The sequence below is a fragment of the Equus asinus genome, chromosome 15 (assembly GCF_041296235.1).
Source record: "Equus asinus isolate D_3611 breed Donkey chromosome 15, EquAss-T2T_v2, whole genome shotgun sequence".
NCBI lineage: Eukaryota > Metazoa > Chordata > Mammalia > Perissodactyla > Equidae > Equus > Equus asinus.
The window spans coordinates 45,711,305-45,977,343 of record NC_091804.1 but is presented as its reverse complement, the minus strand read 5'-3'; the positions used below and the strand labels follow the sequence as shown (position 1 = coordinate 45,977,343).

Below are 266,039 nucleotides of genomic sequence, written 5' to 3'. Positions count from 1 at the left end.
TTCTTCCTCTTATACACTCTATTTCTGTTGTTTAAGTAATTACCCTAGAAATTTGACATGGGTGCTTATCTTATGAAAGGCCAATTTCTTAAATATCTTTACCTTGCTCTCTTAAAATATAAGTACTTTCAGATACTTTAATCACTCATCCTCTAAATTATATGCCTTAATTGTGGTCTATTTTAATTTTAATCTTTCCCTTTTTCACCCCATGAGTCATTACTAACTTGCTTTATATAGTTGATGTTAGTTTAGACTCATCCACACATTTACCAATTTCTTTGCTCATCTTTGCTTCTTGCATCTCAGAACTTAGAACTAGGATCACTTTCCTTGTGCCCAAAGTACATCCTTTAAATTCTATTTCAGTGAGGGTTTGTTGGGGCAAAGTCTCTCCGTTTTTGTTCATCTGAAAATGACTTTATTTTGCCCTTCTTCCTAAAAGATAATTTGGCTGGTTTTCTGGAGTGACAGTTACCATCCACTGGATTCCAGCTCCCGTTGTTACTGTTGAGGTTTCTGATGACAATCTCTTCTTCATTCCTTCCAAGAAAATCTGTTTTTCCCCCTGTTCTGAGGTTCTGAAGTTTTACTTACCACAATGTATCTTTTTATTTATTATCTTAGTCCATTTAAGCCGCAATAACAAAATACCATAGGCTAGGTGGCTTAAATAACAACAAACATTTATTTCTCACAGTTCTGGAGGCTGGGAAGATGCCGTGGCTGTCAAGAGCCCACTTCCTGGTTCATGGTCAGTGTTCTCTTGCTCTCTGGGGTCTCTGTTTTTTGGTTGTTGTCTGTTTGTTTTTTATTTTTTTGGAGGATGATTAGCCCTGAGCTAACATCTGCCACCAATACTCCTCTTTTTGCTGAGGAAGATTGGCCCTGAACCAACATCCATGCACATCTTCCTCTACTTTATATGTGGAACGCCTGCCACAGCATGGCATGGTAAGTGGTGCATAGGTCTGCACTCAGGATCCAAACTGGGAAACCCAGGGTCGCCAAAGCAGAATGTGCAAACTTAACCACTGTGCCACCGGGCTGGCCCTGGGGTCCCTGTTATAAGGCAATAACCCTATTCCTGAGGGCCACACTCTCATGACCTAATCACCTCCCCGAGGGGGATACAAACATTCAGTATACAGCATTCATCCTGCTTGAATCCTCGGGTGTTTCTGAATTTGTTGATTGGTATTTTTCATCATTTTGGAAAATCCTTAGACGACATTTTTAAAAAAAGTTTTTAATTGTAGTACAATACACATAACATATAATTTACTATCTTAATCATTTTAACTGAACAATTCAATGATATTGAATACATTCACCATGTTGTGCAATCATCACCCCCATCCGTCTCCAGAACTCTTCATCTTGTAAAACTGGAACTCTGCACAGTAAATAAGAACTACCCCCCCACCCCGGCCCCCAGGAACCACCATGCCACTTTCCATCTCTATGAATCTACTGCTCTAGGGACCTCATATAAGTAGAATCATACAGTATTTGTCCTTTTGTATCTGGCTTATTTCACCTAGCATAATGTCTTCAAGGTTCTTCCACATTGGAGCATTGTGACGATACCTCTTTTAAATATAACCTGAGCCTCATTCTCTCTCTCTTTTATTCTGGAAGTCTGACTAGTAGTTTATTCAATCAATGTTTTTCAAACTGTACATTGTTTCCCAAAAGTGACTTATAAAATCAATTTAGTAGGTTGTTACCAGCATTGAAAAAGAAAGTGAATAGAAAATATCAGTGTGAATTGTATTATTTCCTGAAGCTTTTGTTTCGGTTGTATTTATTAACATACCTATACATATAGCTATGTAGTGAGTCGCAAGTGCGTTTAGTACTCTGGGCTGTGGTAAAGGAAGAAAGAAACAGAGAGAGAGGGAAGTCTGTAAACACTGAGACTCTCGCACACCATTCTCCATGTCTCTTTACCTCTTTGTCACAGCTTAATCTCTCATGTTTATCTCCCATATTCTGGATATTTCTTCAAACCTCTCTTCCAGTCACTAATTCTCCCTTAAGCTGCTGATAAACCTGTTCCAGGAGTTTTTCATTTCATTTATTTTTTTTAAGTCCGTACATTCTATTTTGTTCTTTTACATACCTGAGTGGTCACGTTGGCAGGCTTCTAACATTGGTTTCAGGCCCCTCCTCCCCCCAGGAAATGGAGCCATACTGGGGTTTTAGTGTTGGTCTTCACTGTTGTCACTTTAGGCGATCAGCGGTGGCAGTGACCAGGTCTGTTTGACGAGGTTGGAAGTCTGTGTTCTTGGGGCCATGCAGAACTTCCACACCTGCCACCATAGCCACTTTGTAAATAAACCCAAGGAGCAAACAATGACAAAGCCGGAAATAAAGGCTGACACCCACAGAATGTGACACCTTGTCCACTTGATTATTAGAGTCACTGTGCATGGATGCTCTTGGGTGTGCATTTACATGGGACACCAATGTCTTCACACTGTGCCATCCTGAGAGACAGCCACATACCTCCTCCCCACACCTCCTTCTCACCAATCTGGTTCTGCCACGTCTGTTCCTGGCCACCCACTGCCCACCAGTCAGTGTACATCTGTGTTTCTGGCCAGCTCTCAGCCGGACAAAGTAGACATCCAGTAAACTGCTTGAGATTCCGCAAGTCCATGGAGCCCATTTATGTCGTAATTCTGCAACCTGCCCAATCAAATTTGGGGTATGATTTTCAGCAAGGTCAAAAACCTATAGCTATAAGAAATACAGGATTATTTTAGGGCTCCACAGAATCTCTCTGGTTTTCTGACTGTGACTTAAGCTGAGAGTTTAAAGAGCATGTCATTTTCTTTCCATAATAGCTGTGGTGAACTCAGACCCAGCTATCCTACGCCACAGTCCTGTTGTCACTACCACATAACTGTAGCAGCCACTTGGCTCTCCGAGGCCCTTGCTTCTGTGGGCACTATATCACAATCACATAGGTGAGAGTGTGATTAGCAGTGATGTCACTACATGTTACTTGTAGATTACTTGTAACCCATGGTATATGCTAAACTGGCTCTCTGGGGAAAAAAGAATTCTGATTTGTAGTTTTGGCAGATTTCTGTAGTGCAAACACTTCTTCCATGACTGATTTGTAAGCTACCTTTGGGATGTCACTGAACACAGAGTTGAAAATAGAAGTGCACCATCGTTGCTGGCGAGCTGGCATGAGCCCACTCCAGTACACCCTGCTTGTATTCCGTATCCCATCGCACTGCATTCAGGCCCGAGGGGGTGGCCCCATCAGTCTCAGGATCCCTTCTTTGAGCGTCTGCTTCTCGGGACCACTCTTGGTACCAAGTACCCTAATTAGTCAAGATCCAGCCAGGAAAGCAGAAATGACACCCGTTATTTTGACAAAGATAATTTAGCATAAGGAAATGGTTAATCAGGTAATGGAGAACTGAAAAGCCAAAAGAGGAGGACAGTGAGACATCCCAAGGGTAGTGACTGTGCGAGGCGGCTACGTTCCTGCGTGAGGAGAGGAGCAGAGGGCAGGTCTAGGGTCATTTGACCCCAAGAGCTCAGAGGATGGGCCGACTTCTGAGGAGAGACAGCTAACTGACCAGTCCTGGGGTCTCAGAGGGGATGCAATGAGGCTGCTTCTGGGAATACCCCAAAAAAGTCAGAGACTGGAACAACTACTGCTGCCAGGTGAAGGGTTGCTGCTGAGGTGACACTGACAGAAACACAACGCAGACAGGAAGTCCCTTCTTACCCTCCCACCTTCAGGTCTTCCTCAAGTGCCTCCACTGAAGGAGCCTGACAGGAAAGCCAAAACCTGAGGAGAGACGAGTGTACAGAGCCCCAGCCCCAGGATCTCAGAGCGGCGTGCAGAGGGTTGGTTTAGAGCTGAGAGAAAACAGCTTCATAACTCCCACACCCTCTTCTGTTTCTTTAAACATCATAGACACACTTATTTTTATATCCTGTTCAATATCTGAAGTGTGTGTAGTTTTGATTCCGTCGTTTCTGTCGGCTCAGGGTGTCCAGTTTCCCTGTGTGTTTTACGCTCTTTCACCTTATTGATGGGAATTCTTTGAGGCCTGGTGTTGCAGTTCCCCATCACCACACAGCTGATCCCTCCAAAACAGAGTGGCTGCAAAGATCAACAATCGTTCTATTAGTACACTAACGTGCCACGTAACGTTTCAGTCAATGACAGATCGCATATACGACGGTGGTCCCGCAAGATTAACACACGGAGCCTCAGTGTAGGAGCCTGCACCATCTAGGTTTGTGGAAGTGTACGCTGTGATGTTCACACAAGGATGAAATCGCCTGACGACGCATTTCTCAGAACGCATCCCCGTTGTTAAGTGACTATGACTGTGCTCAGCTAGGCGGTTCTCACTCACGGTCTCTCGTGTGGCCTCCCAAAGACAATGGCTGCAGCTGCACAGGGAATCTAGGGCCAATTACTAAGTTAGAGGTCACAGTTCCTGAGATTACCCTCACTTCCGACACCAACTGTGAGTTTGGGGGGCTCCTCAAACCACCCTCAGGCATGATAATTCGACAGCAGGACTCAGAACCCACTGACGGCTGTTAGACTCATGGTTATGGTTTATTACAGGGAAGGATACAGATTCAAATCAGCCGAGGAAAGAAGTGCACAACGCAGAGGGTTCCAAATGTGGAGCTTCCCTTGTCCTCTCCCTGTGGAGTTGGGACAAGTTACTCTCTGGCGTCGATGTGTGACAATATACATGGAGCATCACCAACCTGGGAAGTCCACCTGAGCTTCTGTGTCCATAGTTTTTATTAGGGTTCCACTATGTAGGCGTGATTGATCCACTGATTGCCCATGTGGTTGATTTCAGTCTTCAGATTCCACACTATCACGTGACTCAAGCCTCCACCCTAGGTCACACTGTGGGTCTTTGTGGTGTGGCCAGCCCCCTCCCTCAGACTAAATGCATATTGCCAGCCCCTGCCCTAAATCACGTTGTGAAGACTATCCAGTATGACTCAAGGTCCTCAGGCAAACAAAGACACTCTTATCAGGCATGACATTCCAAGGGCCCAGAGATTATCCTGCAGAAGCAGGGCCAAGGCCGGACCTCTCTTTGGGCAAATCCGTATTCTCCACTCACCAGGCTGGAATCATCAAAAGGCTCAGGTGCTCACATGGCTGGCGCCTGGCTGGGAGGACCCAACCAGCTGGAACACGGGGCCTCCATGGCCACTTCTCTCTGACTTCACAGGTTTGTCCGCATGCTCCCTCCAGACGGAGGCTTCAGATGGCGGGACTTTCCATATGGTAGCTCAGGGCTCGAAAGCCAGTGTCCTGAGAGAGAGAGAGACAGACAGCCAGAGAGTGAGTGAGCCAGCTGGAAGCCGCATCGCCTCTTCAAAACTAGTCTCAGAAGTCACACAGGGCCGCTTGTCCACTACACTGTATCCTTTGAGGCGGTCAAGAGGCCCGTCCAGGTTCACAGGGAGGGGACAGAGACTCTACCTCCTGATCGGGGAGGGGTGAGGTCCTAGAGGGACACGTGGGATAGGAAATATTGTTGCAGCAGTTTGTGGAACAGACAATATGTGACACCTGAGAGGAAGGGGGCTCCTCCAGAAGGGCTGCCTTAGCTTCTGCCAGGTAGGGGTTGGGAGTGGGCACTAGCCAAGGGAGCTACCAACCTTTGGAGAGGCTGCCCTGTGTTCATGATTCTTGGGGGAAATGACCTTTTCCCTTCACTTTGGAACTGGGGGAAGTATTTTCATTTCAATGGACATTGAAGGATCCTGCTAGACTCCCCGCCTTGGGTGGGCCCTGACCTTTATCTTCCATCCTATGAAACCCAAAAGACTAGGAAAATCCAAGCACCGTTCACAGACTTCAGCAGTTTCCCGGGACAAAACCCAGCTCCAGGACTCAGCTTACCTCGAAGGGTTTTATCCTCCCTTTCTTTTTTGTCATCAGAACATTCAATGCTCTTAGAACATTTTATCCAGCATGTGCCTTGCTTCGTTGGGAAGGGTTGCTCAGAATATCGAATCCTCTCTCCTCCCAGAAAGAGGAGTCTCCTGAACAGAGTTTTCAGATTCAAATATTTTTATTGCACCCAGGTCTCAGATCTTAGTTTCTAATATCATTCCCAATAAATGGGACCCGGACTCCATGGAAAAATGGCTGCTTCTAATGCGGGAGCAGGAAATATATGAGATGAACCTGGAGCATCTTATAGTTTCAGAAAGTAAGTACGTGCTCAAAAGACAAAACCAGGCGGCATGTCGAAGGGGACATAGGAGCCAATGAAAGAGCTCCCAATGGCCAAAGCTGGGACAATTTGAGCAACAACAACAAATAACGTAGTATTGGATTGTAACCCAGAGTAGAAAATAAATATCCTTGAGTCTTCCTGTCATAAATAAATGATTGAATAAACAAATAGAGCAGAAAAGACAGAGAATTCCTAATAATTTATGTTACTATTCCTCCTTCAAGGAGTGGAACATAACTTGCTACCCCTTGAGTCAGGGCTACGCTCAGTGACTTCCATCCAAAGATGACAGAATGGAAAGTAGGAAAATAGTAACTTTATAAGGAGAGACTGCTACCTGACAAAGGGTACCACTGCTCACTGTGAGACAAAAGCCAATTGTCAAGAGGAGAGATGGTGGCAGAGAAAGGGCGTTTTATTACAGCTTGCTAGCAAGAGGGAAGATGGCCGACTAATGTCCGAAAGAGCCATCTTAAGGGGGCAGAGAATCTTGATGCAGTTATATGGGCCAGTGGGTTATGGGGGAGGGGGTTAGGAATGTTGACCCTCTGGTGTGACAGACTGGGAGTTGCCACAGCAGGTCTTTCAGTTGTCATTGATGATGGCTGTGAGCATAGACTCTCCATCTGGGGGTCATCACATTCCTAAGGAACTCAAAAGAACAAAGTTAAGGGCTGACCCAGTGGCACAGCAGTTAAGTGCACACGTCCTGCTTCAGCCACCCACGGTTCACCGGTTCGGATCCCAGGTGCAGACATGGCACTACTTGGCAAGCCACGCTGTGGTAGGCGTCCCACATATGGGGTGGGGGAAGATGGGCATGGATGTTGGCTCAGGGCCAGTCTTCCTCAGCAAAAAGAGGAGGATTGGCAGCAGTTAGCTCAGGGCTAATCTTCCTTAAAAAAAAAAAAAAAAAGAACAAAGTTATCATCTTATTGCAGCTGGGAGGTATACACAAGCAGGGGTCATAAAATCCACAGAGCAGGTGGATCTCCTGGAGGGTGCAAATCCAGCTGGGGCAGTTAGTCAGAGGTCATTCAAAGTTACAATATAAGGGCCAGCCCCACGGCATAGTTAAGTTCGGCATGCTCTGCTTCAGTGACCTGGGTTCACAGGTTCAGATCCCAGGCATGAACCTACACCACTCGTCAGCCATGCTGTGGTGGCGACCCACATACAAAATAGAGGAAGATTGGCAACAGATGTTAGCTCAGGGCAAATCCTCCTCATCAAAAAAAAAAAAAAAAAGTTACAATATGGTTTCTTTTCTACAATATGGCTCCCCTTATGTCAACCTTGTGGTGAGCAGGTATCAAGACCTGGCAAACAGGTGATCAGCTAAGTGATCCTTGATGAGCCATGTCGAGAGCATGGCCTTAGCATGGCGTGGTGAGAAGGGCACTTTGCTTCTGTGATCTTCTCCCAAAAGCCCACAATCCCAGTCTAATCACAAGAAAAAACATCAGGGGCTGGCCCCATGGGTGAGTGGTTACATTTGCATGCTCCACTTCAGCATCCCAGTGTTTCACCGGTTCGGATCCTGAGCGTGGACATGGTACCGCTCATCAAGTCATGCTGAGGCAGCATCCCATATGCCACAACCAGAAGGACCCACAACTAGAATATACAACCATATACTGGGGGAATTTGGGGAGAAGAAGGAAAAATTTGAAAAATTTTTAAAAATTCAAAAGAAAAGTAAAAACGTCAGAAAAACCCAAACTGAAGGCCATCCTACAGAATGCCTGAGCAGTCCTCCTCGAACTGTCAAGGTCATCAGGGACGAGCAGAGTCTGAGAGACCGCCACAGCCCAGAGGAGCTGAAGGAGGCGTGACGGCTAGATGTCGTGTGTGTCCTGGGCGGGGTCCTGGAGCAGGAGAAGGGCATCAGGGGAAAACCAAGGCCATCTGGATAAAATATGGACTTTATGTAACAATAGCATGGTGATCACATGCTTAGTGGTTCACTGGTTGTGACGAACGTACCAACTAATGTCAGAAGTTAACAAAATGGGGAATAGTGTGCCGGGCACACGGAGACTATTCACGACGTTTCTGTAACTCCAAAACTGCTGTAAAATTAAAGGTTTATTAACAGTATTTTTATCAGATTTTTTTTCTCTTTTGTCCTATTTTATTGTGAAGTTTATTTAAAATAAAACGGATATCTCTGGACTTCAGCTCCTACAAGTTCAGGGAGTTCCTAAAACTACCTCCAAGTTCAACCATTCAGTAGAAGGACTCACAGAACTCACTGGAAGCTTTTATACTCATGGTTATGTTTATCACAGGGAAAAGATACAGATTAAAATCAGCCAAGGAAAGAAGAGCATAGGGTCGTGTCTGGGAAAGTACCCAATGCAGAATTTCTGTTGTCCTCCCCCAGTAGAGTCACGATGTGTTACTCAGCTGGCATCAGTGTGTGACAATATGTGCAGAGTGTTGCACACCAGCCAGGGAAGCTCACCCGTCTTTGGCGTCCAGAGTTCTTATTGTGGCTCAGTCACATACTGCCCACATGGCCGGCATTTAACCTTCAGCCCCTCCCATGTTGTTGTGTTTTTTTTTATAGTAGTCACTCATTTTCTGTAAGCCAAAACAATCAGAAGAATAGCCGATTTCTTTACTTTTGGTTTATTAGATTTTTATTTTTTATTATTTTTATTTATTTTTTTATTGTAGTAACTTTGGATTATAACATCATGTAACTTTCAGGTATACTTCATAATATATTTCGTATTCTGTGTAGATTACATCATGTTCACCACCCAAAGACTGATTACAGTCCACCACCACACATGTGCCTGATCAGGCCTTTCACCCTCCCCCCCTCGTCCCCTCTCATAACCACCAATCCAATCTCTGTTTCTGTGTGTTTGTTGTTGTTGATTTATCTTCTAGTATGCGTGAGATCACACGGTATTTGACTTTCTCTGTCTGTCTTATTTCACTTAGCATAATGCCCTCAAGGTCCCTCCATGTTGTCACCAGATTCCATCATTTCTTCTGGCTGAGTAGTATTCCATTATGTATATATACCACCTCTTCTTTATCCATTCGTCCCTTGATGGGCACCTGGGTTGCTTCCAAGTCTTGGCTGTTGTGAATATGGCTGCAGTGAACATAGGGGTGTGTGTACCTTTATGCGTTAGTGTTTCCAAGCTCTTTCTAGTGGACTGTCAATCTTCTATGTTGGTGTTCTCTGCAGTGCGAACTGTGACTGTTGCTCCCTGGCCCCCCGGCCCTTTGACAACCAGAATGTGCACTGCAGGCCATGGCGAGGAAATGCAGTGTCATCGGTGTCATCAACCCACCCCCTTTCCTGCTTTGGAAATGCCACCCCCGGCTGTCCAAATCCCACATCATTCAGGGCCTCACTTGCTCACTCGCTTGCTGGTCCTCTCTTTCACTCATTCGCTCCTCCGAGCAGCATTTCCTCAGAATCTACCGCACGAGCATCCTGCAGCGGCTGCATTTAGTCTTGGCTACAAAGCACCCCACTGTCTAGGGAGGGGAGTTGAAAAAAAGCACTAAATTAATTACAATCTGTGATAAATACTAAAATAGATGAGATGGAAGTTATGAAGAGACAATGAAGTTTACTCTGGAGGCTGGGAGAAAATTTAAAAGCTCAGAGGATATTAGAGAATAGTCTTGGAAAAAAGCAAGAAAGATTTTGCCAGGGGCCCTGCCCTGTGGCTGAGTGGTTAAGTTCATGCACTCTGCTTCAGCAGCCTGGGGTTTCATCAGTTTGGATCCTGGGTGTGGACCTAGCACCGCCCCTCAGGCTGTGCTGAGGTGGTGTCCCACATAGTAGAGCCAGAAGGACCTACAACCAGAATATACAACCATGTACTGGCGGGCTTCGGGGAGAAGAAGAAAAAGAAAAAAAAAAATATTGCCAGACAGAAAAGAGAAGGCGGGTTCTCCAAATGGAGGAATAGCATGTGCAAAGGCCCCGGGGTACAAGGCCTGCCAGGGCCTGCTTGAGGAAAGGCAAGGAGTAACAATAGTTTCTCACATTTATTTAGCCCCTGCTCTGTGTCAGGCAGTATATTAGTATACGTATTAGTTTCCTATGGTGCTGTAACAAATCATCACAAAACCGTGGCTTAAAACAACACAAATTTATTATGTTACAGTTCTGGAGGTCAGAAGTCTGAAATTGGGTCTTATGAGACTAAAATCCATCTGCATGCCGTCTGGAGGCCCCTTGCCTTTTCTAGCTTCTGGAGGTTGGCCACATTGCTTGACTCATGGCCCCTTCCTCCGTCTTCAAAGCCGGTGGCACAGCATCTTCGGTCTTCTCTCTCTTGGCCCTCTGCTTCCATCACATTGAGTGTGTACCTGTGGGCCAGATACTGCACTAACGGCTTTGCTTGTATAACTTATTTAATCCTCACAGTGTCAAGAGGGGTAATTTACCCCCACTTTACAGAGGAGGAGACTGAGGCACCAAGGAGTGTCGACAGCAAGAGCCAGAGGAGGAGGGATTTTCTGTCATGCTACAGAGTCGGGTCTTTATCCATGGATGTCCTTGGCTATTCCAATATTTTCATACTGAGTAACATGACCAAATGCATAGGTTTGTTTGTTTTTGAGGAAGATTAGCCCTGAGTTAACTACTGCCAATCCTCCTCTTTTTGCTGAGGAAGACTGGGCCCTGGGCTAACATCCGTGCCCATCTTTCCCTACTTTATACATGGGATGCCTACCACAGCATGGCTTTTGCCAAGAGGTGCCATGTCCGCACCCGGGATCCGAACTGGTGAACATTGCATTTATTTTTCACAGTGATCCTCCAGAAGCTGGAGGACAGACTGACATCAACAACCCCTGCCACCACGGACCAAGCGTTGTGTGCCAGGCACTGTTCTAACTCGTACGTTCTCACAACAGCAAGGCAATAACAGTATTTTCTCTGGTTGACAGACGAGTAAACCGAGGCACAGGGCGGTTTAGAAACTTGCCCAAGAGGAGTGAGAAACTGGAGATGGAGGACGAGTGCTTGGGTGAAACAGACCACAGGGGCGGGGGAGGGCTTATTTCTCAGAATGGGGGCCCTGGTGAGGGAGTGGGGTACGGCCCAGAGAATCCTGGTGGCCCTGCCACCAGCCCTGTGAACTCGCTGTTCCCTCTCCTGCAAGGCCATTCCCACGGCCGCCTCTACATTGTCACCATCATTCTTCTTCTTGAACACCTGCTGTGCGTCAGGCACTCTGCCAGGTGGTTGGGACACACGAGATGTGGACACGGGTGCAAATACCCCTTGGGTAGGGAGTCCTCTGAAGAAAACATGGCAGGGCGTGGGGATGGAGCACGAAAAGGTGACCGTGGGCAGGGTGGGTGTGAGCTGGACGGGACACTGGTCCTAGAGGGCTGCTCCGAAGTCTTCCCAAGGCCAATCCCAGCCCCCCCATCAGCCACCCTTTTCCTTCCTAGTACTTGTGCCAATGTGGAATTCCTTATTTGTTTATATATCTGCGTCTGTTTCTGCCCCAGGAAGCGAGCTCTGTGAGTGATGCATCTCTGATTTAACACCCTACCTCCAGCACCTAGCAAGGGCTTGAAGACAGCAATCGACAGAGGAGCGAGTGAAGAAATGAACGGGTGGATGAAGGAATGGACGAAGATCCAGTCACCGGGCCTTCGAGTTTCAGGACTAGCTTGTACACAGGACTTCTTAAAACCCACGTAGACCCAGCAACTCAGAACCAGCCTGGATGCGGAGTGGGGAGATCAGAGTCAGAGCTGCCTGACAGCTTTGCAAACAGGGGTGCAGCCGTGGGGCCTAACCCTTGTCCAGAGATGGGGGCCCTTCCAATCTCAGGCATGAGGACTTGGGAGGGCCGCCTGCTCAGCTGAGGGTCTCAGCCATCGAGGCGGATGTTGGGAGGTCTGGGGGCGGGGGAAGAGGACCAACGCCGGCACCCTTCCTCCCCCAGAAGCAAGCTCTCCCCGCCGCCAGAACCCCCTTGGTTCTTCCCTCCTGACTGTGAGTGACCAGGAATGGATCCTTGGTCCCCATCTCTGTGCCTGGCATGAAAAGGTGTTCAGTAAATGTTTGATGAATGAACAAAATAATGTAATTAACTATTTGGGGTAGAGGTGGGGGGATAGAGTCTTTTCAATCCTTAGGACTTGTTCCCAACCACCCAGAAGGCCACATTTGCATACACATAATTGATATTCTAATTATAAATCATTTGTATTGATTTATTAAGCAGATCCCCAAAGGATCTCTAGAAGATAATTAGATTCCACGCTCCTTAGGGGTAAGGAAGGCATATTTACCTCACTGTCCCCCACGGCGGCGCGAGGCAGGAGCGCTACATGATAAATGTTTGATGAGGCCGGGAGCGAGCATGGTCATATGGGGGGGGGGGCGAGTTTGTAGGGACCCCACAGATCACTCCCAGTGTGTTGGGGGCTGCGGGCACTGGGGACGCATCTATCTGTGTGTTTGCGTGTCCGTGTGTATGTGAAATCTGCGAACCTCTCTTTTCCCTGATCCCTACTGATGTTCCACTGTGTGGCCTTCATTCATGGAGGGGGGTGTGGCTGAGCGCTGGGGACCGAGGTACAAAAGGTACGTAGACCCCTCTTTCTCCGTCCAACCAGGAGACAGAGTTTTCAGTGGGCCCACCAGGGAGTGGCTGGGGGCTGGGAGTGTCAGACTTCTCCCTGTCATCTCTGTCCGCTTCTCCCTCAGTCACCCCAAATAAATGACAATTTACACACACACACACACACACACACAACAAGCAACTGGAGAGGGAAGGCATCATCAGAAAACTTTGCTGTTTTCATTGATCTGATTAAAAACTGTGCTTGCTCTGCAAGCGCAGCTTGAGACCCCCCCACCTCCACTGTCTTTCTGACCCATCAGCCACCCCCGGGAACAGAAACTGTGCAGCAGCCGCCGGGTGTCAGCGTCGGAAGAGGAGGAGGAGTCCCCTGGATGCATAACCTTCAGAGCACCGAGCAGAGGCCAGAGCAGTGCTGGCCTGCTGGCCGGGGGCTGGGAGCAACGAGGGAGGTAGGACAGGGAGGGAGGGCGAGAGGGGGAGGGAGGTGTGAAGGGTGGAGGCGTTTCAAACTCTGGTTTCTGCATTTCTGTTTTCCTAGCCCCACTCCCAGGAATGCTTAGGGCCACGGATTCTCAGGTGACTGTCACGACTTTGCATTTCTATCTGGGGGAAAACAAAAACAAGCAATGACAATATGGAAAGCAAGTGCAGTGCTCTTGTGAAATCCAAATCGTTGCAGTAAGCCCCAACCTTTCAGGGTGGGAGAGCACCATCCTCTCTGGTGCAGCAGGAACCTGTCGCCTGGGTCACCTCCTCGGGCAAGTCACTGAACTGTTGTCAATGCCCTCCAGCCAAAGCCCCCAGGGACACACCTCGAAGAGAACAAGTTGGGGTTCTTACTGCAGCAAGGAGGAGGAGGAGAAGCTTGCATGTACCCCTGGGGGGGGGGGAGTGACTTGGGGGAGGGCTTAGGAAGTGGGTTTGCTCTGGGTTAGATGCTGCCAGGACCCAGGTGGTTCTATCGCTGGGTGGGGAGATGGGGAGAGCAGACTAGAGACAGCCTGCCGCCGTCACTGGCAAAGCAGAGGCCTAACCAGGGCTCAGATTAGCTGGGAGAGGGGATGTTTGGTCAATTTTGGGGGTTCGGACAATGTTCTTGTTTTGTCCGGGTTCAGGATGATTACAGAGGTGCCCTGTTTTCGTCTTGACCCTTCGTGGTCACACAGTGGCCTTGGGTGATGTTGGTGTCCTGAGGAATTGTTTCGATGCAACAGGACAGAAAACACCAAGACCGCGGAGTGTCAGGCGGGCTCCTGGCGGCGAGGCGCTGCTTTTCTCCTCCTAACTGTCCATGACTCAGTTTCCTCCTCTGTCAGGTGGGGAATAAGGAAGGCTTCTACCTCTTAGATTTGGGGAGGATTCAATGCATGAATGCGAGCGACGTTCCTAGTGCCGTGTGCCTAGCACATGGCAAACCCTCAATAAAATACCAGCTCTTGTCCTGAGGGCGGCATTTCCAAGAGCTCTGCGGGTCTCTTGTGTCACTTCTGAGGCTGGTGTGGTGTGCCGCTTGGAAGCTGTTATGTCCCTGGAGATTTTAGTTACGGCAGGGCGAGTTCGTTTCTTTGGGTCCTCTGTGAAGGAAATGACTTCGTCACGTAGGTCCATGCCCCTCACCCCAAATACAACACATCCAGACCCAACAATGCCTTAAAAACTGGCTCTTCATCATCAGTTTGTAACTCGGTAAGATCCCCTCTCCCCCAATCTTCAAATTTTATTAGATAAAAGCAAATCATTTTTAATTTGTAGCTATTAGGAAAAAGGACATGTAGTAATTTACTAAATACTTTGTTATTTCCTCCTATGGCAAAGGCATCACAAAAGAACCATCTCCTCCTGCCTTTCTCTCTCAGAAGATGAATTCCCTGATGGGGTCCTCATTTATTGGTGTTGTGACAAAACACGGTGTGTGATGGAGTCTTCAAACTTGTTTTTCTGTATCTGACACATAGGGCTTTGCAGGGGCAGGAGTGTGGAGGGTTTTTTGGTGAGGAAAGTTGGCCTGAGCTATCATCTGTGCCAATCTTCCTCTATTTTGTATGTGGGACACCACCACAGCATGGCTTGATGGGCAGTACCAGCTTAGCACCCAGGATCTGAACCCGTGAGCCTTGGGCTGCCAAAGTGGAGCGCAGGAACTTAACCACACCACCAGGCCGGCCCTGGAGTGTTTTAACACTTGGCAATATGAGTAAGAAATGAAGATGGATCAGCCTCCGATAGCTGGTACCTGGGAGGGGAGGGGTGACATTTGTCTCCTTGAGGCGTTGAGTGCCATCGGCACTATTTACAGGCATCTGCCTCTCAGCTGTCCTTGCGCATTCCCATCTTCTCTTTGGTCCTCGCTCTAAGCCTCGGACTTCTATTGAAACCCCTCTGATCCTGTCGTTCTCCTGCAGCTGGCGCTGTAAGGGATCTATTGTCTTTTTCTTTTTACTTTGCAACACAAATCATTTATCTTTTCTTCGTTTTGTGTTAGTGTGTGTACTCACAGGCATGTGGGGATGTATTTTTTTTAAATTACAGCATTATGAAAAATAAAGGCAAACTTTTATATTTTTTAGGCTGTACTATAGAAACCATAAAGAAGTCCCTAATGGACCCAGGGTGAAAAAGGTAGGCACCAAACGTGTGTGTGGTTTTCCAAGGCAGTCGGACACTAGGGCTAATAGTGGAATTTGTATGTTTATTATCGTTGCGATTAATGATATTGATTTATATTGGTTGACTGCTTGCCATCATTAGTATTCATAGTAGGCCCATAAAGTCTGCATCATTATCATTTAGCAAATAAAATCACACAGCGACTCATAGGAGGGAGCCAAAGTTTAAGCACAGTCACTGAGTCAGCAAAACCCTTCTTCTGGCTGGCTTGGAGCTCTCTCTGAAAAATAAGCCCAAGTCACTCATTTCAGAGAACATCCCAAGTAAATGCAATTTTATGCCACTTCTGGACACGCTCTCTTCCAGATTTCTGGATCACTTAAACCTGCATGTCGTTTCAATCCAGCCAGTACCAAGGAGCCTTCCCGGTGGTGAGATTCTTCTTCTTCCCCTCAAGGCGGCTGTTTTTCCTTGGGGGGAGGGAGTAATTTGATATACACAATAATCATGTCCGTATTCCGAACTCTAAGAGGCTTCAAAACTTGCCTTCCTGTCAGCACCCACAAGGTCATTAACAGACCATTTATAAAACTGCCACTTGGCCACCCATGTTCCCATCTCCTATTACATTCAGAAGGAGGTTTGTTTTAGGAGAGGTAATTTAAGAGCAAGGAGAGAAAACCCACAGGATCCTACTTCTCTAAAATGGGGTTATCACATTGGAAATATGAAACATAAAAATAAATGCAAGCCAAACATTCTTGGTGGGATATTTCATGATTTGATGGCCAAAATATTAACTGGCTGATTCAGACCACAAATCGCCTTGTTGGTAGAGAGCTGCACGTCACAGCAAATCGCCAACGAGGTGATCTGCGGTCTCAATCAGTCAGTCATTAATATTTGAGCCATCAAATCATAAAGTAAAAACTGCTTATTTAAAAAAAAATAATGCGTTCTCATTTATATACAAAGATATGACCTCATCCCATAGCTGAAGCAGCTGATTAAAACTCTGATGTTGATGATGATAACACTGGTGTGGATTCTGTGTTCTAACACAGTATCAACCTCACATTTAAACTCACAACCCTCTCATTTTCTTCTTAAAAATGCCCTTTCTCGAATGGAGTGGAGCCTTGGTAGCTTTCCCATTATATTTTCCATATATTTTCTTTAACAGAGGCCTGAAGGTAACATTCTACACTGAGTATTCATAAAGAGAATTTGCATCCTCTTATTGTCCTGTTTCTCACCCCTTAGTGCTATCTGCGGTTATGTCAACTTTATGTAAATTTCTTAAAAGGTGATCTCTGCATTCTTACATTGTTCCCTGGAAGATGCTGAAAGGTTGCGCTGAAAATAAAAAATCTAAGAGACCAGAGGTCTGATTAAAATCATAATTAAGGGCCGGCCTTGTGGTGTAGTGGTTGGGTTCACATGCTCCACTCTGGTGGCCAGGGGTTTGTGGGTTTGGTTCCCAGGCATGGACCTACACCACTCATCTGCCATGCTGTGGCGGTGTCCCACATACAAAATAGAGGAAGGTTGGCACAGATGTTAGCTCAGGGCCAACCTTCCTCACCAAAAAAATTAAAAAAATTTTTTAACAAAATGATTCATTTTGCCAAGGAGTTAACTGCAAAGTCTTTCTCCTTTGCTTCTCTCTTACAAGCTCTAGCACTGGTCCCTCAGAAAGGGTATAAAGGGAAGCGATAATTTAATACTCCTGGTAGGTAAATTCTAGAAGGCTGATGATGCTTGACTTCTCCACCAACACCAACATTTTCACTGCAAAATCATGTTTTTGGGCCAGTATTATTGTAAGCCAAACAAGTGAAAATTTTAAAAGGCTTTGCATTTTATTTTATAATTTACCATCTTAATGGAAATCTAGTTCTTAAGTTCTAATGGAAAAAAAATCTGTAAGAACATTAAGGTTGCTTAGACACCTGGGTCCATGATTTAGTTCTTATATGCTCTAAGGCAAGCCGCTGGTTGCTTGGGGAAAAATAAAGCAGAGTTGTTTTGTGTCTGCATTTGAAACATCTGTTTGTTGCGGGTGTGTGCTAATTTGTTTCTTCCTTTTTGGCACAGAGTCATTCTCTTTTTCTTGGCATCTATAAATGAGATTGCCTTCCACAACTGTACCGTTTTGACAGGTTACACACCGATATTCTTCTTCTTAACATATATTTATTTATACTCCCTCCCTCTTCTCCTAAGATTTAGGGCAGCTTGAAAAGATAAATATCAAACATGAAAATAAAATAAATGTGTAAAGTTCTACAACTTGCTCCAAATTTGGCTCTAAGCCTTTTACTGACCCAATTGAAGGGGTGTGCCTGTTTTAAAAAGGAAAAATAAGACCAATGCAACATCAGTATTATCCATTCAGCCAGTTTTCATTAAGGATCTGAGGACAGGATTAGGGTGCAGGAGTTTCTGATTGTTTTTATAAGAAAAAATCCACACATACATGCAGTAAAAACATTTCAAAAGTATACAAGTACATATAAAAGATAAAGAGAAGACAAGGTGACAGTTCTATCACCCAAGCGTCTCTTGTCAGAGATAACTACTGCTAACAGCTCGGAGAACATACTTCCAGACTTTAAAAGCACACACACATATGTGTGTGTGCACAATTTACTTTTAGCTTACTTATTTTTTGTTGGGGTCACATTGGTTTATAACACTATATCAATTTCTGGTGTACATCATCATACTTCGACTGCATCAGGTTCATCACCAAAAGTCTAGTTGCTATCATTTGTTTTATATAAACGGAGTCGTGCTCTGCATACATACTGAAGCATTACCTTCTTTTTTCATTTAACTATATACTGGCACAGCTTTCCGTGTTAATTTGTGTGTGACGGTTTGATTCCTTTCTGCTGCTTTCCCAGGGAGTTACAAACCAGACGTGATGACCGTTCCCATACAGGTTCTCTGACACCATCCCGGGGTGCCATCTTTAGATGTGGGGCACGCAAAGGGTTCTCCCAAGGGCTGGGCGAGCTTCACTCTGACCAGAGGGGTTTAGGAACTGTTCCTCTCCCCGCTCTCGCCAGGGGGCCAAAGACCAGCTCACTGCCGTCTGTATGCGCGTTAGTGTAGCTGAGCCTCTTCTATTCGTTAATTTACTATCTGTATTTTCTTTTTTGTGCATTCTCTTTTCACATCATGGCTCCTTTTATTTCCCTTTTGGAGGGTTGTTCTTTTTGCTTTGTAGACACTGCTAGTAGACTAGGGATAGGAGCCTATTCTGTTAGATATGTAGCAAACATTCCCCCCGTTTTGGGTTCACCTTTCAACTCCATTTCTGGCGTTCTCTGGTCTATCTTATCATGGAGCCAGATGGAGGACCTGGGAGTTGAGCCTGGGTTTGTGGCTTTCTACCACACCTGGCATCGTCCTCCATCCACTACCACTACACACCTGCCAGAATGGCTAAAACAGAGAAGAATTCATCAAGTGTTGGCAAGGATGCTGAGCAACTGGAACTTTCATACACTGCAGATGCCACTTTGGAAAACTATCTATTGAAGTCAAGATAAACCAACCAACCTACAATACTCATATCTCCTATGACCCAGTAATTCCACTCCCAGTTATACGTCCCATAGAAATCTGTATATGGGCACCAAAGAATGTTCGTTGTGGTACAATCCTAACAGCAAAAATCTGGAGACAGTCCACTGCCTATCAACATAGAATGGATAAACCATAGGTAGTTTATTCACGCAATGAAATACTACCGAGCAGCGAGAACGAATGTGAACACTCTATGCCACTTAGAACGAAGGAAGCCAGACCTAGTTCCATAGGGTATGAATACAGAGTTCAAAACCAGGCAAAACTAATCTGTGATCTTAGAAAACAAGCTGGTGATCGGAGGGAGGCACAAGGCGGGGCCTCTGGGATGTGGATGCTGTCCTGTTTTTTGATCTGAGGGGTGGTTACATGGATATGTCTCCTTTGTGAAAATTTATTGAGGTGCACACAAGATCTATGGTATTTTCTGTACATGTTGTACTTCAAAAAAACGCAACCCTCCCCTCAAAAATCAAACTAATGACAAGTAGTTATTTTAACTGAATCAGATAAGGATTAAAGGGGAGAGGTGGCTTTTAAAAACAAATTATACGTGAGTGCTTACTCTGTTAGTGCTGTGCTGAATGACAGTTAGGGATCTCAGCAAAATAGCCACACGTGGTGGGATCTCTTATTATCTTCCCAGGTAACGGAACTCAGAGAGGTTAAGGATTTTTCTAGGGCCACGCAGCCTAGAAAGGGGCTAAGGTAAGAATCAAACCCAGGTCTGTCCGTCTCAAGCCCTCTCTGCTCTCTCTGGTTCCCTCATTTGAACACCTCGGTCCTCCCTGCAACACCACAGTATGTAGACAACTGTGCTCCTACCTAAAAGGGGTGTCAAAGAGAAGATGAGCGGGAGGCTGTGCCTCTGCAGGCAGGGAGTGGCGTGGAGGGGCTCCAGGGTTAGAGTTAACACCAGAGTAGCACAGCTGACATTTTTGATGAAATTCCCCAAATAATGGAAGATGGTGGAAAGCTCTTCTTCCCTGAACCATGGTGTCTTGCTCGAGGAGAAATGGCGCTCCCTCTTAAACACTCTCTGGAGCCTTTGCAGGCCTGCCTCCAGCACTGTTCGGCATCTTAACCATGGAAGGACGCGGGGAGGGAGGAGATGGGTAAGATGAAGCTGCAGCGAGCTGGGAGGCTGGCTCAACAGATACAAGTATCTTGCTACTCACCAGACACTATAGCTATCAAAGTTCTGGAACTTTAGTTTTCAAAAATCACTTTGAAATGACTTCAGAATATTTGGTTAAGAAAAACGTGTGATAAATACTATCACAAAGAGAAACCATTTGAAAAGCAAATACATCTATTTGTAAACATAGCATTTTATTAACAAAATGTTTACACCTTTCTTACAATACAACAAATTTTGTAGTGATTTAGCATACTATACTCTATAAAAGCTTATTATAGAATATTCAAGCCAAAACAATATAGTTTCAAACTATGCCAAATCAAGCCCCATCTGTGAACTACCACCAGCATAAGCATGAAAAGACAAATCTGACAACAAAAATCAAAGGAGCGAGCTTTTCTTCTGTCAGCATCCACAAACAATAGACATCACGTGGTCTCTGTGCGGACTTAGGTCCAGCCCAAGGTTAAGACTGCAAAAATAACGTCTTCAAACGCCCACATAAGCTCGGCAAATCATCGTTACAATATTTCATCACAGGTAATCAAGCGACGCATCGTGCAGAGAAGCCACGGCTATAAATTTGGGCTGTTTACAGTGCTACAAAGCGGCCTAAACTGTAAGCAACTGAGTTTTGTTTTTTTTCATAATATATGCTATTATAAAAAGGCACAAATATCTCACTCCTTGCATCAGGTCTGGAAAAGGCATGACATTCTTAGGAGAAATAAGAATTGCTGGTACGATAGCTCAGCTATTTTTTTTAAAACGTCTAGGCTCATCTCCATAGCTGCTTCTCTTCCTGACTTTAGACTTGGGTTTTTACAGACTTTAGCAAATGCTTTGTTCAAACTAAGCAAAGTTCTGACACTTCAATGATCTCACTACCAATGGTAAAAACCATCTTATCAATCATGCAACTCAAGCATGTTGCCACCGGAAGCTGGTGCTGCCACTCCCTCCCTGGAAATACTGGAGTTCTCCACCTCAAATTAGCCCTTGTGTTTTCTGACAGTGCTGGTTGCGTCTCGCCTCACTTGTCGGACGTGGTGGGTAAACCTTACTGCGGCCATGTAAGGCAGCATGGGAAGGGATGTCATGCAATAATGAGGTGGCTGGTGCCAAGCGTCTTAAAGAGAGAGCCCATCACAAAAGGAGAAGAATAAGAGAGATAAGGCAAGAAGTCTGCTTCGATCACAGAGAAGGCAAGATGTCAATTCTTAAGAAGGTCAGAGGCATGACTGACAATTATGTGAGTGACTCATAAAGTGAAATGATGGAAGGACTGAGCTGGATGAGTGTAAAAAAAAAAAAATCTTTTCCAGGGCAATAAAGCTGTGTCTACACAACACAACAAACGGTTTAAAAATAGAGCCACTGATCAGTTGTTCAGACTAGCCAGCTGCCCGCTTATTTTCCCTGCATTAAATCCACCGGTCACTCTGACATCATGTGCGTGATCCGTAGTAAGAAGCTTCATAAACTATGTAACAATCTCATGTGAGAAGTAAGCCGAGGCACACAAATTCGAGCCCTGCTTTCAAAATTTTTCAGGGAGTAAAAGTGATTATTCAAATATAAATTTAATTAAAAAATAAATAAAGGACAAATGATACTAGGATTAAGCCCCAAAGTGATGTCATACAGAGCTGTGTGCTGACCATGTTCCAAAGCGGCCTGGGCCTGCTGCCTGCCCCACTCCAGCTGGGTGGCCAGCGGCTCTGGACTCACCCTGGGGAAGAAGGTATGCTCGGTTTTTCTACAACGTGACAAAATATGTTGTCAGTGCTCCCTGCACAATTTCAGTTCTGAGTAAAGATTATCCGCCCTACACGTGAAATGCAATTTTAAACATGATTTCCTCTGAAGTACCGCATTAAACAATTTGCTTCTGGAAACACTAAAAAGTTCTTGAATCAAGAAGTGGCATCCAGGGGCTGGCCTGGTGGCACAGCAGTTAAGTTCACGCACTCTGCTTCAGCGGCCCAGGGTTTGCTGCTCCAGATCCCGGGCAGGGACCTAGCACCAGTTATGAAGCCACGCTGTGGCGGGCGTCCCACGTATGAAGTGGAGGAAGATGGGTGTGGGGGTGAGCTCAGGGCCAGTCTTCCTCAGCAAAAAGAGGAGGACTGGCAGCGGCTGTTAGCTCAGGACTGAGCTTCCTCAAAAAGAAAAAAGCGGCATCAAAACCAGCATATGTTGTTTCTGTTGCATGATTAAGGAGCAGATTAAGGTCCACAGTTTAAAACTGTCAATTAAAGAAGGCTCTTTCAAAAAATCATTACTATCTTAGGATTTCCCATTAATTGGCTGAATTCTTGGTACTTGAATTCCTGTTCATGGAAAGCTACCCAGAATTTTGTTTGTTTCAACTATGAAGCATTTTGATGAGGCACTGGGCACCATACGGATCTGAAAATGAACTGGCAATAAACTGAAAATTCTTTTGTTAAATTTGTTAAGACTCTATGGTTTTAATTCCAGGATCTACTGATGACATATACTAATCTTACTATCTAAAATGTTAATGTAATAAAAAAAAAAGATGGAAAGATTAAGATTTTTCTTTTTATTAAATTTCTGAATCCGTTTGTTTTGAAAGCAAAAATATCCTAGCGTATCTATAACTGACTATACTCTAAAAGGAAAGAACACAGATATTAGTTATTTCTGATGGTACAGACCATCAAATTAAAGTTGATCTATGCTGCTGGAAGTCCTTCTAGATTTGAAAAGTCAATCATTTTCCTATATGCTAAGAGAATCCTGGACAAACTGAGAAATACGGAGATTCGTGCTTCTATTTACTCACTTTCTTCACTACGTCTAATGAAACTTCATCACAACAGGTCCCCCCACTTTCACTCTCTCAGCTTGAAAAAGTGGAGGCTCCTGAAAAATGTAATAGCCTTCTAATATTTTTTAGACTTTCATTTGCACATAAAACAGGACAAATGCCCCAGAATTCCAGTAACGTTTCTTGCAAATGAGATAATCAAATTGCCTGGATTTCTATTACTGGAAGTCAAGACAAGTAACTCTGCTGTCAAGAGAAATCGGTAGAGGTTGTTTCTTTCAGTCCTAAATTCCACCCCCACGTCCCTTTTCTAAAACAATACAGCATAATGTTTATCTCCTGGATAGACTTGTTGCTTGGACTATTTTTTATCATAGTACCACAGGAGTTAAAATAAATCTCCTAAACATTACCTTGAATCAGTTAAAAATTTTTGATGGACCAAGCTAATTGAAGGCAGGCGTAGAGTAACAGCTCGACCCCGCAGTGCACTCCATTTCTTCCTTTAAAAGTGTTAACTGTTAAGAGGTAGACCACGTATACAGAAGTCATGCTGCTAGTCCCTTTAAAACAATTTTAGACAATGAAGATGTTTTAGAGGTTCACACTACCCAGTTTATGACTGCCATTTAACTTTCATGACATAGCTGGGATGAACACTTACAGCCTAGTGAGTTTAGAGCAGAGAGCCAGCCTGAGTTCATGGGCTGTCATGTCCCCCCAAATGTTCTAAAGCAGGTTCCTAGTCTAGATCAGAGTTAAGGGACTTCCAATAATTTCTCCTAGAAGGAAAGGATTCTGTCATTACTTATACAGGTTCTTGCAAAAGCAACTGAGTATGTCCGGGGATCATCTGTCATATAACACACTGTGAACCTCTATCTTATACACTAAGGGACCATGAATCACGTTCTCAGTATGTTCTGAAAAAAAGGAGTGAAAAAATGCTTTTAAGAATTTTTATAACCTCTTTTGCAACTCACTCTCAGAAGACAAAAGATGCACACAGCAATGCATAAAGGCCTTTTCAAGCTCTGAGGCTATGCCAATGAATGCAGTGTAATCTGAATCAAACCTGCGCATTTTAACACAATGCCACAAAAGTATGGATGTTCTGGTTTGACATCTCCGGGCCAGCCATGAAAGAGCTATCTAAAGCACAGTCATTACTCTCTCCTAGAGTTTAATACAGAGGTCTTCTAGACCCATTTTCCTTCTTGACAACAGAAAAGAGATAAGTACAAGACTTAAAGAGGAGTTCTGAAATTAAATATGGTTTTCTTTTCCTTTTTATATATTTAAAAACAATGAAAATTGATAATGTCAAGAAGGACACCAGCCCCCCTTACAGGAGGAAGTCAAGCCTGTCATATAAAAGGCTTGATCCTTTCAGACACGGGGAGGCATCCAGGAAGCTCGTGTGTCACAGGAGCCAGGCACTCCAAACAAAATGGTCAACAGGCAACAAGGCAGTGTGCTACTTTAGAGGAAGGAAATCTTTCAGCTGCTGGAGGTTTCACTGGAGCCAGGAGGCCTTGCAGTAGGTACTTCTCCCTAATCACTTTTCGGAGAGTTTCAAATGAAGGACACTTAATCATACTCTTACTTTATGCTCTTTTAATCACCAAATGATAGTTAATTAGTTATCATAGAATCAGAAAAACTCTTGTGTGAAAGGAGAGTTCTAGAGACCAATGGTTACCAGGATTGGACACCTGCAAAGAGCTTATTTCAATTACTCTGAGAGGAATCAATATACACTTGCAGCTAATTAATGATTTTTCTTTTCAGTCTCACAAGTTTTTAAAATGGCCCTGTGTCAGAAGGGAACCAAAAGAAGATTTTTATAGATGGGCTATATCTCAATTCCTTTGAAATACAGCCTTTATCTCACAGTAAAAAATGACAATAAAGAATGTATGAAATACATATTAGATCATTGCTTAGGTTAACAATCCAAAGTATGTTCAAAATAAAATGCTGTTTCTGACTTTAATATTCATCTTTGCATTTCAGAAGCAAAAAAATAAATGAAAACATTTTTTCCCCTCTTTTCATAGAGTATGGATTATGGATCTGAGATAGATAGCAATTTGCTGTTGGTGTTAAGCATTAAAAAGATACTACATGAGAAACAGTTCCACGTCAATTTCTGAGACAGACTGATGAAAATGAGGGGAGAAGAGGCCCCAGACACGCGTGAAGAACAGCGGTGTTGCACAAGCCATACGTTATTCATTCTCTCAATAAAACATATGGCCATAACCAAACAGAATCATTCTCTACATATGGGAAGGAGTACGGGAAATCTTGACAAGAAACCAACAGCACAGGGCTAAATACAGTGAATGTCATGAGAGGATCAGAGGCATCCAGAAGCCTCACCAATGAGAGGAGGCACGGAAGCACTCGGCCTTTCCCCATGCACCCAGACACCATGAAGTCATCAACACTGACTGACAGGTTTGCTGGAAAAATGTGAAGGTCACAGGTTTGTATCATCTTTTGGTGAAACGATACAGAAAAGGCCACACTTGCACTGCCTCTTCGGTAATGAGTCAAGGAACTTTTGTTTTTATTTTGTTGTCCTGGAGATAGAGGCCCAGCAGTGGGAATGTCAGGGACACACCAGGGCAGTGGCCAGACACCCCCATCCATCTGGACATATATGAAACAAAGTTAAACTGCCTTCAAGTGTAAAGAGCCCAGCCCTTGGAACCAGGAGTTTTCTCTTACAGCTTGCTAATTTCACGCTGGGAAGGAAGCAAGATGCTAGGGGTGTAGAGAAGTCTATATGTATTTTAAACAAAACAGCATTAGAATTTTCACTAACTACATTCCTTCTATACGATTTCAATAAGAGCATAAGCAATTTCAAATGCTTAAGATGTACACCAGGGAAAAGGGAATAGTTTTTTACCTAATCTGAGTTATAATTTTCCCATTAAAATCTATCCCTATCAAGTGGGGGGCACAAAGAAATAACAATTATTTTTAAAAGTTTCGACTGTTCAGTTTAAGGATAGCTCTGCAAACACAATTTAGTTTGAAATTCAAGCTGTTTCATTTCCTATTTAATCTTGTAAATTTCCTTCCCTTACAATAGTCAGGTTGGAAGGGTGCCAAATTAGACTAGGAACAAATTTTCACCAACTTCACTTCAGCGCTTTATTTTTAGATTATATTAAAAACCTCATTAGGCTCCCTGAGGGAAAAGAGTGTTAACCACTAACAGAGGCAGGGGAAAATAAAGGAAACGGAAAGATAAGCTAAATTGTTAACAAGGAAAGCTCTCTTAAAACAGTTGGTCTGAGGTCGCTATAAAAGCTAAAAGAAACTTATTACCAAGACCAGGTAAATGACTTGAGTTTGGAGCTTAATCTCTTACCCCAAGGCTAGCAAGGGCTAGTCAGGCTTGTCAAAGTGTGTAATCTTTATCATGATTTCCAGATGGGATGTGGAGGGTGCGGGGAGGGAAGGCAGAAGATCTCTGCAGACTGTAAGCTGCGCGATCTGCGCTTCCCACAGCGTGAATGTGCTCCAGAGGCTCCTGGGCATCGGCCGAAAGCGACTGGGCGGATGGGAGGCTGGGTGCAAGATTAAATGGAGTGTTGAACAAAACACAGAATTTATTAATGTATTTACATAATTTATAATCTTTAAGCAATGGTCTCATAAATATAGACTACAACTTTACATATTCTAAGCAACAGATAATTGTTTTCCCCACCAAAATAGCTGGGTTAAATAAAAAATTGACAGCATTTACACCACTTTCTCTCTTCTTCCTCTTTTTTAAACCATTGCTAGTCAGTTTAAACATACACAATTCAATGTATTCCAGGCAGCTTCTCTACCACCACCATCTTGATCATGAGAGCTTACCTAAAAAGGTGCCAATAACGTGTTTGGTGACTCATATATGACAGGGTCAGAATGCAAACCTAAGGTGAGCTATGCAATTGTTATTGTTGTTAACTTACTGTATGTATCCTGGGCTAATATCATCAATGAAAAATACTTTAGAGATGGCGGGATGGAATAATTTCCATCAGTCCTAGAAATAACCCACTTTAGCTTCAAACAATAATTGCCATCCCTCCACTTAGCATATCCCACCACACTGTCAGTGATACAACTCCCTATAACAGTGGGAGTGGGCAACTACGGAAATGATAATCTCCACAAGATCTTTTTTCCCCCTAAACTCACAAAAGTGCTAATTTTCCCTTTACAAATGTTACATAAAATCTTGATTACAAAACTACTCAACAACTTAATCCTACCATCCATACAATTATACGTTCCTTTTCGGCAAGGTCAAAAGCCAATGATGTAGTCCCTTTGTACACCAGAGATTCTTTACACAAGAGAGGTCCACAGACTGAACTATTATTGCTGCGCTCTCCAAAGAGGAAACAACCGGTCAAGTTCCGTGAATCCTTTCTGCATGAAGAAGGCCCAAGACCGGCTAGGCGACCCGTGGCGGCAGGGTCCCCGCCCTCCTGTTAACGTTCAGGACCACCTACGTCATCATCCAGTCTGAGGGGCTGAGGCTCAGTCAGCAGCAGCTCCGTCTGGGCTCTGAAGGCTGTCTTCGGAGTTTGAAGCCCTTCCCGCCAGATGGTGGGTTGGCATCAGTGGACGGAATTCTTCGACCTAAACAAAAAGGAGACAAGGGAAGGAAATGAGCTTTAACTTTCCAAATCTGTTCATTCTCAGACACAACAATTTTGCAGATGCAATGTGATGGGTTTCATTAAAATAAAAAAGTTTGACAAACTTTTAATTTTGGAATAATTTTAGCTTTACAGAAATGCTGCAAAGGTAACACAGAGTTGCTGTATACTCCTCACCCTGTTTCCCCTAACGCTGGTATCCTATCTTACACGGGACATTTGTCAAAATGAAGAATTCAACGTTGGCACATCACTATTAACTGAACTCCAGACTTTTTTCAGATGCCATCAGTTTTTCCACTAATGCTCTATTTCTGTTCCAGGGTCCAGACAAGGATATTAATGTGGCATTTAGTAAAAATTTTTTAATTAAAAAAAATTACGTTAAAAATACCATTTTGTTTTGAGTAGGTAATATTTGTATATGGTAAAAAAAAAATTCAATCAGAACATGCCTATCCTTCCGTCTTACGGCAGAGGCCACCTTCCAGAGGCAGATGTGCACAGACATGCACAGTATACATACGCCTCTACCTGTCCCCTTTCTAGACCCAGACAGGAGCACACCGTGTGCACTGCTCCCCATCTTGCTGTGTTTTCACTTGATTGATCCTGGGGATTATTCCATCACAGCATTCTTTTTAATAGCTCCATGATACTGCATTGTATGGATGTACCATAATTTACTTAAGAACTCCCCTGTTGATGGATATTTAGTTTGTTTCCAATATTTTGATGTTAATAACAACAGTGCAAAAACTATCTTTGTGAACCTAAGAGTGCATATGTAGGATAAATGAAGAGGAATGCAAGAGCTGGGTCACGCTATTTTACTCCTGGGTATTTATCTGACACATACACTGTATTTCCAGTGTCTGTCTAGCACAAATGCAGGAAGGACGTGCAATTTAAATTTTGACAGATGCTGCCAAATTGCTCTCTGAAGAGGTTATGCCGCTTTATTCTCCTACCAACAATGCATAAAAATGAACAGGTTTCACTTTACTGCTCCGTGAAGCATAATCTCAATTTCGAGAGAAATCTTAAATCACCCATCCACCTATGTAGCTGATAACTCAGGGGTTGCTTCTTGTACAAAGGCTTTCCTGATGCCCTCCTACTTCCTAACTCTCTCCAACACTTCAGACACTGAAGTCAATCAGGAGCGAGAAGCCTGTTATTACATATTTGTTTACGCAACTCTCTCCCTCGAATTAGACCCTAAGCTCTTTGAGGGAAGAGATCTGTTTGTTCATCGTTACGTTTCTAGCATCCAGGTAGTGCAGTACCTGGCCCGAGGTATTTTGAAAACGTGGGATGAAATGACACACGCATCTTTTGGCATTAACGAGGCCTAGATGCAATCCACCAACTCTCAGGTCCGTCGTTACCAAGCCTGGAGACTCCAGCATGTTGAGCAGCCTGCACATCTGGGTGGGTATACCACACATGGTGTCTATATGACTAGAAATGTCCCCCAGTATGTCCTAACTACTCTTCAAATGCCTATGGATACTATTGTGAATAAATGGCAAATTTATTTAGAAGCTTTATTGAAGCTTCCTGTCATAAGACATTTCTCAATAAACCCATAGTGGACATACAGCTGGTATTACAAAGCCATCTCTGAAATATTTTTAGAAGAAAGCAGAGGAGAATAACTTCATGACCTGAGAACAGGCAATGATTTCTTAAACGGAAGCCAAGAAGTGCTAAACATAAAGGAGAATAAGGATAAACGCATTATATTAAGATTAAAAACTCCAGTTCATCAAAACAGTTGATTGAAAACTGAAGGTCAAGCCACAAAGCAGATGATCTTTCCAATACACATAATCAACAATGGACTCATATCCAAAATAAACTATAAACATTAAGTAAAAGGCAGGTAACCCAACAGGAAAATAGGCAAAACTTCACAAAAGAGGATATCCAGATATTATATAAATGCAAATAACTATCCGGAAAGGAGCTCAACTTCATTAGCTGTCATAACTGCTGGTCACTACCTACTCACCAGAAAGGGAGAGTGACTGGAATCCTCACACAACACTGGTGAACATCAATTGGTATAACCACTCTGAAGACTGTTTGGCAGAAAACTCTTACTGAACACGTGCATACCCAGTGACTCAGCAATTCTTCTCCTGGGTGTAAATATACCCAACAAACATGTGCACATAGTGGACGTGAAGGGCACTGTTCAGGGAGGTGCTACTTGTGAAAGTTCTAAATTGGAAACAACTAGCCAAATGCTTATCAACAGAATGGATAACTACACTGTAGACATTCTCCTCACTGACACGTGCACCCACGCACATGCGCGCACACACACTACAGCAATGAGAAGGAATCACGCAGTGCTATGCATGAATCTAACAAATGCAATGTGGAGGGAGAGAAGCAAGACACAAAAGAGTAAACAGCATGTTTTAAAAAATACAAAGTATAAAAACAGGCAAAACAGATCTGAAGAGTTAGCAGTCAAGGTGGTTCCCTTGAGGGGAGGGGAAGGAACTGGAGTGGCACCAGGAAGGCTTCTGGGGTCCTGCTGGGTCTTGATCTGAGTGCCCATTATAGGAGTACACTCAGTTGTGAAAACTGTTTGAGCTTTATACTTATGATATGAGCACTTTTCTGTATGCACGTTACACTTCAGTGAAAAGTTAGCATGCCAGGGACTCGGCTAATGCAATTTTATAACACCCAGTAAACAATAAACTCAATTTACAACTCTCTAAATTTTTCTAATCTTTGCAAACATTTGTTTTTTATTTTTCACAGTTAAAATGAATATGTACATGCTAGATTTTATATAAAAATTTTCATTGTTGGTATAGGTTACTACCTTCCTGTTTTCAACACTGCTAAAGAACATTTAAAAAAACAGTGATAATTTTAGCACACTCATGACACCACACACTCAGATATTTTAGCTTGAACTGTGAAAAATTCCGACTGGCCTTATGTTGCCTTTCAGTTGCATCTGAGTAACTTGCTATTTACAATCTAGGAAGACAATAAATATTACAGCTTTTTAATGTTGAAATGAAGGGGCTGCACTAGAGGCTGCAAACCAGCAGTCCACGGGCCACAGCTGGAGCAGGTGGGCTTGGCAGACCTGCATAGTACTCTGAAAATATTTGAATTAGTGGCCAAATCTAAACCAGGGAACATGTTACATAAAATTCAAATCTCTGGTTCTTTGAACAAACTAAAAACATCAAAAAAATATAAGTAGGGCCGGCCCCGTGGCCAAGTTCGTGCACTGCTCTTCGGTGGCCCAGGATTTCGCTGGTTTGGGTCCTGGGCACGGACATGGCACCGCTCATCAAGCCATGCTGAAGTGGCATCCCACATGCCACAACTAGAAGGACGCACAACTAAAAATACACAACTATGTACCGGGGGGCTTTGGGCAGAAAAAGGAAAAATAAAATCTTAAAAAAAAAAAAAAAATATATATATATGTAAATAAAAACAAAAATAACCCCAGCAACTGGGTAACGAGGAATCTACATTCCAGAATGGCCCCAACTGCTGGAGCTGCGCCTGCACTTGCCAGCTGTCAAGGTCACCAGGGCTTCCTGCAGCCCCCCAAGTCCCAGCCCTCGCCCCAGGCCTGCTCTACTGGTGGGCTGTCCCGGCCTGGCCCTAGTGGGCATTGAAGTTCATGCCCCGTCCTCTGCATGATGGCCAAGCACCCTTCCAGCTTCAGTAATCTCAGATTTTACCCAAAGGATGGATCTTAATGAATAAGGTCGCTGTCCCCTGTCGGCTTCCTCCTGTTTTCCATCTGGTAGTCTGACATGTCCAGTTAACCTGAACCCCAGGTCTCTGCAAGACCTCCTCCATCAGATCTCAGCTCCAACATCACATCCTCAGAGAGGCCTTCCCCGACCACCTGCGGACATTCCTTCACTTCATCCTGTATTATTTTCTTTCGATCACTGCTTGTCATTTGAAAGGATCTTATTTATTTTTGTGACCACTGTCTGCCTCCCACAGTAGAATGTGTGCTCTAGGAGAACAGGGGCTGCACCTGTCTTGTTCACTGCTGTCTCCCCTGAGCGTTGAACAGTTCTCGATAAATATTTTGAGGAATTTGAATGAAACGAATAAACATAGATAAAATCAGTAGAGGATCCCAAAGGTATGCAGCGCCTCTCTTCCATCTAGTGTCATCCTATCAACACTTCTGGAAGGGAAGGGGGAGGGGTGGGGAAAACAGGTCTTAACTTTTATTCCCCTAGTATTAATTTCTGAGGGTTTTCTTAAAGTGGAATCACACATGCATTCCATTTCCCTTTATTTATTTTGTTCATTTTCAATGACTTTGGAAGACTAATTGAAACACATTTAAAGAGACAAAGAGGGAGAGACGACAGCTTCCAGGTCCTCCAGGCCCTGCGCATTATTTACTCAGTAGTGACATTCTTTCTAGAAGGGCTACAGTCATCAGGCAGCAGCTCTCCAGCAATTATAACACGATATGAAAACTGGCTGTTGCTCTTACATTCTCAAATCTCATTCCACTGAGAACAATACCAGAGTAGACACACTATGTAAGAAGGGAATTTTACCCAGCAAGATAATTCTGTTTTAAGTTGCTCTGCACACAGGAAACCAATAGGGCACAGAAATACTCACTAATTTCTATAAAGAGTTCATTTATGTTTATCGCGTTTTTTGCGCTGGTCTCTACAAAAATTGCATGGATGGAGTCAGCGTAGTCCTTAGCATCTCTTTCCATGACTTCCCTGGAAGGCAACAATTGCAAATCAGAAATTCTACCCATCAAGAGCTTAACATCATCCCCACCTGGTACCCAGTAATTTACCAGATTTCAGATGACAGAGAATGTCACAAATGGCTGGCGAAAGAGCCCTGACACATGGTCCTCTGAATTACACCCCTTCTATGGTTAAACCAAACCAAACCAAACCAAACCGAACTCGGCACCAGTAGCAAGGCAGTTAACGGAATGATCAGAGAGTGGCAGGGGTTTCTTTCCCCCTAAAAACAAAGCCCTTGCTTTGGGAATCACGGAAGCAGGCCAGAGAAATTGCTAATAAATATTCTTTCCTTAAAATATGCTTTCCCCATCCAAGTATCCTATGTCATGGGAGCTGGGGGCTACACTAATCTCAGATAATGTCAAGTATGATGCAACCAATCTTTAAATAAATTACACACCTGGCTATAGACACAATCTAATTAGCTCTAAATGTCTGAACTCTTAATTTAGTTTGAAACTTCAGGACTCCAACCAAACAACAAAAAGGACTTTTTCAATGTCAGAGATAAAATAAAAGCAAGATTCTTATATTGGATATTGCGATGAGCACATCATGAACACTGTAATCTCCTGCTCTAATAACTTACCTGACATCGACAAGATCACACTTATTTCCTGCAATGGCAACTACAATATTAGGTGGGCCATGCTGTCCAAGCTCTTTCACCCAATTCTTTAATGTTGAAAATGTCTCCTGCAACACAAAAGAAGAAAGCAACTGGAGAGCTAAGTAACCAAAAGAAAGTTTTGAAGAGTCTAAAGAAAATGGTATGTAAGTCTTACTTCTTTTGTGATATCATAAACAATTATAGCTGCAGCCGACCCTCGATAGTACATCGGTGCTAAGGCACGAAACTGTAGAGAAGAGGGAAAAAGAAACAAAATTGGGAAAACAGGTTAAATATGTTCTTTACTAGACTTTTAAGCCCATTATTGCTGCACAAAAGGTAATCTTTCTCTTAAGCCAAAGAAGTTGACATGATGCTTTAAAGCAAATGAACCCGTAATTACCAAAGGCAAAAACTTTTAACGTAACACTGCAATGTCTCTCAGAAGATAGTTTAGAATACAGTTTTACAGGAATTAAATATGGTGCTGTAAACAATTGTTTCAGCTAGAAAGGCTTTTTAATTGAACTCAATGTTATAATTCCCAAATTCATTTGTTCAACAGTCCTTTAAACTTTGGCTTCCCAAACTATCAGGGAGATAAAAATACAGCTGTAAACAGTTCTCCAGAGAAGTGGCTGCATTTGAGTGCTGTAAAGATAACCCTGTAATCTAAATGCTGATCGTACCACACAAATGAGCACACATTCACATTCACTACTTAGATGAGTTTGTAACTCACTTTTTTGATATCTCCTGCACGTGGCAATTCCCAAATGCAGTACAGATGTCATTTCATTTACATGAATTCAACTCTGTATGCATGGCTCCTTCCCACCCATCACCTCCCCCACCCTGAAATACAACCAGGAGGGAAAAGGAAAGGGAGAGGAATAACAATTTAAATAGCAAGGCTGATTTAGTGGGCCACTTCTCTGGACGAGTGTGAGATGGAGAACACGAAGCTCCTGCAATCAGCTTCGGTTCCTGGGCATATAGATGTGCCAGTGTGAGCATCTCGCTCACTGAACGTGAGGCCAATGTTCAAAGACAAGAATTTTACCTATACTTGCTCTTTGTCTTACATCTTGACTTTGAAACCGGACCCCTACAGATGATGTCATACTATGGTATGCTCATCCTGCTCTGTTCTGGTGGCTTACCCCCAAACACAGGCAGGAACTGTCATCAGAGGTGAGCATCTAGTGCACAGTACAATTCACATAATACAGAATTATAGATGCTGCAACTTCTTATCCAATGAGCTTAGCCTTTGGCTTTCAAACTTTCACGTTAATTTGAGTTTTACAAAAGAAAGTGAAATTATGACTAAACTCCATGAGAGAAGACAGCATGCCTGTTTAGTATACATTTTATTTCTGGGGCCTAGCTCCTGGCACACTGCAGGTAAGCAAGAATTGGTGACTAAATGAAGAAGAATTGTTTAAATATGGGGTGATGCCAAACTAAATCCCAGACTCAAACGTCCCTAATATAAAGTTTTACTAGTCTTTGTGAGAAAGATCCCAGCCTTTGGGGTAAAAGCCTGATAACTTTCAATAAAATATGTTAAGTTTTAGAGAGAAAAAAACCAAAAATAGAGGTTGTAGCAAGAAAGCGCTACAGAAAAGGAAACAACATTATTTGGTGGAAAAGACGCTGGACTGACTTCCAAGGTGGAAGGAACGGGAGTACACAGATGGCACAAAGGTGATGGCATCAGCTTTCCTGTTAGATGTATCACACTGGCAACATCCTTTACAAGGTTGCTGTGTTTTTGTTTTTGCATTCAAATTTGTAAGGTACAAATCATATAGAGAAATGCAAAGATCTTAAGTTTAATAAAAGACATTAAATTTTGATAAAATGACAAATGTGTATGTATACATCCACATAAACACCATCCCACCAAGATACAAAACATTTCTATCAACACAGAAAGTTCCTTAATGCCTCTCTTATTGTGCCCCTTCTTTATCCTTGATAGTAACCCTTGTCTTCAAGTCTACTTTGATATTGACTGCTATTGATACCACAAGGGTTTTCTTTTGCTTATGATTTGCACAGAATATCCTTTTCCACTCTCTTACTTTCAAGTTACATGTTTTTATATTTAAGGTAATCCTCCTATAACCAGAACATAGTTTGATCCTGATTTTTGATCCAATCTGATAACCTCTACGTTTTAAGTGGAATGCTCAGTTCCTTTACATTTAATGTACTCACTGATACATTTGGTCTTACTGATATTAGGACTACCATTTTGCTATTTGTTTTATATCTGTTCCATTAAAAAAAATTCCTCTGTTCCTTCCTTTTCTCCCTTCTTTTGCATTAACTAAATGTTTTTTAGTATTCAATTTTAATATTTTAATTTGTTCATTGGCTTTTTAGCTAGATCTTCTTGTTTTACTTTTTAAGTAGTTGCTCGTTACCACAATATTCATTTTTTCCTCACAGTCTACTTAGAGTTGAAAATGAACCACCTCATGCAAAATATCACAACCTGTATGATCTAATTCTTTTTATCCCACTGTCCTTTGTGTTATTGTTGTCAAATATTTTAAATATACATACGCTATAAACCACACAATCCAGTGTGGTAATTTTTGCATTAAATAGCCAGCAGTCTTTTAAATAAGCTAAGAGAAAAAAAAAAGATTTTTAGATCTTTATGTTCACCATTTTCTGTGGTTGTTATTTCCTCCTGTGGATCTGAGTTACCATGTAGTGTCATTTCCCTTCAGCCTGAACAGCTCTCTGGGATTGCTGCTGCTGAGTCCTCTCAGCTTTTGTTTTTCTAAAAATGTCATTACTAAATCAGCAATTCCAAAAGTCCCATGCACCCCTATGTTCATTGCAGCATTATTTACAATAGCCCAGATGTGGAAGCAACCTAAGTGCCCATCAACTGCTGACTGGATAAAGAAGATATAGTATATATATACAATGGAATACTACTCAGCCATAAAAAAGGATGAAATCGTCCCATTTACAACAACATGGATGGACCCTGAAGGTATCATGTTAAGTGAAATAAGCCAGATAGAGAAAGATGAAATCTGTATGACTCCACTCATAGGTGGAAGTTAAACACAGAGACAAAGAGAACTGATTGGTGGTTACCAGGGGAAAGGGGGGTGGCGGAGGGCACAAAGGGTGAAGTGGTGCACCTACAACATGACTAACAATAATGTACAACTGGAATTTCACAAGGTTGTAAACTATCATAATCTTAATAAAAAGTTAAAAAAAAAGGTCATTACTTTGTCTTCATATTTGAAAGCTAAGTTTGGCAGACTGGCATTGTGTTGCTTTCAGCACTTTAAAGACACTGCTCCACTGTCTCCTGGCCTGCACTGCCTCCGTGAGAAGTTACCGTCATTCACATTGTTGTTCCCTGTAGAAGATGTGTCTATCATCTCTGCTGCTTTCAAGATTTTTCTCGTTAACTCTGGTTTTCAGCAGTTTGACTATGACGTACCTAGATGTGGCTTTCTTTGTACTTAGAGGTTTGCTAAAATTCTTGGATTTGTGAGTTGGTATGTTTTACCAAATCTGGGAAATTTTCAGCCGTTATTTCTCAAAATATCTTTTTTTCTGTCCCCCTCCCACCCCCTTTCACAACTTCTGGGTCTCCAGTTACACACGTTAGATTGTTTGAATTTATCCTTATGATACTGAGACTGTGTTCACATTTTCTCACTCCTTCTCTGTTCTTCTGATTGGTTAATTTGTTTTGTTGTCCATCTAGTGGATTTTTCATTTTAGGTATTACAGTTTTCAGTTTTAGTGTTTCCATTTGATTCTTAGTTTCCATTCTGTGCGAGATTCCTCATCCATAGTTAAGTAGGTAAGACTACTTTTCCTTTAAATCTTTGAACATTTTTAAATTATCTGGTTTCTGTTACCTTCTCTGAAAAGTGTTGAAATATTCGCTAATCATCCCGAGACTGGCTTTATGTGTGATTAGGGTGCGTCTATCTGGGTCTGCCTTTAGTACTAGGACATGGTCTCCACTTCTAAGGCATGGCCCTTCTGAAGTTTCAAGGGAAGCCTGTATTGACCAACCCCCTTTAACGCGGCAGGACTGGACTCCACTCCAAACTCCCCGTCCTGTGATGAGCAGCAGCTGTCTCTGCTCCATCCAGTCACTCCTCCAGCTGCTGCTTTCTGTTGGGTTCCTTAGTGTCTCCCCTGTGCCTTCACAATTGGAGGGTCAAGCAAAGACCTGAGGAGAATTTATAGCAGATTTTAGGGCTTCCCTCCTTGTTGGATCCATCTTTTCTGGGATTTGCCTCCTCTTTTTCCAGCTGCTGTAGCAGCCCTAAACTCTGGCCCCAAAACTGCCAGCTAAAAAGACGGGCTTTCTGTTTGAGTCCTAGCTACGCTGTGCCGCATGGACTGGGGACTGCCCTCTGAGGAAAAGCTGTAAAAGTGTGAGTCTCAGCCAATGTCGTTCTCTTTTCAATCCCTGACTACATGTAGTTGCTTGGCAGTGCCTTCAGATAGTTGGTTTTTAATGTTTTATCCAGAGTTTATATATAATGGTCATCTGTGGGAGGGTTAGTCTGCTACATGCCACTCTGCCATGACTGAAACTGAAACACTTTACACGTTGTTTTGGTGTAAAGAAAGAAGGTGGCAGCTTAAAAAGAGACTTAAAGGACATCAGCACGTCTCTGTTCCAAACTTGGCTCTAGATCAGGGGTTGGCAAACTTTTTCTGGAAAGGGCCAGGCAATAAATATTTTAGGCTTTGTAGGTCATGTGGTCTCTGTTGCAACTACTCAACTCTGTTACTGAAGAGTGAAAGTAGCCATAGACAATAGGTAAACAAACAAGCATGGTTGTTTTCTTTTTTTTTTTTTTCCCCTGCTTTATTTCCCCAACCCCCCCGTACAGTTGTATATCTTAGTTGCAGGTCCTTCTAGCTGTGGGATGTGGGACGCCGCCTCAACGTGGCCTGATCAGCAGTGCCATGTCCGCGCCCAGGATCCGAACCCTGGGCCGCCGCTGCGGAGCACGCGAACTTAACCACTTGGCTATGGAGCCGGCCGCAGCATGGCTGTTTTCCAATAAAACTTTATTTACAAAAACTAGCAGCAGGCTGGATTTGGCCCAGAGACCACAGTGTGACCCTAGTTCTAGATGATACCAAGCTACCATGCTTTTTCCTGATTTTAAACACAAGAACAATTCCTTACATGACTACTGTGATGATAAATGAGTCTGTGCCTTCTTGGTGCTCTGACCTCTGGAAACAGTTATCAGGAGAAACGACATTAAAATTCAGAGATATATATCTTTAAGGACTGGATGCACTGTTTATTAGACTTTGGTTAAGAAGCTTTCTTTTATGTAATCACAGACAGATGGCAAGTATTTGAAATGCTGCTGCTATGTTTACGGTCTATTTATGATAATGTCTCTGTAGGCTTATTTGTGCATGGTGCTGGGTCTGTCTCCATGCTACTATAGGAGTTTCTTGTTAGTGAAGGATGATTGGTGGGAAAAGGTCACAAAGTGAATTCATTTAATATAACAAACGGACAAAAAGGTCTGACAAGGGCTCTACTGTGAGAAATTAAATTTAAAATTATGAAAACAAGTTTCATTTTATTTGATATTAGAAAAAATTTAGGTTTATTACTGCAGCCAGGAGCTAGTTTCCTTAATGAACACTGAATCAAAGTTGATTGATAACTTGACTGTGATTCTGATAAAGCTATATGCTAGCACCATATGATGGCTATCTTGCATTTCATGTTTGACTCTCCTAGTCCTATCATAAAAATAAAATGTTTAAAAAATATTTAAGGACTCCACCAGTTTTCCCTAGGCCTCTCAACGCTTTGAAACACAAATCATCTTCTGAAGCACTAATATCATCATCCTGATCAGTATTTTTCTCTTCATTTAATTTAACAAGATCCCTACCATCAATTGCTTTGCATGACATTTGCAAAGTTCTCCAAAATCACTTTTGTTGATTTAATGAAATCACTTTGCAATTAATTACAACTGGACCATCAAAAAGACAATCCATCTGTCAAAACTATATACAGCAACAGAGGAGAGGGTCAAATGGGGAGGACGTCTGAACGGTAAGTTCATCAAAAAGGGTTTTCATCTTATGACTTTTGGTCCCATAAAGAAACTCATTACTACAGAGAACTGAATAATAAATATGCAAATACCAGAAATTTGTAATTTGAAGCATGCAATACTCACAAGGTAAAAGTAAGTAGGGGATATGTCCTTCCTTATTTGCACCAAAGCAGGGCTGGCAATCCATTGACATAAATCTGCTGGCATCAATACTGTGTGCCAGGGGCTGAGAGCACAGACATGAAGACAGTCCCTGCCCCCAAGGAGCTCACAGTCTAACAGAAGATAGACAAGTAAGGAAATAGGTGATGATACCATGCATAAGGGCAATCAAAGACTGCTCAGGACACAAAGAAATACCCCAAAGAGTTCATTCACTGATTGGTCCAACCAATATCTGAGCATCAACTCTTTGTTAGTCACTGTGCTAGGCACTGGGAATACAGCAGTGAACAAGATACTGTGGTCCGAGCTCTCAAAGTTTACAGTCTGCAGGGAGACACTGTCATTAAAGGTAAATAGACAGAAATGTAATTACAACTTGTAATAAGGATCCTGAGGAAAATGAGTAAGGGGCAGTGATGGAGAAAGAACCAGGGCCCTGCTTAGGCACAGGGGGGTTGGGGAAAATTCTGAGGGTGTAACACTGAACCTGAGACCAAAAGGTTGGTAAAGAGCTAGCTGGCCACGTTCCCAGTGGAGGGAAGAGAGAGCTCCACTACAAGAAACGATGTGTGTGAAGGTCTTATGGACGAAGACCCTGGAGTGTTCGAGGAAGCGAATGGAGGCCACTGGGCTGGAACTCAGAGGAAAGAGGGAGGCTAGACCAGGAGGGCACGGAGGAAAGGAGGTAGGGCAGGTCACGCAGGGCTTCTTAGGTCATTGTTGAGAGTTTGGCTACTATGAGAGGAGCAGCAGGAAGTTACTGAAGGGGATTAAGCAGGAAGATAATAGGGTCTGATCTGTGTTCAAAAAATCCCTCTGGGTCCTATGAGGAGAAGTGACATAAGGGTGGCAGGGCTGGGAAGAGTGACAGCAGGGAGACCAGTTAAAAGGCTAAAGGAATACTGGGGTGAAGTTAAAGGTGTCTGCGAGCAGAGTGCTGGTAGTGGAGACGGAGAGAAGTGAACATATTTGAGAGATATTTAGAGGACAAAGCTGTGTCAGGACATGCTGATGGAGCCAATCTGGAGGACTGAGGGGGAGAGAGGAATCAAAGATAACCTCCAGATTTGGGTCTGAGCAACGTGGGCATACGGCCATGTGGTTACTTATCTGAGAATAGCAGGAATCATTAGGAAAGACCCCCATGAGGTGACATTAGAGGTGAGTTTTGAAGGCTGAATATGAGTTTTCTAGGCTGAAGGTGGGAAGGAGGGTATTCTAAGCAGAGGGAACAACAGTATACAGGTGCAAGGGTATGGAATTGTATGGCACGTTGGAGAACTGTAGGCAGTTTGATACTAGAGGATAAATTGGTGGCAGGAGGTGAAAATGGAGAGTCCGGCCGAGGTTGGCATACTGTCATGGCCTTGAAGGCCTTGCTTAGGACAAACTGGCAGGCAGAACAAGCTCAAAGATGTGTCTGGCATGATCTTCACAGTGTTTCAAACAATGTGTGATTAGTTGCCAGAGGTTTAGCTTTTCTTCAAGACTGTGATCTGGCGACCTTGGATGTGAGTGAGTGCTCACCAGTTGATCCTCTCCTCACTGTCTCCTCCAACACTGGGTTCTACTGAGCAGTTCTCTGACCCCTGCCTGCCTGCCTCACGCACACTCCCTGTACCAGCCCCTGGCTGGCTGACTGTGCTGCAGGGAGGGGTGAGGCAGATTTGCATCTCAGCGCAACCAGTCCTGGTGCAGAATCAATGAAAAGTGGGGAAACAAGAGCCAGGCAAACCAGCTAATTGCAAAACTTAACAGAATCCTGCTATTATGGTAGCAGTAAGGGAGAAGCATAGACCCTTGTGTTATTCTTTTTTTATATTCTAGTAAAAAGAAGATGTTATACATCACTGTGTATACCAGGACAGGCTCTGATTCAAAGCATAACGGAATCTGTATTACAGCATGATTCTTTATGATGAGGGTTTTTCTGTATCATCAAACATATGGGAGGGGGTAATTGAAACATGGGATGCAGTGAAAGGGTACAAACATTACTAGCATGAAGAGCCACACGAGTTCCTGGGTAACAGGACAGATGCCAGGGCTGTGTCTACAGAGATATTCAGGAAGACTCTGTGGGAAGCAACACTACTCAAGGATGGAGAGTGCTGGTTAGCAAAGGTCTAGTTGCCCTAAATGCTCCATTCTGGATGCACAGCACCAACAAAACAGAAGTGGGGACGGGAGGCTGAGCAGACGGATCTCAGATGAGTAACTGGACACAGGGCATGATAGCCAGTGTTAAAAAAAACAGGAGAAATCCAACAGAGCAAACTTAAGACATTAAATCTGTACAAATGGACGGTGTCTACGTCTAGGACAACAGTAATGGCTTGCTTTGTTTTCCTCCATTTGTCTTTGATGATTCTTGTCAGATTTTATACCACACACAGTATCTACGCTGTCTTAGATAAGACCGTGATGACAGACTATTTCTCCTGATTACTTCTGGTATACTTTTAAGAGCTTAAGATAGCACTGTGTATCCATCAGATGTTCTGTTTTGATACTACTGGTTGAAAACAAAATTAAACAGCAGCTGAATAATGGGGTGGCTGCCAGAGGCACCTTGACAGGGAAATCAGACTTGGGGCCCAGAGTGAAAATGAAGCAGCAGGCAAGCATCTGTCTCCTCCTTCCCTTCCCAGCTCTGTCCAATTTGGGTGGGCTTCACCAAATCCCATTCTGCACAGTGAAGCCTTGGCCCAGGCTCTACTTCTCCTTCAGGCTCTTCCTTAAGCAGATAACCACCTCGGACAATTTGATCCACAGGCATTTATTAAGTACCTATTGCACGGCACTGTGTTAGCTCATCCATTTCACTTAAATCTCAAACTTTATATGCTGTAAAGTTCCCTCTTTAGCTTTTAAAAGGTGGCTATAAATGAGATGTGCTTAACTCTCCCTTTCTACCACTAATTCTTTTATATCTTTGCTAGAGGACGAAGCCCCAAATTACACACAATGCTCTGAGCAGGATTTTATCAGGCCTGTTAGTCAGCATTTACTTTAAGACACTAAAAAGTATAAAAATGCCCTCAGTGCCCATTATCACTTTCTCCATCAGTGGACTTTGTGGCTCTAATTGAAAAGAAAAAGGCTGGCCTACGCAAATGGAAATAAAAATGTCTCTAGCACAAAAAGAAGTGAGTAACGTGAAATGACATGGACATCAACAGTTTAGTGAGAGCTTTAATTTGGGCCTCAGAAAAACATGTAGTAAATGAAAGAGTGACTTACTCGTTCTTGTCCAGCTGTATCCCAGATTAGGAATTTATGTAGTTCATTTTGGTACTGGACAGTCTTGGTCATAAAAGATGCCCTATAAAGAGAGACCTACATGATCAGAATACAATTATTTAAAGCACACTGCCAGCCCCAGTAGGAAACATCACTTAGACTTAATGCTCAAACTCTCGCTCCACACTACATCCTAACTGTGGTCCTCTCTGGAGTATACATGGGATGCTCAGATACTGGCTGCATATTCTGTGTCAAAAGAAAGCATTAGGCACATCTGCTCAACACAAAGAGGTAAGAGTTCTTTGGCTTGTGACTGCCTAAACTCCCTATCAAAAAAACCAAGAGATAATTTGGTAACCCAGACATTAGCCTCCCTTGTAAACACGGAAGATGTTATTTAAAAAGATGGTGTCATGGAAGAATTTTCTCAAAAAAACTGTGTGTCCAGGAAATGAGTGCACTAGTAAAACATATTAGGCCCTTCGGATTTGTCCTCCCTCCACCCTCAAATTATAGAAATAGCCGATTAAGAACTAATGCAACATTAGAGTTAATAAAATTAAGATGCCAAACAAGGAGCCGGGGAAGCGATGCCCCCAATGACCAACTCTGTGTTTCAGTAACAAAAGAGCCCCTCAGCTGATGTGATGGGTCACATCAGACCTCAGGGTCTGGCTCAGCCCTTGATGGGGAGTGGAATGATGGTACGCAGGTCATATTGCTCACTGTGAGGGACCACTCTGTCCAGGGGCCTTTGAAGACAGGGGTTCCTATTGCTTTGAGGGTCTCATACTTCTTGGAGACTCTCTGAGGAGCCACTTGGCCCAGAACACATGCCTAGACACTCTAGGGGCTCCTGGACACAGGTTCGGAAGTCGTACCCCGGGGCTGGGCCCAACTCCAATACTACCTTCTACTCTCCATCTCACCCAGAGAGCTCCCTCCTGGGAAGTCCTTTGTCTCCAAGTCTCCTCGACGCATCCGAGTCTGGCTTGCAGAACCCAGATGTTTGAAATATTTTTGAGATTCAAGTAATAGATACATAATCTTCAAGAAAGTGCAAGTTGAAATCAATAGAATGACTTTCAGAAGAATCAATGAGCGTTAGATAAGTATCAGAATCCCTAGTTTAACAAAACTTAAACTCTGATACAATGAATTCCTGGTAATAATTATATAAATTCATGGTTTAGCAAGCAGCCTCCAAACAGTGACTGTAATGAGGATGAGAAAGTGAGTTAGGAAGCAAGATCACAGTTCTTGGATAGGTGCTATTTACTGGATGCTTATTTACTGAAAATTTACCCCTTGGTATCTTTAGTAAAGCGCTTTATGCATAGAAGGTGCTGGATAAATGGTTATTGTATCATGAACCTTTGGCGACTCACTATGATTAAATTAGGATGTGCAACATGATTTCTCAGGTAGAAAAGATCTAAGCTTTCAAAAACTCTTGTTTATTGTGAAGATTAAATGATATGATGTATGTGAAAGTGCTTTGTAAATCGTAAAGTACTATACCTATTTACAAGGCATTATTATTATTATCATTTAAAGGCAGCTCCAGGAAATGTTTTAGTTTAGACTTTGCAATTAGTCCTAAAAGCTTGCAACTCAACTCTCCATCAATTATGGCTGTGGTGTTAGATTTAGGAGTGGCACCAGGCATCCAATATAGGCCTATTAAGAAAGCCAATGCATCCAACACATCCATTTTGGCTGCTCAAAGAACAAGAGAAGAAATATGCTTCAAGTAGACAAAAAACTGAGAAAGGTATACCCAACAATTAAAAGGAAATGTTTCATTATAGGATCAGAATAAAGTTCAACCTAGCTGGCAACCATTTCCCTTTTAATGAAAGCAGAGATTTGTTATTCAGACAGGATAAAGAAAGGCAAAATGGCAGCTATAATGTAATGCAAGTATCTGAAAGGATTAAACTCAATTTCCCGTCTCTGACCCCAGACCATCCTGCCAGCTCTTCCCATCATCACTCTCAACACACTTCCTTCCTATCTATCTCTCCACTGAAGTCTTGCTGTACCCAAAGCTCTCTACTTGGGTCTGTTGGCTTCTTGTCCTTTTATTGCCAGCATCACTTGCCCACACTGGTAGTTCTTTAGGAATCTTGTCTCAACCACCCACAAAAGCCCCAAGCAGCCTCTCTACCTGCTTCTTCTACTTAGCGATGGGGTGGCTGTCGTGCTGGAGAAAAGTCACAAAGCCACATGAACCAGTGTGGAGACTAACCTATTTCAGCTGGGTCCAGCTCTTAGGCCTTTCATCCCACATAGCAATTATTCTACATTCTTATGCCTCCTTTCCAGCTCCCTACCACTTCCTGCTACCTTCCTTTTTGGGGCAACAGCTTGTTTCAACCTTCTCAGAGAAAACAGAGGTTATAAGCCCCACATCCCCCAACATGCTCTGCAATCAATCCTCCCAATTTGAGAATAAACAAATTTCCATTCACACCGCCTGTGAGTTCCACTTTTCTGACTTTGGCCAAGTCAGAGATGTCTTTTCTTTGATTCACCCATCACTGCTGCCCTGGATCATGATCCCAAAACTTCCTGCCTGGGCCACTGCAGTCATCAAATTGGTCTCCTCCTCCCAGTCTCAAATCCCTCCAATTGCTCCTGTTTCCTCCTTCACACTGACTGTTCCTTTTCCTTGAATGGTTTTCCCCTGGCTCTCCCATGGCTAGATGCTCCTCATTCTTTAGGTATTAGCTCAACTGCCAAAGAGCACAGAAACCTGTGCGGTCCACCCAAACCAGGCAGCTTCTTCCCCAACTTCACCCTGCAAAACACATATCATCCCATTTTGTCTGCAGGGTGCCTACTACAATGTCTGATAAGCTTACTTATTTTTTAAAATGTACCTGTTCAATGTCTAGCTCACCTATGAGAAATGTAAGCTCCACGAAGGTAGAGACCTTGCTGTACCTCTTCCTCTAAGAGGGGTGTCTTCTTTATCTCCCTCCTCCTTGCTACTCTAGAATTCTGACAAAACATTGACCGTGTTGCCATAGCTATTTCGGTTTCCATCACTCCAACAGTTCCAGGCTGTCTTGGCCAACCACTTCCAGAAGCATAAAGTGAGAAGTGCTTCTGAAGTGCAGGTGGAGTTGAGATTAGAGGTGACCCTAGCTCTTTAACCACAGCCAGGTGTGTAGCCTCTAGGGTGTGAGGGAAGTGGTTCAACTAGTGCAGGGCTGGCTTGCCCAGGGAAGTCCTTTCTGCCGCTCCTGCTCGCCACCAGCTCTAACCCTCTGCTAACCAACAGGCAACAGACAAAATCTGGAAGTTGCAGCTAAGAATTACTGTGTCCCTCCATCACTGAGACTTCTGGAATTCTGCTAGGGAAGAAGTCATGGCACTTTGTGGACTCTTTGCTGCTGGCTCATGCATTCAATCAGGAGCTCTTTCCCTCCTACAAGTCCCAGCTGGTGTGGCTATGGTGAGACGGTCACACCTCCCTCACCTCTCCTCCCCTGAGCCCCACAATACCTCTTTATTGCAACAGGCATCTCTGGTGATTTTTGAGAGTCTGAAATCTTGGCTTATCACACCTTTAAGAGTCACTTCCTCCTCTTCAGCATTTGGATTCTAGTCTATGTAGTGGTAATACCTGGATTCAGGGCCAGACACAGTAGGGGGTGTCACCCACTGTCTCTCCCAAGTCATCTCTATGCAGCTCTGGGCTAGCCCTGGGGCAGAAGGCCTCCCGTATGACTCCTCTGAATAAATCCCTTCCCACAGCTTCTCATTTTTATCTGTTGAGGACAGCACTTTTCTAAATCTGACTGACTGTAGTTTAACTATACAATCTAGATACTACTTCATCATTTCCCACTTAACATGAAGATGGGCTTATTCCTACCCTACCTGCACAACAACCCCAAACAGCAAGCTCTCAATCAGAACATCACTGTCTCCCATCGAGCGCAAGTTGGCCTGCAGCTGTTGCTTGTCCTTGTTACTTGCACCCAGTTTTGTAGAACTGTCTGGGTCTTCATTTTATGTTTAATCTACACTTGAACCTCAATCCCTGGAAGAAATTCAGAAATTGGACCCAAATCTTTGAGTGGGACTACTACAGACTTTCCCTCCCTCAGTCACTTGAACTCCAGATCACTCCTTTAACGTTCAAGTTAAATGATGCGGAGGGTATGATAACTTCAATATCTTGCTTTTTGAAAAACAAGCAATGGCTTCCTGCCATTCAAATGATACATTTTTATTTTCCAGCCTGCCATTTACTTGTCTGATAACCTTATTTTTCACTACTAAACCATCTCTCTTCACTCTGCCTAGGCAGGTCTTATTACCTCTTTAATCTAAAATCCCTACCAGTATTATTTCTTAAAGCTAGAATGTCTTTCATATACTTCTCCACGTCTCATGACATTCCAAAAATATGACTTTCATGCACACCAAACAGTCACGATCTTTGCTCAGAGTATCTGTTCCCAATGAAAACCCTTGCTGCAAGGTGTTTTAAAAATTTGTTTTCTTTAATTACAGTAGACTTTTTTTTTTAAGGAAGATCAGACCTGAGCTAACATCTGCTGCCAATTCTCCTCTTTTCGCTGAGGAAGACTGGTCCTGAGCTAACATCTGTGCCCATCTTCCTCCACTTTCTATGTGGGATGCCTACCACAGCATGGCTTGCCACACAGTGCCACGTCCGCACCCAGGATCCGAACCGGCGGACCACGGGCCACCAAAGTGGAACGTGCGCACTTAACCGCTGTGCCACCGGGCCAGCCCCTCATTCTAAAAACTTTTGGGAAATTATTTAAAATCAGGAAAACATTAAACACAAAGATAACTAAATTTAGTAACAGAGTTTAGCCTCTCCTTTCCTAAGTTTGTCAAGAATAATTCACATAATATTAAACCTTTCACATTATAAACAATGAAGAAACTAGCTGCCTTCACTAAGTGTTCATTATTGTCAGGTACTCTTCTCATACTTCTACACTTGCGATCCCATTTAGTCCCTACTGTGAGCCTCTGGGTTGGGTTCGATTCTTCATCACCATTTTGAAGAGAAAACATGGAGGGGACAGAGCTGGTGAGTGGTGCCTGGGCCCCAGAGCCTGTCCCTGGAACCATAGCACTGCAGTGCTGTCTTGTACTGGGTGGTCTACTCCCTCAAACACACGGCCTCCTACTGTACCTGCTGTACAGTAGGAACACCAGGCAGGCAAGATGAGTACAACCCCATCCCTGCCCCCAGGAGGCTCACGCCGGAGGACCCATTAGGTGAACAGATAATTACAAGCAGATATTCAAGGAGACACTGAAGGATGGACAGAGTTGTGGGAGTAGAGAGATAAAGCCACATTTAAGTACCCAGAAAAGTGATGATGCCAGGCATGGGAGGCAGAATAATGCCCCTCTCCCAACAGGATGTCCACATCCCAACCCTAGAACTGTAAATATGTTACCTTCCATGGCAAAAGGGACCTTGCAGACGTGATTAGGTTAAGAATCTTGTGATGGAGTGAGGATCCTGGATTCTCCAGCTGGGCCCAATGTAATAACAACGGTCCTTATAAAAGAGACCAGAAGGAGTCAGAGCTAGGGAAGAAGGTGATGTGAAGATGGAAGTGGAGAGCAGCATTAGGTGCCCTGAAGATGGATGAAAGGCCATAAGCCAAGGCAGCTACTGGAAGCTGAAAAAGAAGGAAATGAATTCTCCTCTCAGAGCTTCTGGAAAGAATCAGCTCTGCCAACACCCTGACTTTCAGCCAGTGAAATGGATTTCATATTTCTGACTTATTACTATAAAATAATAAGTTTGTGTTCCTGTAAGCCACTAAGTTTGCTGTGATTTGTTACAGCAACAATAGGAAACTAGTACACTAGGGAGGACTTCAGATAAGAGGTGAAGTTTGAGTTAAACCCAGAAGTTAGGTAGGGAGTTTGCCCAGCAGATGGGGATAGGACCCAAGGGGGTGGTCACTTCCATAAAGAGAAACAGCAGGAACAAAAGCCTAGAATTGTGAGAAGAATCTCAGTGGCTCTGCAGGGTTAGACTCAGTGCAGTGAGGTAGTGAGAGAGGCTAGGTAACCACAGTAAAGGCTCTGGGCAGGCTGGGGACAGACAGCTGGTGAAGGCCAGCCAGCCGCAGTACTCTCAACACCCATGAGCGCCTACTCGGTGTGAGGCCGTTTCCTGTAAGTCAGCGTCTCCCCAAAGGTTATGGCTCCACCATCACCATTTCGGCCATATCTGTGTTCCAGTTGTATTACTTACTACTGAAAATCGTAAAAATATCACTCTCCGATTTTTTTTAACTTAGTCTACTATTATTAAGCAATAATAATAATATTGGTAAAATTAAAAACCCACAGGCTTCATGGCCTAGTTTTATTTTTTCCTAACAGACCATAAAATACTTAACATAAATTTAAAACGTTCATCTGTGTACCCTCTAGCCATCTCACACATGGTGTTTTGGGAAAGACAGCTAAAAGAGAAGGGGAGCCACTGAGGTGGAAAGGAAGGGATGATGTTATCAGACCTGCTTTAGAGGTGAATTCTGGAAGCAGGCAACAGACCTTTGGGGTCCCTCTGCCAGAGACCAGGCTCTTACTAACAGATGGATAAATTAGAGGGATCTTGATTTTTAAGGACCTTACAGGGTGGAAGTGGGAATGAAGATGTAGAGAAACCTGGAGAGAACTAAGGACTGCGAGAGCAGAGACAAGACGGAGGGACTGGACGAAAGGGGAGACAAGGAAGGGAGGCAAGCTACGAGGCCCGGAAACAATCCTGGAGAAAGGTGAGGTGACGTGAAAAAGCCACAAGGTATCAACTGGCGTGAGGGAGAAACAGGCCTGAGAAGTCTGAGGGAGCTTCTGTCAGCTCAGGCAACAATGTGTGTGATGAGCTGTTTTAGTCATTTCCAAATTGTAATTGCATTCATTAATTTTTTGAATAGGTAATACACACTCATATGCTTCATTATCCAAAATAGGTATGGACTAAAATGCCTCCCTTCTATCCCTTTTCCCTAGCCATTCAATTCCCCTCCCTGGGAAATGATCTTACTTGTTTCTTAGGTTTCCTTTCAGATCTACCTTAGGTTTATATAAACATATGTGCATAGTCCCCCTGCATCCTCCTCTATTTCTGTTTAACACAGATAGTAGCATACACTACGTATCTTTGATTTTCTCACTCTACACTACATCTAGAAGACCATCCGATGTAAGCATATCAAGCTGGCTTTTCCCCTTTATCATATTATACTGAGCGCCTGCACTATAAATAATACAATCCGACCATGTACTAAACAACAACACTGCAGTTACTAACCTTGTACAATTATTAACATTGTCGTTTGGAACTTACGTGAGTTTCTCTGAAGGGTAAAGTCTTAGAAGTAGAATTGCTGGGTGAGGGTGGGAGACAGTAGCATTCTGGTTACAGCTAGGCTACCCAGCTTTATTACTTTTGCCTCCAACTGTGTATCAGGGGGCAAATCAATTAACCTCTCTTTGCCTCAGTTCTCTCATCTGAAAATCAGGAATATGTCAGGGGGCCGGCCCTGTGGCCGAGTGGTTAAGTTCGTGTGCTCTGCTTCCACGGCCCGGGGTTTTGCTGGTTTGGATCCCAGGCATGGATGTGGCACCACTCATCAAGCCATGATGAGGCGGCATCCCACATGCCACAACTAGAAGGACCCACAACTAAAAATATACAACTATGTACCGGGGGGCTTTGGGGAGAAAAAGGAAAAATAAAATCTTTAAAAAAAAAAAAAAAGGAGTAACTTCAGTACTGATAACACAAGGCTTCAAAAAATTATACATATTTTGTTAAAGTATAACTAATATACAATAAAATGCAGAGTGTAGGTTTTCAATTCAGTTAAGTTTTGACATTTTCATATTCTCACATAACTACTGCCCAAAACAAGATAAAGAACATTTCCATAACCCCAGAAAGTTCCTTCATGCTCACTTCCAGTTAATTCTTGTACCTATCTACAGGCAAACCATTTTTGACTTCTACTTCACAGATTAGTTTTGATTGTCCTTGGATTTCATATAAATGGAATCATAAAATATACATTCTATTTTTATATGTCTAGCTTCTTTCATTTAACAATATTTTTGAAATTAATCTATATTATTTGGTAGTTAATTATTTCTTATTGGCGTATGGTATTCTATTGTATGAATATATCATACTTTGCCCAATCTTATGTTGAGGGACATCTGGGTGGTTTCAAGTTTTGGGCTATTATGAATAAGGTATTTCTGCAAAAGTCTTTCTATAAACATATATTTTAATTTCTCTTGGATAAAGACGTAAGGGTGGATTGCTAAGTCACAGAGTTAGGTGTTTAACTTAATACGAAAACAGAAAAGAGTCCTCCAAAGTAGTCACACCACAAAGTAGTCACACACACTACACTACCATCAGAAATGTGTAAAGTTCTAGTTGCTCCACCAACATTCCGGTTGTTATTCTTCAATTTTAGCCTTAAGAACAAGGCATGGATGTCCACTCTTACCACCTCTATTCGACACTGTACTCGAGGGTCTAGCCAATACAATATGGCAAAAAAAAAAGGGAATAGATTGTAAAAAGTTTTGCCATCACAGAGATCTTATTTACAGACACCATGATAGTGTATGTAGAAATGTACAAGGCCCTATGGAGTCTATAAAATGTATAAATGCTAGAAATAAGAGAACTGACATTCAATGTAGTTATATATATGCCAGTTTTAAGCTTCCTATTTTGGATTTGTTTGCTGTTTCTCTGCTCTTCCTTTTTGCCTTCTTTTGGATAAAACATCTTTTTTTTGTATTCTATTTCTTTCTCTTGCATTGAATTCTTTAGCTATATCTCTTTGTGTGTGTCTATTTTTTCAATGGTTTCTCTAGAGATTACAATGCAAATCTTCACATTTCGGTCTCCCTCCATGTAATATGATGCTTTTTCATGAAAAACTAAGATCTATGATGGTCAGATTCCAGGCGTCCCCTCCCACCCACTGTGCTCCTGCTGCCTTAGATTTAACTTCTCAAGTTACAAACACAATAATACAAGTGTTAATTTTGTTTTAAAAGCCAATAGTCTTTTTATAATTTCTTTTAGTATTTCTTATGGTATGGGTGTGCTGTAGGCAAGTTCTCTTAGCTTTTGTCTGAGAAAGTCTTTATTTCACCTTCATCTTTGAAGAAAATTTTTGCTGGAAGTAGAATTCTTGCTTGGCAGGTTTTTTTCCTGTTTTACTATGCTGCCATGTCATATCAATGATAGCACAGCACTTGATTGTCTTCCGGCCTCCAGTGTTTCTGCTAAGTCAGTGATAATCCTTACCACTGTCCTCCTGTATGTAACATGTTTTTAATACTCCCTCTGATTGCTTTTAAGATCTGCTCTTTGCCTTCAGTTTTCAGCAGTCTGACTACAGCACATCTAGGCTATGGTTTGTTTTGTATTTATCCTGAATGGAGTCTGGAGATATTCTTGGATCTGTGTAGTAAACACTTCCATCCATTTTGGAAACTTCTTGCCCTTTATCTCTTGCATTATTTCTTTTGTTCCATTCTTTTTCTCCTTTCTTTCTGGGATGCCAATTATGTGTATGTGAGTGTGGTATAATAAGAAATACATATTTGGTCTTTGTCCCTAGGTCCTGAGAAAGAGCTCCTAAATCTTTTGAAACTTCCTCACTGATTGGACTGTCCTTCGTTCTAATGAGGTGACTCTTGGCGGGCCCCTAGACAATTCCAGGATGGGCAGAGGGCTGTCACCAGAAAGACCAAATCTTGATTAGATGGTTGGAACTTTCAGCCCTATCCTCCAACCTCTAGGGAGGGGTAGGGGTTGGAGCTAATCACCAATGGCCAATGATTCAATTAATCATGCCTAGCAATCAAACCTCCGTAAAAATCCTCTAACAAGGGGGTCTGAAGAGCTGCTGGGTGGTGGCATATCCTACCTCCATAGGACAGAAGCTCCTGTGCTTGGGACCCTTTCAGCCCTATGTACCTCTTTTTCTGGCTGTTCATTTGGATCTTTTATAATAAACCAGGAAATGTAAGTAAACTGTGTTCCTGAGTTCTGTGAGCTGTTCTAGGAAATCAGTGAACCTGAAAGGCGGGGTGGGAACCCTTAACTTTGTAGCCATGTCAAACAGAAGTGTCAGTACTGTGGGTAATCAATACTTGTGATCGGCATCTGAGGTGTCAGCAGTCTTGTGGAGTCTGATATAACTCCGAGGAGTTAAGTGTCAAAACTGAATTGAATTGAAGGACACCCAGTAGCTGTCCAGAGAGTTGGAGAATTGGTTGTCAGTGCGGAAAAACACATCTATTTGGTGGAAGAGGTGTTATGAGTAAAAAACAGTTCACAGTGAGACTGTCTGATAGAGTCCTACAGATCTCAGATAGCTTTTTTGTTGTTAACTCTTTTCTTCCCATTCTGTTTCACACGGACCCAATTTTAAATACAAATTTTATTAAATGAGCTTAACAGCTAACTGGCCACAGCAAAGGAAGGATCAGTAAACCTGATCAAGAGTTGGAGGAATTCACTTTGCTTTCCAGTTCCCGCCTGGATCCCTGCACCTTGGCTGCTGTTGCCCTCTGTCCAGCAAAGGTAGGGATGCCCTCTGAGAGGTTTCTCTGAGCTCAGCTGCCCCACTTCAAGTCACCAGGGTTGACAGCCCGAACGTTCCCAGATACGGCAGATTCTCCCTGTCCCTGTTTCTGTAGGGAACGAGAGCAGCCATGGATCACTTCTCTGAGCAGCCTGTCACTTTCTGAAGTTTAGTTCACTTCGGTTTCTTTGTGAGCTCAGATGTCTAATGGGATTTTAAAACCTTATCTTGCTTGTTTTAGTCTTTTGGATGAGAATCTTGTGACTTTACATCTGAATTGGAAAGCACACAGGGTTGTTTTGAGAACTGAGTTATTACATTTAAAGTATATGATATGCATATCATTATTATCACTATTTATACTTCATAGTGGTTGTACCAATTCATACTCAGTGGTGGACTTATTGACAAGGTAGGATGAGAGGGTGGAAAGAGGAGTTCCGTGGCAGATACGTGGAGTCCCAGGTGTCTCCAGATACACAGCAGTCCTCTGGAGTCACTGGAGGAAGGCAGCCCTCAAGGCTGTGAGTATGAATGAAATCACTTGCAAAGACAGAGGGCTGAGGAAGAAATCCTCACTGCTTTAACATTTTAGGGGTGGACAGTGAGGCCGAGAAACAGAAAAAGAAGAGCTGTCCCAAGAGGTAGGAAGGAGGAGAATCAGAACTGTATCCCAGGTAACAAGAGGCTTTACAGAAGAAAAAGAATATCAAGATAATGCCAGATACTTCTAGAGAGGACAACTACAACAAAAAGCAACTTGTGGATTATATTTAACCATTCACAAGTTGATGTTAAACTCTTCAACAGTGGTTTCAGCAGAATAATGGGGCAGAAACTGGTAAGAAGAGCATGTAAAGTAAATGAGAGATTGGTAGATAGAAACAATAAATGCATACAATTATAAAAATCTTATAAAGAACAATTTTTTTTGTTGCTAAGGAAGATTTGCCCTGAGCTAACATCTGATGCCAATCCTTCCTCTTTTTTCACTTGAGGAAGATTAGCCCTGAGCAAATATCTAGGCCAATCTTCCTCTATTTTGTATGTAGGTCGCCACCTCAGCATGGCTGGTGAGTGGGGTAGGTCTACACCCAGAATCTGAACCCACGAACCTGGGCCACTGAAGCAGAGCACACTGAACTTGAGCACTACGCCATGGGGCTGGCCCCTAAGGAATAAATTTTTATTGAGTAGGTACTATGGGCTAGGCACTGGGGACACATCTGTGATCATTTTAGATAAGGATCTTTCTCTCATAGAACTTATACTGGAGTGGTGGGACAGACAACAAATAATTAAACAGATAAATGATTATAGATTTTAACACTTACTATGAAGATAAAACATTGTGTAGTGATAGTGATTGGAGGGGTAATTTAAGATAAGATGGTAGGGAAAACTTCTCAGATAAACCCTAAAAAAGGTGATAAGACCCAAACATGCAAATATCTGGAAGGAAGAGAACATTTCAAAAAGAGGAAACAGTAAATGCCAAGGCCCTGAGGTGGGAGAGAACATTAGGTGTTTGGAAAGGGCTGTGTGGCTGCAATGTAATGAGAGAGAAAGAAAGTGATAAAAAAATCATGGCGAGGATTTTGGTTATTCTCAGGGCAATAGGAAGCCATTAAAGATGTTTAAACAAAAGTAACACAATCCAAGTTATACCCTCAAAACAAGACTGTTTGGACAGTAATGGATGGAACGAGTTGACTTTAGACACTAGAACAAATAAGACTTGCAGATGGATTGAAAGTGAAGCGTGAAGAAGGAGGAGGATCCAAGAATGTCTCCTGGATTTGAAGTCTGATGGGATGAACGGTGAGAGGGAGGAAGGCAGGCACCACCTTCCTGAAGGGCTAACAAATGAGCTCAGATCCAATGTCAGAACAGTTTTCAGTTAGAGCAGTCATCTGTCTAGGATGAATGGAAGGAACCAGAGTAGAGCAAGGCATTGGATATAGAGGAGAAGGGCTCAATTTAGGGAGCCAGGTCTGACTATGAACAGGAATTGACGAAATCTAGAGTGGAAGAAGAAACAGCCTTGGACAGGAGGAGTAAGACATCTTTCCCGTCGTCCCCTCAAAAATACATACAAGGGCTAACTCACATGAGGTCCTGGGGAAGAAGGCCTTAAGCGATTCAGGCTAGGGAGGGGCCCAGGAAAACGTTTGTAAAATTGCACAGAATGGAGAATAACAGAGCACTATACCCGGTAGAAGGCTGGCAAAAAAGAGGACAAAGTCATTCTGTTCAGGGAGAGTTTCCAGAAGGAGGAAACAATGTGACTTACATCTTACAAGATGGAATGGAAACTAACAGGTGTATTCTGCTATAAGTACGCTCAGGCAGCTGGAATAATATATGAAAAGACAAGATGATGTAAAACTGCAGAAAGGTTGCGGAACCAAAAGCCATTACCCAGGTCCAGAGTCCCAGGTCTGGGGTGAAGGCAGCAGGAGGCGGTAGCGTGGACTGCTGGGGTGGATGCAGACCTAAGCTAAAAAAGATAATTTGATTTTGTCCCATGAATGATAAAGAATCAGAGTGGTAGTGGGGATTGGATTTGTGTGCCTAGAGGAAAAGATACACAGCAGGAGTTGGCACACTTTTTCTGTAAAGGGCCACATAGTAAATATCTTCAGTTTTATGTACCATGGACTCTGTCATCTTTGCTGCTGTAGCATGAAAGCAGCCATAGACAATATGTAAATGAACTGGCATGATTGGATTCAGCTCCCGGTTGTAGGTTTGCTGACCTTGATCTAGAGCCTCAAATTACTTATAAAAGTTAATAAACACTATGTGGAATGCAATTAAAACAGGTTATGCAAATAAGGAGACAAGTCAATGTAACGAACAATGAAGATAAAAGACAGACAATGAAGACAAACACAGGTGATCCAGAGAATGGATTGGTTATTCGACATCTTTATTTTTAACTTTTATTATGAAATTTTTCACTTACATACAAAAGTAGAATCCATTACCTAACTCCAATAATCATCCACTTTCCACTGTGTTTTTGTCATTAGAAGTGGACTTTAAAATAACTATGCCTCATAAGTTTAAGAAAATAAAAAGCGAAACTAACAATTTCAGCAGAGAAAAAGGAAACTAAAACAAAATCAATTAGATATTCTAGAACTTTAGAACAATAATAACTGACATCAAGTACTTAATGGTTAGGTTTAAAATCAGATTAGAATTAGTTTAAAAAAAAAAATGATTAAAGAACTGGCCAGAAAAAAATACCTAGACTGAAGCATGGAGGACAAAAATGATGGAAAATAGAGAAAAGAGTGTAAAAGACACACACAAAAAGAAAAAATTTGAAACTGCAAGCAACAGTAGTCTGAGAATGTGAAGAGAGAAAATGGGGCAAAAGTATTATCAAAGAAATAATGATTGAGAATTTTCCAACTTGAAAGACATCAAACCATAAGTTCAAGAAATACTCTGAAGCTGAGCAGGATAAATACAGTGAAAACTCACCTAGGCACATTAAAGCCAAGACTGCCGAGACCCAAAGACGAAAAGGAAATCCTGAAGGCACTCAGGGGAAAGATGATCTACTGCTATCAAGAGCGCAACAAGACTGACACCTGACTTCAACAAAAAGACATGAAGCCAGGGGCCAGCCCAGTGGTGCAGCGGTTAAGTGTGCACGTTCTGCTTCGGCGGCCCAGGGTTCGCTGGTTTGGATCTTGGGTGCGGACATGGCACCACTTGGCACACACCATGCTGTGGTAGGCGTCCCACATATAAAGTAGAGGAAGATGGGCACAGATGTTAGCTCACGGCCAGCCTTCCTTAGCAAAAAGAGGAGGATTGGCAGCTGGTGTTAGCTCAGGGCTAATCTTCCTCAAGAAAAAAAAAAAAAGAGATGAAGCCATAAGATAATGGGATACATATTTTTCAAAGATCTGAAAGACAATACCTGAAAACCAAGAATTCTATATCCAGTGAAAACAGACCTCAAAAATGATTACGACCTGACAAAACAGCTAAAACTAAAAACAGCTGTCACTGAAGATGTGGAGCAAACGGACCTTTCATGTATTGCTAGAGGGAATGGAAAGGAGTATACAACACTTTGGAAAACAGTTTCTTATAAAGTTAAATATGACTTTAAACCTATTATGGTAGCCAGCATCCAAGATGGCCCTAAGTCCACTTCCACAGTGAACAGGGCTGACCCACGTAACCAAGAAGATATTATGGAAACAACAGGTGAGGTCATAAGGACATTGTAGCTTCCATCTTGGGCTCTCATGGATTACTTATTATAAGGAAGACAGCTTCCATGTTGTAAGGACACTCAAGCAGCCCTGTGGAGAGGTCCAAATGGCAAGAACCAGAATCACCCAGCTAAGTTGCTCCTGAATTCCTGACCCACAAAACCTATGCGGGATAATACATGTTTACTGCTGTTTTAAGCTGCCAAGTTGTAGGGTAATCTGTTACATAATGATAGATAACAAATACGCCTATTAACCAGAAATTCCACTCTCAGGTGTATAATCAAGAGTAACAGGTGCATATGTCCACAAAAAGAACTGAATCAAATATTCATGGCAGCTTTTTCATAATAGCTCAAAACCAGACTCCATTTAAATGCCAACAAGAGGAGATCGAACATCCAACAAACTGTGGTATATTCACACAATGGAATACTACCCAGCAATACAAAGGAACAAATTACTGATGTACACAAAAGCATGGATGAATCTCAAAAACAGTATTGTGAGCAAAAGAAGGCAGCATAAATGAGTCCATATAATATGACTTCATTTATATGAAGTTTAAAAACGTATTGGGGCTGGCCCCATGGCTGAACAGTTGAGTTCGCGGGCTCTGCTTCAGTGGCCCAAGGTTTCGCCAGTTCGGATCCTGGGTGTGGACACGGCACTGCTCATAAGGCCATGCTGAGGCGGCGTCCCACATGCCAAAACTAGAAAGACCCACAACTAAAAATACACAACTACGTACCAGAAGGCTTTGGGGAGAAAAAAGGAAAAAAAAAATCTTAACCCCCCCCCCCCAAAAAACACAGGTATCTATTCTACGGTGACAGAAGTCAGAATGGTGATTAGGTTGGTGAGGTAGCTAGTGGTGGATATACTAGGAAGGGAGCTTTCCAGGGTAATGGAAAAGTTCTGTATCTTGACAGTACTTAAACAAGTATAGGGTAAAAATTCATTGAACTTTACATTTTATTATATGTAAATAAAAGCTCAGTTAAAAAAAAAAGATGGAATTACAATATTTTCAGATAGACAACCCAGCACCAGAAGAGTATGCTAAAGGAAATACAAAACAGTGTTCTTCAGAGTGAAGTCAATAATTGCAGATGGAAGGTGAGAAATGCAGGCAGGAATGTAAAGCAATGGAAAGCGTAGAGGAAATTGATAGGATTGTTGACTGTACAAAAATAATAAATGTCCTATGAGGTCTAAGCTATAGAATTAAAATACACTATAAGAACATAAAGGCAGCAATCAGAGAGACGGGATTTGAGATCCTTGCACTACTGGAATGTGGTAAAAGTAATTTAGATTAGACTCGAATAAATCAAGGATGCATAAGGTAATTTCTAGAGTAAACACTTAAAGAATAATAATAAAAGAATGTATAACTACTACGATAACAAAGGGGAAAACAGCATTAAAAAGAAAACAAAACACAACAAAATTCAATCCAAAAGAACATAGAACAGACAGGGTAAACAAAAGGCAAAGTGTAAAATTGTAGGTTTAAACATAAATACATCAGTAATTATATTAAAAGTAAAATAATTAAATACTCAAAGTTGGGGAGTTCTGAGTTCAGTAATGATGGTGGTACCCCATACTGGAACCTCACAAACCTGTCAAGCAGAAAACCAGTGCTGCTGGCTGGAGGACGAGGTTCGGGACTACCAGTGTGGCTGGAAATAGAGACTGAATGTCCTGGAAAGGATGGAGCTGCAGAGGAGGAACCTCAGATCTCTACACAAGCTCCTCTCAAATTCCCAGCGGACTCCTAAACCTCACACGCATCAGGGAAGACTCCAAGGACAGCAAAAACTGGAAGGCTGGAAAAGCTGAGCAGAGAGTTTACCTGCTCCCAGCTGCAGGAAACAAAGAGTTGGGAGTTTGAATCCTGCCAAGTTACAGGGGCTCAGTGAACACCTTGAGTGAAAACCCAGATAGGTCACACCTTAGAAAGAGACAATATCCCAAGAATAAGGATTTGCCATAAAGCTAAAGGCAACACTCCAATTGAACCATTCTAACAAAGTGTACAAGCAAGCTTCCACCAGTTCAAGGATTAGTCCATAATTTAACTTTCCGCTAAAACAAAACTCAGCACTCCTCAGCAGAAGATAAGAGAACCTAAAATCTCTGCAACCTGTCTTCTTCTGTGTCCAGTATGCAATAAAAACTTACTAAATATGTAAAGAAATGTGACCCAAGGTCAGGAGAAAAAAGAGTAAATAGCAACAGATCCTGAGCTGATCCAGATGTTGGCAGTAGCAGACAGGTACTTTAAAAGTAGCTACTATAAACATAATCAGGATTTAAAGAAAAAGTCATATTGAGCAAACAGACGGGGAATCTAAGTATATAAAATATAAAGAAGAATCAAATGAAAATTCTAGAATTAAGGACAGTATCTGAAGTGAAAAAGTATAGTAGATGTGCTTAACAGACAGTAGAAGTATCAGCTGAACTGAAAGACAGATAAATAGAAATGATGCGATCCTAAGAATGAGAGAAAAAGATGGCAGAAAACTCCAGCCCTCAGTCACCTGTGAGACAATATCTAATGGTTTAACCTACTGTATATTATGTACCTAGCATATTACAGTAAATTGCTAAAAACAAAAGATAAAGAGCAGATCTTAAAAGCAGCCAGATAATAAAAAGATACTTTACATACAGGGCAGCAATGTTAAGGATGATGACCAGCCACTAAGCAGAAACCATGGAGGCCAGAATATAACAGAATAACATATTTAAAATGATGAAAGAAAGAAAAAATCTGTACGTGACAGCCCCAGGACTTTTTTATAATTGCAAGTTTGTACCTTTTGACCACCTTCACCCACCATTTCGCCCATGTCACGTACAGCATGGTGACTATAGTTAATAATACCCTATTGTATATTAGAAAGTTGCTAAGAGAGTAAATCTTAAAAGTCCTCGTCACAAGAAAAGAAATTTTTGTAACTATGTGTGGTGATAGATGTTAACTAAACTTACTGGTGGTAATCATTTTGCAATATGTACAAATATCAAATCATTATACTGTACAAAAAAGAAAAACAAAAAAAAATCAACCCAGAAATCTATATCTAGCAAAAATAGCCTTCAAAAGTGAGGATGCAATACAGACATTTCCAGATAAACAAAAATTGAAGGAATCTGTCACCAGGAACCTTGAATACATGAAAAGTTAAAAAACTTCTTCGGGGTGAAGGGAAATGACATCAGATGAAAATTCAATTCTACAGGAAGAAATGAGAGCAATGGAAGGCAAAGGAAACCATCAACAAAACGAAAGACAACCTAACAATTGGGAGAAGATATCTGCAAACTATATATCAGATAAGGGGTTAATATCCAAAATATACAGAGAACTCATACATCTCAACAACAAAAAAAACCAACAACCCAATTAAAAAATGGGCAAAAGATATGAACAGAGATTTCTCCAAAAAACATATACAGATGGCCAACAGGCACATGAAAAGATGTTCAACATCATTAGTTATCAGGCAGATGCAAATCAAAACTACAATGAGACATCACCTCACTCCGGTCAGAAGGGCTATAATTAACAAAAGAGGAAACAAGTGTTGGAGAAGATGCGGAGAGAAGGGAGCCCTCACACACTCCTGGTGGGAGTGCAAACTGGTGCAGCCACTATGGAAAGCAGTATGGAGATTCCTCAGAAAATTAAGAATAGATCTACCGTATGACCCAGCTATTCCACTGCTGGGTATTTATCCGATGAACTTGAAAACACAAACGCATAAAGATACATGCATGTCTATGTTCACTGCAGGATTATTCACAATAGACAAGACTTGGAAGCAACCTAGGTGCCCATCAAGGGACGAATGGATAAAGAAGATGTGGTATATATACATAATGGAATACTACTCAGCCATAAGAAATGATGAAATCCGGCCATCTGTGACAATATGGATGGACCTTGAAGGTATTATGCTAAGTGAAATAAGTCAGAGGGAGAAAGTCAAATACCACACGATCTCACTCATAAGCAAAAGATAAAAACAACGTCAAACAAACACATAGCAACAGAGACTGGACTGGTCGTTACCAGAGGGGAAGGGGAGAGGGACAAGGGCAAAAGGGGGGATTAGGTACACGTGTGGTGATGGGTTATAATTAGTTTTTGGGTGTGAACATGATGCAATCTACACAGAATTCAAAATATATTACGATGAACATGTGAACTTATATAATGTTATAATCCAACGTTACTGCAATAAAAAATAAAAATTAAAAAAATTCAATTCTAGAGGAAGAAATGAAGAGCATTGGAAATGTAAAATAAAATTATTTTTGCTTTTTTCCCCTCTTGCCCTGAATAATTACTTAATCTCAAAGTCACTATTAGCTGGGCCAAGCAGGTAGGTGTACGTGGTGGAGAGTGGGGTGGCCCACAGTCAGGCATCAAAGGCTCACCAAAGTAAGGAGTCCCCATATGGGGAAAGTCAGGGGAAGAGGGTGTCAACATTACAATGTTATAATGTTTGACATCAAACAACTAGCTGTCTTTTAATGACATTAGGGGAAAAACGGAAATGGTCTTTTAATGTCTTTCTTGACAGTAAAACAACCATCATTTAAAAAAAACTTGAAAGTCTGTAATTTAGAGAAAAGCTACAAGTACAGAATTTACTTATCCTGAACCATTTGAGAGTAAGCTGCCTCATTACCTCTGAAAGTTAGTGGACATTTCCTATTAGCAAGAATACTCTCCTATATAAGCAGAATAAGATCATTAAAATTGTTACATTAACATCAACACATTGCTACCACCTATTCCTCAGAACTCATCTGAGTTTTGCCACTTGCCTATATAATAATATCCTTCCTGGTAAAACATTCAGTTCAAAATCGCATGCTGTATTTAGTTGTCATGACTCCAGTCTCCTTCACTCTGGATCAGCTTCTCAGCCTTTCCTTGACTTTTAGACTTTTGCAGATTACAAAATAAGTTGTTTTGTAAAATGTTTCTCAATTCAAGTTTGTCTGATGTTTACTCATGATTAGATACAGCAAGGATGATTAAACTTTTGAAATTCAATTGCTCTAACTGTAGTGGTTTAAAAATACGTCACTTTTTTGTTTTTTAATACCCTCCCCTTCAAGAGTTTGAGATGGGTTTAGTAACTCCCTCATGAACAGAAGCCATGGCAGGTGACTCCCACAAACAGGTCATAAAAGGTATTGCAGATTTCTCCTTGCTCTCTTGGATCACTTGCCCTGGGCAAAGTTAGCTGCCTTGTTGTGAGGACACTCAAGCAGTTCTATGGAGAGGCTCACATGGTAAACATCTGAGGAACTGAGGCCTCCAGCCCGCAGCTATGTGAGTGAGCCATCTTGGAAGCAGATCCTTCACCCCCAGCCAAGCATCCATATGACTACAGCCCCGACTGACATCTTGACTGCAATACCATAAGCGATCCTGAGCCAGAACCATATCAGCTAAGCTGCTCAGATTCCTGATCCACAGAAAATGTAAGATAATAAATGTTTGTTGTTTCAAGCAGCCAAGTACTGGGATAATTTCTTACTTGGCAATATATAACCAAGACAGTTATCCACCACATTAGCAGAAAAAAGGAGAAAAACCACATTATCATCTAACTAGATGCAGAACAGTATTAAGACAAAATTCAAGACCCAGTCTTGATTAAAATTCTCAGCAAACCAGAAATAGAAGAAAACTTCCTCATCTTAATAATGGGCAACCTACAACTAAGATCATACTTAATAGTACAATGTTTAATCTTTTTCCACTAAGACTGGGAAAACGCAAGGATGGATATTGGTCACCACTTTTATTCAGTATGGTACTGGAGGTCCTAGCCAGTGCAGTAAGGTATGGAAAAAACTAAAAGGAAAGGAAGAAGTCAAGTTGTTTTTATTCTCAGACAACATAATCGAGTATGTAAAAAATCCAAAAGAATCTACAGGATAGCTACTAGAATAAATTTAACAGGATTAAGGTATATAAGGTCAATACAGTCATGTGTTGCATAATGAAGTTTCGGTCAAGGATGGACAGCATATATGACGATGGTCCCATAACATCTGTACCATGTAGCCCAGGTGGGTAGTAGGCTATACCATCTAGATTTGTCTAAGTGCACTCTATGATGTTTGCACAATGACAAAATCGACTCACCAGATGCATTTCTCAGAATATATCCTGTCATTAAGCAACCATTACTGTATACAAAAAAAATCAATGGTATTTCTATATGCAGGTAACAATTGAAAATAAAATGAAAAAATACAATTCCATTTACAAGAGTTTATAAAACGTTAATATTTAGGGGAAAAAAATACTTTTAAGACTCCCACACTGAAAACGACATATCAATGCAGATAGAAATTAAAGGAGACTCAAGTGAATGGAGAGAGATACCTGGCTCACGGTCAGAAGACTCAATATAATAATTTTTCACTAAGATGCCAAGGCTATTCAACAGGGAAAAAAAGTCTTTCAACAAATGATGCTGGACAACTGGATAATCACATGGGAAAAGAATGAACTTTACCTCTACCTCACACAACACAGAAAAACTAACTGGAGATGGATCAAAGAACTAAACGTAAACCTAAAAGCAGGAAGAAAACATAGAAGAGCATCTCGGAAACCTTACAGCAGGCACAGTATTTACAGAGAACCAAAAAAGCATGAACTGGAAAAGACAAAACTGGTAACGTGGACTTTATTAAATTAAAACTCCTTTTCAATGGAAGACTTCATTAAGAAAATGAAAAGGCAAGCCATGGAAAGAAGAAAATACTCACAATAAATATATCTGACAAAAGAGCTGTATTTGCAATATATAAAGAATTTCTACACATCTGTAAGAAATAAGACAAACATTCCAAATAAAAATGGGCAAAAAAGACTTGAATAATGACTTCATAAAAGATAATGAATGACAAATAAGTGATTGCAAAGATGCTTAACATTATTAGTCATCTGGGAAATGCAGATTAAAAGCACAATGAGATATCATTTTATATCCACTAGAATTACTAAAGTAAAAAAGACAAAGATTGGTGAGGATGCAGAGCAACTGGACTTCTAGACACTGCCGGTGGGAGGGTAAAACGATACGATCACTTTGGACAATTGGTAACTTATTAAATTATACACGTACCTACTCCATGAACTAGAAATTCTACTCCTAGTTACTCACCCAAAGGAAATGAAAACCTATGTCCACAAAAAGAGTTGTAAAAGAATATTCACAGCATCTAATTCATAACAGGCAAAAACTGGAAATGACCTGAATGTCCATAACCAAGAGAACAAACGGATAAACAAATTGTGATCCATTCATAAAATATTACTCACCAATTGAAAAGAAAAAGGGACATGCAACACAATGCTTGAATCTCCAAAACACTGTTTTATGGAGGGAGAAGAAATCAGACACCAGAGAGTATGTTCTGTGTTGTTTCATTTATGTGAAATTCAAGAATAGACACATTAACCCACAGCTCGGGGGAGTGTGGCTCACGGAAGGAACTTTCTGAGGTAACGGAAATCTCAGGATTGAACTTTATTAGGGTGGTGGTTACATGGAGTTTACTTTATCAAAATCAAATCAATCTTCTTACAAGAGACTCACCTTAAATATAAAGATACACAAAGGTTAAAAGCAAAAAGATGAGACAAAGATGCACCAAGCAAATATCGACCAAAGGAAATAATGTTGTTATACTGATAACAGGCAAATTAGACTTCAAGGCAAAATGCATTCCCAGAGCTAAAGAGTACATTTCAGAATGTCAGAAGGTTTGTATTATCAGTAAGAAATAAAATCCTAAATTTGTAGGTACTTAATGTAGCTGCAAAACAGATACAGCAAAACTGACAACAAAAAGGATAAACAGACAAATATACAACCATAGTGGGAGATTTTAACCCATTTCTCTCAGTAACTGATGGATTCAGGTGGACAAAAAACCATTAATAACAAGAGAGATGAACAATATGATTATTAAACTTGACCTAATTTCATTCATAGAACAGGGCACCTAATAGTTGCAAAGTATACAGTCTTTCCAAACACATATGAAACGTTTACCCAAATCGACATATGCTGGGCCACAGCAAACTGTACTAGATTTTAAAGGATTTAAATCATACAAAATACGTTCTCTCATTTCAATACAATTATGCCAGTAATCATCAACAAAAAGTTAACTAGAAAATTTCCCTATAATTGGAAATTCAGAAACACATCTAAATGACACTTGGACCAAAGATGAAATCATAACAGAAAATGGAAAATATTTTGAAATGAATGATAATGAAATTGTGATATATAAAAACTTGTTGGATCCAGCAAAAGCCATGGATAAGGTTTTAAATATAAGAAATACAACTGAAAAGAAGGACTGAAAATCAGTGATATAATCATCTATCTCAAGAAGTTAGAAAAACAACGCCACATTGAACAGGACAGAAACAATAAAGAAAGGAGCAGAAGTTAATGAAATAGAAAGTACACAAACCATAGAGTTGATTGAAGGCAAAATTAATGTCAGAAATGTAAAAAGGATATCGATAAAGGATCTTAACCTTTTTATGCCAATAAATTGGGAAAAGTATTTGAAAGAGTCAAAATTCTTAAAAAACAAACCAGACAAATCCACAACCTATCAAAACCAATATGAGAAGAAATAAAAAAATCTTAAAATGGATAATCTTACAACTATAAAAGAAACTGACTCCTTAAACTCTTACACAAGGACAAATTGAAGCCCCGATGGCATCACTGATGAATTTTATTAATCGTTTAAGGAAGAAATAAAAGCAACTTTATACAAACTCTTCCAGAGTTTCCCAACTTGTTTTATAAGGGAAGCAAAACTTCGACACCAAACCCAACAAGTTCATTATAAAATGAAGTATTACATGATAATCTTACTTATAAACATACACAAAAATCCTAAAAAAAAATAGCAAACTAAAGCCAGTGATATATAAAAAGAATAGTATATTACGGTCTAAGTGGATTTATTCCATGAAAATTCAACAACGTAATTTACCACATTAACAGCATAAAAGAGAATAATTATGTGATCAACCCAACAGATGTAGGAAAAAATCTTTTGATGAATCCTACACTTATTCACGTAAAAAAAAAAAATTCCCAGCAAATAATGAAAAGAAGGACACTGTAATGTGGTAAGGGGTACGTACAAAAACACTACAGCAAATACACGCAACGGTACGATAGTGAAAGCTTCCTGCTAAGATGTGAGTGAGATAACAATACCCAGTACCACCATATCTATTCAATAATTGTACTGGAGATCTACTCAATTCAATAAAACAAGAAATAAAAAGTTTAAGGATTAAAAATAAAGATATTTCAAAGCAATACCATTTAGCACATTAACAGTACAAAACTATATTAAAACATCAAACCTCTTGGAATAAATCTAATGAAAGATGTGTAAGTCCACTACACACAGCAGTAGAAAAAAATATTGAGAGAAAACAAAGAAGGCTAATAAATGGAAGAATAATCTATGTTCACCTATTAGAAGATTCAATATCTTAAATATGTCATTCCTTCCCAAACCAATCTATAAATTCAATGGAACGCCAATTGAAAACCCACTGGGAACTAGTGTGTTAGGGTATATGAAAACAGACACGATGATTTTTTTTTTATTGAGTTATTGATAGGTTACAATCTTGTGAAATTTCAGTTGTACATTAACGTTTGTCAGTCATGTTGTAGGTGCACCACTTCACCCTTTGTGCCCACCCCCCACCCCACCTTTCCCCTGGTATCCACTAAACTGTTCTTAGTCCATAATTTTAAATTCCTTATATGAGTGGAGTCATACACAGATTATCCTTCTCTCGCTGGCTTATTTCATTTAACATAATTCTCTCAAGGTCCATCCATGTTATTGCAAATGGAATGATTTTGTTCTGTTTTGCAGCTGAGTAGTATTCCGTTGTATATATGTACCACATCTTCTTTATCCATTCGTCTGTTGATGGGCACTTAGGTTGCTTCCACGTCTTGGCTGTTGCAAACAGTGCTGCAATAAACATTGGGGTGCATAGGACTTTTGGGATTGCCGACTTCAAGCTCTTTGGATAGATACCCAGTAGTGGGATGGCTGGATCGTATGGTAGTTCTATTTTTAATTTTTTGAGGAATCTCCATACTGTTTTCCATAGTGGCTGCACCAGTTTGCATTCCCACCAGGGTTCCTTTTTCTCCGCAACTTCTCCAACATTTGTTGCTATTAGTTTTAGATATTTTTGTCATTCTAATGGGTATAAGGTGATATCTTAGTGTAGTTTTGATTTGCATTTCCCTGATGATCAGCAATGATGAGCATCTTTTCATGTGCCTATTGGCCATCAGTATATCTTCTTTGGAGAAATGTCTGTTCATGTCTCCAGCCCATTTTTTGATTGGGTTGTTTGATGTTTTGTTGTTGAGTTGCGAGAGTTGTTTATATATTATGGATATTAAGCCTGCAGACACGATGATTTTTAAGAATAACATAGAGGACTCACATCACTGGACATTAAGACTTACAAAGATACATAAATTAAGAAACTGTGATATTGGCACAATGACCCAGAAAAAAAGACTAATAATCTTTTTAAAAGATCACCGACTATGACAAAAAAAAAAAAGTGCAGTGTGGATTTTATAAGATGCGGAAGTGAAACATATGACAATAACAGCACAAAGAACTAGAGAGGGGAAACAAAAGTATACTCTTGTAAGGTTCCTATGCCATACGTGAAATTGTATATTATTTGAAAGCAGATTGATAAAGTATATTGTAAATCCTAGTGCAACCACTAAAATAATAAGACAAAGAGGTAGAGCTAACTAGCCAACAGTGGAGATAAAACGGAATCATCAACATGGGGCAAATAGAAAAATATAGCAAGATGGTGGATTTATGCCAAACCATATGGATAGTTACAAAAAATAAAAATGGTCTAAACTAGTACTGTACAACAGAGCTTTCTACAATGAGAACTGAAAGGCATCTAGCACGACTGAGGAACTGAATTTTAAATTTTAACTTAAATTCAAACAGTACACGTGGCTACTGGCAACTCTACTGGGCAGCACAGGTCTAAACACTCCAACTAAAAGGCAGAGACCGTCAGATGAGATACAGAAGCAGGACCAATAATGCTGTCTACAAGAAACCCACTTTAAATATATAGATATAAACAGGTTAAATGTAAATGGATGGAAAAAGACATGCGAACACTAATCAACAGAGGGTTGAAGAGATTGCAGTGACATGAGACAAAGGAGAATTTAGAATCAGGACTGTTACCAGGGGGAACGAGGGACACTTCATGATGGTGAAGGGGTCAAGTTATCATGAAAAGTAACAATGCTACATGTAGATACCACTCAAAAACAAGAGTTTCAAAATACATGAACAAAAACTGATTAAACTAAAAACAGAAATAAATAAATCCTCAATTAGGGTTGGATTTCAACTACTCCTTTCACTGCAAATGAGAGGGGAGAAAATCAGTAAGGATACAGAAGACATGGACAGTGCTATGAACCATGCCCACTTATGTAACGTTTACGGAACACTCCACACAACAGGAGCAGAGCACATTCTTTTCTAGTATACATGGAGCACGCATGAAAACCATATTCTAGGCTATAAAACAAATGTCAAATGTAAAATGTTTGAAATAATAGTACGTTCTCTGATCACAATGGATTTAAACTAGAAATCAATAATAAAAAATTTCTGGAAAATCCTTGAATAATTGGCAGTTAGGAAACATACTTCTAAACAACCCAACAGGTCAAACAAGTCATAAGGGAAATAAGAAATATTCTGAACTAAGTGAAAATGAAAACACAACATATTAAAATCTGCGGGATTCACTTAAACCAGTACTTAGAAGGGAAGTTTATAGTTCTAAATGTTCATATAAGAAAAAAAGGCCTTAAAAATCAACGTTCTAAACTTCCACTTTAAAAAATTAAAAAAAGAACAAATTAAGCCAAAATAAGCACAGGAAGGAAAATGAAAATAAAAGTAAAAATCAATGAAATAGAAAATAGATAAATATTAATGAAATCAAAACCTGATTCTTTGAAGAAGACCATTAAGATTGATAAACTCATAGCTGGAAAGATCCTAAAGACATCAAAAAGACGATAGAAGGATATTATGAACAACTTTATGCCAATAAATTAAAAAACACAGATACAATGAACAAATTCCTTGAAAGACAAACTATACAGCTCACTCAGGAAGAAATGAATAGGCCTGTATCTATTAAGGAATTCGAAACTGCACTTAAGATTTTTCTGACAAAGAAAATTCCTTGTTCAGATGGCTTCACTTGTGAATTATACCAAAACTTTAAGGAAGAAATAATACCAATTCACATAAACTCTTCCCAAAAAGTAGAAGAGGAGAAAACACTTCTCAACTTATTTTATTAGGCCCTGATACTAAAACCAGAGAAAGGTATTACAGGAAACTTCAGATTAATATCCTCATGAACACAGAGGCAAAAATCCTTACCAAAATTTTAGTAAATCGAATTCAATGAAGTTTAAAAAAAAGCATAATCAAGTAAAATTTATCCTAGGAATGCAACATTGATTTAATATCTTAATATCAGTTGTAATTCACTATTTTAAGATTAAAAAAGAAAAAGCACAATAACAGTTTTAAAGATATTAAAAAACCACGTGACATAATTCAACACAATTCTTGACAAAAAAAAAAAATTTCTCACTGATTTAGGGATAGATGAGAACATTCTCAACCTGAGTGGGCACTGATAAAAATCCAAGAGCCTAGCCATCAAACTTAAATGGTAGAAAGACTGAATGACCACCCCCCCACCCCCCGCCAAGATCAGGAATAAGGTGAAGATGCCTGCTCTTACCACTTTTCAACAAAGTACTGGAGGTCCTAGCTCACACAATAAGGCAAGCAAAAGACATAAAAGGCATACAGATTGGAAAGAAAGAAGTAAAACCGTCTATTACAGATGACATATTTGTGCAGCTGAGATAATCCCAGGAATCTATAAAAAAGGGTGCCTGACCTAACTGAATTTAGCAGTCACAAGATACAAGGTCAATATATAAAAATCAAGTTTATGTGTATATATTAGTAACAAACAATTGAAAATTGAAATAAAGAAATTCCACTGACAAATCATCAAAAACCAAGAAATACTTTGGGGAAAACTTAACAAAATATGTGCAAAGCCCGCACAATGTCAACTAAAAAACTTTGTTGATAGAAGTCAAAGACCTAAATTAGTGGAGAAATACCATGTTTATGGATAAGAAGACGCAATATTGTTAAGATGTAAGTTCTACCCCAAATAAATCAATAGATTTGATATATTCTCAATTAAAATTTCAGCTCGTTCTTTCCAGGAACTCGACATTGTGATTCTAAAATTTACACAAATTGCAAAGAACCTAGAGGAGCCAAACATTTGAAAAATAAGAATACAGTGGGATGACTTATACTACCTGATTTCAAGAATTTCTATACATATAAAGCAATCAAGACTGTGTATCGTACAGGCACAAGGATAGACAAAATAGATCAATGGAACAGAAATAAACCCACACATATATATCAGTCTATTTCTGACAAAGGTACTAAGGTAATTTAAATAAATGCAGAATTTAACATTAATAAATGTTGCTAGAATGACTGGATAAAACAAATGGGGAAAAAATGATCTTAGACTCTTACCCGATACAGTAAACAAAAACCAGTAGAAATAGATCATAAACCAAAAATTAAAACATAAAGCTATAAAAATTCTAGAAGAAAACAAAGGTGAAAATCTTTGTGACCTTGGATGTATAGGACACAGAAAGCACAAAACATAAAAATAATTGATAAATTGGACTTGATCAAAATTAAACATCTTTGATCTTCAAAAGATAATGTAAGAAAATGAAAAGCTATAGACTGGGAGAAATAAGACAAACAACTCAATTAAACATGGGTAAAAGATTTGAACAGACACAAATAAGCAAATGAAAAGATTCGCAACATCATTAGTCATTAGGGAAATACAAACTAAAACTAGTGAGATACCACTCTGCTCGCAGTAGAACAGCTAAAATTAAAAAGAGTGACAACACAAAGCACTGGGAAGGATGTGAAGCAATGGCAACTTTCCTACGTTGCTGGAGGGAACGTAAAACGGTACAATCATTTTGGAAAATAGTTTGACAGTTTCTTATAAAATTAAGCATGTACTTAGCAGATGACTGAGCAACTGCACTTCTAGATATATACCCAAAAGAAGATACACGTTCACACAAAGATGTGCACATAAATGTTTACAGCAGCTTTATCTGTAATAGCAAAACTTGGGGAAAAAAAAAAACCCTCAAATGTTCATTGACTGGTGAATGAATAAACAAAGTGTGGGATATCCCATACAACGGAATACTACTCAGTAACAAAAAGGCATGAACTACCAGAACATGCAATAATACAGATGAATCTCAAAAAACATTATTCAGACACACAAAAGTACATAAATAGCAGGTGCATTTACATGAAACTCTAGAAAAGACAAATATAATCTACAGTGACAGAAAGCTTGTCAGCGGTTGCCTGGAGCTGGTGGTAGAGGTGGAGCTGAAAATAGAATGGGGCAAAAAGGAACCAACTGGAGTGATGGAAGTGTTCTGTATCTTGATCGTGGTGGGGCTCTCATAGATGTATAAATTTGTCAGAATTTATCAAAACATTCACTAAAAATAAAATGCTTTATTGCATGTAAATTATACTTCAGTAAAGTCAATTAAAAACACAGACCAGTGGAATATAAGAGAAAATCCATAAGTCCTATAAATATGGATGCTTAATTTATGACAATGCCATCACTGTATGTGCTCAGTTCAGGGGAGTGGGTTATGGGTCTTAAAGAAAAAGAGAGAGACCAAGACTACTGGACTTGCCTGTTGGAATTAACACAAAAACAAGAACAAAAGCCAAAAAACCCCACAACTTAATCTCTGCTTAACATGTCATCTAGAAATCAATTCCAGGTAAATTTTAGATCTAAATCTGAAAATTTAAACAAAATTTCTGTAAGATAACAGAATATTTTTATGACTTTGGTGAACTAGTTTCTTAATCAGGACATAAAAAGTACTAACCATAAAGGAAAAGATTGATTTAATGGACTATATTAAAAGTAACAACTGTTCATGAAAAGATCCTGTCAAGAGAGTGAAAAGGTCAGTCACAGAGTGAAAGTACCTGCAACACTCAGAACCAACAAATGACCAGTATCCAGAATTCTTACATATCGCCTTCAAATCAATAAGAATATAACTGTCAGTCTAAGAGAAAAATGAACAAGATTCTTTTTTTTTTTTTGAGGAAGATTAGCCCTGAGCTAACATCTGCTGCCAATCCTCCTCTTCTTGCTGAGGAAGACTGGCCCTAAGCTAACATCCATGCTCGTCTTCCTCTACTTTATATGTGGGACACCTACCACAGCATGGCTTGCCAAGCAGTGCTACGTCCACACCTGGGATCTGAACTGGTGAACCCCGGGCCGCCGAAGTGGAACATACGCACCTAACAGCTTCGCCACTGGGCCAGCCCCAAACAAGATTCTTAAATAGGCACTTTACAAAAGCTGATAACCAAATGGCCAATAAACATATGAAAAAGTGTTCAACAGCTTTAGTCATCTAAATAAATAGAATTTAAAACCAGAATGAGGTACTACTGTACACCCTCCAAAGCTAAAATTAAAGATTGATAATACCAAATGTAGTAGAGGATACGAAGCAACTCGAACTCCCATACACTGCTGGTGGGACGTAATTTGGTACAATATTTTGTAAGATATCTACTAGAGTTGAAGATACATATTTCCTCTGACCCAGGAATTCCACTGCCAGCTATATACATATATATTACATCCCAAAGAAATTTCATAGATATGGGCACAAAAGACATGTACAAGAATGTTCATGGCATAATTACTTGTTATAGCACCAAACTAGAAACGACCACAATGTCTAACAGTAGAATGGATAAACTGTGGTATATTCATCCAACCAGATACTTACTATACAGTGATGAAAACCATTATTACACGAAACAACACGGATGAATCTCACAATGTTTGAACAAAAGAAGCAGAGACAAAAGAATATATACTGTCTAATTCCATTTATATAAAGTCAAAAACACCCAGTGTTAAAAGTTTATTAAAAAATTACAATTGCTAAGAAATAACAAATGCTTACCATATGCCAAGTACCATTCTAAGTAATTTTTATGTTTTAACTCTGTTTTCAAAATTTAAAATTAGATGTGACTAATAAGCCAAATGTGCAAATTTAGTCACGAAGAGGTTAAATAATTTGCTTAAGGTCACAGAGCAACTAAGTGCTAGAACTGAGATGTGAAGGCAGCCAGCCTGGCTTGAAAGCCTGCATTCTATATACTATATTGACTCTCAATGATACAGCTTTAATGGAAAGATGGAGGGAGAGCAAACGTGCAGAGGGAGGTAGGAGGAGAAGGATGGTTAAATTCTCATCTTTCAAAAAAACAGTCAGTAGATAATGCCTAAAATTGGAAGTGGGGGGAGGGAAGGGGAGAGGAAGGATCGAGTATTATCAGTCTATGCATGTTATGAAAAAGTCTGGAGAAAGATTAGAAAAAACAGCGAAATCTCATCATAATTGCGGCTGCCGCCAGGGAACGCGTGAGGGTGACCCAGGGGACTGTTGTACTTAACCGCAAGCCCTGTTGTTACAGAAAAACCACATACACATTATTTTGATAAAATAATTTTAAAACATTTTTAAAAGATCAATAGCTACCATGTTGAAGCCCAGTGTCCCTGGCACTTAGCCTAGCGTTTTAAATGCAGTATCTCATGGAAGTCTCCTAACAACATGAAGTTGGTATCATCATTACCCTTATTTTGCTGATGAGGAAACAGATTCAGGGTTAACTAGCTGGCAAAGGACAGAGTCCAAGTCTGGACCACCATGAGGGAAGATGAAGTTCTAGAAGTCAAGAACAGCAACAGAGATGGAGGGATATTTAGGAGGTGGCCTGGACAGGAGCTAGTGACTCACGCTGGCTTCAGGGAGGGGAGGGGGATGAGAAGGGGGATTTGGGAAGGATGCCAAGGTTGCTGGCTTGAGTAAGTGAGGACACGTTGGTCCTTGTCTCTACCACAGAGTCCATGGAAAGGGGAGCAGAGGCCCAAGCCTCCAGTGGGGAGTTGACACTCAGTCCGGAATATGTAGAGTCCCCAGGTGTCTGTGGGCCACGTGTGGGCACCGGCACCAGGGTCAACAGAATGTACAGGTCTGGAGCTTAAGAGAGAATTTAGGGTTAGTGGTGTGGGACTTAGTCACACGCAATCAGTGATACTCAACCAGTTTCCCATCCCAGCACACCTGAGGAACACAATATGCTCCCACTGGTGACTGCAGCTCACTACAGTGGTGATTTTAAAGGGGGCTATGTCTTCCCCAGTGTATGTGTATTGCAGGGAGAAGGGTCAGAGGCACATATAAGTCTGAAAAGAGCCTCAGCTTTGAAAATTCCTGTTATAGATGCAACCTGAAGCCATGACATGAGTAAGGTCATCAGGCAAGAGCAGACAAAACGACATCGGAGGGGTCTTGCAGGAACTGTACATACAAAGGGAGGATTAAGGGATGAGGATCCAGAGGAAACTGAAGGAAAGTGCTCATGGAGATAAGAAGATAAGGGGAGTATGGTGCAGGGAAGGCAGGAAATTGAGGCAGTTCGCATCTGAGAGCCTCAAGTTCTTCCACCTGGGCCATTTCCTTTATTTACATCCTTGCCTGGTCCCTGCCAGCACCGGAGTGTGCAACTTTTAGAAGGGCTAACAGTGTACTTGAGTCTTTTTTTTTTTTTTAAAGATTGGCACCTGAGCTAACAACTGTTGCCAATCTTCTTTTTTTCCCCTTGCTTTTTCTTCCGAAATCCCCTCAGAACATAGTTGTATATCTTAGTTGTGGGTCCTTCTAGTTGTGGCATGTGGGACGATGCCTCAACGTGGCCTAATGAGCGGTGCCATGTCCATGCCCAGCACCCAAACCAGCAAAACCCTGCGCTGCTGAAGCAGAGTGCGTGAACTTAACCACTCGGCCATGGGGCCGGCCCCTCTACTTTAGTCTTGACAGATAAACAGGAACTTACCAAGGGGACAAGAAAGAGAAAGGGTCCCGCAGAGGGAACAGCATGTGCAAAGCACGCAGGTGTGGAAAGGGTGTTACTTGGTGTATGTGTGTAGTGGGGAGAAGTGAGCAAGGCCAGTATGGAGTAAGCAGATGAGACACAAGGCTGGGTCCAGACTGGGAAAGGTCTCCTCTGTCATGGTCTCGAGCAAGGTAATCAGACTTGTTTTTAAAGAAGCTCAGACAACAGCAATGAGAATTGGCTGAAAGTGGGAGAGGAGAAGGTAGGGCAGTCAGCTGTGAAACTCACACAACAGTCTAGGGAAGGCAGGATGAGGGCTTCGAGCTGTGGGATGGGGAGGAGGGCCCCGGCGGCAGTGACTGGGCAGAACTGACATGAATGAGGAGTTCAAGGGAGTGGGACAGGAGGGTGGAGAGGGGTGTGATGACAAATGGCATGTGATCACATACTACTACCAACCAACACTCACGGCACACTTTCTGTGCGTGTCCTGTGTGTCATCATATTCTCCCAACAACCCCAGGAGGCAGGCGACCCCCAACAGAGAGGCTCAGTCAACTGCCTGGAAGTTCTCCCAGTTGGCAAATGGTGGAGGCCCTGTTAAGACCACGCAAGATGGTTCCTCAGGGCCCATGCTCTTCCTCCTCATATGACACATTTGGGCCATTAGGGAAGACCACAAATATGGGAGGAGTAAGGGATTTAGGATCAGAGGAGGGATATTAACCGAGTTCTGCAGGGGATGAGGTCTAAATCATGGGTTGGAAATATGGGCCTGGCCCTAAGGAGAAAGGCCAGAGAAGCTGACTTGGAGGTTCTGTCACATAGGTGAAACTTAGGTGCAGGATGGGGTGAGAACACCACTGGGAAACATACAGAGCAGGACACAGCTTGGGGAAGACCAACACGTACAAAATCAGTAGGAGAAGGAGAGAACACTGAGGGAGCACGATCACAGCCGGAGGAAGAGAACTAGGGAACACAGAGCTCATTCCAAGACGTCTGTGGTAAGTGACGTGGGAGCTGCTCCTGACCTCCAGTGCCCAGTTCCTGCTGCCTCACCAGCCTCCTGGGCACCCCTCCAACATGCTCTGTGCCCCCAGTGCACAGTTCCTGCTGTCCCCCAAGCTACTCACCACCCTCAACACCACCAATCAGTTAGATTCCTCTCTTCAAAAACGTTTCTCCTTCAACTTTTTATTGACTTATAACCCACTCATCTTTCAATATTTAAATGCCAGGGCTTCCAAGTGCTTTAGAGTTTCACTGTTTCCCTTAGTAATGACTCATTCCCTTAGGCCTAGGTCAGGCCCCTGTTACATGCTTTCACAGCATTTCTCCTTCGTAGTACCGAAAATGGTCAAATAAATAATTTCCCGTACATTAGTTACAGAATGTCTCTCCTCCTCCTTGGAGGTAAGATCCCTGAGGGACGGTGTTTATCTGGATTAGGGGTTGGCAAACCTTCTCTGAAAAGGGCCAAAGACTAAATATTTTTGGTTTTACGGGCCACAGGGTCTTAGTCACAACTGTTCAACTCTGTCATTGTAGCCTGAAAGCAGTGAAGACAATATGTAAACAAATAGGTGTGACTGCATTTCAATAAAGCTTTATTTACAAAAACAAGAGGTGGGCCAAAGGGCCATAGTTTGCTGACCCCTGGTCTAAATCACCAGCACCCAGTCTAGCATCGGGAATATAGTGGGGACTCAATGAATGAATAAAGAAAAAAAAAATGCCATCGGTTTTGGCAAATAGATGGTACCACCAGTACCCAGGGAAGGTGGTTTTAGTGGCATGGTGGGAGGGGAATTGTGATGATGTGGGTTGAGGAGGGAGCAGCAGTTAAGAAAGTAGTAACTTCTCTTTTGAGAGCTCCACAAGTTGTGTAGCAGGCTTGGGGAATGGTACTGTCTTAGTGGAGCAGATAGATTAGGACCACGTTTGCAGGCTATGATATGAAGGCAGGGCTGGGAAAGAAAGGGGAGAACTGGTGAAGAGGGGGGGCTCCAGAGCTCAGATGTGTAGGTAGTTGGTCATGAAGGAGGAAGACACCTGCTGAAGTTGAGGAAAAAGAAACGGGGCAAGGGGGAAGGAAGGCAGGCAAGAGTCTTGCATTCCTATTTCCTGTGGAATGTGAGCCAAGACCACCCGGTGAAGAGAGAGGGATTAACCCAGCAGCTGTCAGACTGGGAGAGGTGGCCACCAGTGGACGCCTGGACAGGGCTGCAGGCCCCGCCACGACTGCCGGAGCTACACCCTTTATTCTTCTCTCTCCTTATCTGATAGAGCACTTCTATCCAAGGTGGCTTTTGGGTATTTCAGAGCTGTGTTTTCAGCTCTGGCTGGGTGTGAAGTGTGTCACTCACTGAGTCACCAGCACCACTTGCTATCACTTCCTGCCACTTCACTTTCCCAAGCGGGTAGAGACAGGCAGGCCCCGAGGAGGATGAGCTCACGCTTTAAACATGTGGACATACCTAGTTCTTTCTTGAAGGATACTGAAAGGCATTTTAATTTCAGAAAGTTAGTGGTGGTTTCATCTCCATGCCTTCAAACGTGTATGTGTATACTGGAAAATATTTCTCTATTAGGCAGAGTAGAATTTTTCCTTAAGTCAAAGAAACTATTTGATTGGAGGTTTGCAATAAAAACAGCAAGCAGTTAGTAGTTCTACAAACCTAACAAAGTATTGAAACCTATAAAACACAGCTTCTCAAAGAAAGCATTAATATTATGATATTTAAACACTGAAAAAAGTTTTCTTACAGAGCCGAAAACCTATAGCAAGCCAATTTCACTTATCCAATGAACTAGACACTGAAAACATCTTACATCTCAACATTAATTTATTAATTCATTATTACTACTAGTGCAGTAACGTGTGAGAAGGGTTTGGATCTCACCCTTCTACTTTTCAGGAAGAACTAAAACCATCTAAATACCTTTTAGTTGACATGCCTGAATAAACAGTATCAAGACCTGTTTTTCTCCTGCCTTATTTTAAGGCATAACTGCTGTTGACATTTATAGATAGAAGGTTCTATGTATATTCTAATAAGTAAAGCTTTAATTCACACTTTCATTTTGAAGTTTTCACTCCTCACAAGTCAAAAGATAATTCTTCTAAAACACACCAATCCTTGCTGTATTCTTTCAGGTCTTTCCAGAGATGATGGAAACCATTGTCTCTGAATTCACTACAGTGTAAAATGGAGATGCCTACCCCTGCAACACATTTTTTACTTGGAAGGACTCTCAACACACCTACAGATGCATATTCAATAAACTTAATCTCTTACCCTATTGTCGGGTTGATGTTGGGATCGAAACTGTCTTCCACGAAGCGCCATACGATGCTCGATTTACCTACACCTGTATCCTGAAAGAGAATGACAGGGGCGAATTAGCAAAAGCTTACCTGCTTGCAGACACGGAAAACTACTTCGTGCCATAAATTCAGGATTTTAGAAAAAAATCACTCTAGATACTAGGCAAATTTTAGAAGTTACGGGACATGAAGGTTTTCATAAAAATTCAGTGGGAGTAACTAGAAGAACTCAAAATGTATTGTGGGAGAGGGGTTTTTTGCAGTTTTTAAGAGATCTTAGGGCCTTTTGAAAGACCCAAGTTTCCACTTAGTGTGAAAAGTGACAAACTCACTTGCTTCTTCACATGTATAAGTAAACTATGAACTCTTCAATCACTTTTAGTAATCCCTGAGCAATCCCAGCCACCCCCCCCCCCCCACTTGGGAAGGGGGAAGACTAGTTCTTGGAAGCCTTTTCAGTCTTTAAGGCAGCAACTCAGGCACGAGGGCATCAACTTCAGAAAGCCTGCACTAAATGGGAAAGCGGCCCTGACACGACAGGAAGCTGGAGGTTCAAACTAGTCTTTGGAGCTTCCCGATTTGCACGAGCCCCCGCCCCACGCCCGAAAGTAACTCTGCAGGAAGTGTCAGGGGTATCCCACAAGTTCAAAAACGCCAAGCAGACGGGAAGGGCGGCCACTGCTGCTTCTAAAACCTAAGACCTGTCACCGGTTTCACTTTGGGAGACTTGGCTAACTCCTAACTAGCACCTTGGGAGGAAACTAAGAGCTGCTCTTAACCCAGATGCAATGGAGGGGCGGGGAGGCCTCTTCACCCTTTGAGGGGCGGGAAGAGTCCTTGGGCTCCAGGGAGGGGTACGGGGGAGGATGCCTCCTGCCAGCAGGACCTTCAGGAGGGTGCGGCAAGGTGGGCAGGACGGCCCGGGGATGGAGGGAGGTCGTCCCGCACGGAGGCTGGGGGAAGGGGTGGAGGGGACGTGGGCACGCCCGGGTCCCCGGCCCACCCGGTCCCCGCGGCCCTCCCCGCCGGCCCGCCGCCACTCACCCCCAACAGACACACTTTGAGTTCCCTCAGAGCCATGGCCCGGGAGCCAGGGGCGCGGACCCGCCGCCGCCCTAAGTTGAGGAGGGAGAGGCCGGGCCCAGCACGAGCATCCCCCGGCGCCGCCGCCGCACGGCCCAGCCCCGGCCGCGGGGCGCGCAGAGACAGCGGCTGCCCGTTCGCCGGCCCTCGGCCCGGCCCGTCCGCCGCCAGCCGCGCGGGAGCCCCCTCAGCAGCCGGGACAGGGCTGCGGCCTCGCGGGCGCCGCCGCCGCCGCCATCTTGGGACGCTGGCCGGTCACCTGACCTCCCCGCCCACCTCGGCAGCCACCTTCGCCGCGAGGGCGGGGCCCGGCTGGCGCCGCGAGGCGCTCGGGGACGCGCGGGGGGCGGGGCCATTGGCAGAGGCCCCGCCCCCCGCTCGCCGGCCCCGCCTCCAGGCCCATCCCAAGATGGCGGGTGAGTGGGGCTGGGCTCCGAGGCTCCCCTTGCCCCGGCCGGGACCGCCCCTCGAGGCCGGGGGCCTCCCGCCGGCCCCTGAGCCCGCCCGAGGCGGGCCCCTCGTAACTCCTTGTATGTCTCTTGGTTTTCAGAGATCCCCCTGTACTTTGTGGACTTGCAGGATGACTTAGACGATTGTAAGTAACAGTTGGGGCGGCCCCGCCCCTCCCTGGGAGCCTCCCACAGAATTCCGGGTGCATGGCACGCGAGGGGGGAGCTTCAGGCGGGGCCCTGCGTGTGGGGACCTGGAGAGCGGGACCCCAACTGCCTTATCCACTTGTGGCGGTCCCTCCTCGCGGGGCGGGGCGGCCGAGGACGGGAGGGGAAGACTTCTGCTGTGGGGAAACTTCTGACTTCCTGTCACTTTCCTCCTCCTTCCCGGGTGCGGTGGGCGAGTCCCAGGTCCCAGCGATGCCGGCGGGCGGGGCGCGGCCGCCTGGGAGGGCTTCCACCCGGGGTCTCCACTCCCTCCCCCCCGCCCCCCCCCCCCCCCCGGCTTTGCAATGTGCTGGGGAATGTGGGAGGTCCGGCCCTCCTTGTGGCCGGCCAAAGTGTTGCACTGACTTCGCAGGTGTCCTGGCCTCATCCCAAGGAGCCCACTGGCGCCCGCGCTTCTCTGCGGGGTCTCCTTCACTTGTCGCTTCCTGCCCTCTCCTTTCCTTTGGAATCACTTGAAGGACTGATGGCCGGGGGAGGTGTCCCCCTGCAAATGCAAGTTCGCATTTGTGGTGAATGAAGCGTTTCCTTTCTATTCATTCAACAGTTTCTTGAGCACCTCCTTGTTCCGTGCCAGGTCACGTGCAGAACCCTAGACCTACAAAGATGAACCAGAAACAGGGGCAGCTCAGGGAGCTCCCCGTCCAGGGGGAGAGAGGGCTTGCAAATAGAAAATTACCAAACCCCGGATGCTTGCTGGTGAAGGAGGCCCGTTACAGATCATCCAAATAGCTAACATTAATCAGGGCTGGCTATGCTCTTCCCTTCCCATCTGCAAGTTTGCTAATAACAAGAGTTGGTGTATTTTGAAAACTTACCATAGGTCAGGCACAGTTTTAAACCCTTTACACGTGTTCTCTCGTTTAGAGGGAGCAACCTTATTAAATTAGAATGACACTTGAAGGGGAAATAAAGCCGATGGTTAGGAGCACAGGTTCTGGAGTCAGATGGCCAGAGTGAAGTTCTGTGCCACTCTTTGCTGGCTGTGTGATCCTGGCCACGTCACTGTACCGCTCTGAGCCTCAGTGGCCTCATCTGTAAAAAGGGCGTAATAGTGGTCCACTGCAAAAGGCTTTTGTGGAGGTTAAGTGAATAAAAGGTTTAGCTTGAAGCCTTGTACGTAAGAAACACTTGGTAAATATTAGCTGCTGTTATTGTTGTTATTAATGTGATCATTATTCATATTTATTTAACACTGTTGAGCCAGGAACAGTGGAGGCCCCTGGATTTACAGAGCTGAATGTTTCAGCCAGTGGACATCCTTGAATGGAAGGAATGTAGCATTTCTATTGATAAACAACAGTGAGCTGCTAATTAATCTCTTGTTCATAGATTTAATATTTGGCCTGGCTGGAAAAGCTGATTTCTGGCTGTTTCAGTTACCTAACAAACCATCCCAAAACGTAGTGGCTTAAACCAACAGCATTATATTATTTCTAACCATTCTGTAGGTTAACTGGGTGGTGCAGAAGCTTCATGTGTTCTCAGTTGAACTCTGGGGAGGTGAGAAGGTCCAAAAGGCTTCCCTGACATGGCTGTGGGCCAGGAGATCTGCCCGCATGGTTGGCCAGGGCCTCAGTTCTTCTCCAAGTGCCATTTCCACTTGGCTAGGTTGGGCTGCTCAAAGCTTGGTGGCTGCAAGGCATTTGGACCCCTTTCCTGGGGGCTGGCTTCCTTCAGTCTTTTTTGTACATATGTACAAAAAGGAATGAAGAGATTATATAGGCAAAAATAATTATGGTTTTACTTTGGCCCTGTTTCAACACATATTGGGTGTTTGAGACTTGTAATAAAGGCCTTAAATACTCTTTAGCAGACTACTGAAGACTTGCCCCAGTAAGGAAGGAAACCGCCATTACGGCTCTGAACATACCCACACCTTGGGTAGGGCAACTCGGGGAGCCTCCTGGGGCTTCCTGTTTGAGCAGGGGTCAGGGCCACGGGTTGCCGGGCCTTACAACTTTACAATGTAATTATCTAATAGCCATAATAGGAGGGCCTGTCCCCGCCACAATTTATGCTGCCCTGGGTCTCATGACACCTTACTGTGGTGGCTTTTGGGAGGCGTTATCAGGCCATGATTGACAGCAAGAACCGTGAGGTCCTGTGACCCACTTCTGTCATTAGCTCTGTCAACTTGAGCAGATCACTCAGTCACTCTCTTCAATTTCTTCGTCTGGAAAATGTCGTAAGAATAGGAAATGCTTTGTAGGACTGATTTGAGGATTAGATGAGATAGTACACATGAAGCATTTTAGCCCGGCACCTGGCATAATGAGTATTATAGTCAATGATTTTATTATTAGTATTATTTTAGTCATCAACATTATTACTAAGCTTTCCTATAAGATTTTCTCATTCAGGACCAGCCCCGTAGCCAAGTGGTTAAGTTAGCGTGCTCTGCTTCGGCGGCCCAGGGTTTCACTGGTTCGGATCCTGGGCGCGGACATGGCACTACTCATCAGGCCATGCTGAGGTGGTGTCCCACACAGCACAACCAGAGGCACAGCTAGAATATACAACTATGTACTGGGGAGCTTTGGAGAAAAGAAGAAGAAGAAGAAGAAGAAGAAAAAAGACTGGCAACAGTTGTTAGCTCAGGCGCCAATCTAAAAAAAAAAGATTTTCTCATTCATTTTTTCATTAAGAGCTGCTACTCTGTGAGTTAGGTGGGATTATTCCTATTTTACAAATGATAAAACTGAGAATCAGAGGTTAAATAACTTATCCAGTGTGCACAGCTCAGAAATGATAGAACTGGCGGTCAAACTCTGCTCCTTCTGATTCTCGTTCTTTTGATTCCACCACACAGGTTGACTTCACAAATATTCTTAGCCTGATCATAGGAGCCTGGATGTGGGTTTGGGTGGTTCTTTGTTGTCTTCCTTGGGCATTTGTGGTTAAATGATGTGAATGTGATAACTGTTCCATTTAGGCTATAAGTCACTTTGGGCAGGGACACAAGTCATCTTTTTTATAACCCAATGTCCTGCATGATGTAGATGTTCAATTAATTTTGTTACTAGTAACGATAATGGATTGTGAGGCTTGTCTGATTTACTTTGTGATTCTTCATTAAATTTGGCTAACTTCAAAAAGAAGCCACAATGAACGGATACCTTGTTTTTTTAAATCATTCAGAGTCTTCGGGCCGTCACAGCACAGAAAAGATTTAATTTTAGAGGATTAGCTTGCTGCAGCGATCTAAATTCCTTCTCTTGAGGGCAGAAAGTGTGTGGGATGGGCTGGCATGTTGGTCCTGGTGGTGGATTGTACGGAGAAAGTGGAGCTGTGTGAGTCGGTGCCTAAGGGGCTTAAAGGCCTGTGAATGTCTGGGTTTGCATATAGCATGTGGAGGCTGAAGGGGTGTTACTCTCAGTAAGGTTTGCTTGGCCAATTAGAATTTAAGTGTATGCTAGTGGTGGGTAAAAAAAAAGGGAGAGGAATCTATTGCAGATATAAAGAGACCTAAGAGACCTATCAGCAAAATACGATATGTGGTGAACAAACCAGCTGTGAAAAGACATTATTGAGACAGTTGGGGAAAATTGAACTTGGACTGGGTATTAGATTATATTAAGAATTACTATCAATTTTGTCAGACAGGATAGTGCACTCAGTTTTTTTCAAAGAAGGGCCTTATCTGACTGAAACAAACAAGCATTTATGGGTGAAGTGATTTGACGTGTAAGGTCTGCCTTCAAATACTGCGACAAACAATAAACAAACAAAAAGTTGGGAATAAGGATAAATGGGAAGAAGATGGCAGACTATGGATACTTGTTGAAGCTAGTTGCTGGGGACCTGGGGGTTTATGATACCATTCTTTCTATTTTTGCATATGTTGGGAAATTTCCATAATAAAAAGTTTAAAAAAATGAGATGAAAGTTTCATCTGTGATCAAACGGCTACACAAAGAGTTAAAAAACTGGATTTCAGTTTTGAAGTGGGCCACAAAGTTATTGTAAGACGCGTTTAGCTTCAAAAGACAGACTCGTAGAATGTTAGTTTTTGGGGAACAGAGTATTTCTGTCGAATATTTAGTTTTTAAGAGCTATCTATGAAAGAAGTTGGGAGAGGGCATACTTTATTGATGAGAAAAGCTAGATGCCAACAAATGATATCTGGACCTCTGTTGAAAATAGAAGTAGCTAAGTGAGAGGAATATAGGTAGACTCTTCGAGTATTAATGCTGGCAGCAGCAGTGTATGTTCAAGCTTGAATAAAAGACATCCTCCAGAGCAAAAAGCATTCCATTTCACCTGCCCATTTTGCTCTAGGTTTGTAAAAATGTTATGCTCAAGACCACAACCAAGCTGTGTGCCCCTAAAGCAGAGAAAGTATATTAATTTGAGCCCAACACCAAACCATTGAACTTTTTCTCTGAACTGTAATATAAACTTGAATCAACGATTGTCAATTTTTTAAAAAAATAGAAACCTACCTGTTAAGTGAAATAGTTTCAACAGGTAGAGAAACTTGAGTACACTAATACTTGGGAAATAGAACAAAATCCAGGCATCAGACTATTCTCTAAATCAGAGGTGGACAAATTTTTTCTGTAAAGGATCAGGCAGTAAATATTTTAGGCTTTGCGGGCCTGAAGGTCTGCTGCAACCACTCAAGTCTGCTGTTGTAGCTTGGAAGCAGCCTCAGACAGACATAAATGAATGGGCATGGCTGTTTCCTAATAAAACTTTGTTTACAAACACAGGCAGTGGGCTGGATTTGGCCCATGGGCTGTAGTTTGCCAACCCCTGTTCTAAATCAAACCTGATTTCATTCTGTTAGAACCTGTAAGTCTGTCAATTAGCAGAGCCGACCCGCTGGACTATCTTTCCCACTAAGGTCAATTGGAAGAGCTGAGCTTTTTGTTAGCACAACCTCTGCTTGACAAGTTGCTCCAACTTTGAGTCTTATTTTTCCTGTTGGTGTGTTGAGGGTAAAAACATGTACGTGTTTCCTCCCAGCAGGATGAGCGTGGCAAGGAAGGAGAGCCAGAGCCGTGGGAGCAGAGTCAACTCTGCTCCCCTCTGACAGCCATAATGCATTTTACTTTTGCTGCTTTGTATTTTCCATTTCCTGTGAGACAAACAGATGAGCATCAGAGAGTCCCTGAAATTGTCTCTGTTTAGAAAGAGAGTTTTAGATGGCTTTCTACATCACAAATTAATATCTTTTAAATAGAAATTTTGCAACAAAACCTGGCTAGTGAAAGAGAAAGTGTTTTTGACCTTCAAAACAGCACTTAGTCTTAACCCTGATGGGAAAAAAAAAGAGTTGAGGGCAAGTGGTTGCTTTTCATGTTTGGAAAGTCATTTATCCATGCAGGAAGTGTTTCTCCAGCTCCTCCATGGTGCCAGCCTGTCGGGGGCACTGGGGATAGAGGGATGAATAAGCCTTGGGCTGCTTCCACCTAGAGAGGAGGTGCATGCCTAGAGATGGTGCAGAATGCAGCCTGTCTAGGCCTAAGGCAGGAGAGTGAACCCAGAGCTGGGCATTCAGAATGCCGAGTGACTGTCTGCCAGGGCTGGGAGGGCCTCCCCTCCTAGCCACCTGAGTTGGGTCAGGTCAAGGAAGGTGATGGGCATTCTAGGCAGAAGGACCTGTGTGTGCAAAGGTAGAGTGGTGGGGGGAAGGTCGGAAACTTGGGAAAAAGGGGTGTGTGGGAGGGGAGGAGTCGACCAAGACTGGGGAGGTAGGGTTGGGAGCCATCAGTGAAGAATCTTCCTTGACAGCCACAGGGTTTAGACTTAACACGAGAGGCAGTAGGGAATCTCTGGATATTTTGCTGGGACGTATGTCTTAGGAAGGCAACCCAGGCAGTAGTATAAAAATTAGCATTTATTTAGGACTAATAATGTGCCAATCTCTGTTGTGAGTGCTTCTAGTATTTTAACTTAACTATAAAAACTCTATGAGGCAGATATTTTAAACTCCATTTTATTGCCAAGCAAGGCTCATAAGGGGCATAGAAAGGCTAAGTAACTTGCCCAAAACAACACAGCTGGTGAGTGGCAGGGGTGGGATTCAAACCAGGGAGTCTGGCTGCAGAATTTATACTCTCACTATACTTTGGAGGACTTGGCATTCATTCATTCATCCATTCATTCATGTATGTGACTAGTATTTATTAAGGACCTGTTAAGTCCCAGGCATTGCACTAGACCTTATGGACACAGAGGTGAATCAAAGAAACCTGATTTCTGCTCTCATGGAGCTCTCAGTCCTGCGACTGAGACAGTGATTAAAAGCCAACATAAATGAGTGAGAGTGGTTCAGGTGTGGCAGGTGCGCTGCAGGATGATGACAGGTGAGTAGGATCAGAAGTGCCAGGGCAGGGCTGTTGCTTGGATGGAGGTACCACTTTACTTCAAGTGGCCAGACAAGGCTTCTCTGGAGCTCTGAGGAGTGCTCTCAAGTTAAGATTGGATAACATTCTCATGAAAAGCCAGAGAAAGCATCCCGGGCATAGTGAATAGCAAGGACAAAGGTGCCAAGGCAGGATGAGCTCATCATTGTCAAGGATTTGTGCGTCTGGAATGCAACAAGTGATGGACACAGGAGTGAGAGAAGTAGGTGGGGCCATATCATGCGTGGCCTTAAATCCATCACAGGATAAGGAGTTTGCCTTTCGTTCAAGGAAGCATGGGGAACCACTGGAGAATTTTAACCAGGGGAGTGACTAGTGCTGAGTTACGTTTTAAAGAAAGGACAGACTATGGAAAAACAAGCCAGAGATGGGAAAAACCAGTGTGTTCCAGGGATCCAGGCAAGGGCAGTGGGATCTCAGTGAAGGAGGTGGGCGTGAGAGCAAGTAATGGGTTGATGGATATTTCAGGTAGTGAGGGAAGAGTCAATGCACAGACAGGTCCTGTGGGCAGCACCTCTGCTCCGCTCCACTCAGGCTGGGCTAGGCGCCCCTCCTTCGTGTTCCCTGAACCCTGTATCACTGTGTGGCAGCATTTAACACAGGCACGACTGGATGTTTGTTCTTGTCCATCAGACTGGGTCTTACCCATCTTTGGATCACTATGGTCTAGTGTAGCAAATGGCACGTAACAGACAAGCAGAAGTGTGTACTGAATGAATGAATCAGGCAGTACACGAGGAGCATGCTTTGGGGGAAGGGGTGGGGGGCGGAGTTCATGTTTTCTATCTGAGACAGTTATTTTTGAGGCACTTAGAGGAGATCTTGGTGGCACAATCTAAGAGGCCACTGAAGAGCACCCTTGTAGGGTTCTGGAGCAGAGTTAGGACCGGAGATTAGATCTGAGAGTCATTAGTGGTGGATGGTAGCTGGAGCTGGGGGAGTGGATGAGAGCAGCAGGAGGGGAGTGTTGGAGGAAAAGAAGGTAAAGAATGGGAGCTCTGGGTAGCAGAAGGTTCTAGTAGTGAGTGCTAGAGAACAAACGTCACGGTAAGAAAACAGGGGATCCTTGAAGCCAAGGTTTTGTTTGGGGTGATCATTCATGCCACTTGCCATGGAGGAGTTAGATAAAATGAGAACTGAAGACAGGCCATGGGCTTTGATAGTTAGGAGGTCTTTAGTGACCTCAGTGAGAACTTTTCCGATGCAGCCAAGGAGCATGAGCCAGACCAGAATTAGTTGGGAAGGCATTGGGAGTTGAGGCAGTGTCACCTGTAGTCTAGTAGCTCAGTGGTCATTTATTGAGTGACCATTGTATTCCAGGCACTGGCTGGCCATTGGGCACTTTGGGGAATGGTCAGTGCTCTGAGGAGCTTATAACCTAGCAGGGGAAAACACTCTTTCAAGAAGATGCAGCTAGAGGAGTTGGAGGGGTGGAGATCAGTTGCTTTTCTTCTTAAATAGAAGAACCTAGAACACATTCGCATTATTTGTGTCTACTCTGAAAACCTTAAAAAAAAAAAGGAAAGCATTTTAATGGCCCCACAATTCCATTCCTGGTTGTATGCCCAACAAAACGTGAAAATATGTTCTCAAAAAGACATGGTCATAGTAGCACTATTTTTAATAGTTGAGAACTGGAACTCACCCAAATGTCCATCATGGGTGCAATGGATTATAAATTATGGTTATGTTTACACAGTGTAAAACTATGCAGCTGTAAGATGAATGATCTAGAACTCTACCCAATAATATGGATGAACTTCACAAACATACTGATGAGTGAAAGAAGGCAGACACAATAGGATACTTACTGCAGAATTCTATTTCTACAGAGTGAAAAAACAAGCTGAGCTAATCTAAGCCATTAGAAGGCAGGAGAGTGGTCACCTGTGGTAGGGTAGTAAGTGGAAGGGAACGTGAGGGGCTTTCGGAGATGCTGGTAAAATTCTCTTTCTCAAGCCAAGTGCTGGTTACATAAGCGTGTTCAGTTTGTGAAAATCCGTCAAGTGAAACACTTATTATTTGTACACTTTTGTGTATCAGTATTATACTTCAATTTTAAGAAAGTATTGATTTTTAAAATCAAAGCATGGGGAGAGCATAACCATGGACTGAGGGAAGGAGCCCATGAAAAAGGCAAAGATGGCAGATAGCAGAAAGAGAGAGAGAGGGTAGGACTGTGGGGCTGGACTGTCTCAGACAGGACTGGAACTCAGTGCATCTGTGGACGAGTTTGCTTCTTTCCAGAAAGAGGAAGGCGACCTTCCTAGCAGTTTGGCCAAGGTGGTCAGTAGAGAAGAGACTTTATGTTTGTCAACATTGCTTGATTGTTTCAAATATTTTGAACAGCAGGAAAATAGAGACCCACATGCACCTGCACTCACCCCAAAGGTTATTGGTTTTCTTTTGCCACCTTTTTTTCTTTTCAGATCTGCCTCAAGTCTGACTAGAGAAGTTGCTGCATGTTTAAGTACTGTTGTTCCATTTATTAATACTGTGTAGACGCTAGCACCCCCACCTCCTCCAACTCTGTCCCCGGCCGGGTGAGTTGGCAGGAAAATTGAGATGTGTAAGATCAAAATGGAGCACACGAACTGCTTTGAGCTGCGGAGTTCTTTCCTATCAGGTAACCCGAGTAAATGTTTCCTGCTGACTGTCGGTGTAAAAGTCAGAGTCATAAATAATGACAGGTTTTGGAAGCTGTGATTAAAGCCACAAATCAAAGAGGAATTCCCATGTATGCATGGTGTAGAAAGGACGGCTGCTCCTGAATTAAGTTGGTCTTTTCAGCCAGCCCATTGCGTAGTGCTAGTAATAACCATCGGTAGCCCTCAAAGATTTGCAGTATAAAACATTATGCATCGGACGGATTGCTCATACGAGAGCTAATAAATCAGCTTGGGTCTTATTAGAGAATGGCATTTATATAGAGAAAGTTTGCCTGTGCAACTTGGTGTTGAAATTTAGTTAAGTCAACAAGGATCTGTGGTGTACGGGGGTCAGTTTCCCCCCAGAAGCCAGTGAAGAATCAAGAGTGTTCTTCATCTTTCAAATCGGTCAGGTTTGTGTAGTCTAGCTATTAGAAATAGTCTCAATTTAGGAATCTGCATTAGTACTTATAAGCCTGTTAGCAAGAAGAATGAAACCACTTACGTAACATGTTAATGGATGGTTTACTCTAGTGCCCTCCTAAATCATTTAAGGCCTTACAGAGACTTAGTTATTGTTCATTGAAGAGTGGCTAATGAGAAGCTCTAGAAAATTACCAGTTATATAAGTTAGACATTAATGCATTCTTCTGTTTTTTTAAAAGTACAAATTTTCCAAATAAAGCTAAGCTTTTTCTTGGCCACCGTCAACCAATCTTCCAACATTTTGAGACGGACATAGACTGGGCCACATCTATCATGTTCTCCCCACCACTGTCCCCTAGTGCAGTGTCAGAGGCAGAATATTGGATTGTATGGATAATTGGGCTGGCCCAGCGTGGCATAGCTCACATAGAGTTATAGTGACAGGATGACATGTTGAATGGAGAATCGTAAATATTGGGAATGCCTGGAGAACGGATTCTTAATGAAAATGCTTGCCAGGAGAGACGTGCTATAACATTCTGTCTCCGTCTCTACCTCTGTTTATGTCTGGGCCAATAAAGGCATCTCATTGGGTATGTTTTATTGCATTTATTTTTTCTCACCTTTCCACTTAAAACCAGTTCTGGCGTGGCGGCTCAGTCAGGGCTTGGTGGCTTCATGTGAAATCTCTGGCTTCCCTGAACCACCGAAAGGCAGAGACGCTCCATGTGCTTTCCTCAGCTGTGCTCTTCCCTTCCTCTGGAATGTTCTTTTTCCCTTTCCCAGATCCTCTCTCTCTTCCCATATGGAGAATTCCTACTTGATCTTCAAGGCTCAACTCAGATACCGCGTCTGTTCTAGGAAAGCATCTCCCGTCTCCTTCGTCCTCTTCCAGGCAGAGCTGGTTTCCTCCCTGGTTTGTTTCTAACAGCATCCTACAGCTCTTGCCTCTGGAGTATTGTGAGCTGTTAGTGTATGACGATCTCTGTTCCCTTGGGAGCTTTTGGAGTCCGGGGACCACGTCGTTCTCGTCTCTGAATCACCAGTACACTGTCGAATTTGAATTATGGTTTACTGTTTTCACCTGCAGTTCACCATAGTGGGAAGAGTGTGTTTGAGGTGGGTTTGCTATTAACATGTTTCTGTGTTTGTACTGGATCTTTTGATCCTTTTCTTGATGCAACCTGACCTGTAAAATTTCTTTTCTTTCTCTCTTTTTATTAGATTATATCTACTGTACTTTGAACCTGTAAAGCACATTCACCTAATGTTATACTTAAAACATTAATTCGTACTCAGTCTATTTTAGGACAGATTGGTGTCTTGTGAAAAGAATTGACGCAGAGGCCAGTGCTCCAGGGTGTCTTGTGTGTTCTCGCTAGAGCTCCCTCATCCAGTTTATTTTATGCCCCAGCCGTTTTAAATGATGAGTATACTGACGGCGTTCATTATGTTTGGTAGATGACCCTTGAGCAACTAGTTAGCATAGAGGAGGGTCAGTCTTTTTTCCCCAGAGTTTTAGTTTCCAGGAATATTTTTCTGGCGGGACTTTTAATCAGGAAGAGTTTTGTTTGTTTTTTTTACTTAGTCACCTAGCATCAGGGTCAAAGGATAACAGATTTTGTTATTCTTTGCAAATGGATCAGGACCTCATTGAAGAGGAGCCAATTTCGTCTTTGGATGTGTGAGCTCAAGGCTCCTGCTTGAGAACCACCCTGGTTTTGGTTGGACAGTGGAGGTGAGCCTTCTGTCCCTTAGCTAGTTAGCTGGGTTTTTTAACTTGGATTGTCCTCCTGGAGAGCAGGTAGCAGCCACATCCACTGACTCTGATGCAACAGAGCCACAAGGATGTTGTCCGTACGGTTCAGGGAAATGCGGTGGCATGTGGGTGTGCAGCACGGGGACAAGGTGCTGAACATCCGGTATGATGGGAGAGGCTACCCACCCCTGCGAATCAGACTAGCGGTTCTTCCAGGCCCTTCCTACTCTGGTCTTTGTTAGCTTTAAATTATTCATCATTTTGGTAAAGGATCAGTGATGTCTTGTGTAAACTTGCAGTGAACCTGATATGGGCAGAAACTTAGAAGGCAGCTGCTGCTCACAAGTTCATAGCATAGATGGCAGATGAAGTCAGTCATGGTCAATATTGTTTTTTTTTAATTTAGAAAAAAATTTTGGTCAATATTTTTTTTTAATTTAAAAAAATTAAAAAAAAAATATTTTGAGCCAAGAAGGTTTGAAAGTATTATTAGAAACTATTTTCTGATGAAGGCTTTGCTTTTCTGCATTATATTAAGCTTTCATGAATGGAGTAACTTTTTTTCACATGTAAGAAAATACAATGAAAAAATGTGGACAAGGAATTATATGCTACTTCATATTTCATTTCTCACTTGAATGCTTAATGTTCCTGATGTTTCCGGGTGACCTGGACTTGTTGGGCCTCAGGATAATCGACTGCTTGTGGTATCACCATGTAGACCTCAACTTCTTTTGCCTATGAACAGTTGCCAGACAACGTGCCCTGTTAGCAGTGGCTAGAAATGTAAATTCTAGAAAACTCTTTTGAGAACAGGAGTCATTTTATGTGCTACTGCCACTGTCAGGAGGCACAGCAAGCTAGCCTGGCAGATCTTTACCATTCATTCAACAACTTTGATTGAGTGCCTGCTGTGTGCCAGGCATATTACTGAGTCAAAGGTTTTTGCCCTGAGGGTGGGGGTGAGGGTGGAGGAGCAGACCAGCTGATACCCAGTGAACTGACGAAGTAAATGTTTTGTGTGTTAAAAGATGATAATTCTCTGGAAAAACAGAAAAGTAGATCAGGGTAAGGTGGGCTGTACGTGGGAGGTTTGCAATTTCAAAATAACCTGCTCAGGGAGGACCTCACTGAAAGGGTGAAGGAGCAGAGATTTTAAAGAGGAAAAGGATGTTATCAGAGAGGACATCTTGGGGAGGAGAGTTCTAGCAGAGGCAATTGCCGAGCAGTGCAGTGGCCCCTCGCCAAGGAGGTATTGGAGTGTGTGGGAAACAGCAAGGAGCTGTGTGGCTGGAGGAGAGGACAGTGAAGGGGAGAAGGAATAGTGGGAGATGAGGTGCCAGATAGTCCCTACTGACCCCAAATCCCTCACTTTATGGGACCATCCACTCACCAGGGGCTGCTCAGGTAACAGTACCTGGTATGTCTTTCTCTTTCTTTTTCTTTCCTTCTTCTTCTCCTCAAAGCCCCCCAGTACATAGTTGTATATTCTAGTTGTGGGTCCTTCTAGTTCTGCTATGTGGGACGCCACCTCAGCATGGCTTGATGAGCGGTGCCCTGTCCATGCCCAGGATCTGGACTGGCGAAACCCTGGGCTCCCGAAGCAGAGCGCACGCACTTAACTACTCGGCCACAGGGCCGGCCCCTATGTCTTTCTGTTTCACAGTGGTTCTCATCTGGGGACATGTGGCAATGTTTGGAGATGTTTTTGCTTGTCGTAGCTTGAGGAGAGGGTGCTCCTGGCATCTAGTGAGTTGAGGCCGGGAGTGCTGCTGAACGTCCTATAATAATGCACTGCCTCCACAACAGAGGGTGAACGCATTAATAGTGCTGAGGGTGAGAAATCCTGCTCTCTTGTTATATAGTTCATCAGCTGTTGATTGATTTAGTTTGTCTTTGAAGACTTAATAAAAAAAGACATTAAAACATCATGGGAAGAGGTTATTAATCCCAGTACCTGGTCAGAGTGCCTTCACAATTGACACTGAAGACAATGCTGGCTGGTCTCGCTGACTTTGTGGGAAGGGGGTCCAGATCTTGCTTGCATGTACATGTTAGTAACCTGGTGCTTCTACGGAGTTCTTCAGGAAATCTGATACATCACTCACAGGTAAACAGTCAGAATCTCACTGATACTCGTTAATTTGGACTCAGGTAGTATTTTCTAATTGTGACTGGCTGGGCTGTTGATCCGCACAAGGGATAATGTTCATCCCTCTCTCTCTCTCTCTGTCTGAAAGATTTTCAGTACTTGGAATAGTAGGCAGTATTATTTGCATATGAATGTGATGTTATTAGTGGGAATATTTTCCTTGGATTACACCAATCCAGTATTTTTCAGACGTCAGTCATTTGTGTACTGCTTTTCCTGTTTTTGGCTTTATCTATATACCACCAGTATTTTTCTTTATATCAAATAAGTTCTTTTATTTAAACACGTTTTGGAAAACTTGTACTAGTTGCTCAACATGAAACTTCACCAAAATATCATAAGACAAAAATAGAATAACATTATTAAATTCTAGATAGACACAGTTGCCTGCAAAAGATTCTGAGCTTGAGACCTGGCTGTTTTAAAAAGGAAGGTGAACTGGTTTTAGGCAAGTGTCCGAGACATGCTAGGACCCAAAGGGAACTTTCTTTGGTTTAATCAGGGAATTGAGAAGTGGGTAACTTTCCCACTGTGTGATTTAGTGATGTTTCACGTACCTTCCACGTATCGCACTTCGGGATATGCTGTCCCAAGCTGTCGTACTCTGAGACTGGGTGACTGGCTGTGCATCTGCAACCTGGCCGGCTAGGGTCAGAGCTGCAATCTGAGAGTGCGGGACCAAGCCGTGATGCAAAGGAGGCTGGCTCTCTTTGGCTCTTAGTGCAGAGCCAGAGCTCTCCCAGAGAGGCAACCGTTAGATGACCTGGTTCTTTGTGCTGTGGAGGACGAGAACTAATTCCATTCTTAAAATAATACTGAACAAAACCCCCTATGATTCAGATTTCTTACTGTTTCAGATGAACTTCACACGTCTTTCCTCTCTGCCCCTCCTTAAGTACTTAATATGAATTACCAAAATTTAATTCTACTATACTCATTATTAGGATGATTTAGTATTTTTTATTAACTCATGCACTTTATATTGAATGTGAGGTTTCATTTATTTTATTTTAGCAGTTATATGATTTTTTTTCCTGAGGAAGATTCATCTGAGCTAACATCCATTGCCAATCTTCCTCTTTTTGTCTGTGAGCCGCCAACACAGCATGGCCACTGACAGACAAATGGTGTAGGTCCACACCCGGGAACCCAACCTGGGCTGCCGAAACAGAGCGTGCCGAACTTACCCACTAGGCCACTGGGGCTGGCCCTGTGTGATAATTTTTGACCTACTTTCTCTCTTCTGAAGGTAAGATCTCTCATTTTTGTGAACAGAAGTGAATTATTTTCTTGGTTACTTTCTAGCTCATCTTGTGGGTGTAGCTCCAGGTGGCTTTAGGCCAATTGCTACACCTCACATTTGTTTTTGTGGAAACTGGGTTTTCTCAGCTTCCTCTGGGGCTGCTAGACTCTCATGGATTGAATCCTGGCAAGCAAAGTCTGAGGAGACTGATTTCTGCAGGAACCAATATTTGTTAAATGTGTGCCACGTGTTATATGACAGGGTCCCAGGGTGTAAAGGGCCTACAAGTCCAGCTGTGGAGACAGAAACAGTCTACTTAGAGTTATTAATGCACCATTTTATGTAAAATGTTGAAGGCTGACAACTGTATAATTCCACTTATTACCTCCCTACTTTATGTTATAGTTTTGATTATATAGTATATCTGCATATGTCATAAATTCCATGATATGAAGTTATAATTTTTGCTTTGTATTGCTTTAAGCATCGTATGTATTTTGAAGAAATTAAGAGGAAAAATAGTTTTTTTGAAAAACTTACCCCCAAATTTACCATTTCCAATGTTCTTGATTCCTTTTGAAGATAGTTTCCAAATGGTATCATTCTTCTTCAGCCTGCACAACTTCTTTTAGCATTTCTTGTAGTCTATGTTGGCTGACTATGTTTAAAAGGGTATGTTAAAAAATGAATGATTTTTCTTTGCTTTCTTTCTTTCTTTCTTTTTTTTTTTTTGGTGAGGAAGATTGGCCCCGAGTTAACAGCTGTTGCCAGTCTTCCTCTTTTTGCTTGAAGGAAGATTGTTGTTGAGCTAACATCTGTGCTCTTCCTCTATTTTTTTGTGTGTAGGACACTGCCACAGCGTGGCTTGATGAACAGCATGTAGGTCTGCACCTGGGATCCAAACCCGTGAATCCTGGGCTGCTGAAGGGGAGCACACGAACCTAAACACTGCACCACCGGGCTTGCCCCTGAATGGTCTTTTTTTTTTCTCTAATTTGACATTGTCTTTATTTCATCTTCATTCTTGAAGGATATTTCTCTGGATTTCAAGTACTGGATTAACAGTTTTTTCTTTCAGTTCTTCAAAGATGTGATTCCATGGTCTTCTGCCTCCACTCTTTCTGATGAGGAATCAGAGATAATTTGAATCCTTACTTCTTGTATGTAATGTTTATTTTTCTTTGCTACTTTCAACATTATCATCTAGCTAAAATAGAGAATCTTTTTACTCATTATAGGCATATTTTTCTTTATATCCATAAACATTTTATAATAGTTGCTGTAAAATCCTTGTCTGTAATTCCAACATTTGGATCCTTTCAGGGTCAATCTGGATTTTTCTCTATTTTAGCTAGTTTTCATGTTTCTTTGTTTATTGAGTAGTTTTGGATTATAACCTGGAGGTTGTGAATATTATGAGATGTAAAATCTCTGGATTCTGTTATATGCCTCTAAAGAGTGTTGACTTTTTTGTTTTATTTTATTTTATTTAGAGTGTTTTGTTTTATTTTAGTAGGCACTTAAATTGACTGATGTCAAACTGTTACGTCTGTCTCTCCTGTAGTGGATAGTAGCCCAAATCTTAGTTCAGTTCTCTTAACCTTAGCTATGCTCTGGAGTTGCCACAAAATGCATGGTTTAGGGGTCAAGCCAGCGTTTGGGCTGAGTTTCCTGCAGAGGCTTCCCCTCTCTGATGTTTTCCTTTCTGGGAATCCCCCCACCCCAACCTACACACACTTTCTAGTGGCTGTGGCTGCCTTGAACTCTACAGAGAGAAATACAAACAATATCAGTAATATAATGTGCTCACTAATTTGATAGTAATAGCAGCTGATACTTTCAAAATGCTTGTGTGTGTCAGATGCTGTATAACTATATCTGTCTGTCTGTCTTTCTATCTATCCAGTGTCATTTAATCTACACTACCACAGTCATCTAAGGTATGCATCCATTTTAGGGTGAGGAAACTGAGAATCAAAGAGGTGGGATATCTATCCAGAGTTACATACCTTAGAAGAGACAGAGTTGGATTTCAGAATCAGATACTTTGACTCAAGGCCTCACACGCTTATCAATTACATGTTATGCCTCTAACATCTTTTAAGTGAGAGATCTGGGAGTTAGTCTTTAATTTTTCTGTTTTCTTTGCCGTTGATATTCTACAGTGCATCTAAGTATGGATTTGTTATTAATCATTCTGTTCAGGATTTGTACTTCTTGAAATTGAATAGTCATCTTTTTTTTTCCATTCTGGAAAATTGTTAGTCATTATCTCTTTAAATATTGCCTCTGCCTATTTTCCATAATCGCTCCTTCTGAAATTCCTATTGGACTTATCTTAGCATTCCATTCTTCATGTGCCTTAATTGCTGTCGTGTATTTTTCAACTCTTTATTTCTCTGTGCAGTGTTCTGGGTCATTAGTCAGATCAATCTTCCAGCTCACTAACTCTCTCTTGAGCTGTATCTAAACTGCTATTTAAGTCAGCTACTGAATTCTTAATTAAATGGTCTCTATTTTTCATTTCTACTTGGTTCTTTTTCAAGTGTGACTATTCTTCTCACTCTCTTCTTTTGTCATTATGATATCTATTTTTTTAATTGTTCTCATTCTATGCATAATTATTTCATAGTCTGTTTCATATTTTTCTAATATTTCTAATCTTGGTGTGCAAATTCTCATTTGTTGTGTCTGCTACTCTTCCTCTTGATGGTTCATAACCATGTATAGTTTGAAATTTTTATTGCCTGTTTACCTTCAGTAGGAGTACTTTACGAAGTTGCATGCTTTTTGGATTGTGAAAGTCTCTTTAGAACAGCTTCTTGTTTGCTTCCGCTGGGATGCCTGGGATTGGAAGAAACCTGGACAGTGATGCTCTCAGCAGTTCAGTGTGGGGCTCTACACTTTGCAGGTGGTGTAAATCTGGGCTCTACTCGTAGGTCATGTAGCCTTTGGCTTTGCTTCTTGAGTGTGACTACCCCTCCCCCCACTCCCATCCTAACCGTAGTCCACTTTCCACAACTGTGTTATATTGGGGTCGTGGTTTCAAATTCACTACCCATATCTTTTATCCCCATGTGGGCATCAGAAAGCTAGTATCTTAGACCTATATCCGGGTCTTCAATGTTGACCATAGGGGATGAACTTCTGCTAACTGCTCTCACTTTGACTTCTGTCTTCCTTTCTGGCATTGGGGATGTCCTTCCTGCCTTCCTATATTTTTAAATATTTTATCTAGATTTCTGTGGGGTTTTTTTTTTTTTTTGATGGGAGAGAGTTCCTTTCTTGTCAACTCCACCATAAGTTGTCGGAAAGAAATCCCAGTAAGTGGGGTTTGGATGTAGTTGTCAAAAGCCCATGCTCCTCTGATAATCTGCACTGAGTTCAGGTAATAAAGTCGGGATGAAAAGGGGACTGATGTTAAAATAGAAATCAGAATCTCAGTTTATTTGTTATAACGAGAAGAGTATTTACCTAGAAGGCTAAGCTGTCAAGGTCAGTAGCTTCCCACTGGATAAAGTCTAGGGTAAGAACTTGACAGTGCTTTTTCAGAACCATTCAGGGGCAAATAGGACCATACTAACAAATATAAATAGCCTGGCAGTTTTAAGATATATTATTATATATGTTATATAATATTATTATATTATATAGATAATATATTCCTGCATACCTTTAAAATGAATTGAGGGTTTACTTGAAGACCACACGACTTCCTATGGACTCCTAAGTACTCTACGTTCTCTAGATCTGAATCGGAGTTCTCAAAGACATTGTTAAGATGACAAAGTCACTTCATAAATATGGAATTCTAGTAAAGGAAGTTAGATACTCTTAAGAGTTGTTTTTTTGTTTTTGTTTGTTTGGTTTTTTAGACTGGCACCTGAGCTAACAACTGTTGCCAATATTTTTGTTTTCTTTTTCTTTTTCTGCTTTTTCTCCCCACATCCCCCCAGTACACAGTTGTATATTTTAGTTGTGGGTCCTTCTAGTTGTGGCATGTGGGACGCTGCCTCAGCGTGGCCTGATGAGCGGCACCACGTCTGTGCCCAGGATGCGAACCAGCGAAACCCTGGGCCACTGAAACAGAGCATGCAAACTTAACCACTTGACCACGGAGCCGGCCCCTTAGGAGTTGTTTTCATCACAGCAGTGCCGGCAACTTGCCAAGTAGATCCATTCTTGCTTTCATAAAACCAGCTTAGGAAGATAGAGGAATGGACAGTCTTCTACTCATCTTCCTTCTTTCTTTCCTCCCCTCCTCCCTCCCTTCTTTCCTTCGTTCCTTCCTCCCTCCTTCCCTTCCTTCCTCCCTTTCTTCCTCCGTTCGTTCCTCCCTTCCTCCCTTCCTTCCTTCCTCCCTTCCTTCCTTCCTCCCTCCCTTCCTTCCTCCCTCCCTTCCTTCCTCCCTTCCTTCCTTCCTCCCTCCCTTCCTCCCTTCCTTCCTTCCTCCCTTCCTTCCTCCCTTCCTTCCTTCCTCCCTTCCTTCCTTCCTCGCTTCCTTCCTCCCTTCCTTCCTTCCTCCCTCCCTTCCTTCCTTCCTTCCTTCCTTCCTCCCTTCCTTCCTTCCTCGCTTCCTCCCTTCCTCCCTTCCTCCCTTCCTCGCTTCCTTCCTCCCTTCCTCGCTTCCTCCCTTCCTCGCTTCCTTCCTTCCTCGCTTCCTTCCTTCCTCCCTTCCTTCCTTCCTCCCTTTCTTCCTTCCTTCCTTCCTCCCTTCCTCCCTTCTTTCCTTGCTTTCTCCCTTCTTCCCCTCTTCCCTTTCTTCTCTCTTCCTTTCCTTCCTTTCTCCTTCTTCCTTTCTTCCTTTTTTTAAGTCACCTTTACTGAAGTACAATTTACATTTAATAATATTCACTGAAGTTTAATTTCTTTTTTTGGAAGTTTAATTTCTTAAAATGAATCATAACAAGTACATAGTGTTGAGTGACCACAATTGCACAATCGCAGTCAGGAGAGAAAACATTTCCAGCACCCCAAAAGTCATGTCATGTGCATTGGCCATCACACCTTTCCCCACCCCTGATCCCAGGCAACTGCTGGTCTGCTATATATTACTATATTTTTGTCTTTTCTAGAATTTCATATTGGCAGAATTATGCAGTATGAAATCATTTGTGTCTAGCCTCTTTCATTTGGTGTAATGCTTTTGAGATGCATCTATGTTATTGCATATTAGTAGTTTATTCCTTTTTATTTTATTTATTTATTTATTTATTTGAGGAAGATTAACCCTGAGCTAACATCCGCTGCGAATCCTCCTCTTTTTGCTGAGGAAGATTGACCCTGAGCTAACATCTGTGCCCATCTTCCTCTACTTCATATGTGGGACGCCTGCCACAGCATGGCTTGATAAGTGGTGCATAGGTCCACACCCAGAATCCAAACCGGTGAACCGCAGGCTGCCAAAGCAGAATGCGCGAACTTAACTGCTGTACCACCAGGCCAGCCCTGATTCCTTTTTATTTTTGAGAAGTAGTCTATTGTATGGAAATACAACAATTTGTTTATGCACTTAGCAGTTGATAGATACTTTGGTTATTTCCAGTTTTTGGCTATTATGCATAAAGGTGCTGTGAAAACACAAATACGAGTCTTAGTGTAAACATATGTTTTCATTTCTCTTGAGCAAATACCTAGGATTGGTGGGTCAGATGGTAAATGTGTTTTTATTTTTTTTAAGTAACTCCCAAACCATTTTAGTAGCAGTACCATTTTGTATTTCCACCAGCAATGTGTGAGAGATCTAGTTGCTCCATATCCTTGCCAACATAATATAGTCAGTTTTAAAAAAAAATTTAGCCTGCCTAGTGGGCGGTAGTGTTATCTCATTGTGGTTTTAATTGACATTTCCCTGGTTACTAATGATTACTAATGATATTGAATACTTTTCTTCTGCTTAGCTGTGATTTGTATCTCTTCTTTGGTGATGTGTCTATTCAAAGTATTTGCCCTATTTTAAAAATCAAGCTCTAAGAATTCTTTACATATTCTGGATATAATATATATGTTTTATGAATATTAGATAAAATAAAAAATAGTCTATTAATGGGCTTGGCCAGTGGCATAGTGGTTAAGTTTGCGCATTCTGCTTCAGTGGCCCAGGGTTTGCTGATAGGGATCCTGGGCACGGACTTAGGCACCACTTATCAAGCCATGCTGTGGCAGGTGTCCCACATAGAAAGTAGAGGAAGATGGGCACAGATGTTAGCTCAGGGCCAGTCTTCCTCAGCAAAATGAGGAGGATTGGCAGCGGATGTTAGTTCTGGGCTAATCTTCCTCAAAGAAAAAAAAATGTCTATTTTTTAGAGCAGTTTTAAGTTCACGGCAAAATTGAGCAGAAGGTACAGAAATTTCCCATATACCCATTGCCTCGACACATGTGTAGCCTCCCCCGTTATCAACGTCCCCCAGTATAGTTCTATTTAAAAAATGCTTTAAAAAGTTTCTCTCATAGGATTTGGACATATTCTGTTAAATTTATCCCCAAGAATTTCATATTTTTTATGCTGTCATCAATGTTATTTTTATAGTTTCAATATCTAATTGTGTATTGCTAGTATACAACTTCTTTCTTTTTCGTGAGGAAGATAGGCCCTGAGCTAACATCTGTGCCAATCTTCCTCTATTTTGTATGTGACAAGTGGTGTGTAGGTCCATGCCTGAGATCTGAACCTGCCAACCCTGGGCCACCGAAGCAGAGCACATGAACTTAGCCACTATGCTACCGGGCCGGCACCTACAACATCTTTTTGTATATTTACTTACATCCTGCAATCTTGCAAAACTCACCTGTGAGTGCTAGTGTCTTCTTTGTAATTTCATTCGGGTCTTCCGCACGGACAATCGTGTTTGTGGATAAAGACAGTTTCGCTTTCCTGTCTAAGCCGTGTGTCTTTTACTTTGCTCTCTTGCCGTACTGCTGCTTTGCTTCTGGATGCACTGTAAATCGATAATGCGTTGTCCTTATTTCTGCTTTAGTAGTAAGTATTTTTTTAAACAGATATTGTAAAATGAGAAAGAAATGCTTGTTTATATTTGCCTACATATTTACCATTCCTGACCCTCTTCTTTTGAGTAGCTTCAGATTTCCATCTGGTATTGTTTTCCTTCCGTTTGAGAAGCTTCCTTTAACATTTCTCATAGTTCGTGTCTATGGGCAATGCATCCTTTCAGCTTTTGTTTGTTTGAAAAAGTCTGTATTTCTCCTTAAATTTTGAAAGATATTTCTCTGAGTAACAAATTCTTGGTTAATGTTTCTTTTCTTCCTTTCAGTGCTCTAAAGATATCTTTCCATCTTCTTCATTGAATGGTTTTTGACATGAAGTCTACTGCTGGACTTTCTTTGTTTTTTAATGTAATGTTTCTTTTTTTCCTCTGACTGCTTTCCTTATACTGATTTTGAGCGATTGATTGTGATGCCCCTTAGTGTGATATTTCATTATGTATATTCTGCTTGGGGTTTGTAGAGTTTCTTGAATCTGGCAGCTTATAATTTTATCAAATTAAAAATATTTTCAGGGGCCAGCCCTGTGGCTGAGTGGTTAAGTTCACGTGCTCCACTTTGGTGGCCCAGGGTTTCATCGGTTCGAATCCTGGGCGAGGACATGGCACCGCTCATCAGGCCATGCTGAGGTGGCATCCCACATGCCACAACTAGAGGGATGCACAACTGAAAAAATATACAACTATGTACCGGGGGGCTTTGGGGAGAAAAAGGAAAAAAAGTAAAATCTTTAAAAAAAATTTTTTTTTCAGCCGTTATTTTTCTAAAATTTTCTGTTTTCTTCATCTCTTCTTTTTCTTTCTTTCTTTTTTTTTTTTTTGTGAGAAAGATTGGCCCTGAGATAACATCTGTTGCCATTCTTCCTCTTTTTGCTTAAGGAAGATTGTCACTGAGCTAACATCTGTGCCAGTCTTCTCTGTTATGTGGAATTCTGTTATGTGTATTCACAGTGTGGCCTGCTAGGTCCACGCCCAGGATCCAAACCTGCGAACCCTGGGCCGCCAAAGTGGAGTGCGTGAACTTAACTACTGTGCTACTGGGCCAGCCCCAACTCCATCTCTACTTTGCTTCTGGGACTCCAATTACACATATATTATGGTGCGTAATATTGTCTGCAGGTAACTGATGCTTTGTTCTTTTGTTTTTTCCGCTTTTTTCTCTCTGTGCTTCCTTTTGGATAGTTTCTATTATTATATCTTCGAGTTCTCTGATTTTTTTTCAATTGTCTAATCTGTTAATTTCTTTCAGTTTATCTTTTGATTCATTTATTGTGTTTTTCATCTCTTGAATTTACATTTGGGTCTTTTTTGTATTTCTAGTTCTCTCAACATCATTGTGTTTTCCTGGAATATATGGAGCATTCTTCTAATGGCTATTTAAAGATCATTTTCTCTTAATTCCATCACGTCTGGCATTTTGGGAACTTCTTATGTTTAATCATTTTACCCGGTTATGCTCATATTATTTGCTTCCCTTCATTCTTGATAATATCTGGGTGCCAGACATTAAGAATTTTGGGTTGTCAGTTGTTAGATTTTACTGTATAAATTGTATAAATCCAGCAGTGTTGGATTTTGTTAGGACGTTCTTCGATTGGGCTGGACTCCGTTGCGGCTGGATTTCAAGCCCTGCTTGGGCGGGGCTGGGAAGGCTTTCCTTGAGACTGATTTAGCCCTCCTACTAAGGCAGTGCCTGCACTGCGGTCTCTCTCCGCTGCTGGTGGGAACAGGCAGCTCCTCACTGCGTGTGAGCCGGAATGATCTCTGCCAGCTCCTCCCAGCCTCTGCAGATTTCTCGCACGTGTGCAAACTCAGCTGCAGCTTCCAGGGGGATCTTCTGACCTTTGTGGCTCCCTCTCCTGCAAAGTCGCCCCTTTGGCCTCCTCACGCTTCCTTTTCTGGGGCTGGAAGCCCTCCGGGTGGTCAGCAGCCGCCATCTCAGGGTTCTCCTTGTCTGTGTCCCTTCTCTGAGGGATCCTAGTCCTGTGCGGCCTATTGTCTAGTCCCTGAAAACTGCTGTTTCATTATTTTTTTCTGGTGTTCTAGTTGTGTAAACCATGAGGGTCTTTTATCTTCTTGGCGGGAAGTAGAAGTCTCTTTCAGCTTCCTTCACTTGCCTCGGAGACCATGGCCTTTCCCTTTGCCTTCGCTGTTCCTTCGGCCTTTGTCTTAGTTGATTTTTCTGTGCATCTCTTGAAAGAACACTGGGCTGGAATGGAGAACGTTTGGGTTCTAAGAAACCCAGGTCTGCCACTGGCTTTGGGGGCACGTCTGTTTACTATTTATCTATAAAATGAGGGAGTTTATCAAGGCATGTTCTAAGGTTCTTTCTTGCTTCTTTATGATTCTGTATTGTAACATCCATTTTTTCCAGTATTTATTTGCATTCATTTAAGTATATTTTGGTGGTATTGTTCCTTCATTTCACTACTTTTTATTGAGCATCTGCTACTTACCAGGTGCTGTCCTGGGTGCTGCAGTTATAGCCCTTTCGTGGAGCTGGCAGAGCGGCTGAGAGACAGACACGAGCATTCTCAAAACCCGCTGCCAGCACTTTTGTGGGGAGTGTTAGGGCAGGAGAGCCACAGCTCCAGGAGAGGCCGTAACCAGAGACTGGCCTTCTCCCAAGGGTCAGGGGAGGGCTCTTTGGACACTGAGAACCAAGCTGGGACAGGGGCAAGGGTAGGGGTGTAAGAAGTGGGAGTGTCCCAGGCCGTGGGAACAGCATGTGCAAAACCATTGAGACGAGGACTTGGGCTCATTTGAAGAACTAAGGGACCTCTGTGCCTGACGCCCAGATGGGGGGTGGGAGGGGATTCTTTGAAAATTAAATTTAGGTTTCCTCTCGGGCACTGTAACATAGTGCCAGTCTAGAGTCTGACTGTTGGAATTCACATTCTGACTCTGCCATTCACTAGCTGTGTGACCTTTGGTAACTTTCTTAACCTGTCTAAGCTTCAGTTCCCTTAACAGAAACAGGGGAATGATATGGTTGTTGCCAGGATTTAAGGAGCTGCTGCTGTACAGAACGCTCTGAGCACGGTTCCTGGCTTGTAGGAAGTAACCGATAAGGATTAGTGATTATCCAATGTTTTCTGGCTATGGCTTTTATTTCCTTGTATGTAGTTAGTGTAGTTTTAAATAGTTAGTGTAGTGGAGTCATTAATATTCTCCAATAACAATTATGCTTTTGTGGAACTAATTGCTAAGTTCCTTAGTTCTCTGATAAGCAGAGTATTTTGAAGAGTGCCTGCGTATTTTCAATTACTTTAAAACTGCAGTTCTTAACCTGTGAAGTACACAGAAGGGTCTCAGAGGATCTTTTGAAACCCCTGATCCTGTATGAAAAGCTTTGAGCGTGTATGTCTGTGGACATCAACAGGTTCCAAAGCTATCTGCGACCCCACAAGTTTAGAAACCACTGCTTTAGACAGTATCAAAAGTCCACTCCAGACTGGGTCCATGGCGCTCTAAACATCTGTGGGGTGGAGGCTGCAGGTTCCCCCTGGGCCCTGAAATGCACTGAGAATGGCTTCTACAAAGGGCCTGTGGTTGGGGCCTTGGCTGTGACCCAACGTGGACCCATTCATCCCTGGCAGGGATCCTGCAGAGAAATGACATATTTGATTGTGTCACATATTTTTCCTACAAATGTATAATTCTTTATTAAAATTCTGAGTAACTGTTAGTGTAAATTTTTAATAAGCTCTAATTACTAGCTTAAAAGAATTAGTTGAGAAAAAATGTGGTTAGAGCTTCAAAGAAAAGTAAGCACTTAGACACAAACTTGTCATGTCTTATTTAAAATTCTAATCAATTAGTGCCTAAATTAACCTGACTGTCTGCCAGGTAGGAACCCTCTGCTTTTTTGAACCAGTGCTTCTCGCCCAGCTATTTCAGTGCAAGGGATAGTAGGGAGGCATTTGCAGCCCTGAAGTGTAGGTGCGTAAAGGATGGTGGCCAGGGTCAAGCTTGGCCAGACCACAAGGGCCCAAGTCCTGCAGGTCCTGACAAGCATGAACTCACTTGTTCGAACATCCTCACAGGGTGGGGTGGTTTTATACCCCCCCTACATGTGAGAACATGGAAGTGTAGACAGGTTAAGTCACTTACTCTGGGCACACAGCTAGTAAGTAGTAATTGGGGGATTCATCCCATTCCAGGGATATTTGGCTCCAGGACCCATGAGTTCAGTCACCGCAATACTTTAGAGGGAGGGGGCTGCCTGCCCTCAGTTTGGGATGCAGAGAAGAGCAGACTTAAGGAGGAAGAGTCACTTTGACAGCTGACTCACTTTTGGCCAGTGTGAGTTGGAGGAACCTGTTGGACATCCATGTGGAGGGGTCGGTTGGCCAGGGCTGTGGGTTGATAGGAATTGATGTCATAGAGTGGATAAAGCTGTACATGAGTACATTTAGGACAAGACAAGATATGGGGAGGACTTTCTGTCAGATTCTTGCTTATAGGGTGAAACTTACGTGTTTTTCTTTTGACCATTTTAAACCTGTTTGCGTAAAGCTCCATGGCCATTTTTCATAAGGATGAGCTTCTTTGATCCCTTGTTTCTGAGTTCCCTGATAGGGGAGGGGTTCCTATACATGTTGGTTAAGGTGGCTTATGCATCAGAAGCACCAAAAAAAGGGCATTTAGCTTTTCTTTATGACTCTGGTCTTATCACTCTTCTCTTGGATTATAAACCAATAGATGAATTGTCAAATTTGCAATAGTCAGAGGCTTCAGTTCGAAAGGGCTGGGAAAGAAGAAAACATGCTATAAGACCATGTCTTTGCCCAAGTGTGACTTGTCACAGTTGATGGACACTTATGAGTGTGGTTCTTCCCCTCTTCCCCTTTAGATGGATTTGAAGACTACGGTCCACATTGTGACAGCATGAGGGTAACAGCCTTCTTGGACATTCCAGGCCAGGATAACCTGCCTCCACTCACTCTCCTGGAAAAGTATGCTTTCAGTGATAACATCTTCAACCGGTAAGCTCAACCAGCCCTTTGCACATTTATAGCCCTCTGTTGTGTCTGGTTTAAGCTGACACTGGCGGCCACTTCTCTGTGACAGCTTTGAGGGGACCCATGGATGGGGTGGAATGTGGGCTGTCTCCAGGATGCTGGGATTCTGTCTGAATGGCACCATTTTGTTAGGCTTTTCCATTATTCTTGTTACTGTTTTATGGACCACCTGGTGGCCAGGAAGGAAATGGTGATGAAATTTAATGGTGTCGAATTAGGATCAGGGTGAACTGGGTTTCTTTCATATATACGGTACTCAGAAAAGTAAAATGCGTCATGTAATTGAGAAGCATCCGTTGGAGCATTGCTCGCCTGTTTTGCTTTTTGCCTGCACCATGCTTTGGGCCTTTTGGGCAGCTTGTCCTGCCATGTTCTGTCACTCCTTATGGTGCTGGCAGGATTCTACCCCAGGTTCACACTATGCCTCTTACTTTCAGCAGATGACCTTGACTATTGTTTCATGAAGAAAGCAGAAACTAAGGCATCTCTTTCGATTATGATCCACCTAAACCTGAATCTGAAAGCATTCTTTGGTCCTGTCTCAGAGGGGGAGATGTCTCTCTTCTTGTCTCCCTTCCTCCATCAGACATGCACTCTGTCTTCTGTATCTTCCTTCTCGCCCCTTAGACACACCCTTTCCTGCCTCTTAGAAACCCTCACCTGTCTCTCATTCTGAACAGTCCTCTGGACTTCTCTACCTGCGGCCTTCCCTGGTATCTTCCCGTAAGTACATTGTTCTTCTGTGAAGACTAGATGATACTCACTGAGTCTCTTTCCTTACTTTCCATTTACTCCTACTTAAAAAAAATTATATTCTGTGCTTTTGCATCTGTTCAATCATAGAAGGATTCACAGCAATTGCTACTGAGTGAGGCCAGTTATTATCCCAATTTTACAGATGGGGAAATGACAGTATTCGGAGCAGTCTTATGATGAGCGGTTCTTAATTTAAATGTAGCTCACGAGTTAGCAACTTTTTCTTTTATGATTAGTCCTTTTCATGTCATGTATAAGAAACGTTTGCCTCCCCCAAGGCTGCCAAGCTATTTTCTTATATTGTCTTCTTGAAGTTTTATTGTTTTACCTTTCATGTTTGGATCTATGATGCATCTGGAATTGCTTTTTTTGTTTGTGTGTGACGTGAGGTAGAAGTCAGGTTTCATTTCCGTCCGTATGATACCCAACTGACCCAGTGCCATTGATTGAAAATACTCTTTTTTACCTGTGCTCTGCATTGCCACCTTCGTCTTAAATCGAGTGTCCATTTCTGAACTTTGTAGTCTGCTCCACTGGTCTGTTTATCTGTCGTTGCACCAAGACCGCGCTATCTTCATTGCTGCAGCGTTGTCATCCCAGTCTTGGTATCAGGTAGGATAAGTGCTCCCACTCTGCTCTTCAAGATTGTCCTGGCCGTTCTTGGCCCTTTGCGTTTCCAAATGCGTTTGAGCGCCAGTTCGTCAATTTGTAGAAAAAAAAACCTGCTGGGATTTTCATAAGAATTGCATTGTATCTATAAATCAATTTGTAAAGAATTAACATCTTTACAATATTTGGTTTTCTAATCCTTCCATTTTTTAAGATTTTCTTAAATTTTCTGTGTGTGTCTATATACTAAGTTCACTCATTAATTTTAATAACTTTCCTGTGGATTTGTTGGGTTTTCTACATACTACGATGATGTTGTCTGTGAAAAATGATAGCTTTATTTCTTCCTTTCCTATCTTGTTGTATATTTTTAGTAGCTACCTAAACATTTTGCCACATGTATCATTCTGTCGTTTTATATTTTTCCGCGGAACCACCTGAGAATAAGTTGTAGACGTCATGTTGCTTTTCCTAAACACGGTAGTCGCTCCTTCTCCACGGTGTGGCTTTGCATGGGTTCAGGCATCCGCTGGAGGTCTTGGAACGTATCTCCCAAGGATAAGGGGTGCATTTTTCTAAGAAGGACGTTCACCATTCACTTATATAATCAAGTACAGTTATCAAAATCAGGGGATTTAACGTTGATATAGTGCTGTTGTCTAAGATATAGAGTTTAATCAAATTTTTGCCAGTTATCCTAATAGTGTCTTTTTTATTGGTGTTTTTGTTTGTTTTTTGAGTCTAGAATCCAATTCAGCATCATATATTGCGTTTAATTTTGGTGTTTCTTTAGTCTCCTTTAATCCCTAACAGTTCTCAGCCTTTCTTTGCCTCTCATGATATTGTTGACATTTTTGAAGAGTACAGATCATTTACTTTAGAGAATAAACTTACCAACAGTTTTTAAAAATCATCAGTGAGGTCTGAATTTTATATACTGCTTCTTTTACATCTATCGAGATTATCAATGGTTTCTCTACTTAAATTTCTCTCTCTTTTTTTCACTTTTCTTTAAAACTTCTTTTATTGTGAAATATAACACATACAGATAATTGAATAAAACATGCATGTAAAGTCTAAGGAATTTTTATGAAGCACATGCCCATGTAGCCATTGCTCAAGTCATCCCGGAAGTCTGTCCTCCCCACCATTCCTCATCACCACTTCCTCCCTACCAAGACGTACCCACCAGCCTGATTTTTATGTTAATCACATCTTTGATTTTCTTTCTAGTTTTAACATCTCAGTATCTACCTCCAAATAATGTGATTTATTTTCGTTGTTTCTGAACTTGAAATATATGAAGTCATATGGGGTGTGTTGCTATGTGGTTTTGCATACAGTTTTGAGTTTGTTCCTTTTCTAACAGTATTCTGTTGTTTGAATATACTGACATTTATCTATTTGCTGTTAGAGTAGTCAGGTGCTCTGGGTATTGTGAACAATTTTGCTGTGAACGATGTTGTGTATGTACCTGGGTCTGCGTTTCCGTAGGGCATCTGTCTGGGGAGGATTGCTGTGTGACGGGGTGTGCTGTCCTCTGCTTTCGTGACCACTGCCAGTTTTCCAGAGCAGTTGCATCCGTTTGCACTCTGTCTTTGCCCTGTGTTTTATTTCCCAGTTGGTCTTGTCAGATTTTAAAGTTTTAGCCAATCTGCTACTGTGGTAGTAGTGCTATTGCATTGTGATCTTAATTTACATCTTCCTTATTTATGAGTTTGAACACCTTTTTGTGTGTTTGTTGAACATCCGTATTTCTTTTTTGTGAAGTGCCTGTTTAAGTCGTTCGTTGGAGGGTAGGGGAAAGAGAGATTAACTGTTTTTTTTTTACTGATTTCTAGAAATTCTTTGTATATTCTTGATTTCAAACCTTTGTCAATTAAGTACGGTAAATTCTTTCATACTGTGGCTTGTGTTTTAGCGTTCCTTTTGGTGTTCTTTTGGTGACCAGAGCTATTTTCATGTGGTTAAATTTATCAACATTTTCCTTTATTCTTAGTGCATTTTGAAGTTTCTTTAAAATGTCTTCCTTTACCCCAAGATCATAAACGTGTTCTTTTGTATTACTTTAATATTATTTAAATATATTTAATATTTAAATTTATTAAAAATTTGAAATATAGTAAATATAATAAATCTAATATAAATTAAATATAATAAATATAAATTAAATAATTTAAGTATTTATCAAATACTTATATTAAATATGTTTAAAGTATATTATTTTAAATATATATTTAGTTTTTTTCTCTTTTACATTTAGATCTGTAATCTATCTAAAATTAGTTTTTATTCATTGTGTGAAAGGAAGGGTCCAGCTTCATTTTCCAAATTGCCATAATAGTACTTATCAAAAATGCATTGTTTCCTCAGTGCTGTGGGGTGCCACCTTTGTTATAATCCAGTATCTGTTTATGATAGTCTTTATCTGGACTGTCTCCCTCTCAGCCAATACCACACTGTCTTAATTGCTATAGATTTGTAGTAAGCCTTTTTTTTTTGGCAGGGTGAGGAAGGTTTACCTTGAGCTAACACTTGTGCCAATCTTCCTCCATTTTCTAGTATGTGGGCTGGCAGCACAGCATGGCTGCTAACAGGGCAGTGTAGGTCCGCGCCTGGGAACTGAACCCTGGCTGCCAAAGCAGAACGCACTGAACTTAACCACTAGGCCACTGGGGCTGGCCCTGTAGTAAGTCTTGATATTTGATCAAGTAAGACTTCTTATCTTGTTTTTCTTCTTTGATGTGACTTGTTATTCTTGGTCCTTTGCATTTCCATGTAAATTTCAAAATCAGCTCATCAGATTCTAATAAAGCAAAACATCTATTAAGATTTAGATTGGGTTAATCTATAGGTCAATTTGGAGAAAATTGTCCTCTTAACAATATTTAGAGTTCCAATCCATAAACGTGGTGTATGTATCTTTCCATTTATTTAGGTTTTCTTTAATGTCCCAATAAAATGTGATCATTCTCTCTGTAGAAGTTTTGTGCTTTTTGGCTGGTATATGTTAAAGGAAATCTAAGACATCATGTCATTTTATCCAGTTAAAGACTTAAATCTAACTAGAGTATCATTATCACGCTCAACAAAATTAACAATAATGCATGCCTTCTGGTCTACCAGACTATGTCCCCTTTTCCCTGACTTCCCATCTACCAGTCTATGACCGCCTTTCCCTTTCTCCGGTTTACCAGTCTATGGCCACTTTTCTCTGACTTCCTGTCTACCAATCTATGTTCACTTTTCCATGACGTTCAAAATGCCTTTTTATGGTTGATTTGTTTGAATCATGATCCAAATAAGGTCCCACATTTCATTAGGTAGATGTGTCTTTTTTGTTTACAGCTTTTTTCCTTTTGATCTTAAATCTCTTTTAATCTCTAGTTGAAGCTCCCTCTCATATTCCGTGTACATCATTTATTTGTTGAATGGGTCATTAGTCTTGTAGAATTTTCCACATTTGGATTTGTTGGTCGTTATTCTCATGGTGTAATTTAACACGTTCCTTTGTTCTCTGTAATTTCTGTAAACTGAAAGTTACACTTGGAGACTTGATTAGATTCTGCTTCAATTTTATTTTTAAACAATACTTCATATGTTGTTTTGTGTAATTCTTATTACAGAACATCAGGAAACAATATCTGGTGTCCTACTTTTAGAGATGTTAATATTGAGCTGTGAGCGCAGGTGTTCGATTCTTTCATTATAAAATTCCTCACCAACATTTCTTCTAATGATTTTAATAGTCACAAATAATCACTGCTTAGATCTGTTATTTCATTATGTGTTTGAAAATGGTAATTTTCTTTTTATTGTCTTTGAAATCTGTAGTATGGCCCCATTTTCCATCCTGTTATTGGTTATTGTTGCCTTTTCTTTTTTTTCTTAGATAATTCTTTACAGAGAATTATACATTTTATTAGCTATTGCAAGGAAGCAAATTTTGGCTTTGATATTCTCTATTGTATATTTATTTTCTAGTTCAATAATTTTTGCTCTATTTGGTATTATTTTCTTCCTTGGAGTTTTTTGGTGGGGGGGAATTTAATTGCTGTTCTGTTTCTTACTTCTTGAGAGAGTTGGTCAACTCTTTATTTTTTTGGTCTTTCTTTTATAACATTTGCGTTTTACATCGTAAGATTACTATTAAGTACTATATTAAGTACTTTTAATTTTATTTAAGTACTTTTACTTTTAAGTATATTTAAGTACTTGAGTATTATGTTAGCTGCATCTTCAAGTTCTGGTATGTAATATTTTCATTACTTTTCAGTGTAAAGTATTTTTAATGTCCATAATGATTTCTCCTTTGACCAATGAGTTATTTAGAAGTGTGTTGTTTAATTTCCAAATATTTGAGGATTTTCCAGGTATCTTTCTGTTATTTGATTCTTAGTTTAAGTCTTTCTTGGTCAGAGAATGTACTTTGTATTATTTTTCTTTTTATAAATTTGCCGAGATTTGTTTTATGGCTCAGAATGTGTTCTAACTTAGTTAATGTTCCATGTGTACTTGAAAAGAATGTGCATCCCAGTATTTTTGGGTAAAGTAGCTTATAAATGTCAATCAGGACAAGTTGATCGAAAACATTGTTCAGGACTTCTGTATTCTTTTTTTTTTTTTTTTGAGGAAGATTAGCCCTGAGTTAACACCTGTCCCCAATCCTCCTCTTTTTGCTGAGGAAGACTGGCCCTGAGCTAACATCCGTGCCCATCTTCCTCTACTTTACATGTGGGACGCCTACCACAGCATGGTGTGCCAAGCGGTGCCATGTCCGCACCCAGGATCTGTACCCAGGATCTGAACCAGTGAACCCTGGGCCGCTGAAGCAGAATGTGCAAACTTAACCACTGCGCCACTGGGCCAGACCCATGGACTTCTATATTCTTATTTGTTTTCTGTCTATTTGTTCTGTCAATTACTGAGAGAGGAATGTTAGAATCTGCAACTCTAATTATAGATTTATCTATTTTTCTTTTAGTTCTAACAGTTTTTATTTTGTGTATTTTGAAGCTCTGTTCTTGAGTGCATACACATTTAGTATTGTTCTCTTCTCTTGAATAAATCTGTCTCTTCGGGTCTGACCCCATGGCCGAGTGGGTAAGTTCGCGGGCTCTGCTTCGGCAGCCCAGGGTTTCGCCAGTTCGGCTCAGCTCATCAGGCCACGTTGAGGCAACGTCCCACGTGCCACAAGTAGAAGGAACCACAACTAAGAAAATACACAGCTATGTACCAGGGGGCTTTGGGGATAAAAAGGAAAAATAAAATCTTAAAAAAAAAAATCTGTCTCTTTATCACTGTGTAATGTCCCTCTTTATTGCTAAGTAATATTCCTTTTCCTGAAGCTTACTGTCTGATGTTAATATATGCACTCCAGCTTTCTTTCGATTAGTGTTTGTGTAGTATATTTCTGTCCATACTTTTATTTTTCACCTATGTATGTCTTAGATTTAAAGTGTGATTATCGTAGAAGGCCATAGTTGCTTTTTTATCTAGTTTAACAGTCTCTGCCTTTTAATATGAATGTTTAGATCATTAAATTTGATGTTATTGTTGATATGGTTTGGTTTAAATCTACCATCTTGCTATTTGTTTTCTGTTTATCTCAACTCTTCTTGCTACTTTTCTCTTTTCAAGAAAAGTTAAATTTTTTTTTCAATTCCAATCATCTCCACAGGGTGAGACTCTTAGAGCAGTGCTTCCACTCCCCTCCCCTGTCTATTGTGCTCTTTTCCTACATTTCACATCTACACACCTCATAAACCCTGCAATACCTTGTTGCTAGATTGCTTTAGATAGTCAACTATCTTTTAAATAAAAGAAAGAAAGAAAGAAAATAACAATATTTTTTATGTTTGCACATAAATTTTTTTTTAACTGTTTTATGCTTTTCCTTTCTTTTTGTAAAATGCCCATTTCCATCACGTACCCTTTTGTCTCAAGAACTTCCTTCAACAATTCTTGTTAGGGGGCCGGCCCTGTGGCCAAGTGGTTAAGTTCGCGTGCTCCACTTTGGTGGCCCGACGTTTCGCTGGTTTGGATCCTGGGCACTGCTCGTCAGGCCACATTGAGGCGGCGTCCCACATGCCACAACTAGAAGGACCCACAAGTAGAATGTACAACTATGTACTGGGGGGATTTGGGGAGAAAAAGCAGAAAAAAAAAAAAAGATTGGGAACAGTTGTTATCTCAGGTGCCAATCCTTAAAAACAAAAAACAAAAAATCCAATTCTTGTTAGTACAAGACTGCTGTCAATGAGTTCTCACAGATTTTGTTTGTCTGAAAAGAGTCTTTATTTCACAATCATTTTTTTTCTTTAATTAATAGACTTTATTTTTGTGAGCAATTTTAGGTTTACAGAATCATTGAGCAGAAAGTACAGAATTCCCGTATTCCTTAACTGTCCAAGCGTATCTGACTCTTCCAGACCTGTAGCATATTAATCCTGCTTATTTTAAAGTCCTTTCTGATTGTTCCGACATCTGGGTCCAATGTCTTCACCTCTCCTCGTCTCTGCCTGGCCCCTGCTCATCTTCCCTGCTTACTCCTCCATGTTCTTCTTCTCTGTCTTAAGAATGCCATCGCTGTTTGTCATCATGGATTTCTTGCCTACTTTTCTTGCTTCGACTGTGAGATCCTTCAGGACAGGGCCTGCAGCTTGCTCATCTTCAAGCTTCGTGCCCTGAGTCTAGAGCTAGTTGGGCTAAACTCATGATTGTAACTACACGAGTCGGTGAGGGAAAGAAGAGACAAAGGCAGGAAGGGTTAATTCCACAGTTATATTTTCAGGGAAGATTGCCATGTAAAATTGAGCCATACTCTTTCTTTATATTTTAAAAAATTCCCAAAAATAATACCTGCTCTTTGAGTCATTTAGCAATTTCAGGAATTAAATAGTGAGAATTTCTCTCTCCACCACTACAATCTTAGGTCATGACTGTGAACAGTTCAGAGTACATCCTTCCAGACTTTTCCCTAAATGAATATGTTATATACCAGTGTGTTTATGTGTACATGTGGTGCCCGTATTTTCATAAACATAATTTCGTGAGAAAGGGGCTCATACTATATGTAAAATTCTTTACCTTGTTTTTTCTTTTAATGTATCGTGGGCACCTTTCCAACTCAGTGCATATCTACAGGTACCTTTAAAAATGGTTGTATGGTATGCCCGTGCATAGATATATCATAATTTATTTAAGCTTCCCTCTTTTGATTGACATTTTGATTGCAATTCTTTGCTTATCAATGGCTGGCACGCTAGAGGGCTTACTGTGTGCCAGGTACCGTGCTATGAGCTTCCCGTGCGTGAGCTCGTTTAATCTTCACAACACTCTTCTCAGGCATGCAGGCTTTTTCTCTCTTCTTTCATTTCATTAGTAGAGCTGATGGTGAGAAGTATTGAGGGTGATGCTTCTGGACTCTGCTCATCCACTGTGACCTCTTCGGTCATTCCACCATAAAGCAACCAGGTTTGCCAAAGCATCAGTTCATTTGGATCTTTAGCGCTCTCCTGTTCTGTATTCACTGTGGTGGACTTGTCCCTGCTTCAGGGCCCTCTCTTATGCTGTCCTTCACTTTCCTTAAGAGGGCAGCCCCCTTGTGACCACTTGAGGCTGGATGCAGATCTGTCTCTTTGTTCTATGGCCCTAGAAGCAGATTGGGGAGCTTAGTTGCTTGATTTCCCTGGGGAGGCTGACATGAATGTGGTCCAGTGAAATGTAATCAGGGACTTTATAGTGTCTGTTTCGACTTCCCTAAGCCTTCTGGCTGCTGGATCTCAACCTTTCATCCCAGGAATAGTGTAAGTCTCTCCAAGGACAGGCTTGAGTTGACGGATTCCTTCCTGTAGGATGCTGAGCCAAAAGACTACCTCTTTAAACTCTGCATTTCTAGTCTTCTTGGCCTGAAAATCAAGGTGGGTTTTGACTTCAGCTGATTCTCCTGATGCGTGGCCAGAAGTGGTGCGTGTTGTTCCTGGATTATCAGGTACTCAGAGCAGCAGGCAGAGGCAGGCAGGGGTTCCTTTCTGCTGGTTCAAAGAACCTTTCGGAAGTGCTTGCCGCTCTTCTCCCACGCCCAGACCTCCAGGCCACATAGGCCACTGCTCCTCACACTGACTTTGCCCCTCATCACTGTCTTTGTTTAACACAGCTTTAGTGAGGCGTGTTTGTCATGCAATAAAATTCACCCACTTAAAGCGTCCAGTGAGACGAGTCTGGGTGAATGTACACAGCCATGCAGCCTTCACCATTACCAAGTTGAATGTTCCCATCACCCCCTCATTTCCCTGTTGGCCGCTTTGCAGTCTGTGCTTCCTTCCCTCACGCTGCTGGCCCAGGCAGCCACCAGTTTGTGATGCTAAAGTTCTGCTCTTTTGGAAAATTTCATGTAAGTGAAATCATGTGGTTTGTGGTCTTTTCTGTCTGGCTTCTTTGACTTAGCAAACTGCATTTGAAATTTATCCCTGTTGTTACCAGTAGTTTCTTCCTTTTTGTTGCTGAGTAATATTTCATTGTATGGATATTCTGTGTTTTGTGTATGCATTCCCCAGTTGACAGACCTGGGCATTTTTCCATTTTATGGCTATTATGAGTAAGGCTACTATGAACATTTGTGTGGAAGCCTTTGTGTGAACATAGTTTAGAAGCCCTTGTGTGGATATATGTTTTCATTTAATTTGGTTAAATATCTAAGAGGGAATTGCTGGGGTCGAATGATAAGTATATATTTAACTTTGTGAGAGACTGCCAAATTGTTTTCCAAATCACCTGTGCTATTTTGCTTTCCTACCGATAATGTCTGTGGGTTCCTGTTGCTCCGTGTCTTTGCCAGCACTAGGTATTGTTATTATAATTTTAGTTTTTCTGGTGGGTTTAGCATTACTTCATTCTGGCTTTTTTGTTTTTTTGGTCTTTGTGTTTTGTCTTGTCTTTAAACTTTATTTTGAAATGATTTTAGATTTACGGAAGAGTTTTAAAGATAGTAGAGTTCCCTTCCATCTTTTGCCCAGTGTCCTCTAAGGTGGTAGTTCTCCAATGGAGGTGATTTCCCCCAGTGGACATTTGGCAATGTCTGGAGACGTTTTTGGTTGTCACATCATGGGGGGGTAGGAGCCGGGGGGACGCTACTGACACGCAGTGGGTAGAGGCTATTCGAGATTGAAATGGCCATCAGTGCCTCTTTGAGCCTTTTCCTTCTGCATTTATTGGTCACTTAATTCTCTGCCACTGTCATGAGACCTCTCTTCCAAATCTACCTAGGCCTGAAGAATCAGTCAGAAAAGGTGAAAAAACTTTTCCCTGTCCCAAGTGGACAGTTTCGACTTCCAGGGACCACCAGACTGGAGGATATGGGCCCTCTTCCTGTAGGATGTTGACACATCGGAATGACCATCTTTGGATGTTCCTTGCCAGTCTCTCCTCCCTCTGGACAGAAGTTGTTGACTTTCCTTTGATCATTGGTTGTGTTACCTGCTCTTAGCATGACGCCAGGAATCAGTGCACTGGCAGGCAGTGGTGCCCTGTAACCGTGTGGGTCATTTCTGTCTCCACAGTCAGATTATTGCCAGAGGGCTGCTTGATATCTTCCGGGACTTCAGTAACAATGAAGACGACTTCTTAACAGTAATGGAGATTGTGGTCAGATTGTCAGAAGATGCAGGTTTGTACAAGGATTGTATACTTTTATTTTTTACTTCTGCATTTCCAAGAAGTTGTGTATCAACAATGGTAGCTGATTAGAAAAATCTTGTTTATTAATCAGTAAATTTTAAGCACTATACAACCATGAATGGATTTTGTCATGAAGAATGGGCATCTTATTTGGCATCGAATATCCTTATTTTTAGAAATTAGAGTGACTAATGGCTATGAATGCTATTTGCCTTGGGAATTAGGCCTCTTGTATTTCATGAGTTTTGCCAGACTATTGGTTGCTAAGAAATACCAAATCAAAAGAGGTCCTTTGGATTAGAACAATCCCAGTCATTAGTTTCCCTCACCTATGATCTTTGTAGGCTAGTCTTGATTTTTCTTTCTCTTTCTACCTCTCCATGACTGCTATCCTGGAAGAAAAGCAGACTGCCCTATGGTGGACTCTAAGATATTGTCCCTCCCTATCCACTCCCCCCCACGGTGAAGATGAGTAAGATGAGTGAGCAGTGGGGTTGCCAGTACTGACAGCTGCTCTGCACACCCCCAACTCTGCACTTATAATGACTAGTGAACAGCTTCAGAAAGTTTTGGGAATCTTAGGTTTGCTTTAGATTTTGATCATTTTAACTGAAAATAGAAAAATAAGCCTTCTGTATAGCTCCCATATTAGTTTAAAATATTCATATGAATATGACACAACGCTTTTAAAGAGCCCCAAGTGGATGTTTTGAATCCTTAAATGGATTCTCTTGGTAAATGAGTCACCATTTACCGTGCTGAAGCAATTATATATTTGTGTTAAATTTAATGTGGTATATTGGAGCTCGAGCTGCTCTTTTGTTTAATGCTTTGCCTTAGAAATAATTGGGATGCGTGGATTGTGGGGGAGTGCATTTATGAAAGAATTATTTATAATGTATACATTCTGGCTGGAATTTAAATAAGCACAACCCACAGGTCTGGCGTATATGCCATTAGTTGTAATGGCTTTTGGATGCTGGCCCAGCATGCAGACTTCTTGCTCCCTCCTCGATTTATATATGGCTTGTTATAATAGAGTTGTCATTCTCTCTTCTTTTTATGTTTTTATATTGCGTTATGGCTTATTAGCTTTTTAAGCCTGTCTGTAGCATAAATACTCTAAATGGGAAATGATTTTTAAACTGCATTTGTCTAATTTCCTTGATGAAGTATTTTAGTAAGAAAGGCAGAAACTATCAGTATATACTATATAAGATGCTTGGCTTATTCTTATATAATTCTCTTTTTTTATTTTTTATTGCTGCAGAGCCCACAGTGCGGTCTGAGCTGATGGAACAGATTCCTCCTATTGCCATTTTTTTACAAGAAAACAGATCAAATTTTCCACTGATGTTCTCTGAATATCTCATACCTATTGTAGTGAGGTACCTCACAGATCCAAACAATCAGGTATGGAAAAGTGCAACCTTGCGATCTCTGGAGCAAGTTCTCTTCAGTCTTATTTCAGCTGATATTCACCATTCAGAAAGCAGCATCCTAGAGTTAAGTGATTCAAGAACAAAAGGTCTATTTGTGCCAGTCCCTCTAGTCACGTGGCAAGATAGACAGCACTCATTCTTATTATCATGGGATATTTCTTTTTTTTTTTTAAGCTTTTGTTATGGAAAATTTCAAACACACGTAACAGTGGAGAGAATATTAAAATGAATGCCCACGTACTCTTCACCCAGCTTCAACTATCATTAACATTTGACCATTTTTTTCTCCTTTATCTTACCCAGATAAATCCAGCCCAGATAAAAGCATTTCCCAGACACCATATCATTTCAACTGTAAATCCTTTAATGTCGCTCTATAAGAAATATAGACGCTTGAAAAAAAAGTAACGATAACACCATTATCACAGGTATAAAAATTATCAATAGTTCCTTAATATCGTCTAGTATCTAGTCGTTTAAATTTTCTCATAAATCTGTTTTTTTGCAGATAGTCTGTTTATATCAGAATATACACAAGGTCCACACATTGCGTTTGGTTGATGTGTCTTTTAAGTCTCTTTTAATTTATAACAGTTCCCCCTTCCCTGTAATTTAGGTCATTAGTCCTATCGGATTTCCCACGTTTGGGATCTGGCTGATTACATCCTCTGTGTGTTGTTTGAGATGTTTCTCTATCCCCAGTATTTCCTGCAGTTGGTGTTTAAGTCTAGAGGCTCGAGCAGACTCAGATTTTTGTATAGTGTAGTGAGAATACCTTTTAGGTGCTGCTATGTTTTCCTGCTGCATCAAATCAGGGAGCACAAAGGCAGTGTCATCACTGAATTCAGCTTTTGTCAGCCTTATCTGTTCATTGCAGAGTTCCCCATCAACCTATGGGCAGCCATTGGCCATCATTGCCTAGATCCAGGATTTCATTAGAGGATGTAAAAATATGATCCTCTAATTCCATCATTCCTCCTTAATTTAATAGCTGGACTTCTCCTATAAAGAACTTCCCCCTCAGCTATTTGGTAACCCTGGAAAACCTGTTTGCCTAGGGAAGATAGGATAAAAGCTTTATTTTTTCCCTTTATTTTCCAATTTCTAGAATAATTGGTTGGTGTCCTAATAATCTACAAAGGTTACCAGTTAGGTTTTTAAAATTTCTTTGAGTATGATTATGAACTCCTGGATTTTAACAAGTTAGGTAGGTTTTAATCCATTGTAGTCATCATTCTTTTTGATGATCAAATTGTCCTACCTTTGACCAGTGGAGACCCTTCAAGTTGTCTCCTGAATCTTCTTGATCTAACCCAGTAGACTCTGACACCTCACCTCTGCCTGGAATCAGCTATTTCTCCAGGGAACCCTGGTTCCTTTACAAGGGAAATGATAATAAGAAACCAGAATCTGAGGCCTGGGGTGCTCGTTGCTACAGGATTGGTCATTGCCGCTAGTGGCAGAGCAATTTATTTTCTTAAAAAAGTAAAAATTCTTCATGAGTGTATATTGATATTTCCAACTCAAATTTAGGATTATAGGGCTTTTTACTTGTTTGATTTTATATTTGTATCTTTTTTTTAACACAGTACAAATCTTGCTTCTTAATGGCATTAATGTATGTATATGTGTGTATCCAAAATAAAAATACCAGTAATATTACTAACAATATGATAGGGCTACTGAATATAGCTTAAGATTTCTTTGTGTTTCTTTTGTTTTTAGGCTATCTCCCACTAGAGATGTACCGTCCTATTATTATTACTGTGTTCTAAAGTCACTTGCATTAACCCTTCTCTCTGTGGTTAAGCTGCCAAGTTGATACACAGGCTCATTTGTTCCATTTATTTTTTATATTAGGAATTGCTTCAGTTTTTACATTTTTATTTAATTTAAATGGAATTATTCAAAATGTTTTTTACATGATTCCAAAGTCAAAACTATAAAACAAAGTACATTCAGAGAAGTCTGACTTCCCTCCCTATCCCCCCAACCTATTCTCTCCTTCCCCTATAGCTAACCATTTTTATTAGGTTTTAGTTTATTCTTACCTCTAAAAAATACACACAGGCAAATAACTGTAAGAGGATATGCATATATCCATGTATTCTGCACTGCCTTGTCCCTTTCTCAGGTGCAAGATGACACACTGTACCTGAGGCTCTGCCCCCTGCCTTGCCCACTGGCTAGGCTGCCCTGGAGATCAGTCCATAGCAGTCTAGGGAAAGCTTCCTCATTCCTTTTCCTGGCAGTGTAGTACTCCACTGGGGAGAAGTATCAGAGTTTACTGATAGACATTTCTGACAGACAAAGGAGTTATTTCTACTGTTTTGTCACTTAAAAATTTTTGCAACAAGTAGCCTTGCATCATTTTTATTTGTGTCAGTTTATTTTGGGGATGGATTTCCACAAAGGCTAGAAGTATTTGTAATTTTTATTTATATGCCAAGTTTTCATTATTGTTATTTGCAAGAAATTCTACTGTTTTGCCTTGTATTTCTCCTTTGATCCAAGCATTTTTAAAAGAGCACTCACTTTTAATCGTTAAACAGTGTGATAAAATTAAATGTAACTTTCAAATAAGGAAAGAAGTTATCCTGTTTCTACTTTGCTAACATCAGTATTTTTATTATTTTTGCATTTTCTTCTCCAGGTGCTTACATTTTTTTCCACATGGGTCTAATCATAATGTGATGTAATTTTTTCTGTTCATTCCTTTATTCAGACGGTTTCTGAGTGCCCATTATGAACCAAGCACAGTGCGTCTTGCTGGGGATGAAGAGATGAGGACAGATTTTCTGCCCCAGAGAGCTCACCTACGTGTCGTACACATTGTACATCTTCTTAATCTTCATAGTTTCAATTTTTTTCAATGCTTAGGTTTCTTTCGGTGTTTTGTACTATGGATGCGGTGAGCATCATAAAGCATGCGGTTATATTCTTCTATAGGCTTTTCTTTTTCCTTTGGATACATTCTTGAAAATGAAGTTATACTGGGTCAGGGGAGTTGACATTTCCCTGACCTTTGTCATATATCATTGCCATATATTTGATTCCAGAAGGGTAGAGGCAAGAACTGTGGTTTTGACCCCAGGCTCTAGCCTGCTGCCTGACACTCAGCCTGTGTTTGCTCAAGAGTTGTGTCAATGGCCAGGAGCAGGACTTCCCTGCTGTCAGCCCGTGCTGCAGATGCACTTCAACAGCCATCCCCGCTGCTCCCCGCTCCTGCTGTCACTCCTTCTCCCCTGGGGTCTCCAGAACTGTCTTAGCTCTGAAATCCCAAAGATAACCTTCCCCTGTCACCACAACTTGCCATCCTTCCTTCTGTCCCACCACCCTGAGCCTTCCTGCCCTGGAGGACTCTGGTTCCCTGCCTCCCATTGTCCTCCTGCCTTTACTTCCTGTTCTCCCTCAGCTGCTGCCTTTATCATCCCACCATTTCAGGCCCGTCCCCACCCTGCATTTTTTATCCTTTTGACAGTGCTTCCACCACACTGGCTCTACCTGCCCATCCCCAGCCCACGGGCTCCTCCATCCCAGGTTGCTGAGCTTGGTGGGGGGAGTCCCATCATGCATTGATTGGTGCCGTTGCAAATTTATGGATTCCAATCACAGCAGGACTTGCAGCGCTGCTTGGCAATCCTTTCACTTGTCCCTCATCAGCTGCTTTTCACATTATCCTTGGCAGCTCTTTTAGACCTTTGCCACTTTGATCAAGCCTCTTCACCTCACCCTGTCTCGCACCAAGCAGGTGACCTTGCCTTTTACTTCACAGAGAAAATGGAGGCCTTCAGTTTTCATCCGCTATTCCAATGAATGGAACCACCATCTACTTTGTTCAGTTCCCCGGAGCCACAACCTGGGAACCATCAAAATCCTTCCTTCTTTCACCTCCTGCATCCAGTTAGACCACGCCATGTCTCTTTTGTTTCTATAATAAAAACGTAACCCCTTGAGTACACCCCCTTCGCCAATCCTGTCGTCTTTAAACACAGAAATATGATGAAGTCATATCTTACTGAACGTTCTTTGGACTCTTTAATGCCATGAGACAAATCCCAGACTCCTGGTTGGGCTACCTGTCCCCATCCCGCCATTGACACTACAGGCATCAGCCCAGTTCCTGTCATTCTGCTGATGCTGACCTCCTTGCTCCTTCTGAATGCCCCTTCTCTCTTAGTCCTGTCAGTCTCTACCTCACTTTAACAGATGCCGACCCTTCCAGATATCCACACTCTTGGGTGCTGGGAGTGCCTGAAGGTCCCCAGTGAGTTAGGATTCTTAATTCAATAACGATGCAGATTTTTTTGCATGTAGGAATGGGTATTCCAGGTCCTACTCAGCATCTGCATCTCAGGACAGCTTATCTTTCTCTATTCATCATCAGGTACTTTTCATGGCCATTGAACATGCAGTGACTTGTGAGGTATGCAATTCACAAAATCGGGCATGGTATCAATATTACTGTGACTACTACTACTGCTAACAGCTGCCATTTCTTGAGCTCACTGTGTGACATGCCATGCTCCAGGATTGGCATGGATTATTTTATTTACTCTCGACCACCTTGTGAAGGATGGGTATGCTTGCTAATTCACCCTTGTTTCCGAGGTGAGGAGCCCGAGGGGCAGAGAAGTATGGGCATGTGTGCTGGGAGCTGCTGAGCTGGAGAAGGCGCGCAGGGCGCCAGGTCCCACTTCATGAGGTTCATCTGTTGTATGCTTTGGGATTGCCCGGACTCTACTGGATATTGTACCCAATAGTTTCTCTCCTATTCTGGGCTCTGAGCCCCTGACTGTAGGAACTAGATCTTATTTTATTTATCTCTGTGACCTAGCACATGGTCTGGCACCTGGTATATTTTTAGTAAAGATTTGTAGAACTAAATTGGCTGTAAACTCTCCATTTGGTAATGTAGCCACATTTCTTCAGTGGTCCTAAGCTACTTGCCTTCTCTCTCAAGGGAATGGATGTCTCACTGCCTTCTTAAGTCTGAGGTCTTCATTTCCTTTGGTCCTGTCTCCTTACGTTTTTGCTTATTTTTCCAGTGTCTCTCATTGGCTTTTCTCTTTCAATTACAATCATGCCTAAGTCTCCTCTTTCTGTTCCCTGGCCTTGACCCTGAGTTCCCCACCACTCCTTTCCCTGAGGCCAAGCTTCTTGCAGGAGGAGAGGACTCTCTGCAGCCTCAGCCCCTACATGGGCTCCCTTTCAGGTGTCAGCCCCTGGTGCCCTGCAGCCGATGCCCCCCACAGCCAGGTGACGGTATCTGGCCCCGGACTCAACTAATCTCAGTGTGAAATCCAATGTTTTTGTTTTTTCAAAGATAGTCTCAGTTTTTAAACTATCCTGAGATATTTTAATCACACAAGAGGTTTGTGTAGTAAAGACCCGTGTATTTACTGCTTATATTCAGCAAATGTTTGCGTGGTGCAGTTTTGCTTCGAGCTTTTTTGTTTTTTATTTCTGGGTTATACGTATGGTTGAAACTGCTCTGTGCCCCTTCTCGTCACCCTCTTCTCCCTTCGTCCCCTTCCGTCGGAAACTACCATCCTGCGCTTGGTGTGTCCCTGCCCATCCAGGGTTTATAGTCACACCACTTACGTGAGTGGCCCTGAAGAAGAGAGTGTCTTGTTTTGGGTGCTTTAAAGCCTTACAGAAATGGTGTCAGACTGTACTCTCCATTCTGCCGCTTGCTTTTATTCCTCCATTTTTAAGATCTGTCCACATTGATGCAGAGAGCTCTTGGTCACTCATTTTAACTGTTTATGGTATTGCATTTATATTTTTCCCACAATTTATTTATCTATCCGGTGTCTTCTCTTCTTTTTACTCCTTTGCTTGATCCATTTGCACCATGTCACTGTTAACTACTTTTAGCTTTTCGAAGAAACCCTTCTTGGATGCCCACTAGGGTAATGTTGCCTTACCCTGGCAATAGAGATGAAAAGGTGACCAGGACATGTTCTCTGTTTCTCCTGGAGCTCATCATCAGGCAGATCTGGACTGGGATTGTCTGAACCTTCCTTCCCTTGGCTTCTAATAATACGACCTCAGTAACAATAACAGTCAGCATTTACTTGGGGCTTACTGTGCCCCTGACAGTGTTCTAAGCCCTTTACGTAGATTAGGTCGTTTCATCCCTGCAGCCACCCTGTGAGATGGGTCCTCCTAGTGTCCACTTTACAGATGAAGAAATGGAGGCTCAGAGAGGCTAAGTCCCTTGTCCAAAGTGGCCCAGCTAGTAATTGCAGAATGCCGATGAGGGCGCAGTGTTCCAACCGCTGCAGTCTCACGTGTTGCGTGCTTACGTGTCCTCTCAGCCGCTTCCCTTCCTTCATGCCTGCGTCTTCCCCGGTCTCTGTCACTAGCCCTGGTCCTTGCCTGCCCTTCAGGGTGTTTTCTGGTCTTTTTCTCATGGTGCCAGGATCCCCTCAATGGTCTCATCTGCTTCCATGGGCCTAGGGGCATCCACGTGCATGGGAACACCAGACTACTGGCCTTCACCTGGGTCTCTGGAGTCTGTGAGTTGCTGACCTCTATCTTCACAGCCCAGGAGTGGCTCTCCCTGGAGATCTACCGTGTCGCATGGAGCTCAGACTCTCCAGCGCCTGCACCTCTCCCTACCCTCACTCTTGGTTCTCCTTCCATTTTCTCCATCTGGTTAATGGTGGCCTGAGGCCAAGACCCGAGAGTCAACTTTGATTTTCTATAATCGTCTTCAGTGACACACTCAACTCTCTTCCGCAGTGTCTTTCAAACCTGCCCCTCTGCTTTCTTTCTTTTTTTTTTTTTTTTGTGGGGAAGATTAGCCCTGAGCTAACATCTGCTGCCAATCCTCCTCTTTTTGCCGAGGAAGACTGGCCCTGAGCTAACATCCGTGCCCATCTTCCTCTGCTGTATATGTGGGATGCCTGTCACAGCATGGCTTGCCACGTGGTGCCATGTCCACAGCCGGGATCTGAACTGGTGAACCCTGGGCTGCCAAAGTGGAACGTGTGAACTTAACCTCTACGCCACCGGCCCCCTGCCCCTCTGCTTCCTGTCCTCTACCCCCCAAATCCATGCTTGGGTCAAAGCTGGAAGCTTCTCTGCCTGGGAGCCCCTCACCTGCTCTCTCAGCTTTCAGAACCATTTGAGGTTTCTAAACTGTCACCCTCAGTGAATCCATGTCTGATCTTGTCACTCTGCTTTGCAACCCTTGGGGCTCCCCAGTGCACCAGAGGTCTTGGTGGTGCACTGAAAACCTTTCCTACTCCGACCTCGGCTGGCCCTCCAGCCTCCTGCCCCACCACTCCGCCACGCTGCCGTCCGTTCTTCTCACACGTCTCCAGGCTTCACCTCTCTGTATCTCTGAGCATGCTGGTGTATGAGCATCGCTTGGTGTATTAGTGTCCTGGGGCTGCCGTAACAAAGTACCACTCACTGGGTGGCTTAAAATGACAGAAATTTATTCTCTCACAGTTCTGGAGGCCAGAAGTTGAAAATCAAGGGGTTGTCTGGATTGCGCTCACTCTGGAGTCCCCAGGCTAGAATCCCTTCCTGGCCTCTTCCAGCTACTGGTGGCTCCCGGCTTCCTTGGCTTGTGGCTGCATCACTCCAGTCTCTGCCTCTTTCTTCACAGGACCTCCTCCTCTTCTGTCTTCTCCTCTTGCCGTTCTCTTATGAGGACACTTGTGATTGTATTTAGGGCCCACCCTGATAATCCTGAATGCTTCCAAGATCCTTAACTTAATCACGTCTGCAAAGACTGTTTTTCCAGAGAAGGCCACATGCTGAGATTCCAAGGATTTGACGTGGACCTAACTTTTGGGGGCCACCCTTCTGCCACCCTTGGCAGGTTTCTGACTGCCTTCGACATCTGGCTCCACGTCTGCTCAAGGCTTCCGCTCCCTGCTTGGAGCGTCCCCCCCAGCGCTGCTGCCTTCTGGCATTCTCAGCCATCCTGGGATTGGGTCAGGTAGTGAGGTGGCTGGTGGGTCTGGCTCTTCTGGTCTGTGCTCCTCTCGTGTTCTCTGCTCCTGGCATGTGTCAGACACTCAGTGAGTGACAGCTCAGAGTTGTTGGGGGCTTTTGCTGCTTGTAGTTGGGCAGCAAGTCCTGTCCCCTGTGCCAGGGCAGCGCCTTTTCTCTCTTCGCCCCCTCCACTGGGATTGTTGGAATAGCTCCTTTGCTGACTTTTCTGCCCTCAGTCTTTCATCACCTCCAGTTTTCTTGGAACACTACTACTGGAATAATCTTTCTAAAATACTGTTTTCATCCTGTTAGCTGTTCGGAATCTTTAATGTGGGGTTGCCTTTGTGGCTTCAGTCTCCCGGGCTAGCCATCTTTGATCACCTGCTATCCGCTAATCATCTGCGACTCTATCTACACACTTCTGGGTCCCATTGCGATTTTCTTGCCTTACCATCCCTGTGATGAGCTGCATATTTCATTACTTGCTCTATAAATTAGAATTTCCTGTGCTTTCATTTCCCCAAAGATGTTCTCTCTCCAGCTTCTGAGGATCCCTCTGAGCTCTAGTGCTTGCTCACCCCATGCAGACTGCGAAGAACAAACACGTCCTCAACCTTCCTCTTCTGTGGACTCAGGAGTCTTTGTTTTCTGTGTCCCACCTTGTGGGGACTCTTCTCTGGGCCCCTGCCCTGCTGCCTTCTATTGCAGCATCCATAATTCATGCCCGGGTGTGGTGTGCTGGGGTTTTACAAAGCAGCTGGAGGATGGCACTGTGTTTTCCAATCCCTGTGCCTGTGGAGGGAAGATGCGCTCTGTGTTGTCCATATGTGGCCAGGTCCTGAGGGTGCACGGAAGGACAAAGGACAAATTAGGTATGGGACCCACCCTCAAGGTTCACTCTTGGCAGTGGGGAAGACAGATGGCAATGTGTAATCATACAGAAAAAAAAAGATGTGTGTTTGTGTGTGTGTGTAGAAACCTGGAATGGGAGTTGTGCAGGAAGAGTGCAGGGCACTGTGAGCATGCAGGTGGGGGGCCTGATCTGACTGGCTCAGGGCAAAGGGATGCTTGGCCTGAGAGCAGAGGAATGGTAAGAGTCAGTCAGGCAGAGGAAGCGGCATGTTCTAAGGCCTCAGGAAGGAAGTGCGACCAGAGGGCCCGAGACCTGTGTGGTTCACGTGCGCCGCAGGGCTGGGGAGGCAGGGGCCAGCTTAGCGCTCTGCTGGAGGAGTTTGCTCTTGATCCTGAGAGCACCTTGGTTCTGTATTTCACCTTTTGCCTTTTTTCCTCTTCTAGGTTAGAAAATCAAGTCAGGAAGTGCTCTTGATTCTTTTGGAACAAGATCTCATTTTCCAGCATGATATTGAAAACAAAGTGTGTCCAATCCTGCTGGCGCTCTCTGCCCCGGACAGTGATGATGAATATAAAGCAGAGGCTGTGAACGTGAGTCTTTCCGGCAATGACAGCTGCGCACCTTGGGGGACTGCCCCATATTGGCGTGTGAGTGACTTGAAGTGTCACATGCGCTCGATGTCGGCCAGCACTGTTCCCATAAGCAAGGTGGCTGGTGACGTGACCTCGGCCAGAGACAGTTCATGGTTCAGATCTGAGCGTGTTTGGAAGTGATTCTCCTTATGTCCCCACTTGTCTCATGAGGGCAGAGCTTGGGAAATTGGAGTGATTCGGGTAGAGTTGTGGCAGCTGGGTTAGACTTCTGCTGGGCAAGATGCTGAGATTTATAGGTAAATCCTTGAACCTACTTGAATCATGGACCTTGTTTCCCAAAGTAAGGAACCCAGGCTGGTATGGAAGATGATTTTAGGTGGTGCTTGGACAATTAAAAAAAATTTAGTAGACACGTGCGTCTATTTTATAGATTAGGACGAGTCTAAAGCAGGTATGTCGGCAAATATGAAAGCATCACTCTGACGAACGTAGACATGGGCAAAATGTTTACAGCAGTGTGGGAAATACTGTGTGGAGGTATTTGTTCTCATGTCAGTTAAGGTATACAATTAAAGGAATAGTATAAAACCTAAATTTCTTCTACTTTTAATAGTCAATTTTGCAACGTCCTTGGGTTTGTAAGGTTCTGTCCTTGTGCAATGATTGTACAATCAAGGACTTTCTACTTGCTTCTGGGACCCTTGTTCACAAACTGGCAGTTGATGAGCCAGTGCTGGCTTTCACGTGTCGCCCTTAGACCAGGACTCCCCAGCTTGTCCTAAGGCCTTCTCTGTGGCTCAGGGGGAGGCTGCCCAGGGCCCCCTTGTTTCCTGGCGCGGCTGCCGCCTCCACCTACCTGTGCAGGTGATGCTGCGCAGCACAGCCCTTTCCATTTGTGTCCAGAAGTAGGAGTCCAGGAGTATTCTACCATTTCAGGATAAATCGTGCATAAAGATTTAAAAAATCATAAGCCTTAATTATGAGTACAGTAAGATATAAAAGATAGTTGTTTTCTTGGTTGGAAAAAAATGACGGTAGAGAAAGGAATTTTCTTTTTCAAAGTGCAGAAACATACACCACGGAGCTAAAAGATTGTATTACAGCATCAGAACATTTGGCAATTATTCTTCATTTATGTAAAAGCTTTCTTCAACTATGAGTTAAAGGTCTGGCTTTTTAAACTAATTTAATTTTTGCATATTCCATATGTTTATAAGATGAATCAGGCTGAAGAATAATTGATTATTAAAATTCAAATTCTCCAGGGTTCTTTTATAAATTTCAAATTTCTCTGTAAGAAATTAAATTTATTTTGCAAAATGAACCTGGATAATATCATTTAGTTGGGGTATTTGGCAGCTGAGCAGTGAACTTTGCCAACTAGATCTTTTTTTGTTTGAAAGTTGGGCAGGCGAGTTTCCAAGGTTACAGCTGACAACCAAATATCTTATCACTAAAGACTGATAATCCTATGACAAATAATGCTCAAGTCATTTTTGCATGATTTTTATTTTGTTTCCTTTCCAACCACTCCATTCTTGTCAGCAATATTCTTCTTCTTCTCCTTTTTTTTTGGTGAAAATATTTGGAAAATATAACAAGCCTTCAAAAAGCTCTCTCCACAAATCACTTGCAGAACAAATTAGTTCACATCGATTGTGTTTTTCATTCAAAGTGAGTTGCTGATGTAATTACTTGAGTGTATAAGCTTTCAAATGTGGCTGCAGAGAAGCAAAGTGGTCTTGAACCCTCCCCAGGCCAAGGCACACCTGTGTGTCGGGGTGTTTCTGGAGGAGCTCCCCTTCTCTGCCTGTGGACCCCTGATGGAAGCAGGATTGGGAGCCTTGTCTGGCCCGTGCGTGCTTTGGTCAGATTCAGAAGATGCTCTGTCTTCTTTCCTTGGAGCCTGCAGGCCAAGGGGTCTTGGAAGGGACTCACTCCTTGGGCATCCAGAGTTGCGGAGCACAGAGGGTGCTGTTTTCTTTTTAGCTAGGAAATGACAATATGGGTAGAGAGTGGATTTCATTCTTCAAGGAAAAGACGGCCACATTTGTGATTTGCTGAGCTCCCCAAGGAGGGCAGGGTCTCATTTAGCTGGTCTGTGAGTGACACACCAAACACTGCAGGCATCGACGTGTACTTGTGAGGAGGTCGTAGGTGAGAAAAGAAGCAAATTGTGCTGCTCCAATGCCCTTGTGTTTTGGGGCTGTCTTTGCAGCCATATGGTGTGAATATTGCTACATCTGTATGTACATAAACACACACACTCTCAGAACAGTGCCGTTTTGTTTTGAAGGAATTGCTTCTCTCTCTGAGGAAACTGCCCGCCTCCATAGACAAAATGTGCATCTATTCATTAGACTTTTCATTCTCACTGGAAGTTACAATCATTTGATTCTGATGCTAGCAAGCCCGGCGCATACATGATTAGGAAAATCAAAGATAGCCAACTAGATATGTCCTGGGCATTTTAAAATTGAGTTATGCAGTACCAATTACATGTTGGTTTCCTCCATCCTGGTTTCTCACATACATATGCATTTTGTTTTGTGAAGTCTTTCTAGATATGCCAGGCGACAGGAGTGTCTTCTTCCTTCCTGCGTCAGAAGGCTTAGTTCATATCTGTCTCTATCATTTAGCAATTGAATTGTGAACTTGGTTTGTTTGTTTATTTCTCCTTCAAAATGGTGAGCTTCTTAAACACAGCTGTCATTCTGCTACGGCACCCAGCACAGTGCCAGGCCCAGAGTCAGTACTGAATAAATGCTGGTTGTTGAATGAATGGATCGGTAAAAACTGGAAGTGCTGTATCCTGTAATTATATCTAGACAGCATAAACAGGCCACTGGAGACCAATTATAATTCCTCTTGCTTGCAGGAAGGCCATTAGCATTCTGAGATTATAACTAATTGTCAGAAGCCTATTTTTCTCTCCCAACACGTTTTCACATTAAGGCTTCCTCATTTTTTGTCGTCATTCCTCTTTTTAAGCTCATTTTTATTTGTGCATTTATTTAAAAAGAATGTTGTGGTTATGTGCTATAAAGAATAGTGGGCTCCAAGCAACTAAGTGAAGATCGTCATTCCATACAAGTGGTTCCCAGGGCCACAGGAATATCATTTCTTGTCACTTGGTGTGCTGACTTTTAATGAATCTGAATTTGTCTTATATGGCTGGTAATAAGGTCATGTGGGTGTGGCAGATGGACAGGGGTGGATGGAGATACCGGGCACTAATCTTTAGTTGCCTGTTGCCCTGGATACGGAGGCCTTGTGTCCTCATTTATTGTGGCTGTCACAGTACACAGCTCTGCCCAGCATCAGATCAGAAATATGTGTCCTCTAAGTTTGGAAGACTTTTCCTCATTCGTGTTGTGGGGATCATTTCCCCTTCCCCTACTCTGGTTGGTTTTCTTTGCCCTCTTGTCAGCTGTGTGCAGATTCCAAATGCAATGGAGGGTGCACTGCTAACCCTGGACCTTTTTCTGCTGTAAAAGGGCAGTGCTGAGTAGTGGGAAGAGCAGCCTGCAGAGACAGGAAAGCCCTCCCTCCCTCCCTTCATTCCCTCCTTTTCTTTTTCCTTTTTGGGGGGGAGTGGGAGAGTTCTTTAAAAATTTGGGGAAGGTGATTTTTAATTTGTTTTTAATTTCAAACTTGTAGAAAAGTTGCAGGAATGAACTGTATACCTGTATCCAGATTCTCCAGTAGCTTATATTTAGCTCCATGTGTTTTATCATATTTTCCCTCTTTCTACACACGTGTGCACGCGCGCACAGACACACACACACACAGATATATACATACACATATGTATATATATTTTTCTGAGCCATTTGAGAGTAAATTGGAGACATTGTGCCCCTTTACTCCTATATACTTCAGTGTTTATTTCGTAAAAACAAGGAATTCTCTTTTAAACAACCTTAGTACATTGGTCAAAATCAGGAAATGTAACTGATACAGTGCTAATATCTTATCTGCAGTTCCTGTTCAGATGTTGTCATTTGTCCAGGATCACACATTGCACTGAATCATCATCTCTCTCTGCCTCCTTTAGTCTGGAACAGGCCTTGAATCTTTCCTCGAATTTTGCGACGTTACCACGTTGAAAGAGGAGAGGGCAGTTCTTTGTGTTAGTCTGATGTTCTCTCATGATTAGATCAGGCTCTGCGTTTTTGGCAGGATATCACAGAAGTAATGTATTCTTATGTTTCACAGTAGGAGGCCCAAGGCTTCAGCTTCTCCTGATCTTGGTGCTATTAACTCATGACTTAGTAGATAGGGTCGGTGTCTGCTGAGTTTCTGGGTACTGCTTTTCCCCTCAGGAAGTATTAAGGGGAGTTACTTTGAAACTATGTAAGGATGCTTTTTGTTGAACTTTCACCCACTCGTATTGGTGTCCATTGATGATTCTAGTTGACATTCTACTGTGAAGAGTGTTCTCTTCATTATTTGCTAACATTTGGTTGGTAATTTTCACATCTGTATTCAAGAAGACTATTGTAGGCCGTTTTTTTTTTCCCTATTATGTTTTTGTCAGGTTTTAGAATCTGGGTTATTCTGGCCTCAAAAAATGAGTTGGGAAGTACTCTCTGCTATTTTCTGAAAGATTTTGTTTAAGACTGTTGTTATTTTTCCCTTAAACATTTGTTAGAATTCACCAGTAAGACCGCTGGTCCTAGAGTTTTCTTTGTGAGATGGTTTTTGATAACCGATTCAATTCAGATATGGGGCTACTCAGATTTGTTATTTCATCTGTGTCATTGAATAAGTTGTGTATTTTAGGGAATTTATTAATTTCATCTAAGTTGTTAAATGTATTAGGATAAGTTTGTTTACAATATTATTTTTTTTTGGTGAGGAAGAGTATCCCCGAGCTAGCATCTGCTGCCAGCCCTCTTCTTTTTACTTGGGGAAGATTGACTCTGAGCTAACATCTGTGCCAGTCTTCCTTTATTTTGTATGTGGGACACCACCACAGTGTGGCTTGATGAACAGTGTGTCAGTCCATGCCTGGGATCCAAACCCATGAACCCGGGGCTGCTCATGTGGAGTGCATCAACTTAACCACTTTGCCACCAGGCCGGCCCCAACAATATTGTTTTATCCGTTTAATTCCTGTGAGATCTGTAGTGTTATCCCCTGTCATTTATGATATTGGTAACTTGTGTTTTCTCTTTTTTGTTCTTTCTTAATCAGTCTTGCTATCTTTTTAGTCTCTTGTCAGTTTTATTAATATTTCCAAAGAACCAATTTTTGGCTTTGTCAGTTTCTTTATTGCTTGTTTTCTTTTTCATCGATTGCTACTCTTTATTATTCCTTTAATTCTTCAACTTGCTTGTATTTTTCTGGCTTCTAAAGGAGGAAACAATATTTTTAAGGCTACTTTCTTTTCCATTTTGAGCATTTAAAGCCACACATTTAATGTATATATCTTTCTGATGTATTGACCCTTTTATTAAGAAATGACTTTGTCTCTGATAGTAATATGTGGTTGATAGTCTACTGTGATGTTACTGTTACCACTTCAGCATTCCTGTCCTTTTTGTTTGTCATAGTAGATTTGTTTATATCCTTTCACTGTCAACCTCATGTCTTTACATTTAAAGTGTTCTTGCTTTCATTAGCATAGAGTTGGGTTTTGCTTTTATATCCAGTCTGACAGTTTCTGCCTTTTAATTGGAATGTTAGTCCATTTATGTTTAATGTAATTATTGATTATATTTGGATTTAATGCTGCTATTTTGTTACTTTTTTTCCATTTGTCTCATCTGTTTTTGTTCCTCTGTTAGTTCTTTCCTGCCTTCCTTTGGGCTAATTGCTTTTTAATTTTTCTATCGAGGATTTTCAGAAAATATAGCACCTTGCAACAGTGTAGTTCCACGCTCTCCCTCTCCTCCTTTGTGCTTGTTGTGTTGTGTTTTTGTATGTGCTGTGACATAACACATTACATTATGAACCTGGAAATATGCTGTTATAATTTTTGATTTAAACAATGATATCTTTTGAAGAAACCAAGAGAAGAGAAAAAAGTATATAGCCTTTTATACCCACATTTTTGCCCTTTTTGGTGCTCTTCCTTCTTTTCCTGGATCTGAGTTTCCATCTAGTATCATTTTCCTTCAGCCTAAAAAACTTCCTTCAGTACTTTTTTTTAATTCGGTTGGCTGATAATGAAATCTCTGTTTTGATCTGAAAATGTCTTTATTTTGCCTTCATTTTTGAATGATAGTTTTGCTGACTGTAGCACTGTGGGTTGACAGGTTTCTTTTTGTTTTTCTTGCAGCCCTTTAAGGGTTTCACCCTGTTGTCTTCTGGAGAAGTCAGCTGTCTTGCAGATGTACTCCTGTGTATAAAGTATCCTTTTTCTCTGGCTGCTGTTGAGGCTCTCCTCTTTGTCTTTGCACAATGAATGCTTATCCCACTTTGTGTTCATTGAAGTCCTTGGATTTGTGTGTTGCTGCCCTTCACCTAATTTGGGAAATTTTTGGCTATTGTTCTTTCAAGTGCTTTTTTCTGTGCCATTCTCTCTTTCTCCTTTCAGTCTGGTACTTAGATTACACAAAGTTAAACACTTAATATTGTCCTGCAGATCTTTGAGGGTTTTTTAAAGTAATTTTTCTCTCTGATGTTCAGATTTGATCATTTTTATTGATCTATCTTTAAGTTCAGTGACTTTTTGTCACCTCCAGTTTGCTGTTAAGCCTGTCCATTAAACTTTTTATTTCAGTTATTATGCTTTTCATCTCTATAATATTTTGGCCTTTTTAATTTTCTGCATCTCTGTGATATAGAGATTTCCTATATGTCCTTCTTTATGCATAAATTTTCCTTCTAATCCTTGAATAGATGTATAACAGCTCCTTTAAAGTCCTTGTCTGGTGGTTATGACATTCAGATCATTTTGGTGTTGATTTCCATTGACTGCTTTTTTTCTTTATTGTGGGTCACATTTTCCTGTCAACACATAGGTAGTTAGTTTTAATTGAACACCAGTCATTGTAAATAATACACTGCCAGTGTTTTGCTTCTCTAAAGTGATTTTTTTTTGTGTAGCAGGCAGTTGTCTTGTCTGATCTCCAACTCCCAGCTGTCTCCTTTATGGTGAGCAGCAGCTAACATCTCTGCTCAGGTGGTTTAGTTTCTGGCTGATGCTTTTCTGCTGGATCTCCTGAGATCTCCCCCACCCATGTGTAGTTTAGCAGTCAGCCAAATATCTCAGCAAATTGTATACACAGATTTTGGACTTTACTTGCAAATCTCTCCACTTGCTGTTCATCTTCTAAGGATAGCCTCCTCTCCAGTTTCTGCCTTTTGGTTGCTCTCCAGTGCTCTCAAATGGTTGTTTTTTTAAAGATTCTGTAATTGTTATCTGTAAGAGAGTAAGTCTAATGAAGCTACTGCTTTATTACCAGAAGTCTTGGTTCTTTTCTATAGTTTCCATTTTTTTGATGAGATCTCCTATCTGTTCATTTGTTATGACCCTATTTTCCTTTTAGTCCTTGAGCATATTTGTAATACCTGCGTTAAAGTCCTTTTAAAGTCTGCTGATTCTAACGTCTGGATCTTCTGTGGATTTATTTCTCCTGACTGATATTTTTCTTGAATATGGGTAACATTTTCCTATTTCTTCTCATGTCTATGAATTTTTAAATTATTTATTGTATCTTCTTGGTGAAACATTGTAGAAACTCTGGATCCTGTTATTTTCCTCTGAAGACTGTTGACTTTGTTTTAGCCAACAGTTCAGATTCTTTTTCCCCTGCAGTAGTCAGTAGCTGAAACCACTCAGTTTTTTCCCTTCAAGCTATTACTTTTCTCTGTGAATCTTACCATTTCCCCCATGCATGTATGGTTCCAAGATCAGCCAAGGATTTGAGTAGGGTTTAATCACAGATTTGGGGGCTCTCCCTTCTTTAGCTCCCTCCTTCCTTCCTAGGATTTCTGCCCTCACTTTCCAACTGCTCTTGCAAGCTCAGTCTCTCTTCTCTGACTTCTCAAGCCAGTAAAACTGTAGCTTTACCGTGAGGTCCAGCTACCCTGCCTAGCCATGCAGAATGTGGGAGTGCCCCTGGGCAAAAAGCAGCAGCAGTGTACCCACTGAGGTTCCCTTCTCTCGAGGATCTGCTCTCCTTTCATTTCCACCAGCTTTGGTCACTCTCCAGTGCCTACAAGTCATTTTTTATACCTTGTCCATCTATTACTGTATGTCCCTTTGCACCACCACTTGGTTTTGGTTGCATTACTTAACCTCTTTGAACATTAGTTTCTTCTTCTGGAAAAATGAGGACAAATAATACCCATGCCCATAGGGTTTGGGGAAGGCAAAATGAGTTAATGTGCATAAATTGTTCATTTATGTGTTGGGCACATAGTGGGGACCTGGCACATGGCAACTCTTGAGCTACAGACAAACCCTTATCTGAGTAAAACTTGAGAAATATTTGGCCTTCTATTGATGAGATAACTTGACAAAACTCAGAATAAGGTGTTCTCTATTTTTACTTCTTGGGAATGTTGGCAATATTTTGAATATTAGCTTTTGGAATCCAGTTAGCGATAGGTGCGATACATGCTTTGGTATTTCAAGTGACTCTAATTTTCTGGTTATTTGTAGATAATCTGCAGACTGGCTTCAGTGCTGAGCAAGAGCACAGTTGAACGCCTGCTGCTTCCTCGATTCTGTGAATTGTGTGGTGATGGGAAACTCTTTCAAGTTCGGAAGGTGGGAACATATAGTTTCAAAACGTGAAAAGTTAAAAAAGTTAAAAAACTCAAAATTGGTTCCTTTAAAGTTTCTGGACTTCCTCAGTAGACACAGTCTGGAAGAAAAATGTGGCCGGCATAATCTGTATAAGGAAAACACCAGCAGAGTGTTGCCAGCTTTCCTGCAATTAGGGCGTGTGTGGGGACCTGGAGGTGAGGTTCTGTGCAAGTGAACCTGGTGCGCTCAGGCGCTGGAGGAGGAGCTACAGCCCTGCTGGCTGGTTGTTAGATGCTGTTGCTCAGCCGTGCAGGTCTTTCATTATCTGGGGTGATTTGCTCCAGAACCCTCTTATCTTTGCTATAACTTCCAGCTTCAACCCCGCCTTCCCCCTTCCCTTTTAGTTGCTTATCACTTGGTTGTCAAATTCTTCCTTTTGAAGGCCATTATCACCCCTTCCTGAACAGCCCCCTCTTCCTCCTGTAACTGGCCGTCTTCCTTTTCGTCTTTCCTTATGACGCATTGGCGAGAAGATAGGTCTCATTTGCCATGCAGAGAATATTAAGGGTCTCTTTTGCTCTATTGCTAACAAATGCATTATGTATTGAGATCAATTAGGAGCCAGAAAGTCCTAGAGTTTGGTAGTCTATTGTAAATCTTCTGTTTCCAGTGCATCAGAGGCACCTGGGTGGTGCCGTGTGGGCGCAGGGCTTGGTGAGTGCTTGTTAGCTGCCTGACTAGAGGAGTAATTGCTCTCGAAGTTCCTGCTTGTTAGTTTTGCAATTCGTTAAGACAAAAAGAAAGCTGAGAATAATGGGTATGCCTTTTGCCTTTTTAAGGTATGTGCTGCAAATTTTGGTGATATTTGTCACGCCGTTGGACAAGAAGCCACTGAGAAATTTTTGGTATGTGTAGTTTTGCCAATTGTAATCGCTGATGCACTTCTTAGGGCGCTTTTAAAATCAGTTCTAAAGTTTTGTATTTATGAGTCTGTTACTTTGGAATGGCAGCTCAGTTTTGCATTCATCAATTTCAAAGTTCTTGACTTCTGAAGCTAATGTTTCTCCTAAGCTTTAGGCACTGGTCTGTGGGACGGAGCAGAAGCAGCCCCAGTGCTCTTTCCTCTGGATGTCTGCTGTTGCTTCCTCACTGGTCACTTCCTCCAGTCTCTTCTCACTGTCTAGGCCACTTTCTCCCTTCTTGACTTATTGGCCTTTCAGGCCCCTTCACAAGTACCTCCCTGCCTCGCCACTTCCAGTCTCCTTTCTCAGACCACACACGGCCTGGCCTGGGTGGGTCTCCCCTTGGCTGTGCATCTGAATCATGGGTAGGGTGGAGGGAGGGAGGGCCCGAGGGTCGGTATTTTTGATGAATTCCCTTGAGATTCTGAGGTACAGCTAGGTGGCCAGGTGACTTTTCAGCTCCCTTGAGGCTTTCTGCTCCTTCACCTCTTCACGCCTCTGCTCATCACTGCCCCTCTCCTTCCGGGCTCCTGACTACCTGGTGGACCCTGCTGACACTTCACACCCAGCTTGCATGTGCATAGGCCTCTGTCCAGGTCTTTCCTTGTCTAGACTCACCTCCCCACTGTGTCAGAAAGAATTAATTTCTCCCTTCTCAGCATTCCCACATCATTTGTTCAGAGTGCTTGTTTGTCCTTCCCACACCTCATTATAGTTTTGCTGACAGGGGACCTTTACCCTATCGTGTTCATCCTTGTTTCTCCAGTGCCTGCCCCAGACCTGGCACCTAGAGAACTATGCTGAATACGCACTTGCCACTTTTATCTGACAGGATATGCTAGCTGTATGGTTGGAAGTATAGTCTTTGAACTGATTTTGAAATTGAAGTTCAAAAGCTTGTTTAATTTTATTTAAAGTATAAGCCATGTCAACAGAGTTCGAACCAAAAAGTATTTTTAGTGGGCTGTCGCTTTGAATATACAGGGAGCGACACCATCCACGTAACGTGTCTGCATGAGGAACAGCCGAGACCAGCATGTTAACCTTTCTGTAGGCGGGTATTTTCCTTGATCATATACTCCCATTCATGGAGCTTTTCGGCTGATTATTTTACATTAGGATATTACAAACAAAGCCTTATCTTTAAAGGATAAATTTTAAAAGAGGATGTAATCATGACCTTCATACAGATATAAAATGAACTTGTGTCAAAGATTTTATAGTTCTCTCATGTATTAATGAGGGAACCAGTAAGATGTGACAGCTGGTTTAACGGAGAGCTCGCAGTACGACACGCTTGTGGTCTGCCCGAGGCCTGCTGAAGGGAGCCTGCAGGAGAATTCACAGCAGCTCCGTGTCCAGGCTCATAGTCGTGTGCCGCTGGACACAGTGTGCATTTCTGTGCACAGGCATTACTTACTTTACTATCAGTTTTTAACAGTTCGACTCCTATCGCTAAAATAGCCTAGTCAGAGGCCCTGTAGGTCCACAGCCTCATCAGCATTTTCTTACTCTTGAGAGGAAGGAAAGGGGAGCGAGTATTTTGGGGCATCTGCTAAGCGGCAGTCGCCTTCCCGACACCGTGAAGCACATGGTTATCCACACTGTGTTGGTGATTTTAATCTTGTCTAAAAAGAATAAAAGAAAATACTTTAAATTTAAAAAGTTACCTTTTTGGTATCTGTGATACCTGGGTGGGTGAGCTAATTGGGATATCCACTAAGTTTCAAAGTGATTCACAGTTTTTCTTCACAATTCACATTACGAATATCAGTCATTCTGCCTTTTGGGGGGTTTTCTCTATTATCTTGTTAAATTTAACCAAGTCACTTACTAGCATTAAGAGTTAAAAGAAATGTTTCTTTATTCTACTTATCATAATTTCTGTTTGTTTCAAATGGTTGCTTTTATACTAGTTTATGTTTCCCTTTTCTTTCTCATCAATTTATGGATATGCCTTAACTACGTCATAAAACAGGTGCTGCCCTCCCTCGGGGAAACCACATTTGAGTAACACTTGTGTTTGCTTTGGTAGATCCCCAAGTTTTTTGAGCTCTGTTCAGATAATGTTTGGGGCATGCGGAAAGCCTGTGCCGAGTGCTTCATGGCGGTGTCCTACAGCACATCTCCCGAGCTCCGCAGAACCAAGCTCTCGCCTCTCTTCATCAGACTCATCAGTGACCCCTGTCGTTGGGTAAGTGCGGGCAGCTCGCAGCGCTGGCCTGCAGCCGCAGCAAGCTTTCTGGCCTTGTCTTGGCTTCTGGACTTGTGACTGTGTATTTTGTCTTTTCAACTGGTCAGCATATTTAGACCCACTGGGGATTAGGGCACCTAAAATCTCAAAAGCTGCTTTGGTGCAAATTAAGAAAGTAGGGGGCCTGCCCTGTGGCCGAGTGGTTAAGTTCATGTGCTCTACTTCGGTGGCCCAGGGTTTTGTCAGTCCGGATCCTGGGCACAGACCTAGCACTGCTCATCAAGCCATGTTGAGGTGGCGTCCCACAGAGCAAAGCCAGAAGAACCTACAACTAGAGTATACAGCTATGTACTGGGGGGCTTTGGGGAGAAGAAGAAGAAGAGGAAAAAAAGAAGATTGGCAACAGATGTTAGCTCAGGGCCAATCTTTAAAAAAAAGAAAATGGCACACACCTTAACATTGGTAGTGACTATCACAGAAATGAGAGTTGAGAAGGGAAAAACTGTAAGTGTGAATTGTTCCCTTTTCTGTTACTCTCATAAACGTGCCTGTAATGATTAACAGGGTCTGTTCAGATGCTTTATAAAGTCTGGAATTATTTGATGTGGAATTAATATTCTGGAAGAATAAAAACTACATGATGATGCTAAATTTTTCCTCATTTTCTGTTGAAAAATCGTTTCTTTGGAATTTAGGGAATGCCTTAGAAAGCACTAAATCTGCTTAGACATAATTTGGTGAACAGTGAATTGTCTGTGATGAGCCGTCTGTTCAGCCTGGGATCAGCCCTGGCCGAGGTCACACTCACTGGGCTGTTCTCTCTGGTTTCAGGTGCGCCAGGCTGCCTTCCAGTCCCTGGGCCCCTTCATTTCTACTTTTGCAAACCCCTCCAGAGCCGGCCTTTATATTCGAGAAGACGGCACCCTGAGCATCCGACCGCTGGCTCAGGGTTTGGACTCCACTTTCACCTCGGGGTCGTCCAGTGCAGCCAGTGGCGGTAGCACTTCCTCAGCCTGGTGAGCTCCGACCAGGACAATTACCAGGATCCCTGCGTCACCTCAAGCGTCCACCTGAAATTCTAGCAATTATCTTGTCTACAGTTTAGTAACAGTGACCTTCTGGGCAAGATGGAATATTAGAGCTTTAATTATGTAAAGAAGGAAAAAGTAATTGCAATAATGATGTTGAAACACGACTACTAGGTTATAAATAATGAAGCTACTGTGTCTCCTAAATTTAGATAAAATATTCATTGAGAGTAGAGATTAAATAAGCCTATAAAGAAAATTTTCTCTTACTTTTTGATTAATGAAGTTCTTTGGATAATTTACAGGGAAAATGTGAAGTCTCCCAAATGTAGTTTTGTGCCGTAGGATATTACACGCACATTAAAGGTGATATTCCTGACCCACCATTAGTAGACTGTTTTTCTAGTAAATTCTAGTGATTGATCTTGGATTTTTTTCATATCTTTCCTCTGAGGATGATGGGTTCATACTAACTAGACCATCCGAGGTAGTTTATAAGCGTCTGCCCATTGTTAGTATTATACAGGAGTGTGAGAGTGGGTAATTTACATAAATCCTTTCGAAGATTGGTGCGTCCTCCTCTCCATCCTTCTCCATTCAAATTCATTGAGTTCCTGCTATATGTCAGGCCTGTGTGCAGCATCTTCCTTATCAAGACTTTCCAAGTGGTTTTCAAATAGCTGGCCCTTAGCGACTTCGACACCTTTTATTTTCTGATGCCTGCCCCCTGGTGGAGGTACTAACCAGCAGTAAGTGCAGGAAATCTTGCTCCTGAAGGTGTGTCAGCAGAAGCCAGGGTCAGTTCACCACTTGAATGGAGGGATTGGTTGAACTTTTGTTTGGCATTTTCAATGCACATAATGCTCCCAGTGGGGTAAAGGGGCTGACTGGACCTCTTATTCTCTTGTGAAGTTGTCGTCTTCTGGCACTGGGAGACACAGGAGGTCAGGTGGCCAGGTAGAGAGGAAGACTGGCTTGCGAAGGTGTGGATCTCATGTTTTCCTCTTACTTCCAGTCTGTTATCACGCAGTGCTAAAAGTTTGCTTTCCTCAATTTAACCTAGTTCCACAAAGCCGGTGCAGCCACAGCCGGATCTGCCCGTGGAAGGCACATCAGCAGAGACTAGCAATCTCTCACATGCCAACAGCTTTTCTAATGGCCTGATGGAAAACGCAATGGAAGACTCTGTCTTGGCTGGAGCTGAGTTGACCAGGCTTTCCCCAGAGGCCAGTGCCTTCTCGAAGCTCCCTGTTATTAACGACCTCCCCATCCACAGCCACGCTGGGCTGAGTTCCTGGGCCTGCCCAAGGAGTCCTGAGGATGTATTCAATAATTTCCTTTATTGGCGAACTCCTCTTCCTGACATCAGCAAGGACTTAGAGCTGCTTCTGAGTGAGGCTGGGCCGCAGGAAGAAGGCTGGAGCGGACCTGAGACTGTGCATAACAGCTGTGTGGCCAGGAACGAGATTCAAAAAGTCCTTGATAGTTTGCAGGAGCATATGATGAATGATCCAGATGTTCAAGGTAAATGCTGTCCACTGTAATTTAAGAGAAAACGGGCTATTTCTGGGCTGTGTGTCGCACGGGCCTGTGTATTGCTGCATATGTGCCTGTGCTTATCTTTGTTTACTGTGTGCACACACTGAGAAGGGAGACTCGTTCAGTCTCCCCACAGCTAGAACATCAGGGATCTCTCTATGGAGGTTCCTGCAAGGGTTTGACTCCTTGTTTTGCTATCGTGCAAGCCTGAAGTCAGTGCCAATATCAAAGCAGATCGTTCTCGGGCACATCTGTAGCGGTGGCAATTTTATGAGCTCCTTGGACACTGTACATCATGTCCCGTGTTATATGCCCTCTCTAGTTATGAACAGCTAAGGATGGTGCTCCTTTTGGAGCCTATTAGCTCAATCCTTAGCTAAACTTTAAGGTTTTTGTCTTTGTATGGCAAGGAAAAGTACAACTTCTTCTTTGGGGTATTTTTCATTTTATGACTAGTGCTCCCACTGAGTGTCTGATCTGGGAGCCGGGCCTTGCAATCCATATCCATTATCACGCCTCTTCTTTTTCTAAACAGTGCTATATTTGTATTCTTCCTTGAGTTGGGGAAATTGGAAAAAACAACACTTGCTGCTGTTGCCGGGCAAAGATTTGTGAAGGTTTCAGGAAAGGAAATATGAAAATCCAGTTAGCCCTGTGATTATTCTTTGTCTTTAAATTTATAAAGGAAATTAAGTCCATGTTTGCTGAAGGAATGAGCACATGTAACATCTCGCTTCTAATAGCTATAGACAAAGGTCTGCTTTTGGAAAACACGTTTCTAAAGCTGCATTGATCTCAAGGCTGGGACCAGGGCTGTGTGCTGGGGCAGCAACGACCGGCACCTGAGGCCCTGGTGGTCTGATGGAAAGGGTGATATGAACAACCACCTGGTGAAGGGTGTGGCAAGGGCTGGGACAGGAGTGGGCATGCCGTGACGTGGAAGCACAGGGCAGGAAGCCGGTCATTCCTGGGGACAGAGGAAATGTCTGGGAGAAGACCTTGCAGAACAGGTGACATTTGACATGAGCTTTAAAGGGTGGCTGGGAGTCCACCATCTGGAGAAGTGAAGGGATGAGTTTCAGAGGGTTCTTTCAGTTCCCTGAAATCATTGTTTGTAAAACCTTGCATGTATATGCATACTTAATTTCTTTGTAAGAAAGGACCCGCAGCTTTCATCAGAGCTCAGAGGGATCTGTGATCCCAAAAGATTCAGAAATAAACGACCCATTGGGTATTTTGAACTGACTGGCTGGAAATGTCACTTGGGCCATTGGGATGGGCCTGGTGTGCTGCACTGAGGAGGTGAGACCTTGCCTTGGGCAGAGTGGGGAGCCAGCTATAAGCTCTAAACATTTTAATGAATCTTGGAGTCTATTGAGTTTAACTAGTAGAAAACAGGATGGAAGAAGTGTGTGTGTGTGTGTGTAGGTTGGGGATGTGGAAATAGCAGTTTGTTTTTACAGAAAGGTATGTGAAATATGTCATCATTCTTTTAGGAGGGTCTCAGACAGTCACGCTCTGGACTGAACAAATGAGTAGCCCTTGGGGCTTGGTAAGCGAGATCTTTACTCATCTGCTTCTACGTAGATGGATTGGTATCTGTGCACGCGTGCGCGCGTGTGTGTGGTAAAGAAGGCAGCCATCATATTTTATAAATAGGGGAGCAGGACCTCCCTCACCAAGTTGGTGGACCTCCCAGACATCAGCATTCAGTAACATTGTGTTGTCTTCCTGTGAAAGATGACGGAGTCAAACTCTGATTTCCCTAATTGAGGCTTTTTGAGTTCAGATTTGATGCTCTGTGCACGGCTGGCGTTTAGTTGGAATAGTTCAAGTTAATGGCCGTAAATCTCCCCAGCTCACTGAGAGCTGGTTCTGGGCCTCTGGAGCACAGCTGCCGCAGGGACGGGTGTGTGAAAGGTGGGCACTGGGCAGCGCACCCACACGTAGACGGCCTTGTTGGGCACACTCCTCTGAAGTAATCCCTGCCAACCAAATAAAGTGATTAAAATTCTTGAAACTTCTCTTCCTGCAGCTCAAGTTCAGGTATTATCAGCTGCACTGAGAGCCGCACAGCTTGACTCTGTGAATGAGCCTGAGCGCAAGCCGACGGAAGGTCTAAACGGAGTGTCCCTTTCTGATCCCAGCCCTGCCTCTGACAATCAGATGGCTCTGTCAGCTTCATCATCGCAGAATGAGCTCTCCGTGGCCAGGATATTACAAAGCACAGTAAGTATTAGCCCTCTCTCTCAGCCACTGAGGATGTGACAGAAATCACAAAGCTGCGTTTTCTTTTATTAATATATCCTGGCAGAGATGATAAATGGCAAATTTAATTTTATTCTTAAGGTCATGTTTTGGATAACTAGACAACCAATCAATCAGGTGATTGATAACCCTGATTCTCCTCCATAAAAACAAGGGTGGGGAAACCAAGGACCTCCCCTCTGCTCTGGAGACACAGGAGCTGCTTCTTTAACCGTGTGATGAAATGCTCTGCGCCACTGCTAGCCATCGTTTACATCTTTTCATGATGGCGGAAGGTGAATTCCTGCAGCTCCCGGAATTGAAAGTTGGCAGAGGCCTCAGAGACTGCTCGTCACGTCAGCCCTCGTCCCTTAGGTGCTCTTTTAGCGCGTGGTTGCTCAGGTGGTGGTGCCGGCATGCTGTTCCTCACAGGAGAGACTTTGAAAAGCCAACAGCCCACCAGCTTTTCTCCTGTAGTCTGGAACCAGCCCCCGTGAGACTGGGGCTCTGCCTCGGGGGTGAGGCGGAAGCCTGTGGGTTGTTTCTTACTTTGAGTCTCTCCAGAAGCTTTCTAGCTTGCTGTGGCTGGAGGCTCTGATGCCTTCCTCATTCCTACTAAACTTGCACTTGGACCGCTTGGGCTGGGGCCCTTCCCAGGCAGGGGTGAGACTGGAGAATTGAAGTTCGGGACAGGTCCGTGGTCATGAAGTCATGGGCGTGTTGGCACCTTCTCATTTTCATGCACCACGATGGATAATCTCTGTAAACTTGTGGTTTCCAGGGTCAGAATGCCAATTGTTTCTTCATTCACATATTTTACACTTTGATTTTAGCAATTAAACTAACTTATCACCTCCCTTACCCCCAGGCCTGCTCCAATAAAACAAAACAAGAGACAAAACTAAAAAGCCTGAATACAAAATGTTTAAGAGTTTGTGAAGGTTACCTCTTATTAGTAAGAAATGAGGTGATATCCTATTTTGTTGGTTTGTTTAGAAAACTAGGCAAGAAAATTTGTGTTGTTACCCTTATTAACTGGAGTGCGAAAATCACTTGTGTTCACTAGAAAGGTGTGGCCACATTTTCCTTGGTGGGAGATGTGATATTATTCGAGCTTCTTTGTCATAAACAGAAGTGAAAAGAAAAAAAAAAGAACAGATTCCTCCTAGTTGGCTCTTTTAAGTGAAGGATGTTAAAGAGCTTGTGTGGCGGGCCTCTGGCTGACGGTAGGATACTGCAGCTCTCGAATCTGCAGCCTGGCTCTTGATTCCAGTGGGGTCAGTCAGGCTGCTTCCAGTTGCACATGAAGGAAAAAGACAAAAAAGGATCAAAAGCTTAAACAGTGAAGACTGTTCTCTCAAACAAGACGGCAGGAGGTGGAGCTGAGGCCGGGGGCTGGTCACCCAGCTCCTTCTGTGCCTCCACTCTCTCACCGTAGTGTGCCAGTGCAGTCCTGAAATGGGGGCCAGTTTCTTCCCACTTGTCTGTCTTGACTGCCAGGTGGTTTCTGACCTCAGGATACCTTGTGGGTTGCCTTGACTTGTGGTGGTTTAGTTAAACCTTAACTTGGATCCTGGAGTCAGTGCTGTACGTAACAGTTGCACTGAAGACTTTGGAATAAAATTAATTCCTGAAAGAAGAATAATGATTTATTACTTATTAATATATGTGAATTTGTTAAGTTGGAGAAATTGAGGTCTTAGGTTATCATACCAAAATATGTCTGTTTTATCATGTCCTCTGTTAAACTAAGCAGTACATTTCAGTGAAAACCTCTGGAACTGAAGGTTCTGGTAGCGTGCCTCAGAGCAAACGAAGTGTCTATTGGTGTATTAATGACTTTCCTGGATCATATATTGAGCTGATTTGTCAGAATCCATTAAGCTGGGAGACAGTGTGACATTTCAAGTGCAAGTGGGGAATCCATGTTGTGGGTGAAGGAGAAGGTCAGGCCCATCTCAGTGAGTGCGAATCAGTGATCAGAGACCGATGTGTCACAGTGAATGTTGTTGCTCATTTTAATTGTTCCCCTAACAGAAAGGTTCATCAGCAAACGTTAGAAGTGTTTGTACCTCTGAAAATCGACAACGGTTTTCTGAGTAAAGACTCCTTTATCAGCCACGTTTTTTCACTCAGATTCAGTGGGCCTTCCTCTCCTTCTCTACCCTCTGTCTGACGCCCAGCGTTGCTACAATCTCCAGTTCCCAAGAAATGCTGGAAGTGCTTGCTTCCCCATTTCTGATGAACCTCCCCCTGCCTTCTGGAGTGTTCTATGCCTTAACCATGTGGATATTACTTAAGGGCATTGGTTAACCCCACTGGGGACTCTGGGGCTTCAAGAATGGTAAATGCAGACTCAGGTTGTTGGTACTCACCAACGTTCGCCTGTCTTTTCTAAGTGCCTCAAGCAGTCTTAAAATGTGTAAAATCTATTTGCCTTGGCAATTAAAAGGACTGACCTATACAATATCTTAGATGACTATGCAAGTGTATTTTTTATCATCTGGGGAGAGAGCCTCCACTTCAAGGGGCACTCTGCTCTCGGTTTGCATCAGGCATTTCTAGCATTGAAGGAGGAGTCTTTGAAGGGGGAACGGTGGGACAGCTTCCTCCTTTTGGGTAAGTTGGTAACATGTCTGATCAACCCTGCAGGAGCCAGGCGAACCCTCTGAGGGAACCCGTGACCGTTCGGAGCCTGGACAGAGGCATGAGCCCACCCCACTGGAGAAGAATAAATCTAAATTCCAGGTTTGTTCCTCGAAAAGAAAAGCAACTCAAAACTTTACCTTTTCTGGCAGTTACATTTAAGAATGGCCACGAGAACCAGATACTTTTCTTCCGTTAATAAGAATGACGTGTCTTAGTTCATGGTCTTTGTTGGTAATCTTTCCTTTCTAACCTAAAAAAAGTAACTTCTAAGGTAGTGTTTAAAGTCTTCTGAACAGTCTAGAATAGGATGTTAATAAAGCAAGTCAAATATGAGAAAAAATTGACATCTATATACATTAATATTTAGTGTCTGTTTATACAAGTCATTTAGCTTTTTTTTGTCTGAAAAGTTTTTGACACCTTCTTTTTGAACCATGTTTTGCTTTGTTCTGTCTTGTGGATTTGCTTCTTGTGCTATGTCAGTTCTCTTAAATGTTTTTAATTGTTGTGTCCCATTGCCCTTACAGGGACAAAGGTAAGGGGATGGAGTCTTATCCATCAGCTGGAAAAAGGAGTAATGATCCCAGTGTAGGGCCTGGGCCCGAGGTGTTGGGGGCAGTTAGAAGAGAAGAGAAGAGAGTTCCTCCTCTCCAGCCGTGTGCACCAGCCTGACCAAGCCCTGATGTGTAGGCTGCTCTCTACGCTAGCAAATGTTGGGGCCTTTAGAAAAGACGAGCGAGGGCATTGCTTCCACTTCAGTGCAAGTTGAAACTGACTCCTTGCAGAAGAAGCAGCTCGCCAATCCAGAGCCCTTGCCTTTAGGAAGGCCGCCTCTTCCTCTCAAATCTCCGCTTTGCTGTTTTCACCTCCTAATTCCAAATTCCTTGTTTCTGATGAGTATTCTGCAATCGTGCAAGCATGATGGTTTCCTTTCTCTCCCATTTCCCAGGATATAATCCCTCAGCCCCTGCTAGATCAGTATGTGTCGATGACCGACCCAGCTCGAGCACAGACTGTTGACACTGACATAGCCAAGCACTGTGCCTACAGTCTCCCGGGAGTGGCGCTCACCCTGGGCAGGCAAAATTGGCACTGCCTGAAAGATACGTATGAAACACTGGCTTCCGACGTGCAGGTAAAGCACCCTTTTCAGAGGCACGCACGGATATAGCATGGGTCGTCTAGGAGGGGAGGGGAGGCTGCAGCAAGGCTCACTGACCTGTATTTTATGTGGCTGCAAGGCATATTTACTGGTCTCTGAAGAAATAAAGCTTTAAGTGGCCAGCACCTGGCAGTATCAGTTTTGTTCTAGAAATGCCACTTGCGCTGTTGATAACATTGAATTATGCCTGTGTTTTGTGCCGTGTGTGTCTGCTGTGCACCAGTGGAAGGTACGTCGCACCCTGGCCTTCTCTATTCATGAGCTGGCTGTGATTCTTGGGGATCAGTTAACGGCCGCTGACTTGGTGCCCATCTTCAATGGCTTTTTAAAGGACCTGGATGAAGTACGAATAGGAGTTCTTAAACACCTGTATGATTTTCTAAAGGTAGGAAGAACAATTAAAAAGAAAAAACAAACCTCCCCTCTTCAAAACAATTTTTTTAAATCCTGAATATGTAAAGTATCACTGGAAAAAAATGCAGGTGTCTAGGGTTCCTTATTGAAACATGCCGTCCAAAATCTTAAAGTGAATGTTCTTTCAGTGATGGGTAAATATTTTTATATCTTTCCTCCTAATCTTCCTGTCCCTTTGAGTTCTGATTCTATGGAGGATGGTAGATGTATAGCCTCGCCTGCTCTGTGAGCAAGAAGGAGTCCTGGCCCCCGGGCAGTGCATGCTGTGCCCAGGGTCACCCAGGGGAAGAGCCAGCTGAGGTCCCATCTCAGTTCTGCATGAAGGGCTTTTTCTGCAAGATGTTGCTGCTTCTCTTCTTGCCTTTTTTCTTTTTTCCCTAAAGGAATGATGGGTATAAAAACAGGAATTTAAAAATGACCTAGAGAAACTAATTGCTCACATCCACACGACCAAGAGCTGCCCTTGGTGGACTTTGGTGCCTGATGACCATTTGCGAGTCTTGTCTCGTGGTACAGGCGCACACGAGCAGTGCCGACCCCCTGGAAGCAGCAGTGGCTTTATCTTCTGAACACACACATATGCAGGGTTTTTAGGCAGGAAATTATGAGAGAAGAAAGAGCTAGGGGGCATTTGGAAATACACAGGCCCATGCACTAACCGGGAGGAAAGGTGGGAAGCATTTGGGGGTACATTTGACGTCTGTAGCAGCAGCCTTGACTCAGAGCCGCGCTGGGGGATGGAGCAGGGGCCTTAGGGAATGCACAGTTCTCGCCCATGACAAATGTGTAATCTGAAGTAAGTAACAGTATATTTGAGGTCATTTGGAGGGATTATATATTTTTATTTATATATACATTTTTAAAAAATAGTTGCTTCATGAAGACAAGAGGAGAGAATATCTTTATCAGCTTCAAGAATTTATAGTGACCGATAACAGCAGAAACTGGAGGTTTCGATATGAACTAGCAGAGTAAGTAAAATCTGTTTGGGGGTATGAGGAGGCAAATTAGATGGAATAATTCTTAATTTTCCTACCTTATAATTGATTTCTAAACAAGCAGTAATAATAGTGTTCTTCTGGATAAAGAGATTATGTTTTTATTAAGGGATAAACTGAATCCCAAGGCTCTGAGTTTCAAATACCACAGTCTCCCGGGAGACATCCATTTTCAGAGAAGACAGGACTAGAGTCACTTTGGAATTAGAAGTGTTCTGCTGTTCTATAAGGCAATTTATTCGAACCAAATAAAAGATGAATCACTGCTCTTCAATATTTTCCTATTAATCGGAGCAGTTTTTGCCGAAGCTTTCTTGAACATTCTGAGCATAGCCCTCTCTGGAGGGCACAGCGTGGTTTATGCACTTCAGCTTCTAAAGAAAATTATGCTACAGTGCGAGATATGAAAAGGTCTAACCCAGATGAGACGATGATTCAATAGAAACGTCCCCCCAGGTGGCTCGTGTCTGTACATCATTTTGTGTGTGAAGGAGCATTTGATTCCATCTTGTGCCGGGGAAGGGAGGTGACAGGTTTTAGTGATTCCAAAGAGGGCGAGCGTCACCTTAAATAGTCCTGCCGAGGCGCACGGTGTGCTCTCCGCAGTGCCGAGCGGATGTTTGTGGTGGTGGTGGTTTGCGTTTTAGTTTTCACCTTGTCAAGATTTATTTCCGTATCTTTAGTTTTCATTTTTCTTCCCCTCAACTAGAAATCTCTCAGATAATTGTCTTCCCTGTGGAAATCCATCAAGCTTTTGCAGCTATTCGGGATATGATTTGGCCGATGCCAGGGGCAAACTAAAAGATTTTCTCTTTGCTGTGATCTTTAATCATTATGCTTAATTTGAGAGATTGAGGCTTTAGTCATTATGCCATGTTCCCAGCGAATATCCTGAGAACAGAAAAACAGACCCACGTTTTCCATGAAAGCATCGCGCCCTCTAGCGGCAGTGTGCAGGAACTCGGCGAGGTGGACTGGCTTCCCGGCGGGGATGGGGCCGGGGGGATGGGGCGGGGGCGGAATGGGGCCGGGGGATGGGGCGGGGACCAGAACAGGGAGGGGGACGGAGCCGGGGCCAAGCGGGCTGGCATCGCCCGACAGCGTTATCTCCGAGTGCTGGCTATCTTCCATCTCTGCTGTGGTTATTGAAGCCAAAGCCCCTGATATGAATTCTGTGCTCCTGTGCCCATGATATTGGTATCATTTTTCTGAAAACAGTGCATTTTGATATGAAAGTATTCACCGGCACTCCTGGCTCCTGGTTCTAACTTCCTTCCAATCTCTTTTTCATTTCCTTTCGTTGCCAGTGTGGAAATAATGCCATTTATTTTCATCCCCTTCTCCCCATCCCCATTTAGAAAATAGTGAAAGCTTTGGTGGTCGGTTTTGCCAACGGCCACCTTATGAATTTTCCCCGTGGAGCGAGGAGCTGATGCTCTGGTTCTCCCCACGCGGAGCTCGCTGGCTGGTGAGAGGCTCGAGCCCTGTGCGTGAGCCGCCGGCAGAAGCCGAAAGTTTCCGGTGCAGCTTCAGGAGCGCCGCGGGGGCCGTGAAGCCTCTTTTGAGTCTGCCCTTGATCTCTCGATCTTTGGGAACTTCAGTGTTCTGTCTATTTTTGTGTTATCTGATTTTTAAAGTTTTATGTGCTTTCGAACCGATAACCTAAAATTGAAATATATAATCCTTATTCATAAATATCTCAGCCTCTGTTTTACAAAGTTTAATTTATTCCCTTTTTGTTTGATTTGTGTGTGTGTATGAGATGAAGAATGGAGGATTTTTTTTCACTTTTCTTTGCGTGGCCGTTTCACCCAGCTTTCTGCTTTTGGCATTTCACTGACGAAAGCTTTGCTGCATTGCGTTGATATCCCAGGCTGGCTGTTTATATCTGTAAGATGAAAGTAAAGAGAAACTAATAAGATGGTTTTTGCCCCCAAAAAACAATTTCTTTTTTTTAAATTTCAGACAGCTGATACTGATTTTGGAACTCTATAATCCCAACGACGTTCATGATTATTTAATGCATATTGCCTTAAAGTTGTGTGCAGATAAAGTCTCTGAAGTTCGCTGGATCTCCTTCAAACTAGTAAGGAATCAGGGCGTTCTCTGTGATTTTTGGAAATAGGAATATTTATGTTTCTTCCATTTTTAACTCCTTCATTTTTTCTGGGCTTAATTTGTCAGTTTACCTATGAAACCAGCTTTTAAGTTAGGAACTGTATTATAATTTTATCAATATGTAAAATAGCTTTTTTGTTAATCAGTATGCTTCAGTGATAGAAATTGTGGGTAAATCATTTTATATATGAAACCCTGTAAACAGTGGCTTAGGGTTTCTTTTAAGCACAGATTGGGTTTACTCTACAGCATGGTTTCGTAGAGAGGTAGTTAGTGAGCACAAACTGGCAGAGAGAAGCTGATCGTGTTTCGTGTGGGCTTACGCCAGCTGAATGCAGAGGTAAAAAGTTCATTTGAAAATATTGATTTACTAAGGGACTCTGCTGGTGTTAAAATGTTATTAAAATGACATGTTCTGAAAGGGAGTGATTTAGTTACTATGTGAGGGGACTCTTCTAACATTTGGAATCTGAAGATTAGTCGTGTATTTCTCTGATGCCAGACCCTTTTCAACTTCGTTACGCAGGGTTTTGTGTGCGTGTGTTGCCGCAAACTTAAACATCTTTTCCCCTCTGTGTTCTAATGATTACTGTAAGAAAAATTACTTTCTCCTCTGCTTATGAATTCATTTTAAAAGTGGAAGGGTGCACAAAAATGTCTAGTTTCCGTGTAGAGCAATATTGGGAATTCAAACAGATGCACCATTTTAAATGTGCTCTTCTGATGTTTTTCACAGGTTGTGGCAATTCTGCAGAAGTTCTATTCAAACAGAGAAAACGTCTTGGGGTTAAATTTCATCCAGGAACTCGTCGTAAGATTCCGGCACTGTTCTAAGTGGGTCGGAAGGCAAGCTTTCGCTTTCATTTGTCAGGTTAGCACCGCCTGGGGGGTCTGCCCTCTGTTGGTCGGGTGCACCAGCCTGGAATGCCAGCCCGTGACTTGGGGATCAGTCGACTGGAGCCCTCATCTCACAGGAGATTGTGACAACTCAGTCAGGCAAAGTGACTCGCCCACAGTTACCCGACCTGTACACATGTTCGTTCTAGGGATACTGATTGAGTGCCTGCTGTGTGCCAGGCTGACTCTAGATGCTGGGGACAGAGAGTGGACGCGCTTCTGCTCTCCCAGCACCTTCCACCTGGCGAGGCGAGGGCCAGGCCCAGAGCCCTGCTCCTGTCCCGTCCAGCCCAGGGCTGTGCTCCTCACTACCCCTCCCCTTAGCCAGCTGCCTTGGAGAGAAGGGGGACTGAAGAGCAGAGCAGGAGGTTAGGGCGGAGACTGCTCCCCTCTTTCAGGGCAAGTTCACGTCAGCCTGCCCAGCTCCTCATGTTGCCCTCTCTACCTCGCGTCATGGAGATGAGGGTGCAGTTGATGTTTGGCCGGGGGTAGGCATGATGGCTGCCATTTCTCGAATGCCTCTGTGTGCCGGGCGTCTCATCACCCATCTAATCCTCAATAATAAGATCTACCGTGCATTGAGCATGGTACACCTGTATACTTTTAGATCAGTTTTTTTAGATGAAGCAATTGAAGCCCAGAGAGGTTAAGTAACTTGTTCAAGATCACACAGGAAATGTAAAACCATGATTTTTTTCTGTTAAAGTGTTATTTCAAAAGTTTTAACTTTTCCTCCTGCACATTTTCAAGCACATACAAAGGTAGAGGGACTAGTATAATGAATCTCCATGAACCCATCACTCAGCTTTCTCAGTAGTACAGTGAAGGTGTGGCTGGATTCCACTTGACCCCAGGCCCCAAACCCTTTTCTCTCCCTCATAACCACCCCCACTGAAGGACTCACCAGGGCCCTCTGTTGGGCTGGAGAGGCACCACAGGGGTACTCTGGCCATCCACTTTGAGAAGTGCAGTGGGTGGCAGAGAAAGTGCCAAATTCACAAACTACGGGCCTGCCACCTTGTAAGGAAGAAGTCAATGCTCGGACCATTTTGTGGAGAAAGGATAAATGAGATAGTCTTGCTTTTATTTTTTAATTCTTTATCTGAGGGCTAGAAAATCCATGATGAAACAAAAGGAAGAGCCTCCAACTAATTTTACTCAAGAAAAATCAGTTTTCCTTTTTGCTTTCACTAATTGTTAAAGATTTAGGAGACTCACAATAACACAAACAAAAGGGAAGGTGCTCAGCCAAGAGTCCTGCCTAAGGGTCACAGGGATTATCATTCCAGCGCAGCTCGAGGGAGAGAGGAGACGCTGGAAGGCAGGGGGCGACGTGAGTCCACACCGCTGCTGTGAAGCCAGTCTGCTGCTCCCTCGGGCGGCGGGCAGAGTGCCCCCCCGTGCTGCGGCTCGCCTTCCGCGAGTGGGGCAGCAGTCGGCCGCCTCCTGATGGTCCTGAGGCTGAGCCACCAGCGCGCTGCCTGCACCTGGGCGCTACCAGCTGCTGTTGGTGCCTTGTAGTGGGAAGGTCGACAGGCTTTAGAGTCCTCACCCCTGGCTTGGAATCTGCGCCCTGCCGCTGCTCGTTGGTCATGAGGCCAGTGGGTGTCCCCGCCCCACTGGACAGAGTCCTTATTTCTGATTCGCATGGGCGGCTGGGAGAGTGTCATGCGAGTGCGCGTGGGGCTCGGGGAGCAGAGAGGCAGTGTGCGATGCAGGTGGTTAGCACTGCAGCAGTGTTACCAGGTGACCACAGGCGGCTGGCGCGACGCCGGACTCCAGGAGCTGGCCCTCCCTTCCATGCGCGGTCCCTGCCCTCAGAGCTGAGTTCTGGTGAGGGTTCTTAACCCTTCCTGGTGGTGCCACGTTTGACTCTCTGCAGAAGTGGCCTGCCACGCTTCTCCGCTGTGCAGATGAGGAAGCGGCAGCTGAGAAAGGTGATGCCACTTACCCAAGGCCACGGAGCTAGTGAGGGACCGAGTGAGGGTTTGAACCCAGACCTGGCTGACTCAAAAGCCTTTGCTTTCTCCACCAAATATCATACTCCTTGTAACCAGTGCTTGGTGAGCAATTAGAAAACGTTAATTGTGTTTCTAACCAAATTTAGCAGTTGAGATTTTAAAATTCAGACACACACACACCGCCCCCTCAGACCAACAGATCCCAAAATTACTTCTTTGGAACTACTGAAGTGTCCATTTTCAGAAGAAGCATGCTGATCGCTCCCTGTTGAAAACACCACTTCTTCGGCTGTGCCTTTCCTCCTCCAGGGGGTGGTGAGTGAGGGGTGCGTCCCCGTGGAGCAGTTTGTGGAACACTTGCTCCCCAGCCTGTTGAGCCTCGCCTCGGATCCTGTTCCAAACGTCAGGGTGCTGCTGGCCAAAGCGCTGAGGCAGACACTGCTGGAGAAGGGTGAGAGGACCGTCTTCTGACCTGACCCACTGTAACCCTCAACGGGCAGCACCGGGCTTTCTCTTTAGGAAATCGTGGCAAAGCGTGTGATAGCTTACTTCAGATTTATCACACAAATCGATACTTTCAAACATATGTTTATAAAATGACTAAGGAAATAAGGGTCGTTCTGTTTTTACATTTAATAAATGTATGCTAAAATGGAAACTATTACATAATCTTCTAGAAATGAGGGAAACTTTTGTAAATTTTGAGTTATGACATAGAGATTATGAAAGTTAGCAAATTTAAGCCTTAACTACATTTAGGTTTTAATGGTATTATTTTGTAATCAGTAAGAAAAATTTATAGCCCAACCTAGTCAGTTATTTTATACCTGAACGGGGCTCAATGCAAGATCGTATCCCTGAGCGGCTCGTGTCTACACTACACACCTGGCCCTGCCTACGCCTATCTTGCCACTTCCCTCCCATCCCCCGGCCCCCCCCCCCCCCCCCCGCCCTACCAGCAACCTGCTCCCCCTCCTGTGTTCCACACATTGCCAATTCTTTTGTATGGGAGGGAAGAAAAGATAATATTAAAAGTTCTTTAGTTATAATTTTTAAAATATGCATACCTATTCTTGGGATACCTATTCTTGGGAGTCCATCTTTAAAATTTAGAAGTACTCTTTGATTAAAGCAATTTTATCATTTTCAAGGGCTTACATACATGCTTATTCTGTGACAAATGATTTATTGTCCTGAGATGTGGTTGGAAAAAACCAAAAGCTAGAGTATGTTTTAGAACACAGTTCATGGCACATGTGATTCAAACTCATGTTTTCTCTCTTTAGCGTATTTTAGAAATGCTGGAAACCCTCATCTTGAAGTTGTTGAAGAGACTGTCTTAGCTTTGCAGTCAGACCGGGACCAAGATGTTTCCTTTTTTGCCACCCTGGAACCACAGCGGCGGAATCTTATGGACATCACTGTGCTGGAAAAGCAGCACTGAGCACTCTGCAAGCACTTACGGCCTGGCCGGTTCATGCTTGGCACACACTGCTTACTGTGCCTGGAAGGGGAACTGACTGAGTGACGCCTGCCGTGGGAGGAAGGAGTTCTGGAACTTTATACCAAGCGCTTGAATGCCCCCTTCCCACCTGCGGTCACAGGACTGCACCTGGGATGGGCTCTGGTTACGACCCCCTACCTGCCTGATCAGGAAGTCTGCGAAAAGGTGGAAGAACCAGGTGGCTCACTGGTTGGGGGGCCTCCATAGCGAAAGACGGCCTGCGAGCTGTTTGTCTCTCTGTTACAGGCTGTCATTTAAAGCCACCTCCCCCAGAAATAAAGTTGTTTATAGCAGCTTTCGCTCTTTAATAGACTTGCATATTTGGCTTCCCTTATGCTTTCTGATAAAATATAGTTTATGGTCTTATATTTTATTTTTAACTGAAATACTGTACATATATAAATAACTCTTGACAGGAAGGAAATATATTAATGTAATATTAGCCTCCTATCAGTGAACAGGACAAATACATCATTTAAATTTATGCCCCACTTTTGAGTTGCTGCAAATATAGCCCAATTTGTTTACTTTTGAAAAATGTGATAAGTCTACTACTGAATGATTTATAGCAAGCTTTCTAATATTATACTTTTGTTACAAACTGTACTTGGAACTTTTCCTAGGGCACTCATCCCTCCCCTGGTTGCTCCAATTGTATCCATAAAGATGTGGCCTTTGATAGAGGCAGACAGCAGGGAGCGTCTGCATTCTTATGCGGATATGTTACTATGTGGTTAAGAACTCGGGAGGAGCACTGGTCATTGAAATGCTTGCATATTGGCTTGGATATGTTACTATGCGGTTAAGAACTCTGGACGGGCACTGGTCATTGAAATGCTTGCATATTGGCTTTATACCTAAAGCTTTAGAATCTCAACAAAAAATTAGAAACCATAGTTTTGATCAGTCCATATACTTGCCCGAAAATACCAGTGATTTGGGGGGTTAAATTATGATACTCTTCAAATTGACTTAAGTGCAGAGAATTTAGATTTCATGCTTTTAAAATTTAGAGAAAGAAATTCTAGGATTTAAACAGGTTTTTCATTAATTAATAATTCAAGGTTCCAGAAACATTTGCTTAGATTCTGCGTACATGTATACACATGTTATTCTCGTTTCTGTTTTTATCTCCTCAAAGGCAAAGGGAAGGAAGGAGCAGCCCATCTGGGGCCCAAGAGCCAGCTGCAAAGGGCGCGCCGCTCCTTCCATTCTCCCCTTGGATCTTTGCCTCATTTGTCTTTTCTATCTTTCTTCCTTTTTTTAGAAAACTAAATTTCTGGAGCTATATATTGAATTTCCTGGTATATAGGATGTTCTCCCCCTCCTTCAAATTCCACTGAGCTGATTCTTTAAAAAGAAAGGAAGGAATCTATACGTGCCAAAGAAAATAAGGCACACGTGGGAGAATTTCACATTGTAACCCAGGGTCGCCTTTTGGCAACTCTGGCAAAGAGTGAGTTAATAGGTTGGAAGCTACTTATTAAGAAAAACCCAACCCGTCTTGTGTCCCAGACCTGCCTGAAGTGCGAAGACGGAGATAGTGTTTTGCTTCAGGGGCAAAGAATTTTTAATTTTTTTATTGCCTAGAGATTGAGATTGTCCTGTTATTCACATCTGTTCATCCAACAGCAAGGAGAATTATTCACCTGCAATCTTGTATTCTGTGCAGAGCTTAATTTTCCATTAGGAAGAAAAGATCAGCTTCAGTTGGTGGTGTGATGTGTGGAATCTGCATGCTGAACCACACGTGCTCGTGGAGATTGTAGAGACTCTGTGGGAAATAGAATCTAACCTTTAAAATTTCAGTTTATGTGTTAAAAATTTTCTATAATTTAATACGAATGCCTTTCCAATGCAAAGATTTTTTATGACTGTAATTTCTCTGCAAGAAGTATGTTTAAAGCTCACATTTTATGCTTTTCTTTGTGACAACGGTGATTTTTTGAGGTTGCTCTGGTCCCTTGCCACCCTCTCCTACGCCCCCTCCCTTCAGCTCTGTGTAGTTGTCGCCGTGGGTGGTGGTGTTGAGAGTTTGTGACTTGACACGTCGGCTTCCTATTTTACTTGACCCCTGAGCCTCCTCTCCTGGGAATTAATGGAAAAGTGCAAGATGGTGTCTCACATAGAGCTCCTCAAAAGGTATCTTAACACGGAAACTTCTCAGCCTCTGCCAAGTGGACATTTCCCCCTTGTGAAGTGTTTTTTATCAGCATCTTTCTTTCTCCAAGAATTAGCATTTTCAGAAAAGCTTTGCAGGGGTCCACGGAGCCTCTGTCTCCCACTGCCGCAGTGGCCAACTCTGGGGTTTCTGCCCCATCAAGTGGGGCCCAGATCTGCTGAAAGGAGTCGTATTTCGGCAATGTTGGTTTTTTCGTTCATGCGAGAAATACGATTTTTAAGCGTGACTAAAGACTGCACTGTAGGCCTCTCGAGACGATGCACGCGGTGATGATATAGAGCGTTATTCACGCATCACTCCTCCAGGTGGTTTGCCCCGGATTATTCGAAGATTGTATTTAAACGGATGTGGAGAAGAGGTCGCAATTTCCCAGCAGCGGCCAGAAGCCGCCCCGTTTCGTTTTCCGGGCTCCGGGAATTGGCATTGAGAGCAGCTTAGCGCTGCGAGGAGCTGGGGACGTGGCCGCAGCTGGGCCTGCGGGGGCGCGGGGCCCCTCGGCGACGCCTCTGGATCGGTCTCAATAAACCTCTCGATCGTTTTAGGAAGCGCCTGTGCCCTTTGCCCTCATTTAAGACCGTCCCCCAGGTCCGAGGGGGGCTGCGCCTCCCGTAGCCGCGCGGCCCGTCCGCCCCAGCGGGGGATCGGCCGTCGCCGGGGGCGCGGGGCGGGGGCGGGGGCGGTGGTGACGCGCGGCCGGCGCGCGGGGCCGGGAGGATGCGGCGGGCGGCGGCGGACGCGGCGGGCGGCGGCGGAGCGCGGGCGGCGGGGTCGGCGGGGGGCGCCCCTCGCCGCGACCCCGCTGCGGGCCGGCGAGGCAGGCGGGCGGCGGGCTCGGCGGGCCCGCAGCCCCTCCCCGCGCAGCCCTCGGGCCGCCCCCGCGGCGGCAGCCGTGGCGGGGACCCGCAGGCCGTGAGCCTGGCGCTCGACTTGACCCCAGACGTCTTCACCATGAGGGTGCTGCTGGAGGAGACCGGGGAGGTGTTCCGAGTGACCAACTGCCGCAGCGACATGACCGTGCGGGAGCTCAAAGAGGAGCTGGACCTGATGGTCGGCATCCCTTTCAACCTCCAGCGGCTCCAGTACCTGGACCAAGGTGGCCCCTGCCCGATCCCTTCCCTCGACTCGTGTCCTCTCTTGACCCTGGGCACCCAGTCTCCTTCTGAGCCTGCAGTCCCCAAAGGGAAGCCTACCTACATGAGGACCCCCAGATGTCAAAACAAACCCCAACCCCCTGGAAACCCCAGACGGAAAAGCAAAACCTGGCCAGCTAGGGACTTCCCAAGCCCAGACAAACGGGATTCACATTAGACCTCAAATCTCAAGGCAAACCCTGTCCACAGGAAGACCCTAACCCTCAAACAAACTCTGCCTGTGTCAGGGCTACAATCCCAAAGCAAGGTGTCTGCTCAGACCTGAGCAAATCCTGTCCACGTCAGGACCTCAAACCCCAAAGCAGACACTGTCACAGCAGGACCCCTCGGGCCCAGACCCTCAAGCTCCCAAGTCCCAAAGCCAACAGTGTCCACACAGGACCACAAGCCTGAGGCAAAGCCTATCTATCCTCAGCGGGACCCCGCAACCCTGGGCAAACTTGCTCGCATCTAGACCCCAAACTCCAACACACTTCCCAGTGCTGGACTTGTGGACACCAGAACCCCCAATCCTCCAGCCACCCGTGTCCACATAAGGATGCCAAAGCCCCAAACAAACTCAGCCCACCTCAGGACCCCAAAATCCAGAACAAACCTGCCCAAGACTGAACCCCAAGTCTCTAAGGTAACCATGACTACCTCTGAACCCTGAATCCTCCAGCAGCTGTGTTCACGCAGGGGCGCTAAAGCCTGAAACGAACTCTGCCCACCCAGGACCCTATATCTCTATACAAACCACGCCCACAATTGAACCTCAAATAAAGTCCCAAGCCACCACTGCCCTCGACAGAAACCTGAATCCCAGAGCAGACTCTGCCCAGATCATGAGCCTGAATCCCAGAACAGACACGCCCCATTCTGAGCCCCCAGTCTCTAACCACTTGTGCATCTGAACCCCAATCCATCAGCCATTTCTGTCTATGTAAGGATGCCAGAGCCCAAAGTGAACTCTTCCCACATCTGGACCCCAAAATTCAAAGCCCACATCTGAAAGCCAGTTGCCAAGTTCACCATGATTATACCAGAACCCCAGTCCCAAGCAAAGTGTCCTCAGAAGGGCTCCAAAGCATGAGACAAACCCTGTCCACAATAGGACCCCAAAACTCAAGTCCAATCTACCCATATCTGAACCCCAATCTCCATGGCAACTATGTCTACATCAGCTCTCCAAGGTTTAAGGCAACCATGTGTGTGCAAGGAAGCCAAAGTTTAAAACAAGCCTTGCCTACATGAGGATCCCAAAATTCAAAGCAAATTCTGCTTGTATTTGAAACCCAGATCCTTTAGCCAACCTAATACACCCCAGAACCCCAAATTCTGGACCAAACCCTGCCTATATCAGGACCCCAAATCTCAGGACAGAGCCTGTCGCCATTAAGACCCCCAAATCTCAGGGCAGACCTGTCCGATTCCTTACTCCCTGTTGCCACGCTACCCAGAACTATGTCAGAACCCCAAATCCCAAAACAAGTCCTGCCCATGCAAGGACTCCACATCCTAGAACAGACCCTTTCCATACCAGGACCCCCAAATGGAAAGCAAACCTTGCCTTCATCAGAACCCCACTTCCAGAGCGAACTCTGTCCGCGGCAGGACCTCACATCCCAAAGCAAACGCTATCCACATTTGAACCCCGAATATTGGCACTAACCCAGTCTGTATCAGAACCCAGAATCTCAAACTGTGCCCTTGTCCACGTCAGGAGCTCAAAGTGAGCCCAGCTGGAATTAGAACCCAGCACTGAAAGCTCCCTGTGGCTAAATCAGGACCTGAAGTCCCCCTCCCCAGACAAAGCCGACATGGGAGGCACCGGGGGAGGGCGAGGACCCCAGAGCCCAGTCTCTGCTTCCATCAGTCTCCTTCCCCCAGCCTGAGGACCTGCTGTCCCTGTCCCGCTTCCTGCAATAGTTAGGATACGAGAACAGGATCAAAGACCATCATCTCCCCACCTGGGTGAAATCAGTGCAAAAACACTTCAAGAAAAGGAAGATAGGAGAACTCTCTGGGCTGCTGCACAGAGAACGTGAAGAGCGATCTTGCAGAGACACTGCAGTCGTACTTCAGGGGCCGGGCACGATGGAAGCAGAGCGAGCGCGGAGAGAGCAGCCTGTCTCCACCCGCTCTGCTCTCCCAGGCGCTGCCCTTCCGGGGCTCAGTTTCCTGATCTGGAAAGCAGAGCCTTTGAGCTCTAGAATGCTCAATGCCATTCCCCCTATAGGCAGAAATGGCTCGGGAAACTCAAAATGTCTATGGAGGGCCAAAATACCATCCTTTGCTCTCTTGGAAATAGGTTAAGCATGTTTCATGACGTATTTATTTTGCTATGAAAGTATCTGGAAGATGCTTTGGGGCATTTTTGAGGCTTTATTTGGAAAGAAATGTATCTGGAACTCAGTCTGTTTTAACGTGCTAAAAACGAGGTGAGCTATTGAGGGACTTATTAAGGGCTCCAGGACAAGTAATTCAGAAATTACATATCCTGAGCTACCAATGTCTGGCACACAAAAACCTTCTGCTAATTTATTTTTGCTGATGAGCTATGCTCAGCAATAAATTCAAGAAAGCTAAGAGGGAATGAAAGAGATGGAGTGACTGAACACTGATGTCACAATCCCATCGCTCAGCAGCACTTAGAGACTGTGGAAGCTTGACCTCGCCTGTGTTTGCACTCCTTACTGTTGGCAGCACACGAGAAAGAGAGAAGGTGCTCCTAGGTTGTTAGAAGACGTTGGGGCTTCTGCCTATAAATAATCCGCTGACGTTTCCTTCTCCACCTCAAAGGTTGCCCGGGAGGATCAAATGAGATAATGTGTGTGAAAACCTTGAGAGACGCAGATCCAAGAGGGCTGAGCGAATTCATGGATGAGGGGCGCCCTTACACGTCTGTTGTCGACTCTAATAATTTATTTCGCTGGTGATAATTAGTATTTGTCTGAGCCGAAGGCAGTCGCTGCCTGCCTGTGCAAAGAGAATGGGCTCTGGGTTCTGGGTGGGCTGTACAGCACGTGCGAATCGCGCTCCATCTGTCTCAGGGAGACGCAGCTTTACTCAATTTTTTCAAAGTTGTTAGGAAGTCGAGTTGTTTTACTTAGACTAATTACTGATTATCCTCTGTGTGAGAGCCACAAATAAGACCCTAATTAACAGATTTGCTAATCGCTCTTCCTTGTTTACACCATCCAGAGTTTCTGGTAAGCAAAGGGTGTCAACAGAGCTGAGAGTGACAGGCGCGCGGCGCCGGAGGGAAGGCAGGTCTGGTGGGAGTCTCGGCTTTGCCACTTACCTGCCTGGCGAGCCCCGCTCTGCTCGTCAGCAATTGGAGACAACAAACCTAGCTTGTCATGAGGATTAAAGAATGTAGGTGCTTAGTACAGGCACTTAGGAATCACTTGATCATGAAACCGAGAAACTCACGAATTCCACTCAGAATAAATGATAATCCAACTGAGGCAGAGTGGAGACTTTGCATCCGGGGCACTGCTTGTGGAGAAGGCAAGTCATTCTGTTACTCTTAAGCAAGATGGTAGGTGGCCATGTAAGAAAATGTGTGTGTCTTCAAAAAGGTAAGCTAAATACAACTCCACTTTTTTAAGATGTTCTAGAATCCTCTTCTAATTCTCATGGTCTTCCCCAAAGAGTCTGAATTCACGAGGTGTGAGTAGATCCACCCCCTACTCTTTCATACGAGCAAAGGGCTGTTGTGGGTGCTGACAAGGACAAAGGAGTTCTGACATCCCAAATCCAAATTATGGCAAATGTCAGCATTATGATTCTTAGGCTACTGTAGATTCCCAACTAGGGCAATATGGTCCCCCAGGGGCATCTGGGAACACGTGGAGACATTTTTGATGGTCACAAGGAGGTGAGTGTGCTACTGGCATCTGGTGGGTAGAGACCAGGGATGCTGCTAAACACCCTGCAGTGCACAGGGCCGAGACAGCCCCCACAACAGAGAGTGCTCCAGTCCGAAATGGCACTAGGGCCGAGACTGGGAAACGCTGCCATAGACTGTAATTTGAAAGATCCAACAGATTTTTATCGTTGTTAGCTCTTTAGCCAACCGATGACAATGTTAACCAGCGTTAGTATTTGAGTTGAACGTCTATGACTTGCATAAATATGTTGTGCTGTGTCTGTGAGATATAGTTACTTCAAGTTTAAGCAATTCTATTTGCAGAGTTTGCCTCATAAAATGATTTTACTGACTCATGTGGTTTTTTTTTTTTGCAATAGGACAAGTTATAATTACAAAATTTTATAAATTATTGCCTTTTTTGTTTGTTTGTTTGGCTTCTATTTGAGCTGAGCCAAATTAACTTTCTAAAAAGCATTAACGACCACAAACAGACTCACCCAGAGTCACCAAATGAGATTAGTGCTCAAGGTTCTAACATTATCTTTGTGGTACCCAAGGTCAGGGAATCTCTTAACTTAACCAATGGATGGTTTATCTTTAATATCCAATTTTTTTCTTTAAAGAAAAAATTGTTCCCCGTAGGAGTTTTGATGGATGACGCGACGCTGAAGTTCCATGATGTGGTTCCTGGTGGAATTATTTCATTATGTGTCTGGCATTATGATGGATGGACCGAGCTGGTCATGGCGGCTGTGGAAGGGGATCCCAGTAAGGTGTTTTCATGCTTCTTTAAATGGATATTATATTTCATGAAGCAACTGTAAATTGTGTGTGCGTGGGGAAAATCACTTTGTCTCGAATGTGGATATTTGAGTAAAAGTTTCAGAATAGGGAAGAAAGGTGACAAGGACTGGTGTCATAATGCTCCAGTATCAGTGCGGTGTTTCCATTCGGGTCTGTGATTTCACTGGGCTCACTTATCTGTTATTTATAACTCAATCGCCCCCCTCGGAAGGAACCCGGGCAGTGTATTTTCTATTCACGTATACATTTGGTAAAATTGAAAACCTGATTTAACAGTGAGGGAAGAACTCCAGATGACTTGGAAACGCTCGGCCCAGAGCATTTGATGGCACAAAACTGCTAATGGGGGTCTGTCCCCACCCCGAGGAGGGAGAGATCATGCCCTGCTCAGATACGCAGCAGGTGCCTACTGTTCTCTGGGCCCTGTGCTTCGCTCTCAGCTGGGCTCTGGGGTGGGCGGTGGGGGAAGGAGGAGGAAATCAGGATGTGTACCCCACAGGGAAGATGAATCACTCAGACACAGGGGGCAAGTGTGTGTTCTTTCTAGAAAATAAATTTGGATGAAAAGCTATGAGCTTGTGGAGAAGAGGAGACGGTTTACTTTCAGCTGGGAAAGGAGTCTGGGAAGGCCAGGTGCAGGAGGGGTGTGGGATCAGGCCTGGGAAGGGGGCGTGGGCTCTGGGGAGGTAGGGCCAGGACTGTAGGAACTGCCCTGCTTGCCGGGAGCGTGTGAACACCTTAGAAGGAAGGGCGGGGCCCTTCGCAGCTGTTTGCACACCCCTCCAGCTCCTTCCCTGCGTTTCTCCCCCCAGCCTTCCCTTCCCCCACTCTGCCACCAACGATTGGGTCTGTGCCTGGGTTTTCTGGCTCTTCCTCTGGACGTGGGGTCATTCCCTCCTGTGTTGAGTCAGCGTTGCCATCACCCCTATCTCCCCGACACCCCACACCGAATGCCCAGCATGTGGACAGAGCGCCTCCTGTTGGAGCCCGTAGTCTTCCTCCCTTCCTTGTCCTCAGCACCTCAGTTCACCACGAGATGATTGTATGATGGGGCCATTATTCATCCACGAGTTCAGAGTATTCCAAAAGGGAACAGAGACAATGGGCCCGCAAATAGACCGGAAGACCAGAATTCATCAAGTGTCCAGAGAAATCTGCTCCCCTCCGGGGAAGCCATTTCATGTTGGCTGGTGTCTTCCTTAATGGCCTCAACCGCCTCTCTCTGGACACCCAGAAAAGCTATTGTCTCTCTCTAAAACATCGACAGGAAGAATTTCCTGCCTCCCGAGCCTGCCTGGTGGTAAATTCGTATTTCCTGGATATGTATAGAGACTTAAACAATGTCCTCCCCTGGGCGTTTTCCAACTTCTCGGTAAGGTTTGCCCCTCTCTGTCCCCATCACAAGCCCTCACTTGGCATTTGAGCAAACCTAAGCCCTAAGTGTCCAGTCACCACCCCCCCACCACCAGGCAGGTGCATCTGCTTCTGAAATAACTCAGACCCACGGTGCGTAACTCTGTTGTCTTGCCCAGCTCTCTTGCCTTGGCCTTGCTGAAGATTCTTTCTACCAAACTGCAAATTCACGGCGTTTCAACGACAAGCAGTGGAAGAAATGGACATCTCAGAGGGCGTTCGTGGCCTTGTATATTACCTCACACAGAGGTCACTTGGATGCTGTGCAGTACCTTCTAGAACACGGTAATTCTGATAGACAGCTGAGTATGTTCGAGAGTTGGGGTCCCTGGCAGAGAGGGCGGACAGGTGGCTTGGGCTCTGGTCCTTTCAGCAATGGTTTCCCGGACCCAAGCCTTGTCAACTACCCATCATGGGCCCCGTCAGGCCACTCCATCCCTGTCTGAGGTGTCCTAGGATGCGCTAATCAGAGGCTGTGTGCCCTCTCTTGGCCAGTCTCCCGATTCTTTTTCTTGTGGGGAGATGGAACTTTGAGGACACCAAGGCGCAGGAGCAGCCAGAAAAGGGCTTCCTGGCGTGCTATGTCCACCCAGACACGCTGCTGTGCCCTTTCTGCCCCCCTGAAGTTGGGTTTCTGCAGTGGTCCAAGGCGTCTGGCCCCAGCCGGCCTTGTGCTCTTGGCGGTCTGCAGGCAGGCCCGCCTCCTTTCCCCAAGACTTTGAGTCATTTCCCGCACAGGAGACGCTCCCCCAAACCATCTTTCATCTCTCCTGCAGCAAAGGGCAGGTGGCTCCCCCTCTCTGTTGACAGAAAGAGAGGCCGTCGCCTGCGTTGTCTCCGAATAAAGGGGCTTTGCATGCGATTCCATGGGTGTGCACTTGATCTTCCCTGGACGCAGGATATTTTCGGGAAAAGAGGCCCACTGATTGAGGTATAGATCATTCAAGAACAATAGACAATGGTTGCAGACAGCCCGGGCCACCGGCTTCCTTGGGAAAAGGAAGACCGTGTGACGTGGTATTTGATCAATGGTTCGAGGCTCGGAAGGGGGCCTCATCCGAGGGTCTCCCGTATCAACCTGTCTCCGAATTAGACCCTTTTCTTTCCTGCCCGCGGCCTGACCCCAGCCTCTCTCTGCTCAGGCTTTGCTTTGTCCCGGCTTCCACCGACTGAGGTGGGAAACACCGCCAATGTTGGGGTAGCTTGTGGGCCGCGTGTTGGGGACGGGGGAGGTCCCTCGCCTGTGGCCTCCTCCTGCCTCCACTACTTTCTGCACTTTGCCTGTTGCAAGATGAAATACGGGCTTTCACAGCCAGCAGTCCTTTAAGCTCATAAAAAGTCATTTTCACTCTGATGGAACTGTGTTGTATTTGAAAGCACCAGTTAAAAAATTACAGCCAGCTTTGCAAACTTTTCTGTCCTCTACAGACAGCCGCTGTGGAGAGGCGCCGTGGCCGAGGCTGGGCGTTATGAGAACCTATTTAAAACTTTACCTCACCGACCAGCCATAGCTCATAAAAGCTGGCAACCGAAATGTCAGCTGCTTGTAATTGAATTGCCTTGTTTTCTGTGTCATGATATTTGTTACCCAGAATTTGATTCAATTCAACAAGTCCATATTGGACACCTGTCATTAGCCCATCCATCTGCAGGAGGCAGTGAGGAATTCAATCGAAGCGAAATCTGTCCATGAGTCAGGCCGCCCGTCGTCTGTCATTTCCCGAGTGTCTGTCTTCCCCAGGCATTGCACTACGTGCTGGGGATGAAAACAAGAGCGATCAAAACAAGCATGTTTTCTGCCCTCATGGTGTTTATGAAGGGAAGTCAGCAAATTATTACAAATAATTAATTCCACAGTCAGTCGTGCATAGCATGTTCTGAAGACGTAGAATGTCTGCTAAGCATATACGGGGGGGGGGAGTTGTGGGGAGAGGGTGCTGAGGAAGGTTTTCCTGAGAAAGTGGATGAAACCTAAAGAAGGATTGAGTTAGCCCAGAAAAAATAAAGGCTGAGAGTGTTGTTAGGCAAAGGAACAGCATGTGCAATGGGCCTGGGGCAGGCTGAGGGAGCAGGGCATATTTAAGGGATAAAGATGGGAGCCTGGTCTGACTGGAGCATGGCGGGAGGGGAGAAAGAGCATTGGGGGGTAATGTTGGAGTGATAAGGGGGGAGGTGGGGTGAGATAAGGCAGTAAAGACCTAGAACACCACCCCAAGGGCAATGGATGTCAGCAAGGGGATTTGAGCTGGAAAATGATATGGGCATTTGGGAAAGGTCACTGGCTGCCATGAGAGGAGAAGACTGGACGGCAGGCAGTGCTGGATGCTGGGGGAATGTGCCAGTGCCCCCTCCCTCACCCTTGGGGCTGTGGTGGGGAGCAGTCATTAGCTCTCCCAAGTGTTCCTTCCACAGCCTCAGCCCCTCTCGTGCATCTCTCCTTGAATGTGTTTCTGAAGGTGTGGCTCATTGCCAGGAGGGTGGTCCTCCCTCAGCCAACTCTCTTATTTCCCAGGAGCCAACTGTCTCAGCAAATCCCCCGTAGGCAGGACACCCCTACACGTGGCTGCAGCCATGGGCCGGTCTGACTGTATTGACCTCCTGCTCAACTATGGGGCCCACATCAACGACAAAGATGCCAAGGGGGAGACCCCCATGACCATCGCCCGCCGCCTGAACCGCGTGCACAGCGAGCGACGGATGTTCCTCTGCTACTGGAAGACAAAGTCAGGGACCACGGACACGATGGACATGATCATGAACAAGGTTTTCCAGAGAGTCAAGGCTGGATTTGGCTCCAAGAAGAACAAAACTTAGCTACCCCGGGAAAGTTTGCACGTCAAAGCAGACGTGGGTAACTTTACAGAGTGCCAGTCCACGGTGGCCCTCGGTGAGCGGGAAGGCAGGAAAACATGGCAATTAATCTGAGTCCGATACTGAATTATCTGTCCTGTTTGCAAATGATTTGGGGAAGGTGTTGATGGAAGTCGGTGAGTTTGTGTTCATTTCGTGATCCATTACGGACCTAACAGGCTGGGATGCCAGCCTTTAATTTTAAGCTATTTGTACATTGTATCCAATAATGCTGCTTGGGGTGATGAACCAATTACCTTCTCTCCCGTCTGGAGACTGTCTAATGCATGGCGTAATAGGAGTAATAGCAGTAATGAGAACAGTGCTGCTGTTATCGTACAAAACAAGTGCTGGAAAGGTTGGGAGGTCATGTGCCGTGTGGGCTGTGAATTCGGTTTGTAAATCTCATGGAAGTAAATGCTCCCACGGCTAGTAATGTTCCAGAAGTTTTCCTGAGCCACCTTTGGGAGGGTCTTCTGCTTGAGTCGGCCTGGGGGGGGGGGGGTGGGGGAAGAAGCGAAGGAGGTGAGGAGCAAGGGAGAGCTTGATTTGCCAAACACATTCTCCAAAGGGGGCCCTATGACTCGTGTCGCAAGGTGAGTGGGCACTGGGTTTGGAGGCGACAGTGTAGAACATGATGATGAGCCCGTGGAGGACAGAATCAGAGCTGGCGCCGGCCCTGCCTTGGCTGCATCTCCAAGGGTCTGAGCAGCCTTCTCCCACCGGCTGCTGCCTCCTTTCCTCCTACAACCGAGGTAGCTCCGTCATCCTCTTGAAGGGGCAGTATCTGTGCTTAATTCTAGGCTCTATACCTCACAAAAGCTATAGACCTCCAGGAGCCTGGCCTGCCATGTGGGTGAGTGAGCTGGGAGAGACGAGAGGGAAAGGTGAGGACTGGGGCAAACTGACATGCACACCCCTGTCTGAAGAGGGCGCCACAACTCAGGTCTAGCAGAAATGTGAACCAAAGGCTGCTAGATCTTTCCAGAACTTTCCAGAGTTGGAAATCTGGCTTTTTGATATGATAAGTCAGGATTTTTAAGTGTTGGTTTGAATTTTTTTGAGATGGTGATATGGTACTAAAGGAGTAGAAGATTTGAGACACACCTATGGGGCTTCCTACCATTGTCAAACTCTTCTCTCATGTCACCGAGGAACGTGGTAGAAACAACCTGAGACTCACGGGAACACTCCATGGCCCTGAAGCCACAGAGTGGGAACAGCCATGGGTCTTGCTGGGTGACGTGTAGCATCCGCCCTCCCAACCCACAGCCACGTATGCCTCTCTAAAGCCGTGTCCTGGCACAACTTCCAGAATCGGTCTGTGTGGCGACAGTCTCTCGATCTTTGACGTCCTGAAACTTGTGATGGAAAATGGCACCGTATCCTGGTTGCCCTCCTTTCCGACTTACATCCCAATAGCTGGATTCAGCTTTTAAATTAATTGGCTGCATTTCCTGCTGTCATAGCAAGTAAGATCTGTGTTGATGGTGTGGCTTTACACTCAGTAGACGTGGCTGTACCCAGCTTGGCAATCTGTTTGACAGATAATAGGAAAAAGATACAGCTCAGCATCAACCATGTCAAAACCGAGATCTCGTTTTTGGCAGACGTTCTCCAAAGTCAACAGGCAGATGTGAAATAAGCCCGTCCGATGGGTCAGTTCATTCAGCTAATGAGGCGTGTTGCGGGGGATGTGGGCACCCTTTTAACTGAAGGTGTGACTTTGCTGAAAGTCACGAGTTCCTGGGGGCTTTGCTCTGTGTCTTTGTCGTTAGGAGAGCTGTCCATCTGACACTTGTCGCCAAACTTTGGCGGCAAGCCCTCTGTCTTCACGTGCGCCCAATTCATCAAACACGTGGTCAGAAAGCCTCTGCCCTCCATGGCGACATTTTGCTCAGCCCATGGCAGGGTCCTCTGATCACTCCTGTGGGGCCTGGGGGCTCTTCATCTGGGACAATCTTAACATCCTCTCTGTTATATTCGAACAAGCCCGCATCACCTATTCGATAAAATCTGGCCATAGCCGTGGAAGGGTTGATTTGAAATTGGTCACAATTATGGAACATTTTGTAGCTATTTCATTAAACGTTTATTTTGAAGGTTTTTTTCCCAGTCATACTTTGGAGCCAACAGAAGAAAGTTCTTTTTGACGGGTCGATCTCAAACATTTTTGGAGGACCCTGAAATCCTTTTAGGACCAAGGCACTGAGGATGGTCTTTGGTGGTGAAACCTCTGTGGTCTGTGGTCACCCACGTGGGCCTCACCTCTCCGTGGAGAGGGATGGGCTTCCTCTTGGAAAAGGACTTTGGCAGTCTTCTGGGCATAGTATCCAGCTCCCTTCTTATCTTGTATATCCCGTGAGGCTGGACTCTCGGTCACCAGAGCGGAAGAGCTGCGGGGCGGTGTAGAGAAGCAGGGTTTGGGGTCAGTATAGACCCCAGATGGCATCTTGTTGACTCTGCCCTGTGGCCTTGGATGAGGTCCCTACTGCTTGAGCCAAGAGTCTTCTGTAGAGGAGGATGGAGGGTGGTCCTGGTGCCTGGTCCCTAAGATTGTTGGGAGAGCCTGGGAGATGGGAAGTGCTCAATGTATGTCACTCTTACCATGTGAGAGCTGGGCTGGAAAATCTTGCTGAAGTCATGGGCTAAGTTATTGATGTTTGAGAGAGAGGGAAGGTCAGAGACCCACTTGGTGCTTTTCTTGGGCTCTCTTAGGTTCTAATCACCAGAAAACTCATGACCTAACCCTTTGAGCTCAGTGCCCCCATGAAAATGCCATTGAGTGTCCTTGAATTTCTCGGTGGCCAGATGAAGGATTCCTCAGCATCTCCTGCCATCAGGGACATTGCTCACCAGTGCACCTTATGTCAGCCTGAAAAACAGGCCCTTGGAGCTGGGGACCCCTTCTGGAGAGATGGACAGCTCACTACAAGCAGATGATGGCAGCTGTGTCAGCCACCAGTTTGCTATTCGCTCTGGCTGCAGGATGCTCAGAGCCAAGGTCAGCGCCTACCTGGAGCGAGTACCCGACCCCCCCCCTTGCCTTTTCCCTTCCCCTGAATGAGTTATAATGAGTCACTCTGTCTTGTTACATATGTTTAATTTTAAGTTGCCTCAAATCCTTTCTGGAAGTCAGTGCAGTATAAATTAGAAAGAGGTAATACAAATTGTGGGGTTCAGAGGGCGACTTGAACATCTTGCCAGGACTGGCTCTGCTGACCCAGCCTCCTGGCCATCCAGCCTCCGGTCCCCCGTCCTGCGCACACAGTCTCAGGGGCGGCTAAACAAAGATGCGAGCTTCATTCTACATCCAGCCTATTGGCCTGGTCTCCAGCATCCTCTGGAACCTGCATGTGGGCATCTTGCTGCCCCTCTGGACCTCTGGCCACCCCCTGGGTCTCACAGGTCCACCCGGGTCTTCGGTACCGTGCCTTCTCTTTGCAAAGACCATGAGGTTTCAGCTTTGAGCCTGGGCTCTTGCCACCTCCGTCCATCTCAGACCTGATCTCCCTCACCTGAAGCATGTCCACCAACCAGAGTTTCCCAGAGAGGTGGAAGGGCATCTCCCTGGTGGCACCTCAGGGGGCTTTAGGTGGCCCCTCACCTTGCATTAAGTGACACTGAAAATACGGTGAGAAAATTATTCCCTTCTTAAATTTCTCCCGATCCTTTTCAGTCCAACAGGGAGAAAGTCTGCGTTGGATGCTTTGTCTGACTCCTCCCCGACCCTCGTTAATCTCCCTTTTAAAAACACCCTAATGGGGCGGCTTCTGCAGGCAACAGTACTATGCTAGGATTTCACATTGCCTTGTTTTCAGTATATTTATGGGCTGGGATTCTATTCCTGTCTCCACTCCTAACTAGGTGTGACCTTGGGGCAAGTTGTCGTCTCCCAAGGACCTCAGCTCCTTTGCCCCCCGTCATCTTCCATCCTAACCTGGTGATGTTGGTGAAACGAGATGACCAATGTGAGTTGTGTGCCCAGGACCAGGAGCCCTGTCAGTGTGGCCCTCTGGTGCCGGGCGAAGGGCCTGGGCGTGAGGTCTAGCCGAGCCGGTTTAGAATTTTCCTCTGCCACCGGCTGTGTGGCGTTGAGCCAAGCAATTGCATCTCTCGGAGCCTCAGTTTCTTTGTCTGTAACATTCGGGTAATAAAACCTGTTCCTGTCATCACTGGAGGGATTAAATGCCTGGCACAGAACAGACACTTGAAAAATAGTAGCCATTATTATTATTATTCCTACTCCACTTAATTTGCTTAAAATGTTTACTCATCGGGAATCAATACACTCCCGGTTTCCAGATAGCCTCATAAATTTCAGCAAACCTCGTACAATAGGAGTCTCCATCCAGAACTCATAATTCCCGAAGTGGGCGATAAATAATTCCCCTGAAACTTGCTGATTTTGGTATTAAATACAGGGCTTCCTCAACAACTTCCAGAAAAGTCGTTCTGAACCTGAAACTCCAGGGCCAGTTCTGCGGGAGAGGAAAAAAACTCTGTGAGGAGAGAGGAAAATTCCAGTCGCTCGGCTCTGCCTCCGCAGTGCCGCACTGACTACGCAAGCATCCAGCAGAGGGCACAGAAACCCATTAACATTTAGAAAAACGCCGGTGTTTGTGCTCATCGGAAATGTCAGAGATGCTGCAGTCTGCGTCACGCCGAACACTCGAGATCGGGGCTCAGTGACAGGGGCTCGCAGACAGGCTTCTCTGCCTGAACTCCTGAAATTGTCTGCAAAATGTGCGTGTCTGCTCACACACGTTTTCTCAGGAGAACATTCTTAGCTCTTATTACATCCTGAGGGGGTCTGTGGACCCCCTGCCCAAAGGTTCCCAAACCTGGACACACAAGGAGACCAGCCACACGAGTTGTCACCAGTCATCAAAGCAAAGCACACATGTTGGCACCTGCTACCCATTTGGCTGGTGTGCACTGTCAATGTGCACTTTGGAAAATGATAAATACTGATAACACCTGGCTCTGTGGGGTGGTGTGTGTGTTTGTGTGGACACGGGTACCTGGGCTGTGGCACTCTCTCACACTGCAGCAAGGAGCTCGCAGATTCCTATAGCCTGGCAATACTAGGATCCGACAATATGTATGTGTTCAAAATGCCCAGCTACTCCACTTTTTTTTTTTTTGAGGAAGATTAGCCCTGAGCTAACATCTGTGCCCATCTTCCTCTACTTTATACGTGGGAAGCCTGCCACAGCATGGCTTGATAAGCGGTGTGTATGTAGGTCAGCACTTGGGGTCCGAACCGGCTAACCCTGGGCTGCTGAAGTGAAGCACGTGAACTTAACCACTGCGCCACCGGGCTGGCCCCCCCCCTCCCCTTATGCCAATCTATCCTACAGAGATGAAACCCCAGCCCAGAATGAGACATGCGCGAATGTTCATGACAGCCGTTTATGGCGGCAGGTGCCTGGAAACTCCGCATGCGCACCACTGGGGGTGATGGTGGAACACTTCACAGCTGGTAAAAAACGACTTGATTTGTATGTGCAGGCCAAGGGACGGCCACCAGGAGTGTCTGCGACGTGTCATTAAGTGAAAAACACCAAGTTACCTAGACAATGTGGATGAGCTCAGTGAGATGCAATTTTAAAAAGGAGGCACATCCAGTAAATGTGCATATAAGATTATTTGAGCAAAAAGAATGATGTCAAAGATCTTCAGACTCAGCAGGGCCTGCTTCAGGGTGGTCAGGTTGCTGACACCTCTGAACGGTCACACCCAGCGTGTCTTGTCTTCTTTTTTTTTATTGTAGTAAAATACACATGAAATTCACCATTAATGACATTTAGTGCACTCGCAATGTTGTGCAACCGTCACCACTACCTAGTTCCAGAACATTTCCATCATCCTAGAAAGAAACTCTGGACCCATTAACACTCCCACCCAGCGCCCGCATTCCCCCAGCCCTGGCCAACCACAGTGGGCTTTCTGTGTCTACAGATTTCCCCATTCTGGATATTTCATACGAATCGATCACACAATATGTGGCCTTTTGTATTTGGTTTCTTAGCATAAGGTTTTCAGGGTTCATCCACGTTGTAGCGCGTGTCAGTACCACATTCCTTTTCATGGCCGAATAATATTCCACCGTTTATCCTTCCTCAGCTGAAGGACATTTGGGTTGTTTCCACCTCTGACTATGGTGAATAATGCTGCTGTGGACACGGTGTATAAGGATTTGTTCAAGGACCTGTTTTCAGTTCTTTTGGTTATATGCCTAGGAGGGGAATTGCTGGGTCATAAGGTAATTCTAGGTTTAACAGCATGTCTTACATTTGTAATTAAAAAATATATATATATAAACAGAAAAGAAGGAAAGAGAATGCCCACTGGACTCTCCAGAGTTTGAGAATTATAACCATCCTTTATTGAGCATTTATCCCGGGCCAGACAGTTTGCAACATCTCAGGTAGTCCTTTCATTGATCCTGGGAGTCAGAGGTTTTCAGCCTTCAGCAGGCATCGGTCCTGGGGGCGGGGTCCTCGGTAAGTCACAGATTGCTGGGCTTCACCTCTTAGAGCTCTTGGATTCAGTAGGTTTGGGGCGGAGTCCGAGATTCGGCATTTCTAACGAATTCCAGGGGATGCTAGTGCTGAGCGGCACTGAGCAAGTTCTAGTTCATGACCGTTTTTCATCAAGGAAACTGTGGCTCAGGGAAGGTCAGCAACTTGCCCGGGGGCACAGAGCACGTAAGTGGAAGAGCGAGGACGCCTGACCCTGAGCCATGGTTTTAACGAGCATCTGAGACTATTAAGCTTGCTGGAGCGCAGACCGTGCCCCTTCTCCAGGAGCGAATCAGCCTGCCTGGGAGGACTTCCTGGCAGCGTGGGCTCGGTCAGGTCTTGAAGAACCCCTTTCCCGGCTTATAAAACGCAGAAAGTGCCCTCCTTCTCAGCGCAGCGTGGAGGTGCTCACCCGGGGCCTGGCCGGACGGGTCGCAGGGCTGGGCACCAGCGCGCAGTGCAGAAGGCCGGCGGCAGGAGCAGGTGAGCAACCCCACCGACACCTCCTCCTCCGCTCGCGTCAGCCCCAGCGCCGCCAGGACGGGCCCAGGGGTCCTGGGCTTTTCCTCCCGCTCAGTCTCGGGTTCGAGAGCCGGCTCCCCGGGCCTCCCGGGGGCGGGCCGGCGGCTCCCGCCAGGTGGCGCTGCCGCGCGGGCCGACTCGGGTGCGGGCGCGGCGGCCGCCAGGGGGCGCAGCGAGACCGCGCATCCCGCGCCCCCGGCCCGCAAGTGGATGCTGTGCCTTCTCGCTTTTCTCCTCGTCCTTGGGAGCGTCAGACCCCAAGGATTTCCCACTCGATTCTTTTATGCTGTTTCGCTCTTCGTATGGTATATAGACTATTTAAAAAAAAAAACTCCTAACTTTATGTGTGTAGTATTTTCATATAAACTTGATAGGGTAAGAATTTAGAAAGAAATCCGGTGCTCCAATTCAAAACTTCTTCCTCCAGGTGCTCACGAGTTTTGGTTTTAGAGTCCAGGATAAGAGTTAGCCAGCTTTAGAGATAAATGGCTGTTTTTAAACCCCCTAAAGGGAGGAGAAGTCTAGCACCTTCCTTCCAACTCTAAGGAGCATTTTAACTGATGTTTCTCTCCCCCAGGAGGGGCTGCACCATGGGATGCAAGAGCTGTGCTAATTTAGGTATTTTGAAGCTCGGGGTCCTCAACGTTATCTTTCCCAAGCAAGCGAAGTGTAAGCCCCAGCAGGCAGGGAAGGACTGAGATTTAAAATGAGCACACATCAGAATTACTATTTTTACCAATTTACACCTTCATTCATGATTTATCTCCACCTTTCAGTGACCTGCAGGCAGTTTCTTACCTGGTTCATCTCACATGTGCTTTAGGAATTATATTTAAATGTTGAAAGAATGGATCAGATCTGGTTTTGCCAGTGCTGTAAAAGTATCTCATTTGCTTCTTGTAAGGACCCTGCGGGGTGTCATTATTCCTGCCCCGAGGCCTGGGGAGGCAAAGCCACCTCCTGTGAAGAGAAGTGAATCGGTACCTGCAGCTTGGTGCACTGGACTCGGGAAGACGCACCAGTGAGGGCAGGCGTCCATGCGCTACCCGCTGTGCGTTCAACACAGTGATGAGCGCTCACGTGCTGGAAAGCTCCCCTAGGATCTGGGCTGCCCTAACTGGGGGCCCTGGAGGATGCTGTCACTGCTGCCCCACTCTTGCCCTGCACGCCCGCCCTGTCGGATTCCCCTCCCTGCCTTGGGCAGTCTCCAGATCCTTTGGCCATTTACTGCTACTAACCAACAATCTTAAAAAATCCGGGCTGGTCCAAATAGAAATGGCAGTCACTCTTCCGTTGCAGCCCCTTCCCCCAGGGAGGGCTGACCCCGGCTTGCAGGTGGCCGTGGGGCTGTAACAGCTTTGCCCTCTGTCCCTGCTCCTCTCCACTTGCCCAGCTGTTTCTGGTGTCTCTGGGGTGGGCCCGGGACACAGGGGGACATGGAGGGGATGCATGTGGCTCTCCCCTGGCTGCCAAAGGCCCTCGGCTGGGGGGCACCGGCACTTAGGGGGCCTTTGTTCTCTCCTCTTGGGACCACTTGGGTCCACGTGGTACTCTTCCCTGGTGATTCCCTGCTGGTCCCCGAGACCCGCCCTCCTCCCTCAACTGCTCACCCCTTGTCCTTGCACGGGCAGGCAGTGTTCTTGGGCAGGGTGGCTAGACCACACCTGCCTCCTTACCTGCCTTCTGTGTGCCCACTGGCCCCTGGGAAAGCCGTCCTTGTCCTTGTCCGGTGGGATTCTTGAAGTTTGGGCTGCTCCCAAGGACCTGCCCTGGAAACAGTCCCTGGGGCGGGAGGTTGGGCTTCTTTCGGGCACCCCCAGTCCCTGTGAAGGGGTCTCGATGCTCTTCTCTTGGCTTCGGTGGGGGGTTTGGGGAGGTGAGGAAATGCCCAGGCTTCCCTCGGGATCACAGCTCCTTCCAAGGAAATCTTCACTTTTTATACTGAGTTTCTAACCTTCTAGAAAACGGTGGCTGCTATTTTTGGAGGGAGCGTGGGTCTCAGAAGTGGCTTTGACTCTGTCTTAGCAAGTAGGGTGTTACCTGAGCTGTAAGGGCCTCTCTCTGGAAGACGGCGGAACCTGGGGAGGTTCAGAACCTTCCAGAAACCATTGACATGAGAGCATAGTTACCAACGAGGGCAAGAGGAGTAAGAGACAGACAGAAAGGCTGCTGGGGGCCGGGGCGGGCAGTGCCTCTGGGCTTCCGCGGTAGCCAGCGTCTTGATTTTTTGTGGCTGCAACAATTCTGCAAATGTGATGGCTCTCACATTCCTGGAGACCAGAAGTCTGAAATCAAGGCCTCCACAGGGCCACGCTCCTTCTGAAGGCTCAGGGTGCCAAGGGAGGCTGTTGTCTTAAGGACGGGAGGAGCTGGCTGGGTGGAGTAGTGGTTAAGTTCAAGCACTCTGCTTTGGCAGCTCGAGATCTGCAGGTTTGGATCCCGGGTGTGGACCTACACACTGTTCATCAAGCCATGCTGTGGTGGCGTCCCACATACAAAATAGAGGAAGATGGGCACAGGTGTTAGCTCAGGGCCAATCTTCCTCACCAAAAAAAAAAAAAAAAGAAAAAAGGAAAAAAGATAGGTGTAAGTAGCGCCAGTTTATGTGTAAATGGGAAGGATCTGGCAGAGCAGAAGAAATTATGCAGTAGGGAGATGGGCCAGCTCTAGGGAAAGGCCATTGGAGGGAAGGGAGGGTCCTCTGAGAGGCCCGTCGATGCAGGGGCTGCCTTGATGGGTGTGTTCACGGCCCTCTTCCATAGGTTAAAGGATCCACGGGTCCTGTTCCCTTCCACTTCCCAGGCCCAAATCCCCAACTCTGGTGAAACATTTCCTACATTGAAACTTTTAAAAACTTTTATTATGGCGAAGTTTAAGCAGGTAGAAACAGTAGCGTAGAACCAGCAGAACCGGGCGTTGCTGACTTTTGCTTTACTTGCTTCCTCTGTAGAGAGTAACGACACTTCCCCCCCTAAATGCTGTGGTCTGCATCTTCTCGGGATGAGGGCATTCTCCTGCTAAATGCGGTGCCGTCATCACACCCCAACAAATGAACAATAATTCCCAGATAGCATCTGTGTTATTTTCCTATGGCCACTGTCACAAACGGCCATAGATTTAGTGACTTGGAACAACACAGATTTATTACCTTACAGTTCGGGAGGTCAGAAGCCTGAAACGGGTCTCAGAGGCTAAAATCACGGTGTCAGCAGGGCTGGTTCCTGCTGGAGGCTCTGGGGAGAATGTATTTCCTTGTCTTTTTCCGGCTGCTGGAGGCACTGCATTCCTTGGCTCACGGCTGCCTTTCCTGACCCTCAAAGCCAGGAAGGTCACGTCTCCCTGACCTGCTTCTGTTGACACATCTCCTCCTTCTCTCGGCCCCTCCTGCTGCCCTCTCAGCAGGACCCTTGTGGTTAGGCTGAACCAGGACAATCTCCCACCTCAGGGCCCCTCTCCACACCTGCAAAGTCACTTCTGCATGGACGGGAAGGTACTCACGGGTCCTGGGGATGAGGGTGCGGATGGCTTTGGGGGCCATTTCCAGCCGAGCAGAGCGTCTAAGAGGCAATCTGAATTCCAGTCCCCCCAGTTGTCCCCAGATATCTGTTAGAGCAGCTGTTTCACGTTGGGTTCCTTCATTGAGTCGTTGCATTTTGTCGTTGTGTCTCGAGTCTCTTCGAACCTCCAGCAGTGACCACCCTGCCCGCTACTTCCACGGCGCTGACCTACAGAGGCCAGCCCAGGCGTCTCGTGGAAGACCTGCTGGACTGTTTTCCCAAATCAGCTGCACCATTTCACCTTCCTGCCAGCAGCGTCTGAAGGTTCCGATTCTCCTCTCTGCATCCTTTTTACTGGAGCCAGCCTGGGGGCTGCGAGGTTGCTCTCATTGTGGTTTTCGCTCCATCCCCCGGTCCCCAAGTTGAAGCTCCCCGACTGAGTCAGTCGTTTCCTGGGGGCTGTAAAGCGGTGCTTGTCCAATTCTGTCATGCCTTCGACATTTCATTAGCTTGCATTCTGCTGTAAAAAAAGAGCTTTCCTCCATCCTCTGAAGCTATTTGGTTTTCCTGAAAGGCAGTTCTAACTGAAGGGGCAGGGAAATGCTTACTGCTTGGTCTTCATGGATGCTGGATATTTGTATGTTCACCGTGTTCCAACCAATTACAGTTGGTATTATTATTGTTCTTGATGTTCAGATCATCTCAAATTTGGCCACTGGGTGTGACACAGTTCGTAAAAAATAGGGTTATTAAGGTGTCATTTACATAATCCTAAATTAAAACTGTTCTAAGTGTACAATTCAATGATTTTTAGTAAATTTACAGACTTGTGCAATCATGACCACAATCCAATTCAAGAACATGGGATTCACATTTTAAAAAGGTGATTTTGTGCTTTTTCAGTCAACTTTAATTCCAAGGTAGAGAACGTACCAGAAGCCCCCGGTGAGGTGGCGTTTACCCTTCGGCCAGCCCTCGGGCCTGTCGACAAACCGCTGTGATTCTGCCACTGCATTCTAGGTCTTTCCTTAGCATCTTCTAGAACCCTGCTACTCAAAGTGTAGTCGCTGGACTGGCAGCCTCTGGCTTCCCCTGGGGGTTTATTAGAAATGCGAATCTCCGTGCCCACTGCAGACCTGCTGGTCAGAAAGCCCCTCTAAGAAGATCCCAGGGGATTGGCCTGTGCATCAAACTGCGGGAGGTCATTGCCTTCACACAAATGCAGCGTGGCTCTAGGGAACCCCAGCACGGGGCTCGGAGGGTGTCTGGTCCGAGTGCTCCGGCTGGCCGCGACAGAGGAGGAACTTTATTTTTGAGTTCTGTTCTGGGGCACGAGTGGCCTGCCGGGGCACCAGGGCTCAGCAGCTGGCCTCCACTGAGACATGTGGTCTTGCCTGACCCTCAGACTCTGGTCCAGGCAGATGACTGCTAATCCTTCTTCGTGATGTCTGCAGGGTCCTGCCTGGTCCTACTGTCTCTTGGCCACTTTGCTTCTATTCTCAGGGACAGTGGGCTCATTGAGTGGCTCCCCCACCATTTGGAGCAACTTGGGGGCCCAGGAAGCTGCAAGACCCCAGCTGCTACCCCCATGACGTCCCGGGGCTACCTCTGCCGGGGCCCCAGTGGCCGTCTGCTACTCCTTCTCGCCACAGCAGCTCTGGAGGCTGACACACCTCCTCTCTGCCTAGATCCTCTGGGCAGCCATATCCTTGGGGGGGGGGGGTCTTGTCCCCTTACGAGGGGCTCTTCCTGGAAAGAGGGCCCCCTCCCCCCTCATCTACTCCTTAGGGGAGAAACTCACCCTTCTCAGGGATGGACAAGGTGGGAGGGCAAGTTTTCTGGGAAGCTTTCCTCTTCATCAGAGCTGCTTCCAGCTCTGCTCTCCTTGAGTTCTCTTCCCGTCTGTAAGGACAAGACTTTTGAAACCCAAAAGCCAAGAACTGACTCTGGTTTTCTTTTGCTTCCTGGAGCATCCTTCCTTCTCGGAGGCAGTGGCACCAAATGCTTGGTTCCCACACTAGGGGAAGGGTCATGAGGGAAAAAGAAGAAGGGAAAATATTACTTTGATGCACACTTAATTTTGACTCAGAGCCTCATCCTTTTGGGCTGGTGGTAAGTTGAGCTTTGGTCAGTCTTATGGACTCTGCCTCTCTGGGGAGTGGGACTGTAGTCATTGATCAGATTCTAGTGGTCCCAGGACACTTGATCCTCATGTGGCTTGATGGCACAAGATGTCTGTGCTTATTTTGGGGTCGCCAGAGTCTTTGGCAAGGCCAAGAACCCTAGTTTCTGGAGTTCCTCCCCCAAGGCAATGATTGACTGGGGTAGAGTAACAGCTGCCCCCTTCCTAAATTTGCCCCAGTCCCTACCACTTTCTATCGCCTCTTCTACCCAGCCCTTCCACCCATTTACACTGCTCAGGCCCCTGAAGGCATTTAATACTGGATGAATTAGTTCAGACTTTTAAAAAGTTTTCTCCCTACCTAAAGCCATTTCCAAGACTGCTTAAAGAGAGGGGGAAGTGAAAAACACAGAGACGCCAAATAATTTAATATTATACTAACTACTGCTGTCATGACCTGTTGGTGATTTATTTTGAGAAAGGCTATAGATTGAGCAGGGCCCCTGCCGGCCTTGCTCCAGGAAGTTTAGAATTAGAACGAGAGGATGTGATTCTATTGAACATTTGCCAGAGCAAGTTCAAGAGGGAAGAACTTGACCTCTTCTGTTCGGTTTCAGACCCCATGACCCTCCTTTTGGACGGAAAAAATCTTTCTGGCATCTTTTTCTATTTCTATTTTTTTAAGCAAAAGTTTGCTAAATCCTTGGGAACAAGAAACCCCAACATCCTGTTTTTATATGTTCAGAGTGAAAGATAAGGATTAATTTAGACCCTGATCCTAGTGCAATAAGACACAATTCATAGAGCGCACGCACGTCTTCCCTTCCCAGAGCCTGTTTCTGCCAGATTAACGCAAAGCTTTCGTAGTTTGTGAAACTTTTCTTTCCCAGGGGGTCCTGAGGTCAGGGCCAGCCCAGGGCAGTCCAGGGGCAAGGACTGCAGGCCCCTTTGGAGAGGGAGAGGGTGCCTGGGTCATCCAGAGGGCCTGGAAGACCTCGGCTTGGTCATTCGGATGCTGAGGCTGGTTTGCCCTGCAGGGAGGCAGAGCCATCAATTTGGGGGGTGGGAGGCCCCGCGGTGCAGGAGTGAATCTCAAGCCACCGGAGGAGCATCTGTATGCATAAATCAGATGCCTCTGTGGGCGAAATCCCAGCCAGTATTGATTGAATTGAGCCCTGGTAGTAAATTGGGCAGATAAATCAGCTGGGAATTAAAGCAGGCATAGGGTGCACTGTTATAGAAAACATTTAAGTTTAATGCATGGACCAGGAGCGGAGCATAATTTCACAACGGCGCCAGTTTGCTGATGACATGAAATAGCGAGGTGGCAGCCCCTAGAGGAGCCACCCAGATGCATTCTACATGACCCGGCAGTGCAGATGGGCTGACGAGCAGCCTGTGCAGTTCATCGCTGAGCTGCGCTGGGTGATGAGGTTGCGGCCTGAAACTCAGCAGCTCCTCTGGCCAAAAATCGTGCGGAATACTGATCAGCTGGTGCCAGGCCCTGGATGCGCCCCTCACCCTCCACTGCTGCTGCAGCTCCGTCCTGCCCGTCTCAGAGTGGAGCCCCATTCACTCTCCTCTCTCACCCCTACGTCCAGCCCCCCCTCCAAGGCCTGGGATGAATCTTCCCACCCCTCCCACCACTGAGTCTCACCCAGCTCTGCAGTGTCCCTCTCCTGTCTCTCTGCTGCCTCCAGTATGATCTTTCAAAACAAAGTTGTGGTGACATCTCTCCTCTGTTTCAAACTTTCAATGGCTCCCCATTGCTCTTCAGATAAAGGCAAAACTCCTGACCGAAGGCTTCAGGGCTCCCCGGGCCCCACTGACTTCTTGTGGCTCTCATTCTGGGCCATGTTCCTTTCCTCTGGGTTTCAGGCATGAGGACTTCTTTTATTTCCTTCCTACATTATGCCCTTTGCACATGCTGTTCCCTCTGCTTGGGATGCCTTTCCTGCCTCTCCTTGTCTGGCTAACCCCACTCACCCTCCCATTCTGCAGCATCCTCGTTGCTTTCCCCGGCTGCTCCTCACAGTGATCTGGCGCATTCCTTGGTGTGCACCCTACTTCTCCGTATCAAAGTTGTAGGGAATTGTGGTGTCGTCATTGTTCTGCATCTGCCTCATTCGTTGAGGGGAGCTTGTGAGCGAAGGGCAAAGTCTCACTAGTTCAGTGCTGTCTTCAGGGCTGGTGTCTGAAAGCAGAACCTCAAACACATGATGGTAAATGAAGGGAGCTGGCACGAAAGGCCACAGATGGTAGGATTCCGTTGGTATGAAGTGACCAGCATAGGCAAATCCACAGAGACGGGGGAGAGATCAGTGTCGCTTAGGCCTGGAGGAATGGAAAGTGACCTCTAAGGGGCATGGGGTTTCTTTTTGGGGTGAAGGGAATGCTCTAAAATGAGATTGTGGTGATCGTGCATAATTCTGTAAAAATACTAAAAACCATTGAATTGTATACTTTAAATGGATGATCTGTTTATGGTATATGAATTATAGCTCAATAAAACTGTATTTTTTTAAGGCATCCAGCAGATATTTGACAAATGAAAGGTTGTGGAGTTCAAGAGAAAGGGAAATTCTCCTCTGCAGAAAAGCAGTCAAAATGATCTGACTAAATATGCCAGTGTGCCCGTGGGTGGAATAAGCGACACAGAAGAGGTCCCTGGCTGGCTGTGTCCTCAAAGATCTGCTGACCCAACGGGGGAGAGAAAAAGCTGGCTGGGCAGAGCCGGCTGGGGGATGGGATGGGCGCAGTGGGTGGGCAGCTCGTGGGTGGGACGAGAAGGGTGAAGGTGGTGAGTTCAGTCTGGACATGCTGAGCCTCAGGTCAGGGGGACATTTGGGTGGCAGCCCCCAGGTTGGGGCTGGACATCTGGGTCTGGGCCTCTGGGGCACATGGGTGTAGGTTGCACGGGGAACGCTGGAGAGCGAGAAAGACGAGGGCCCAGGAGGGAATGGAGGAAGCTCTTTGCAGAGCTGCTGGGGGGGCCTGGTCCCTGGAGAGCTGATAGCCTGCTCTTCCATTCTCCTTGCCCCGCTGCCTTGGCCACCCCGAGCTCCTGGACCCTCGGGGTCAGAGCAGGTGCAGGGGTGGGACAGAGCAGGGCCAAGGCCTTTTCCGGTGGCTGGGGGCTTTGAGCACCCTGTAAAAGGGTTAGATTTGCTCTGCTGGATGACTACTCTCTGCCCTGGAGGGCATCGAATGCTGCTCCTGCACCGGCCACGCTCAAGGCATTTTTGGTGTCCCCCTCCCAACCCGACGCCTTTCCAGGTCCCACTTTTTCTTCTGCAAATAGGAATCATGAATGCTGCTGATGGAACCTGCGCTGGCCACCTCTCACCAACCTGTGGGTATAAATGGGGTCACACTGATAGTCAAGATGTCACCAAGATTTGCCCTTGTCACCTGGGGCCCCAGGAAAGCCCCTGTCCCTCTCCACTCCACGAATTTCTGGGGATGGCAGGTTGTCACACATGTGCTCAGGCACTGGTCGATCTGTTGGCTGTCACTGCCCTCTGCTGGTGTCTCTGGGCACTGCCACAGCGGCCACCATCTCTGGGCTGCAGCCGAGGGGAAAACAGGACCCGACCCCCCTATAAAGCTGTCGGGGTCCCCCTGCCGTGCTGACAGGGCCCAGCATCTCACAGAGTCTGGAGGGAGGCCTCCACTTCTGATGCGACTCTGTGGCGAGCCTGTCCTCCTCCTCTCTGATTCGGATGGGACGTTCCTTTCTCAGGATTAATCACAGGGGCTTCTAGCTGTCGTGCGCCGCTCCTCGCTCTGTGCCAGGTGCTGTGCTAAACCTGCACGTCCAGGACCCCATGCAGCACTCGAGACACCCTCTGAGGGTGGCTTCCTCTTCTCTTTCCACAGGAAGACCCCGGACGGCACGGGGGGACCTTTAAGCCACAACAGGGAGTGTGCGGGAGCCTGCAGGCCGGGCAGGCTCCGCGTGCCCGGGAGGTGCTCCGTGGCCTCGGCGAGGACAGTGGGATCCCTGCAGCCGTGTTCGGGCTCGTGCCCTGGCTTCTGCGGTGGGGAAAGTGTGTGTCTGCACAGGAGGCAGCAGAGGGTCTTCTCAAGACACAAGAGGGACCACGTTCCTTTTCCTCCAGGGCAGCATCCGTGCCGACTTCAGAACTCAAAAAAGAAAATCCTACAAAACAAAAGCAGGGACTTTAGGAGCCGCTGTCAAATCTCCTGGGTCATTTCTGGGGGACGAGGCCCCTGAGCTCCCGGTCGAGGGTGGGCCCTTCCCCACATGCCCCTGAGGGCCCTGATTCTCCTTGGTGGCACTAATTGCCCCGTTAGTGGACAGCTCTCTGGGCCACCGTTTGTCTAACCGCTCTGCCTCCGCTCACCTCTTCTCCCCGTGGGTCGGGGACTGTGTCTTTCTCGTCTGAGTGAGGGAGTGAACGAATGAATGACGGAAATTCTCCGTGTTGCTCAGGACATTTCTGGGTGTAACTGACAGAAAATCAACTCAAACTGGCTTTAGCCCAAATCGGCCATGTTGGCTCAGAAGCAGAAAGGTTCAGGGCTACCACTGGGTTTCGGGGCTCCAAGGAGTCAGATGATGTCACTAGGTTGCTCTCCTTCTCGCACGTCTTCACTAATCTCTGCTTCTCCCAGCATGCTTGTGTCCCTCTCTTTTCTTGCACTTGGGTCCCTCCATGTATCAGGGGACAATGGTGGCAGGAAGCGCCAGCTTATGTGGTCTTCAAAGTTTAGGAAAGAGAAGCTCTCTCTCCTAGCGTCCGGTCTCAGGAAAGGCCCTGATCAGTCACACGCCCCGTGGAATGGAGTCTTCTAATTGGCCAGCCTGGTTCATGGCCCACCCGGTACATGTGCTGGGGATGGGGTACCAGGACTGTCACATGATTGTGCCTACACGGGACCACTGGAGAGTGGGAAGTGGTTTCCTGAAGGAGAGATTGTGGAGCAGAAAGAATATATTTTTTCTATTCATTAAATTCTTTTGTAATTAAAAAAGGCAACATCTCTTTATTTTCCTGGATTGACCTAGTTTGGAAGTCCAACTTGGTTGTGTGGCTTTTTCTCTAACTTTGAGAATTTTCACAACTCCTGTGATAGATGGAACTTAAACCAAAACAAAATTAAAGTAAAAAAGTAGAATTTGACAGTAATTTTCTGGCTGCTGCATTTTAGCTGTTAGCTGTCCATCCCCTAAATGAGTACAGAACGTTGAGTCAAAATACGGCCCCCAAATGGGCTCTCTCTGCCATTACGGTCTGAAAATCAGGTTCCTGGGACACATTACCCCAAATATCACTGAGGGCAGGAAGTGGATAAGATCCGCTCCTCTGCGGGCCGGGCAGTGGAAATGTGTGGCTGGTCATTAAAAGCCCAAGTCCAGCATATTTTTTTTCCATTAACACGACTGAAATTGTGCTGAAAGCCAAGCTGTCATCTCTGGGAGGCGGGGGTGGGGGGGGGGTGGCAGGTGGGAGTCTGGGGTGACGTGTGAGTTTAGCACCTAAAGTGGGAAGTTTCTGAGAGTCGGATGGGCCTTGGCCTGGCTGCCTGTGGCCACCTGTGATTCCAACTGGAGGGTCTTGGCCGACTCCTCTGGCCTCGACGATGCCCAGGGCCCTTTCAACGTCCCTGTCATCCGTGGATCTCTGGGGTCCTGGAAACTTCCTTCTCTCCGTGTTTGTCTAGGGTGGTCTGAAAGGATGGTCTCAGGTTGAATGCGCCTCCTCTGTGTCCTGACTCCTCTCCCTCCAAGCTCGGTGACTCTCCTCCCAACGGAGAAAGAGACACCAGGATTTCACTTACTACAAATACCATACACGCCCGAATATATGGGCACCTGACACAGGAGGAGCTTCTCCCCACTTTCCAATAAGATTTAAAAGCGAGAAGACCATATCCACAGAGATGTAGATGAAATCGTCAAATGCCTACTGATAATGCTTATGTAACTAGTAGCACGCATGTATTTAAAATCACATAACACACAAGGAATTCCTCTGGAAACACGGCAAAGTCCCTCTTTCACATTCACGAATCAGTTCTGTGTCAACTCTTTGCTTGGGTACGTCCTCCTGCATCCTTGTCATCACCAGGCCTTTTGAGGGTCCAGCATTTTGCAGAGCTCAGCATCTCCACTCCCACCTGAGTTGCAGGAGACTGGGCTCTTTTCGAGTGCCCTCCATGAGGCTGCCACTCGGCGTTTTGCTGTAAGGCCCGTTTGCATGGTGCTGGGACGGTTTTCTCCCCCTGTTCTGCAGGTGTAAGCCGGTGACGCTCACGGTGCAAGCACTAACTGTGTTGCATTTGAAAGGGATCTTAACAGGCTCGTTATGTTAGTTTTCTATTGCCATGTAACAAATTAGCACAAAATGAGCCGCTTAAAACAAGCGCATTTGTTATCTCAGAGTCTGTAGGTCAGAGGTCTGGGCTCAGCCTCGCTGGCTTCTCTTCTCAGATCTCACAAGGCTGAGAAGGTGTCTGCTGGGCTGCGATCTCACCTGGATCCGCCTCCGAGCTCCCTCAGCTTGTTGACAGAGGCGTCTCCTCGTGGCTGTGGGATTCAGGACAGCTTGCTTCTACGAGGTGAGCAGGAGAGGGAAGGAAAGAGGAGAGAGACAGACAGACAGACTCTCACCTCAAAGCCTTTTTTTAAAGGCTCACTGGATTGGGCCCACAAAGGATAGTCTCCCTTTTGAGTAACTTAAAGCCAACTGATTAGGGACCTTAATTACGCCTGCAGTGGGTTTCTTTCTTTTCTCTTGTTGATAACATCATGATAAGCCTCCCAAAGTGGCATTTATTGAGACCTCCCCTTTCCCTTTCCTAAAATATGTCTTTTTTTTTCCTTTGCTGAGGAAGATTAGCTCTGAGCTAACATCTGTGCCAATCTTCCTCCACTTTATATGTGGGTTCCTGCCACAGCGTGGTCGATAAGTGGTGTAGGTCTGTATAGAGATCCAAACCCGAGAACCTGGGCTGCCGAAGCAGAGTGCACTGAGCTCAACGACTACACCACGGGCTGCCGAAGCAGAGTGCACCGAGCTCAACGACTACACCACGGGCTGCCGAAGCAGAGTGCACCGAGCTCAACGACTACACCACGGGCTGCTGAAGCAGAGTGCACCGAGCTCAACGACTACACCACGGGCTGCCGAAGCAGAGTGCACCGAGCTCAACGACTACACCACGGGCTGCCGAAGCAGAGTGCGCCGAGCTTAACGACTACACCACGGGCCGGCTGCAATATGTCTTTCTTAAACACAACTTTGTTGTTAAAAATAAAATATTTGCGAGGCCACCTGATGATATGAGAAACGTAGTAAAGGGCTCCAGTTCCCAGCCGTTCCCTGTTTGCTGAGCGACTCAGGCTTGGTAGGGGATCCTCCTCAAAGCAAGGGAGGGTGGCTCAGGGAGCACAGGAAGGTGGGCTTGTCTGCAAAATGGGAGACTGACTCCTCCTCCCAGCTGGACGCTTACTCAGCCCTGGTCCCTCGTGGAGGCGAGAGTGCTGGTGAGAAAGGCCCTGGTGCCATCAGCGCCCTCACCCCTCCAAGCTCCACATTCCTGAGAGCACGGGGGACAGAGCCTGCTCATCCTGCAGGCCGCAGAGCTGGGTCACGGAAAGTCACCAAAACTGGGGGTTTCACTCACAAGATCCCTGCAGGGTGGGGCCCAGAGGCGTATGTTAGGGTGATGCGGCAAGACACCTCCAGCTGGAGTCAGACAAAGGATGCGGAGCTGACCTCCAGGGGAGAGGGCTGCTCCTGCTTCCTCTCCTGGCCCAGCACCAGACAGGTGAGCGCGTGCAAGAGAGAGGGAGCTGGACCCGGCATCCACTACCCGCAGCCCCCAGCCAGGTTGGGAGCAGCGCTCCAGACGGCACATCCATTCATGGACTCCACAAATTCTTGAGTGCTTACCATGTGTGGGGCACTGTTTAAATAAGACAGCCGTTAGAACTGAATGGAACAAAGTTTTATTTCTTAATTTATGGTTTAATCAATTTAATTTAATTTAAGTAATTGCTATACTTAGAGCCAAATATTTCCACAAAGGTTGTTAGGGGAAAAACCCACAGTTTCCATCGTTCTTGCCTGACCAGGGAGATCCCTTCCATCTCTTTTACCTGTTGGTCTCGGGAATTTTCGTGTTTGCACCTAATCACAGGCTTGGTTTGGTCCTCTGAGTCCTGCAGCTTTAGGAATGACCGACGGACTTCCTACTATGCAAGAGCGTTTCCCCCTTTCTATCCACCCCCCAACAAGCTCGCTTCTCATCCCACTTCCCCTCGCATTATAGATCAATAATCAGTGTTTCCAGTATTATTACTTTGTTTCCAATATTATTTACTTTTATGGTATATGTTATAATAACTACCATTTTTCTTGGCTTAGTTTTTTTTTTATGTACCGACTAATTCAACTCCAGCTTTTCACCACTTGCCCAAATCTCCTCTCTATCCAAATATATCCATTATTCAACAAATTTTGTCTTCATGAAGAAGTTCCGGGACTTTCGGAACCGGCTGCCTTCTGTGTCTGCTGCCTGGTCGTCCTCCTGGCATCTCCCTTCGCCTCCCTCCTGGGATCTGCCCCGCCTCAGAGAGGGGTTCGATGGCAGGACTCCCCTCAGAGGAGGCGAGCGAGGGAGGCAGCGGGTCTCGAGGCTGGGCCTGCTGGTCGCCGTCCTCTGCCTCCTCCATCAGACACTCCAGAGCCCCCTTTGGCTGGCACGTCTGCGGGTCTAGGCGGCTCGCCGGGTGGGATGACCGGCCCTCATCCTGGAGGGGTCTGAGATCCTGGGATCATGTCCTCGTCAGGGCCGGCTGCTGTCCTTGCCCAGTGACAGCGACAGGTGGGCTGCTCCGTGGACCCTGAGCACCAGACATGTCCCTCCGGCCAGCATGCATGGACTGGCACCCACCTCCTTTATGAGGGGGGTCGTGACCTCTGTGCTGGTGGGGGACGCGGTCAGGACATCTGCTCATGCAGGCTGTGTGTGCCCTCTGGCCTTGCACGGGCCCCATTCTGGGGGCGCCTCTTGTCTCCCACAACGGGAGTGGCTGCACCCACCTGACGTTACAGCTCGGTGGTCTGGCTGCGGGGCCGGCATGAGGGTGAAGCCATCGGGATCCTCCAACAAGGCCTGGAGCCGAGATGAGCCGTCCCAGCTGAGCCCTGCCCAGAGGCCTGACTCAGTTTTAAGGTGGCTTGTCACACAGCACTAAACACCTGGGAATCTCTTGCTTCAAGGGGCACAGGGGTTGGGGGGCGAGTGGGGGATTCTTGTGCCAAACCAAGTAAGTCAGAAAAGTCCAGACTGTGACCAGGGCAATGACAGAAACAATGGGGCAATGTGACAGAGTGGCAGGAGTAGGGGCGGCAGTGGAAGCTACTTAGCTACGCTGGTCGGGGGGCAGGGGCTTCCTGGAGGAAGGGACATTAACTCTCCCAACAGAGGCTAACATTCACGGAGAGCTTACCGTGTGCCTGGCCTGACCCCACTGAATCCTCCCTCAGGACAACCTGGGAGGAAGGGGTTGATGTTATCTCTGCTTTACAGATGGGGAAACCTGGCTCAGAGAACTGGAGCGACTTGCCCCGGCTCACACAGCAGCTGAGGGCAGAGCGGGAATACGAACCCAGGAGGTCCAGCTTACTCACAGTCTGGGGAGCGGACTGGACGGGCTTAGAGAGGGCAGCAGATGAGAAGACCAGGACCATGGACAGCAGGGTGAGGGGACCTGGGCAGAGCTGCCTTCTAGGTTGCTCAGAGGGCCCATCATGAAAGCCCCAGAAAGTCAGGGAGAGGAGGTGCCTCTGGCCTGCATTGGGGGGGCCAGACACCTAGAGAGAGGGTTTGTTTTATCCACATGCCTGGCCCTGTGGGCCCTTAGGAGGCGCATGGGGTCTCCTGGAGCTCATGGCGAGAGAAGGAGCTGTTGGTGCTGCTAGAAGGTGTGTCCAGGTGCATAGGTGAGCAAGACCAGGTGTACAGGTGAGCAAGACCGGCCTGACCCCCAACACCCAGGTCCTCAGCCCTGAGATCTCTCCCAGTGATGGGCAGACGGATCAGTCCCTCATCAGTCAGCTAGCCGATCGATTTCTGGTCAGTTCAATAAGCAAATTTGCTTTGGACATTCACTGGCTGGGAGCCAGGGGCACAACAGTGAGCAAAGCTGGGGGAGGGCCTTGTGAAGGGCCCCATAGGTAAGTGCATAATCGCCAGCTGCAGCGAGGGCGTTCTGAGAGCAGGAGACGGGCACCTGCCAGAGGGGGTCAGGGTAGGCCTCCCCGAGGGGCTGAGCTGAGCTGGAGTTTGGGGACGGGGGTGGGGACGGACGGGGAAGATGCCCCAATGCTTCAGAGCAGCAGAGACAGCTTGGACCTTCCTGGGTGTCTCAAGGTGGTCCACGCTCTCTCCGAGCTTCAGTTTCCCCACTGAGGAGATGGGCTAAAGGCTCTTGAAGATGGCAGAGTGTGCTGCTGGCCTTTTAGAATCTCGTCATGACTGCCCTGAACTCAGAACAGTGTACTGGCCCAGAGGACGGCAGTCATTCCGTTGAAAATGCTTGTACCAGGTCTTGGCTCAGGAGCACGCGGCCCGTTTTGTGAGCTGTAATTCTCCAGGGTGCTTGTCTCTGTCAGGGCTCAACCAGAGAACAAACCGGCTGGAGGTAAATGTCAGGGGAAGGAAGTGGCTTAGGCGACGGTGGGGTTGGCTCAGGAGGTCCAGAACCCATGGGACAGACATTGGGAAGGGCTGGAACTCTTGCCACTGGCCGAGGCTGCTGCCCACAGGCTGAATTTCTTCTTCATTGAGGAGCCTGAGCCCTACTCGTGAGGCCTCTCAGCTGGCTGGACCAGGCCCACCCAGACCGTCCGGGACAGTCTCCCTTACGGAAAGTCGCCTGATTAGGGACTGTAATCACATCTACAAAGCACCTTACTGCAGCACCTAAGGCACTATTTGATGAATAATTGGGGACTGGGGCCCAGCCAAGCTGACACATCAAACTGTCTACCTTTTGCAGCCTTCCTTTGAAAATATACCCTCAAAACCCGGGAAATTGGAGGTGGTGGGAAAAAAATATAAATACATGTATCTTTACATATGTGTGTGTATGTATAGAGACACACATATTAATCTGATGTGTGAGTACTGTAGACATATGTCTGTGCATGTGTAACATATAGGTATCGAGTCTCTGCTGAGCCAGAGCGCCCGTCGACTCTTCTCTTTGGAAATCAGCTCTGCAGAAATGATCATGAGATAATTTGTATGCTCCCCTAAGTGACAAGAGTTTGCCCATGTAATTAGCAATAATGATAAATAAAAGTAAAACGTGGGTTTATATATGGCCAATTATACCTAATAAAGCTGTAATTCCATCTGAGGGATCATAAACCACTGAGCGTGTACAGGGAGTCCCGTGAGGTTGGCTCCTGTCACCAGAAACCACAGGAAATGACAGCTGACCTGATGGAAAGGGGACCCATCTCTTGTCTGAATGACGCGGTGGTGCAGGGGCAGGGGCGGCCTCAGCAAGCGGGACGTGGTTCTTTCTGCCTACGGGCTGCACGCTCACACTGTTTCAGACCATCGCCAGGTTCTGAACTGTGCCTGTGAAAACGATTAGGGCTGTCACTAGACTTTTACAAAGATACTGGCTCAAGGCTGACTGCTTCACCCACATTCTTAGCTCATTTAGCCCTCTCAACAACCTGTGTGGTAGAAAGTGTGATCCTCTCTATGGAGCAGAGGAAGAAACCAAAGGTCAGAGAGGTTAAGTAATTTACCCCAGTGGCACAGATGGTAGGAAGCCATGTTGGGACTCAGCCAGGTCTGCCTGCAGAGCCCATGGAGGGAGCCACAGGGCAGCAGGAGGCAGGTGGTGGTGGGAGGGCCGCAGCAGGGTGGGGGACTAGGGTGGGACAAGCTGGGTATACTCCCCTCCGTGCAAAATTTAAGGGGAGGCCAGAAACACTCAGTAATCAAGACAAAAGATACTTTAATGCATCTTTAAAAAATCAAGATTAATGCAAAATATCCATGATGAGCAAAATATCAAAGCTTTAAAGACAGACAAATAAGTAACAGGGCTGTGTCGAGCCATATTAGAACCTGAGGCAAAGAGAAAAAAAATCAGTAATATGGATGCTATCTTCATTTAAAATTTTGTTCATCACGGATATGTTTGCAGTGATTTTGAATTTTTAAAATATTATTCATCTTTAACACTTTTTCAAGCGTCCCTTAAATTTTGCACCCCATTTCACCCCACTCCCGGCCTTCGGGGAAGAGCTCCCAGCGGCCAGTTAACATGAAAGGAATGGATGTTGGCATTTCCAGGGGCCACCGGTAGGTCAGTTCTGACCCGGCCGCCACCCCCGCCTCTCCGGGCCTGGTCCTTTCTGGTTCGGGGCGGTCCTTTGCCAGGAGACCCTCCATCAGCGCTCCCCAGCCCGTCAGCCCTGCGGCTCTTCTTTAAGGCGCGCGGTGGTCCTTGCCAGGCCCCGGCGCTGGGCAGGAGGGGGGCTTCACCCACGCGATGCGGGAGCACGGAGAGACCCCGGCTCCGCACCGCCCCCTGCACTCCCGGCCGGGCGCGGACGTCCCCGCGGGCTGCGCCTCTGCGCCTGCAGCTCCGCGTCTGCCCAGCAGGGGGCGGCGTGGGCACGTGCGTTCCCAGCCTGCGACCTGGGGGCGTTTTTTCCTCCCACTCTTGCGGCTTTTCCTTCTTCTTGCCAGCAGCCCTGACCAAGCGACAGGTGACAAGGCTGCTCTTTAACCCTTTGCTGACAGCTCCTGCTCCCGGGGAAGGGAGGAAGAGAGGGAGGAGCCTCTGAGTTCTGTTTTGGTGAGCAGCAATTTTTCCTTGGATTTGAACTGAAAAAAGCTCACACCTTCACACATACAAAATATGTACGATTGTTGCGTGTGTGCCGACCCTTTACCCGCCTTCCCGCACTGACGGTGCGCAGCAGCCCTAAGAGGCGGTCGCTACTGTAAGCCCCACCTTGTAGAGGACTCACCCGGCTGGGGTGGGGAGGGGGGCGAGTGATGGGGACCTGATTCTGTGCGGTTTCCACCGGCCTCTGACGGTTTGCACTGCTGAGAACTGTCACCAGGAGCAGGGTCTGCAGGTGACACCCCCCCCCCCCCGCCCCGGTTTCTTGCAGTGAGAGAGAAGGGAATCCCGCCGTTTGTGACAAGGATGGGCGAGCTCCTCGAGGGCCGGGAGCGTGGGCCGTCTGTGCCGCCGCCTCCAAGCGCGGATCGAGCCCTGGACAGCGTGTCCTGGCCAGTTGTTCTCTGCACTCGCCGTTCCAGTCCAGGCCCCGGGGCCCGGGAGCTGATGCCTCCCCAGAGCAGCCCCCAGCCAGCGACGGTGCGAGTGGGGGACAAACGCCCACTCCCTGCCCTGCAGGGGAGATGGCCCGAGGGTGTGTGGCCCTTCACCCCTGGTTCCCAGCGGGGCTTGAGCCTCAGGGCCCAGGTGGTGGCCGGCCTGGTAACACCTCCTCTGTCCCGGCATCACCCCCACCACACAACGCTTATGGATGCTGTTTACTGAGCACTTCCTGTGTGCCAGGCCCTGCGTAAAGGGCTTTGAGGGGCTTGCTGTCCTGGAGCCTTAGAGTGGCCCCAGATTATGGATGAGGAAGGGGGCCAAGGTCACAGGGCTGCCGGGACCCAGACCCGGGTCTGATGGCCTTAGCTAGTTGAGTGAATGGGAGAGTGAAGCAATGGGAGGGGACGGTCTCCAGGCCTGAGGGGGGAGCAAACGACCGGCCTGGATTCCTGCTGGCACAGGCCCTTTGGAGGGCTCTGGGGAATGTGATGGCGTGGGTGATGGGTGCCTTTGGGGGAAGTGGGGGTGGGGAATGGGGACATCACAGGCTCCTGGACTCACACCTGGAGAGGGGAGGACCCCGCCCCGCTCCGGGCCCACTCTGGGGGCAGGATCTTAGGTTCATCTTTCTGCATTTTCTGTTTTACTCTTTTCTACCATAGGCAAGTGTGCATTACTTTTCATAATTTGAAAATAAAATCATAAAAAATCAAGACTTTCAGATAAACGTACATTTAGACATGAATTAACTATAAAATGTAGCAAAGCGAGCTCTTAGCAGGCTGCCTGGTCACAGTGGTTTCTGGGATGAAGACAAGCAGCTGGCCGGGTGGCTGAACCTGGTTGACAGAGTCTGTGCACCGTCCCCTCCGGAGGGCAGGGCGCGCTGCCCCCTCGGAGGAGTCCTGCCTCAGAGACACAATATTATTAAAACTTATGTCGTGACAACATGTGCCTTTTAATCTCCAAAGTAATCCTGTGAGGTATTACTGTTTTCGTTATTATTCCCATTTTTCAGGAAAATTGGGGCCCAGAGAGATTAAGTAAATTGCTGAAGGTCACACAGCACAAAAGGGGTGGAGAGGATTCTAGTCTCAGAATTTGTCCCAAGGGCCACCTCTTGACCCCTAGGGGATGCTGGCCTTCCCGTCTCCCTGACACCCCTTCCACCGGGACGCCAGCAAGGTCTGTGTGAAAAACAGACCTTTCTAGAGTTGGTGGAGCTCCACTTTAGACAAATTGGAACATTCGAGGTCCACAGAGAGAGTGTAGTGTCCTCCAAAGAATGAGGTCAGGGTCGGCAGACCTGGGTGTGTGAGGCCCTGCGTCCACTCCTGCCTCTGAAACCTCAGAGGGGGAAACTGAGGCACAGAGATGCTAAGACCCTGCCCAGAGCCAGCCATCAAGGAGGCGGCTGTCCTGCATTTACTGGGTGTGGACTTTGTGTGCACCGCTGGTCCCACAGATGGGCGCACTGGGGCCCAGGGGTGCACAGTGGGAGGTGCAGAGTGGGAGCCGGCGTGGGTGGGGGCAGTGAGGAGGCGCAAGCCCCTGCCTCTCTGGTCTCCCCTGTAGGGTCCCCACCCACCACCGGCCAGCTCCTTTCTGCTCATCCCGCCTGGACCTCCCCTCCCTGCCCCCCGCCCCAGTCTCTCTGTCCTGGCCAAATTCTCAGCTTAACAGTGACTTCTCAGGGGTCCTTCCCAGACCCCCCCACTGTAGATTGGGGCCCCCTTTCACCTCTCCCAGCGCCCTCTGCCCCGGAGCGCTGGTCACGGTTTGCCTTCTCCCTCTGGTCTGTGGCTGTTGGACTGAGGTCTTCGGGAGACCATCAGCCCCGAGGGGCGGGACCCTCAGCCTCATCCAGCACACGGCCGGCCCGTGGCAGGTGCACAGCCCAGTGCGGGACGAGTGAAGAGAGAACGAGCAAAGGCATCAAGGGATGCAGGCATGCTCCAGCCGAGACGCTGCAGGGCCACTGGAAGGGGGCACAGGCTTGTCAGCTGTGGCGGCTGCCGTTCTTTTTGCTCACTGAAGAGGAACGTGTGATGATCGTGGAAGGAACCCTTGGCTGTCACTCCCCAGCGAAGTGGCTGATCTCTTGTATTTTGACTGTCCCATCCCACATCTGCGAGAAGAACTTTCCTCCCTCTAGGGGGTGGGGGCCATGACACCTTGTCTGCCCTTGTGATCCTGGGTGCCCTCCGTCCCTCTGAAGCAAGTGGGGGATCCAGCCTCCCAGCCCTGGGCCGGCACATTGCACCGGTGGCCGATGTTGAGGCTGCAGACTGCCTGAGAGAGCGGCTCAGGCGCAGAGGGAGGAAGCACCAGGGCTGAGATGGGGAGGGGTCCGCATCGCTGCGCTTTCTCCGGTGGTCTCCTTCTGGCTCCTCCAGGTGCAGGAAAAGAGCCGTGTAGGCAAGCCTGTGGTGTCTGACCCCAAGCAGCAGGGGAGGGTTCTGGGCTCTCAGGGTCCCCCATGGGTGAGGACAGAGGTGTGAGCATCTCCCGCTGCCCCCTCCCGAGGCGGGAAGGAGGGGATGACAGAAGTCCAGAAGGTGATGGTCTTGGCAGGTGGGGCCCTGGCTGGTGCCGTCCTGCCTCTGATGGGCTCCGTGAGCCAGACATGGGGGAGGAGGGGGAGGTGGAGAGGGACGATGGACAGCAGGGCCTGCTGGGCGGGCGACAGTGACGGCTGGGTTTTCTGTGGGTGTCTGGCTGCTGACCTTTCGGAGGAATGGGTTCAGAAGTGACTGCTATTTGTCAAGGCCCAGTTCAGAGATGTCTTCAGCACTAAATGTCAGGCCCCCACTGTGGCCGGGAGGCGGGAAGTGCGTCCTGCAGGATGCAGGCTGGCTGAGCCCGATAGACACCTGAGCCCTCGGGATACACGCATACGACCTCCTGGGGTGTTAGGTGTTAATTTGTGACTTGTTCTTGTGTTTTAGCTTTCTCCCCTTCCCAGAAGATAGCAGGACTTTATGTTCCGGTCCTTTTTCAGGCTTTGGTAGCAGGGAGTAGAGAGCAGAGTTTGCTGAAGGACGACCCAGGCTTGGAGGGAGCGTGGCTGAGGTGGTAGGCGCTGGCCAGGAGGTAGGATCTCTGCCCGTGTGGATTGGACCCTGGATGCTGAGGCCTCCTCATCTCCAAAAGACCCCTCTGCCCCATCTCTTGGCCACTGCCCTCAAAGGACCCCGAGGGTCTGTATATCAGGGGCCAGGGGCCAGGGCCAAATCGTCAGGGTTGGAAGCACCCCCATCCCGTTTGCTGGCGTGTCTCTTTATCCTCTCTGTGCCTCAGTGTCCTCGTCTGAAGACTGGGGACAGGCAGAAGACCCTGTAATCTGCACCGGGATGATTTCAACACACAGAGCAGTTGATCCATGCCTTGAACAGCCGGTGCTCACACAGTACCCAGGAAGCACTCAATAAATGCTTGCTGTTCACGTAAGTTGTGACTGACCAGTGTGGACTGTGGGTCTGGTGGCCCCCCGAGAGTGTGGCTCTGGGCCAGCCCTGGGGCCTTTGAGGAGCAGTGGGGTGGATGGCTGGTCCCGCCACCGCGTGGGATGGGGGCCTGAGGCACTTCTTGGGGGTTTGAGAGGCGAGTGGAATGTGAGTGTCTAAGGTCAGCGAGATTCAGGCTCACTGTCCTGTCTCATGGGAGGCTGGCCGGGCCAGGGTGGGGGGTCGCCAAGGTAAACCTCCCATGGAGGGAGCCCAGCCTGCATGTCACCTCGGCACCCTTTGAGGTGAGCTAGGTGACCCATATTTTGTAGGTGAGGAAGCTGACACTCAGGGCCACCATGGGGAGCTGCCCCATGCTCATGACCGATGAGCAGGAGATCAGGGACCGGAACCTGGTCTGTTTCCTGAGCTTGAGGACCCTCGACATCGGACTCAGCTGCCCTTAAGGGGCACTGACTTCCCAGGGGTCCCGGGCTCTGGTCTCCAGCGATGGGACTGGCTCTGCCCAGTGTCCAGCTCCTGCGGCTTCTGGCCTCTGAGCTCAGTGGCTGAGCCCTTGGTGGGGACGTGTCCCCTGCCTCCTCTCTCCCTAGAAGCTGCTCCGTGTCCTCAGGAGCTGGAGGATGGTTTTGCCACCTGGTGCCCGCGAGACGGTGCCCAGGTGCTGGGAAGGGCGGGTGGGGCCTGGCGCTCATACTGGGTCGGGTGCTTACTCTGCCTCTCCCGGGAGGCCTTACTCTTTTCTCCTGGGGCAGAGACCTGGGGAAACCTGCAGGTACCAAGCCTCGCTCTGGTTCTCAACATCCTCCCGCAGGGCAAAATCCCTGGGACAGTGGCTTTCCCTGGGGAAGCCTGGCTGTTCCAGGGTCATCTCTTGGAGAGGGGACCTGGTCGCCATCATGGTGATGTGTCCTGAGTGCTGACTGCCCTGTGCTGAGCCTGTTCCTGGCCTTGCTCACGAAGTTACTACACTGCCTTTAGCAAGGGTGCTGTACTGGTGGCCCGCTGGTGCTGGTGGCCAGCAGGGGGATGTGGCTTTACAGGCGTCCAGGTGGGAGGCTGCGGGCTTTGAACCAGAGACCTGGGTGGCGGCTGACTATTGAGCTCTGCTGGCCATCAGCTGCCACTCTTGCAGCCCTGGGGAACCACAGGTGACTTGTGAGGACTTCCTCTGTGCAGGTTGGGAACCAAGCCCTGTTGAGTCTGTTCTGTACCCAGGTGGGTGCTCTGGGTGCTGTCCCCTCATAGCCCCTGCCCCACTGAGTCCTCATGCCTCCAGCAGGCTGGAGCGCTCACCTCGGCTGGACTTCTGCTTTCCTCGGACTGAGGACCTCGAGGAACCTCAGGAGCTTGCTTAGCCTAAAGCTGGCCCAGGGCAGTGAGGGAGTGAACACCCCTGGGCCTCCCTCGGTGGGGTGGGGCTGGTCGTCAGGTGCCCAGCGTCCTGGTCCTCCTGGCTCGAGTCTCAGGTGGGCTCCTGCAGTTCCTTAGTGGGTCCCCAGAGAGATTCAGTGCAGGTGCCCCTCCTCTCAACACACCCTCCTCTGTCCCCTCTCCCTGATCCTTTCCTCAAGGGCACTTCCCTGGACCCCCTGCTCCCAAGGGCTCAGTGACGGCTCTGCTTCTGTGGGCCCTGGGTTAAACGGGTTCCTGAGGTGCCCTTCTCGGGGGCAAGGCCTGCAGTGCTCAGGCAGGCACGTGCCTCCTTGACCATGGCCCGGGGACAGCTCCGAGCTTTTCCCGAATTGTCAAAGTGAAGACAGGTTTTGAGCCAACATGTGCACACTGTATCGCTGACCCCCACCACAGCCTCAGGCTGGGTACCACCGACCCTTCATCTCACACGTGGGGCATGTCCATGTCACCCCAAATGGTGGACAGAATAAGTGACCAAACTGGGACGCTCTGTCTGGGACAAGTGCTCAGCTGGACAATGAGGGTCAACTGGGACCATCCTTGGTGCGGGGTGGCTGGAGGGACGGGGCCCCCAGGCAGCACTCGATGTGTGTGCCTGCTGTGTGTGTAAATACGGGCAGGGGTCACTCTCTCCCAGCACTCCCGGAAGGTGACAGATGACACACTGATGACTCAGGAGGCAGCTCACCCCTGGGCCTCACTCACTTGGCCAAGGGGGGCTGAGCCAGGATTTGAACCCATGCAACCTGGTTCCACGGCTGGTTGCCCATTGCACACCACGGCTGCTTCTGGGGAGCTGTTCCTTTCCTGGGAGTGCAGACTCTCCCCTCCCACTGGAAGTTCGAAGAAAGAAAGAAAAGAAAGAAAACAACCAAATGCCCCTCCCCCCCCACCCGTCCTCCCTCCGCTCCCCGCTTCCTCTGTCTCCCTCTCTCTCTCCTCCTGTTCTTTCTATGTCTCCCTCCCTCTTTTTGTCTCTTGCTCTCTCCCTGCCCTCTTTTGCTGTCTCTGTTTCTCCCTCTCTTGGTCTCTCCCTGCCTCTCCTCCTCTTTCCCCAACCCCGGGGCAGGTGCTGGAGGTGGGGGCTGCACATGTGCTTTGTGCCCACTCTGGGGACTCGACCTCTCTGGATTAAGGGGAAGGGACACGGGTAATCAGTTTATGGAATCCCAGGCCTGCTGTTTGCCGCAGATGCTGACAAGCTCCTTGAAAACAGGGCCCTCTCAGCGGATGCTACAGGACCCCTTCCAAGGGCCGGGTGCGCTGGGCCTGGCTGGGCCTGGCTGGGGTGTTCTGGAAGGCCATTCTGGGCATGGTCTCTGACTTTTTGCAGCCTTTCGTGGGCTCCCTCCTCGGTGTCTGTGAGCTCATGGAGAGGAGGAGGGCAGAGGCAGCTTCTCCAAGGACTCATTAGCAGACCGGCGCCCTCCTCGGATTCTTTCCGGAAACTTAGAGGCGTGTTTACCCTCACAATTCTGTGACTTTTTCCTGCTTCTGAGCCTGAGCACAGTTTTGGTCTGGGTCACATTCCCGTCCTCTGATCTGCTTCCCATGCTCTCCATGTCCACAGGGCACCTGTGGCTTTGGCCCTCTGCTCCCTGTGCTGGGCCGGGCCGAGGTGACGGAACTGCATGCACGCCCTGCACGCCCTGCTTTAGATCCTGTCCCCAGAGGGGTCCTGAGCCGGAGGAGGCTATTTCTGTTTGCACAAAAAAGAAGCTGCAGAAAAAAGTAAGCATTTGGGACCCACCTCCTGTGCGTCCTTAAATGGAGCCTGAACAACATCCAGGGGGTGGGATTTTGGACCCACAAACCCACCCACTGGGCGGCTTGCAGCCTGAAGCCAAGGCCTAGCCTGGTATTGCAGAGGGTCAGCAGGAAATGACACGTGTCTGATGGGTTTATGCATTTATTATTTATTTTTAAACTTTTCTATTTTTTTCCCTAAAGATTGGCACTTGAGCTAACATCTGCTGCCAATCTTTTTTTGCTTCTTCTTCTCCCCGAAGCCCCCCAGCACATAGCTGTATATTCTAGTTGTGAATTCCTCTGGTTCTGCTATGTGGGACGCCACCTCAGCATGGCCTGACAAGAGGTGCCATGTCCCCGCCCAGGATCCGAACTAGCGAAACCCTGGACTGCCGAAGCAGAGCGCACAAACTTAACCACTCGGCCACAGGGCCGGCCCCTAAACTTTTCTAAAACTGAAGTCTACGTAATACAGAAAGTGCACACATCCTAAGTGTTCCGCTCGAAGCCTTTTCACACACTGATGTCACCGCGTCACCATCATCCAGGTTAAGACCCAGCACATGGCCAGCTGCCCCCAGGCTCCCCCCCGTCTCTCAGCACCATGGGTTTTGTTGGTTTTGCACTTTGTGTAAATGGAATCATACAACATGTTCTCTTTTGTGTCTGGCTTCCTTGGCCTGGCATTTCTTGGGTTTATTTTTATCTCTCATCCCACCAGAGCAGCTTTCCTGAGGCGGGGAAAGATTCCAAGAAGCAGGTCCATCGGGCGATGGTGGCCCAGAGAAGTGATGACCACGTGGCCACAGTGGGTGACCGGGAGCCACTGTGGCACACTGCTGGCTTGAGGGCTTGTGGCTTTCCGTCGTGTGTCATTTGACCTCTCCAGTGGGCAATGTGTATTTTAATAAATTCATCAAAAGTTGGAAAACTATATAAAAGAATGATTTCCTGCACAGCACTCAGAATCAACAACTTAAAGAACTTCCAGTCATTTTTTTTATTGAGGTGAAATTCACATTTCATAGAAAAAACCCATTTTAAAGTGTACAGTTCAGTGTTGCTTTTTAGTACATTCACCATGTTGTACAACGATCACCTGTATCTAGTTACGAAACATTTCCATCACCCCAAAAGGAAGCCCTGGACCCATGAGCGGTCACTCCCCATACCCCTCCCTCCCTCCAGCCCCCGGTAACCACTAATCCACCTTCTGTCTCTACAGAATGATCTATTCTGGATATTTCCTATAAAGGGGACCATATAAAAGGTAACCTTTTGTGTCCGGCTTCTTTCACGTGGCCTAGCGTTTTCGAGGTTCGCCCATGTTGTAGCATGTGTCAGGACTTCATTCCTTTTTATGGCTTCTAGTCATTTTTGCTCCAAGTCTTTTTTTTTTTTTTTTTTTTAATGAAACATTACTGATAAGGTGCAAGAGTCCTTTTCTCCCTAGCGGCACTTCTGAACCCCGGTCCCTAACCCTCGTCCTGAAATTTGTCCTTCACAGTGTTGTGTAAAACTGGGAGTTGGTTGACAACTTGGGACCTGTAGTTTCAGCTTCTTTTGGCCAATCAGAAGGCGCAGCTGCTCTGGGCCCCACCACCCAGGTGGGCGTGAGCTCTGCGGTGGGTCGGCCGCGCCCTCACCTGCCCCCGCTTCCCTCTCCCGCTGCTTCCTTCCCAGCCTCTGAGTCTGTCTGTACCCCTGAAAGATGCGCAGTCCAGGGGTTCCCAGACCCCTGCGTGGCAGGTCTCTGACCAGGTTTCCTCTCTGCAGATAAACAAACAAAATGGGGGTCTGATTTAAGAATGGGCTTCTATTCTGAGAGACTCTCTTCTCTATTTTCTCAGTGTTGAGTTGTTCTTTTATGAGATAATTGTGATAGTAAATGGTGTAGTCCAGGGGTAGGCAGACCTTTTATGTGAAGGGCCAGCGAGTAGATAGTTTCCGCTTTGCAGGATGTACGGTCTCCGTTGCTCTACTCTGCCCTGTAGCAGGAAAGCAGCCATTTCAACATGCGAATGAATGACGGTGGCTGTGTGCCAATAAAACTTTATTGACAAGAATAAAATATACAACCTCATTTAATAAATGGTGGTAGTGGTTGTATATTTTAAATATCCTTTACTTGCAAAAATAAAAATTTAGCAGTAGTAGAAGTTGCTAGTCCTTGTGGCAGATACTTAATGTGAATGAAAATTTCTTGTCCCCTTGAAGTTGGGCGTGGTTGGGTGACTTGCTTTGGGCAAGGAGATGTGAACAGAAGTGACACGTGTCACTTTCAGACAGAAGCATTTCCAGGCCAGTGTGCACGGACAATAACAACATCGTCGTGGACCATGCCATCTACCACCACCAGTGCGTCCACCAAAGGTGTGCATCACGGTGTCACATGCCTGTTCTTCCACGGAGATGATGGTGATGGCGGAAGGTGAAGTAGAGAGTTTCATTGACCCATTTGCGAAGGATGGTTGGGGTCGAGGGTGGGGTGGAGGAGAAGCCATGTCACCCAGCTGCAGTGATGCTGTGGTCATTGACTGATGTGTGAACACAGGGGAGGGGCAGGTTTATTCGGGTGGGGAAGCGACTGCTGGAATCAGTTTAATTCTGACATGTCAAGCTTGAGATGCCTTTTTAGACATCCAAATGGAGATGCCAGAAAAGGGGTTGGAAATATGGGTTCATTTTAGAAATCGTAAACTGGGGCTGCTGGCATATTTGGTTTAACTTGCATAGTATTTAACAGTAATGTAAACATAAAAAATTTAAAAATATTTTAAAAACACTAAAAAATTGGGGGTATTTTGCATTTATAAAATTCAAGTTGTTCAGCCTCCTTCTGAGTAATTGGAAGATCTGGCCCCTCTGGGCCCCCAATTCCCCAGGGCGGTGGTCTGCCGGAGCTGAGGGGCCACTGGCCCTTACAGTGGGACACAACTCTGCGGTTTGCATGTAGAGTCTCTGTCACTCCCTACAGGATCCTTGGTCCCGAATTTGCCTATCAGTTGCCATTAATTGTTTTGCTCAGGATGCTGCTGTCCAAGTAGCAGAGAGGAAGCCTAACTCTTTCTCCACATCCATGTCTCAGTCAAATCTGGGAGAGAAAAGATGCTGCAAGAGAGTCGTGTTTCAAAGAAATTAGGATGGCCTACGCTTTTTCTTACCCTCGGAGCATTTTCTTGCTATGTCAGCCCGCAGATCAATTTGAGCTGCCACCTGGTGAGGCAGCCTGTACACCTGCAATTGGGATGGGCCCTGGCACTGTCTTGATAGCTACCTTGGCTTTCGTTGGTCCAAGTGTTTGAATATGTCCTATATTTCAGTATAATTATTTTATAAAAATGAGTGGGAAATAGGAAATTGTTGGAACCAGGATGAGCAGTGAAAGACTTCCACGTTAATGCCATTGCAACCAAGATGGGTGTTGTATCAGTTACAGTTCTCCAGTGAAACAGAACCAATTATTTATTTATTGTGAGGAACTGGCTCACATGATTATGGAGGCTGAGAAGTGTCATGATCTGCCGTCCGCAAGCTGGAGACCCAGGAGTGCTGGTGATGTAATTCCAGCCCGAGTCGGGAGGCCTGAGAAACAGGGGAGACGATGCTGTAAATCCTGGTCCAAGCGTGGGCAACACGAGATGAGACGTGCCACCTCAAGCAGCCAGGAAGCAGGAAGAAAAAGGGGCGAGTTCCTCCTTCCTCCACTTCCTGTTTTCTTTGCCCTCAGTGGATTGGATGATGCTCATCCACACGGGGGAGGGCCATCTGCTTTCCTGAGTCCCCCCATTCAAACGCTCATCTCATCCAGAAAGACCGTCACAGACACACCCAGGAACAGTGTTTAATCTGGGCACCCTGGTGGCCTGGTCAAGTTGACGTATAAAATTTGCCATCACAAGTGTCATTAGACAACATGGTACATCCCTGGCCCAAGACGGTGCTCACAGGAGCTAAATTTGATGGTTTTCTGTTCAGTCTTGAAAAAAAAAAAAAACCCACGCTAAAAAGCAGGTTCGAATCTGAACCATGGCACCAAGCAGCACATCTAAAGACAGAGGATGGTTAGGGACCTTGTAAAAACGCTTTCACTTTCTGAGAAGAGAAACTTCCTGGTGGAAAGTGGCTGCTGGGATTTTGAACACTGAACTTTCACACATGTTTTTAGGAGAGTCTCACATTTGAAAATCAGAGGTGCCTGTAATTTTATTATAGATTATATCGGACTATGAATGTCTCAAGGGCTGCGCAGCTCTGATTCCGTCACCAGCAGTGTCTTCCTTCTTTCAAAATACGAAGCACCTATTTTGTGCTGGGTCTTGTTCTATACACTGTGTGTGTAATGGTGAGAAAAGCCAGATGTGACTCCTGTCTTGCCAGGAGCACCAGGCTATTAGGGGAGTAAGATATTAGTAGGAATATTCCTCGAGTACCTGTAGACTTGCTGGGAGTGGTGTGTATCGCCTGACGGCACGGCGGGTGGGGCAGGGTGGGGCCTGCTGCTTTCAGGCAGGGCTACCAGCTGAAGGCTGAAGATGAGTTGGAGTTTAATGGTGAGAAGGGGAAGGGAGCATTGTTGGGTCTGGGATTTGATTCGACTTTTCTTGTAAGCTAAGAAGTTAGCGTGTTACTGATCCATGGATGCTGGGAGAAGACACGAGACTCCTGGATCAGAGACGAGGGACTTCATTACTCCTTGCACAGTAAGCGCATGAACGTCAGCATGCGGGTCCCCCCGGGGGAGACGTGGTGGGTTTGAGTGACAGTCAAGGAACACTGAGCCTGGGGACCAGCCGTTTGACAGCAACAGTAAGTGGGCTTGCGGACCTGTATTTCAGTCCAATTGTCCCTCAGCGTTGCTGGTTACAACACAGCCCTGAGAAAGGGCCTGTGTAAAGAGCACCAGGGACTTGCATTCTTGGCACATCCGGTGTATTAGCTTTTAGCTTTTTATCACTGCTTAATAAGCCGTCACAATTTAGGGATTTGAACGAACACCATTAAAAGAACACCACAGCTCTGTAGGTCAGAAATCCTGATGGGCTGCTGTTTTCTGCTTAGGGTCTCAGAAGGCCAAGATCAAGGTGTCAGCCAGCCTGAGCTCTTACCTGGAGGCTCTGTGGGGAGAGTTCTCTCCTAGGCTGATTCAAGTCTTTGGCAGAATACAGTTCTGGAAGACCGGGGTCCCCATTTTCTTGCTGGTTGTTGGCCAGGAAGCATTTTCAGCTTCTGGAGGCTGCTCTTCCTTCTCCTCTTTTAAGGGTTCCTGTGATTCTGATGGGCCCACCTGGACAAACCAGATAATCTTCCGTCTGAAGATCAAAGACGCCGTGGAACATAACGTAATCGCAGGTTCTGGGGCCAAGGGTGGGAATCAATGGAAGCAGGGAGGGGATTTCCAGAATCCTCACACAGGTGTGCTCTGGGCAGAGCAAACAGCTGGCACATGGCGGGCTCTCAGCAAGCCTGTGGGACATTCCAAAGGTGGTTTGTGGCATCTCTGGAGTTGCCCAGAGCGGAGTTCGACAGCTGCCTTTCCTGCTGCAGGGCCTGAGGCAGCTCACCTCCCCTGCCTAGCTGCCCTTCTCCGCTGTCGCAGGGCTCAGGGCAAGACTGGGTTTGCAGGGCCGCTCTGAAGACAACATGGACTGAGCACGATGTCTGCTAAGTGGCCAGCCGGTCGACCTGCAGAGACAGGATGGACCTCACCCAAAACTGAGTCCGAGGCAGAGACTGATGGCGCCACACACCAAGAGAGCAGGAACGAACTTATTTACTTACATAGCGAGGATTCCTGGAGAGAGGGGGCAGGCTTCCCCAGCTGGTCGCAAAATGGCTTGAGAATGCTGGGAAAGGTGACTGGTTGGGGTTTCGATGGTAGCCCGGGGAGTGAGGTGGAGGTGAGGGTTCCCACGCATGGTTTGAACTTCCCATTGGTGCCAAAGGAGCGGGCACCAAGGCTTTCTTCCCAGCGTGCCCGGATGTGGGCAGAAGGGGAGGAGTGTCAGCAGTCAGACATCACAAAGTGGGGTCAGACTATTACACTGGCAGCAGAGGCCCAATAAAGGCAATGAGCATTAGCCATTGTTTTACCCCCCTCTCCGCCCCACTGTGGCTGTCCAGCCTCCCTTTTCCTATAAGCGGCATCAGCCCGGCTCAGCCCCCTTCTGCAGGCCGGCCTGTGCCCCGCCCTCTGCCTCTGGGACTGACTCTGCTCCACGGCGCTGTGCCCGCCACGCGCATGAGCGGCCTTCACCCAGTGCACCCGGATCAGCGTTCCGTGTGCACCCACGTGGGAATGTTATAGTCACACATTGAGAAGCAAGAGAGAGGTGCCCGCACAGTAAACCACTCAGTCATACCCACGCACAGACACACAGGCAGCAGCGGCTCCCCCTTGTGCTTAATTTCTCCGGGGGAGCAGCAGCTCTCTCCTGGCTCATCCAGGAGTCATGGTTTGCATCTTATCTAATCGGAATCACCACACAGTCAGGCAGAACGCCGCTTATTAACCCCACAGCCATCCCCTGAAACTAAAGCCGGTCGGGCCACCTCCCAGCCGTGCTGTTACACACAGCAAGAGTAAATGCCACAGGTATTCTGGGCTCCACTGCAAAGTCTGAATGAATGGCCCAAGAAAGATACTAAGATTTATTTTTTCATGGGAGTATGAGGGGAGTTTAATTTATTTGTGGATATTTGAAGGAGTACCCAGCTTTCTTTGGGCCCTAGCCACAGCTGGCTCTTAAACACAGTAGGTGATGAATAAATTCCTTACACTTAATGGAAAAGCCTGAGGACAGCCTACCTTTATGGAGGCAGAATCATTTTCATTGACAACAATGAGAGAGAGAAAAGTAGCACCAGCCACCGCCTCAATCCCTTGGCCAGGCCAGACTCTTAACAGATACTTTGTTGCCAGCGTCTCATTTTGTCTTCACCCTGCTCCTGGAGAATCTGTTTCTTGCCTGCCAGGGAGGGAGCTAATGTTTTTTCTGGTGTCTGTCCTCCGTCAAACCCTTTGCATCCTAATCCCCATTAACCCTCTTACCACCCCTGTGAGACTGAGTTTTGTGTCCTCATCTCTCAGCTGAAGAAGCAGGTGTCTGAGAGGCCCAGCCCCTGCCCAAGGCCACAGCGTCTGAAAGGGCAGCACCCAGACTGGACCGCAGGCCAGCCTGGTCCCGAGCCGGCCTCCCTCCGCCCTGCCCCGGCTGCCTCACCATTCCCCTGACTCAACGAAGGGTCTAGCCAGCCCTTGGTGGACAGCCAAGGACAGTTTTTAAATGGTAATTTGGGGTTAAAGAGATTGTGAATTATTTTTCTGGCTTTGTCCCCCAAACTTAAACTAACAAGTGTCACCTGGAATGGTGATCCAGCTTTTGCAATTTTAAGGAACAGTGTTGCCTGAAGACTGTTTCGGGGTATTTCCCAGGAAAAGGGCTCTGCTCCTTTTGGTGAAGTCAGTGCGGCTCGGGGGAATGTCCCCGAATTCTGGAACTTTTCAGAACGTGTGGGGAATTCTCTGAGCTCTCCTGAAAATGATGGTGATCAAGTGGGTTTGCGATTTAGAAATAGCCTGGATTTGTTATCTGTTGCTGCGTAATAAATTACCCCAGAACTCAGTGGCTTAAAACACCATTTGTGATCTCACAGCTCCTGTGGGCCACGAATCCAGGGCCAGCTTGCCGGGTCCTTGGGGCCAGCCTCTCTCACAGGCCGTGGCCACCTCAAAGCTCCACTGGGAAGGACTGGCTTCCTGGCTGGTTCAGAGATTGCTGACGGGATTCAGTTCCTTGTGGCTGTTGGATTAAGACCTCACTCAGGCCCTCAGCAGCTGTTGGACGTGGTTTCCCTGAGTTCCTCGTCATGGGGGCATCGCCACAGAGCACCCCATGATGCGGCAGCGGGCTCCATCAGAGAGTGAGCAGGAGAGGGAGAGAGAGCAAGAGTGACGGCAGGAGAAGGGGAGAGCGGGAGGAGAGGAGAAAGCGTGAGATGGACGTCACAGTCTTGTAACCTAATCTGGGAAGTAGCCTCCTGTCACTCTTGCCACATTCTCTTCATCAGAACAGAGTCACCAAGTCCTGCCCACACTCCAGGGGACGAGACTACACAAGGCCGTGACTCCCATGGAGCAGGAGTCATGGGGGTCGTTTCAGAGGCGCCAGCCACAAAGGACAGCGAATTGGAGCTGTCTGGGAATTACTACAAAACGTGAGCTCCCGAAAACTTCACTTTCAGCTCAGGTTCTGTGGTGGCCAGTTGTTCCCCTTGTTTTTACCACGTGGAGTCCCTTCCCTACTTTGGGTGACCAGCTCCAGACTTCTTCCTGAGAAACACCTTCTTCTTCCCCCTCCACTGTGTGTTCTGAGCGTGTCCTGTGGGTGGGGCCCACTCCATCTCAGGGGTGGAGCCCAGGCCTAAGCCAATCAGTACACTTCCTTTCTTAGGCCACACTGATTGGTTCAGGGATGGGACAGTTACCCAGTCAGAGTCAATGAGGCACAGCAACGCTTTTGCTGGGAATCCTGGGGAATACTCTCTTCTTCCTACTCTACTTGATGCTGAGAATGGGGTGGTCAGGAGCTACTGCAGCCTTTTTGTGACTGTGAGGAGTGAGCCTGTCTGAGAATGAAGTTATGGTGGATATTACGGTGACCCTCTCTACTGCCTTTTCACTGCTCCTCTACTGAGTAGGCACGGTGCGGTGTGGGCAGGGGTTGGCCTGGCTGGCCTGAGGAAGAAAATCCAGTGACTGGTTCAGGAATGGGGACACGATCCATTTCTGGCCAATGGGACTCCAAAGAGGTTTGCCAGAGAAGGGAGGGAAGCGGCTTCCTCTTTCTGCTGCCAGAGGTAAACAAGAAAGTGTGGGGGCCCTGACTGTGGATGGCATCTATCCTACAGCCATGAGGGGAACTAGCCTCAGGCAGAAGCTGACATGGGGAGTGGTAGAGCCAAGAGAGGGAAGAAAAAACACCTAGATCTTTGATGACATTGTTATGTTACTAGATTAACCCTGGTGCTCAGCCTACTTTGGGTCTCCTCTTTGTGATCTAAGAAAGCACGTTACTGTTTTAACCACGTAGAGGGATGTTACTTATACTTGAAAGCAGCCAGATAGACCAACCTGAGGAAATTGGAGCCTATGGATCCTGGGTCCTGGTGATAGTGTTTGAATCCCTGATCAAGCTGTACCTGAAGCCAGGCCTGTCCTTGAACTTCCTGGTTACAAGAGTCCATATATTCCTTTTGTACTTTGGCTAGCTGGGGTTGGGTTTCCTGAGAGTCCTGATACAAGTTCAAAACTAAAGGCAGATCCAAAAGAATCAGCCCTTTGATATTTTCTGTGGTGACAACATGTTATGCCCAAAATCTCTTATCCATTCCAAACTCTAAAACGCTCCAAAATCCAGAAATATTCTTATTAGTTTGACACCAAAGCTCATTTTGGGGCAAAACTTGAACCAAATTGAGGAGAGGCTCCTAAGAGTCTTAGTTCCACTTAGTGTGAATGCTCATAAATTTTGCTACAAAAATATTAATGGATTTAATTTTGTGGGGCTGCCCAGACCTTGCCAGAGGGTTGGGCAATATACAGTGTGTGCACCATCTAAAATCGACAAGCTCTGCACTCCCAGACACATCTGGTTCCAGGCTTTGGACACTCAAAGTCCAGCGTCCCCTGGGTGTGTTTGTACACGTAAGGGCAAGACTAGTGTTTTCCAATAGTTTTATTTCACTCAACCCTGTCGTTTTCTTGTAACTCAAGCATAAGAGTTTCTAATTCATCTTGGACCGCGGTGTGCTTGTGGCAGAATCCTTTGCGAGTCCCGGACCCAATTACATTTTGCATCATTTCAGGGGCGGCTCGTTTAGACCGAGCCCGTCTGGAGGGTCATTGCTGTGATCTATTTCGGCATCGTGTACACAGGTTCCCCAGCCTCGTCTCGACCTTGGAAATGTTGTGGTATTTTACAGTGTGTGGTGACATTTACGAGCCCATTTGGACACCCGCAAAGAGGGTGATTTCCATGGATTAAATGTCAAGTTTGAAGCCGTGCAGGGTAATTGAATCCTTCAGCATTGTCCACTTCGGTTCTCATCGGAGGCCACTGACTGGACGTTCGGGCTCTGTTATGAGCCCACAAGTGCGGCCTCAGCTGCTTAGGTCAGACCGAGGCCAGGAGGACAGGCGGGAGTGGGGAGGACCACAGCAGTGTAATTTGATACCTGCAGAAATGTTGGCTCCTTTTAATCTTTTAAAATAAAACACATGTGGTTAGTTGGTGAATAAATTATCAGAGGCAGGAAAAAACCCACCGAGGTTTCTGAGAGTTTGGTTAGTTTATAAAACCTAACCATCCTGTGTATGGACAGGAGCGAAAGGGTAAAAGGGAATCCGTACTGTAATGTTTAAAGGAGAAGCATTTTTAAGCGGCGCTCAACATCTGCGCAGAAGCTGGGAGTAGCTTCCCTGAAACTCAGGGGCAGCAGAAGCGTCAGTTTCTGAGAGATGTGAACACGTTTGTGTTCCCACGGCCCAAAGGATGTGTGTCTTCAGACTTTGATCTGAGTCTCTCTCTTTTTTTAAGGAAATCTTAAGACTTATAGTCACCACACTGTACATTACATGCCCAGAACTTATTTATCTTATAACTGGACATTTGCACCTTTTGACCCCTTTCCCCATTTCCTCCACCCCACCTCCGGCTCTGACAACCACCCATCTGTTCTGCTTCTATGAGTTGGATGATTTTAGATTCCACATATAAGTGAGATCATACAGTATTTGTCTTTCTCTCTCTGGCTTGTTTCATTTAGCGTAATGCCCTCAAGGTCCACCCAGGTTGTCAAAAATGGCAGGATTTCTTTCTTTTTTATGGCTGAGTAACATTTCTTTGTCCATTCGTCCATTGATGAACACTTAGGTTGCTTCTGTATCTTGGATGTTGTAAATAGTGCTACAATGAACATGCGAGAGCAGATGTCTCTTTGGGTCGGAGATTTTGTTTCCTTCGGCTGTGTATGCAGGAGTGGATTTGCTGGATCATATGGTGGTTCTACTTTTTATTTTTTGAGGGCCCCCCATTACTGTTTTCCATAGTGGCTGCACCAATTTACATTCCTGCACAAAGGTTGATCTGAGTTTCCTGAGCTTCTCTTCTCCCAGGGGACTGCAGTCGAGCAGATCTAACGTGGGGACGGCCGTGCTCTTTTCCTCCACCGGTACCTAGTGGACGGGAGCGGCAGGACAGCCTCGAAACATTTACACCGCGGACTTCCAGTCTTTCTGACCGTTCAGCTGTTCACCTCCAGCTTGGTCATTTCCGTTGGGGGTATCTGCTGACCAGTCTCCCCAAAGTCAGCCTGCCGGTCAGCGTTATTCAGAAGAGTCAAACTGGACATGCTGAGTTCCTGTCCAGGCTTGAGGTCAAGACAGGTCAAGGGAGCCCATCTTTTTTGCTAGACTTTGTTGTTGCCAGACTGCTGAGGGCACACAGATGATGGAAGACGGCCCTTGGATTCACTGTAGGATCAGGAATTAGAACAAAAAGCAACACCTGACATCGGAAGAGGCCCCAGACCACATGCGTGGCCATCAGACGAAAATGCGGTCCTGGTGGGCTTAGACTAAGCCTGGGGCACACAATCGCTCTTCCTGGCCGCTCTGCTCAACCGTGGTGGCGGCATCTGATTGCAATAAGGGACATGGGTTTCTTTGAGGGCAGATGCCTCGCCTGCAGCGAAGACCGAGATGCCAAAACATTAGGACTTAAAAGGGGCGGGCTTGGCCAGCATCCAGTTGTTTAGTCTACATCAGGCCAAACGTCTGGGTGGTTGGAAACATCTTTGGAGTTGAATGGGCCACGTGACCTGTTCTCATGTTGACACAGTGCGGGTCAGGACCAATGAAAGACACGTGCTCAGGGGAGGCTGTTTTCTGAGTGGGGAGGAGAGGAGGCGGCAAATGTCTTCCATACCGTCCTAGTCTCCCGGCCGCTGTACCGAAGGACGGCAAACCAGGCAGCTGAAAGCAACAGAGGTTCACTCCCTCAGCGTCCCGGGGTCTGGAAGCACCAAGTCAAGGTGTCAGCAGGCCAGGCTCCCCCTGCGGCCTGCAGGCAGGGTCCCTCCTCGCCGGCCTCTCCCTGGCTCCTGCTGGTTTGCTGGCAGTCCTTGGCATTCCTGGGCTTGTAGACACATCACTCTGATTCCTGCCTCCGTGTCACGCGGCCTTCTCCCCGTGTGTCAGCATCTTCACGTGGCCGTCTCCTCCCTGTGTCTCCCTCTCCTCATGTTGGATTAAGGGCCCACCCTACTCCAGCAGGACCTCATCTTAATTTAACGAATTACACCCGCAGTGACCTATTTCTAAATCAGGTCACATTCATAGGTACTGGAGGTTAGGACCCCAACCTATCTTTTTTGGGGGACACAGTTTAACCCATAATACCTTGCTCCTCTTTTTTCTCAGAACCTAGAGAGCTGTGATAATTTTCCTTTAAATTTGTGGTAGGTGGGATGTCAGCCATGATGACTGTGGGATTTCTTGGTGGCGTGGCCCATGTGGCCCACGTGGCAGGCGATGAGTGTGGGCACCAAGCTCACAGGGAAAGACAAGGCTTCTTAAAGGGCTATTTCTCTTGTGTCCTGGCTCTTTCAGGCTGGGAAGCCTGTGAGAACCTGTGTTTCCCACTCTGGGTTGGACAGGGGACAGGGAACCAACAAGGTGGCTGAGAGGAGGTTTTGCTACGTGGCTCTGTTCTCAGTGCCTGAGTAGCTGGCTCTGAGGGTGTCTGCAGCCAGCCCTATGGAGCAAGAAGGCTGGCCACTGAAACCACGTGACTTTCAAGAGAACGGCGTCCCTGAACACGAGGAGGTCTTCTGCCAGGGGCTTCTAGGATTCAGAGACTTTGAGCCCAGAACTTGCAGGGGCTGGCCCAGATTCACTAGGAATTCTGTGCCCCCAGGATTTGCTGCCCCCAAAGTCGTGGAGTCCCTTTAGAAGTGTGCTGGAGGAGGCCAGTGTTCAGGGTCAGGGGAAGTTCCAGATGCGAGATTCTTGGATTGGTGAAGCACACCCACCCACACCTGGACAGGAAGGTGAGTCGGAAAGGTTGGGCGGGTGGGCCTTGTAAGTGGATCCCACCAGACAGAAGCCCCCTCAGGCCTCAGTCAGCAAACCCAGGAAGGAACCCCTCCCCAAACAGTGACGATTAGCCAACCCAAGGGAGGAAGGAAGGCGTCTCCGTGGAGGGCAGATAACTGAGCACGGCCCCTCCCGCTCTGCCCGCTCCAGGTCTGAAGATGGCACCAGTTCTCTGAGGCCCGGAAACGTAACCCACCCAGCTTCCGCAGGCCTCCTGCAGCCCCTCCGCTCTCCTCCTCTAGGGGTCCAGCTGGAGGGACCTGCGGGCACACTGGCTTCTCCTTCTGGCGCTTTGACTGGCTGGACACCCCACTCCCCACTCCCCATTTGTAGGACCTGGGCAAAGACTCAGGGCTAGGCAGGGACCAGAAATAAAATGTTAGCCAAAGGGTTAATGTTGAATGTCCGCGGGGGAAGGACGATTACCTGGTTGGCCAGCTCGGCTGCCGTCTGTGCTGCGAAGGGGTCTGGGGCAGGCAGGCAAGGAGGGTTTCTATAGAGCGCGTGGGAGACCCAGCCTCTCCTGGAAATCCACACTCAGTGGCACATCTTGGGTTCATTTCTGCCTTTAAAACTGTTGACCTGTGGCAAATATCCTGGGAAAGGAGACTCAAAGGATCCTCAAAGAGCTTTATTCCTCCTCCAAAGCAGGCCCAGGGAGATCCTGGGTACAGAAACACCAACATCTCATTATCAAGGGGGATGGTGAGAGGTGGGGCTGAAAGCGACATGGCGGGGTCCTAGACAAATATTTTAAAAATGAGATGACTGTTTTCTTTTCTTTTTTTAAAAAGCTATACCTAGAAGTTCCCAAGGTATCCAAAAAAAAAAAAATTCAGAGAATCTATTTTGCCTAATTCATTGCATTAACCAAGAAGGTGTGTTATGAGAATATTCCAGAAGGGAGACATGGATGAATTGAAAATGTCTAGGGGCTATTTTGTCTTCTTTGCAACATCCCATGAGCAAATGTGGAGGGCAGCTATGTCCTCAGGGGGACGCTGGGACTTCTTCCTTTCCGGGACATGGGCACCAGGTGCCTGGCGGTGCCCCTCACGGCCCAGGGCTGGAGTCTCTGTCTGGACTCACTCAGTGTATGCCTTGCTTAGGCCAGCTCAGCTCCTTGGCATATGCCCCTTTGCAGCTTCTGATCTCATAGTCGTGCTCCAGACACTTGTTCAGGCCTGGCACCCCGGATCTCCAGCCGATGAAGCCCTGGGTCGTCTTTGGGACTGGGGGCGATGGAAGGACCTGGAATGGAAATGCAAGGGGTTTAGTCACCTGGGGCCACAGCGACGTGAGGCGTGTCCAGGGAGGCATCAGGATCGGCCCATGAGGCCTGGTGTGGAAAAGACAGAAGGAAAAGCGTCCCTGTGAACGGGCCCTGGAAGTAAGCGCCTTGCCGTCAGTGGCACTCTGAGACTTGCGTCTTCCCTGGGGATGACTGCCACACACGCTGCCTTGTCTTGCAACCTCAGCACACTGAATTCACGACCGCCAGTGAAATCCCTTTTATTTGGTAAAAGAGCAAAAAGGGGAAAAAACCCCTGAGGTGCAGAAATATCAAATACCACCGTTCACACTGCCCTTCATAAAACACACGACGATGCTGTGAGACGGTGCCCTGCGGCTGCAAATCTTCCGGTTTTGATTAGCAGGCTGGATGATACTTGTGTGTGCACACATACACCCAAACTGTAGGGACCACGGGAATGAAAAACAAATTTAATTAAAAACCAAAAAGAGGGGCCGGCCCTGTTGCCAAGTGGTTAGCTTCGCGCACTCTGCTTTGGAGGCCCAGGGTCTCGCCAGTTTGGATCCTGGGTGCAGACATGGCACCGCTCATCAGGCCATGCTGAGGTGGCGTCCCACACAGCACAACCAGAGGCACTCACAACTAAAATATACAACCACGTACTGGGGGGCTTTGGGGGGAAGAGGAAGAAGGAGAAGAAAGAAGATTGGCAACAGTTGCCAGCTCAGGTGCCAATCTTTAAAAAAAAAAAAAAGAAAATGAGATCCTATCTGAAACAAAAAAACACAACTTCATTAGTCAATTCCTTGGACAGATTGAAATTTTTGGAAAATGACGGCAAATATTTAGGCAGGTTTTCCCCTCCATTTGAAATACTCTTCTATTCTGCTCTTCCAGGGTGATTTGAACCCAGACAACAGTGAGGAATATTTGTCCTCCCAGAAGAACTGAGATAAAGAGCTTTAATGCGCTCCGGGTTATGAGTTCACTCAGCTACAGGGATGTTTGAGCGAGGCGGTGGCAGGAGGGGACGGGTAGGGCCGGCCGGCTGCCACTGGTGGATGCAGCCCCTTAACATCTGTTCTCGATGAAATATTACAATTAATCTCCTGAGAAGCCACACGCAGGGAGGGTCATCAATGAACCCCCCGAAGGCCAGGTCTGCTGCGGCCGGCAATCCTGCGGAATTGCTCAGAGGGCGGCAGTTCCCCACGAGGCTGCTCCAGGAGGGTTCCGGGCACACACAGACCAGCTTTCAAGTCTCTCCAACTTGTAAGAGAAATGCAATCGGAAACCACCCTGGGATGCCACGTTTCACCCACCCGATTGGCAAAGAGATGAAAACGCCACTGTTAACAAGGGCCTTGTGGGAGAGCAGGGCGGTTCATTCGCTGTGAAGGGCAGTATTGCAATTATCCATAAGAAAGGAAAAGGCAAACGCCCTTTGACCTGAAATCGGCCCCAGGCACTTATCCTAAGACATCCTGATCCCTGCACACGGACCTCCCGGTGTTAGTGCGGGGGACTCACGGCAGCAAAGCACGGACGTGGCCGGTCTGCATGCCCACCGGCAGGGCCTCCTTCAGCTGCCGCCCATCCGCACCACGGAATGCTGGGCGGCAGTTTAAAAGAACAAAGCGGGCCTGTATGTTTTTGGATGGAACAACTTTGAAGATAAACTGCTAATAGAAAAAAGATGCATAAAAATACGTAAAATATGGTACAGTTTGTGTAATAACAAAAAAGCCTAGAGACCCACATACACGCATGCATATGCATATTCCATCTGTGGAAGGGTCCACGAGAGACTGGTGACAAGGGCTCCTGGGAGGCAGGGGAGGGAAGGAGGCTCTGCATAGCATGCCTTTGGGTTATGGGATACCTGTTAAAAATAAATGCTTTTTTTTTTTTTGAGGAAGATTAGCCCTGAGCTAACATCTGCCGCCAATCCTCCTCTTTTTGCTGAGGAAGACTGGCCCTGAGCTAACATCCGTGCCTATCTTCCTCTACTTTATATGTGGGATGCCTACCACAGCATGGCTTGCCAAGCGGTGCCATATCCACACCCGGGATCTGAACCGGCGAACCCTGGGCCGCTGAATCGGAAAGTGTGCACTTAACTGCTGCCCCACCAGGCTGGCCCCAATAAATGCATTTTTAAAGGCTCTGTGCACCCAGAGAGGGGATGGAGGAGAGTCAAGGATAAGATTTAAGAGCAGGGCTCTGACGTCAGACACGCCTGCTGTGTGACCGTGGGAAAGGCACTCAGCCTACGTCAGCTTCAGTTTCCCCATCTGCAAGATGGGTTTGATGAAAATAATATCTACCTTCTAGGGTCATTGTGGAAATAAGATGCGATTACCATCTAAAGCACTCAGCAACCAAGAGAGAATAATAAAATCTAACAATTATTGGGTGCTATGTAAAAGCAGAGAAAAACTTCTGGACGGAACTCCTCCAAATGTGAACCATGGGTAGGAGAATCTATGGATCTTTTAATTACTTTATTATTAATATTTTGCTGTATTTCTAAAAAAATTTTCACAGTGAACCATATTGCTTTATAATTGGGGGGGAAACAACATAAGTCAGCAGAGTGCATTCATTCATTCATTCATTCATTCATTCATTTGGCTGACAGATGCGTACCCACGGAGCTCTCACCACATGGCAGCTATGCCATCAGACCCTGAGGGCAAGTTAGGAAAAGAAAATCCACACAGCCTGACACCCCACCCTGGCCGCCTTTGTGCTTTCTTCAGGATGCAGGGCTGTTTCTCCATAGCTGGACAGAGGGCAGAACCAGGGAGCAAAACAGGCCCATGAGACGAGGCCCAGAGGCGCACAGAACGCAGCAAATTCTAAAGGCATCTGACCCACGTCTGCGGCTGACTTGTCTCAGGTAGGAACTCCATCAAATCCTCTCTGCTGGGATTGCCCCTGTCACTCACTCAGCAACCAGAGTGACATTTCCGAAAGGTACTTGACATGCCACAGCTCTGCTTCCCATTATAGATTGGGTTCAAATCCCAGCTCCTTCCTCTGGCCTCCGAGGTCCAGTAGGATCTGGCCGTGCCCACTTCTCCATCCACATCCCTTCCCTTCCCGCCCCAGCTCACTAAGCACCAGCCCTGTCACATCCCTCGGGGTTCCTGAAACATACCAACCTCTGTTCTGCCACAGGGCTTTTGCACATGCTGTTCCCTGGGCCTGAAATGCCTTTCCCAGGCCTGGCTCCTTGTCATCCTTCAGTCCTCAGCTCAGTGGGCACCCCCTTATCCTCTGCTATCCTCCAACATGCCACCTGCCTGCTTCCTCCAGGGCACCCAGCAGAGTATGAATGATTTTGTTGATTTTCTTGTTTCACGTTTGTCCCTCCCCCGACCTCACCCGGAAGTAAGGGCTGGAGTCTTGTTTTCCAGCTCATCGCTGTTTGCCAACCAAGCACCTGGCACCTACTGATAGATAACAGTCATTAGCAGTCTCTAAAAGTGCCAAGTAATGTTCCAGGTCCCTCTCGGGCACCACCCCGCTGCACCCTGACACCACTCCCAGAAGCAGGTGCTTTCCTTAACTCCAAGGGGGGGAAATGGAGACACAGAGAAGTCAAGCCACTTGCTCAAGACCACACAGGAGGTGAGCGGCTGTGCAGTCTGACTGCCGAGCCCGGCTCTACCTGCCCTGCTCTGCTGCCCACTCCCTTCAATGTTGGCTGAGAACGAGTGGATCCGGCCCTCCTGTTCTTGGCTTCCCTCTGCTTCTGCAGAGCCAGGCGCGGTGGCTCTCGCCTGCGTGGGGACGAGTAGCCCGCTCTGTCTCCCACGCGTGGGCTTGGGGAGGGCGTGGAAACTGGGCTCCCCACATGCGGGGTCCTGCTGCGCTCTTACCTGTGGCGGCCGGCACTGTGGGCCTGCAGTGAACACAGCGTCCGGCGGGGCTTATGTCTTACTTAGGAAAACAAGTATGTAAAACGGCTTTGCGAACCTTGATGTATTTCTCCACTGGGGTCACTGGCCGGATGCGGAACCGCTGGGGAAGCTCGATTTTGGGCTGTGGGGTGGGGTCTGCTTCTTCACCCTTGATCAGCTGAAACACAGGCCCCAGAGACAGGAAACCACGGGCTGAGACGGGTGGAAGTGTCCTCTGCATCGTGCCCCCAGAACACTGCGTTTTACAGCTGACAAAAGGGGGGCTCGTGAACACTGGGGAGCTTGTCACAGTCACACAGCTAGAAAGGGGTCGAGCGGGACTCGCACGCGGGCCAGCTCAGCCCCAAGTGCAATGGCCTGCTCGTGGCAGCCCGCTAACTTATATTCCCAAGTAGTAATCTGAGAAAACTTTACAGGTTACGGACTCAAATTTGACAATGCCAACAAGGCTCCAGGACCAACCTTTAAAATATTAGAGGAGACTTCCTAGCCCTCCTTTTAATTTTTAAAGCAATTTTGAACTCTTCAAAGACCCAAATTACATATAGAGAATATTAACATAGACTCTTTTTATGCATATTATATTAATAAAGACCCACTTTATGCATAAAATTTCAAATTGTATAACTCTCCACGTATTAAGAAAACTCATTAAGCATGGCATAATTTCAAAGCTAGTGGGATGTGGTTTCTGCTGCCTTGAGTCATGAACGTTTTGAATGAGGTGGGTCTTAGTCGGGTCCGCACCCCTTCAAAGAAATGGGCTTCCTCGTGTCGTGTCCCAGAGATAGTCTGAAAAGCTGCAACCTGGCACCCACCACCCCACGAAGCCCGCACAAGCGTTTGGTGCGTCTCTATGATGTTTCGTAAATCTGAACCAGTATTCTAGACTCAAGAGATTTCATGTAAACATGTGGACTTCCGGACTCTCTTGAACGATCGGCATATGCAGCTGGTCTCTGGGTGGCAGCATCAGCAGGGCTGATGGCGGCTGCCCCCGGAAGGGGCTAGAGGTCTCCTTGTTGGCATCTCCACCCTCCCTGTTAATAATGCCTGGCCCTTGTCCCTTTCTGTTACCTGTCTGCTGTAGGAAATACCAGGCTATTTTCCTAAGGATCCCTCATGGCTTCACTCCTCCTCATTCCCTCTGAACCTCACAGTCACTCACCGAGGCAGCCGAGGACTGTCACCCCATTTTACAGATGGGGAGTCTGAGGCCAAGTGGCCCTGGAACTAGACAGACCAGCTTCTCCCCATGGTGCCTCCTTACTAGCGGTGTGACTTTGCGCTTCTTCGAGCTTAATTTCCTAATGTGTAAAATGGGTGTAAGACAGCGCCCCCGGCACAGGGCTCGTTGTGCGGGTTCAGATCAAGCACCCGGAGCGTGCCCAGCCCGTAGTCAGCGCCCCCTAAATGCGTGAGTGGAAGGACCTGTGAGGCGTCAGAGTTCACAGGCTTCACACACCACACGCTCTTTAATTTTATTCTTGCAAATTATACACTTCATAACTGTTTACTCTTGGAAATAATTGATTCTATAACCTCCGGGCTCATAAAATTTATATTTACCTCCTCCAGGGGGGTTGTTAAAAATCCCCACTTCTGGGCCCAGTTTTGCCGTGCTTCAGTTTCAGCTTTCAGGCGGTATTTCCTGAAAAAGAAAGCTCCTGAGTGGGGGCCGACATTTGACAACGGTGAAAGCAGCGGAGCCTCAAAGGCCCACCGGGGAGAATTTTGCATTGGTCAGTGCGCCCTGCCTGAGTGACGCGTCTGTGCCAGGGAGGGGCCGGTCCCTGCCCCAGGACCTCGCACGCCGCGAGGGAGATGTGCAGCTAAAGCACCAGTGATGCTGGCTGCACGGCGCCCGGGAGCGATGGACCGGGGTGTACTCTGCCCGGGGGGATGTGCAGGTGCTGGACTCCTTGTTTTGGGGGCCCTGTGAGCCGCAGGAATGGCCCTGTGTTAAACCATGACGGACGTGCGTATTAAGTACCCTTGTTCTCGGGGCAAAGGCCAGGGCAGAGGGAGGGGGCCCCTGGGGCACAGAACTTGAGGGGGCCCGTTCCCAGTACAGAGCCAGCAGCTGCACCACCTGGAGGCGGAGCCCTCCCAGCTATTGCACCCCAGGGGCCTCGCTTGCCTGGCCTAAGCCCGGCCCTGTTTCTGCTCCACATTAAATATAATTTATATGTGACCACCTCTGAGCTGAGCTGAGCTGCAGCTGAAGAGCCGGTGTATCACATTTTGCAAAAATCTAATTAAATGTTTATTCATTTTGATTTTCAAGTTTCTTTTTCTATTTTGAAATCAGTATCTGCACCCCCTACCCTCCTGTGTCTCAGTAGTTTCGGAGGCTCTGGCCAAGCTCTTTGCCCTGGGCACTGAGTATCTGAAACTGAGTCTATTTCCAGTGGAGATGTAACATGAGCCAAAAATATGAGCCACATCTGGTATTTTAAATTTTTTGGTAGCCACACTGAAAAAAAAAGTAAAAATTAACAGGTGAACTTAAATTTTTTTTTTTTTTTTTGGTGAGGAAGATTGTCCCTGAGCTAATGTCTGTACCAATCTTCCTCTATTTTGTATGTGGGACAATGCCACAGCATGGCTTGATGAGCGGTGTGTCGGTCTGTGCCCAGGATCTGAACCCAAGAACACTGGGCTGCCAAAGCAGAGCCTGAAAACTTAACCACTATGCCACTGGGCTGGCCCCAGGTGAACTTAATTTTAATATCACTTTTTTTTTGATATGAAATCTTTGAAATCTGGTATTTTACATTTATAGTTCATCCTGACTTGGAACAGTTACATTTCAGGTGCTCAGCACCCACTTTGGACATTGACTAGAACAGCCTACGGCTTCACTGGCTCTGTTCACGTAGGAAGGGCCATCTCATTTGGGTCTTAAAGGATGAGTAGGAGTTTGTCTGGTGGAGAAGGGAGACAAGGGCATTCCAGGCAGAGGGAACAGATCCTGCTATGGTGATATTTCCTATTGGGTTTGCTTGGAGAAAGATAAAAATTTTTTAAAACATTAATAGTTTATTTTATGCCAAATAATACTGGCTTTCCATTTTCAAGAGTGATATAACGTTTTCTGTAAAAATAAATCTATTAAGTGAAACACCAGTTTAAAGAAAAATAGGAAGTGACTATTACAAGTTTTAGAAGGAGGTGGCAACAGTCCCGGAGATGAGGAATAAGAGAACGGAGGCTTCGGAGCTGAGCAGTCATGGTTTGCTGTTACTAAAATTCGCTAACTTGCATCTAAATTAGCAACTTCTCACACTGATTAAAACTTCAAAGAGATGGGATAATACTTATCAATCAGATACAATGCCAAATAAGATATCCTTACAAATGTCTGCTGAACCCAAATCTTTTAGAAAATGAATCTAGTCTTTAAATTAAAATTTCTTATTGTTTAAAAAAAACATGAAAAGCAAGAGAGGGTGTAAAGTGTACGTGTCTCTCATTCAAATGGAACAAATATTGAGATTTCTGTCTAGTTTTTTAAAAAGTTCGGTAAATCTTAAAAATGAGAACGAACACACGAGTTGGCTCTCAACAAGTAGAGCTTTGCAGGTGGTCGTAAAGCCAGATGCAAAATCTTCCAGGCCTTCGCGGCGTGCCTAGGAGGAGAGCGAGAAAGAAAAGCCGCCTTGTCGCTCCCGCTCCCTAACATCCACCCCTTTCCTCAGTTTCCCTGACCACCTCCAGCGCACGCTCCTCGCCCCCAGCGGTCGGCCACCTCCAAGACTCGTTGGGGAAGCTGAGGCCGCCAGGTGAGCACACTTCAGGTGGGAACAGCACAGCCCGCGGGTTACCGGATCCGGGCGTTACCAGATCTCGTCCTGGGCCACCAGGTTCATGCGCTCGGCCGCGGCCGTGCTGAGCGGTTTCTGCGCCATGGGGCTCGTCTCCGTGTCGCTGCGCCCCGCGCGCACCCGCCCTGGGCTCAGCGTCTCGCGTCGCCCGGGAGACCGGTTGCCAAGCAACGCGGGACGCAGAGGCGGAGGCGGCGCGGCGCCTGGAGAGGGTGGGGCGGCTGGGCTGCCCGGGCGTCGGAGTCCTTGCCCACCTCCCTGCGCTCCTGCCTGGCCCCCGCTGCAGCAGCCGTCCTCTGCGGAAGACAGTGGGGAGACCTCAACACCTAACCCCCCCGCCCCGTTTAACATTTAGACCCGTAATGCAGGTACACACACCGACAAGCGTACCAATCCTCAGTGCACCAAGCTTGATGGAGCCGGTCACAGAGACCTCGTGCCTGTAACCACCCCCCGGGTTAGGAAATAGGACACTCCAGCCCGCCCGGCCTGTCGACTTCTCTCGGCGGGGATTTTTCCCCACTGTTTCAGCTTCGTGTGAATGGGACCATCCCGGTGTCCTTCGTGCGCGGCTTCCTTGCCCAGTGTTGTTTGAGGGGTTCGTGCAGATAGATACAAGGAGCCATAGTGTGTTCGTTTCCGTTCTCTAGTGTTCCATTCTGCAGACGGCATCGGGGCTGAGGTTTGGGCCACCACGGAAGTGCTGCCGTGAATATTACGGCACATGGCTTACGCAGAGCATCCACACGCATTTCTGTCGGCATCCACTCTTTATAACAATCCCCAAATGAAATCCACAGGTAATATCGCCTTCAGACCCCACACCCTGCACTGTCTCTTTCATGCCCATCGACTCCAATCCCTCATTATTGGGATGATCATTTGGCATTTGGTGTTTGTTGACTGACTCATTGACCTCCTAAGGATTCCACCATACCGTGTTGTCATGGGCCTGGGACTGAAGGATGGGTGTAAGAGACAATAGTAAGTGGGTCTACTGCACAGGCCAGGGGAGCGTTTTCCGCTTGAGCAGCCATGGGGGACACAGGAGTCCAGAGCCTCATGGACTGGAAGCATGGAGGCGGCACCCTGCCGCTGGTGTAACGTCGTCTCTTAGATAATTACCGCGGCCACTCTGAGAAGCGGGTGTCCGCTGTCCTCGCGGCGGCTCTCCCTCCCTCCCCGTCCCTGTCTTCCTGCCTCAGCAACAGGCCCCTGCTTTCATGGGCGGTTGGAGGATGTGTTTTCCTCTCATAAGGACGTTCCCCACACCTGAGGTGCGTGAGGCTTTTCTCGGCTGTTGGAAGCGCGGGGTGGAGGCCCAAGGTCGGGGTGGTCCCACTGCCCACTCAGCCGAAACAGCGAGGGGGCGGGAATGGGGCTGAATGGGTTAAGCAGCGCCGTGCTGAGCAGGCCTGGGGCGTCCAGGGGATGGGATTTCCTCCCTGGCCTTTTCTCTGGGGTGGCCGTTCCTCTGACAAGAGGGAGGAGGTCCTGGAGAGAACTGAATAGGGTGGCTAGGAAGAGAGGCTGCAAGGTCTGCTTCTCCCCTGGGACCTCCTAAGACGATTCTGTTAAAAAGATTAATTAAGAGTAAATTCGTTGCTGAATGTCTGTGAATGCCTGACCCCCGAGGGTTTATTCATCTGCAGTGTTTGCGGGGCTCCGCCCGTGTGCCTGAGGGCCTGGGAGGGAACAAGACGACAGAGTCCTTGTCCTCCTGGGGCTGACGTGTCTGGAGGGAAGACAGACGATGAAGGCGGGACATGGAGGCACTTACGATGGGGCCAGGAGAGACGCGTGCAGCGAAGGAAGGGAACCCAGGGAAGGAGGCCAGAGGCCACAGACGTCAGGTTGGGGCACGGAACGGGCTGTTACAGAGGGTGGTTGGAAGGCTTCTCTGAGCAGGGACATCTGAGCACGGGTCTGGGGAGGGCGGGGCCCGTTTGAAGGGACTGGAAGAGTTTTCCAGGCAGGGGAGAAGTGCAGGGCAAAGGTCCTGAGACATGCAGCCTGCCGTGTCTGAAGAGCACCCAGGAGGCCGGGAAGCTGGAGAGTTCCCTGGAAAGCAGGGCTGGGCTCAGAAATGGAAAAGCAAACACAGTGCCTTCCAGGAGTGCCTCTGATTAGGGACTCGGAGGCGAATGCAATGGGAGGATAGTGCACCTGGTATATGAAGTGACAGCAGGATGAATGCGGTTCAGAGTGAGCCCTGGAAGCAGCAGAAGAGTGCAGAGGAGGTGATGAGTGAGTTGGGTTTTGAAGGTTGAATAAGAGTTTGCCAGTCCTGCCTGTTCTTCTCAGAAATATCTGCGTGGGGCATCCTGGGGGATGAGTCCAGGACTAGAAATGGGGTGTCTATTGTGTTTAAGTGCACAGGCTTTGGGGTCCATAAGGGCTTAAGTCTCGGCTCTGCTGTGACTGTCTCAGAGACCTTGGGCAAGTGGGTTGACTCTCTGAGCCCCGGTTTCCTCATCTGTGGAACGAGCTCCTGGTGATCCTGGGAGGCTGTGAGGAGCACATGAGAAAGACTGGGCTCTCACGGATAACGGATAATGTCACCGAGGAATAGCGCCTTGTCTCGAGCAGGGCCCTCCGCCTGGGTCACGAAGCTTTGGGAACAGCGTGGGGAGATGGAAGGGGGCTGAGTGGGGCTGGGGTTTGCTCTCTGACCACGTCGGTTTTGAGGAAGAGGCTGTGGACGGCCGCTGACTGGGCTGAGAGGTGAGGGCTGCACTCGCTGGGGCGCTCCCGGGCCACCCCGAGGCGCCAGTGTTCGCCGGGCCCTGGCTGGTGCCTCCCGCCACTCTCACTACACGGGGGGAGGTTCACTTGTGACTGTTTTGCAGAAGGGAAAAGTGGCTCAAACGACAGGTGGAGGAGAAAGGATTTGAACCAGACCGCAAAGCCCTCTGTCTTACCGTGAACTCTGGGCTTCCAGAGCCCCTCTTCCTCCCCAGGGCTGGGAGCCTCACTGGGGGTAGGATGGGGCGTCCATATTCCTGGTCTTCCTCGCTCTCCCGACTGGTGAGAATGCCCTTTTCTCTCTGGGTGATTTCCAAGTGGCTGCAGCTTGGCTGTGCTGTCAACTCTAAGCAGCAAATGATACTTGAGGAAGAAGCTCGGTGCCGGCTTTTCCTAGGTCGTGTCTCCGTTCCAGGTAGTCTCCCGGCACAGCGGAGCCTGTGAAGACGCATCAGGACCCACTGTGCTTCCAGGTGGCTGCAGCTGATAGGGGCCCGAGGTCACATAGAGACCTCAAGATGCCAGTGCCCCAGCCCTCCCTGAAGACCCCTTCCTGACCGATGGGCACAGGACTCGCTTCAACCAGCTGTGAACAGAGCCGGACCCACTGTCCCGTCAGCGTGTGGGTATCAGCCCCTAATTAGCATAACCACCTGAGCCCTCAGCTGGAGGGCTGCCAGGTTCAGCAAATAGAAACACAGGATGTCCAGTTAGATTCGAATGTCCTGGAGCATCCTTCTACGACACTACACTCAGACTAAGAAGTCTTTTGTCATCTATCTATTAATTGAGCTGGGCATCCTGTATCCTTTCTGACCACCCACCCTCAGTGAATTTCTTCACTTGTGTACGTACCATGCTCAGCAAATTAGTACATTCACACATATGGAATCTTCTTTTAGTTTTTACTTCTGGTGGTCTGTTTTCTCTTTGTTTCATCTATATCTTTCTCCTTCTCTCCTGCTTCTGGGGGTTGAAACCTCCTCCCTATAACATATATATATATTTTTTGAGGAAGATTAGCCCTGAGCTAACATCTGCCACCAATCCTCCTCTTTTTGCTGAGGAAGACTGGCACTGAGCTCATATCCGTGCCCATCTTCCTCTACTTTCTATGTGGGACGCCTACCACAGCATGGCTTGCCAAGCAGTGCCATGTCCACACCCGGGATCCCAACCTGTGAACCCCGGGCCGCTGAAGCGGAACTTGCGCACTCAACCACTGTGCCACCAGGCAGGCCCCTCCCTTGAATATTTAAAACAAGAAATTCAGGAACCTCTGACACACACACTTTCTTCCCCTAATACTTATTTTATTTTTTGAAGAAATGTTATTTGCCGTAGATTTCAAACAGGAAGAGCCGAGGGAGAAAAAGGACCGCCATCCTTGCCGATCATATGTGGGAACCGAAGGAAATATTTACAGCTTGCAGAAGCTTTGCCATGTTCCCGCATATTAATATTTTTGGCCCTCTCTCAGCATTCTGGGACAGTTTATTTTTTATTCTTAATTTTTTTTCATCTTGCTGTTGCTTTATAAAACATTTCGACAACTGGAGCCAACTGCTTCCTTTTAGTTTTTAAGCTTAAACAGTTTTCTTTTTTATTTTATGATTTTTTTTTTTTTGAACCAAAGAACGCTCTGTGCAGCGAGCGGCCCCTGCCAGCCGGCTGCCTTTTCGCAGCACGGTGGTTATTACCTCGACTGTGTGCAAAGGCGTGAAGGCTCGAGCTGCAAGTGCCAATTGGCAGGAAAGCATTGATGGCTTAACCGAGCCTCAGCTTGAGGAACTCACAGGTTCCAGTCTTCCACACCCATTGCGCTCTCTTTAGTCACAGCAACAGAACTCTTCTCTCACTTACAAATAGCCTGCACGCCACACACCTACAGTAATAATTAACATCATTCTCCAGGTCTTGTTGAAGAAAGAAGCCGAGCGCCTCCACCGCACCCCGGGAGTCTCCCTTGGGAGCTGGTGCTCCTTCGGCCTGGTGATCGAGGATGGCTCCTGCTGCGCCCGCAGCCGGCCCAGCGTGTTTCCTCCTGCTCCTCCTCTCTCCCCTTCCTCTCCAGCTTCTCTTGCGCCAGCTCGGAGGAGGTGAGGAAGGTCCGACCCCTGATGAAAAGAAAAGTCAGTTTGAATGCAAGAGAGCAGAACCAACTTTGCCTTCCAAGTGTGGCTGAGGCTCACCAGTCTTGGTAATTCAAGGTGGTGGGTGCCCAGGATCCCACTTCCGGTGGCTGTTAAAATCGAAAGCAGAGGGGCCCGCGGGTTTTCACTCTGTGCTTCTGCAGTGAGGGCTCCGTGCTCGAGGAGGAGCCTGGTTAGAAATGCAGATGCTCTGAGAACGGATGTGTCCCCTCTGAAGGGCTTGGACATAGCTTTTAGTCACAAAGATTGAACTTGAATGGGAACTCAAGTGCAGTAATTATCGATTATTCCACAGACAGTTTATTTAGCTGTACTGGCCATGCGAAGGGCCTTTGCTGCTCGGGGAGGGCCGGCTGCCCCGGGTTCTGTGGACAGAGGGTCAGACTGAGGGTTTTGAAGGGCAACTGGATAACTGGGTAGGAAGGGAGGAGGAAGCTGATTCCCGCATCCTTTATGTAAGATGACAACATCCACTCATTCACTCACCAGGTGGCACCAGGCAGACTCCTCCCGTCTGCCATCTGCTGAGGCCTAAGGCAGGATGACTTAGAACGGCCGTTCATTCATTCAACCAACAAACATTCATGAGTCTTGTCTGTGTGCTGGGCCTTGGGCTGGGCTCTGGGACCCAGCAGAGACAAGACTGGCCTAGTTTCAGCCTCAGGAAGCTTCCAGTCCAGTAAATAAGTAAACCAGGAGATTTTCAGACAGGGACAAGTCTATATAAACATAGAGAGGCTGGTGTGGGGTCAGGGGGTCCCCTTAACGGGGTGGTCAGGGAAGGTAGCATCTGAGCAGGGACCTGAGCCATGCGAGCAGGCGGTCCCTGGCGACAGCGCAGGAGAAGGCCCCATGGGGGCTGGGCCCAGCAGGCCTTGCAGGTCGCGGTGGGGGGTGTGGACTTTGTTCCAAGTTCGGTGGGAGGGCCTTAGCGCGTTTCGGTAGCTCTGTCCAGTCCAACACGTAGACTTCCGGCCTTGGGCACAGCATGGGACCCCTGCATCCCCACTGCCCCTCGGACAAGGTTCTCTGATATTCTCATCAGGTTTGGCCAGGGGCGTCAAGGAGTTCAGGGCTGAGATCGCATGAGAGACAGGAGGAAGACTGTGCTCCCGAGATCCTTTGCGGACCATCCCCTTCCGTGCTTGGTTCTGGGGTAGAGCTAGTTCACTGCCGCAACCCCAGCCAGCCTGGCAATCCCCAGACGCCATTCTCCTGGCTGTGGTGGTTGGTCTGGCAGGAGGACATGTGACTCAAGCAGGGCCAATCAGAGTCCTTCTCGGGGATTTTACAGACAGACACCAGGCTGAGATGACAAAAGCTCCTTTTCAGTCCCTGGACTGGGACAAGGAAAGCTTAGAGCTGTCTGTGGCCAAGGCCCCTCTCTTCCTGCCCCTGCAGCTGCTGCTCCCCCTACTGAATGGAAGAAGTCTGGTGCTGTAGGAAAAACTGAGGGCGGTGTGCAGAGTGGAGAGGGGAGGGGAGGGAAGGAGAGAGAGAGAGAGAGGAGGAGGGAAAGGAGGAGAGGAGAGGAGAGGAGAGGAGAGGAGAGGAGAGGAGAGGAGACGAGAGGAGAGGAGAGGAGAGGAGAGGAGAGGAGAGGAGAGATCCAGCGATGATTTGAATGTCTGAAGCCCCTGAGGCCAGCTCCAGCCCTGAAACCAACAAGTCCCGTTTCAGTTTGTTTGTGATGGGTTTCTGTCACTTACAACAAAACAGATTGCAGACTGTTTCGCTCTGGAACCTCATCTAACTTTCCTTCCCTGGGGAAGGTCGTGTGCCCAGCGGAGGATCTTAAGATCCTTCTGTTCAAATGGGCTTTGTCTTAACTTGCTTGATCCTGGTCCCCTGCGGCCCCGGCTGTTTCTTGGCACTGGGTCCGGTTTAGCCGCAGCTCATTGGTTCACTCTGCGAGCGTTTGCTGAGTGGCTGCTCTGTGCCGGGCCGTGTGAGACCCCAGGGAGGCGGGTGGATCAGGCACAGTCCACAGCCCTCACTGTAGCCTGGGGAGAGTCACTGCTGGAGGGGTAGGGAAGCGGCACAGAGGAGCTGCAGGAGAGGCTCAGGGGACCAGAACTGCGATCCTAGAGCTCTGGGCCACCCTCAGGGCTCCCCGTGGCTCCAGTTGGCCCCTGGAGCCGCTCTGTGGCTATTGCTTTATAGAGCTTCATTTTCCCTTCCTGCTGCATATGCCACTTGGCTGTCACTCTGATGATGATGATGATGATGATGATAAATGATCGCTGAAGTTTATTAAGCACTTACTATAATAAGTATTTCCCAAGCGTCACTGCATTTCAACCTCACAACAGCCCCATGAGGTAGGAATGATGATCATTCTTATTTTGCAGAGGCAGACACAGAATCAGAGAAGTTAAGCCACTTGTCTGTGGTCACACAGCTATGAAGATAGAAATCCAAGATCTGGATGCGCTTAGTCATCGATGTGGCAAACTAAGGGAGAAAGCTCACCTGGAATAGCCATTTAGGCCTCTTAGATGGAAAATAGTCAAGAATCTGTCATTTGCCATGTTACAATTTAAACAATTCCTAATGACTATAAAGGAAGTGAATAGCATTGCTCTTTTCTGTCCACCCCCACCAGGCTTGAGTAACAGGCCCTCTAGATGAGTATCTGTTGGGTATTTGTGAAGGACCTACTATGTGCTGAACTCCTGGTGAGAGTGGTCTAAGGCCTAGGTCTCATTCCCCCTCCAGATCCAGGCCCTGGTCCGTGCCTAGCACACAGTAGGCCCTCGGCAGATACTTGTTCAGTTGAGTGAAGTCTGTTCCAGCTATTCTGTTGCTGGAAGCCTCACCTAGGACATGAAATGGCAACCTGAGGGGCTAAGAAACGTGGTCCCCACCTCCGTGTCAGGAGGAGGCCCTTTCCTGACGAGGACGAGGAGATGGGACCCGCTGGGACCTGCGTATTTGATCTAACAGGCAAGCTGACTTTGTGGCTGGATCTCTTCCAGCATCCTTCACGCAGGCGTCTGGGGAGACGTCTCTTTGAGGCTCCTATTGTTCATTTTCAGATAACTTCATATAAAATGGATTTTAAATGAAAGCTTGGGGCTCTATGAAATCCAGAAGGCGAAGGTGGGAATATCTGTTATTTCAGAGATTCGCTAGCGCTGTGATTTTTGAGGCGCTCCGGACCGGCTGGGTCTTTCAAGCTAGTTGATAGGAATAGGGTTGCAATGGCTCCCAGCTCCTGACTGTCTGCTCATCGAAGAGGCTTGAAAGGGAGCGTGCGGCTGGGAACTGGGGACAGTATCTGGCATGCAGCTGAGGGGGCCGCTCTCCGCAGCCGGCCTCACTGTCCTTCGTTGCTTTTTCTGTGCCTGGGGGAAGAGAGAGGGAGCAGAGAGCCAAGGCTGAGCTCCTGAGATCTGTGCGATGCCCGAAGCTGTGCATTATGGAGGGAGCTCCTGGGTCTAAGACAGAGGAGACTTCTAGACCCGCCGGGAAGCTGCTGGTCCTCCCGGGTGAGAGGGAGCTTGGAGCCTTCAGGAAGAAAGGGAAGCCCACTGCTGGGGGCCCCTGCAGCCCTGCTGACAAGTATAAGACCCTGGAAAGTCCTGTTGTCAGCTCGGCCTTTGTCCTGGCTGGGGAGCCTCTGCTCTGGGGAAGGGCACATGGCGTCTTACTTTGTGTAGGGTGCTCTGGCCTGGAGAATGGACTGCGAAGCCGACTGGAGGCCAGGGGACCAGTTAGGTGGTTGTTAGTGATACCTAGACAAGTGGTGACAGGACCTTGGCCCAGAGAAGTGGCATTTTGGGTGGGGAGAAAAACTTAGATATGGTGGGATATGGGAGAAATTAGGAGGATGTATTAGTCTGGACTCTTACTTGAAAGTATTAGATATTCAGCGCACATCAGCTTGAATGAAAAAGAGGAATTGTTTAGCCCCTGTATATGAAGAGTTCAGAGGCTTCAGGTAAGGCTGTATCCAGGAGTTCGAGTGGTGCCGTCAGGACCTGGTCTCCTCCACCCTTTGGCCCTGCATGGCTCCCTGCTGGCTTGTCTCAGGCAGATTCTCTCTGGCAGTGGCCACCAGCAGCTCCAGGCTCCAGGTTGGATGGAGGGTCCCTCTTTCCTTGTTGTTCCTGCACAAGTTCAGGATTCTCTCTGGCTGGACTAACACGAGTGCCCATCTCTGACAGGACCACCATGGCCAGCAGACAGAAGGGCTGATCCATGAGCTGGGGTCATGCATCCACTGTGACACCTATTGGGCAGGGAGACGTGTTGGTTCCTGAGAGATGGTCAAGGTGTAAGCAGGTAAACCCGGCAAATATCCACTGTGCAGGTCATCAGCCCAGTGGCTGTGGGGGAGGAAATGGACATTACAGGGGACTCCGAGCATGACGCTGAGGTGTGACTAGGGCTGGGGCTCGGTACCACAAACTGAGCCAACTCACATGGGCGTGGAGGGGTGAGGAAGGCAGCAATGACATTTGCAGCAAATTGAACCAAAATGACCTGTGCCCAACTTAGGGGTTCCTGATTACAGATTGGTGACAATCCGGCCTTCATCTGCTTATAGCTCAGCTGTCATTTCCACTTTATCTTTTACTTAAGATCTTGTCACACTGCTGTGTGTTTGCTGCTCCTCGTTCAGGGAAAAAGGAAGGTCCTGTGCAATTTTGGTTTTTATCTCCCGGGACGATCAGCTTCTCACATGGTTGGCAACAAGATGGCTTCTACAGGAAAACAAGTTTTGGGGGTCCGATACAGAAAACGTTTTGCTGGTGAGTCCGTGGTGCGTTGTGCTATGTGGTTAAATCGTTAGGTCCCTCCCCACCCAGCTGGGGGGTGCTCCAACCCACCTCTGGCCCTTTGCTGGGTCTTCTGCCCAAAATGCGTCTTCCCACTCACATGCTTCTCACCCTTCAAGACTGACCTGGAGCCCTTCGGGGTCACAGGGTCTCCCATTTGTCCTTGAGGTCCCCCCGCTTGGGGCTGAGGCACGAAGGATGAGCAGGGGTGAGTGGTGGGGACCAGAAGAATGGGGTCCTGGCAGAAGGAACCACTGCCCCAATCTGTGGGGTGCGAACTAGCTTGTCTGTGGCGCCTCGACCGCGTTCTCCTTCCATCTTGCCTGATCAGCCACCTCCGGGTCCCTGCACGTTGTCTCGGCCCTTCATCGCTCCCACCTGGCGGCCAGAGTGTGCTTGATGGTCACAGACTGGGCGGGTTGCCTCCCTGCGCTGAGCCCCCAGGGGCCCTGCCTTGTTCCCACGAGTGACGCTGAGGTGGGGTGAGGGCTGGGCCGCCGAGCGAGGCTCCTGGGGTTCGACTCCCCTCCTCCTACTTGCCAGCTATGCGAAGCTGAGAAAGCTCTTTCCTCATCTATGAAATGGGGATCATAACACCCACCCCGACAGTTGTCATGAGGAGAAATGCGTTGACACCATACGTGAAAGGTGTTTGCACGAAGCCCGGAGCGTGATGGCACAATGAAGGTGTTTGCCCTTAGGGTCAAGTAGGGGCTTCTCATGGTGACAGCGGCCCCGCCTGGGCTCCATTTACCTTGACCCTCACCTCCAACCTCTCTCACCCATTCCTCACAATCTGCTCCTGTAACACTGGACTGGTTTCCATGGAGCCAATTTCTGCCTCAGGGCCTTTTCACCTGATATTCCCTATGCCTGAAACGCACTTTCCCTTCCTCTTCCCTTAGAGAGCAGCTCTGTTGTCGCTTCCTCCGTGAAGGCTTCCATGCCCCTCCTCCTTTCCCTTACAGCGTGTTCTCATAGCGAGTTTTCACAGGTGAGTTTTGCTCAACGCTGAACTCTCAGCGTCTGGTACAGAGATGGCTCCTGGTTGGCACTCAATGGACAAAGGAGACAATGATGAGAATGTGTGTTCTTAGGACACACTCATGCCAGCTGCTCCAGAGACCAGCTGGTTGGTCAGTGTGCTGAGTGTAGGGGACGGATTTGCAGAAATCAGGACAAGGCAGGAGCGAACGCAGGAGTCTTCGTGCCTCTGTCTTCCTCCCTCCTCTGGGCTTCTGTGCACCCAGCTGGGAGTGCTGTGGCCTGAGGGAGGGTGACACCCTCGCTGGGCCTTCCCACACCCGCACTGAGCCGCACCCAGCTCACCGTGCACGCTGAGGCAGAAGTACGAAGTCCAACTTGAGTTCTTGGCTCCTGTGGGCTTAAGTCAAATATAATTTCAAAGTAGTTTTTTTTTTTTTGGTGGGTATATTTTATACAGAGCATCTTTCAAATCAGAGAGAAAGAACATTTTTTTCCCTTCTTCCCATGAAAGGCAGGGGGTCTAAGACATTTAATAGCTTTCATATTCCTCGCTCCAAATATATTATTTCAGCACAATGGTTTCTTTGCGGGAGAATTGCTTAAATGATTCAAAATGGATTTAAAAATATATTTCAAGTTTTAATTTTATGCACAGAACATTAATGAGCAGAGTGCCTCAGAGACTGCCTGTCAGTTTAACATATTCACAATATTCTCAACACAGATGTTATTCCATCTAAATCCTTTTAGAGGGGAGAAACCAGTAATTTTTTTCTTGGAGGATGTCAGAAAATATATTATTTTTGAAATTGTATTTTGATCCCAAAATTCTGCGGCAAATACCATTGTTCGGGTCTGGGTTTATCAAGTCACTTGGACACCAAACTTTTAAAAAGTCAGTAAGGGAGAAGCAGCCCAGGACCTTGCTTCGTGTCGTGTCACTCGTGTTCTCTCACAAGAACTCTGAGACAAGAAATGGGAGGCGAAATAGTGGAGACTTTACCGAGCTGTGCATTTGAAGGGTTCGACATTTTTAAGCAACAAGGCGTTGCACAGATCTTGGGTTCAATGCAAGAACGTTTAGAAAGAGTGGCTCTCATTTTTTTGTCTCGTCTGTTCGAAGATGCTGGCTGCCAGCATCAAAGCTGCTGAATCTCCTTCGCTTCTCAGACGATGATTCATGCTCAGTCGTTTCCGTGTATATATGTGCGAGCGTTGAGTTCATTTGTTCATAAATATACATACGTAAGGCAGATGCACATTCGAAGAGGAATATTTCCCTCCAGGGTGGTGCCAGCAGTGTTTTGTCCGACTCTGGCACCCAGCAGTGGTGTGGGTGTGGAGGGAACAGCGACAAGTGCTCTGAGCTATGTGAACGTGGGTGGAAGACTTGAGCTCTCTGAGCGGCTTATCTGTGAAATGGGTCAACGATGGGAGCAGCTGGGTGGGGGAAGGACTCAGACGCACATGGGGAGAGCCCCGTGAACTGCACCCCCTATTTTCATCATGCCACGGACATTTTCCTCACTCTGTCCTTTCTGAGGGCTATTGCCCATGGGCAGTCCTGCACACAGTAGGACCCTGAGAGCCAGTGCGAGCTCCATCTCAGGTTGCCTGCAGCCAGGGCTGGTTCTTGTTCACGCCAGCACCATTTCCATGGGGTTCCAGCAAGAGCATCTGCCCCTGGCCAGAAATGTGGTTGTGACATGCTCGCCTCACAATCACCCTCCTGCAGTGTGCTTGCTTATCTGAGGGACCTTGTCCAGAGGGTCTTCTGGAGTTCAGGACTCCATCCTCCCATCCCCTGGCCTGTCCGGTGCAGGAGGCTCAGGGAGCCTCTCAGTGGACGAGGGCCCAGTGCCTGATGTATTCTCAGTCTAGGATTCTGGAACATCTTAGTTCTTGGGATATAAGAAAGAGATGTTGAAAGACCCCTCTCCATTTTTTTTTTTTTTTTTTTTGCTGAAGAAGATTCACCCTAACATCTGTTATCAATCTTCCTCTTTTTTTCCTAAAGAAGAGTCATCCTAAGTTAACATCCGTGCCAATCCTCCTCTATTTCTTATATGGGTCATTGCCACAGTATGGCTGCTGACGAGTGGTGTGGGTCCACATCCAGGAACTGAACCCAGGATGCTAAAGCAGAGCGCGCCGAACTTAACCACTAGGCCATGGGACCGACCCCGCTTCCACTTTTTAACAGTAAAAGAAACCTCATTTTGAAGATTATTAAAGTAATGCATGCTCACATAAATATATGATCTTAGAGTTCCTGTGGAGGAATAAATGACCCCAGAATAGCTAGGAAAATGTGAGAAACAAGGACAGCGATGGGGTTACGATACTACATGCACAATCTGGGGGCTGGGGAGAGCTTCCTAAGCAAAATGGAAACTCAGAAGCGATGAAGAATGATTTTTTTGACTCTATAAGTTCTGCAGGCCAAGAATACCACAAAGACAACACACAGGACCAATCTGGAAAAAAGATTTATACCCGAGATGTCAGACAAAGGGTTAATTTCCCTGCAACACAAAAATTCAAATAATTCAGATGTGTTTAAGGTAAAAAGTGACTGTTTTACCTTCCTCCCAGGCTCTGTCCCTAAAGGGACTCGCTTTTAATAGTTGGTGAATTTCCTTCTGGACGCACTTTCTTCCCCAACAAGCTGCAAAAGGAATTTATTTCAGTTTTCTCTTGAGCTGCAGTGATGAGCAAGCAGGTGAAGCAAGCTGGATTATATTTTTATTGATTGCACTTTCCCAAACTTGTCGTTTTCATCCGACCTATCATATCTCTGCTATTATTTACCTAAGCTTTTCTTTTAAACGTACACACTTTTAAAAACATACATTTAGTTAAAAAGGAAACTTTAAATCATTACCGTGAATGGAAAACCAGTAGTGTTTGCCGTACGTAGAAGGAGGTCATAAAAGCCATAAAAGCCGACGTTATTAAATTCCACTTGGATGTTGTAGCTGCCTGCCTGCTCTCTTTATTAAAAAGGGTGGTGGCAGCCTTAGGGACGTTAAAAATTGGCCAGCCCCCAGAAGAGACTCTCGTTGGCCGAGCCTGCAGGATTACAGAGGAATAACTTTGTCAGTGTGCATGACTACTTTGTGCTTTGTGACGCTACCTGCACCTCCCAAATCACCCTGTGACCTCCCCTCGGGGTTTGTGCCCCCTAGGACCTGCTAGTTAGACGGCCCTGGAGGGAAGGAGAAGGCCACACTCCTGAAGCCAGCACCGTTTGCAGTTCAGTCTTCAGGCTTCCAAATACCACAATTTTTCTTTAAAATGAACATGTCCTCAGAGGAGGACTCAAATGGATGGAAAACTTGCGTAATCCCCCCAGCATGTTTTTCAAAACTCCTAACGTGGGTTTTCGTGACTTGAACTTGTCATCATAGTATTTTGAGATGACATGCGCTGAAATATTTAAAGAAATTTGGTTGTAGCCGAGGACAACCGAATACCTTTGCTTGTTTTTTTTTTTTTTTTTTTTTAACATAAGGGAAGGAGTAATAATTTGGTACCGTTTCCAGAGAGGTTGCCAGTCACAGCTGGGAAAGATATTGTTTGTTTCTGGCAAGTCAGAAAAGAACAGAGAATCTGATCTTGAGATTTCTTTTTTTTCTTCTTTTTCATCTCAGTACTTTTCTTCCTGACACGGAAAGGTTTGTCTTTTTGACAGGCTGATGGAGAGAGCAGCGCATTGTGACCCGAGGAGAGACTGGAAAATCTGTGTCGTCACAGTGAGCTCAGATTTTGCAGCTTCAGTGTGAATTTTAGAAGCGATCTTGCTAAAATATGCCTCTCTGAGTGGGTCCTGTGACCAGCTCGGGGCCGGGCGCTGGGGACACAGGGTGCAGTCTGTGAACTGAAGGAACATTTAGCCCACCGCTGACCATGGTGGGGAACAGATTCAATGCCAAACAGGGTCTGTCAAAAAGCCACTCTTACTCTTGGTCTTAAAGCTGTGCTCCGAGGCACCGACTTCCGAAGAACCCCAGAGAGAAGGCAACAGTTCCAAGTCCTGTACTTTGCCCCCTGTGATGACATTTCTGTGTCTCACTATTTGTAACGTTTGTGTTCCCAGTTGCTGTCCACAAACACGGGGCTCGCCTCCTACCCCTCGTATCCAGCTCACCGCCCGGCACACAAATGGCAGAACTGAGGAGACAGGAAACGAGGGTCCATATCCTGAGATGGAAATAGGTATGCCAGGTGCGTGAGTCCCCGGGGTCGGCGCCATCACTGCAGGTGGACGCGCCAGGCTCTCCCCTGCTCTGTGAGGAGGGCTCAGCGTCTGCCAGTCTCCCAGCAGTGACAACAAGCGCCTGGATTCCGTAATTCAACTGAGGCGAAGAACGGGGAGAAACGAGGCGGCTGCAGTTTATGGCAAGGAATCAAAGAGGATGAAAATAAGAGAAGAATTCACGAGAGGAAGAAAACTGCAAAACTGTAGACCCACCAGAGCAAGGTTCTCATCCTCTCACACAAGCTACCCCGGCCCATCCCGGAGAGGCCAAGCTCAAACCGTCACCAAAGTGATTACTCACCATCCGCTGGATGGATCGCTCGGGCCTGGGGAGGAGGAGGAAAAGGAGGGAAGTCAGTTGACAAACGCTAGGGTCCACTCCTCCCTCACTCCGCTGCACGAGCCCAGAGGGGTTTAATTTCCCAGTCTGATGCTGTGGAGGGAGAAAGTTTCAAAAGCCTTCAAAAATGTTTAGAAACTTCCCTAAGCCTGAATTTTTGAAATTGTTTTTTTATTTTCATAAAATGTGGTGTTTATAGTTTGTCTGTGCTTCTCATTCTTCCTGCTTCCTGGGGCCTTCGCACAGGGCCCCGCTTGAACTCAGCTTCATCTTTACTTAGCAGCAGAGTGACCCTGGGTGCAATCGCTCCTTGTTCTGCGCCCCGTGGGCTCGGCTGTAGGACGGGGATGGGGGAACCCGGCTCTTGTGTTCTTGCAGGGCTGGGGAGGGAAGTTTGCGAAGCCCCTCCTCAGAGCCTGGGGCATGCCCTGCCTTAGCTGGGGTCGCTGCAGCCTGTAACTTCGGGAGACTAATTACAAAACTGACCTCTAGAAAGGAAGTTGTTGAGGGGGGAATCCAGAGGAGACACAACCAAAACAGAACTGGGAAAATACTTGTTGGTTTTCTCTTGTAATGAATAACACTAATAGGTCACATTTGTACTCTGTGTTGGGTTACAAAGTGCTAAAACTCATTATCTTGGGCGTGTGTGCGTGTGTGGGCGTGTGTGTGCGGTCATTCCCACTTTATACACCAGGGAACCCAGGCTCAGAAAGGTTAAGTCACTTTCCTGAGGCCTCACAGCTAGGCAGTGAAAGCGTACCCTGGACCTGCTTTCCTGCCTCTTACTCCTGCAGACCCCCCAGGCTGCTCATTACAAGGGTAGTTGTCCAATTTCCTGAAGCCGGGAGCTCAGAGAGAGGAACCCAAGAGTTTGAGGGCCCCAGAGTTTGTGGCTATAGATTAATACTTGGTGCACAAGGCTTTAGGCAGACGGTTTACAAATCCAGGGAGCATTTATGGGTGACCTACAGAGGGAGAGGACAAAGGCCCTAGTCCCTGCCCGTGGAGCTCTGTGTGGCTGCGGGGAGGGGAAGGGTGTGGTCACCGAGGCAGGAGGGAGCCAGGGGAGGTGGTGATAGGTGAGCCATTGTGAGAGTGCAGCCAGGTGGTCAGTGCTGGTGGGAAGCCGAGAAGGGCGGACCCTCTGCAGCGGAGGCGCAGGGAGAGCACGCGTGCTGGGGAGCGGGACAGCGTGGGCAGGGAGAGCACACAGGGAGCACACGCGTGCTGGGGAGGGGTCAGCGCAGGCAGGGCCGGAGGAGGCGCGGCGTCTCCGTGTGGGCTGCAGTCTCTCCACTCCTCTTGGCTCGTGTTGAGGTTCCATGGCAACCTTCTGAGTCTGCACACGATTCCCCGTGAGAGCAGCAGAAAAACTTAAGGAACTCCGGCTCCTTGAGATCCTTATTAACAGCTCAAAAGCCACAACTCGAGTTTGAGAGGGCTTGAAGGGAAGAGCCGCGTTTCTAAACGCCCTTGCACTTTCCCTGAATCTCCATCGATGCTGTGAGGGTGGAGGCACTGGGGTAACTCTGACCCCATATATGGGAAACAAGCTCCCTGTCAGCCAAACACGTTGACAACAGTGAGGTTGGAGCTGGGAGAGGAGCAATTTGACAACAGGGTTAACGGAGTGGAATGTTTTTTGGTTGGAATCCATGACTTTTTGTTCCCGCCAATTGAATGGAAAACAAAACTTTTGAGCAGGCTCCAATACCCGGCTCCGTGCAGCTGCTCCATCCATGCACCGGGATGCTCCAGACTGGAGCCACTGCACTGTGACATGGAGTGGAGTTTGGGGGCACCCACTTGCTTCAGCGTTCCAGTTTTTAAAAACAAGAATGGATTTCATGGCAGTGAATCAGGGCTGGCTTTTCTGGCGATTATTGTTGTACTTCCGGGATGGCCTGGCATTGGATCCAGTTTGGGCAGGTCTCCTCACTGACGGCACGGAAGTCACGTGCGCCTGCCGAGGAGGCGGGCACGCGTGAGGGACGGGGCTCACTGAGGGGGAGGGTGCACACACAGGAGGGTGCGCACGCTGAAGTGTGTGAAGGCTGACGGCACAGATGCGGCTGCGCAGCCAGGCGGGGTGCACATGCTGAAATGGGGTGAGCATGAGGAGAGGGACACTCTGGGTGTGTCCTGTGTGAATGTGCCAAAGCAGAGTGAACCCCCTGGAGCAGGTGGACACCGTGAAGGACTCAGGACTGGCTGCACCTCAGTTAAACCAGCCGATGCTAGTTCCCACTCCAATGGCCCCTGGGGTCCTGTGGTCACCCCCAGGAAGGACACTCCTGGATGGTCATTTCCGTGAGGTGGGAGGATGGGCGCTGCTCTTCCTACTGGGCTTGAGGTTGTCGAGAAGGCTTTCCCCAAATGCCCTGCCTAAAATATCCCAGCTGGATGGGACACCTCTCTCCCTTCCTACCTCCCTTCTTCCCTCCCAGCACTTTGTGTACCCAAGGTATGGAGTGGCATAAGCAAAATCTGACTAAAGGGTGGACTTCTTTGAGATGGCAGCTGTATCTTGCTTATCAGCTTACACCCCTGTGTGTAGGGCCTTTTCCACTCATCTGTTCACCCATTCATTCATCCATCATTCGTCCACCCATCCATCCACCCATCCATCCAACAAACATAAACAAGCACCTGCCATGCCAGGCACTGGGCTTGGCACTGGGAATAAAACAACAGAAATGGTTCGTGCTGGAACGCCGGTGCCTGGTATCCAGTAGGCACTCAGTAATGTTTGTTGAATAAGTGTGTGACAAAATAAATGATATGAAGCTTAGAAAGCATGTCCACGTCCTCATGAAGAACTGGTAAAAGGAGGGCTTTACAATTTGGGGGACAGTCACGCGTCCAGCTCACATGAACAGCCCGAGGCGGCCCCCCCTTGGTGGACGCGACGGGGAGGAGGTCGCTGCACCTCTGGAGCTGTGACCAAGTTCTGCGAGACAACAGAGCCCGCGAGGAGGCGCTTCCTGCCCCGCCTGCCCAGCTGCCGGCGCGTGGCTGAGCCTGTGGGGTTTAGGATGACGAACTCCACTCTGACTGTGCTGGTGACAGAATGGAGGTAGAGACTTCGGGAAAGTACACGTGAGGGCCGGGAGTGGGCAGATTGCCGCGGGTGGGCGAGACAAAGGAGAGGTCTGTGCGTGGGGGTGTCATTTGAGGAAATGAATAACATCCTTGGCGGGGAGGAAGAAGGAGGGTGAGGCGGTCTCTGCCTGTTGGCAGAGCGGCCCTCGTTTTCACCTGTGGTGAGCCCAATTCCATTGTCTTCAGAGCCAGGAAAGAGCTGGAATGTTTCCCCAATGAATGTGTTTTTGCTACATGCATGCATGGTTTGAGGGTGTGTGTGTGCACGTCCCTGACTCTGTGTGTGTGTGCGCGTGCATAAGTGGTGGCGTGTGGCAGTACACATGCAGTTAAACGTGTGTGTGTGAACACAACGTCTTTGGACGTGTGCATGGAGTTCTGAGCGTGCGATGCATGTCTGTGTCACAATGACCGTGTGCAGTGCATCTCGAGCAGTAAGGTGGGCAGCGTCTGAAAGCCTGAGTGCCAGACAGACCAGGGTTCAAACCTGGCTCTAACGCTTACCAGCTGTAGGTCTCGGCTTACGATGAAACCACTCTTTGCCTTAGCTTCCACATCTCTCAAGTGGGGCTGATAGTACCAACTTTGTTGAGTTGCTGCCAGGATGAAATGAGACACTCTGTGTCAAGAGCTTAGAGCGGTGCCTGGCACGTAGAATAGCAGATGTCTTTGGTGCCCTGACTCATAACCTCTTGCTTCCCCTATAATTTCAAGTGTGTCTGCTGTGAGTTCCAGGAAAGCTTTGACTCGCCTCACCATCATGGCATCTCGCCTTCAGGTGTGCCACGTAGCTTTAATTTCTGCCCCTGCCCCAAGATTCTTTGATGCTGCAAACCCCTGGTGGGAAACTGCTCATCAGGTGCACACATTCAGCCTCAGAGTACAGGGGAGTTAATACCCTGGGGGAAACCCTCAAGCAATGGGAAGTGAGAGCTGACGGTTAAGTAATTCTCCAGTAGATCCTGTGTCAGCAGCTCTGAGAGGCGTCCTCTTTCCGCTCTTTAAATATGTCGTTCCACTGCCTTCTGGCCTCCATTGTTTCCAAATGAGATGTCAGGTGTGACTCTTGTCCTTGGTTGTCTATACATAAAGTATCTTTTTTCTCTGGCTGCTTTCTAAATTTTCTCTTTGTATTTAGTTTTAAGCAGTTTTAACCATGATGTGGCCAAGTGAACTTTTCTTTATATTCATCTTTTTTTGGAGTTTTCAGAACTTCTTGAATCTGTAAGTCTATGTTTTCCATCAGATTTGGGAAGTTTTTAGCCATGATTTATTCAGATACGTTTTCTGTTCCAGTCTTTCTCTCTTCTCCTTCAGGGACACCTGATGTATGTATGTTAGACTGTGTGAGTCTGTGCCACAGATCTTGAGGCACTGTTCGTTTTCTTCAGTTCTCTTCCGCTCTGTTCTGCACATTAGATCATTTCTGTTGATCTGTATCAAGTTCACCAACTCTTCTGTCATGTTCAACATGGTATTAAGTACCCTAGGGAATTTTAAATTTCAGTTATTACAATTTTCAGTTCTAGAATTTTCGTTTTGTTCTTCTTGATAATTTTCATTTTGCTGTTGAGAGTCCCTATTTTGGCAGTTATTAAGAACATATTTTCCTTTAATTATTTTTATAAAATCTGCTTTAAAGTCTTCATCTGCTAAATCCAACATTTGGACCATCTTGATTCTGTTTCTATTGGCTGATTATTCTTTACTTTTTACTATGGATTACATTTTCCTCTTTTTTTGTAGGTCTAGTGGTTTTTGATTGAATCACAGAGATATGAAAACTATATTGTAGAGACTCTGGATTCTGCTATCTTCCTCTGGAGAGTGTTCATCCTTGTTTTTTCAGTCAGTTCAAATACTGGCTGATCTCGAAGTTTTTTGTAGGCTTGATTTTGCTACTCTGTAAAAAGGATAAGGTGTTTTGTGAGCTTCTCTTAATGAGACTTAACCTCCAACACTGCAGACCCCCTGTAGTCCTAATGAGCTTGACTATGTCTTTGTTAAGGAAGCTCTGGAGAAGGCCCTACTCTATGGTGTGGGTCCCACTCCTGAGAATAATGTGATGTCTCAGCTGGACGACAGGCATGTTAATGAGGTCTTAATAATATCTGTGCACTCTGGAAGGGCAAGAGCTGCAACATCTCCGGTATTGTTCAACTTCGAATATGCCTATACTCTCACCCACATAGCAGCCTCTAATTGGTAGACCTCAGATAGTCCACAGCCTTTGCTCAGTTAAGGAGAGGCTCCCCACATGGACTTCTGGGCCCATTTGTCTGCACAGCTTCCATATTTACGATGTCCCAGTCCACAGGTAGCAGCTGTTCCAGTTGCCTTTACCTCTGCTTTCTGCCCCCTCAGCTCAGGGGGACCACCATGCCCTACAGAGGTTCCTCCTGCATCATGGCTGAGAAACGTCACTAGTTACACACTAGGCATTGCTTGAGCTCACTTCACGGGTTTTCCTTTTCTTAGAGGCTGTAACCCTGGGCTGCCTATTGCCCACTGCCTGGAAATTGTTGCCTCGTATATCTTGTCCAATTTTATATTGTTTATGGGGGGAAGACTGGTGCAACACCAGTTTGTCTGTCACGGCCAGAAGTAGACGCTGAGAGGCATTTTATATGCTCCTCAGAAGTGATACTGAACCCACTTAGCCTCTGGGAGGCCTTCATTGTGGTGTTTTCTCTTTCCTTTTCTTCTGTTCCCACACGCATGCTCCCTGGGATTACCTTCCAAATGTGTAACTGTGCACAGCTCCTTCTCCCAGGTTCTGGTTTTTGGGGGAACCAAACGAAGACACAGAGCAAATGTCATATAGATGTAGCTCTTGTTACAAGAGCAGCATATCTGTGATGGCACGCAGAACGTGTGTCTGCAGTCTCTCTGTGTGTGTGTTGTGTCTGAGTGTGTCCCCCAGCAGTACATGTGCACTTTGTCTTCCCTGCGTGTCTGTGTGTGTGTCTGTGTCTCTCTGTGTGAACGCACAATGCGCACTTGAATGTCCAGGCTGGAAAGACACTGCAGACAACAGACATCCTGAGAGGCTGTGATTTTCATGAAGTCCAATTTTTCTTCTCTTATTACCTCTGTTTTTGGTGTCATATCCAAAAAGTTATCACCAGATCCAATATCATGAGGGTTTGTCCTATGTTTTCTTCTAAGAGTTTTATTGTTTTAGACCTTACATTAAGATTTTTGATCCATTTTGAGTTAATTTTTGTATATGGTGTTAGTTAAGCATCCAAATTCATTCTTTTGCATGTGGACGTCCAGTTTTCCCAGCACCATTTGTTGAAAAGACTCTTCTTTCCCCACTGGATGTTCTTGGCACACTTATCAAAAACCATTTGGCCATATTTGTGAGAGCTCATTTCTGGGCTCTCTATTCTATTCCATTGGTCTGTCTGTGTCTATGCCAGTACCACGTTGTTTTGATTACTGTAGCTTTGTAGTAAGTTTTGAAATCAAGAAATATGCATCCTCCAGCTTTGTTTTTCTTTTTTAAGACTGCTGTGGCTATTTGAGGTTCCTTGAGATTCTGTATGAATTTTAGGGTGGGTTTTCTATTTCTGTAAAAAATGTCATTGGGATTTTGATACGATTTCGTTGAATCTGCAGATTGCTTTGGGTAGTACCGATAACTTGACAATATGACCTTCCAGTACACCAGCATGGGATGTTTCATTTCTTTATGTCTCAAATTTCTTCCAGCAATATTTTCTAGTCCTCATTGTGCAAATCTTTCACCCCTCCGATTAAGTCCTAACTATTTTATTCTTTTTGATGCTATCGTAAATGGAATTATTTTCATAACTTCTTTTGGGCTGTTTATTGTTAGTGTAAAGAAATGCAACTGAGTTTTGTGTGTTGGCCTTGTATCTTGTTACTTTGCTGAATTCATTTATTAGTTCTGACAGTTTTTGCGCGGAATCTTGGGCGTTTTCTACATATAAAATCATATGATCTGTGAACAGAGGTAAGCTTACTTCTTCCTTTCCAACTTGGATGCGTTTTCTTTCTTTTTCTTGCCCAACTGTTCTGGATAGAACTTCTAGTGCTATTTGGATAGAAGTGGTGAAAGCGGGCATCCTTGTCTAGTTCCTGGTCTTAGAGGAGAAGCTTTTAGTCTTTCGCTAGTGAGTATGAGGTCTTTTCTGACTTTTTCCCTGGGCATGCATGGTCACTTTCTAATTTTCCACATGTGTACAGTCTTTTTTGAATGTCCTAGTCTTTAATGTCTGGCTCCCCAAAGTGGAAAAAGACTAAAATGATGGGTAGGAAAAAAAGTGTCCCGGTCCTTTAAATCCCTGGAAGTCACTTCTCCTGGAGAGAAAGGGACTTACAACAGCTGGGGGAAGCTCAGCAAAATGGATGCCTGTCTCTGCCTGCACCTCTGGGATCAGAAGCAGCGATCGGAGCACAGATCCCTGATATTTGGAGCACAGGGTCCTTTTTGCCCACTCTGGCTCCTGCAAGCTGTGTGCAAGCTGCTCCAGGAATACGTGCACGGCCACCTGCCGTTGGGCTGGGGTGGGGCATGGGTAGCTGCTTCTGGACCAAGAGCTGAAATGGACCTAAATTAACCAAAATTTGCTGTCCAAGCCTTCCCTTGGAAGTTGCAAGCTTTCCACGGACCCCTGAGTTCCAAAATAGTTACATCAGACAGATTCCGCCAGTGCAGTTGCTGTCTGGGTGGGGAGACAGTTTCCAACTGCTTCCTACTCTGCCATTTTCCCAGAATCCTCTGCATGACCCCTTTACTTTTATCCTGTCAGAGTCTTTGTAGTTAAACTGTGTTTCTATTGTACAACATATGTTGGGTCTTGTTTTTATCCATTCTAACAGTCTTTGTTTTTTAATTGGTGTAATTAGGCCATTCACATTAAATTAATTATTGATATAATTTGATTAATATCAACCACGTTTGTAACGGCTAGCTAGTGATTGCCAGAGGCTTCTTTTCCTGCCTTCTCTGGTCTTAATTGACCATTTTATGTAATTCCATTTAATCTCTTCTCTTAGTGAATCAATTATACTTCTTTTTAAAGCATTTTTAGCAGTTGCCCTAGAGTTCACAATGTAAATTTTAACTATAGTGATGCACGACATAACGATGTTTCAGTCAATGATGGACCGCATATATGACAGTGGTCCCACGAGATTAGTACCATACAGCCTAGGTGTGCAGTAGGCTGCCCCATCTCGGTTTGTGTAAGTGCCTTCTGTGATGCTCACACAACAAAGAAGGCATCTCACGATGCATTTCTCTGAACAGATCCCTGTCGTTAAGCACCGTATCACTGTGTGGAAGTCCACCTTCAGTAGTTCCATAAAGCTTCGTGTGTAATGCAGATACTTCATAGCACAGTCCTCTCAATCCCTCCCTCCCAGCCCCTGTGACATTGCTGCCGTTCATTTCCCTTCTCCAGGTGCTGTAATCACCCAATACAATGTTACTATTTGCTGTGTACTAAATTGTGCACCCCTGCTTCCATTTCATATGTTGAAGCCCTAACACCCCGTATTTGGAGACAAAGCCTATAAGGAGGGAATTAAGGTTAAATGAAGTCGTGAGGGTGGGACCCTGATCCTACAGGATTAGTGTGCTTATAAGAAGAGACATCGGAGAGCTCGTTTGCTCTCTCTCCACGAGCACACACCAAGAAAAGGTTGTGTGAAGACAAAATGGTTGTCTGCGAGCCAGGAAGAGGGTCCTCGCCTGAAACCGAATCTGTCGGAACCTTGATCTTGGACTTCCAGCCTCCAGAACTGAGAGAAAATAAATGTTTGTTGTTTACACCCCCTTCCCCCACTCTGTGGTGTTTTGTTATAGCAGCCTGAGCAAATTAAGAAACTATTGTTACTTTAAACAGTTATCTTTTAGATTAAATATGAATAAGAAAAGTAAAAGATTTTATTTTATTTTTACTTATTTTGCTGAGGAAGATTCACCCTGAGCTAACATCTGTGCCAATCTTCCTCTATTTTGTGTGGGGGCCACTGTCACAGCACAGCCACTGATAGATGAGTGGTGTAGGCCCGAGTCCGGGAATCGAACCTGGGCCTCTGAAATGGACTGTGCTGAACTTAACCACTAGGCCACCAGGGCTGGCCCTAAAAGATTTTATTTTTGTTTATGCCTTCTCTGATGCTTTTTCTTTTTTAAAAAAAATATCTATGCAAATTTCTGACCTCTATCACTCTCCTTCTGCCTGAAGATCTTTTAACATTTCTCACAGAACGTGTTCACTGACAACACCATCCTTTGGTTTTTGTTTGATGAGAAAGTCTTTATTTCTCTTTCAGTTTTGCAGGATAATTTGTGTGGATATAGAATTCTAAGTTGGCCTTTTTTTTTGTTTTCATTCAACATTTTAAATATTTCACTCTACTCTTGTTGCTTGTGTGGTTTCTGATGAGAAGTTTACTGTAATTGTTATCCTTGTTCCTTTAGAGGTAAGGTTTTTCTGCCCCTTCTGGTTTCATTCTTCATCTTTGGTTTTCTGCAGTTTGAGTATGATCCACCCAACTGTAGCTTTTTGGTATCCTCTGAGCTTCCTGGGTCTGTAGTTTGATATCTGTCATTAATTTTGGAAAGTTCTCAGCCATTATCTCTTCAAATATTGTTCTTCATTCTCTTTCTTCTTCCTCTGGCATCTTAATTACATGTATCTTACATCTTTTGGAAATTTCCCACACTTCCTGGGTGTTCTGTTCTGTTTTTATCATCATTTTTTCTCTTGGCTTTTCAGCTTAGGAAGTTTCTACTGATGAATCTTCAAGCTCACTAATTCTTTCCTTGGCCATGTCCAGCCTGCTGATGACCCCATCGAAGGTATTCTTCCTTGCTGTTAGATTATTTTTGATCTCTGGCATTTCCTTTTGGTTATTTCTTAGTATTTTTATTTCTCTGGCTTCATTCTCCATCATAATGCATGTTGTCTACTTTTTCCTTTAGAGTTCTTAATATATTAATCATAGTTATTTTAAATCCTCTGCCTGATGATTTCAACATCTGTGTCATATGTGAGCCTGGTTCTGATGCTTGCTGTCTCTTCAGACTGTGTTTTTTTGTTGTTATTGTTTCCTTTTGAGTTGCCTTGTAATTTTTTGCTAACAGCCAGATGTGTTCTATCAAGTCCTGGATATTGAGGTCAACAGGCCTTTACTGTGAGGATTTATGTTATTCTGGCTTAGAGTTGGGCTACGTGTAATGTTTGCTGTAGCCGTAGGTGCCAGAGGCTTCAAATTCTTCTAGTGTCCTTGTTTTTAAATTCCCTCTTGACTTTGAACTTCCCTAGATCCGCCTCCTCAGAGACAGCCTGTGTCTTGGAGCCCAATGCACTGTTATACAGGAGCCTGTTGGTGTGGTGGTAGGATGTGGGGGTGGGGAGGGTTCTGTGATCTTCAGGTTAAACCTCCATTCTTTTAATGGGCCCATGAGAGTGGCCTGTGACCTTCACAAGTGTTTCTCACCCATACCTCCACCCTTAAGTGAGACAGGAAGGCCAGAGGGGGATGAAGGGAGAGGAATGGCCTCCCCCCAGCTGGGATAAGGCTGGCAGTCTTTCCCTGGAGAGCAGACCTTTGTATGGAGAAGGCCCTGAGTGTACCTCACGAGGATTACTCTTTCCCTCCAGGAGGGGATCTCTCTTGGGTCTTCACAGTGAGAAGCGTGTGCACTTCCCGGAGATAAAGCCCATGAGATTGTGGGCTCCTTCTGAGACTGCACCCCCAGGAGGTCCTCACTCTTGGCTACTTCATGCTCGGCCTTTAGCAACTCATGAAAATTACCATTTAACTGTTCCCACTAGTTATGGCTCCAGCAGCTTCTGCGTCAGGTGGGCACGGCTCACCTGTGACTCTGGATTCATCAGTCTTTCTGGAGTTCAGAGTGGCACTTTATCTTGAAAACTCAGTCTCTGATTGGTCTAAGGAAAGTCATTGATTTTCAGTTTGTTCAGCTTCTTTGTTGTTGTAAGGATGGGAGAGACGACGTCCAAGCACTGTTTACATGTCGGAGCTGAAACTAGAAGTCTACGGTATTTTTCATATCATGGAACACTTTTTCTCTTTTGGTATGTTTTGTTTTGCTAGACCACCAAGACAATGTTTGGAAGGAGGGAGCCAACAAATGTCACTCACCAGCAGAACATCTGATCCTCTGCAGTGGCATTGCCATATATTTCACTTGTCATGACAACCCTATGCCAAAGGGATTGACACCCCAATTTACAGGAGAGAACTTGGTGAGGCTAGCCACCCGTTCAAAGTTACATGGCTCGCAGGTGGCAAAGCTAGGTTTCAAACACGGCTCCAGTGACAGAGTCCTTCCCACGAATCCAAGCCGCAGGGCCCTCTCGGCCTTGTCTTTGGTTGAGACGTAACTGAGCTAATGAAAATGTCTGTCTTTGCAGTTGTTTCTCACATCCATCCTAGTGGGTCAGGCCTTGGGAGTTTTCAACACCAACTGTGAGCCTGGGCCAAGACTTCCAAAGACAATGGTTTTATTCCCTTGAATGAGAGTCAGCAAACTTCCTGTAAGGGGAATTTAGTAAATATTTGCAGCTTTACGGGTCACGTGTCTCTCTTGCAATTTACTCAGCTCTGCCGTTCTAGCACAAAGCATAGACATTACATAAATGAGTGGGTGTGGCTGTTTCAACAGAACTTTATCTGTGGACACTGAAATTTGAATTTCATTTAATTTCCACACATCACAAAATAACACCCCTCTTTTGGTTCTTCTCTGTCTGTTAAAAATGTAAAATCTGTTATTTAGCTCAACAGGTGTACAAAAGCAGGGGGCCAGCAGGATGAGGCCCACAAGCTGCAGTTCGCCCTAAGTCTCACAACCGTCTGTACCAGGTTTAGGATGAGGGTAACACAGCTAATAAAACAGTCTCAGAGAAATGATAATGATGATAATAATAGGTATTTATGAGACAGGCACGGTGCTAAGTCCTTTATGTGTGTCATCTCCCTCAATTCTCTCCGCAGCTCTCAGAAGGAACTATCGTTATCATGCCCATTTAACAGACGAGAAACTTGAAGCTCAGAGTGTCACATACTCACCAAGGGACAGAGCGGAAATTCAGGCCGTCTGAGTGGCTCCCATCGCTTCTGCTTTAGGGGAAGATGAGGATGGGTTGGAACATAACTGGTAATGAAACCTGAAACCTGGGAGAGATTCTCTATCACTTATTAAAAGGATGGAAATAAAGGCTTTTCTCTGGACTCAAAAGCTGGGACACTCCTATTTTTCAGATTTCATGGACTCATTCTCTCTTTTCCTGGTGATTCAAGGATCGTGTGTGAATTGTACCTCTCACCCTCCCCAAGACAGTCTGTCTTCTCTGAATGACCATCCTGGAGCCTGCCAAGTTGGATGTCAGCCCTAGACGTGTGTTAGCGTGAGAGGCAAATTGCGGAGCTTCTGGACGTTGTTGGGAGCTTTGGCATAATGTGTCTTATTACTGTGAAATGATGGTTAAGCAACCAGAGTGAGTGAACGTGTAGTTTAACATAGAATATACTTTAATGAAAGCCTGGATCTGGCCCCTTAGCCCGTGTAACAGCTTCCTGCCTTTGTACCAGGCGCTTTGCACATTAAAGTAATTGCAAAAACTTATGAGGACGCCAGGAAAGTTTACTCTTCCTCTTTATGGAGAAAACAAATGTGTTTTTCTGCAGACTCTGCCAAGCCTCAGTTTTAATGATTTAGCAGATGGAGCCGGCACATGTGAGCCTGCCGGGCGCAGCTGTCCGCTTTTTCCAGTCTGAGGGGTTTGTGACTGCACCCATAGCACTGACATCGGCAAAATAGCGTCCTTCCCGCAGCTCCACTCTGCTAACCCACAATGTCACTTAAGGTGGGGTGGGGGACCGGTCGGGAGACCAGGGCGAAAGCAACTCCAAAGGGTTCGCAGTTGGAAAATCTGACTGTTTTCTTTCCCTGTTTGACTCTCATTAGGACTGAAATCCCCTTGGTGTGACCTGCTCCTGCTGGAGCGGGTGCCCAGGACGGTGCGTGAGCGGGGTGGGAGGGTTAAGGCATAGCTGTTGCACTTCTCCAACATCACTGATGTCGTGCCCACCACGTGCTCCATCGAGTAAACCGTTGGTGTGCAAGGGCAGCAAGAGAAAGGATGGGATTCGCTTTTGAAGATTTATGTGGCTGTGAGCGTGTAACCTACTTAGGCTGAATGTTCAACTGTTCTTCCCATTAATTGCTTTTTGTTTTGAATTCAACCAGAATTCAAAACTTGGGTGCATTCTTTGATTGACCGTCTTCAGTATGAATAGTTTAGGGAAAAGGGATACAAGCATTTAAACAAGTTTGGTACCTGGGTTTATGAACACTACACTATGCAAAGTGGTATTGCTTTCCTCTTACTGCTGTAACAACTTAGTACGAACCCAGCAGTTTAAAACACCAGCTGTTTATTGTAGCTCTGGAGGTCAGAATCAAGGTGTCTGCAGGGCTGCGTTCCTCCTGCAGGCTGTAGGGGAGCATCTGTTTCCTTGCCTTTTCCAGCTTCTAGAGGCACCCGTATTCCTTGGCTTGTGGTCCCTTCCTTCACCTTTAAAGCCAGGAGCGTAGCATCTTCCAGTGCCTCTCTCTGACTCTCCTGCCTCCCTCTTTTTATTAGAAGACCTTTGTGATTGCACTGGGTTTACCTAGATAATCCAAAATAATCCAGGATGGTCTGCCCATCTCAAGACTCGTAACTTAGGCACATTTCAAAGTCTCTTTTGCCATAGAAAGTGGCATATTCACGGGGTTCATGGGCTAGGATGTGGATATCTTTGCGAGGCCATTATTCTGTCCACCACAGAAGAGTTTTGCATTAAATCTCCCTTCTCTGATGGGGTAAGGGCATTCCTAGGAATAAAGCCTCCTGGGAATACTTGGAATCATGAAACTAAATTATGTGGTTCAGGCTTTCCTGGTGGCAAGTAACAGAAACTCCCTTGACTAGCTTAAACAAAAGAGGGGAGTTGTTTTCTTGAGATCTGAAGGCCAGGAAGAAGAGTCAGACACGGTGAAGGCTCAGAACCAGAACCAGAAAGAACCCACGGGTCAGGAAAGCCTCTCTCTCTCTGGAACCCATGACTCCTGTCCCTGCCGTACCCTCTTTCCTGCTGACCGGTTGTAACAGTCAGGTTGGGCCGCCCGAACAAAGGACTGCAGACTGGGAGCCGTAAACCAGAGCAATGAATTTTCTCACAGTTCTGGAGGCTTGCAGACGGCCGCCTGCTCCCTGTGTCTTCACGTCATCTTTCCTCTGTGAGTGTCTGTGTCATCACCTCTTCTAGTGAGGACATCAGCCATATTGGATCAAGGCCCACCTAGCAACCGCATTTTAGCTTAATTACCTCTGTAAAGACCCTGTCTCCAACACAGCCACATTCCGAGGCACTGGGGGTTAGAATTTCAAAATGCGAATTTTAGGGAGGGGAGACACCACTCAGCCCCTACCATCAACTTTCTCCTCTCCTCTGAGCACCTGACCACCCCATGGCTCCTGCTCTTACTTATCTGCAAGCAGCCGGTGGAGACCATTTAGGCCCCTGAGCACCGAATCCACACTCCTCGGGGAGGAAACCGGGGGGGGGGGGGGGGGTCTACCTGGGGTAGGGCAGCCACCCGCATGCCTGGTGCCGCTGGCCACAAAGGTAATGCTCATAGTGTGTCAGTCAGGGTGGGCCAAATGCCGTGACAAACAACCCTGAAATCTCAGTGGCTTCACATGCTCAAATCTTGTCCTTCTTCATGGCCCAGTGCCGGGGGTGAGGGGTGGCAGGGAGGCCGCTCCGCACAGTTGCTCGGGGACCCGGCTCTCACAGCAATTCTGGTCCACGCCTTGGAGGCTGCAGAGGCTCGGTCGGAAGGCACAGCTTTGCTCAGCTTGGGTTCCACAAGGTGAAGGTCAGGAGGTCAGGAGAAGTGATGTTTGACCTTGAGTCGGAGTGGCACAGTCCTCATTGCTGGCCACGGTTATTTCTCAAAGGGTCTGTTTCCTCTTCAAGCTAATGAGCTCCCAAGTGCCTCGCCAAGTGTCTCCTGGTTAGGGTGACCAGCTGTTCTGCTTCTCCTGGGCCTGAGGGGCTCCATGGGATGTGGCACTTTCAGTTTTAAAACTGGGTGAGTCCCAGGCAAGTCAGGGTGAGTTGGTCACCCTACTGTTTGCTCAATAACTGAGATCACGCTGATCCGCCACCCTGGAATTAGTGAGAAGCACAGGGAAGCCCACACACAACCACCGCCAGCTACCCTGATGGCAAATGTCTGTTTTCTTAATCTCGGTGATCAAGCTCTTTCGTTTAACATCTGGCCTCAGGGCAGAATCCAGTCTGAGGCTCTCTGGGCCAGGCACCTGCACGGGGCTTTCTAGAAAATGTGAATAGGTCTCATTGTCGTGAGATGAGAATTTAAAATATGGCTATCTAACTTTTATTGAAAAATCAAAGGATATGACAGTGCAGGGCTGTATTTCCACGCGGCAGCAGTGGTGGGGAGCCGTGGGGAGGGCCCCAGGTGAGATGGGGCCTGGCTTTGCGTTCCTCACGTTTGTCATCACTCTCTCTTTTCTCTCACATCCAGCCCACTGACCATGACATCACCAGCCTGGCTGCTCAGGCAATTGAGTTTGCAATAGAGGGTGCTCTGTTTCTTTTCTTTAACCCAATCAGTCTCGAAGAAGAAACCTCAGTCTGGATTTCTTCTCATGAGACAGCACTCTCTTCGGGGTAGCCTAGACTTCACCCCCATCCCAGTGGCTAGGATCTGTTTTGCTTTCCTGGGGAGAAGGGGGACAGGGCAGCTGGCTGGGCAGGAGTTTAGAAACCATTTTCCCCAGCGGTTTTGAGTTGATCGCACCCTGCCTGCCTTCCCGCATCGTCGCCTTCCCATTGAGGTGCCCAGACCTGCGGCTGCCGGGACCTCGGGGTTTCAGGGAGCCCACAGCAGAGTCATTCACCTGCCATTTTTCGGAGCCACGGGGCCTCCACTGCCTTTTGGGCTTGTCGTATGGAGTCAGAAGTTTCTACTTACCAGCCGAAAAGGAGGCTGAAGGGCTTGACGCCGGCTTTGAAATGGGTCCCTGGGGTTTGGATTGTGTCCTGTCTCCTGGTGTGTCTGCTTTTCTCTCTGAATCAAAAGAAAAGGAAGAAAGGACAGACTGTGGTAAAAAATATTGGAGAAATTCTAAGCAATGCTGTCCTCCTTTATCTCTAAAGGATGTTCGCTGAGCCCCTCTGAGACTGCAAGAGCCACCGCATCCGTTCCTGGCTCCAGGGACCCTTACAAAATTCGAGGACAGTGATGGCCAAGGGAGCTTGGTGACTTGGGGGCGGGAAGACCCGACCAGGGTCTCATTCAGAAGGGCCAAAAGCAGTTTTCTTGAAATATGGATTCCCTGGCCAAACGTTTGCAGGGTGTCTCCCATGGGGCTGGCCCGTGTGGGGCCTGGGGTTACACTGGTGTCCTCTTCCAGGCAGACCGTGTCAGTCAGGGTTTTCCAGAGAAACTGAACCAATAGGGAACACATATGTATATACGTAAAGAGATTTATCCTGAGAAACTGGCTCAAGCTGTTATGGAGGCTGAGCGGTCCCGCGATCTGCCGTTTGCAAGCTGGAGACCCGGGAAAGCCAGCGGCCTCCTTTGAAGGCCTGGGAGCCCGAGAGCCGCTGGGGAGGACTCCGGGCTGCGTCTGAAGCCTGAGAACCGGGAGCTCCGAGGACAGGGAAGACCTACGTCCCTGCCCGGACAGGCAGAGCGACTCCCTCCTTCCTCTGCTCTTTGTTCCGTCCAAGCCCTCAACAAATGGGGTGCGGCCCACCCACACTGGGGGTGGGGGGGGGGCGATGTGCTTCACTCAGTCTACGGATTCAGATGCTAATCTCGTCCAGAAACATCCTCACGGACACGCCCAGAATCGTGTTTGACCAAACGTCTGGGCACCCTGTGGCCTGTCAGGTGGACACATAAGATTAACCGCCACAGGTGGGGAGGGCTGAGTCCTCATCTGAATCCCAGAAGCCCAGGAATCTAGTCCCAGAAGGAGAATGGCTATGGGACGAGCAGAAGCAGGTGTCCTTGACCCTGTGAGAGGGTTTTGAGGAGCGAGGGAACCATTCAATCTGCACTTGAGGGAGGTCGAGTCTGTGGTTCCAGCCGCTTCAGGTCAGCAGGGCTGCCCCTTCCATGGCTGAGGCCCTGGAGAGCAGGTGCGCCAGCTCATTCCTGACTCTACGAGGCGCTCAAACATTCCTTATTTTTTGGTGGCGGTGATGGGGAGTGAACAGACGGGTCTCTGCTCCTCCCTCTGTGGCTCTGCGTCACCCCTTCACCCTTCTCCCTGCTCCCCGACTTTTAGCATCAGATAATGTTGCAACTCTTCCCATGGCTGTGTAGCAACGACTGCTTGATGACCATCACCATAATTTATCTCCAGACAGATTCACGGTAAAGAAGAGAAAGCCACACAGCTGATCGCTGCTGCCTGTGGAACATGATTTATCTCCACATATTTGTTCCTTCGTTTCTTGCAGCCTGTGGGCAGGGTTTATCGTCAGCAATTATAACGGAGTGGGGGTGGGGAGATTCTTGGACCCCGGTTGGGACATGTGGTATTGAGTGGTGCCATAAGTGGGATCAACTGGTCAAAGGATGGAGCTACTGAAGGCATTTTGCTAGGCTGTGACCATGCATAGAGGTTCTTGAGCCAAATAGCGTCCAGTCCTGCCTCTCTCCCACCTGTGGTCAACCCACTCTGCCCACCGTTGCTTTGCGCTGAGCAGGCTGAGGGCTTTGGGAGCTGGGAGCATGCCTGGGCTGGACGGAGTGGCCTTTGGACGTGTCAAATCCAGCGTCTCCGGAAGTGTGAGCCGACTGTTGCCTACGGCACACATGTGTGGCCCCAAACAACAGAAAGCCCCAATCGGAGAACCTCCTGCCCTTTGCATTCTTTTTAATCCCTCTGACGACCTCTCGGCTCAACGCTGGGCTGTTTTCAACACCTCTCTGACGTTTGCTCATCTCCCTCTTCAGCAAAGACAGAGTAGGACTCAGGCTCAGAAACCTCAGCGAGGACATGCAACTGGAGGTGGACCACATTTAGAAGATTCTGTTACATTTATGTTTATGGGTAGTTTTTATTGATGGAAAAGGATGCTTGTTTTTCTTTTAGGATAGCAATTTAAAATTTACTTTTAAATATATTTAGGACACAAAAGCGAGAGTTGATTTAAAAGAAAAGATCAAGTTTGGGGTGGGGGCTGCGGGGGAGGCGCTGTGCAACCTCCCCTTTGGTTCCCCTTCGGTGGCAATGCCTGCAGCGTGTTGCACTTTATGTGCCGAGGACCTGCCTCTTCACAGTGGGTTAGGCCAGCGGCGCGGCCTCACGGGGAGCTGGTGAGGATGCAGAATCCTGGGCCTGCCCACCCGGTGGAATGAGATTCTGCACCTTCACAGGAACCACAGGCGGTTCGTGAGCAGGTTAAAGTTGGAGGCGTCTTGGTCTAACACGTCAGAGAGGTAACTCCCATTTCCTGCTAGACTCCTTACCGTTAGGGGCCTCACTCCTCAAGATCTAGAGCCAGAATGTGTTGTTCAGCATAGGTAGATACTTAGTAAAAGTTGTTGACTGTCACCACACCCCTCTCTGTCCTCGGACGCCAACAGTGGAGGGAATGCTGATGGCTCTGCAGCCAGAAGCAATGAATGAATGAATGAATGAATGAATGAACTGACATAAAGTTCTTACCAGCACCCACCATTCCCCAAACAAGACGCTAAGCTGTGAGGATGCAGAGATGATTAAAACAAAGAGTCTGCCCTCAGGGAGGTCATTGTCTCCTAGAGGAAACTGAGGCACGAACGTGTCATCGTGATACAGCAGGGTGAGGGAGGCAGGCACACTGTACACAGGGACTCCTGGGAGCAAAGGAATAGGCATATCGGCTAGTCCAGGAAAGGGAAGTTAGGGAGGGCTTCCTGGAGAAGGAGACCCTTCTTGCTGAGTTTAAAAAGATGAGCAAAATTTGGGTAAAGAAGAGAAGAAGGGAATTCCAGGCAATGGGGGTGGCAGAAGGAGAGGCAAGGCGTTGGGAACAACATAGTCCAGGGACGGCAGGCAGGGCCAGATCGTGGAAGGTTCCAGAGGCCGTGCTACGGAAGCTGAGATTTTTATGGGGTCTTTGAAGGGTTTTAAGCAGGGGGATAAAAGAGGTCAACATGGCCATATGTTTCAGCTCGAGGTGGAAAATGAGGGCAGGGGTATGTGGAGTGAGGCTGACCTACGCAGGCACTACTGCTGTGGTCCAGGTGAGAGGGGAAAGAGGCGGGAAGCAGGGCACATGTGGGGTGGGGACAGTGCTGAGAAATCCCCTCTTCCCCTGGGTTCTAGACCCCAGGAACGCCCCTTCCCTCTGCTTCAGCAGAGATGTATCCAGTTCTTTGCTCAGCCTGCAGCCAACTCCAAACTTCATGGGCACCTCCTTGCAGCAGCCAACTTGGGTTGAGTTTTTCTTGGTGTGGAACATTTGTGGGAAACAATTCCCACCCTGCCTTGAACTCATGCCTTCCTATTGTGATTGCAGGTTCAAAATCGTCCACCGCTGTGAAGTTTGTAGTAGGAGGTGTCTTAGGTTGAGTTCCCCACCCAGACGCAGACTCTGAGTGTACACAGTTTATCTGGACGATGAAACTCCATGGGGCATAGGGAGACGGGAAAGGGAAGGAAGCCAAGCATTAGCAAGCCATCCATTGCTGTGGGCGCCTGGAGCTTAGTGCTGCTGGGGAACTCTGGGACGCAACGTATGTAACTGAGTTGACCCAGGTGATGGTCCTTCCAACTTCTACCAGCTCATGCGCCCACTGTGCTCAGCTCTCCCCAACTCTGCGTCCAGTGATGTCCCATTTGGCAGCTTGAAATTAGCCATGGTAGGAGTATTTACACCGTGGAAATCGGCAAACACTGCAACCAGGACTCCCCTTCCCCGAGATGTCCTGTTGTTAATCATTTCCGAGCACACCCCTGGCGGACAGAGCAGGCCCTGGCTGCCCGAGAAGCTTGGGGATGTGGACTGACACAGTAAGGCTGAGAGGATATGGGCGGCAGTGGTTTCAGAATCATCACTCCATCATCCCAGTCATTTCCTCCGGTACCTTTGCGGACTTGACAATGAAGTGAACGAGTTAGGCAGATGGCCATTCTAATTATAATTTGCAATTTAGTTGCCAAGGATCTCTATGTCTTCGACAAGTCCCTTCCTGTGGGGAGAGCTGCCTAGTGTGTTGGAAAGGACTGAGGATTTGCCTCAGAAAGCCTGGATTGGAAAAGTGGAAACAACTTTGATAGCCAACAATAGGGGATTGGCTAAATAAACGATTAAACAACCTCACAAAGAAACACTATATAAACCAAGGAAGTGGAGGGAGTAACAAGTCAGGTAGCAGTGTGTGCAATAGGATGCAATTTTGGTAAGAAAGGTAATCTGGACGGATGCGACACTAGAATGCAACGCTGGTTGCGAGCGGCTAATTTTAGTGTGATGATGATGATGACGAACGCGTGGCATTAAATGATGTGTCTGTTCTTCAAGGACTGGATCTCAGTCTTAGCTCCAGTATTTTCTAGGCGGTTGATTTTAGATAAATCAACTTCGTGAGCCTCAGTTTCCTCACCTGTAAGATAAGGATAAAAATAGGACCTGACTCATAGGTTCAAGTGAGGCAAAGGAAATAAAAGGGCTTTTTAAAATATAAGACGTGTGTAAATGTTCCTTATGATTATTAATTTATCCTGGGGACAATGATCCAGTTTCTGCTGTGACAAAGGAGGACATGGAGGCCCAGAGAAAAAGATCCGTTGAAAAAGACTGCTGGGCAGCAGCAGGGCAGCGCCGAAACCAGCCTTTGGCCAGAATCCGCCGTTTTCCACAGCAGTGTGGACGCCAGCCCCCCAGTATTTATAGAGGAAGGAATAGGGAGTGAATGTCCTGAGATGAGTACTCCCCGAGCCTGTTTCCCTGTCTTTTCTGAGACTGTTTTGAAATGACAACTAGAGATGCAGTGACGTTACTGGGAACACGGGTCCCCCCTTCCTCTCTGATGCGTCCCTGGAGGGGCTTCTGCTAACAGCACCCCTGGGGCAGACACAGCTGTGATCCCACGGAAGAGCTGGAACTTTCTCTGCTGATGCCCAAATCTGTGGAATGTGTCTTTCTTCCAGGGATTCATGAGCCAGAAGCAAGTGACTGTAGGACGAGGTAGGGGAGGGGAGAAAAGGGCTGCCTTCCAAGACCCGGTGCCCCGCAGCGCCATAGCTGGCCTCGGATGCAAGTGCTGCAAAGGGCGCTTGGAACGCCTACAGACCGCCTCCAGAAGGAAGGGCGAGCCAAGCTGCTAGTCTCCTTTCCTGTGAAATTCACCCAGACCTGGCGCTCTAATGGTCTCCAGGAGGTTCACTCAAACAAAGAGAAGATGAAAATTCCTGGAAGACCAAGAGAAGCTGGAAAGAAATGGAAGGGTAGGCTCCCACAAGTCAGGTCTTTCTGTGAAGACTTCAGGCTGGAGCTCCTTTCCCGTGGCTGCGGCTGTCTCCGAGGATCAGAGATGCCGGGACAACGATGACAACGACAAGGATGAAGACAACAACGGCAACAGCAGCAACAACAGCAAAGCCCTCTGATGGCCTCCCGTGGACCTGCCTGGGGCCAGCGCTCAGTGCCTCCCTGTCTCATCAGCGTAACAAGGCCGTGAGGAGAGCCCGGTTAATGCCCAGCTCAGGGGCAGGAGATGGAGGCTCAGAGAAGTGTGGCAACTTGCCCAGCTCACTGGGCTCCCACCAGGTAGAGCTGAGGTTGGAGGTCAGGCTCTGCTTCACCATTCTGCTGCTAAGATCCTCATTCTTGGGAAAAAGCCAGTTCTGTGTAAGATTATCCTCTAAAAGCTAAGAGAAGGCATGGTCCACATTCAGCTGGGTGAGGCCCTCAGGCAGTGATCTGGGTGGGGGGTGGCCATGGACCATGTCTCTGGTTGGAGAGAGCAGATGTCTGCTTTCGTCCTCCTCTCTTCTCTCCTTCCCTCCTTCCTCCCTCTTTCCCTTCACTTCCTCTTTTCCTTCCTTCCACAAACATTTGTTGAGCACCTACCGGCCCTGACACTCTGTCTTGGGCACTAGAGTACCTTCAAGGGGAACAAGACATGGCCCATTTTCTCTTGGGGTCATAGCGTGGTGGGGAGACAGACTTGTCGTCCAGTAAAGGCCAAGAACGTGCTCTAAGAGATGCATGCGTGAGGTCGCCTGGAACACAGATGAACACCTGCCTCTTGCTATTTACTGACTGCCTGGCAGGTTCTCTTCCAAATGACACTGTGTGTACCCATCTCCCTTGAACATTTGATCTGTTCCAATAAAACCCTATTCATCTGAATGCCAGTTGATGAAAATTCATCAATTAAGCAGATTCAGATGGAACAACTCGCAGCCAACGTTTTGGCTGCAGGTTGAGGCGTCCTCTGCCGCCTTCTGGGCTAAGAACTTGTTCTGCCCCTCCCCCGATGTACCCCACCACTAGGCAACTGGGTGCCATGCTTCAGAAGAACAGGGGCTTCAGCTGGTGCTCAGAGACAGCCCCTGCATGGTCTGGAAACAAGCATCCATTGTCTGGACAGCGTCAGGGCTGCTCCCGGGCTTCCTCAGCATGACCAGGTGTGTCTGTGAACTTTCTTCCTGTCGCTGGTGGGGAGGGCAGAAGCTGCTGTCCTGGCCATGGCCGGTGAAGGTGGCCAGTGGGCTCTCCCACCTTGCGCCCAGGTGGGCTTTTGTCCCTGTCCGTGTGGGCTGCCCATCGGATGAGGGCTGTGGGCTGGTGCAGGGAGGACCGCGGTGCTGGCTGGTGGATCATCAGGGCAGCATTGCCCTGACTGCTCTGAATTTTTATTTTTTCAATGAATCCTAGCAAAAGCTAGGTCCCAAGGCCTGAGGTCACACTGTATTTCTCATCCAGGAGGTAATCTCTGATGGGCAGTGCCTCTATAATTCACATCTGTTTTGTTTGCCTACCCCAAATGCACCTGCACTCTCCTCGGGGTCCCTGTGGTTGGGTGCAGTTGACCCCACCCATCTTCACAGATGGCAGGAGACCCTGGTTTAAACGGATCCGCGGGATCCATCCTCTCTCCTTCCAGGATTGGCCCAGGGTGTGCGTGTGACCAAGTTCTGGCCAGTGACAGGTTAGAACCTGGACTTTCACAGGGACTCTTGAGGAAGAAATATCTTTTTTCTCTGGAGACTGGAAACTGGAACGTTTCTTTTCACTCCAAGCATCATGGAATTCATATTTTGGAACTTTTGGTGTGTCAATCAAGGATGGATCAAAAAACCCCTCTTGAATTTCATGTTTTCAGTAATTTCCAATTAGGCATTACTGTTTTTTCATTCTTGACTGTGATGACCCCTCTCTTCCAACCTTTTCTCATTACGTCAGAAAGGATGTTGCCCATTCCTTTGGTCTCCATTTGCAAATGTGTAGCAATCTGAGCACCGTCTACATTTCTTCACTTCTTCCATGGTCACAGGTTGCTTAAGGTCAGCAACCACAGCACCGACAGCCATCTCACCCCTTTCCTGGTGCCCACTGGCCCACCTGATGTTCTCCAACTTTCCTTGGCCATGGAGCACACCTGTGTGTGAGCACCCTGCATGCTCTCCAGGGTGGTACCAGCACAGCCTCTTCGTTTGTGTTGATGCCAATGTCCTGAGCAAGTTGACACTAAAACTTATCTGCCCGTCCTTTAAGTCAGTTGATTTTGCAAGGGTCACACCATCGTTTATTACAAAGTTGACAGGCCCCGACTTTGTTTAATAATGATCTTTCTTCTCCTTGGCCCCATAGCAACAGCCACAGCATCACACCTTGAGTTAGGACTCAGACACTGCACCACATTTTACATCTTTGGCATAAGTCCCAGTGAAGCGGGAGCAGGGAGGGGACGCTGGCCTCCGCTGGTGAAGGACTCAGGGTGGTCAGAGCATTTTGTGGGGCAGCCGGCTGGGTGTTGGTCTGGCCAGGCAGGCTGTCAGGGTGAGTGAGGGACAGAGTGCAGGACACCCTTGACAAGGAGCCCCTGTCCGCTCCTCCATCCCTACCCCCATGCCACATACACGGAGCCTCCCACCCTTTTCACTCAGCTTCCCTCATTATTTTATTTTTCCAAAACCGACTTTGTTTTCCTCGAAAAATTTTCCATCCACTTGTCAAAACCTGCCTCTTGCTGACCCATAAACCCCTTTAATATTGTGACTGTAATCGTATTAGATTCACTTCTTAATTTGGAAAGGGCTGGTATGTTTACAAGTATCGTGCCCCATCTGGGAGCATGGTTTGTCTCTCTGTGTATTTAGGGGTTCTAGAATGTTCTTCAGTAAAATCTTGTGGTTTTCTTCACATAGACTTTTCAGAGTTATTCCTTTGTTTATTCCTAGATATTTCATAATTTTTTTAAAAAAAGCAATTGTGAAGAAACTCTATGTGTTTCTATGTTAAACTTACCATATGTGTGTTTACTTAAGTTGCCTTTCAAAGAACACGCTCTTGAGTATGTTGATAAATTCTATGTTTTGTTCTGTTTTCTAATTTTTTAAATTTTTATTCTCTCTGTATTAATTCTCTCCTTCTGCTCTCCTTGGGTTTATTTTGTTCTTTTTTTAGTGCCTCACTTTGACTGCTTTCTTCATTTAGTTTAGTTATTTCTTGCTCAAATATGAAAACATCTCAATCTTTCGCTTTTTTCTCTGAGCGCAGACGTGGCCATGTCCCATACCTTTCTACGTGGATTGTTGTTGTTTGTAGCATATTTTAAAAATACCTTCTAATTTCAGTTTTGGTTTCATCTTTGACTCATTTCACAAAGTGATTTTTAATTTCCGTCAGGTTGGAAATCTTTTTTCTTTATTTTTGTTTATCTTTTTGTTATAACGACAGAGAATTTTATCTGTACAGTTTCTACATTTTGAAATTTTTTAAAGTTTTCTTTTGGCCAAATGTATATGATATATTTTTCTAAACATCCATGAACATTTGAAAAAAAATGCGTGTTGTCTGTCTTAGGCATAGAGAATTCAATATCTGTCTATTTGTCTGCATTTAGCAAATGTTTATTGAATGCTCACTAGCTGGTGAGCATTAGGCTGGGCGCTGAAGATGTGAACAATGGACAGGCAGACACTGTCCGAGACGCTCAGGGCTTCAATTCCAGTGGCAGTGGGGGAGGGGCAGCTAGCTAGGTGATTACAAATGCTGACCTGAATGTCGTGATGAGCCAAGTGGAGCAGCCAGCAGAGGACCGAGTCGCCCTGGAAAGTTTTCTGCAGGAAGAAACACCTAAGCTTAATGACATCTCCAATCCGTTTGCTCCACAGACTGTGTTGTTTAATGCATAAAGGTTCATGACTGATACATCATCACTGTGGATGCTAGCTTTCATAAATACAGAATAAACCTCTTTGTCATGCTTTATGGCTTGAATTCTATTGTTTCATATTTCCGAGAGTCCTTTTCATGCTTGTTTCTTTGCGTTTGCCACGTGGATATACACACACGCATGCTTACTGTACATTTGTGTGTGTGCATCTTCACACTTCTCTGTAGCGTGTATCTTTGCACTTTGCCTGGGGGCGGCATACTTTGATTTTGGGGGTGTCTCTTGTAAGTACTGTGTTAGCAGATGTTCTTTTTGAACCCACTGGCTCAAATGACTTTCAATGTCCTTTGTTCTCATTCCAGGCAAACGAAGCTTGGGCCATTCAGGCAGCTATTTGAATAAATGATGCTGTGCAAC

General features: G+C 46.0%; 4 protein-coding genes across 11 annotated transcripts; 2 read left to right on the top strand and 2 right to left on the bottom strand.

Annotated features, from left to right (window-relative positions):
* Window positions 1-26,596: 26,596 nt before the first annotated feature.
* On the bottom strand, window positions 26,597-80,411 carry RAB22A (RAB22A, member RAS oncogene family). The gene is made up of 7 exons (XM_044748087.2): window positions 80,119-80,411; window positions 79,046-79,125; window positions 42,596-42,677; window positions 33,253-33,324; window positions 33,057-33,163; window positions 32,322-32,431; window positions 26,597-27,651 (listed from the first exon to the last, which is right to left on the bottom strand). The coding sequence occupies exons 1-7, from the start codon at window positions 80,152-80,154 to the stop codon at window positions 27,554-27,556; spliced, it is 585 nt and encodes a 194-aa protein (XP_044604022.1). The 5' UTR covers window positions 80,155-80,411; the 3' UTR covers window positions 26,597-27,553.
* A 100-nt stretch (window positions 80,412-80,511) lies between these two features.
* On the top strand, window positions 80,512-158,031 carry LOC106825186 (serine/threonine-protein phosphatase 4 regulatory subunit 1-like). 8 transcript variants are annotated; one of them, XM_070486184.1, is made up of 21 exons: window positions 80,547-80,573; window positions 80,708-80,752; window positions 89,635-89,831; window positions 107,291-107,423; window positions 118,385-118,491; window positions 119,773-119,915; window positions 129,197-129,343; window positions 137,964-138,071; window positions 138,890-138,955; window positions 141,048-141,206; window positions 142,038-142,222; window positions 143,298-143,758; window positions 145,809-146,002; window positions 148,673-148,768; window positions 149,619-149,804; window positions 150,055-150,216; window positions 151,116-151,216; window positions 153,209-153,329; window positions 154,098-154,232; window positions 156,529-156,670; window positions 157,506-158,031. In XM_070486184.1, the coding sequence occupies exons 3-21, from the start codon at window positions 89,771-89,773 to the stop codon at window positions 157,661-157,663; spliced, it is 2,865 nt and encodes a 954-aa protein (XP_070342285.1). In that variant the 5' UTR covers window positions 80,547-80,573; window positions 80,708-80,752; window positions 89,635-89,770; the 3' UTR covers window positions 157,664-158,031. The 8 variants fall into 8 exon arrangements, 7 of the variants coding, with proteins under 7 accessions (XP_044604008.2, XP_044604011.2, XP_070342285.1 ...); XM_070486185.1 differs by lacking the exon at window positions 89,635-89,831 and adding an exon at window positions 103,387-103,534 and having other exon boundaries at window positions 80,558-80,573; XM_044748073.2 differs by lacking the exon at window positions 89,635-89,831 and having other exon boundaries at window positions 80,512-80,573.
* A 2,588-nt stretch (window positions 158,032-160,619) lies between these two features.
* ANKRD60 (ankyrin repeat domain 60) lies at window positions 160,620-169,943 on the top strand. The gene is made up of 4 exons (XM_014831351.3): window positions 160,620-160,998; window positions 165,555-165,685; window positions 167,249-167,414; window positions 169,642-169,943. The coding sequence occupies exons 1-4, from the start codon at window positions 160,620-160,622 to the stop codon at window positions 169,941-169,943; spliced, it is 978 nt and encodes a 325-aa protein (XP_014686837.2).
* Window positions 169,944-216,403: 46,460 nt separating this feature from the next.
* On the bottom strand, window positions 216,404-224,957 carry CIMIP1 (ciliary microtubule inner protein 1). Its single transcript, XM_014831885.3, has 4 exons — window positions 224,820-224,957; window positions 222,546-222,627; window positions 221,032-221,133; window positions 216,404-217,043 (listed from the first exon to the last, which is right to left on the bottom strand). The coding sequence occupies exons 1-4, from the start codon at window positions 224,885-224,887 to the stop codon at window positions 216,882-216,884; spliced, it is 414 nt and encodes a 137-aa protein (XP_014687371.1). The 5' UTR covers window positions 224,888-224,957; the 3' UTR covers window positions 216,404-216,881.
* Window positions 224,958-266,039: the final 41,082 nt, after the last annotated feature.

What these genes read in the sequence shown, in the direction of transcription:
- CIMIP1 (XM_014831885.3), bottom strand. Translation starts at nt 224,887, where the DNA reads ATGGCGCAGAAACCGCTCAGCACGGCCGCGGCCGAGCGCATGAACCTG. An exon ending in GTGGCCCAGGACGAGATCTG is followed by an intron (nt 222,628 to 224,819) that starts GTAACGCCCGGA and finishes TTTCTTTTTCAG; the next exon opens with GAAATACCGCCTGAAAGCTG. An exon ending in CAGTGGAGAAATACATCAAG is followed by an intron (nt 217,044 to 221,031) that starts GTTCGCAAAGCC and finishes TTTCCATTCCAG; the next exon opens with GTCCTTCCATCGCCCCCAGT.
- ANKRD60 (XM_014831351.3), top strand. Translation starts at nt 160,620, where the DNA reads ATGCGGCGGGCGGCGGCGGACGCGGCGGGCGGCGGCGGAGCGCGGGCG. An exon ending in GCTCCAGTACCTGGACCAAG is followed by an intron (nt 160,999 to 165,554) that starts GTGGCCCCTGCC and finishes TGTTCCCCGTAG; the next exon opens with GAGTTTTGATGGATGACGCG. An exon ending in GCAGTACCTTCTAGAACACG is followed by an intron (nt 167,415 to 169,641) that starts GTAATTCTGATA and finishes CTTATTTCCCAG; the next exon opens with GAGCCAACTGTCTCAGCAAA.
- RAB22A (XM_044748087.2), bottom strand. Translation starts at nt 80,154, where the DNA reads ATGGCTCTGAGGGAACTCAAAGTGTGTCTGTTGGGG. An exon ending in TCAAAGTGTGTCTGTTGGGG is followed by an intron (nt 79,126 to 80,118) that starts GTGAGTGGCGGC and finishes ATTCTCTTTCAG; the next exon opens with GATACAGGTGTAGGTAAATC. An exon ending in AACATCAACCCGACAATAGG is followed by an intron (nt 42,678 to 79,045) that starts GTAAGAGATTAA and finishes CTCTCTTTATAG; the next exon opens with GGCATCTTTTATGACCAAGA.
- LOC106825186 (XM_070486184.1), top strand. Translation starts at nt 89,771, where the DNA reads ATGTGTAAGATCAAAATGGAGCACACGAACTGCTTTGAGCTGCGGAGT. An exon ending in TCACAGATCCAAACAATCAG is followed by an intron (nt 119,916 to 129,196) that starts GTATGGAAAAGT and finishes TTCCTCTTCTAG; the next exon opens with GTTAGAAAATCAAGTCAGGA. An exon ending in CTTTCGCTTTCATTTGTCAG is followed by an intron (nt 154,233 to 156,528) that starts GTTAGCACCGCC and finishes TTCCTCCTCCAG; the next exon opens with GGGGTGGTGAGTGAGGGGTG.